Source organism: Mytilus californianus, unplaced genomic scaffold (genome assembly GCF_021869535.1).
Source record: "Mytilus californianus isolate M0D057914Y unplaced genomic scaffold, xbMytCali1.0.p SCAF_2, whole genome shotgun sequence".
In the NCBI taxonomy this organism is placed as follows: domain Eukaryota; kingdom Metazoa; phylum Mollusca; class Bivalvia; order Mytilida; family Mytilidae; genus Mytilus; species Mytilus californianus.
The window spans coordinates 44350050-44638407 of record NW_026262668.1 but is presented as its reverse complement, the minus strand read 5'-3'; the positions used below and the strand labels follow the sequence as shown (position 1 = coordinate 44638407).

At 33.0% G+C, this 288358-nt stretch overlaps 3 protein-coding genes and 3 long non-coding RNA genes across 18 annotated transcripts; 5 read left to right on the top strand and 1 right to left on the bottom strand.

Annotated features, from left to right (window-relative positions):
* The first annotated feature begins 1409 nt into the window (after positions 1 to 1409).
* On the top strand, positions 1410 to 97014 carry LOC127727972 (protein PRRC2C-like). 7 transcript variants are annotated; one of them, XM_052235102.1, is made up of 39 exons: positions 1410 to 1567; positions 4031 to 4205; positions 5551 to 5691; positions 6678 to 6805; positions 19204 to 19471; positions 20513 to 20778; positions 21173 to 21246; positions 21804 to 21974; positions 25048 to 25095; positions 25964 to 26000; positions 30937 to 31032; positions 34534 to 34632; positions 34856 to 35107; positions 38405 to 38533; positions 39392 to 39605; positions 40127 to 40264; positions 40847 to 40928; positions 41317 to 41505; positions 43079 to 43359; positions 43679 to 43881; positions 49717 to 49793; positions 52435 to 53126; positions 54460 to 54586; positions 59059 to 59634; positions 60219 to 60328; positions 69177 to 69361; positions 69851 to 70070; positions 70339 to 70619; positions 72830 to 72901; positions 73222 to 73383; positions 75062 to 75315; positions 76427 to 76913; positions 81327 to 81551; positions 87858 to 88146; positions 88550 to 88757; positions 89883 to 90000; positions 90204 to 90449; positions 91577 to 91799; positions 94178 to 97014. In XM_052235102.1, the coding sequence occupies exons 2-39, from the start codon at positions 4091 to 4093 to the stop codon at positions 94588 to 94590; spliced, it is 7896 nt and encodes a 2631-aa protein (XP_052091062.1). In that variant the 5' UTR covers positions 1410 to 1567; positions 4031 to 4090; the 3' UTR covers positions 94591 to 97014. The 7 variants fall into 7 exon arrangements, with proteins under 7 accessions (XP_052091062.1, XP_052091061.1, XP_052091063.1 ...); XM_052235101.1 differs by having other exon boundaries at positions 25964 to 26039; positions 49720 to 49793; XM_052235103.1 differs by having other exon boundaries at positions 25964 to 26039; positions 70339 to 70541.
* On the top strand, positions 8127 to 18344 carry LOC127728004 (uncharacterized). The gene is made up of 3 exons (XR_007993960.1): positions 8127 to 9546; positions 9989 to 14167; positions 17350 to 18344. It is a non-coding gene; the product is annotated as an uncharacterized LOC127728004 (long non-coding RNA).
* Positions 14187 to 34461, bottom strand: LOC127728015 (uncharacterized). 3 transcript variants are annotated; one of them, XR_007993972.1, is made up of 3 exons: positions 33846 to 34349; positions 27674 to 29566; positions 14187 to 14227 (listed from the first exon to the last, which is right to left on the bottom strand). It is a non-coding gene; the product is annotated as an uncharacterized LOC127728015 (long non-coding RNA). The 3 variants fall into 3 exon arrangements; XR_007993973.1 differs by lacking the exon at positions 14187 to 14227 and adding an exon at positions 15289 to 15311; XR_007993971.1 differs by lacking the exon at positions 14187 to 14227 and having other exon boundaries at positions 27041 to 29566; positions 33846 to 34461.
* A 20314-nt stretch (positions 97015 to 117328) lies between the features above and the next one.
* Positions 117329 to 173588, top strand: LOC127727975 (roquin-1-like). 4 transcript variants are annotated; one of them, XM_052235112.1, is made up of 20 exons: positions 117329 to 117497; positions 121237 to 121620; positions 124848 to 125114; positions 126271 to 126446; positions 126951 to 127151; positions 127989 to 128121; positions 129202 to 129430; positions 130300 to 130479; positions 138119 to 138399; positions 139571 to 139875; positions 148787 to 149012; positions 150715 to 150839; positions 151670 to 151708; positions 159859 to 160109; positions 160607 to 160748; positions 163386 to 163537; positions 163787 to 163916; positions 164195 to 164290; positions 164904 to 164982; positions 169518 to 169658. In XM_052235112.1, the coding sequence occupies exons 2-20, from the start codon at positions 121275 to 121277 to the stop codon at positions 169526 to 169528; spliced, it is 3369 nt and encodes a 1122-aa protein (XP_052091072.1). In that variant the 5' UTR covers positions 117329 to 117497; positions 121237 to 121274; the 3' UTR covers positions 169529 to 169658. The 4 variants fall into 4 exon arrangements, with proteins under 4 accessions (XP_052091072.1, XP_052091069.1, XP_052091071.1 ...); XM_052235109.1 differs by lacking the exon at positions 164904 to 164982 and having other exon boundaries at positions 169518 to 173588; XM_052235110.1 differs by lacking the exons at positions 117329 to 117497; positions 164904 to 164982 and adding an exon at positions 117829 to 118038 and having other exon boundaries at positions 169518 to 173588.
* Positions 173589 to 178123: 4535 nt separating this feature from the next.
* Positions 178124 to 284506, top strand: LOC127728007 (uncharacterized). The gene is made up of 2 exons (XR_007993963.1): positions 178124 to 178716; positions 284368 to 284506. It is a non-coding gene; the product is annotated as an uncharacterized LOC127728007 (long non-coding RNA).
* Positions 209722 to 274301, top strand: LOC127727991 (heparan sulfate 2-O-sulfotransferase 1-like). 2 transcript variants are annotated; one of them, XM_052235142.1, is made up of 9 exons: positions 209722 to 210066; positions 225463 to 225539; positions 227565 to 227588; positions 231396 to 231569; positions 237923 to 238008; positions 259479 to 259617; positions 268616 to 268713; positions 269768 to 269925; positions 272577 to 274301. In XM_052235142.1, the coding sequence occupies exons 1-9, from the start codon at positions 209922 to 209924 to the stop codon at positions 272795 to 272797; spliced, it is 1122 nt and encodes a 373-aa protein (XP_052091102.1). In that variant the 5' UTR covers positions 209722 to 209921; the 3' UTR covers positions 272798 to 274301. The 2 variants fall into 2 exon arrangements, with proteins under 2 accessions (XP_052091102.1, XP_052091103.1); XM_052235143.1 differs by lacking the exon at positions 227565 to 227588 and having other exon boundaries at positions 209723 to 210066.
* Positions 284507 to 288358: the final 3852 nt, after the last annotated feature.

Below are 288358 nucleotides of genomic sequence, written 5' to 3'. Positions count from 1 at the left end.
CGGGCCCCCCTTATTGAGCCAAATTTATGGTTAATCAGACTTTTTACCTATACCACCCCAAATTTGGTCTATATATTTATAGTTTGGGGGCCCACGCCCCCCCCCCTTTCAGAATTCTGGATCCGTATCTGGCATCTGACACGTGCGGGGGTTCTAATTCACAATTAACCTCAGTGTTGACAGGCTATGGATGTTAAATTTGAACTACTTATACCACTCTGCCACCGAGCCCCCTCCATAATTATAGACTAAACAAAACTAATCCTATTCCTCACACAAGCACAAATCGAGGCCAACTATCCCTATTTTATCATTTATAGATCATACACTTTTCAGAGCTCAAATCATTTGGAAATTACATCTTTAGTAATGCATTAGAAGACCTTAAAATATGATAGAAATAACTCATGGTACGCAAATAAGAAATTGAAGGTTACTGTTCTTTGAATTTAGAACTGTTGCACTGCCAGTAGATATAAAAATAAGGAGATGAGGTATGATTGCCAATGAGACAACTATCCACAGAAGTTCAAATAAAGTGGATGTAAGCCGGCAATTATAGCAAAATTATAGACAAACGCACGGCCTTCAAAGATGAGACTGAAAACCCCATCATTCCGTATATAGTCGGTAAAAGGCCCCGACATGAAAAATATAAAACCTAACCGGAGCGGCCTAATCTATAACAATGCAATGAACGCAAAACAAATATGACAGACTTGAACCAACGACAACCACTGAACTACAGGCTCCTGACTGGGACTGACAGGCACATAACTTGAAGAATGTGGCGGGGTTAAACATGTTTGTGAGCGCTCAACCCTCCCCTTAACCTGGGACAGTGGTGTAACAGCACAACATAAGAATAAACTATAAAAAAATCAGTTGAAAAAGGCTTAACTCATCAGATCGATTCAAAGCAGAAAACATCAATTATGTTATGTGACTTATGTTGTAGTGTAGCTGGGACTATCACTGAGTATACTCTCGCCCAAGTTATACTACGACCAGAGACATATATACATAGAGATTGGCAACTTCAACCTAAGACTACTATAACATATATGTTACAGTAGTCTCAGCTTCAACATAGTCCCAGGTTGTAGACTCTGCCTATAATGGTTTACTTTTATAAATTGTAACTTTGATGGAGAGTTGTCTATTGGCACTCATACCACATCTTCCTATATCTATCTACTGGCAGTGCGTTTAAAAGTATCAAAAGTAGTCTCTGTCAGGTAGAGTAATACAATGTACGAATTTTGCATATACATAACTCAACCATATCAGCTGAGATTATTGTAACATCTCAGATATGATATCGGTAAAAGAAAGGTTTTTGAAAAGTTAGCAGTCAGTTCAAGAGGGGAAATAACTTTAAACCATTTGAATTGTGGGTAATGACATCACGCTCATTTACATATTCATAGTGTTCGCCATTTTGGTAGATCAATTTTGACGCTACCAAGTAATCAATCCACGCATTATCAACAACCATCCGTCAATTTAGGAAAATCCTAAAGGATTGTTTATCTCTTTAAAACATCACCCACTAGAACGGACCCGTGTAAGTAGCCCGAAAAAGCATGTTTGGTACATTTTCCGTTCAGATGCACTAAATGCATCTTTGTTGCCTCCATGATAATGAATCATTATTCACTTTCTACGATATGCACTCATGCAAACTTTGTTATAGACGCATACGCACAAAGTCCAAATATTCACAATGAAAAAAGTTATTAATGCATATTCAAAGCTTCACGAAATATTCATATTGATCATCCAACTTGGTCGTAATTTGTAATTGCGACTCTTGTGAAAACATGTCCGCCGATCGTCTTTTGTGTTTTCAGACGACCATTCTGCATACCAGACAGTGACATGAAATGTTTTAAATGTATATTTCATTGCTGTATCAATGCGTTCTTGGAGATTTTTTTTTGTAACCAGGGAAGAAAAGTTGTAGACCCGTCAATCAACGTTTTCATACAGACCCATTGTCTTGAAAGTGTTCAAATTTATTTTGGTGGCCTTTGCTTCGAAACACTGCTATAGCTTGACAGATCAAAAAATTCTTCCAAAAAGTTTGTTCAGACGACTTGTCAGATAAACAGAAGTCGATGACAATAAATGTCGGACATCAGACTTACCAAATTACTGTCCAGCCTTTGGCCAGATTTATTGTACTGACCAAAAATCAGTAAAATCCTTTGTGGCGTCACTGCCGTCGGACATTTTCTATTGTGACGTCAACATTTTTCGGGAACATTTGTGATGTCCAGTAATGGTGGACATAGCAATTGGGAGTATGATTCATTTGACCCAACAAAAATTTTGGGATGGGTGATCCTAGAGAATTATAGTTATCTCGTACCATTGTAAACTCGTACCAATGTCAACTCGTACCACTATAAAAAAACTCGTACCAATGCAAACTCGTACCAATGCTAACTCGTACCACGGTAAATTCATACCATTGTAAACTCGTACCAACTTATTTAAATGTATTCAAATGGTGTTTAATGATGAATATATAGTTTAATTTCACTCAATACCTCTTAAGTCTGTAAAATGTATATAATCTGAAATTACACTGACCAATTTATGCTAATTTTCCTTGTCTAATTGGATAGAGAAAACCGTGGCAGATTGGCTTTGTTGTCTCCCTTGAACAGACCCTTTTTTTTACTTTTACTGACAACTATTTGATTTAATTTTTAATCATTCCAAATAAGTAACATTGAATAGATTTGGGTATTTTTCTATTGTTTCTAAAAGGAATTTTATTTAATGAGAGAATTTATTTCTTGTGTTTTAAAGGTTTAAAATTGGTTAAGACCAACAGTTAGAAAGTATGAAATTTATTTTTATACAATATTCAGCTCATTGTTGCACAAAATCATGATTAAGACCATGCTTTAATTCATATAATCAAAAGGTCATTATAATTTTCCCGATTTATATACATGTATAACACCTGTAGCCGAAGATACACCTCGCTCCAGCAACAGAGGAAAATAACTGATATCTGAAAAGGCACCTGAGATCACCCTCAGTTTCAAGTGGGGTTCGTGTGGCTTTTAATTTCAAGCTGTTAAATTATATAACAACAATCAAAATTTAATAATATGATTAACAAGTTGACTAGTTAATAATAACCCAATAATCATACAATCAAAGGAATTTAATATATCAATTAGCATGGTAATTAAGGAATTACATTCGTATTTTTGTCTAAGTTTTCATTAAAATCTGGTATAAAATTCAAGTAATTCAACTTTTTTATTAAGATTACAAAAAAAAATCATAAAACATTCGTATTTTTGAATATATTTTTAATGGTACGAGTTTGCAGTGGTACGAGTTCTGAATGGTACGACTTCCCAGTGGTACGAGTTTACGTTGGTACGAGTTAACTTTTTTGGTACGAGTTTACATGGTACGAGTTTACAATGGTACGAGTTAACTTGCTTCCATCCTAGAACTGGTCCTGATTTATATACTTTATCCAGTATGAAGCGTATGTTCAGAATTTGGACCTGTAAGTTGTCAATTTTTGTGTACCCAACGGCTTAATTGTCTGACTCGTCAGTGGACAGCTCATTTCCTGAAGCCTGAATTGGCACGTCCTCCGTTGAAATAAAACACAAAATTGTGACTTTTTGCCAAAAAATAAATGTTTTTAAATCTCAAATGGAAGGGAAAAGATGTGTCAGATACTGTATTCAAAATTTATAGGGACTGAAAGCAAAAAACAATAAATTTCCAAGAGTCGCCCAGTGACTTCATATCACACTGACGGTCTGGAATACTTGCAATAGTCCTCAACATATAAAATAGTTGTAAGTTAATTGTGATTTGAAAGTATAGAATATAGCCGAAAAAATGTCCTGAGCAAGTCTGTCATTTGAAGGAGCGAAAAACTTGTGTACATTTGTAAAATTTTGGAATATAGGCAAATATAATTTTTATCGAAACATAATTAGAAAATCCAATCGAATGACTGAATAATGTTTCTCTTTGTTTTCAGATTACACGGTTCGTTCATAGGGTACGGTGACTGAAGATCTTCAATGAATTGTCAGGCAAAATGTCATCGTTCTCGGGGATAGGAGGAAAGAATGACAAGAGCAAGGGCAAGTTCACTACAATCAACATAAATCAATATTTTCAAGGGAAACCTACTGCACCAGCAAAAAATACAGGTAAAAACAGTAGTATGGTTTGTTTTGCATACACCTTGTTTAGTGTGTAACTTGATCCAGCTATTAAACGATTACAATAAGTTGTCTTGTCATTACAGCTTTTCCTAAATAGGCAATGTAGACAGATTTGGAGGTATTTCAAATTTATGTAAAATTTTGTTTAAGCTTATAGAAATTGCTGAATTCCGATTTTGTCGAGCCTTCGACTTTAGTCGAAAAAGCGAGACATAGCGATCCTACATTCCGTCGTCGGCGGCGTCCACAAATGTTCACTCTGTGGTTAAAGTTTTTGAAATTTTAATAACTTTCTTAAACTATCCTGGATTTCTACCAAACTTGGACAGAAGCTTGTTTATGATCATAAGATAGTATCCAGAAGTAAATTTTGTAAAAATAAAATTCCTGTTTTTCCGTATTTTACTTGTAAATGGACTTAGTTTTTCTGCCAGGAAACATTACATTCACTCTATGGTTAAAGTTTTTAAAATTTTAATAACTTTCTTAAACTATCCTGGATTTGTACCAAACTTGGACAGAAGCTTGTTTATGATCATAAGATAGTATCCAGAAGTAAATTTGTTAAAAATTTTTTTTCATTTTTTCTGTATTTTTCTTATAAATGGACTTAGTTTTTCTGCCAGGAAACAATACATTCACTCTGTGGTTAAAGTTTTTAAAATTTTAATAACTTTCTTAAACCATCCTGGATTTGTACCAAACTTGGACAGAAGCTTGTTTATCATCATAAGATAGTATCCAGAAGTAAATTTGTTAAAAAAAAAATTTCATTTTTTCTGTATTTTACTTATAAATGGACTTAGTTTTTCTGCCAGGAAACAATATTTTCACTCTGGTTAAAGTTTTTAAAATTTTAATAACTTTCTTAAACTATCCTGGATTTGTACCAAATTTGGACGGAAGTTTGTTTATGATCAAAAGCTAGTATCTAGAAGGAAATTTTGTTAAAATTTGTACCTGTTTATCCGTATTTTACTTATAAATGGACTTAGTTTTTCTTCCAGTTAACATTAAATACAGTCTGCAGTTAAAGTTTTTAAAACATTTATTAGATTCATAAACTATCCTGGATTTATACCAAACTTTGACAGAAGCTTCTTACAATCAAAAGATAGTATCTAAAGGAATATTTTTATTGATTTTTTTTCCTCATTATTGTTGAGCCTGCGATTAACAGCAAAAGTAGGCGAGACACTGGGTTCCGCGGAACCCTTGCGAAATTTTGAAGAAAAAAATGATGCATGTTGCAATTAAACATCTAGAGAGACAATGAAAAAATTGTGAAATAGATTTAAACACATATTATTGAAATATCTTTTCCTTGCAGTACCACGACAGCATGGGTTACAAAGCTTGGGAAAAGTGGGTAATGTGCGGCGTATGCCGCCTCCGGCTAATTTACCAAGTTTGAAGAGTGAGAATCTAGGAAACGATCCAAACGTTAATTTAGTACCAACTGGAGGATCAGGTAAGTAAATCTATAATAATAAACCTTTTACAAATATCCCAAAATTTCTTTTCCTTTATTCTACATTCTGATATATTTACTTCATTACAAAACATTTTTGTATACTTTCAAAAGTCATGTAAAATCCTACTCAGAAATCTGTATTTACAATGTATCTGAATTATCTATAATCCACTCACCCATTTTTTGCCACAAGAAATCGGGTAACTTTTTCTTCACGTGAAACTTGTGTAAGTTTCTTATCCTTCGTGATAGTTAGGGGTAATTCATTGAACAAATCTGCTTTCATTTAGCAATAAGAAGTTAAATGTGTTAATAATTGATTCTAAAACTCTTCACAAGTGGTAAAAAGAGCCAAGATCACCAAAAAAAATCTAAAATTGTGTTCGTCATCGTCTTGGAAATTGTTGAGGATGTGTAAACTGTAGACAATTTTTGTTGGATCGTGCAAAATTATGTATTTACATGTTACAGATATTAGAAATGAATAAGACTTTGAAAGTAATAATGCTGTTATTAAGTTTAAATTGTTAGATTATTCAACCTTTAATATATGGAGTACTTTTAGCTAAATGAAAACATCAGAAACTCTCTGAAACGCATTATTGGAATGAATAAACCATTGCATTTCAGATTATAAATTGTTATGCAATGCTACGTGATGTAAGAATAAATTGTCATGATGCATTATTGTAATTTGATATATAATTTTTATTTTAATTTATTAAAATTGCAATTGGAGAAATGATTAAAGAATGTGAAAATGAGAACACCCTCTTCTTTGAAACATAAACAAGCAAAGTGCAATGACTTTTATATTTTTCTAGTAGTATTGTAGAATCAACCTCTGCCTGGCTATTTGAATTTGTAGTAAAAATAAACGTGGATTTTACATACCATTATTTGGTAATCTTGCTATAGTAAAAAAAGTCTTCTACATACATTTGTTCTACATAGTCATGAATAAAAATATAATTTGCTTACAGGATGGGGCAACAAGGAAGAGGAGAAGAAGACACCAACAACAACAACTACAACCACCACCACCACCAATCAGCAGCAACAGCAGCCGCAGCAGCCGGTTACAACAGCACCATCGGGGCAAACTGTCAAGGTAAAGTATTGATTGTAAGGAATAAATGGGACTTGGAATCACCATCAAGGAAGTGTTAGATTATAAGGAGACTGGATAAGGGAAACTGGAAACTTCTACCACAACTAATCCAGTGATTTTCGGATAGCACCAGGATAACACATGCTCTTGGTAAAGCGATTTGTATAATGTGTCGTGTCGCTTACCTATATTTCTAGTTACTGTTGTTTTTATGTCTTTTGTTTTGTTTTAATACTGTGGTACTGGGTTATGTAGACATTGAGTCAGAAAATTATTGGTAAAAGAGAAGTAAATCAATAAACAGTTGAATATCTTTTTAAAATAAATAAAACATGATTCATTACTAAATAATTATAGTAATGAAATCTTTTATAAAATCAATGATCAATTATAAGAGTTCAATTTAAAAAAATTTCTAGTTTCTAGATAGAAAATTGTTGTATAAAAAAGGATTCCTGTCTTAAGGAGACATAGAATTTACAAGAACTAATATTGTTTTATTTGAACCAGTTTCTATCTTAAATTCTAATAAAAAAAAAATTCATAAACTTTTTAACATTTTGCCATAAATATAAATTTCATGTAAATATTTAGCTTTTTATGCCCACGCTGTAGTGGTGTGGGCATTACGTTTTACCCTTGTCTGTCTGTACGTACGTCCCAAAATTGGTTTCCCTTCTCTAACTTGAGTTTGCCTCAACCAAATGTTATGAAACTTATACACAATGTTTATTACCACAAAACACAGATCAAGTTTGAATTTTGGTGGCGTCTCTTTAACCGTTCTAGAGTTATGCCCCTTTATAAATGGAGAAATTGCAAAAATTTTTGTTTCCGTTCTCTAACTTAAGTTTGCCTCGACCAAATGTTTTTATACAACCGCAAAATTTTTGCGGTCGTATATTGGTATGACGTTGGCGTCGTCGTCGTCCGAAGACACATTGGTTTTCGCACTCGAACTTTAGTTTAAGTGAATGGATCTCAATGAAATTTTACCATAAGGTTCAATACCACTAAAGGAAGGTTGGGATTGATTTTGGGGGTTATGGTACCAACAGTTAAGGAATTAGGGGCCAAAAATAAGCATTTTTGTAACTTCCAGACATAACTTGTGTGTTAGTGTATGGATCTCTCTGACATTGTACCACAAGGTTCCATATCACAGGGAATGCTGGGATTGATTTTGGGGGTAATTGCCTCAAAATATTAGGAATTAGGGGCCAAAAAAGGGGCAAAAAACAAGCATTTTTCTAGTTTCATGACAATAACTTGTGTGTAAGTGTATGGATCTTTCTGAAATTGTACTACAAGGTTCCATATCTTTCTATCCTATTAGGTCCAAGGACACAGTTATCGTCCTTTGGTTTTCGTTGTCTACGAATATAGTCCCTAGTGTGAACAGTGTATAACTTGCATTTTTTTTTATACACTTTCCCAATTTATTACTTGATATTTTATGCATGAAATATTAAGTAAGGGGATGAAATTACATGTTAAAAAAATTTGGGTGCTGAATCTTTATGTTAAGTAGTGATTTGGTCCAGTTAAAAAAGGTCAAAAATTAGAATGTCTGAAGCTGTCAAACTGAATTTTAGCCCCCCTTAACACAGAATTGTCAATATTTTGAGTTAGAGCTGGTACAAGTTTCTATAATTTTGATATTATTTGTATCAATAGTAGTACACTACACAGTAAAAATCTTTTCGAGATAGAGCAGGTGCGATTTTTTTAATTTGAATTTACTGTCTAAAAGAAATGCACTACGAAATAACTGTGTTCTCGGGCCAGTATTGTGCAAAAGAAGATACTTCATATAAATTGCTTATTTCTTGACCAATTTCAATGGGGTTTTATTCTTGAATTCTTGGGGTTCTTTAATATGCTGATTCTAACCGTGTATTAAGTTTTTGGATTTTGGGCCCCGTTTTTAAATTGGTCCACATTGAGGTCCAAAGGGTCCAAAATTAAACTTTGTTTGATTTCATCAAAAATTGAATTATTGGGGTTCTTTGATATGCCGAATCTAACCGTGTATTTAGATTCTTAATTTTTGGTTCCGTTTTCAAATTGGTCTACATTAAGGTCCAAAGGGTCCAAAATTAAACTTAGTTTGATTTTAACAAAAATTGAATTCTTAGGGTTCTTTGATATGCTGAATCTAAACATGTATTTAGATTTTTATACGACCGCAAAAAAATTTTGTGGTCGTATATTGGTATGACGTTGGCGTCGTCGTCGTCGTCGTCGTCGTCGTCGTCCGGCGTCGTCGTCGTCGTCGTCGTCCGGCGTCGTCGTCCGAATACATATTGGTTTTCGCACTCTAACTTTAGTTTAAGTGAATGGATCTTTTTGAAATTTGACCATAAGGTTAAATACCACAAAAGGAAGGTTGGGATTGATTTTGGGGGTTATGGTACCAACAGTTAAGGAATTAGGGGCCAAAAAGGGGCCAAAAATGAGCATTTTCTAGTTTCCAGACAATAACTGTGGAACGGTGTATGGATCTCTCTGAAATTATACTACAAGTTTCCATACCACAAAGGGATGGTTAGGATTTGCTTTGGGGGGTTATAGCTCAAACCGTTTAGGAATTAGGGGCAAAAAAGGGGGAAAAACAAGGTTGTCCTGGTTAATGGACAAATACTTTAGTACAAAACATAATTTAAAGCAGTGTAAGGGAGATAAATCAAATACATCATTGAAATTATCTCCCTTACACTGCTTTTAAATTATGTATATAGGTTGAAATAAACAATTAATTTCCCCATAGGCGACAATGATAGCCTTTTTTGAGATACAGACTTTAGAAAGTTGATTTTTTTAACGAAACCTTGCTAGAATTACAGAAAAGTTATTCGGACAGTATTTTTTGGTCCAAAAAATATAGGTTCGCGTTGCTTTTCTTAACGTATTTTGTACTTATCTCCCATGCCTATCAATTTTGCACTTAAAAATACGTGTCTCGTCCTAGCGTTAAAAAGACATCTCATTTCCGTTAGGGCTAAGGAAAATAATTTGTTTGGCCTTTGATATAATGCAGAATGCACGAAGTCTCTAATAATAAAAAATAACGGGCGCACATATCAACCAATCAGGATTAGCCATACTCTTAATTCTGAATACCATGTTATGCTCATAAAATGGCTGCGCCCATACAATCTAATGGTGTATTGTAACCTAAAGTAATGGTTAATGAACAATAAAGATAATCTAAAACAGTGTAAGGGAGGTAATCCAAATACAACGTTTTGGCTACTTCCCTTACACTGCTTTTAAATTATGTTTAAAGAAATGCATATTTATAAAGGAAGACCAGTAAAAATATCTGCAAATGTTTTCATCTTTTTTTTTTACAAAAAAATCCATATGAAAGATTTGACACTATATTTTTATTAATTCTATTATAAAATAGATTAAGTTAGCACTATGGTAAATTTAAATGGGTAATTATGGTTGCCAACTCCATTGGAAATTTGAATTGAGATTATGACCATATCTTGAGGGAAAGAATTTTTTTGGGGGAAAAAGGGGGGGGGGATAAAAAGAAATTGTGGGGGGCCAATTTTTTCTCATTTCAGATTTCAGAAATTAAAAAGAATTATTCTTCAAATATTATTTTTTTTTCAAATTTCAAATATTGAAAAATTTCAAGAAGTAATCTTTAATTGCACAGTATGGCGCATTAGATTTGTAAAATCTTTGATCACATTTATTTATTTGTTATGCCGAATCTAACAGTGTATTTAGATTTTTAATTTTGGGTCCAGTTTTCAAATTGGTCTACATTAATGTCCAAAGGGTCCAAAATTAAACTTTGTTTGATTTTAGCAAAAAATGAATATATGAGGTTCTTTGATATGCTGAATCTAAACATGTATTTAGATTTTTGATTTTTGGCCCAGTTTTCAAGTTGGTCCAAATTGGGGTCCAAAATTAAACTTTGTTTGATTTCAACAAAAATTGAATATATGGGGTTCTTTGATATGCTGAATCTAACCATGTATTTAGATTTTTTATTTGTGGACCCCGTTATCTAATTGGTTCATATTGAGGTCAAAAGGGTCCAAAATTAAACTTTGTTTGATTTCATCTAAAATTGAATTATTGGGGTTCTTTGATATTCCAAATCTAACTGTGTATTTAGGTTTTTGTCGAGCCTGCGACTTTTGTCGCAGAAAGCTCGACATAGGGATAGCGATCCGGCGGCGGCGGCGGCGGCGGCTACGGCGGCGGCGGCGGCGTTAGCTAACTTCTTAAAAGCTTTATATTTTAGAAGGTGGAAGACCTGGATGCTTCATACTTTGTATATGGATGCCTCATGTTACGAAGTTTCCGTCAGTCACATGTCCAATTTCCTTGACCTCATTTTCATGGTTCAGTGACTACTTGAAAAAAAAGTTCAGATTATTTGTAATGTTAAATTCTCTCTTATTATAAGTAATAGGATAACTATATTTAGTATGTGCGTACCTTGCAAGGTCCTCGTGCCTGTCAGACAGTTTTCACTTGACCTCGACCTCATTTCATGGATCAGTGAACAAGGTTAAGTTTTGGTGGTCAAGTCCATATCTCAGATACTATAAGCAATAGGTCTAGTATATTTGGTGTATGGAAGGACTGTAAGGTGTACATGTCCAACTGGCAGGTGTCATCTGACCTTGACCTCATTTTCATGGTTCAGTGGTTATAGTTAAGTTTTTGTGTTTTGGTCTGTTTTTCTTATACTGTATGCAATAGGTCTATTATATTTGGTGTATGGAATGATTGTAAGGTGTACATGTCCAACTGGCAGGTGTCATCTGACCTTGACCTCATTTTCATGGTTCAGTGGTTATAGTTAAGTTTTTGTGTTTTGGTCTGTTTTTCTTATACTGTATGCAATAGGTCTATTATATTTGGTGTATGGAATGATTGTAAGGTGTACATGTCCAACTGGCAGGTGTCATCTGACCTTGACCTCATTTTCATGGTTCAGTGGTTATAGTTCAGTTTTGTGTTTTGGTCCGTTTTTCTTATACTTTATCCAATAGGTCTACTATATTTGGTGTATGGAATGATTGTAAGGTGTACATGTCCAACTGGCAGGTGTCATCTGACCTTGACCTCATTTTCATGGTTCAGTGGTTATAGTTAAGTTTTTGTGTTTTGGTCCGTTTTTCTTATACTTTATCCAATAGATCTACTATATTTGGTGTATGGAATGATTGTAAGGTGTACATGTCCAACTGGCAGGTGTCATCTGACTTTGTCCTCATTTTCATGGTTCAGTGGTCAAATTTAAGTTTTTGAGTTTTGGTCTTTTTTCTTATACTATTATGCAATAAGTCAACTATATTTGGTGTATGGAAATATTCTATGATGTACATGTCAGTCTCGCAGGTTTTATTTGACCTTGACCTCATTTTCACAGTTCATTGCTCAGTGTTAAGTTTATGTGTTTCAGTCTGTTTTTCTTAAACTATAAGCAATAGGTCAGCTATATTTGTTGTATGGAAGGATTGTAAGCTGTTCATGTCTGCCTGGCATGGTTCATCTGACTTTGACCTCATTTTCACGATTCATTGGTCAATGTTTAGTTTTCTTGGTTAAGTCTGTTTCTTAGAAACTATAAGCAATAGGTCAACTATATTTAGTGTATTGAATGATTGTAAGGTGTACATGTATTTCTTGTTTGGTTTATATGACCTTGACTTCATTTTCTTGGATCATGTTAAGTTTATGTAATAGTTGTAGTAAAGCTTTCATTTAGGACTATCAACATAATATCAATGGTTAGTAAAGAAGGCGAGACATTTCAGCGTGTCCACTCTTGTTAATTTTGGGTCCCGTTTTTTAAATTGGTCTACATTAAGGTCCAAAGGGTCCAAAATTAAACTTAGTTTGATTTTAACAAAAATTGAATTCTTGGGGTTCTTTGATTTGCTGAATCTAAACATGTGTTTAGATTTTTGATTATGGGCCCAGTTTTCAAGTTGGTCCAAGATAGGGTCCAGTATTTAAACTTTGTTTGATTTCAACAAAAATTGAATATGTGGGGTTCTTTGATATGCTGAATCTAAACATGTATTTAGATTTTTGATTATGGGCCCAGTTTTCAAGTTGGTCCAAATTGGGGTCCAAAATTAAACTTTGTTTGATTTCAACAAAAATTGAATATATGAGGTTCTTTGATATGCTGTATCTAACCATGTATTTAGATTTTTTTATTTGTAGGCCCCGCTATCAAATTGGTTCATATTGAGGTCAAAAGGGTCCAAAATTAAACTTTGTTTGATTTCATCGAAAATTGAATTATTGGGGTTTTTTGATATGCCAAATCTAACCGTGTTTTTAGATTTTTAATTTGGGTCCCGTTTTTTAAATTGGTCTTCATTGAGGTCCAAAGGGTCCAAAATTAAACTTAGTTTGATTTTAACAAAAATTGAATTCTTGGGGTTCTTTGATATGCTGAATCTAAACATGTGTTTAGATTTTTGATTATGGGCCCAGTTTTCAAGTTGGTCCTAGTTGGGGTCCAAAATTAAACTTTTTTTTATTTCAACAAAAATTGAATATATGGGGTTCTTTGATATGCTGAATCTAACCATGAATTTAGAATTTTTATTTGTGGGCCCCGCTATCAAATTGGTTTATATTGAGGTCAAAAGGGTCCAAAATTAAACTTTGTTTGATTTCATCAAAAATTGAATTATTGGGGTTCTTTGATATTCCAAATCTAACCGTGTATTTAGATTTTTAATTTTAAGTCCCGTTTTTTAAATTGGTCTACATTAAGGTCCAAAAGGTCCAAAATTAAACTTAGTTTGATTTTAGCAAAAATTGAATTCTTGGGGTTCTTTGATATGCTGAATCTAAACATGTGTTTAGATTTTTGATTATGGGCCCAGTTTTCAAGTTTGTCCAAGTTGGGGTCCAAAATTAAACTTTGTTTGATTTTAACAAAAATTGAATATATGGGGTTCTTTGATATGCTGAATCTAACCATGTATTTTGATTTTGGACATTGGACCATAATAGGTAAATTAAAAAAATTCAAGTTCTTAGACCACATTCTTTCTGTGTCAGAAACCTATGCTGTGTCAAATATTTAATAACAATCCAAATTCAGAGCTGTATCAAGCTTGAATGTTGTGTCCATACTTGCCCCAACTGTTCAGGGTTTTGACCTCTGCGGTCGTATCAAGCTGCGCCCCAGCGAAGCATTTTATTGATTATGGGCCCAGTTTTCAAGTTGGTCCACATTGAGGTCAAAAGGGTCCAAAATTAAACTTTGTTTGATTTCATCAAAAGTTGAATTCTTGGGGTTCTTTGATATGCTGAATCTAACCATGTATTTAGATTTTGGATATTGGACCATAATAGGTGAATGTCTAATTTAAAAAATTTTAAGTTCTTAGACCACATTCATTCTGTGTCAGAAACCTATGCTGTGTCAAATATTTAATCACAATCAAAATTTAGAGCTGTATCAAGCTTGAATGTTGTGTCCATACTTGCCCCAACTGTTCAGGGTCGACCTATGCGGTCGTATCAAGCTGCGCCATGCGGAGCATTTTATTAAACTTATACGCAATGCTTATTACCACAAAACACAGATCAGGTTTGAATTTTGGTGGCATCATTTTAACCGTCCTAGAGTTATGCCCCTTTATAAATTGAAAAATTGCAAAATTTTTATTTTCTTCTAATTATCAAGTAATATTATACGACCGCATAAAAATTTTGTGGTCGTATATTGGTATGACGTTGGCGTCGTCGTCCGAAGACACATTGGTTTTCGCACTCTAACTTTAGTTTAAGGGAATAGATCTCTATGAAATTTTTCCATAAGGTTCAATACCACAAAAGGAAGGTTGGGATTGATTTTGGGGGTTATGGTATCAACAGTTAAGGAATTAGGGGCCAAAAATAAGCATTTTTGTAACTTCCAGACATAACTTGTGTGTTAGTGTATGGATCTCTCTGACATTATACCACAAGTTTGGGATTGATTTTGGGGGTAATTGCCTCAAAATTTTAGGAATAAGGGGCCAAAAAAGGGGCAAAAAAAAGCATTTTTCTAGTTTCATGATAATAACTTGTGTGTAAGTGTATGGATCTTTCTGAAATTGTACTACAAGGTTCCATATCACAAAGGGAAAGCTAGAATTGAGTTTGGGTGTAATTGCCCAAAACGTTTAGGAATTAGGGGCCAAAAATAAGCATTCTTCTAGTTTCCAGACAATAACTTGTGTTCAAGTGTATGGATCTCTCTGAAACTGTACTGCAAGGTACCATACCACAAAGGGAAGGTTGGGATTGAGTTGGGGGGGGGGGGGTGATGAATCATAAGGGGGGTCAAAAAAATTTGGGGGAGGGTTTTTTTTTCCTTTTTTTTCTTTAAAATTTTCCATTTTAAGTTGGTTATTTCTGATTTATATATAAAAGCAAATAATAATGATATGGTTTGAATAGGTAAATTAAATTTTTTTAAGTTCTTAGACCACATTCATTCTGTGTCAGAAACCTATGCTGTGTCAAATATTTAATCACAATCCAATTTCAGTGCTGCAACAAGCTTGAATGTTGTGTCCATACTTGCCCCAACTGTTAAGGGTTCGACCTCTGCGGTCGTATCAAGCTGCGCCCAGCGGAGCATCTATTTTTTTTTTATACGACTGCAAAAATTAAAATTTTTTTGGTCGTATATTGGTATGACGTTGGCGTCGTCGTCGTCGTCCGAAGACACATTGGTTTTCGCACTCTAACTTTAGTTTAAGTGAATGGATCTCCATGAAATTTTACCATAAGGTTCAATACCATGAAAGGAAGGTTGGGATTGATTTTGGGGGTTATGGTACCAGCCTTCACGCTTAACTTTTGAGTCCACAAGCCGGAAGCTCAATTTTTTATACATTTTAGTTGGATTCTGTTGGCTTGTAGAGTAGAATTTTACAAGCCCGAAAGCAATTTTACAAGCCAATGCCGTAGGACTTGTGGTTAAGCGTGAAGACTGTGGTACCAACAGTTAAGGAATTAGGGGCCAAAAAGGGGCCAAAAATAAGCATTTTTGTAACTTCCAGACAATAACTTGTGTGTAAGTGTATTGATCCCTCTGACATTGTACCACAAGGTTCCATATCACATAGGGAAGGCTGTAATTGATTTTGGGGGTAATTGCCTCAAAATTTTACGAATTAGGGGCCAAAAAAGGGGCAAAAAACAAGCATTTTTCTAGTTTCATGACAATTACTTGTGTGTAAGTGTTTGGATATTTCTGAAATTGTACTACAAGGTTCCATATCACAAAGGGAAAGCTGGAATTGAGTTTGGGGGTAATTGCCCGAAACGTTTAGGAATTGGGGGCCAAAAAGGGGCCAAAAATAAGCATTTTTCTAGTTTCCAGACAATAACTTGTGTTCAAGTGTATGGATCTCTCTGAAATTGTACTGCAAGGTACCATACCACAAAGGGAAGGCTGGGATTGAGTTTGGGGTTGATGAATAATAAGGGGGTTCAAAAAATTTGGGGGGGGATTTTTTTTTTTCTTTTTTTCCTTTTTTTTTTTCTTTTAAAATTTTCCATTTTAAGTTGGTTATTTCTGATTTATATTTAAAAGCAAATAATAATGATATGGTAGGAGATACACACCAAACAGGATGTGTAAATTATTATATAATAAGTATTGTGCAATAGCAAGAAATTTTCAATTGCACAGTATTGCGCAATAGCAAGAAATCTTCAATTGCACAGTATTGCGCAGTAGCAAGAAATCTTCAATTGCACAGTATTGCGCAATAGCAAGAAATATCCAATAGCACAATATTGCGCAATAGCAAGAAATTGTCAATTGTACAGTATTGCGCAATAGCAAGAAATATTCAATTGCACAGTATTGTGCAAAAGAAGATACTTCGTATAAATTGCTTATTTCTTGATCAATTTCAATGGGGTTTTATTCTTGAATTCTTGGGGTTCTTTAATATGCTGAAGCTAACCGTGTATTAAGTTTTTGGATTTTGGGCCCCGTTTTTAAATTGGTCCACATTGAGGTCCAAAGGGTCCAAAATTAAACTTTGTTTGATTTCATCAAAAATTGAATTATTGGGGTTCTTTGATATATCGAATCTAACCGTGTATTTAGATTCTTAATTTTTGGTTCCGTTTTCAAATTGGTCTACATTAAGGTCCAAAGGGTCCAAAATTAAACTTAGTTTGATTTTAACAAAAATTTAAATTTTAGGGTTCTTTGATATGCTGAATCTAAACATGTATTTAGATTTTTGATTATGGGTCCAGTTTTCAAGTTGGTCCAAATCGGGGTCCAAAATTAAACTTTGTTTGATTTCAACAAAAATTGAATATATGGGGTTCATTGATATGCTGAATCTAACCATGTACTTAGATTTTAGATTTTTGGGCCCCGTTATCAACTTTGTCCACATTGAGGTCAAAAGGGTCCAAAATTAAACTTTGTTTGATTTCATCAAAAATTGAATTCTTGGGGTTCTTTGATATGCTGAATCTAACCATGTATTTAGATTTTGGATATTGGACCATAATAGGTGAATGTCCAATTTAAAATTTTTAAGTTCTTAGACCACATTCATTCTGAGTCAGAAACCTATGCTGTGTCAAATATTTAATCACAATCCAAATTCAGAGCTGTATCAAGCTTGAATGTTGTGTCCATACTTGCCCCAACTGTTCAGGGTTCGACCTCTGCGGTCGTATCAAGCTGCGCCCTGCGGAGCATTTTATTTTAAATTGGAGTTATCTTCCTTTGTCCATGATTATACCATGAAGCTTTATACAATGCAATGTTTAATTTTGACTGATAAAACACAGATCAAGTTGAATTTGGATAGTGTCACTTTAACCATTATTGAGTTATGCCACTTTATAAATCGAAAGATTGCAAAATTTTTAGTTTCCATTCTGTAACTTAAGTTTGCCCAAACCAAACATTATGAAACCTATACACAATATTCATTACCACAAAACTAAGATCAAGTACAATTTTTTTTTCTGTTTTCTAACTTTAAATCGCCTCAACCAAATGTTATGAAACTTATACACAATGCTTATTACTACATAATACAGATTAAGTACGCAATTTGGTTGTAACACTTTTAGCATTCTTGAGTTATGTCCCTTTTTAAACATATAAATTGCTGAATTTTTCATTTCCGTTCTCTATAGTTTGTCTCAACCAAATGTTATAAAACTTATACACAACTGTTCTAGAGTTATGCGTGTTTACAAATAGAAAAATTACTGAATTTTTAGTTTCTGTTCTCTACTTAAGTTAGCCGCAACCAAATGTTATGAGACTTACACACAATGCTTATTACCACAAAACTCAGATCAAGTTCAAATTTGGGTAGCGTCACTTTTACCGTCCTTCAGTTATGTCCCTTTATAACTTTATGATATGCAAGCGGGGGCATCATCTGTGTCCACATGTGGACACTATCCACATGTCGGACATTAACTCAAAAACGCTTTAACCAATTTGCATAAAACTTTGTTGAATTGTTTATATCTATTGACGTTAGCTCCCTTTTGATTTTTATAAATTTTGGATTTTACGTTTCGAAGTTGTGGGGTTTTATTCATTAAAAAAAGGGGGATTTTCCAGTTTTCTGCACAATAACTCTAGAATGCTTTCACCAACTTGCAAGAAATTTTGGTTAATTGTTTATATCTATTGACATGAGCTCCCATTTATTTTTATAAATTTTAGATTTTACGTTTTCCAAGATGAGGGGTTTTATTCATAAAAAAAAGGGGGATTTTCCAGTTTTGGACAATAACTCAAAAATGCTTTCAGCAGTTCTCATGAAACTATGATGAATTGTTGATATATATTGATGTAAGTTGCCTTTAGAATGTTATAAATTTTACATTTTACATTTCTGAGTAATGGGGTTTTATTCATTAAAAAAGGGGGGATTTTCCAGTTTTTGGACAATAACTCAAAAATGCTTTCAGCAATTCTTATGAAACTTTGGTGAATTGATTATATCTATTGATGTAAGCTCCCTCTAGAATTTTATAAATTTTATTTGTTTATAGTCTTGACAACAGATTTACTAAGTATTGCGCAACAGCATAGTGTATTGCACACAAAATAATCTTTAATTGAATATAAATTCAATTCATGTAACCAATTTCAAGTTCTTTGACTACATTTATTCAGAAACCTATAATATGTCAAATATTAAATTACAATCCAAATTCAGACCGGTATCAAGGTTGAATTTTGTGTCCATTTTTGCCCCAACTGCTTAGGGTTGGACCTCTGCGGGAGTATCCAGCTGCACTCAGCGAAGCAGTTTATTCAACATGGTTATGATATTTTATCATTTTGGATTATATAAGATTAGATTTAATATAAAGGTGAATTTGAATTTCAGACCACTGTTGCTGGGGGCACAACAACAAGTACAAGTACACCTACACCAACACCGACGGGATCCAGTTCTGCATCAGGGGGCAAGCCATCATGGAGCAGTGTAACTGTTGGGGACACATCAAGGGGCAATGTTGTCGGTCAACAGTCGCCATTATTTCAGGACGAATTTCCAACTCTAAAATCTGCTGGAGAAGAAAAACCAAAAGATGTCAAAAAGGAAGAAGACAAGGATACACAATATGGACCAGGGCCAAGTTTGCGACCACAAAGTAAGTTAATCAAAGTTTCTGGTGCAAACCTTCACTTGTTTTAGCAATTTGTGAATTACTTTCAGATTAATTTATTGCAATATTTGGACCAATGATAAGAGCTCATCAATATTAATGTGTTAACTTTTAGGATTCTCCTAGCTAAGACCATGTTAAAATGTATTGTAAATCTTCATTGTATGGTCATTATCTTAAAAATCAAGGAATTTTAAGTACATGACCCTACAAGTCCATTTATTTTCTTTATATACAACCAGAGTGAAAATTAGAACAAATAATTCAAAAGCAGTTATTTACTGTAGATTAAGAATATTGTGTTAAAAATGATTGAGATATTCAATCTGTTAGTCAGCCCCTAAAAAATGTATGCCTGTTTCCTCTCCAAAAAATATTCAAGAAAAAAGAGGTGTGAGTCATCTTTATATTTGACTATGATTCCAATTTTTGGTGGAGCATTCACCTAAATTTGTATTAAGATCGACACAAATCAAGTTTTATAACTTGTCAAACCATTGAAAACTATTAACCTATCAACATGAATACGCAAACTACTTGTTTTGCATAAGTGAATAGCGGTATAAACTCGAGAAAAATTTAATTTTTACGGATTTTGTAAATATAAAACATATCATAAGACAAAATCCCATCTGACCCTATTTTGAAATGGTTGAAGGCAAGAAACAGACATGTATTTTTTTTTTGGACCTCATTATAACCCTAAAATATCAAAAAAAGCAAATCTGCCACTGGAATTAAACTTTCCTAAGGGGTTGAGAACACAAAAAAAATTTAACATGATAAGAGTTTTAAATGATATGGCTAACACATTGGCTTGGTCCTTCCATTTACATTTTCAAGTTGGAGCGTTGAATGGTCTTGTGTCAGTTCCATTTTCAATAAGAAAGACAAAACTGCAGTAACATGTAACACATTATTGGTATATAACATGAAGTGGACAAGGGTATCATTTCATCAACTCTTCTCACAGACATCTGTAGTTGAAACTTTATGATGTGTAATACAGAATGTTTTATCTTTTAGATGTAGGGAGCTGGAAAGAAGGAGGAGGTCGTGGCGTCATGCAACAGCAGCAGCCAAAAGCAGACACACCATCATCACAAACTTCGACCTCGCCAAGCCAGACAGAAACACAACAGAATGGCCCCCAGATTACCAGTGGTGCCTCGGAGACCCAAACCCAGCAAATGCCACCTAGACCTGGGTCTGGGCCGGGTCCTTCACAGGGACCAGGAATGCCAATGGCACCAATGGGGATGCATCCACAGTACAGAATGATGCCACCTTTTGTATGTTCTCTAATTTTAAAAGTGCTTGCTATAAATGATACTAGTCCTGTTACATTTATATAGTTCACTACATTTCTGCATGTTTAGGTATTTGTGACCTACAATTACCATAAATGAACATGAAAAAGGATCATCCATTTCAAACTAAAGCATGTTCTAGTGTTGAACATGTAGATGCAAAATATTATATAGTAAATAAAAAAATAGAATGTTTGTAATATTCACCTGAAACAAGTGTCTGATCTGCTTTGGAAAAAGAAACTAATGTGAACTATTACTATTGGTTCATTTCTTTACAGTTTTCGGGTTTTATGAAAGTATAAATAACTGCAGACAGTAGTAGGGTAAAAGTTGAAAGTTGCGTATTTAAAATTTTTAATATTTTCAATTTCAGATGTATGGGAGATTTCCACCAGGATATCCACCTAATTATCAAGGCATGCCACCAAGATTCCCTTATGATGCTAGGTATGTTTAAGAATCTGTCACCAGTTGAATTTTTATACATTTATGGTTGTTTGCAAATTCATTTTACTTTAAAAAATTTGTCATGGCCGGTTACAAACAGTGCATGAATCGGAGTTGGCAAGGTATTACCCAGGCAGGAAAACTTTTTTTGGACAGTGTGTACCTTTCTTTTTCAATTATCTGCCAAAAAATTGTGTTCATTCTATATGATTTCATAAATATTGTTGCCTATTTTTGTGACATCATAATAGGGAAATCAAGAGGAAAGCAAGAACATAATTGAATTTTGACCAATGAAGTACTGAGATCAAGTGAGCCACATGTTGAATTAAATAAAAAAAGAAGATATAATCATCTGTTCAGGGAAAGTACAAATCTGCTATAAAGAATGAGAGAAAGGTGATTTAACATGCACTTCAAAATCAGTATTAAAAAAAATTCAAATCTATCAAACTTTATATGATATAATACTGAAAGAGTCATCACACATGAAAGTAGGCATTCATGAGTCTTTCACTTGAAGATATTTGCTGATTGTAGCACTACTGTTCTTTAAGGTTTAGACCTCAACATCCAATGCAACAACAACAAAGGCCTGCAGGAGATGGTGGTGAGGATGCTCCTAAGCGGGCAGCAATAATTTCAGATAAAGATTTGAAAGAATTTGAGAAATTGCGCATTGACCCTGAGGATGGATGGGCAGGAGCTCATGAGGAAATTGACTATTCGTAAGTAAATTAAATATTTTGTGCAGATAAAGTTCAATATTAGGAAAGATTTGTGAACTTCAAATTAAGGTAATATTAAATAATAATGCAAAAGATAGGTAAAATTGAAATAGATTGAGGCCCCTGATAATGGGTTCAACAAATATAGATTTTTCTGTACTTTTTCGATCAAAAAAAGGTTTGTCAGCACACAATAAATTCCAATTTAAGTATGAGTCCTCGTTTATAAACTCTTAAGGGAAGCCTTCAAATTAAAGTTTGTTATATGTAATAGGATTTTGATTGGGGCTAACAGCCTGTTTCAGACAAGATGATTGATTAAAAGGCAGTCTTTGAGATCCATCAAAATGACTACAAAGTTGTTTTTATACGACCGCAAAAAAATTTTGAGGTCGTATATTGGTATGACGTTGGCGTCGACGTCGTCGTCGTCCGGCGTCGTCGTCCGAATACACAATGGTTTTCGCACTCTAACTTTAGTTTAAGTGAATGGATCTCTATGAAATTTTACCATAAGGTTCAATACCACAATAGGAAGGTGGGGATTGATTTTGGGGGTTATGGTACCAACAGTTAAGGAATTAGGGGCCAAAAAGGGGCCGAAAATAAGCATTTTTGTAACTTCCAGACATAACTTGTGTGTAAGCATATGGATCTCTTTGACATTGTACCACAAGATTCCATATCACAAAGGGTCAATGCTGGGATTGATTTTGGGGTTAATTGCCTCAAAATTTTAGGAATAAGGGGCCAAAAGGGGGCAAAAAACAAGCATTTTTCTAGTTTCATGACAATAACTTGTGTGTAAGTGTATGGATCTTTCTGAAATTTTACTACAAGGTTCCATTTCACAAAGGGAAAGCTGGAATTGAGTGTTGTGGTAATTGCCCAAAACGTTTAGTAATAAGGGGCCTAAAAAGGGGTTTAAAATAAGCATTTTTTAGTTTCTAGACAATTACTTGTGTTCAAGTGTATGGATCTCTCTAAAATTGTATTACAAGGTACCATACCACAAAGGCAAGGCTGTTATTGAGCTTGGTTTGGGGGGAAAGGGGGGTGGGGGTGATGAATCATAAGGGGGGCGGGGGTCAAAAAAGGGGTAATTTTTTTTTTTCCTTTTTTTTTTGTTTAAAATTTACATTTTAAGTTAGTTATTTTTTATCACGAAGAGAAAGTAGGAATTGAGTTTTGGGGTTAATTGCTCAAACATTTATGAATAAGGGGCCAAATATTGGTCGAAAATAAGGATTTTTTTAGTTTGCAACAAAAACTTGTGTTCAAGTGTATGGATCTCTGTGAAATTGTATTGCAATGTACTATACCACAAATTGAAGGTTGTGATTGAGGTGGGGGATGATGAATCAAAAGGGGGTTGAAAAAATGTGTGGGGGGTAGAATTTTTTTTTTCCTTTTTTTTTCTTTAAAATTTTCCATTTAAAGATGGTTGTTTCAGATTTATATATGAAAGAAAATAATATTGATACGGTTATATATCATGAGGAATTGAAATTTAAAATTATGTATATTGGAAATTTAGGTTACATTGGAAAGTAATAATTGGCTTTGGTGGGGGGGGGGGGGGGGGTGGGGTTGGTGGTTATGGCTCTAATGTTTAAGGAATAAGGGGAAAAAACAAGGGTTTCCATTTTAATAGACAAATAATTGAGTAAAGAACATTATTTAAAAGCAGTGTAAGGTTGGTAATTCAAACTCATTTAAATATCTCATCTACACTGCTTTTAAATTATGTAAATTGGAAATTTGCCAATAACTTTATTGTTAATAAATGCATTGGAAATTTGCCAACAATTTTAGTGTAATAAACTTCATTGGAAATTTGCCAATATAAAATTTTGCTGATGAAGGTTTTTTGTTTACCTTTAGCCTTGACTATGAAGTCATTTTCTATTTTTATAGCCTTATGATGTAGTTGAATTATTTAATACTTTTATGATGTGTTTAAATGGGGTTTTATCATGTTTATGGTTGCAAATTTATTGTTTTAGTATAATAAACTCCATTTAAAATTTGCCAATAAAAAAAAATTTTGTTTATTTTTAGCTATGATTATGATGTCATTTTCTATTTTACTTTTATGGTTGCAAAGAAATTTTTATTTTTAGATATTACTGTTAAATGATGCTGATTAAGGTTTTTGCTATGTTTAGCCATGACTATGATGTCATTTTCTATTTTAATATCTGTTATGATGTATTTAAATGGGCTTTTATGGTTACAAAGGAATTTTATTTTTAGATATTACTATAAAATGTTGCTGATGCTGATTAAGGATTTTGTTTATTTTAAGCCATGACTATGATGTCATTTTCTATTTTAATACCTTTATGATGTAATTTCCATTTTTAGATATTACTGTTAAATGATGCTGATTAAGGGTTTTTTGCTATGTTTAGCCATGACTATGATGTCATTTTCTATTTTAATATCTTTATGATGTATTTAAATGGGCTTTTATGGTTACAAAGGAATTTTATTTTTAGATATTACTTTAAATGATGCTGATTAAGGATTTTTGTTTATTTTTAGCCATGACTATGATGTCACTTTCTATTCTAATACCTTTATGATGTATTTAAATGGGCTCCCATGTATTTAGATTTTTGATTATTTATACATGTTACCAAATTGGTCCACATTGAAAAAAAAACGGTCCAAATTTCAACTTTATTACATTACATCAAACATTGAATTCTACATATTCTTTGATATATTGAAATTAACAAACAATTTAGTTTATGGATATTCCACCATAATAGGTAAATTAAATTTTTTCCAGTTCTTACACCACATTCATCCTGTGTCAGAAACCTATGCTGTGTCAAATATTTAATGACAATCCAAAGTCATAGCTGTATCAAGCTTGAATTTTGTGTCCATACTTGCCCCAACTGTTCAGGGTTCGACCTCTGCGGTCGTATCAAGCTGCGCCCCAGCGAAGCATTTTATTAATTTTATATCCATGGGTAAAATGATACATCAGAAAAGATTGTTAATGGCTGAATACATTTTTGCGAGTTTATTAAAGCTTATATCTTTTAAATTCTTTTTACAGTGAGAAGTTGGTATTCAGTGATGATGAAGAAAACGGAGGAGATAAAGAGTGAGTTAAGGCATTGTAAATGTATCATTTTAATTCATATCTGTGTTTGACAACTACATGCACATAGTCCAGGTATTTGAGGGATATAGATTACAATTCTGTAAAAATTGACATGTATGTGTATCATGGTTCTTATGGGTTTTATGCCACATGATGAAAAGTGATGGAACATAGTCTAGGAACTAGGATGACAGCTTTCATCATCACTCACCGAACTGATGGCTTTATATCTTTATGAAATAGGGTCTTCACCACAAGTTTTAAGCTGCAACTTAAGCAGTTATCTTAATTATATTGAGCTGTCAAATAATTTCAAGTTTTAAATAGAACTTCATTTTATTGATTCCCTCCACTGAAGGATAGTATAATGGAAATGTTTATGTCTATGTTTAATACAACAATAGAGTTTAAAATCGTTATGGTTTTGAGGATACTAGAGTATATTTTGAGTATCTCTATGAGTTCTATAAAAAGAAATCTCAATAGTTTAGGGCATATGGAGTAAGAAATCAAGTTACCTGTACACATTTTTGTGCAATTATCCAATAAAGAATGCTGTGGTTGTTGTCTCTTCTGGATTTGTATGCCCTGCAGTCAGCTTACGTACGTACGTCCAGAAACTGGTTTAAATTCTCTAACTTTGGTTTGCCTTGACCAAATGTTATGAAATTTATACACAATGCTAATTACCACAAAACACAGATGAAGTTTGAATTTGGGTGGCGTTACTTTTACCGTTCTCAAGTTAGGCCCCTTTATAATGTTGTTTGCAAGCGGGGGCATCATTTGTGCGTGGACACATTCTCCATTTATTTCTTAATGAATTCCTTTGGAGAATATATTGTTTAATGTATTATGTTAATTTCAGGGGTAAAGGCGAGAAAAAAATCAGGAAGTCATCAAAGGCAAGTGAAGAGGAGAAAGAAAAAAATGATGATGTTAAGGTATCTCCAGAACATGTGCTTAAAATTTCTATTGTCATCATAGTCCTTAACGTGTTTCTTAAACTTGAAAGTCATATCTTCTGAATGGCCATGCTTATATATCAGATTATGATTATTATTATCTTTATTGCAAACTCCTCCTTTACAGGATCAATTTTTGACTTTTCTGTTGCAGAATGAGAGTCATTGGGATGCTTATACGGTAACAGCTTAAACTTTTTGAACAAAGCTTTAAATTTCATTGGGTAGTCCAGCTGGATGATATCTATATGTAATATACAGATGCCTTTCGGTCTAAAGTTTCTGTCTAGCATATGTCCTTTTGTGTTTTACCTAATTCCATCATTCAGTGACCTCTTAAAAAACTAATGATTCTTACAGTAATAAAAAAATAGGATGAGTACTATTTGGTATATAGAATCATTGCAATGTTTTCATGCCTTTCAGACAGTGTTAATCAGACCTTAAACTCATTGATGGTCAATTTTTATACGACCACAAAAAATTTTTGTGGTCGTATATTGGTATGATGTTGGCGTCGTCATCGTCCGAAGACACATTAGTTTTCGCAATCTAAATTTAGTTTAAGTGAATGGATCTCTATGAAATTTTACCATAAGGTTCAATACCACAAAAGGAAGGTTGGGATTGATTTTGGGGGTTATGGTACCAACAGTTAAGGAAAAAGGGGCCAAAAATAAGCATTTTTGTAACTTCCAGACATAACTTGTGTGTTAGTGTATGGATATCTCTGACATTGTACCACAAGGTTCCATATCACAAAGGGAATGCTGGGATTGATTTTTTGGGTAATTGCCTCCAAATTTTAGGAATTAGGGGCCAAAAAAGGGGCAAAAAAAAGCATTTTTCTAGTTTCATGACAATAACTTGTGTGTAAGTGTTTGGATATTTCTGAAATTGTACTACAAGGTTCCATATCGCAAAGGGAAAGCTGGAATTGAGTTTGGGGGTAATTGCCCAAAACGTTTAGGAATAAGGGGCCAAAAATGGGCCAAAAATAAGCATTTTCTAGTTTCCAGACAATAACTTGTGTTCAAGTGTATGGATCTCTCTGAAATTGTACTGCAAGGTACCATACCACAAAGGGAAGGCTGGGATTGATTTTGGGGGTAATTGCCTCCAAATTTTAGGAATTAGGGGCCAAAAAGGGGCAAAAAAACTAGCATTTTTCAAGTTTCAGGACAATAACTTGTGTGTAAGTGTATGGATCTTTATGAAATTGTACTACAAGGTTCCATATCTCAAAGGGAAAGCTGGGTTTGAGTTTGGGGGTAATTGCCCTAAACATTTAGGAATTTGGGCCCAAAAAACAAGCATTTTTTCTAGTTTTCAGACAATTACTTGTGTTCAAGTGTATGGATCTCTCTGAAATTGTACTGCAAGGTACCATACCACAAAGGGAAGGCTGGGATTGAGTTTGGGGGTGATGAATCATAAGGGGGTTCAAAAAATGGGGGGGGGGGACTTTTTTCCCTTTTTTTTTTCTTTAAAATTTTCCATTTTAAATTGGTTATTTCTGATTTATATATAGAAGCAAATAATATTGATATGGTTTGAATAGGTAAATTAAAAAATTTTAAGTCCTTAGACCACATTCATTCTGTGTCGGAAACCTATGCTGTGTCAAATATTTAATTACAATCCAAATTCAGTTGCTGTATCAATCTTGAATGTTGTGTCCATACTTGCCCCAACTGTTCAGGGTTCGACCTCTGTGGTGGTATCAAGCTGCGCCCAGCGGAGCATTTTATTTTCTAGTAGTATGCCTTGATAATAAGACTGTATAAGAATAAATGTTTGTTTTCCATGTAAGAATCAATCTCCAAATGCACATATTCTGGATTTATCAATAAACATTTTGCATGTATTGTATTCAAATCTCTCATATATTTGTATAATTGTCCTACCTTACTATAGAACTAACATTCCTATAAACTAATGATTCTATTTTGGTTTTTTTTAAATGTTCAATTTTCTTAATGTTGACATCTATGTTTCATTTTATTTGCATGGCTTGCAGTTCATTTCTGTATTTAAGGACTACTTCATGTAAATATAACATCTTTTCAAGAATGCTTAGAATTTCTTAATAATTGATTGTGTAAGGAGGAATGCTTAATGTTCCAATGGGAAATTTTACATGCAAATTATTGACAGTGATAACATATTATTGAGAGAAGAATATGTCGTACTATTCTAGACCAACTGGCAGAGTCGAGTTTTTATACGACTGCAAAAAAAATTTGCGGTCGTATATTGGTATGACGTTGGCGTCGCTGTCCGAAGATACAATGGTTTTCGCACTCTAACTTTAGTTTAAGTGAATGGATCTCTATGAAATTTTACTGTAAGGTTCAATACCACAAAAGGAAGGTGGGGATTGATTTTGGGGGTTATGGTATCAACAGTTAAGGAATAAGGGGCCAAAAATAAGCATTTTTGTAACTTCCAGACGTAACTTGTGTGTTAGTGTATGGATCTCTCTGACATTGTACCACAAGGTTCCATATCACAAAGGGAATGCTGGGATTGATTTTTTGGGTAATTGCCTCCAAATTTTAGGAATAAGGGCCAAAAAACAAGCATTTTTCTAGTTTCATGACAATAACTTGTGAGTAAGTGTATTGATCTCTCTGACATTGTACCACAAGGTTCCATATCACAAAGGGAATGCTGGGATTGATTTTGGGGGTAATTGCCTCCAAATTTTAGGAATAAGGGGCAAAAAAGGGGCAAAAAACAAGCATTTTTTCTAGTTTCATGACAATAACTTGCGTGTAAGTGTATGGATCTTTATGAAATTGTACTACAAGGTTCGATATCACAAAGGGAAGGCTGAAATTGAGTTTGGGGGTAATTGCCCAAAACGTTTAGGAAAAGGGGGCATAAAATAAGCATTTTTCTAGTTTCCAGACAATAACTTGTTTTCAAGTGTATGGATCTCTCTGAAATTGTACTGCAAGGTACCATACCACAAAGGGAAGGCTGGGATTGATTTTGGTGGTAATTCCCTCAAAATTTGAGGAAAAAGGGGCCATAAAGGGGCAAAAAAACAAGCATTTTTCAAGTTTCAGGACAATAACTTGTGTGTAAGTGTATGGATCTTTATGTAATTGTACTGCAAGGTTCCATATCACAAAGGGAAAGCTGGGTTTGAGTTTGGGGGTAATTGACCTAAATGTTTAGAAATTTGGGGCCAAAAACAAGCATTTTTCTAGTTTCCAGACAATAACTTGTGTTCAAGTGTATGGATCTCTCTGAAATTGTACTGCAAGGTACCATACCACAAAGGGAAGGTTGGGATTGAGTTTGGGGGTGATGAATCATAAGGGGGTTCAAAAAATTGGGGGGGGGGGGATTTTTTTTATCTTTTTTTTCTTTAAAATTTTCCATTTTAAATTGGTTATTTCTGATTTATATATATAAGCAAATAATAATGATATGGTTTGAATAGGTAAATTAAATTTTTTTAAGTTCTTAGACCACATTCATTCTGTGTCAGAAACCTATGCTGTGTCAAATATTAAATTACAATCCAAATTCAGTGCTTTATCAAGCTTGAATGTTGTGTCCATACTTGCCCCAACTGTTCAGGGTTCGACCTCTGCGGTCGTATCAAGCTGCGCTGCAGCGGAGCATTTTATTTTTGTTTAAAATTTTCAATTTTAAATTGGTTCTTTCTGATTTATATATAAAAACAAATAATAATGATATGGTTTGAATAGGTAAATTAAAAAATTTTAAGATCTTAGACCACATTCATTCTGTGTCAGAAACCTATGCTGTGTCAAATATTTAATTACAATCCAAATTCAGTGCTGTATCAAGCTTGAATGTTGTGTCCATACTTGCCCCAACTGTTCAGGGTTGGACCTCTGCGGTCGTATCAAGCTGCGCCCCAGCGGAGCATTCTATTTATTGTGCTAGCTCATATTTTCCTGGAAGACATAAAACTCTCTGAGACATATTATTATTTAATGAGAGCAATTCTTTGCTTTTAATCTTGAATGCTGCATGCTTGCACAGAAGCAGCAAATACCATTTCTGGAGTGGGATGCACCCACCAATCTCTTGATACCAAATGCAACCATAAGATCACTTCTGTGGTTAATTTTTTTAGGAACTACTGTTATTAAACATCTTGATATTCTTAGGGGGGAAGGGTAATTCATTAAAAATTAAACTTGCTGGTGTGCATTGAATGACTTAACAATGTTTTTTTTGGTGACTGTTTTATGACATCATTTTAACAGCTATGGATATAAAGGAAGATACTGATACAGTAAATCACTGGCACACAATTGGAAAACTAGCACCAGTGATCTTTTTCTGAATAACCTCGTCTATTTCATAGTTGTAATACAATCAGCCAAACATAAAAGAAACAGTATTGTGTTTTAATAGCTGGGGCATGAGCAGGTTTCTTTAAATGGAGTAGTCCTACAATTATTTTCTATCAATATTTTTATTTATACAGTTGCTTTCAAACATATTTGTTGTTAAAACATTAAATCCTGAATCATATATAATGTCTATGAATGTTTGCGGCTTGCATCAAGTGGCAAATGCTAAATAACAATTAAAAACTGCTTCATTTTATCCCACAGTAATATGAATGTTACTGAAACTAGTAAAAAAGAACAGAGAAAAACATTGAAATACCATCTAATGCATTCATTGAGACCTGTATTTTAGATCTTTTACATTAGAATTTAATTCAACATAATGATTTTAGTGGGTTTAACTATTAATATTGATATTAGTCTATTTAAATGTGTTTTCACATAGAATATAAGTATGAACAAAAATTCACTGTAATTGATTTGTAAAGGCTACATTCCTTTTAACATAAAATTTGAAATGTCTATACAAACAGAATGATCATGGGCCACCACAATCAAGAGAAGCATGGGGTCAAGGACAAATACCACCACAATTCAGAGGTCAGCCACCACCACCACCTATGGATGGGGTAAGTTTGAGACTTTAAAACACTGACCTATTTTATTTTGCACTACCGTAGAAAGGCTTGTATAGTTCGCACTGGTACATAGTCCGCACCCCCTTCTCCCCACGAAATTTTAGGTAAAAAAACTTTTTGCAACTGTTAGAAAAGGTTAAATGAAACTCCGGTAATTTCAAATCCTGTGCGGTCGTTTGCGGTATTTTCTTGGAAAAACCTGTTTTCCATCATCAAACAGAAGCTGAAACTGCTTGTAAATGATTCTAGAACGCTTCATGATTGTTAAAATAAGTTTAATTCACTTAAAAAACAATTTAGAAACTTGTGTATGTTTAAACAGGAAGTTTAAAAAGCTCGTGTAAAAGAAGAAATTACCCGGTGAGAGTTGAAATCTGTACATAACAGATATCACTATAATACGACTTTGAAAGTAAAACAGTTCCATCCTTTTGTAAAACAGTCTTTAATATATCTATCACATTAATGTTTGAAGGGTCTTAAGCTAATACAAACCATATTAGTCAGTATGAAACACCAAAACGGAACGAAAAATAACCGATTACGTTTTGTAGTTTACAAATTCTAAGCTGGTTTACGGTTTTCTTTTTATACGACCGCAAAAAAATTTTTGTGGTCGTATATTGGTATGACGTTGGCGTCGTCGTCGTCGTCGTCGTCGTCGTCGTCGTCCGAAGACACATTGGTTTTCGCACTCTAACTTTAGTTTAAGTGAATGGATCTTTATGAAATTTTACCACAAGGTTCAATACCACAAAAGGAAGGTTGGGATTGATTTTGGGGGTTATGGTAATAACAGTAAAGGAATTAGGGGCCAAAAAGGGGCCAAAAATAAGCATTTTTGTAACTTCCAGACATAACTTGTGTGTTAGTGTATGGATCTCTCTGACATTGTACCACAAGGTTCCATATCACAAAAGGAATGCTGGGATTGTTTTTGGGGGTAATTGCCTCCAAATTTTAGGAATTAGGGGCCAAAAAAGGGGCAAAAAACAAGCATTTTTCTAGTTTCATGACAATAACTTGTGTGTAAGTGTATGGATCTTTCTGAAATTGTACTACAAGGTTCCATATCACAAAGGGAAAGCTTGGTTTGAGTTTGGGGGTAATTGCCCTAAACGTTTAGGAATTTGGGGCCAAAAAGGGGCCAAAAAACACATTTTTTTCTAGTTTCCAGACAATAACTTGTGTTCAAGTGTATGGATCTCTCTGAAATTGTACTGCAAGGTACCATACCACAAAGTGAAGGCTGGGATTGAGTTTGGGGGTGATGAATCATAATGGGGGTTCAAAAAATTTTGGGGGGGGATTTATTTTTTTTTCCTTTTTTTTCTTTTTTTCCTTTTTTGTTTCTTTTAAAATTTTCCATTTTAAGTTGGTTATTTCTGATTTATATTTAAAATCAAATAATAATGATATGGTAGGAGATACACACCAAACAGGATGTGTAAATTATTATATAATAAGTATTGTGCAATAGCAAGAAATTTTCAATTGCACAGTATTGCACAATAGCAAGAAATCTTCAATTGCACAGTATTGCGCAATAGCAAGAAATCTTCAATTGCACAGTATTGCGCAATAGCAAGAAATATCCAATAGCACAATATTGCGCAATAGCAAGAAATTGTCAATTGTACAGTATTGCGCAATAGCAAGAAATATTTAATAGCACAGGATTGTGCAAAAGAAGATACTTCCTATAAATTGCTTATTTCTTGACCAATTTCAATGGGGTTTTATTCTTGATTTCATGGGGTTCTTTAATATGCTGAATCTAACCGTGTATTTAGTTTTTGGATTTTGGGCCCCGTTTTTAAATTGGTCCACATTGAGGTCCAAAGGGTCCAAAATTAAATTTGTTTGATTTCATCAAAAATTGAATTATTGGGGTTCTTTGATATGCCGAATCTAACTGTGTATTTAGATTCTTAAATTTTGGTTCCGTTTTCAAATTGGTCTACATTAAGGTCCAAAGGGTCCAAAATTAAACTTAGTTTGATTTTAACAAAAATTGAATTCTTAGGGTTCTTTGATATGCTGAATCTTAACATGTATTTAGATTTTTGATTATGGGCCCAGTTTTCAAGTTGGTCCAAATCGGGGTCCAAAATTAAACTTTGTTTGATTTCAACAAAAAATGAAAATATGGGGTTCTTTGATATGCTGAATCTAACCATGTATTTAGATTTTTGATTTTTGGGCCCCGTTATCAACTTTGTCCACATTGAGGTCAAAAGGGTCCAAAATTAAACTTTGTTTGATTTCATCAAAAATTGAATTATTGGGGTTCTTTGATATGCCGAATCTAACCGTGTATTTAGATTCTTAATTTTTGGTTCTGTTTTCAAATTGGTCTACATTAAGGTCCAAAGGGTCCAAAATTAAACTTAGTTTGATTTTAACAAAAATTGAATTCTTAGGGTTCTTTGATATGCTGAATCTAAACATGTATTTAGATTTTTGATTATGGGCCCAGTTTTCAAGTTGGTTCAAATCGGGGTCCAAAATTAAACTTTGTTTGATTTCAACAAAAATTGAATATATGGGGTTCTTTGATATGCTGAATCTAACCATGTAATTAGATTTTTGATTTTTGGGCCCCGTTATCAACTTTGTCCACATTGAGGTCAAAAGGGTCCAAAATTAAACTTTGTTTGATTTCATCAAAAATTTAATTCTTGGGGTTCTTTGATATGCTGAATCTAACCATGTATTTAGATTTTGGATATTGGACCATAATAGGTGAATGTCCAATTTAAAATTTTTAAGTTCTTAGACCACATTCAATCTGTGTTAGAAACCTATGCTGTGTCAAATATTTAATCACAATCCAAATCCAAAGCTGTATCAAGCTTGAATGTTGTGTCCTTACTTCCCCCAACTGTTCAGGGTTCGACCTCTGCGGTCGTATCAAGCTGCGCCCTGCGGAGCATTTTATTCACTATGTTTGTATCGTTTCAATCAAGCAGATACCAGTTTATTTCAACCAATGCATTGAAAAGAAACGAGAAATTTGTAATGAAAGGTTTAGTTTTTATATTTATCAGTATTAATTTGATATTGAATAGAAATAACTAATTAATATGGATGAGTTAAAATTATTAGTTTGAAAAATGATAAGAGCGCACTCTACAATATAAATAACAAAGATGGCGGAACGTAAACAAACCACCTCGCCCGCGAAATTGAAATTTTTCTCTTATTTCTTGCTAATTGTACTCTATAGTCCGCACCCCGTCTGGAAGGTCCAATTTTGGAAAATAAAACCGCGGACTATACATATACAAGCCTTTCTACGGTAATATTATTAAAAGATACAATTTGAAGTTATTTATATTGATTTGCATATATGTGCCTGATCTGAACATTTTCCTTTTTATATATATATATTGGTATAGATTACCTTATTACTTAGAATTCTGGCAAAAAAATAAAAGAATCTTTTAAAACCTTGTTGTAATTGTAATGGGTGATTTGTAATTTTTTCAGCGCTGGCCAATGAATCCTTATGATTTTATGGGACCACCACCAAGAGGACATCCTCCATATCCTCCACCTTACAGAATGCCTCCAGGACCACCTAATCAGGTAGCTTACCTTTAGTAACTTCATATTAAAATTGACAAAATTACACAGTGATGTAAATAGCTCTTTAAAATTAAAGGATATGGACAAGAGTATTGTTGAATTTTTTGGGCAAATTAAAGACAAATTAAATCTGTCTGCTGTTTTCAAATATTCAGATAATACATCACAGTATAGTTTTAGAACAAGTAAGTCAAGGATCAATTTTGAATTATTATATTTTAAGCGTCCTCCATTTTCCCAGCCTCCCCCATCAATGAGTCCTGCAGTTACACCTACAAAAAAGCCAGTAGAAGATGATGATGAAGTGTGGCGACAAAAAAGACAGCAAAGAAAGGAGGAAAAATCTGATGCTATAGAGAGAGCAAGACTAAGGAGGGACGAAGAGGAGAAAAAGATTGAACAAGACAGGAAGGCTGCAGCTGCTGAGAAGCTGAGACAACTTGATGAGAGGACTGGGAAAAAGAAAGAGGATTCAGTAAGGGTTAATTTTATAAAATTTGCTAGTCTCGACTCTTCCATTGCTTGTTGATACTAAAAATGAATTAAAATAGCATAATTTTGTCCAATATTTTTATTTATTTTGTATGAAATAATACTGAAAATATTAAGTGTATATTTTGGATTAAAACATACACACTTGAAATAGTGTTTTATTATACATGTCGTATGAAGTTAAGGATTTTAACATGGTAATGGTTGTTCTAGAAGAAGGAACATAGGTCTTTTAGGGCAATTTTTTAAGAAGCCTCTTCACCAATTTAATTTTAAACATGGGACACAATTATATAATGTGTTCAAGACCTAGCCATCCTTAAAAATTGATATGCTATAGTCTTCACACCCAGAAATTATTCTTGAACAGCCCAAGAATTATTGGAGAAATGTAACTTGTAGAAAAGATGGTATACATATTTTTATACGAACGCAAAAATTAAAAATTTTTTGGTCGTATATTGGTATGACGTTGGCGGCGTCGTCCGAAGACACATTGGTTTTCGCACTCTAACTTAAGTTTAAGTGAATAGATCTCCATGAAATTTTACCATAAGGTTCAATACCACGAAAGGAAGGTTGGGATTGATTTTGGGGGTTATGGTACCAACAGTTAAGGAATTAGTGGCCAAAAAGGGGCCAAAAATAAGCATTTTTGTAACTTCCAGACAATAACTTGTGTGTAAGTGTATGGATCTCTCTGACATTGTACCACAAGGTTCCATATCACAAAGGGAAGGCTTTAATTGATTTTGGGGGTAATTGCCTCAAAATTTCAGGAATTAGGGGCCAAAAAAAAGGGGCAAAAAACAAGCATTTTTCTAGTTTCATGACAATAACTTGTGTGTAAGTGTTTGGATATTTCTGAAATTGTACTACAAGGTTCCATTTCACAAAGAGAAAGCTGGAATTGAGTTTGGGGGTAATTGCCCGAAACGTTTAGGAATTGGGGGCCAGAAAGGGGCCAAAAAACACATTTTTCTAGTTTCCAGACAATAACTTGTGTTCAAGTGTATGGATCTCTCTGAAATTGTACTGCAAGGTACCATACCACAAAGGGAAGGCTGGGATTGAGTTTGGGGGTGATGAATCATAAGGGGGTTCAAAAAATTTGGGGGGGGGGGATTTTTTTTTTTTCTTTTTTTTTCTTTTTTTCCTTTTTTTTTTCTTTTAAAATTTTCCATTTTAAGTTGGTTATTTCTGATTTATATTTAAAATCAAATAATAATGATATGGTAGGAGATACACACCAAACAGGATGTGTAAATTATTATATAATAAGTATTGTGCAATAGCAAGAAATTTTCAATTGCACAGTATTGCACAATAGCAAGAAATCTTCAATTGCACAGTATTGCGCAATAGCAAGAAATCTTCAATTGCACAGTATTGCGCAATAGCAAGAAATATCCAATAGCACAATATTGCGCAATAGCAAGAAATTGTCAATTGTACAGTATTGCGCAATAGCAAGAAATATTCAATTGCACAGTATTGTGCAAAAGAAGATACTTCGTATAAATTGCTTATTTCTTGATCAATTTCAATGGGGTTTTATTCTTGAATTCTTGGGGTTCTTTAATATGCTGATTCTAACTGTGTATTATGTTTTTGGATTTTGGGCCCCGTTTTTGAATTGGTCCACATTGAGGTCCAAAGGGTCCAAAATGTAACTTTGTTTGATTTCATCAAAAATTGAATTATTGGGGTTCTTTGATATGCCGAATCTAACCGTGTATTTAGATTCTTAATTTTTGGTCCCGTTTTCAAATTGGTCTACATTAAGGTCCAAAGGGTCCAAAATTAAACTTAGTTTGATTTTAACAAAAATTAAATTTTTAGGGTTCTTTGATATGCTGAATCTAAACATGTATTTAGATTTTTATACGCCCGTTTACGGGACGTATTATGGTATACCGTTGTCCGTCTGTCCGTCCGTCCGTCTGTCCGTCGTCAACATGTCGGACATTAACTCAAAATTGCTTAAACCAATTTGCATAAAACTTTGGTGAATTGTTTATATCTATTGACGTGAGCTCCCTTTCGTTTTTTATAAAATTTAGATTTTACGTTTCCGAGTTTTGGGGTTTTATTCATTAAAAAAAGGGGGATTTTCCAGTTTTCGGACAATAAGTCAAGAATGCTTTCACCAACTTGCAAGAAATTGTGGTGAATTGTTTATATCTATTGACATGAGCTCCCTTTTGATTTTTATAAATTTTAGATTTTACGTTTCCGAGTTACGGGGTTTTATTCATAAAAAAAGGGGGGACTTTCCAGTTATCAGACAAAAACTCACAAATGCTTTCAGCAATTCTTATGAAACTTTGGTGAATTGTTTGTATGTATTGATGTAAGCTCCCTTTAGAATTTTATAAATTTTACATTTTACATTTCTGAGTTATGGGGTTTTATTCATTAAAAAGGGGTGATTTTCCAGTTTTCTGACAATAACTCAAAAATGCTGTCACCAATTCTCATGAAACTTTGGTGAATTGTTTATATCTATTGATGTAAGCTCCCTTTTTATTTTCATAAATTTCTAATATGACATTGAGAATTAATTATACTTTATTTGTTTATAGTCTGACAACAGATTTACTAAGTATTGCACAACAGCAAGAAATCTTTAATTGAACATAAATTCAATTCATATAACCAATTTCAAGTTCTTTGAATACATTTATTCAGACACCTATAATATGTCAAATATTTAATTACAATCCAAATTCAGACCTGAATCAAGCTTGAATATTGTGTCCATTTTTGCCCCAACTGTTCAGGGTTGGACCTCTGCGGGCGTATCTAGCTGCGCTCTGCGAAGCAGTTTATTGATTATGGGCCCAGTTTTCAAGTTGGTCCAAATCGGGGTCCAAAATTAAACTTTGTTTGATTTCAACAAAAATTGAATATATTTGGTTCTTTGATATGCTGAATCTAACCATGTATTTAGATTTTTGGGCCCCGTTATCAAGCTTGAATGTTGTGTCCATACTTGCCCCAACTGTTCAGGGTTCGACCTCTGCAGTCGTATCAAGCTGCGCCCTGCGGAGCATTTTATTTGCATCTTTCGTTCTATAATTTGTATTGCAGTATTTCATATAATCTTGTTATGCATAGCAGAAAAAAGATTGTTGATCTTTATGATGATAATGATGCATCATAATCTTCAATGATGAGATATCCATCATTCGCCATTCTGAAAGATCTTATAAAGATTAAGTGTTTCAGCATTTGACCCTTATATTTGATTTAATGCTTACAAGTGTGTCTGTTTTAGGACAAAGATGGTGAATCTGACACTAAATCTGAGGGGAGATCAAGTAGAACTCCCAGTGAAAGCAGTGAGAAAGATTCCAGAGAACGCTCATACAGCAGAGAACAACATAAATTTTCCCCCGGAGAAGGTGTAAGTAAATTTATATAAGGATATTTCCAAATGTACTTGTTTCCCGCTGCATGATAATGGTTTCTGTCCATTCAAAACAAATCAATACTTAAAGACTGTTTGACAGACAGCTTGCAGTTTGTTTTCAATGTCAGTTTGTTTCGTTGTCAGTTTGTTTTCGATCTATGAGTTTGACTGTCCCTCATATATCTTTCGTCCCTCTTTTGCAAACTTGGTAGGCTTTTTTGTTATCGTATTTTGATATTCTCTTAAAAATACGGTACCATCAGTTTAATTTGACCCTTTTTACAGTTTAGGGAGTCAAGGACACTTACTTACATCTAAGAAAAAATAAAAAATGGTTTCCGGATGGTAATTGAGTTTCGGGCCAAAGGTCACTGTCATAAAATGTATTTGAAAAAAATGTATTTGTTGCGGGATGTATCCCACTATGAATTGTAACAACATTTATACAGGTGAAAAATCTGCAACAACGGTAATGTTTATTTGTCCCTCCAAGCATACTAGCAATTTGTACCCTATAAATAAAAATGTTTTCTCTCAATAAATATGCAGTTCAGCATCAGTTGGCAGTGCCAGCTTTATTTGTTTCTGTTTTTTTTTTTGTAATTCAAAACCAATGGTCAGCAAAGAACAGAACTTTTACAAATTCAGTGGATCAGAAAAGTACCAATCATTTTATTTAGAGACACAGTTGATCTTTATGATGATAATGATGAAGCATAGTCTCCACAAGGATGAGATATCCATCATTCGCCATACTGAAAGATCACCAAAGTTGAAAAAATATTCACATTTAATATTAGTTTTGAATATTATTAGTTTATATAAACTGGAAACTATAATTTTATATTCTAGACTAGCAAGTCATCTTCAAGAACTGTACCTCCACGCTTCCAGCGACAGCAGTCTGATCAACAGATGCCTCCAAGATCACAGCCCCAACAACAACCAGGGTCTCCTCAGCCACATCCAGCTCAAATGAGACCAGGCCAGCCACCACCACCTTGGGGATTTTGGCCACCAATGCCTTTCATGGGTTATGGTCCTAGACCCCCTATGGATATGTCCAGTAAGATTCTGTAAAAAGAAATAAGTGTTTGTGCTGTTCTTCAAAGTTCCCTGTACTGACAAAAGCATGAAAAACATTTGTAGTTTAATGCAAGAAAATAAAATAAAACTAGCAAAATGCTATGACCAACAGAAGTGCAAAACTTGATACATTACAGAAGTTCTGAAACTTTAAGCTAGAAATAAACTGTTCTGAAGTTCAGCTTCATACTTGCACTGTACATGCCTTTTGATCAAAAACCAGAAACGTGAATACCACTTTATTATGATAACAATCAAATTGGCATCTAAAATTTGGCGAACACAAGCAATGGGTGCTATATTGGTTTCACATTGTACGTCCGTCCGTCCAATCACCCATCAAATAATTTGGTCGGCAACTTAACAGTCCTGAGTTAAACTTTAGGATCTGTATGACGCCTACTTTGGATATTTATAATTACAATTTGTTGTATGCTTAACAGGACAACACATGAAACTTTTTGTTTCTTAATTCAGTGACAAATATTTCATTATATTCAGATATGCCGATGTATCCACCTGTGAGGCGACGCAATGATAGTCATGGTTCAGGAACAGAGAGTCAAGATAATGATGGTAAACATGACTACGAAAGAGATCCAAGAGCTTGGCAAAATTATCCTGTACCTCCTCATCCAGGTGGGTATATCTTTTTAGTTATACTTTGTAAAAATAGCTGTTCTCAAACCACACCTCTTTTGGTGAGATATTTAATATTGTTTTGTTTGCCTACTGGTTCATAGATATGATATCATTGAGGTACAACTTGGGAATTTTACCAGTATAAATACAATTTGATAGCAGTTAAAATAAATTCTCAGAACTTAAGAAAAGGAGGTTGTAGTACATATTTTGGTGTAAGCTTCAATTTCAAGGATTTGAGGCATATAATTTTTGATAATATGCTGCACAACCCTATATTTTGGCTTCCAAAAAATAGAAGTTGTGCATGAAATCTTCATTCAGTATAAGAATTTTGATGAAACTTGGTAATAAAAGTACAAACAGGTAACCTACATATTTTGTGTACAGTATTCTTGTAGGTAGAGAAAGGAAAATAGCTTTTTGGGAGATATATCTTGGACCTATAGTAATATCGACCCACATATATACATAAAATCTTGGAAAACCATAAAAGCTTTTCAGCAGATTGATTTAAAAAGTATTAGCATTGTGACTCTTAACCCAGGAACTTATTTTGAATTCTTAACTGTTTTTCAGGTCAGTTTGATGGGCGCCCACCATTCTTTGATGGCAGGATGTATCAAGATTATGATAGAGGTTTTCTAGAATATGATAGACGGTATGTGTTCAGCAAATATGTGATCCAAAATAGATTTTCATATAGAATGAAATGCACATTATTCCTTTTTCCCTTTAATTTTTACTCAAATCTACAGTATAATAATGTAGAAAGAGTGCCATGCTTTCTACATGTTAAAAACCCTTGCAACAACTCATTTAGGGGTTCGTAGGTAACCTGTTGATTCTTAATTGCTGTCCCTATCCAATATACCCTCATTATTATTGGCATTCCAAATTTCCTGCCCACTTTTGAGGTACATGTAGACCCCTATTACAGGACCTTCCTATTGTAATTATTTTATTAATTTGGTCTTGACTGAACATGCATGAAATATTTGCCACTGAATTTAAAGCAAACAACAATCAAATAATAAATGTTTTTTTAGGGAGCATGAAAAGAAAGAAAGTGGAAAAGATAATAAGAGGGATCGATCGTTTTCTGGTGATTATGAAGAAGATGAGGATCTAGACAGACCTACAAAGGAACAGGAGCCTAAGCAACCAGTCATACAAAAAGATCCTTTTGATGATACACCTGACAAAGAAAGCAAAGATGACAGAGCTACTACACCAAGGTTTGTTTTATTGGTGATTTAAATCCTTCAGATTTTAAACAGGCCAGTTATTTGCCAAACTAGGTCCAGCACAAATCATCAGGACTGACCATGAACGCACATTTTGCAAAGCAAATTGTCCAAGAAACTATTAGAATTTTAGATTTATTAACTTGTATGTTTATTATTTGAATAGAATGGTTTTTATACGCCCGTTTACGGGACGTATTATGGTATACCGTTGTCCGTCTGTCCGTCCGTCCGTCCGTCCGTCCGTCCGTCTGTCCGTCCGTCCGTCTGTCCGTCTGTCCGTCCGTCGTCAACATGTCGGACATTAACTCAAAAACGCTTTAACCAATTTGCATAAAACTTTGGTGAATTGTTTGTATCTATTGACGTGAGCTCCCTTTCGTTTTTTATAAATTTTAGATTTTACTTTTCCGAGTTATGGGGTTTTATTCATTAAAAAAAGGGGGATTTTCCAGTTTTCGGACAATAACTCAAGAATGCTTTCACCAACTTGCAAGAAATTGTGGTGAATTGTTTATATCTATTGACATGAGCTCCCTTTCAATTTTTATGTATTTTAGATTTAACGTTTCCAAGTTACAGGGTTTTATTCATAAAAAAAGGGGGATTTTCCAGTTTTCGAACAAAAAACCAAAAATGCTTTCAGCAGTTAGTATGAAACTTTGGTGAATTGTTTATATCTATTGATGTAAGCTCCGTTTAGAATTTTATAAATTTTACATTTTACATTTCTGAGTTATGGGGTTTTATTCATTAAAAAAGGGGGGATTTTTCAGTTTTCAGACAATAACTCAAAAATGCTGACAGCAATTCTCATGAAACTTTGGTGAATTGTTTATATCTATTGATGTAAGCTCCCTTTACATTTTCATAAATTTCTAATATGACATTGAGAATTAATTGAACTTTATTTGTTTATAGTCTGACAACAGATTTACTAAGTATTGCACAACAGCACAGTGTATTGCACAACAGCAAGAAATCTTTAATTGAATATAAATTCAATTCATATAACCAATTTCAAGTTCTTAGACTACATTTATTCAGAAACCTATAATATGTCAAATATTTAATACAATCCAAATTCAGACCTGTATCAAGCTTGAATATTGTGTCCATTTTTGCCCCAACTGTTCAGGGTTGGACCTCTGCGGGCGTATCCAGCTGCGCTCAGCGAAGCAGTTTATTACACATCATAGGTCATTTGTTGTGTCACCTGACAGCATCCAGCTGTCATAAAGCAACAAAGGGTTAACTTCTTTTTGTCTTGTATTCTCCACATCACACTTGATGATAATCTGCAACTCCTTGACAATGGCTGGACAGAATACTGCAGGTCCTGAAGTTCTGCACCTGCTATTTTAATATTTATTTTAAATGATCTTTTGGGTTTCCCATCACTGCTTATATTGTTTGAAGACAAACAGGTCGTCCTTGAAAAATAGTATTCATGAAGAAATAAAAAAATAAATAGATTAGTAATTCAAGCACTGACACTCTATAACTGAGTTTAATAGACAGACAATTTGTTGCTTTATAAATGATGTTTAAAGTTTATATTTAGGGAAGAAAAGAAAAAAACAGAAGAAACCTCTAAACCAAAGGTGGAAGAAAGACCAAAAGACAGTTCAGTCAAAGCAGACAAGGAAACAAGTAGAGAAAAGAGGTCTGATCATCAGAAAGACAAGGATAGAAGTAAGGAGAAATATGATAGAAGAGATCGCTATGATGATAGAAGGCGAGACCACAGATATGATGACAGACAGAGAGACAAGTACGACGATTCACACAGTAATAAACAGACTGATAATTACTGGAACCCTTCCTCGTACAATAAATATGGTAGTAAGTATTAGTAACAAACTTGAAAAATAAGATGACTATGCCACTTTTCAGTTATGAAAATTATATACATTGGATTATGCAGGCAAATTGTCAAAATGGTCGTTCATTCATACAAGAAAAAAAAATCATAATCATTGTTGGGCCTCATAATACTTTACAGCTAAACAACAGAGTATTGTTCACTCAATAAGTTCTGTGGCCAATAGCTTTGCGGGGCATAAATTTGTCTAGTTCACAATTGTTAGTTTATAAAATTGTTTTTGAAAGAGTAATTCTATTCTTTAATATGGATGGAAATTTATTTTCTTTGACATTTCAGAGAGAGAACATCCAGCTTGTCCACCTCCAATTACACCTCAACAAACACAGCAGGTGCCATCCAGAGGCAGTCATTATACTTCACTCAAAAGAAGTGCATCCAACATGTCAAGTGGAGCATCTACACCTAGTGATCGCAAGACAGAATCTCCTAAAGAATTTGTTGATAAATCAGATTCTAGTAAACCAAAGTCGCTAAGCAAGGTAGATATTGTAAAATGGTATTTAAAAAAAAAACAGCAACAAATTAAGAGGAAAATAATTATAACCAAGTTATTTTCTGAAGACCTCAAAGTAGTCTTTTGTGAAACATGAACAACTTTTTATGCCCCCGCCAAAGCGGAGGGGGCATTAAATTTTACCCTTGTCCGTCCGTATGTCCCAAAATTGGTTTCCGATCTCTAACTTAAGTTTGCCTCAACCAAATGTTATCAAACTTATACACAATGTTTATTACCACAAAACACAGATCAATTTTGAATTTTGGGGGCGTCACTTTTACTGTTCTAGAGTTATGCCCTTTACAAATGGAAAAATTTAGCAAATTTTTATACGACCACAAAAATTTTTGCGGTCGTATATTGGTATGACGTCGGCGTCGTCCGAAGACACATTGGTTTTCGCACTCTAACTTTAGTTTAAGTGAATGGATCTCTATGAAATTTTACCATAAGGTTCAATACCACAAAAGGAAGGTTGGGATTGATTTTCGGGGTTATGGTACCAACAGTTAAGGAATTAGGGGCCAAAAATAAGCATTTTTGTAACTTCCAGACATAACTTGTGTGTTAGTGTATGGATCTCTCTGACATTGTACCACAAGGTTCCATATCACAAAGGGAAAGCTGGGATTGATTTTTTGGGTAATTGCCTCAAAATATTAGGAATTGGGGGCCAAAAAAGGTGCAAAAAACAAGCATTTTTCTAGTTTCATGACAATAACTTGTGTGCAAGTGTATGGATCTTTCTGAAATTGTACTACAAGGTTCCATATCACAAAGGGAAAGCTGGAATTGAGTTTGGGGGTAATTGCCTGAAACGTTTAGGAATAAGGGGCCAAAAATAAGCATTTTTCTAGTTTCCAGACAATAACTTGTGTTCAAGTGTATGGATCTCTCTGAAATTGTACCACAAGGTTCCATATCACACAGGGAATGCTGGGATTGATTTTGGGGGTAATTGCCTCAAAATTTTAGGAATTAGGGGGCAAAAAAAGGGCAAAAAACAAGCATTTTTCTAGTTTCATGACAATAACTTGTGTGTAAGTGTTTGGATATTTCTGAAATTGTACTACAAGGTTCCATATCACAAAGGGAAAGCTGGAATTGAGTTTGGGGGTAATTGCCCGAAACGTTTAAGGAATTGGGGGCCAAAAAGGGGCCAAAAAACACATTTTTCTAGTTTCCAGACAATAACTTGTGTTCAAGTGTATGGATCTCTCTGAAATTGTACTGCAAGGTACCATACCACAAAGGGAAGGCTGGGATTGAGTTTGGGGGTGATGAATCATAAGGGGGTTCAAAAAATTGGGGGGGAGATTTTTTTTTTTGCCTTTTTTTTTCTTTTTTTCCTTTTTTTTTTCTTTTAAAATTTTCCATTTTAAGTTGGTTATTTCTGATTTATATTTAAAAGCAAATAATAATGATATGGTAGGAGATACACACCAAACAGGATGTGTAAATTATTATATAATAAGTATTGTGCAATAGCAAGAAATTTTCAATTGCACAGTATTGCACAATAGCAAGAAATCTTCAATTGCACAGTATTGCGCAATAGCAAGAAATCTTCAATTGCACAGTATTGCGCAATAGCAAGAAATATCCAATAGCACAATATTGCTCAATAGCAAGAAATTGTCAATTGTACAGTATTGCGCAATAGCAAGAAATATTTAATTGCACAGTATTGTGCAAAAGAAGATACTTTGTATAAATTGCTTATTTCTTGACCAATTTCAATGGGGTTTTATTCTTGAATTCTTGGGGTTCTTTAATATGCTGAATCTAACCGTGTATTTAGTTTTTGGAATTTGGTCCCCTTTTTTAAATTGGTCCACATTGAGGTCCAAAGGGTCCAAAATTAAACTTTGTTTGATTTCATCAAAAATTGAATTTTTGGGGTTCTTTGATATGCCGAATCTAACCCTGTATTTAGATTCTTAATTTTTGGTTCCGTTTTCAAATTGGTCTACATTAAGGTCCAAAGGGTCCAAAATTAAACTTAGTTTGATTTTAACAAAAATTGAATTCTTAGGGTTCTTTGATATGCTGAATCTCAACATGTATTTAGATTTTTGATTATGGGCCCAGTTTTCAAGTTGGTCCAAATCGGGGTCCAAAATTAAACTTTGTTTGATTTCAACAAAAATTGAATATATGGGGTTCTTTGATATGCTGAATCTTACCAAGTATTTAGATTTTGGATATTGGACCATAATAGGTGAATGTCCAATTTAAAATTTTTGTTCTTAGACCACATTCATTCTGTGTCAGAAACCTATGCTGTGTCAAATATTTAATCACAATCCAAATGCAAAGCTGTATCAAGCTTGAATGTTGTGTCCATACTTGCCCCAACTGTTCAGGGTTCGACCTCTGCAGTCGTATCAAGCTGCGCCCTGCGGAGCATTTTATTAAAATTGGAGTTATCTTTCTTTTTCCATGATTATAGTTGAATCAACTACAATCAATGCTTTATACAATGCAATGTTTAATTTTGACTTCCACTGATAAAACACAGATCAAGTTGAATTTGGGTAGTGTCACTTTAACCATTATTGAGTTATGCCCCTTTATAAATCGAAAGATTGCAAAATTTTTAGTTTCCATTCTGTAACTTTAGTTTGCCTCAACCAAATGTTATGAAACTTATACACAATGCTTATTACTACATAATACAGATTAAGTACGAAATTTGGTGGCTACACTTTTACAATTCTTGAGTTATGTCCCTTTATAAACATAAAAATTGCTGAATTTTTTGTTTCCATTCTCTAACTTTAGTTTGTCTCAACCAAATGTTTTAAAACTTATACACAACCGTTCTAGAGTTGTGCGTGTTTACAAATAAAAAAAATTGCTGAATTTTTAGTTTCTGTTCTCTACTTAAGTTAGCCTCAACCAAATGTTATGAGACTTGCACACAGTGCTTATTACCACAAAACTCAGATCAAGTTTAAATTTGGGTAGTGTCACTTTTACCGTTCTTCAGTTATGTCCCTTTATGACTATATGATATGCAAGCGGGGGGCATCTGTGTCCACATGTGGACACTATCCACATTTATTTTTTTTTTTTTTTTATATCTTGAAATTTATTTTTGAATACCCAACAGAGCAAAACAAATCGATCATGTGTATGTCTGGCACATATTACCATTTGTAGCAACTTTAATGTAAGTGTTAGAATGTCTACCCCTTAATTTCCTTTATATTAACATGATTTTTGAGTTTAAATTATTAGAAAAATTTAAAAACTGCAAAGAATTTGGCCAGTCCCCCTTATCCTAAAGGAACATATTTTTTGAAAAATATGAATGTACTATTTAATAATAAACTCAGTAAAAGAATTTGTCTGGTGATTTTTAGTTACCAAAATTTAAATGACAAAAAAAAATAACTTTACAAATTAAGCCCTTCCCCTTTACACCCTTTTCCCAATTAAATTGGTGTAGATTGAATTATATATACCAAGTTTAACTATTTTCCTGGCACTCCTATATCAGCTGTTTATTTTAAATGTCTATAAATATCCAGACAGGGTTGTCTGTTATTTAGGTGTTTCCCCAAGTATTTTTTCCGCCAAAAGTGATCATGTGACACGTTTGTCAACAAAAGAAAGCATGTGGTCAAGGAATTCATTTAATTTCTGGATTATACTGCTTTTAATAATTTAGTTTGGATTGATATGCATTCCATTTAAGGTACAGTCAAGCATTTGTATTTAAAAAAACAAGTTTGCAAACAATTTTTATACGCCCGTTTACGGGACGTATTATGGTATACCTCTGTCCGTCCGTCCGTCTGTCCGTCGTCAACATGTTGGACAGTAACTCAAAAGTGCTTTAACCAATTTGCATAAAACTTTGGTGAATTGTTTATATCTACTGACGTGAGCTCCCTTTCGTTTTTTATAAAATTTAGATTTTACGTTTCCGAGTTATGGGGTTTTATTCATTAAAAAAAGGGGGATTTTCCAGTTTTCGGACAATAAGTCAAGAATGCTTTCACCAACATGCAAGAAATTGTGGTGAATTGTTTATATCTATTGACATGAGCTCCCTTTCGATTTTTATAAATTTTATATTTTACGTTTCCGAGTTACAGGGTTTTATTCATAAAAAAAGGGGGGATTTTCCAGTTTTCGGACAAAACCTCAAAAATGCTTTCAGCAATTCTTATGAAACTTTGGTGAATTGTTTGTATGTATTGATATAAGCTCCCTTTAGAATTTTATAAATTTTACATTTTACATTTCTGAGTTATGGGGTTTTATTCATTAAAAAAGGGGTGATTTTCTAGTTTTGGGACAATAACTCAAAAATGCTGTCACCAATTCTCATGAAACTTTGGTGAATTGTTTATATCTATTGATGTAAGCTCCCTTTTTATTTTCATAAATTTCTAATATGACATTGAGTATTGCACAACAGCAAGAAATCTTTAATTGAACATAAATTCAATTCATATAACCAATTTCAAGTTCTGTGAATACATTTATTCAGAAACCTATAATATGTCAAATATTTAATTACAATCCAAATTCAGACCTGAATCAAGCTTGAATATTGTGTCCATTTTTGCCCCAACTTTTCAGGGTTGGACCTCTGCGGGCGTATCTAGCTGCACTCAGCGAAGCAGTTTATTACTTTTCAATTTGACAAAACTGGGTCATGATCATTCATTGGCTTGTTCAACCATGCAGACAAAGTAAATTATAAATCAATCAGCTGTCAAAAATATTGATCTCTGCATCACATAGATTTTTCGACATCGACTTCGGTTTAGTTTCTTGTCAAAACAATGTCGAATTATAAATCTTCTAAGCAAAACGATGTGTTTGGGACTCAGGGGATACAATCTGGACGCGTCCCAGGGACTCACGGGTTTCAAAAATGACGCGTTCAGCTCAATTTCCATGCGTCCAGGACGCAGATACGCGTCTTAACGAGAACCTTGAACATATGGGGTATCTGGACTCCTGTCTGAGTCACCCTAGTTGTCAGAAACAAACAGATAAAAGGACAGGGAACCAGTCTACCATGCCGGCAAGTACGCAAGTTCGTACCCGATCTGGTCGTACCCGGATCCGGTCATACCCCAGATATTTAAAAAAAAAATTTCAACTCAGAACTCAAAATAAAAATTTGAGTCGGCGGCTATTTTCTCAGTCGGTCGGGGCGTGGGGAAACAAACTTAATTTTAATTTTGGTCTTATACAGATTAAGTACGAAATTAGTGGCGCCACTTTTACCATTCTGGAGTTATGTCCCTTTATAAACATAAAAATTGCTGAATTTTTTGTTTCCATTCTCTAACGTTAGTTTGTCTCAACCAAATGTTATAAAACTTATACACAATGCTTATTACCACAAAACTCAGATCAAGTTCAAATTTGGGTAGCCTCACTTTTACCGATCTTCAGTTATGTCCCTTTATAACTATATGATATACAAGCGGGGGCACCATCTGTGTCCTCGTGTGGACACAATCCACATTTTTTTTTTTTTTTTTAAAGGAAGTCGTGCTATGTTCAAAATGCTGTGATGAAAAGGGAAAAAATTCAAACATTGCTAAAGGTACACTTTTAAAAGATTTAAGTCCTAAAGGTACACTTCCATAAGATTGAGTGCTAAAGGTATGTTCCATTAGATTATGTCATACCAAAACATGGACTTTGCATTTTTCTGCTTTTATTATTTGGAGACATCAGGGGACGCATGTTTTTCTTTGGAAGACGTGAACAATAATAATTTGGTTGGTCTTACCTATTTAAGATTGTCTAATTCAATATTTCACACTTTTCATTTAATTTTCAGCAGGATTCTAAAGAAAGCAAGCCAGTGCATAAAGAACAAAAACAAGAGAAAACAGAAAAGGCTGACACTGTTGAAAAGTAAGAAATAGAAATATATTGCTGTAGATTGTGGCTATAAATATTGAGTACACAAATATGTAGTGTTAACAATTACTTGAAATGATAGGAAATCTGAAACAGTACATGAAGCTTGACAAGGTCTAAATTGCTGCAAGCCTAGTCAAGTTTTTACTCTATTCAATAGACACTACCAAATAACTGACACCAACTCCAAACTCTTGAAGGGTAAGAAAAAATCAGGAACAACAGCTGGCATGATTACTCATTCTGGATATGCACATACTTGTGTCTTTTCTGTGTTTTTGTCGGGTTGTTGTCTCTTTGACATATTCCCCATTTCCATTCTCAATTTTATTTTTAGCTCACCTGGCCCGAAGGGCCAAGTGAGCTTTTCTCATCACTTGGCGTCCGTCGTCCGTCGTCGGCGTTAACTTTTTACATTTTGAACTTCTTCTAGAGAACCACTGAATGGAATGAAACCAAACATGGCATGAATCTTCCTTATGAGGTGCTGACCAAGTGTTGTTACTTTGTAGCCGATCCATCATCCAAGATGGCCGCCAGCGGGGGACTTAGTTTAACATAGGACCCTATGGGAAATGCATACAAATGACTTCTTTTAGAGAACCACTGAATGGAATGAAACCAAACATGGCATGAATGTTCCTTATGAGGTGCTCACCAAGTGTTGTTACTTTGTAGCCGATCCATCATCCAAGATGGCCGCCAGCGGGGGACTTAGTTTAACATAGGACCCTATGGGAAATGCATACAAATGACTTCTTTTAGAGAACCACTGAATGGAATAAAACCAAACATGGCATGAATGTTCCTTATGAGGTGCTGACCATGTGTTGTTACTTTGTAGCCGATCCATCATCCAAGATGGCCGCCAGCGGGGGACTTAGTTTAACATAGGACCCTATGGGAAATACATACAAATGTCTTCTTTTAGAGAACCACTGAATGGAATGAAACCAAACATGGCATGAATGTTCCTTATGAGGTGCTGACCAAGTGTTGTTACTTTGTAGCTGATCCATCATCCAAGATGGCTGCCAGCGGGGGACTTAGTTTAACATAGGACCCTATGGGAAATACATAAAAATGTCTTCTTTTAGAGAACCACTGAATGGAATGGAACCAAACATGGCATGAATGTTCCTTATGAGTTGCTGACCAAGTGTTGTTACTTTGCAGTCGGTCCATCATCCAAGATGGCCGCCAGCGGGGGACTTAGTTTAACATAGGACCCTATGGGAAATACATACAAATGTCTTCTTTTAGAGAACCACTGAATGGAATGAAACCAAACATGGCATGAATGTTCCTTATGAGGTGCTGACCAAGTGTTGTTACTTTGCAGTCGGTCCATCATCCAAGATGGCCGACAGCAGGGGACTTAGTTTAACAAAGGACCTATGGGAAATACATACAAATGTCTTCTTTTAGAGAACCACTGAATGGAATGAAACCAAACATGGCGTGAATCTTCCTTATGAGATGCTGACCAAGTGTTGTTACTTTGTAGCCGATCCATCATCCAAGATGGCCGCCAGCGGGGGACTTAGTTTTACAAAGGACCCTTTGGGAAATACATAAAAATGTCTTCTTATAGAGAACCAATAAATGGAATGGAACCAAACATGGCATGAATGTTCCTTATGTGATGTTGACCAAGTGTTGTTACTTTGTAGCCGATCCATCATCCAAGATGGCCGCCAGCGGGGGACTTAGTTTAACATAGGACCCTATGGGAAATGCATACAAATGACTTCTTTTAGAGAACCACTGAATGGAATGAAACCAAACATGGCATGAATGTTCCTTATGAGGTGCTCACCAAGTGTTGTTACTTTGTAGCCGATCCATCATCCAAGATGGCCGCCAGCGGGGGACTTAGTTTAACATAGGACCCTATGGGAAACACATACAAATGACTTCTTTTAGAGAACCACTGAATGGAATAAAACCAAACATGGCATGAATGTTCCTTATGAGGTGCTGACCATGTGTTGTTACTTTGTAGCTGATCCATCATCCAAGATGGCCACCATCAGGGAACTTAGTTTAACATAGGACCCTATGGGAAATACATACAAATGTCTTCTTTTAGAGAACCACTGAATGGAATGAAACCAAACATGGCATGAATGTTCCTTATGAGGTGCTGACCAAGGTTGTTACTTTGTAGCTGATCCATCATCCAAGATGGCTGCCAGCGGGGGACTTAGTTTAACATAGGACCCTATGGGAAATACATACAAATGTCTTCTTTTAGAGTACCACTAAATGGAATGAAACCAAACATGGCATGAATGTTCCTTATGAAGTGCTGACCAAGTGTTGCTACTTTGTTGCCGATTTACTGTTCAAGATGGCCACCAGGATATTTTATAAAATAACGGGACCAATATTAATCAAAATTTGGCCTCAATCATTATTTGGGTATCTGTTATGATTTTTATCTATCTTTACATGATTTCTAAAACAAAGTAGAGTCAGGTGAGCGACACAGGCTCTTGAGAGCCTCTAGTTGTTAAAAGCTTTTAGTCTTGATGACTTTCACTCCACATATCTCATTATACATACAGAAACATGTTAAATTACAATAAATATGAAACATTTAAAGGTTGAGTTATGTTGTCTATTTTTCCAGGAGCAAAGATGAAGTTACAGATAAGAAGGAAGATAAAGAAAAGGCTACTAGAAAAGAGGAAAAATCTCGTGAGGAGAAAAAATCTGAAATTAATTTGCTAGATGACAAAAAAGAAAGAATTCAGCCTCCTCAAAAAAAGAAAAAGGAAGATCCATCAGATCGTTATAAGAATACTTCAAAATCTAGAGAATTTGTACGAGGTAGAGGTCGTGGTGCTAGAGGACAATTTATTAGAGGCAGAGGACGAGGAGAATATCGCAGTTATGAAGGTAGACCTGCACGTGGTGGATTTAGGCCAGACAGAGGTGGTAGACCATTTAGTACAGGGAGATGGGGTGACTTTGAGCCAGAGGAACGTGATGAGTATCAACCAAGGAAACATAGAACTGAGGAAAGTGAAGAATCATTTGAGGACTTAAGTGATACTAGTGATAAAGACAATAGAGACAGGGATCATAGAAGTGATCGAGGATTTAGTAGAGGTCGTGGTAGAGGTGGAGTTCAAGACAGGAGAAATAAACAATATGAAAGTGACCGGAAGATCAATCATTTTGAAAGTAATGAGAGGAAAAATGTATGGCATGATAGAGCTAATAATGACTTTGACAATAGGAGACGGGAAGAACGAGGAGAAAATGGGAGAAGTTCAAGTGGCTTTTCTCCACGTGGAGAACCTTCAAGAAGAGGTCGAGGTAATTTTGATAATTTTTTATGACAAAATGCTATGTTTCTGACCGACTGTTTCAGAGAGAGGAATTGTATAGGGGTGTATAATGCGTGTGTTGATTAGATTCAAATTGTCTGCCAGGAAATACTTCAGTATACTGTGGATTCATTTATTTTCAAGGATGGAGGAAAATGATATTTTGGAGTTTGATTTTATGGTTCATCTATTCCCATGAAATCCATAAAATTGGTATCCCACAAATAATGATGAATCCAAAGTATGTGAACCAGAAAGTTTCCCTCTATACAAAATATTAAACTTCTTGCATACATTAATTTACATTTATTGTCTTTAAAAAAAATAATTTTAATGAATACAAGAATTTATTAAGATGTTGATTTTTAGTTGTAGAATGCAGAATTAGGGTCCATTAATATAATAGTTTACTTATTCAGGGGTAGAGGACATGTTTGCTATGATGATTTATTATATCTGTCAATCCCATGAAACAGATGATTACAAATAACTTCTGAGCAAGCAATGACTTCCACAGAATTGCATGGCTTACATGTAAACACATTTCCAATGTCATATGACCTAACCATTGTTTGGCAAAAGATTTAAAATGGCAGCAGTCTAGATTTGAGTGCAAATAAATTGACTTAAAAGCGGCATATTTATGGTTGGGTTGAATGTAGTCCAAAACTGGCTTATAGTATGATGATGATAGGGGGTGGAGGAAAAGGATACGTAGTTTGTGTAATCAACTTCTACATTAGTTGTCAACCTAGATCCTAGAAACTTCACAGAAAGATTGCACAACGATGATTGTGCACCTGTTAGGCCAGGGAAAAATGACTGTTGTTTTCATCTAACCTGACCGGTCTGACTTAAAGAAAAAACGACCATGTCTTGTTCCGATCCAGCAATGTTTTCATATACATTTCAGTTTTCTTGTCAAGAAGTACATCAGTGTCAAGTTAATTTTTTCCCACCTTGGTTTCTAGATCGCCAAAGCGCTTAACTGATCAGAAAGATAATAATAATCTAAAGTGTTTGAAAATTTTCCCATGTTGGGTGGAAACCAATAATCATTTTTCCCTGGCCTTCTGGAATTTTTTCCCATTTTTCTGTCTGTACAAGATAACCTGTTGAATTTCAGAGAATATTTTTAATAAATGTTTGCTATGATGATTTCTAATATCTGTCAATCCCATGAAACAGATGATTACAAAAAACTTCTGAGCAAGCAATGACTTCTGTAGAATTACATAGCTTTCATGTCAACATGTCATCCAATGTCCTATGACATCATTATAGTTAGGCAAACGATTTTAAAAGTGGCACATGTTTTGCAGGTGCTTCATCATCTACAAGGGGAGGAAGAGGAGGTGGAAGATACAACTCTGCCCCACCACCTCGAGGTGGATTTGGTAGACCTCCAACAGCACCAATGAATGATGGTGAAAGAGGAGAAAGACCAAGGTAAATTATTTGTTGAAATTGTTTAAATAAACTTTACTGTTTGTTAGTGTAAAAGCAATCTTACAAAAAAGTTTAAACATCTCATTCATTTTGCTATGATGACTTCTTATATCTGTCAATCCCATGAAACAGGATGATTACACAAGGAATCTGAGCAAATAGATATTATAGACATAACTCGAAACTTATAAATGTATTTTTATGCCCCACTTAGGGGCATCATGTTTTTCGGTCTGTGCGTCCGTTAGTACGTCTGTCCTGCTTCAGGTTAAGTTTTTCAAGGTACCGTAGAAACTCGCCTAATAGTCGATCCTACTATAAGTCGGGGGCCCTTTTCAGCTCCAAATTCTAAGGATTTAGTCTTGACCCTCGTATAAGTCGGACAAAATTTGGGCATTTTTTTTTTCAGCTGACAGTAACTGAACGCCGGTAAAACCAATGCAAATCCAGGAATAATATTCATTTCTGCATTAATGTTTGTTTGGTTTGAATTTAGTTGATGCTCTGACATCATGATAATTTATATTGCTGTTAATAATAAAGATGTTTTCATTTCTCTTGTTTTGTTCACTGTTCAAATGTTAGATTAGCCATGTGTTGTTTACGTAATGCATCAATGATTTTGTAGGGTATGACTAACAACCTATTGTTTGAGAAAAGCGAATATAAACCAATATGAACCTGAAAAATTTAAAGTCAATCAACACTTGATGAAAATATTTTTCACAGCATACATAACTCAGTGTTAAATGAGCATGTACACTTCATAATTCTTATTATATTGTGATGATTAAAGGATTAAAAAAATTAAGTGAAGCTAATCAATATATTAAAATAACTAACTCCAACTCATTAGTGTCATCTGTTTACCTATCACTGATAGTTTTCACACCTTTAGTAAATACAACTCTTTGTCTCTTAATTGGGGTTATCAATGGATTATATTGGCTTGTCAATCAATTTTGTAATTTTTATACGACCGCAAAAAAATTTTGTGGTCGTATATTGGTATGACGTTGGCGTCGTCGTCGTCGTCGTCCGGCGTCGTCGTCGTCGTCCAGCGTCGTCGTCCGAATACATATTGGTTTTCGCACTCTAACTTTAGTTTAAGTGAATGGATCTTTTTGAAATTTGACTATAAGGTTAAATACCATAAAAGGAAGGTTGGGATTGATTTTGGGGGTTATGGTACCAACAGTTAAGGAATTAGGGGCCAAAAAGGGGCCAAAAATGAGCATTTTCTAGTTTCCAGACAATAACTGTGGAACGGTGTATGGATCTCTCTGAAATTATACTACAAGTTTCCATACCACAAAGGGATGGTTAGGATTTGCTTTGGGGGGTTATGGCTCAAACCGTTTAGGAATTACGGGCAAAAAAGGGGGAAAAACAAGGTTGTCCTGGTTAATGGACAAATACTTTAGTACAAAACATAATTTAAAGCAGTGTAAGGGAGATAAATCAAATACATCATTGAAATTATCTCCCTTACACTGCTTTTAAATTATGTATAAAGTAATGGTTAATGAACAATAAAGATAATCTAAAACAGTGTAAGGGAGGTAATCCAAATACAACGTTTTGGTTACTTCCCTTACACTGCTTTTAAATTATGTTTAAAGAAATGCATATTTATAAAGGAAGACCAGTAAAAATATCTGCAAATGTTTTCATCTTTTTTTTTTACAAAAAAATCCATATGAAAGATTTGACACTATATTTTTATTAATTCTATTATAAAATAGATTAAGTTAGCACTATGGTAAATTTAAATGGGTAATTATGGTTGCCAACTCCATTGGAAATTTGAATTGAGATTATGACCATATCTTGAGGGAAAGAATTTTTTTGGGGGAAAAAGGGGGGGGGGATAAAAAGAAATTGTGGGGGGCCAATTTTTTCTCATTTCCGATTTCAGAAATTAAAAAGAATTATTCTTCAAATATTATTTTTTTTTCAAATTTCAAATATTGAAAAATTTCAAGAAGTAATCTTTAATTGCACAGTATGGCGCATTAGATTTGTAAAATCTTTGATCACATTTATTTATTTGTTATGCCGAATCTAACAGTGTATTTAGATTTTTAATTTTGGGTCCAGTTTTCAAATTGGTCTACATTAATGTCCAAAGGGTCCAAAATTAAACTTTGTTTGATTTTAGCAAAAATTGAATATATGAGGTTCTTTGATATGCTGAATCTAAACATGTATTTAGATTTTTGATTTTTGGCCCAGTTTTCAAGTTGGTCCAAATTGGGGTCCAAAATTAAACTTGTTTGATTTCAACAAAAATTGAATATATGGGGTTCTTTGATATGCTGAATCTAACCATGTATTTAGATTTTTTATTTGTGGACCCCGTTATCTAATTGGTTCATATTGAGGTCAAAAGGGTCCAAAATTAAACTTTGTTTGATTTCATCTAAAATTGAATTATTGGGGTTCTTTGATATTCCAAATCTAACCGTGTATTTAGGTTTTTAATTTTGGGTCCTGTTTTTTAAATTGGTCTACATTGAGGTCCAAAGGGTCCAAAATTAAACTTAGTTTGATTTTGACAAAAATTTAATTCTTGGGGTTCTTTGATTTGCTGAATCTAAACTTGTGTTTAGATTTTTGATTATGGGCCCAGTTTTCAAGTTGGTCCAAGATAGGGTCCAGTATTTAAACTTTGTTTGATTTCAACAAAAATTGAATATATGGGGTTCTTTGATATGCTGAATCTAAACATGTATTTAGATTTTTGATTATGGGCCCAGTTTTCAAGTTGGTCCAAATTGGGGTCCAAAATTAAATTTTGTTTGATTTCAACAAAAATTGAATATATGAGGTTCTTTGATATGCTGAATCAAACCATGTATTTAGATTTTTTATTTGTAGGCCCCGCTATCAAATTGGTTCATATTGAGGTCAAAAGGGTCCAAAATTAAACTTTGTTTGATTTCATCGAAAATTGAATTATTGGGGTTCTTTGATATGCCAAATCTAACCGTGTTTTTAGATTTTTAATTTGGGTTCCGTTTTTTAAATTGGTCTTCATTGAGGTCCAAAGGGTCCAAAATTAAACTTAGTTTGATTTTAACAAAAATTGAATTCTTGGGGTTCTTTGATATGCTGAATCTAAACATGTGTTTAGATTTTTGATCATGGGCCCAGTTTTCAAGTTGGTCCAAGTTGGGGTCCAAAATTAAACTTTTTTTGATTTCAACAAAAATTGAATATATGGGGTTCCTCGATATGCTGAATCTAACCATGAATTTAGATTTTTTATTTGTGGGCCCCGCTATCAAATTGGTTCATATTGAGGTCAAAAGGGTCCAAAATTAAACTTTGTTTGATTTCATCAAAAATTGAATTATTGGGGTTCTTTGATATTCCAAATCTAACCGTGTATTTAGATTTTTAATTTTAAGTCCCGTTTTTTAAATTGGTCTACATTAAGGTCCAAAATTAAACTTAGTTTGATTTTAGCAAAAATTGAATTCTTGGGGTTCTTTGATATGCTGAATCTAAACATGTGTTTAGATTTTTGATTATGGGCCCAGTTTTCAAGTTTGTCCAAGTTGGGGTCCAAAATTAAACTTTGTTTGATTTTAACAAAAATTGAATATATGGGGTTCTTTGATATGCTGAATCTAACCATGTATTTTGATTTTGGACATTGGACCATAATAGGTAAATTAAAAAAATTCAAGTTCTTAGACCACATTCTTTCTGTGTCAGAAACCTATGCTGTGTCAAATATTTAATAACAATCCAAATTCAGAGCTGTATCAAGCTTGAATGTTGTGTCCATACTTGCCCCAACTGTTCAGGGTTCGACCTCTGCGGTCGTATCAAGCTGCGCCCCAGCGAAGCATTTTATTGTTCACCTGAGACACTTTAATGAATAATATTTTGATTTTGGGAATGAATCTTAAAATTATTTTTTGATTATTATATGATTTATAAGCATTGAATTGATATCATGATGTCACAATAATGACACAATAACTCCGCTGAAAACATCCTTTCACATATTTGGTACATTGTTGTCTCCTTTTCATTTTTGGTTCTTGGCTCTTCTTTTGGGTTTATAGGAAAACCATGTGACCATGAAAATCAATACACAAACCGGAAACAGTAGAATTTTAACACGAATTTGCAGAAAATGTTTACCAAAGAACAAATAAAACACAAAGACAGTATTGTAGTCATTTATTTTCAACAAAAACTTTTTATTTATTGATTTATGTAGGTTTGGCAATCAAAAACGTAGTTTTGACCAGGAAATTCACTCCTGACCACTTTTCTCAAGCTTGGATTTTTCCTCTGGTCGCTAGATCTCGTCTATTAGTCGGTCCCCCTCTCTGGATTATGAATTTTACTCCCAATTTTCCGACTAATAAGCGAGTAGGAACGGTACTTGCAGCTTTTAAATGTTGTATGGGAGTTTGTTATTGAAAATTAAAATCTATTTTTATCATTTACAGGAAAGACAAAAAACCCGAAAGAGCACCCCCTCCACCAAGATTTGCTGCAAAAAGGGGTTTAAACGAGAGGGGGAGGGGCACTGATCGTGGCAAAGCCCGTGGCAAAGGTCGAGGAGGAAGTGCCCCTCCTAGCATTGGTTCAAAGCCGCCACAGCTAACACAACAAAACTCCTTGGAATATGCCGCAGTTGAGGGTGAAGAATGGGAAACAGCTTCAGAAAGCAGTGATTTTTTAGGGAGAAATGACTCCAGAAATGATAGAGATCAAGATAAAAGAGATTCTACCCCTGGAAGAAAGAGCTTCTCGAGCCAGCGTCCTGTAGGTGATCGCCAGAATAGAAAAGGTCAATCAGATTGGAGGAAGCAAAATGGTGTTGATAATTATAGAAATCCAAATAAAGAAAAATCTCCAAATCACCTGACAAAAAACGGGTTAGCTAGGGGTAGCAATGGTGCCCCGCGGAAATCAAATTACTCTAACAAGAAGGAGAATGTGTCTGATGTGTACCGAGTTGATCATATGGTGGCTAATGATCAAAATGCAATCAATAATGCATTCAACAATTTGAGTTACAAGTAAGTTGTTATGTTTCAATACCTGTAATGGATTTGTTTTGATTTACATTTATTTTTGTTAGACCAGATAGGTAATAACTATGTTACGTATGTAAATTTATATTGCATATCTTTATTTGAAATTTCAATTGTAAGAACCTTATCATCATGTTTACCAAATAAATAGTTTTAGTTTGGAAATAGATTAATATATATATATATACTGAGCGAGAACTTTCCCTGATAGAAACATATATGGTATTATGGACTGTGTACTTCGTAAAGTGTGTTCAACATTCTTGTTGGTTTTTGAAATCTTTCATTTTTAAGTTATTTTGTTTTTCAAAAAATCAGTTTGCTATGATGAATTCTAATATCTGTCAATCCCATGAAACAAATGATTACACAAAGAATCTGAGCAAATAGTTGTACTACCATAAAGCGGTCAAATTGTACTGCCTTAATTGGAAAAAGCAAGGCAATTTTTTTAATACCAACTGAGATTTTACTCGTGTTTATATGCATATTTTCATGTAATTGTAATACAAATTGAATGTGCTATCTCTAGAACCTGAATAAGATTAATATTTTTTTATCAATTACAGAAATCGGTCGACAAAACCCTCCGACTTGACAGATGTATCAAAACCATTGAAGCCAGAAGAAAGGAAGGAGAAAAATGTCTTGGAAAACATTGACATAAATAATTATGCTAGTATGTATATCTTATTATTAGGTCTTGTATGAATTGATATGATTACTTAAAATGCTTATGATTAGCTACCTATATTTCAGCCAAAACAGACATAAGCAAACAACAATCAATCATTCAACAAGTAAAATTGAGAATGGAAATGGGGAATGTGTCAAAGAGACATCAACCCGACCAAAGAGCAGAAAACAGCCAAAGGCCACCAATGGGTCTTCAACACAGCGAGAAAATCACGCACCGGGAGGTGGGATTCAGCTGGCCCCTAAACAAAAATGTGTACTAGTTCAATGAAAATGGACGTCACACTAAGCTCCAAAACATATAAATGAACTAGAATTAAAAAAAATACAAGACTAACAAAGGCCAGAGGCTCCAGAGTTAAGCATGTTTTGTGAGATCTCAACCCTCCCCCTATACCTCAAGCCAATGTAGAATAAACAAACACACAGCAATTCGCACAGTAAAACTCAGTTTCAAAGATGTCTGAGTCTGATGTCAGAATACATTGTAGTTAACAAAAGAAACTAAGCAAAATGACAATGATACATAAATTAACAAAGGACTACTAGCAGTTACTGACATGCCATCTCCAGACCTCAATTAAACTGATTGAAGAACTGTTCTGTTGTGGTTATTTCACTATTTAAAAACAGAAATAAAAGAATAGCTATCTTATGCAAATAAAGTTATCAAGGACTTAGAATAGCAGGTTTTCCAAAGGTTAAGGACATTTGGGATTATAGTTTTGAACAGTCTAAAATAGTCTTCAAGATCAAGCTGTAATCTCATTTAATTGTATATCTAGGTAAAAATGTTGCTGATATGACATGTCCAATAATCTTTGAAAATTTTCATGTGCTATTGAAATTGTCGAGGTCCATGATATCAACTTTCTTCAGGGTCCTCTATATCTGATATTTTAAGTGCAGAGATCCTAAAAATAAGATTTGATAGGTCGTTGTATTATTGGATAATTGCCATAAATATTATTGTGGTAGGATGGGGTTATAAGACAGTCCTCCCTCCCCATTCATACACATTTCAATTTTAAAGCAACCTCTGGGTGTTTAAAGGTGATATTTATGTTGTTTCATTACATGTTATTAACTTAAATTGACCTTAATGATGATTATGACACTCGTATGTAAAAAATGATGATACATTTCTCATTCGCCATGCTGAAAGGTCAAATCTGGAAAATTTACCTGAACTTTAGTACATCGAATTATTGCAAAGTAAGTCTCAGTTGCCTTGTTTGTTCCTTGAAGACTGTTTTCATGCCCCATCTATATAGTGGGGGTGATTATGTATTGCTGTCTGTTTGTCCATCCTATATTAGAAATGTAAAAATGAGAACAGAACATGATTTCCTATTGATATTTTCTTTTTTAAAGGGGTCTAGCCATTTTTATACGCCCGTTTACGGGACTTATTATGGTATACCTCTGTCCGGCTGTCCTTCTGTCGTCAACATGTCGGACATTAACTCAAAAACGCTTCAACCAATTTGCATAAAACTTTGGTGAATTGTTCATATCTATTGATGTGAACTCCCTTTTGTTTTTTATAAAATTTAGATTTTACATTCTGAGTTATGGGGTTTTATTCATTTAAAAAAGGGGGGATTTTCCAGTTTTCAGACAATAACTCAAAAATGCTTTCACCAATTTGCAAGTAATTTTGGTCAATTGTTTATATCTATTTTACATGAGCTCCCTTTTAAATTTTATAAATTTTAGATTTTATGTTTCCGAGTTATGGAGTTCATTAAAAAAAAGGGGGATTTTCTAGTTTTCGGACAATAACTCAAAAATGCTTTCAGCAGTTCTCATGAAACTTTTTAGAATTGTTTATGTCTATTGATGTAAGCTCCCTTTCAATTTTTATAAATTTTAGATCTTGCACTCACTGAGTTATGGGATTTTATTCATAAAAAAGGGGTGATTTTCTAGTTTTCGGACAATACCTTTAAAGTGCTTTGAGCAGTTTTCATTAAACTTTGGTGACTGGTTTATATCAATTAAGATAAACTCCCTTTAGTTTTTCACAAATTTTTGATATGACATTGATAAGTTATTGAACTTTATTCGTAAAAAATGCGACGGGCGTATCATGCGCTCATGGTGCAGCTGTTTATTAGATGAAGAAATACTTAAAGTTAATTTTGATAGGTGATTGTACTTTTTTACAACTTTTTTAAGAATCATATTATGGTAGGCTATGGTTTAAATAGTGCCTCTAACCACCACAATCCACATTCCCAAACATTGAATTCTGGAGCAGCCCAAAACAATATTTTGGAAAAAATGGGATCTGGAAGATGTAAAGTTATTTATGTTGTTAATTAGATGTCATGAACTTAAATTGACCTTGATGATGATTATGACATCTCTTATGTCAAAAATGATGATACATTTCTCATTCGCCATACTGAAAGGTCAAATATGAAAAATTTAACTGAACCATATAGTACTTTAAATTGTTGTGAGGTAAGTCTCAGTTGCTTTGTTAGTTTCTTGCAGACTGTTTTTATACAACTGCAAAAATTAAACATTTTTTGGTCGTATATTGGTATGACGTTGGCGTCGTCGTCGTCGTCTGGCGTCATCCGAAGACACATTGGTTTTCGCACTCTAACTTTAGTTTAAGTGAATGGATCTCCATGAAATTTTACCATAAGGTTCAATACCACGAAAGGAAGGTTGGGATTGATTTTGGGGGTTATGGTACCAACAGTTGAGGAAAAAGGGGCCAAAAATAAGCATTTTTGTAACTTTCAGACAATAACTTGTGTGTAAGTGTACGGATCTCTCTGACATTGTACCACAAGGTTCCATATCACAAAGGGAAGGCTGTAATTGATGTTGGGGGTAATTGCCTCAAAATTTTAGGAATTAGGGGCCAAAAAAGGGGCAAAAAACAAGCATTTTTCTAGTTTCATGACAATAACTTGTGTGCAAGTGTTTGGATATTTCTGAAATTGTACTACAAGGTTTCATATCACAAAGGGAAAGCTGGAATTGAGTTCGGGGGTAATTGCCTGAAACGTTTAGCAATTGGGGGCCAAAAAGGGGCCAAAAATAAGCATTTTTCTAGTTTCAAGACAATAACTTGTGTTCAAGTGTATGGATCTCTCTGAAATTGAACTGCAAGGTACCATACCACAAAGGGAAGGCTGGGATTGAGTTTGGGGGTGATGAATCATAAGGGGGTTCAAAAAATTTGGGGGGGGGGGGATTTTTTTTTTTTTCCTTTTTTTTTTTCTTTTAAAATTTTCCATTTTAATTTGGTTATTTCTGATTTATATTTAAAAGCAAATAATAATGATATGGTAGGAGATACACACCAAACAGGATGTGTAAATTATTATATAATAAGTATTGTGCAATAGCAAGAAATTTTCAATTGCACAGTATTGCACAATAGCAAGAAATCTTCAATTGCACAGTATTGTGCAATAGCAAGAAATCTTCAATTGCACAGTATTGCTCAATAGCAAGAAATATCCAATAGCACAATATTGCGCAATAGCAAGAAATTGTCAATTGTACAGTATTGCGCAATAGCAAGAAATATTCAATTGCACAGTATTGTGCAAAAGAAGATACTTCTTATAAATTGCTTATTTGTTGATCAATTTCAATGGGGTTTTATTCTTGAATTCTTGGGGTTCTTGAATATGCTGAATATAACCGTGTATTAAGTTTTTGGATTTTGGGCCCCGTTTTTAAATTTGTCCACATTGAGGTCCAAAGGGTCCAAAATTTAACTTTGTTTGATTTCATCAAAAATTGAATTATTTGGGTTCTTTGATATGCCGAATCTAACCGTGTATTTAGATTCTTAATTTTTGGTTCCAATTTCATATTGGTCTACATTAAGGTCCAAAGGGTCGAAAATTAAACTTAGTTTGATTTTAACAAAAATTGAATTTTTAGTGTTCTTTGATATGCTGAATCTAAACATGTATTTAGATTTTTGATTATGGGCCCAGTTTTCAAGTTGGTCCAAATCGGGGTCCAAAATTAAACTTTGTTTGATTTCAACAAAAATTGAATATATGGGGTTCTTTGATATGCTGAATCTAACCATGTATTTAGATTTTTGGGCCCCGTTATCAACTTTGTCCACATTGAGGTCAAAAGGGTCCAAAATTAAACTTTGTTTGATTTCATCAAAAATTGAATTCTTGGGGTTCTTTGATATGCTGAATCTAACCATGTATTTAGATTTTGGATATTGGACCATAATAGGTGAATGTCCAATTTAAAATTTTGAAGTTCTTAGACCACATTCATTCTGTGTCAGAAACCTATGCTGTGTGAAATATTTAATCACAATCCAAATTCAGAGCTGTATCAAGCTTGAATGTTGTGTCCATACTTGCCCCAACTGTTCAGGGTTTGACCTCTGCGGTCGTATCAAGCTGCGCCCTGCGGAGCATTTTATTATGTGTTGCCTTTGAAGTTGGGGTGCATGCAGTTGTGGTCACATCAACTTTTAAAAAAAAATGATCCTGGAGATATATTGTGGTATGCTAGGGCTATAAGATAGTGCCTCAGAACAAGCTCACCACAACAAACAAACACACATTTAATATTTAACAGCCCTATGCAATTTTAGGGGGGGGGGGGGGGGGGGGGGTGAGTGATGATTTATAAATTGATTTTATGTTAACTCATGAAAGGTGATTTACAATCACTTAAATTGACCTTGATGATGATTATGACATCTCTTATGTAAAAATGATGATACATTATCATTCGCCATGCTGAAAGGTCAAATAAAGTAAATTTACTAGAACTGTAGTAAGTCCAGTTGTTGCAACATAGTCTCATTGCCTTTCAATTTACCTGGGACCTGTTTTTATGTCCTGTCTATGTAGGAAGGGGGGGGGGGGGGCTTTATGTTATAGTTTTGGCGTCCTTCCACCATTCATCCTTTCAGTATTGTGTTAGAAGTTGACCACACTTTGAAGTTGTGGGCACATCAACTTGATAATTAGAAATATATGCAGAGATATTAAAATTAAAATTATAATTTGATAGTTGGTTGTTTTTTTTACATCTGCTTGAAGAATTATATTGTGGTATGCTAGAGCTATAAAATTGAAAGTATAATTTGATAGTTGGTTGTTTTTTATACGACCACAAAAAATTTTTTGTTGTCGTATATTAGTATGACGTTGTCGTCGTCCAAAGACACATTGGTTTTTGCACTTTTACTTTAGTTTAAGTGAATGGATCTCTATGAAATTTTACCACAAGGTTCAATACCACAAAAGGAAGGTTGGGATTGATTTTGGGGGTTATGGTACCAACAGTAAAGGAATTAGGGGCCAAAAATAAGCATTTTTGTAACTTCCAGACATAACTTGTGTGTTAGTGTATGGATCTCTCTGACATTGTACCACAAGGTTCCATATCACAAAAGGAATGCTGGGATTGATTTTGGGGGCAACTGCCTCAAAATTTTAGGAATTAGGGGCCAAAAAAGGGGCAAAAAACAAGCATTTTTCTAGTTTCCAGACAATAACTTGTGTTCAAGTGTATGGATCTCTCTGAAATTGTACTGCAAGATACCATACCACAAAGGGAAGGCTGGGATTGAGTTTGGGGGTGATGAATCATAAGGGGGTTCAAAAAATTTGGGGGAGGGGGGGGGGTTTCCTTTTTTTTCTTTTTTTCCTTTTTTTTTTCTTTTAAAATTTTCCATTTTAAGTTGGTTATTTCTGATTTATATTTAAAAGCAAATAATAATGATATGGTAGGAGATACACACCAAACAGGATGTGTAAATTATTATATAATAAGTATTGTGCAATAGCAAGAAATTTTCAATTGCACAGTATTGCACAATAGCAAGAAATCTTCAATTGCACAGTATTGCGCAATAGCAAGAAATCTTCAATTGCACAGTATTGTGCAATAGCAAGAAATATCCAATAGCACAATATTGCGCAATAGCAAGAAATTGTCAATTGTACAGTATTGCGCAATAGCAAGAAATATTCAATTGCACAGTATTGTGCAAAAGAAGATACTTCGTATAAATTGCTTATTTCTTGACCAATTTCAATGGGGTTTTATTCTTGAATTCTTGGGGTTCTTTAATATGCTGAATCTAACCGTGTATTTAGTTTTTGGATTTTGGGCCCTGTTTTTAAATTGGTCCACATTGAGGTCCAAAGGGTCTAAAATTAAACTTTGTTTGATTTCATCAAAAATTGAATTATTTGGGTTCTTTGATATGCCGAATCTAACCGTATATTTAGATTCTTAATTTTTGGTTCCGTTTTCAAATTGGTCTACATTAAGGTCCAAAGGGTCCAAAATTAAACTTAGTTTGATTTTAACAAAAATTGAATTCTTAGGGTTCTTTGATATGCTGAATCTAAACATGTATTTAGATTTTTGATTATGGGCCCAGTTTTCAAGTTGGTCCAAATCGGGGTCCAAAATTAAACTTTGTTTGATTTCAACAAAAATTGAATATATGGGGTTCTTTGATATGCTGAATCTAACCATGTATTTAGATTTTTGATTTTTGGGCCCCGTTATCAACTTTGTTCACATTGAGGTCAAAAGGGTCCAAAATTAAACTTTGTTTGATTTCATCAAAAATTGAATTCTTGGGGTTCTTTGATATGCTGAATCTGACCATGTATTTAGATTTTGGATATTGGACCATAATAGGTGAATGTCCAATTTAAAATTTTTAAGTTCTTAGACCACATTCATTCTGTGTCAGAAACCTATGCTGTGTCAAATATTTAATCACAATCCAAATGCAAAGCTGTATCAAGCTTGAATGTTGTGTCCATACTTGCCCCAACTGTTCAGGGTTCGACCTCTGCGGTCGCATCAAGCTGTGCCCTGTGGAGCGTTTTATTTACATCTGCTTGAAGAATTATATTGTGGTATGCTAGAGCCATAAGATAGTGCCTCACAACATGCTCACCACCACAAACAAACACACATTTAATACTAAACAGCCTTGTGCAATGTTGGGGTAAAAAAGGGATGATTTAAAAAATTAATTTTATATTGACTGTTAAAGGAGATTTACAATCACTTTAATTGACCTTGATGATGACTATGACATCTCTTATGTAAAAATGATGATACATTATCATTCGCCATGCTGAAAGGTCAAATAAAAAATGACTAAAACTGTAGTAATTCTAGTTGTTGCAACATAAGTCTCATTGCCTTTCATGGTATATGCAAACTGTTCTAGGCTGGGGTTATAAAATAGGGCCAAACAACACCACCTCTCCACACACACACACATATAATATGATATTTGAACAGTTCAGTGCAATATTGGGGAAAGGGAGTGATTAAAAAAAATAGATTTTATGTTAGTTCGTTATAGGTATTTTACAATCCAACCTTGATGATGATTATGACATTTCTCATGTCAAAAATGATGATACATTTATCATTCGCCATGCTGAAAGGTCATATCTTGGAAAAAAATTCCTGAAGCATAATAAGTTTTATTGTGGCACCTAAAGAGTCAGTTGCCTAGTATGCTACAAGTACTGTTTTTATGCCCTGCCTATATAGGAAGGGGCAAGGGTCTGGAAACGGTCATATATGCCAGTCATGTCCTAAGATGAAACTATTTGTCCTAAACGAGTAATTGGAAAATGCAAATTGATTTCATGCTAAATTAAACGTGTGCAACTATTGTCTGTTACATTCAAACACTTTTAAAGGTAATAAAATAAAAAAGCCAGTGATTTCCTGTCAATTTGATAAACAAAACAAATCCTGGAAATGAATCCGGAATTATTCGTACTTTATCGCAAACTTCCGGTTTTAACTTTAGTCAAATCGAAAGAAACGTAAGCAATGTCTCAGAGAGATTTACCATTTTGAGTCATTAAAATCATTTCAATTTTAAACTATTGCCTTCCCTAAACTGTTCTTCATGGTAATGGTAAGACATTTACTTAGTAAATGCGACGAAACAGCAATACAAGTTCGTTGATGCTATGAATCTGGTCAAGTTGACATCGACAATTTGGAAAGGGGCACCAACTTTTCAATCATCTCAAAAAAAAGTCAAAATGACCGAAATTGTGTGGAAAAATTTCCGGATCCTTGGGAAGGGGGCTTTATGCTTTGCCTTTTGTACTTTCTTTCATAATTCGTCCCTCCTGAATCAAGTTGAGTATTGGTTTAAGGAAGGTTATATGAAGTTGTGGTCCCATTACCTTGAAACATGGTACACATATTCTTTATGATTTGAAACTTTAAAAATATATGCCATACTAGGGTTTAACCCAGATTTTGTAGTTCACTGAATATTGAAACATCCTTGGTTATAAAATAATGCCTTACAACTTGGCTACTGTGTGATATTGGGAAAAAGATATGATCATGAAAATGTGATAATGTGAGCAGAACATGATGTCCAATGAGCATTTTCTTTTTTAAAAGGTCCATTAGATCAGATATTTTTATGTGCAGAGAAATTTAAATAAAAGTTTGATAGGTGGTTGTATATTTTTTTTTGAACTTCATTTAAGAATCATATTATGGTAGTCTGTGTTTATAAAATAGTGCCTCACAACACAGTCCCTCCACACACACACATTTTATTCATGAAAAGCCCTGTGCAATATAGGGAAAAAGATGTGATCAGAAATTAATTGTATGCTCAATTGACCTTGATGATGATTATGACAGCTCTTATGTAAAAACATGATGATATATTTATCATTCGCCATACTGAAAGGTCAGATCTGGAAAATTAACCAACACTGTACTAAGTTGAATTGTTGTTAAGTAAGTTACATTTATCTAGTATAACTTGTAAGATAAATTGTTGTGTTTTACAGGTGTTGTGGTCATTGATGACATTTATGGAGCACCAGTAGATGACCCAGAGTTCTCCGTTGAAAATGAGGGCTTTCAGGAAGTGACTTCCAAAAAGGCTATGAAGCTGAAGCAAAAAGCTCAACAGGAAGCTGAGTTAAAAAGGCAGATAATAACTGAAAAACAGAAAAAAGATGCTCACAACAAGGTGAAACAGCAATTCACATTAAAATTATTTACTAGTTTATCATGTAGGGTTATAGCGAGTCTGTTTGCCGTTTCTAGCATAGGGTTTTATAAGTCTGGTCCTGTCTTCTATACAACTGAAGGGATGTTATTATACCAGCCTATATTGCAATCAACTTGTCTGTCAAACAAATATTTTTATAGAAAAATAAATTCTCAGAAACTACTGAATAAAGTGACTTCTTACTGATCCTACTTTGAAATGTTTTAGATTAGCCTACTGTGGATCCACTTATTTTCGTGGGTATCAAAGTTCGTGGATTGCTGAAAACTTGCATATTCGTGGATATTTGATTTCGTAGTTTTGCCAATCTCTGTATACAAAGCCTATTGAAAATATGTTATTCGTTGAACATTGGAATTCTTGGTTCACCTGTACCCACGAATCCCAAGAAAATTGGTATCCAACGAATAATAATGAATCCACAGTATCTGTTTTTTTTTCAAATAGGTTTTGGCCAAACCAAAAGGAGTACATAATAACAGTGGAAAGTCTCGTAAAGGTAGTAAACTGCCTCCAAGGTTTGTGAAGCAGAAGGAGCAGAGAGACAGAGATAGTGATACTACTAGCCAAGGATTTGATATGAAGGTTGATAACTGGGACAATGATCTTGCCAATAACATACCCGCTATTTCTCCTGCTATCAACATGGAAATGGACACACGTCAAGGTAGCATATTAATACATTTTAAAAAAAATTACAAGTAGTGGTCATTTAGGGCATATTTGAAAGAAATGAAATTTAGACAAGGACAGCTAGCAAATGTCTAGATACAATAATTTATCACAATAATGCATTTAAAAAACATAGAGTAAAACGACCATAAATCAACTGATCTTGAAGATGAAATTGAATTACCGAGTCGTCACAGTAAAAGTTTTTAATTGTCTGTTAACAAACAGTCATTGAAAATAAGCTATGTATTATATTTGTGCAGCCCCAAACATGCAAGATCAGACATCACAGCTAGCTATGTCCACTCAGATGACAATGAATACTATCCCTGCACCGTTGCCACCAGTGAATGCCTGGACTGCAAAATCCACAAGTTATGCAGCTGCTGCAGTGACTGGAAGTTCTCTGCCACAGATGGTGGACAACAAGTTTGACAAGGGAGACCAACATGACAGTGGAATTGATGTTAGTGACCAGCCTAATTCGGCAGGCTCTTCAACTCGAAGTTCCCCAAGTGCAGAAAATAAATTGAGGACGGAGAAGGTGACGCCCAGCATTGTGGAAATGAATGACAAAAAAAATAATACTTGGTTCCATCTTTTTTTTTGTTAACTTTTTTTCAATTAATTGAATGTTTATGTCAAATTCAGTTTTTTAATAGAATGAAAAAAGAAATTGGAGTCCATATTAGACCTATAAAGTTGTATTCTATAAATGGTCTTATGACTTTAATGTTTTTGAAGTAAATAAGTCTTCTTTTGTCTGGATTTATTCTTGAGAAAGGGGGAAAGGCATTTTAGAATAACATTTGATAAAAGGAAAGTGTGATTTTATTTGAATTCCAATTTTCAATGTTTTCTATTATATTTGAAATATTTTACAGCTCTTTTATAAAAGCATGCAAAGCAAACCTTTGATCAACTTGCTTGCTATGTTTGTTTGGATGTTTGTAAACAATAGGTAGGTAGTCTGTTTCATTCTGTTTACTATATAATGGAATTTGATTGGACAATAAACATTAAATTCATTGCATGTCAATTTTTATTGTCCAATCAAATCCCAGTATATATAAAACAGACTGAAACTCCGCCTACCTATTGTTTGCAAACATCCAAGCAAACATAGCAAGCAAGTTGATCAAAGGTTTGCTTTGCATGCTTTTATAGAAGAACTGTAAGTTGATAGTGTAAAAATCAAAATAGAAAATTGGAAACCAAAAGAGAATTAAGAAACTAAGATTTTATTATACAGTCATAAGACCTAAGAATACAATGATACTGTACCAATTGATAAAGTATGGGATGAAAATCAATTATTTTTCTGCACTTAAAAAGTATTTGTGTTTAAAATTTTATTCTGTATTCATTGCTTGATACTGCTTCTGGCTTACAATCAGTTTTCAAGTAACTCTTATTTGAGGGGTCAAGGCTGTTCACGTTTTCAGTAAAAGACTGTTGGCATTTATTAAAAAGCATACACAACATTTTATTTAGTTTGTTAATTTGTTTGATTTTTTTTTTTTGGGTGGGGGGGGGACATAAACGTAAAATTGAGCTAGTCTGGTGTATGCTTTAAAATCTTTTCCACAGTGCAATACTGAAGTTGTGATATTGGGTAATTGGACAGATTTCTTTGCATGCTTTTTTGTCTTGCTGGTCATGTATTCTATTAAACTTAGTAGTTAATTCTCCATTTATAATCTGCATGTGTGTCTATAGTACATTATACAGAATGGTGGTAATGTTAATTCAGATGCAACACATGTTTAATTAAATAAGAAAAAGACTTTTGAGCAGAACTTGTAACATTTTGAAAATTCAATATTTGAAAAAAGTTTTCCTTTTGAAAATATGATTTAAATCATAATGTTATTAGTTTATTTGCCAAAGGTCTATTTTATTTTGTTATTTCGTGCTGTTTCTCCTTGTGAATTGTAGACTGGTTCTAAAACAGGGGGAAATGGGCTGCTGCCCTTTCAAAGCATAAGTTGTAAGTGATTCATGGCCAAAATTTTGAAGATTACCATATAACACACACACAAATTTGCTCTTTCCGCTAGCTCCATTTATTTTCCCTTTAAGGGAAAAAAAACTTGTACAAATTGATCTCCAATTACAGATTCAATTACCAAATTGGCAAATATACTATTCTATTCAATTTTGTTATAGCCCAATATTTGTTTGTGTATTTGAATTAAATCTCATATTGTAGTTTGATTGAAATGTTGTACAGGAAAATTTATGGCATGGTTGGAATGCAAATTTTATTTGGTTATAATGATTGAAATTATTTATATAAATTAGGGGAAATTTGATGCATGCACCATTCATTATATAGAGAATGAGGTCTAGTTGTTTTTGAAATGCCTTAAATAGTAGTATACATTTATAAAGTAGGTTTATTAATCCAATTTGAGATATGGATGCAGCATTTTGGTTTATCATCGTGTGTGACCAATGATTTAAATGTTAAAGTAAAAAACTGTTGGAATACTAACAATATTTTTCTTTGAATTTTGAGAGTTGGTAAAGTGTGATGTGTAGTTAATGTAAAGATATACTGGTAGGTAAAGTATGAAATTTAATCAATGAATATGAACAAAATACTAGTAACATGTTTAATATTACTTACAAGCAGTTGAAGCTGACTTTATTTGATCTTTGTACATGCAGTTATATTGTATGATGTTATATTGAAGTTGAGAAGAAAAACTATATCACACTTAACTATTTGAATAATTTTGCCCATTTCAGAAGAATGAACATATGAAAGTAGACCAACACAGAGGGGCATTTGATTCTCCAAAACCTCAAAGACAACCAAAGGTATCTTTCTACAAATTTGAAAAGATTAATGTTTTAATTTCAAATTTCTGTTCACTGTTGATTTACTTTTCTGTAATATCTACTACAATCCTGACTGCCTTTGAGGGTACAAATACAAAGCACAGCTAGGTGCAATTAGTTTTAACTTCTTGATCTATTGTGTGACACTAGCAGATTCTTATTTGATTTAATATTGTAAGAATTAGATTTGAATTTAGGGACATCTGCATGACAAACAAAACTCCCTCAGAAAGAATCTACAGTTCTAAAGGTTTTGGTTTTTCTTGCAAAATAAATGTAAGGATTGTTTTGACTTGTAGGTTGTAAGAAGTGAAAAAGTCAGTGTTAAGGATACGATGGAGAGAGACGGAAAAGCTGTAAAGAAACCTGAAGGGTTGAAAGAAAAATCCAGGAGTGCCGCAGCCATCGAAAAGCCTGAACCTATTCAGCTACCACCAAGCTTCAAAGATCATTTGTTTAAGGTATTTATACATTGAATAAGAAAAAAAATAAGAGGAATTTTTACACAAGGAGTGGTTGATGCCAGATCTTTTGGCTGTAAGGAAAAGATGCCATTCTGTATTTCCTTCTTCAAAATATGTGAAGTATTTTGGTAAGCTTGCTCACCATTGCTGATATACACCCTAACCATGGTTTTTAAAAAAAATATGAAAAATAGTGTGCCAGCAAGGGAGTAAAGATTAACCCTGGGTTTGAAAAAAAGAACTATGTTAGTATAAAGAAAGTGCAGTAGAGTACCGTCTTTTGGTATGCATAGTGCGCATTTATGTATTATGCGCACCCCCTTTATGGTCCAAGAAACTTGAGAAAAAAAGTTTCTTCTTCGTATAATACACAGACATTTTCGGAAAAGTCACAGCTCCAAAATCGGTATGTTGCTTGAGCATGATTTTTTTCGGCAAGGAATTAATAAGAAGTCATGATTAATATCATGGAAAGAATTTATTTTAGCTGAATAAAGAATTTTAATAGTTATCTTCTTTTTATAACCCACAAGTTAATGTTTGTCGTTTGTTGGCAAACAGGAAGTCTAAACTGGAATTTTTTTAAATGGTCACCGATGTCGGTGAATTCCGTACGGAATAAGTAATTAATACAAAATTGTATTATCTTGTATTATTTAATTTTATGTTATGAATTAGTGCTGAAATAATTTGTTAAAATCTCATTATTTTTATTTTTTGTTTGTTGATTCTAGCTGTTAATCCGGATTATCACACCTCAATCAATGGGTCTAATCGATGTCAAAACAATCAATGACAGGTTCACCTTGTTCCAAATTAAATTCGTTTAGGTTACAATTATGGGATAATCATGTTTTCAATCATAATTTCTTGAACAGTTTTAAACAGTAAAAGTTACAAAGTAGAAACGTATTTATAAAAAAAAAACTTCTCATAGACTAAATCATCACTTTACAATATTAAGTCACATGACTGGCGATCACCTGATACATATAAAAATAATGGCGGGTTTATCTTTTCAAAACGAGCGTGGTTTATTTAATTTGCATACACTTATCTTCTACTCTCCATGATGAACACATACAAAACAGTAAGTTATGACCACAAGAAACACAGAGCCTAAATTAACCGACAACAAAAGCTTCATGGTGTCTTTATTAAGACTATGGCAAACTTCCGGATTGCAAACAGATGGACAAATTTACACGATAAACGAACGTGACTACAGAGATATAAAATGTATTTTATTTGAATAAAACATGACATATCAAGTACAATAAGATACATATTTCAAATATAACATGTAAAACATAATAAAAGTCGAGGTAATAGTGAAAAATTCCGTACTCTTCACTTCACCTGTTTATTTCTTTGTCGGAGTTTGGACCTGAAAAAAGGCTAAGAAAAATGTTTGTAGGCATGTATAATGCGCACCCCTCTTACAAGAAACATGACCCAGGCTATAAATGTGCGCACTATACATACCAAAAGACGGTACAGAATGAAATATTGGACCTGAATTCTATGTTAAGCAGGTTATAAGTTTGTGAGCATTGTTATTTCTATTGAATATTTTGTATAAATTGCTTAGCAGAAATAAATCATTGTCAAAAGCCATTTACTGTTTGTAGATTATGCAAGTATAATGTATAAAAACTCATTGATGTTTTTTTAGGGAGATGATATGAGTGAGTTGATCTTCATTTATGACCATGATCTAGCGAATTATCCAGAAAACAAACTTGAAGAGGAGGAGAATGCAGTAACATCTGTACCCTCAATGAGTATCACCAACAGTTCAGGAACTTCACAGTCAGTTGTTACACTGCCCCCATCTCCAGCCTCTCAGGATCTTGACTTGAAAATAGCGTCTGTCAGAGGTTTTTGGGATGTTGACCAGATGCAACCAGCCATGGGATTTGATCAAGGGTAAGGTTTTGATCTAACCAAGGTGTAGAATGCTTTAGTCAGCTTTTTTTAGTGTATTAACTGTGAAATACTGTGGATTCGTTTTTATTCATGGTATACCAATTTTTGTGGGTTTCGTGGGTCACAGCGAACCACGAATTTAAGAATTCAACGAAGAATAATCCCGAGAAATGTGTATGGAGTAGAATGTTTATTTCCGGTTATGTTATGCAGTTCTAGTATAGTGTTGACTATCGATAAACATTGTAACATAACACATATTTTTATTAAAAGAAGATACAAGTATTTTGATTAAATCAATAATAAATATATCGAATATCAGTTATAATTTACTTTTTAGAATTGAATAAAACTGTTCATGGAAAATAACTGCAAGTTGTTAATTACCGTGTCATAGTATGGTTTACTGGTGATTAAAAATCAATAGGATTAAGTACCTGGATATTGCCCGTAGGTAATATTGTTTATGACAGGAACATTTATTTTCACACCTTTTACTTATATGACTGTTTATTATATCGTGATTAGGGAAATGAGCTTTCAATCATAGAGTTTTGAATGCCTTATAAAATTCCGACAAGAATTTATAAATTGCAAAACAAACAAGTAATTAGTTGTCTCTGTCCATTATTGTAATAGAAGTTTTCAATGAACGCTTTAACCTAGAATGTACAAGCGAGGATTTTGACAATTCAAAACTTTTTCAATGAATTCCATCTCTTTTGTTTGTTTTATTATTGATCAAACCAAGGAGGTTATATGATCTAAATTAAAAAGAAATCCACAAATTACGTATCTGAATTTTCTTTTTTCTTTTTGTAATCAGCGATCCACGAATTTACGTATACCACGAAACGTCTTTTTTTCTCTATCCACAAAAATTGATACCCACGAAAATAAATGAATCCACAGTAATTAATAATTATAAGAATAGACCAAGTTTAAATTTTATTATCTCTGCAGGATTTTCTCATTTCAGATAGCACATACAATGTACAACATTTCAACATTGTAAAAAAAAAAGTGTCAGTGAGGAGTAAAACTAGAAATTTGGTTGCAAAAAAAAAGTTGTGTTCAAAATTTTAAAGCAAAAATGTATTGATAATTGCAGAATGAACAGCAGCTCAGCATTGGGGACAACTGTATCATCAGAATCAGACAATGTGATGGTGACATCTTCCTATCCAACATTCAGCTCAGGAGATATGGATACTGATATAGTCGAGCACAAGACAATGGAGCTGGATCAGAGACAGGATGAAAACTCCTTAGTAGGCAATGGACCTATGTCAACGATGTCTCCTAGAAGTCAAGATGGCAGGAATTACAGTTCTAACAGCTCCTCTCAGGATAACAGAAGTTTTAATGCTTCTGTACAGGACAGTCTCAACTTCAGCAGTCATGCATCAGTACAGGATACACTGGCATTCAGCTCTAATGATACAGAATGTCTCCCCTTTGTACCACACTCCTCGGTTCAAGAAACCATGCAATTCAGTAGTCCAACTGTCTTACAAGACGCTCTTGGTAACTACACCTCTACAGAAGTCAGTTCTACCATGGATATAAAGGCATCAGAACAAAGTAATGTTTGTAAGGTAACCATTTTATGATTGATTTAGATTGTTGATGTTTAACGCCACTTTTAGAACACTTTGCTTCATCATTGCAACCAGTTTTTATACGACCGCAAAAAAATTTTTGTGGTCGTATATTGGTATGACGTTGGCGTCGTCGTCCGGCGTCGTCGTCCGAATACACATTAGTTTTCGCACTCTAACTTTAGTTTAAGTGAATGGATCTCAATGAAATTTTACCATAAGGTTCAATACGACAAAAGAAAGGTGGGGATTGATTTTGGGGGTTATGGTACTAACAGTTAAGGAATTAGGGGCCAAAAAGGGGCCAAAAATAAGCAATTTTGTAACTTCCAGACATAACTTGTGTGTAAGTATATGGATCTCTCTGACATTGTACCACAAGGTTCCATATCTCAAAGGGAATGCTGGGATTGATTTTGGGGGTAATTGCCTCCAAATTTTAGGAATTAGGGGCCAAAAAGGGGCAAAAAACAAGCATTTTTCTAGTTTCATGACAATAACTTGTGTGTAAGTGTATGGATCTCTCTGACATTGTATCACAAGGTTCCATATCACAAAGGGAATACTGGGATTGATTTTTGGGGGTAATTTCCTCCAAATTTTGGGAATTAGGGGCCAAAAAGGGGCAAAAAACAAGCATTTTTCTAGTTTCAGGACAATAACTTGTTTGTAAGTGTATGGATCTTTATGAAATTGTACTGCAAGGTTCCATATCACAAAGGGAAAGCTTGGTTGGAGTTTGGGGTTAATTGCCTTAAACGTTTAGGAATTAGGGGACAAAAAGGGACAAAAAAACAAGCATTTTTCTAGTTTCCAGACAATAACGTGTTCAAGTGAATGGATCTCTCTAAAATTGTACTGCAAGGTACCATACCACAAAGGGAAAGCTGGGATTGAGTGTGGGGGCGATGAATCATAAGGGGGTTCAAAAAATTTGGGGGGGGGGATTTTTTTTTCCTTTTTTTTCTTTAAAATTTTCCATTTTAAATTGGTTATTTCTGATTTATATATAAAAGCAAATAATAATGATATGGTTTGAATAGCATACATGTGAACCTCCCGACAGGTGTATAATAATCCTGTTTTCAGGAGTCTCCTCCTGACCTCCGGTTGAAGAGGAAAATTATAATCCCGTGTATGAAATTTTTCATGAATGAAAAATTTCTGCCCAACATATCATCTCAGGCATCTGGTGTAACTCACATTACCTGAAGTTATATTTTACCTGTAAATCAATTAACATGCATAATTATATGGCTTCACTTGTCAGCTTGGGTGTCAAACATACTGGTAATCAATGATTTTTTACCTCAGGCTAACTGCCGTTGTGTAACAAAAACTGTGTATTTATTGGGTTACTTCCCTTGATTTATCCTGTTTTAAGTTACTTTCCTTTTAATAATGAAAATTTTTAAAAGAATATAAATAAAATATAAATTGAACAAATAATCATAAAAGGATGGTAAATAAATGATTTTAAATGTCTTAGGACAAATAAAAAAATAATAATTTGAAAATTATTTGAGGATTCTATACTTCCTTTCAAGGCTTATATTGAAATTTATATAATAACTATGACCCTTGTTTTACAGTTAGAATGATTTTCTGAGTATGCAAACAAAAGCTATTTGCAGATAGTTAAACAAATGTTCTGGTTGCAATAAATGTTTTATAGAATATGAAGTAAAAAATTTAAAGAACATACTGAAAAAAAAAAATGTTAGATTGAACATGTAAAATATAAAGATGGAGAAACTTTATAAGTACAAGGGTACTATAAACATAATAAATTGGATGGAAAGTTGAAGAAAACACACTTTAAAAGACCATTTTTACAGCACACGGTTACATTTACGACAAAATTTATGTCGATTAAAAACCTCCTGATCTGAGTCCTAATCTCCTGACCAAAATTTCCCAATCTCCTGATCTGAGTTTCACAGTCCATCACATGTATGAATAGGTAAATTAAAAAATTATAAGTTCTTAGACCACTTTCATTCTGTGTCAGAAACCTATGCTGTGTCAAATATTTAATTACAATCCAAATTCAGTGCTGTATCAAGCTTGAATGTTGTGTCCATACTTGCCCCAACTGTTCAGGGTTTGACCTCTGCGGTCGTATCAAGCTGCGCCCCAGCGGAGCATTTTATTATTGTTGGAGAAAGCAGGAGAGAATCATTAACCTTCAGCAGGAAAACAGGCAATCCTTGTCCATTAAGATTGGAGTCGAATACACCTTGCCACAAGCAGGATTGAACTTCGCAACAGCAGTGACTGGCTGGCTAGTGAGCACTGAAGATGAGCTTCTAAGACTACTTGGCCTCACCATTTTATGAATTAACTTACTATGACAAATATAAATCAGTGTAAATTATAGTTCAACCTTTCAACAATGAGCACCACCAAAAAAAAAAGAAAAAATTAGCATGAGCAAAATGAACTTTACAGCTATGTGTAGACAAAAATAAACCAAAAAATGGTTTTGAAAGTTAGGAAGTACTGTAGTTATATGTAAAGTATGAATTAAAGGGGAATAGAGTTCTGTTAATCTGACAACAACACAAGTAAACTTTAAGAGGCACCATACACAAGCCTTAACATCTGTAATGGAAACAAGAATTAATATGTAAAAGAATTTGTATCATAATATAACAAGTTGTAATTTCATTAACGCCATATGATGATCCTGATGCAGTCTGCACCAAAATCTTTTCCAACATCTAGTCTGAAGACCAATATTCCAACATTTTTATACGACTGCAAAAAAATTTTTGTGGTTGTATATTGGTATGACGTTGGTGTCGTCCTCGTCGTCCGAAGACACATTAGTTTTCGCACTCTTAACTTTAGTTTAAGTGAATGGATCTCTATGAAATTTTACCATAAGGTTCAATACCACAAAAGGAAGGTGGGGATTGATTTTGTGGGTTATGGTACCAACAGTTAAGGAATTAGGGGCCAAAAATAAGCATTTTTGTAACTTCCAGACATAACTTGTTTGTAAGTGTATGGATCTCTCTGACATTGTACCACAAGGTTCCATATCACAAAGGGAATGCTGGGATTGATTTTGGGGGTAATTGCCTCCAAATTTTAGGAATTAGGGGCCAAAAAGGGGCAAAAAACAAGCATTTTTCTAGTTTCATGACAATAACTTGTGTGTAAGTGTATGGATCTCTCTGACATTGTATCACAAGGTTCCATATCATAAAGGGAATGCTGGGATTGATTTTGGGGGTAATTGCCTCCAAATTTTAGGAATTATGGGCCAAAAAGGGGCAAAAAACAAGCATTTTTCTAGTTTCATGACAATAACTTGTGTGTAAGTGTATGGATCTTTCTGAAATTGTACTACAAGGTTCCATATCACAAAGGGAAAGCTGGGTTTGAGTTTTGGGGAAATTGCCCTAAATGTTTAGGAATTTGGGGCCAAAAAGGGGCCAAAAAAACACATTTTTCTAGTTTCCAGACAATAACTTGCGTTCAAGTGTATGGATCTCTCATAAATTGTACTGCAAGGTACCATACCACAAAGGGAAGGTTGGGATTGAGTTTGGGGGTGATGAATCATAAGGGGGTTCAAAAAATTTGGGGGGGGGGGGGGGGGATTTTTTTATCTTTTTTTTTCTTTAAAATTTTCCATTTTAAATTGGTTATTTCTGATTTATATATAAAAGCAAATAATAATGATATGGTTTGAATAGGTAAATTAAAATTTTTTAAGTTCTTAGACCACTTTCATTCTGTGTCAGAAACCTATGCTGTGTCAAATATTTAATTACAATCCAAATTCAGTGCTGTATCAAGCTTGAATGTTGTGTCCATACTTGCCCCAACTGTTCAGGGTTCGACCTCTGCGGTCGTATCAAGCTGCGGCCCAGCGGAGCATTTTATTCTTATGTGGCTGAACAAAGTTTTGCAAAACTTACTAGTCTGAATAAAATTGTACTAGTCTGGGGCATCAGACATTATATATATATACTGGGATGACAATATACATCACTCATCGAACTGATGGTATATATCAGAATTTGATGATTGTTAAGGTCTGATATAATTTGTAAAGATTTGTAATGTCATAAAAACAACTGAATTAACCATTATTTGATGATGGCAGACAGAAAACCTTGTAGCATATCTCAAATGGTAAATTTATGATGGCATTGTTAAACTATTGAAGCCCTTTATTCAAAAGATCAACATGGGTAGCTAAATTGTCAAACCTCATTCTTAGTATATAGCAGGAAATTTAATCTACATTGTAAAAGTTTGATTTATCTGGCTTATATTAAGGAATTTGAACCTTATTTAAACAAGCAAGATTAATTCAAACTTCCACAAGTGGATCCACTGACCTGTAAAGAAGGAAAGAAGATGTAAGTATAGGAATTCCTTGAATTTTTTGAGCAGGTAAAACCACAACAGTTACAGCAGCAGATGCAGGCTGTACAGATGGCAGTGGAATTAGATATTGCTGATGATGTGGATATCCCTCCCAGTCCACCAAGCCCACAGTTAGAAAGTATGATGTCGCAAGTATCGCAACCTCCATTTCAACCCTTTCACATGGGGACTTCACAGTTTGTTGCTCAAGATCATAGAGGAGCACATTTTGTGGCTCCAGAACCTAGGGTAACTATTTCAGTTTTTATCTTACAAGAAGTAGATGTGTTATTGGCTATAAAATTAAGTATATCAAACATATGTAATTTTGAAATTAAAATCCTATCTATATTTTATATGAAATATAGAAATACAAGGGGAAATTTCCATAGGTAAAAGTACAGACAGTTTTGCAGTGATTTTTATACGACCGCAAAAATTAAAAAATTTTTGGTCGTATATTGGTATCACGTTGTCGTCGTCGTCAGCGTTGTCCGAAGACATGGTTTCCGGATAATAACTTTAGTATAAGTAAATAGAAATCAATAAAATTTTAACAAGAGGTTTATAACCACAAAAAGGAAGGTTGGGATTGATTTTGGGGGTTATTGTCCCAAAGGTTTAGGAATTAGGGGCCAAAAAAAGGGCCCAAATAAGCATTTTAGCAGTTTCCAGACAATAACTTGTGTTTAAGTGTATGAATCTCTATGAAATTATACCACAAGTTTCCATACAACAAAGGGATTGTTATGGGGGGTTATGGCTCAAACCATTTAGCAATTAGGGGCAAAACGGGGGGAAAACAAGGGTTTTTATGGTTAAAGGACAATTTAGACAATTTAAAAGCAGTGTAAGGGAGGTAATCCAATCCATTTAAAGAATACTGTTGTATATATGTTTGATTACATCCCTTACACTGCTTGTAAATTATGTATTAAGAAATGATGATTGTCTTGAGATGATTAGCTGTAAATTTATTTTTATACGACCACAAAAAAATTTTTGTGGTCGTATATTCGAATGACGTCGTCGTCGTCCGAAGATACATTAGTTTTCGCACTCTAACTTTAGTTTAAGTGAATGGATCTCTATGAAATTTTACCACAAGGTTCAATACCACAAAAGGAAGGTTGGGATTGATTTTGTGGGTTATGGTACCAACAGTAAAGCATTTTTGTAACTTCCAGACATAACTTGTGTGTTAGTGTATGGATCTCTCTGACATTGTACCACAAGGTTCCATATCACAAAAGGAATGCTGGGATTGATTGTGGGGGTAATTGCCTCAAAATTTTAGGAATTAGGGGCCAAAAAAGTGACAAAAAACAAGCATTTTTCTAGTTTCATGACAATAACTTGTGTGTAAGTGTATGGATCTTTCTGAAATTGTACTGCAAGGTTCCATATCACAAAGGGAAAGCTGGGTTTGAGTTTTGGGGGTAATTGCCCTAAATGTTTAGAAATTTGGGGCCAAAAACAAGCATTTTTCTAGTTTCCAGACAATAACTTGAAAGGGAAAGCTGGAATTGAGTTTGGGTGTAATTGCCGAAACAATAACTTGTGTTCAAGTGTATGGATCTCTCTGAAATTGTACTGCAAGGTACCATACCACAAAGGGAAGGCTGGGATTGAGTTTGGGGGTGATGAATCATAAGGGGGTTCAAAAAATTTGGGGGGGGGGGGATTTTTTTTTTTTTCCTTTTTTTTCTTTTAAAATTTTTCCATTTTAAGTTGGTTATTTCTGATTTATATTTAAAAGCAAATAATAATGATATGGTAGGAGATACACACCAAACAGGATGTGTAAATTATTATATAATAAGTATTGTGCAATAGCAAGAAATTTTCAATTGCACAGTATTGCACAATAGCAAGAAATCTTCAATTGCACAGTATTGCGCAATAGCAAGAAATCTTCAATTGCACAGTATTGCGCAATAGCAAGAAATATCCAATAGCACAATATTGCGCAATAGCAAGAAATTGTCAATTGTACAGTATTGCGCAATAGCAAGAAATTTTTAATTGCACAGTATTGTGCAAAAGAAGATACTTCGTATAAATTGCTTATTTCTTGACCAATTTCAATGGGGTTTTATTCTTGAATTCTTGGGGTTCTTTAATATGATGAATCTACCCGTGTATTTAGTTTTTGGATTTTGGGCCCCGTTTTTAAATTGGTCCACATTGAGGTCCAAAGGGTCCAAAATTAAACTTTGTTTGATTTCATCAAAATTGAATTATTGGGGTTCTTTGATATGCCGAATCTAACCGTGTATTTAGATTCTTAATTTTTGGTTCCGTTTTCAAATTGGTCTACATTAAGGTCCAAAGGGTCCAAAATTAAACTTAGTTTGATTTTAACAAAAATTGAATTCTTAGGGTTCTTTGATATGCTGAATCTAAACATGTATTTAGATTTTTGATTATGGGCCCAGTTTTCAAGTTGGTCCAAATCGGGGTCCAAAATTAAACTTTGTTTGATTTCAACAAAAATTGAATATATGGGGTTCTTTGATATGCTGCATTTAACCATGTATCTAGATTTTTGGGCCCCGTTATCAACTTTGTCCACATTGAGGTCAAAAGGGTCCAAAATTAAACTTTGTTTGATTTCATCAAAAATTGAATTCTTGGGGTTCTTTGATATGCTGAATCTAACCATGTATTTAGATTTTGGATATTGGACCATAATAGGTGAATGTCCAATTTAAAATTTTTAAGTTCTTAGACCACATTCATTCTGTGTCAGAAACCGTATCAAGCTTGAATGTTGTGTCCATACTTGCCCCAACTGTTCAGGGTTCGACCTCTGCAGTCGTATCAAGCTGCGCCCTGAGGAGCATTTTATTAGAAGTTATTATTAATTAAATTTAAATGTTAACCATGACTGTATGTCATTTTATATTTTAATATTTTATGATTGCACAAAAGCAAAAAATTGAATATAAATTCAAATCATATAATCAATTTTAAGTTCTTTGACTACACTTATTCTGTGTCAGAAACCTAGTATGTGTCAAATATTTAATTACAATCCAAATTCAGACCTGTATCAAGCACGAATATTGTGTCCATATTTGCCCCAACTGTTCAGGGTTGGACCTCTGCGGTCGTATCCAGCTGCGCTCAGCGAAGCATTTTATTTTATGTGTGTATATGTATAAAGGCAACAGAACCAGTAACAATATGAAATGAAGATTGTTAAATTAGTTTATTCCTATTTTTGAAAAAAGTAACACGTTCTGTTTGTCATCACGATATATTGATTTTTAAGTTCTGTATAAATTATGTTTCATTAAAAGTAAGTAGATAATCAGGGTTCTTACTTAGGCAAGTCAGTTCCAGGACTTGGGAAAACCTGTCTGGACTCAAAACCGATGAGTCCAAAGATTTATAAAATTATAAAATTTTGTATCCATTCAGTCAAGATATCATCATTATAAAGCATGAAAATTAACCTAAATTTGATGTCATTTCCTTGCTCTAATTTGTAATGCAGACTTCAATAATAATTTATATTGCAATTACATTTCTTTTTCCAACTGCTGGACTTTGAATTGCCAAAAATCCCTGAGGGCTAGGAGGGTATGAAAGGATTTTCAAAATATCCCTACAACCAAGAATCATTTTTGTCTCGCCTGCGACGAAAGTCGCAGAAAGTGAGACACAGGTATTACTATCCGGCGGCGTAAACTATTTGTATAAAGCTTTATATTTCAGAAGGTAGAAGACCTGGATGCTTCATACTTTGTATGCAGATACCTTATGTTACGAACTTTTCGTCTGTCATATGTCCAATGTCCTTGACCTTATTTTCATGGTTCAGTGACTGCTTGAAAAAAAAAGTTTAGTTTTTTTGTTATGTAAATTTCTCACTTATTATGAGTAATAGGATAACTATATTTGGTATATGGGTTCCTTGCAACATCTACATGTCCATCAGACAGGGTTCACCTGACCTCAGCCTCATTTCATGGATCAGTGATCAAGGTTAAAGTTACGTGATTAGGTCCGTTTCTCAGATACTACAAGCAGTAGGTCAGCTATATGTGGTGTATGGAATGATTATAAGGGATACATGTCAGTCTGGCAGGTTTCATCTGACCTTGACCTCATTTTCATGGTTCATGGTCAATGTTAAGTTTTTGTGTTTTGGTCTATTTTTCTAATACTATAAGCCATTGGTCAACTATATTTGGTGTATGGAATAATTGTAAGGTGTACATGTCTGTCTGGCAGGTGTCATTTGTCCTTGACCTATTTTCATGGTTCATTGGTCAATGTTAAGTTTTTGTGTTTTGGTCTGTTTTTCTAATACTATAAGCAATAGGTCAACTATATTTGGTGTATGGAATGATTGTAAGGTGTACATGTCTGACTGGCAGGTGTCATTTGTCCTTGACCTCATTTTCATGGTTCATTGGTCAATGTTAAGTTTTTGTGTTTTGGTCTGTTTTTCTAATACTATAAGCAATAGGTCAACTATATTTGGTGTATGGAATGATTGTAAGGTGTACATTTCTGTCTGGCAGGTGTCATTTGTCCTTGACCTCATTTTCATGGTTCATTGGTCAATGTTGAGTTGCTCTTGTTTGGTCCTCTTCTCAGATACTATAGGTTATAGGTCAACTATATGTGGTGTATGGAATGATTGTAAGGTGTGCACGTCTGTCTTACAGGTTTCATCTGACCTTGAGCTTATTTTCATGGTTCATTGGTCAATGTTAAGTTTCTGTTGTTTGGTCTTCTCAGATGCTATAAGTAATAGGTCAACTATATTTGGTGTATGGAATGTATTTTATTATTTAACTGCTGATTACTTACATTGAAATAGATTATTTTATAAAAATCTTTAAATAACATTAATAATGATAATAAATAATAAAAACTTTTAAGGGATCATTACTAAACCGTGATTAACAAAAACATTGGAAGGTGTGAAAATGTTAAAATAAGGTCACTCATGCATGAATGTTTAACATAGAATACAGTTCACTCCAGTCCCTTCATAAAGATTAATTGGCTGAATATGTACAGATTGAAGAACTTTTGAAATTTTGTTTGCACAACAGAATCACATTTACTGATTTTTGATACATATGAAATAAGATAAGTATTGAGATAAGTAAAAAATATTTTAGCATAGCAACATAAATAGATAAATAGATAATATGAAAATATGACTTTTTACAATATTTTGATCAAAGATTGAAGATAATTTTAGTTTTTTTTTTTTTTGGGGGGGGTGGGGGGGGGTCTTTCAGGTTCATCTCAAGGAATTGACAAATATTTATCCAGTTTCTGCAATGCCTTAAAACTTTTCCTTGTGCACAGGTTTGTCTGTACTCAAGAGGAAATAAAAAAAAATGGCCATATTTGTCAATCCCTTCTGATGAACCTTAAATCTAGATGAAAAATTATTTCATAAGAAATTTCAAAGTTTGCTTTTAGTAGTCATTTGACTTAATGTTTCAAAAAAAAAATTTGTATAATGCAATTTTATTTACTCAAATGTTGTTGCTATATTTGCCTGTGATTTATTAGCCAAAAGTGTATCCCATGTGATCGGCATCGGCAGCAGCAGCGTCATTATCTCATTACTTACAGCTTAATATTTCTAATGCCTTATGTGACAAAGTTTCTGTCAGTCATTTGTCCATTGTCCTTGACCTCATTTTCTTGGTCCAGCAACTACTTGGAAAAAAAACTGTATGGTTTTTGTAATGTGATTTTCTCAATTATTATGAGTAAAATGATAACTTTATTTGGCATGTGTGTACCTTGCATGGTTCACATATCTGTCAGACATATTTCATTTGACCTTGACATCATTTAATGGATCAGTGAACAAGATTTAGTTTTCATGATAAAGTCCATATCTCAAATTCTATCACCAATAGGTCTTCTATATTTGGTGTATAGAATGATCGTAAGGTTCACATTTCCAACTGGCAGATAAGTGATAAGTTCATAAAATTTTCTGTATGGAATGAATGTTATGTGTATATGTCTGTCTGACAGGTGTCATCTTACCTTGACCTCATTTTATGGTTCATTGGTCAAAGTTCAGTTTCCTCAATGAGGTTTGTTTCTAAGATACTTTAGGCAATATATGTTAAATAAATTTGGTGTATGGAATGATTGTACGGCCTACATGTTTGTCTGATAGGGTTTATCTCACCTTGACTTAATGTTCATTCATCATTAAAATGTTAATTTAATGTAAAGCTTATATAAACTTATTATTTTTTTTTTCAACATAAATTCAATTATGAACACTAAAACAGGCGAGACATTTCAGTGTGTCCACTCTTGTTTAGATAATTTTGCATAATGGTAATAGATGCATACTGAAAAAAGACCCATGACCCACATTCAATAATTAAACTTCCCTTCCTACCCTCCCACATACATTTTAATGGAATAGCCCTGACTGGCCTACAGAAATCCCTAGAACTCTGATAATGATATAGATTACATGTATCGTAATGTGGATAATCTTGTGTTTTGGAACAGAAATTGAATAACAATTGTAATTTCTATATTTTATAGCAACAAAGTCATTCTAACTATGGATTATCACAGACAGCATTGGGACAGTCAGCATATGGTTTATCTCAATCGGGTTTAGGACAGTCTGCATTCTCCCAAAATAGTCTGTTCCTACCGACAACACCAACACCAGATACATATCAGCAGTTGTCCTACCAAAGGAACCAGCTTCCAACACAGCCTCATGTTCCACCATTTGGTCAGCCACAGCCGAACACGATAATGGTGTCATCTGCAACTTCTTCTCTGATGTCAACTAGCATAAAACCACCAAACCAGAGTACATACGGTAAGCTGGAAATAAACACTTGACATAAATATGAGCAACCAAAAACAAAGTCCCAGATAAAAGGAATTGTATAGAATTTAAGATTTCTTACTCAAAGTAGCAATCTATCAGTAGTCAAACCTTTGCGCATTGCAGACACTGTTTCTTCTTTGAATAATGTTTATTTTTAAAGTGGATAGTTCATATTTCTTAAGAGTTCTTTATTTCATTGATTTAATGTAATAACCACAATCCATAAGGACTGTTCCAGAATTAGAGGCATAGAGGGAAAAGGATGGATGGGAGGCATTTTTAAGGACCCTGATGACCAAAAAATGGATTGAACAGATGATTGGTACACTCAACTAACAAAACTGGTTCAGTACTGAGTTGATCTGTTTTCATATAATTTTATAAATTGCAGGTACAACTATGCAGAAGAATATAACACCAAACTCATTATCATTTGGACAGAACATGAACAACAGTTCATTACAGCCCTCTCCACAGATATCCTTTATACAGTATGATCCAAATCAGCTGTTTGGTGCCAATGCATTGTTGGGAGCTACTCAAACTCAACAGAATAATGCATCTTCACAGTTATTAGGCTCACAGCTTGTTCAACCAAGGTATGCAATATACTAGAAAACACTTTTTATGCAATTATGCATTTAATTTCCAATTAAAACTGAATAGGTGGTAAAAGGCCCTTCCAACCCCCATACATTTAATTTTGTAATAGCTTTAATAAAGAAGTACAAATTCAAAAAAAGATAAATTAGTTGCAACTTTTTACGTCTAATAAACTGTTAACTGATAAATATAAATAAGAAGATGTGGTGAGACAACAATCCATCCAAGTCACAATGTGTAAAAAGTAAACAATTATAGGTCAAAGTACGGCCTTCAACACGGAGCCTTGGCTCACACTGAACAGCAAGCTATAAAGGGCCCCAAAAAGACTAGTGTAAATCAATTCAAACAGCAAAACTGACGGTCTAATCTATATAACAAATGAGAAACACTTATGAACCACACCAACAAACGACAACTACTGAACAACAGGCTCCTGGCTTAGGACAGGTGCATAGAAATGCGAGTTTTAACAGGCGCCAACCTTCACCCTAACCTGAAACAGTGGTATAACATTACAACATCAAAAGACAAACAATAAAATAACAATTGAAATTGCTTAACTCGATTAAAGAGACAATACACAAAAACAAGTAAATATACACTGAACGAATAAGTTTGATCTATGACACAATATAAATAAAACAGATGTTTCAATGTCAAAAAGACAACTTTAACCTAGGACAAAATGGCGTTAAATAAAGTAACGTACACAGGTAAATGATTTCTTTTATTTTACGTGTATTTGACAAGAACTGGTAGAATGTGACACTTCTCCGATCAATTATAATGATTTTTTGTTAATTTTAAGTCAAAATCATCCCTGATTTAATCAACAAATATTTACAGGTATAAAATCTTCATCTGTGAAACATTTTACAATTATGAGAAAATAAAGGGCAAAAGTTCAGAAATCTTTATGGTTAGAATTTGAAAAGTGAACAATTTATTATTTCATTCAGTCCACTCAAGATTTGTCTATATAACATTGCTTTTCAAATCCTTGAATACTTATAATATCTTTTTGAATTTCTTTAAAAAGGTATAACATTTTCTAATTTTCATTGTACCCTGTGGAAAAACATGAAAATCATTGTCAAATTATTGTTTAACCATTTCAGACCTGCAGTACAAAATGTGCAGCAAGTACAGGGAAATAACTCGTTTTACCAACAACCGCCTCAACAGCAGATGCAGCAAACCAGTTTTTTCTCACAGCCAAACACATCAAATTTCCAGGTATATTGAGTTAATAGGATAACTTATTTTTAGCGTATAAAAAGTATTAATGTACATTTTAAATTGTATTGGAAGTTGTCAGTTTTAGAAGGAAGATTGTGTAATTCATTTAAAATCTACATCAGAATTGTTGTATTTTCTAAATTATACAGATGATTGATAGAGAATGATTATAGTAATTTTAACAATGTTAATATTTTCAGCACATGAGTAACACCAAGAGACAACAGAATGAACAGTTGGTATTGCAAGCTTGTTTACTTCAAGCAGCTGCTGCAGGAGCTGGTTCACAACAGTTCCCACTACAGTTTGGTAATCAGCCTGGAGCTAATCTGAACTTATCCTTCCAACAACCATCACAGATGACAATGCCTCCATGTCAGAGTTCATCAACTAAATCGTCTCAGTTTAATCCATCGGGACAGCAGGGCTCTCCACAGAGTACACCTGTAAGTACAAACAAAATATTGGAATTATAAAGTTATTGCAGGGAAAATAGATATTCGCTCAAAATACATAGCTGTAATATTGCAAATACCCTTAGTCATTATTTTCGTATCAGTTTCACTGTACTAATTGGTACTGTTTCGTAAGGTGCAAGGGGAGGCAGAAGGATGGATAGACTTTAGATATTGAGATGATCCTGGATACAACTTGGCTTGTGATCCTTCATTATCTATAACAGCTGGCAAAATTCTTGTGGTCATTTCTGAAGCAGTTACCACACCGCAGAGGAAATCAGTGAAAGATTTTTATCTGCCTGTATTCTGCATTTGACATTGTTATGTATAGCCATATGATGATGCTGATGAGCACAAGTGTTCAACACAAGGATGACAATTCACATCACTCACCGGTCTGATGGCATGTTAAATTTGTGTTACTGTGGATTCATTGTACATCAAAATAACTTATTGCTAGGATATCATCCACAGAATTGTATTTGATCACTGTTGAAGGTTTGCTAGTGCTAATACATGCTTAAAGAAATTGGGATAAACTCAAAAATGAAAACTTTATCTGGCATGTACAACAACCTTATGGGATATAAATTAAAAAAAAAATAAACATTTACACTATCATTTGTTTTTGACACATTTTATGTTGGATTTCTTTCTCCTTTAATTTGTTCACGTCCCAAATATGCATTTAATATTAGCCACTGAACATTATGCAAACAAAAATCAATCTCATCTTTGGCTGAAGAAGATGTAGGCTTAGTTTTGTCAAATTTAGCAGATTGTTCAGCTGAGAATGTAGCAAAATGTGTATGGTAATTTCTGTAACAACACAACAGAGGCAATCTAAATAATTTTTGTCTGTCAGTACTCTACATGTTACATGTACATTGTTATGTATAGCCATATGATGACCCTGATGAGCACAAGTGTTTAACACAAGGATGACAATTCACATCACTCACCGGTCTGATGGCACAATTTGTTTTACTGTGGATTCATTGTACACCAAAATAACTTATTGCTAGGATTTCATCCACATAATTGTAATTGATCATTGTTGAAGGTTTGATGGTGCTAACACGTGCATAAACAAACTCTCATCTTTCTACTTGCAGTTGAAATCACCTCCACAGAGCTTGACACCTACAAATAACTTTGGAGGTATATCTTCTGTTGGACAGCAGAATCAAAATTCCAAATTGTTTGGACTTGGTCAGAATCGTGCTGGTTCGAATCAGAGATTCACAAATGTGGGCTTTTCAAACTTTGGTAATAACATGCCACAGTTTACACAGAAATTGAATACTCAATTTGTGCAGCAACCAATGCAAACTGGTGGTAAGTATTAAGATGGAATATTGTAATTGGCACAGGAGAATTTTGTTTGAGGTACTTTCAATCCTGTTAAAACTGTTGTAATTTGCAGCATTCTATTGCATATTTTCCATCAGGAAAGCACAGAGTGAAAAGATATGTTATTATAAGGGGGAACTACATGTATATTACCAAAGGGATCTAAATGAAAATTGATTGAGGTATAGATTACAACCAGCTATATCTCTCCCTTTTGGCAGAAAAAAACTATGCTTTAAAGAGGCATCTGTTTGGCTATGCTGGATATATGAATAGACTGTTACTCCGGTAGGATGGAGGTTGCTCTTGCCTTTTTGTATGAAAATTGCCACTTATTGCCTGTTTGATGACCCTTTCAACATCGCTGAAGGATCCATGGGTGGCTTGTTGCAAGGAAAAATTTCTTGTCCTATCCAACATGCCCTCATGTTATCAGTGGCAGTCTCCATTAATTTGTTCATGTCCTATATATTCATTAAATATTGTCCACCGAACATTATGCAAATAAAAATCAATCTCAACTTTGGCTGAAAGAGATGTAGGCTAAGTTTTGGTCAAATTTATCATATTTTTCTCAACTGAGAATGAAGCAAAATTCTTATGGTCATTTCTGAAGCAATTTAAATACCACACGGCAGAGGAAATCAGTAAAAGATTTTGATGTGCATGTTACATTGTTATAGCCATATGATGACCCTGATGAGCACAAGTGTTCTAACACAAGGATGACAATTCACATCACTCACCGGTCTGATGGCGCAATTTGTTTTACTACTGTGGATTCATCTGTTTACAACTTTTCTATAAAAGCATGCAAAGCAAACCTTTGATCGACTTGCTTGGATGTTTGTAAACATAAGGGTAGGCAGAGTTTCAGTCTGTTTAATATATACTGGTATTTGATTGGACAATAAAAATTGACATACAATGTGAAACTTAACATTTAAATGAAGTTAATGTTTATTGTCCAATCAAATTCCAGTATATAGTAAACAGACTGAAATAGACTACCTACCTGTTGTTTACAAACATCCAAACAAACATAGCAAGCAAGTTGATCAAAGGTTTGCTTTGCATGTTTTTATAGAAAAAGCTGTAAGTTGATAAATGGTTTTATGGTTTCGACAAATTCTGCATAAAAGTCTAAAGGAAATTCCTATTTTGTTGAACACTGATAATCTTGGTTCAAGAAATTCATGAAAATTAGCACGCCACAAATAATAATAAATCCACAGTAAGGCCATAAATTTCGGTATATTTAGATAAATATAATTAAATTTCCTGCCAACAAGGCAGAAGATATATTTCTAGTACTTGACATCACCACTACCTTTCAAGTTTCATTCAGCATCAATATAAACACAACTTGCATAATCAACAAGATGAACAAAAAACAACATTCCTCTGGTTTTCTTGGACATAGACTCCAATAAACATTTGTTAAATTATAGACTCCAATAAACATTTGTTAAATTATAAATTTCAATCAGAATATTAGGTGAAGGAAATAAAGTTATTATTCTGTTGCCCTGTAAACATCACAGTCATCAGCTGATTAAATCCTAACTAAAGGAGAATGGCGGGATTGTGGAAATTGCTAGTAAATGCTGACAACTAAGGAATGTGACATAAAAAATTGTTCAAAATTTGGCTATCATCCATTTATAACACAAATTGACATTTGCAAAAAATAGATTTCTTACTCTGTTATGGGACGGAATGGAAGCTGTGACTTGGAAAAGTAAATTCTTTGTGCTCCTCAATATTGAAGAGTTCCAAAAATTGGGGTAAATTCAAATTTGAAAATTTAATTTGGTTTATACAAATATTCTATGGGAAATATAAAAAAAAATGCTAACGTTATGGTTTTGGTTTAAACACATTTCAGTTGGGATTTTATTTAAAACCTTGGCTGAGGGCGTTGTAACCTTGGTTATTGTTAAATTTACCAAATTTTTCAGCTGAGAATTTAAAGAAATTCTTATGATCAATTCTGAAGCAGTTCCCACATGGCAGGAGAAATCAGTAAAAGATTTTAATCTGTCTGTACGCTGCATGTTACATTGTTATGTATAGCCATATGATGATACTGATGAGCACAAGTGTTTAACACAAGGATGACAATTCACATCACTCACCGGTCTGATTGCGCAATTTGTTTTACTGTGGAATCATGGTTTCATGGTTTTGACATATTTTGCATACAAGTCTATAGGAAACTTATATTTTGTTGAAGATTGATATTTTTGGTTCAAGAAATCCACAACAATTAATACCCCACAAACAATAATGAATCCGCAGTAATATCCTGTTGATAACATGTTCTTTTTTATTTTGGCTAATTATTTGTATGTGTATTGTAGGAACAGTCATAAGACCTCAGATGATGTTGAACAACTTCAGACACAACACTCCGACAACATCATTTCCTAATCCAATACAAAGGCCAGGGCTACAGATGCCACCTAATCAGAGACCCCAAAGACCATTAGGTGTACCTACAAATCAAGCTGGTGGTCAGCTAAGACCAAATGCAATTGTGCCACAACCTGCACCTGTCAGTAGTTCGACAAATGTTTCTGTATCGTTGAGAGCTCAGCAGGCAAAACAGCGACAGGAATTGCTTGCTCATGCTCAGAGTTTCCTTAATCCACAGAACAAACCCAGTATAAAACAGGCAGGCAAAGTGGAAGTGTCAGCTAGTGATAAAAAGCCAGGAGAAACTGGCGGCAATAATGTGAAGCCTGAGGATGGCAAACCTACTGATAAGAAATAATGTGTTTTATCAAATCATTTTTATTGTAGAAACATTGTAGATGTCTACATATTAACTCTTTAGTAGTTGTGTATTTTATTGTATTATAACTTGACTTTTATGGCAAAGGAAGGAAATGAGCTTTATAAGCATAATGGACAAATTCCATGATATGTTCAGAAGGAACTTTATGTGTATTCTAATGTGGGTGTATTGCATAAATTTTTCATGCTTGCATGTAACAGTTTGTAAGAATTTGCCTTTCTTTTGATGAAAAGACTGAGCATGCATTATGATGCTAATTAGGAAAGATCAAAATGAATATAACAATAAAATTTAATGACGTATTACTTTTTATCCTATTAAATCTTTGCAAAAGGTTGTAAAGATATTTTATTAAGTGTATGAATCTCATTTAATTGCAATTCATATTAAATATGGTTTAGTGACAGAATAAAGACATTTCTGATAAATCAAGGCTAAAATGTAGTTTTCATCATGTTGATGAAAATTGTTTTTATTTTTTAGTAAGATTGTCTGCTGCTGTTTATTGGTAATTATGAGAGGCAGATTATTTTTCATAGGCAATTGTGAATTTGCTTTGACCTAACTTAATGATAGTCATTATTGCTTGAGTGTTTGTAAATAGACTTCTATTCAAAATGAAAACTAAACTTATTTTTCAAGCATAAGCTGTGTAATTATGAAAATGCAGATAATAGATTTATAAGACAAATCAGAAGGACATATGCATGAGGTTATACAAATGAGGTAACCAATAATAGATATAATCATTTAAATGACTGTATTGTCACTCAAACTTCCTGAATTGAATTAAAATGTAACACAGAATAAATGATGATTTGGATTTGTGTAAGTTATGAAGAAAAAGGGAGATTTTTGTAAACTAAGAAAGATGTGATCAGCATTTGTAAATAAGGCTTAAACTGATTGATCTTTCACATTGAAAGAAAGGCATAATTCTTAGAACATAGATTTTTTGTACATTTTATATTGTTATATATTTTGTAATTTTATTATTTATTTATTTACCTTGTTGGTAGTATGGAGATTTAATGTAGATGTTATTTGTATGAAATTTTATGTCAGAAGTGGTACTTTCAGTGCTGTGAATAAGGCTGAAGGTTACAAGACCTTGTGCTAATAATGTAGCAAGGCATAAAGTTAGGTTTGAGGAATGTTACTGTGAAGGACAGAAATTTAAGATTTAAGGACTATAAAAAACCAGGTGGTTATTTAGATGAATGATGAAATGTTGGTTTCTATAAATGGGTTGTGTATCTTGACAAGTTAAATGGGATGCTGTTATGAGAATTTAGGAGGAAAAGGTAATGCAGAGATATTTATTCTACAAGTTATTCAAAGCTGAATGTGGTTTATGAAACCAATTCATATAACGTTTGTAAACTTTAAGGCTATGTGCTTTCTTTACCTAGACCAAGCTATTGATTCAGAAAATAAAAAGGTTTACAAGATAGTTACGGAAGAATTCTGAAAAAGGTAGATTAGTTATGAAAACATATATACATAGAAAATGTGAGTCTATGAAAATGATCAGTGTTGACTCTGAACTTTTTTTTAGAAGATAATTGAAGCACTAAAATGGCGAACATTATAAAAACATAAGAACTAGAAAAATGTTGGAATTGTCCCCGAAGATCTAATGAAACCACTATTGCCCCAGTGGTATTCATCAATTTTGAAAAAAGCTGGCTTGTCAACATTAAACTGTGCTGCCCCGACAGTGATGGTGTATGACATTCCTGTAGTTGGCATGGTGACACTAGACCTGTCTCTTAGCTGCCCCCTAACAAGGCAGGTCATAGGTCACACAGTGTGAGGTGATAATAATGATATATAGGTAGTTGTTGTTTATTTCACTTGTGATGTATTTACATTTTTGATCGTTGTTTGATTTTTATTTTAAAAGAAAAATAGGCACGAGAGGATTTGTTGAATGGCCGAAGGCATATCACAGATTTAACCAATGAGTTTGTGTGTTTGTCTTGAATGATGTTTTATTAGAATGATTGGCATTTCATTCATTTTAAGAGTTATGTTAACTGGAAATGGTGATTCTAAATGTTTCTTGTGACATTTTTTCATTTTATGTAATCTTTGAAGTACATTATATACAAAATGTCAATCATCATTATTTCTGTGTTTATTTCTTTTTTGTAGTAACTGCCAAATAGCACACAAATTGTTTCTTTAAACTTATAAAATAACAGTATATATTGAATTGTGTTACTTGTTCAGCTGAATAGCTGGTACAAGTTCTGCATAATTGCCGTATATATATTGGGAAATTCCTCAATTTCAAATGCTTTTATTTGGTAGTAACAGTAAACCAAGTGTATCAAATTGTAAAAGGATTTATTTATTTACACCTCGCACAATATTGAATAAAAGTATTTCAGGTCATTGTAGATGTCCTTTTTCTTTCCATTTTTAGTGTCAAAATAATTCACTATGCACTATTGTTTATGGCATTAAAAATATGAAACATATCATAAAAAGTTAGGATTTGTACTGTTGTTGCAACAGAGAGCAGAACGGATATAAGAGTATCACTTGTGTTTAGACAAACTTTAAAAAAAATTAGTTGACCATACTGTACAGGAATAGGGGAAACTCATAAGGAAGCAATAAGGCCCTTTTTTGGCCAAATATTAGTGCAAATTGAAAAATTACCATACATATTCTTAAATTTGTCTCAACTACACTAAGTTACAAGGTGGTCAGAAAATAAAATCAGATTTCACACTAGTTACCATGCAGTTTGCATTGTACCGACCAATTTCATGTAACAGAATTAGAGGTCGTCGGAAAGAGATAATTATTAATGTTGTCTAGATAATCCTCAAACACATACAACCAATGACTCTTTACTATACTTATCACTACTGTACGATTTCTCACTGGTATACATGTTCTTAATAAAGTTGTGTGTTTTGTTCATTCATTGGAAGTAATTGAATAAATTAATGAATCATTTAATCCATGTTGCATATGGTTTACAGTAGAGAGGATGTAAAACACTTTGGGAATTATTGTTCTGTTAAGCATTGTCTCCCTTTTTATTTTGATACCTCTAGATAGATTTACTATGTGTCAATATCAGTGTTCTTTTTGCTTCCATTTCATTTACTCATGGCTCTGTATTATTGAATAAAGGAGCTATCTTGTAATAATCTGTCTTTTTATTTCCACCTTAATACAGGTTATTGGAATGCCTATAAATGGAGAAAAACGTCGAAGTTTATTAAAGGAATGCCAATGTAACAAACAATAGTACTGGCCATGTCAAGAGCTTCTTTGGGTTTAGTAGAAGTTGCACATCAGCTCCGTATTTACTACAACTTAGTTGTTGGATTTATATATTGTTTCTGGCATACTTTTAAAAGGAGTTAAAATGATTGTTCAGTTGCAGAGGATTAATTGGCAAGCAATAATTTAATATCCTATTGTATTGATGTCACAAGCTCAGTCAATATGATAGATGATAGGTCCATGTGATATTGATTTATTTGTCACTCTAAAAGTGAGATCTGTAAATAAGAGGGAAGTTGAGTGCAGTCAAAAGTTAACGTATCTTCCGAAAGGAATTGAATTATGTTGATGTCACATTTTTTGTCTCGCCTAGCGAGAGACCGGGATTGCTTTTCAGGCGAAGGTGACGATGATGGCGTCAACAATTGTTAAGTTTTCTGCTTAAGTTAGTTTGTTAGGAACTACATGTGATACATCATTGATATTTAATATAAAGTTGCATTACTATCAGTACAAAATGACAACTATTTTGACGCCCTTCCCCCTAGGTCATGGTCCAGTGACTGAATTAATTAGCAATTTTCAATGTTGAGTTTTCTGCTTAATTTAGGTTGATAGGATCTACTTGTGATAGATTAATGATATTTTGTATGAAGTTGCATTACTATCAGTACATATCAGTTTGACGTTTATTTTGAGGCCCTGCCCCCTAGGACATGGTCAAGTAACTGAATTAATTATGGCAATTTTCAATGAAAAGTTTTCTGCTAAAGTTGGGATTGATAGGAACTACAATAGACAACGATATGTTTGTTCATCTCAGTTTGTCAACCATTTCGAGAACCCTGTCCACTAGATCATGATCCAGCAACTTTGAATTAATATGCAAGGTTGCTGTCCATCAGATTGTCTTTTCTGAATTTGTGCCTACAGGCGAGACATATCTCTGGTTCAACAGTTTATTTAAACATGAATGTTAGGATGTTATTCTATCTTGTACTGAATATGGCTTTGCTGCAGAACATGGTTTTTACAGAGCACCTCCAGATTGTCCAAGGATATTTTCTTACCAACCAACGAGCAGATTTATAGCAAATGGTGCCTGAATCATACCAAGGTGTGTAGTTTTATGCAAAAATTATGTGAATTAGGTATATTTACTAATGTGAGATATTTTTGTGTTTTAATCAATTTATTTTTTTTAAGCTTGACCCTTCATTTTATTCAATAATGACTAGTCAATGCATTTTTGTCCTGATTTCACCAATCCTAGTGTATATAGTACGGTGACGAGTAAGGTAAATTTAAAAATTTAATGGACCGGAATACCTCACGGCTAATTTTGGTCTTATTTTGAAGATGAATATAATACACTTTGAATAAGGCATGTCGTAGAGTCAAAGTGGTGCAGAGTTTTGAAAACTGGTCAAAGGTCAAAAGGGGGATTTTAAAAAATCGCAATTTTTGGACATTTTGGACAATTTCTCGGTAGTCCCTCATAACTGATAAAAAATTTATAAGTATGAAATTTATTTTTATACAATATTCAGCACATTTCAACAGAATATGACCATGCTTATATGATTATACAAGTTGATTAGTTAAAGATAAAAAAAACAAGTTGATTAGTTAATAATCGCACAATCAAAGGAATTTAATATATTTATTAGCATGGTAATTAAGAAATTACATTCATATTTTTGTCTAAGTTTTCATTAAAATCTGGTATAAATTTCAAAGATATTTTAATTTTTTGTATAAAGCTTAAAAAAAAAGATCATAAAACATTCGTATTTTTGTCTAAGTTTTCATTAAAATCTAGTATAAAATTCAAGTAATTCAACTTTTTTTATTTAGTTTACCAAAAAACAAATCATAAAACATTCGTATTTTTGAATATATTTTTAATGGTACGAGTTTGCAGTGGTACGAGTTCTGATTGGTACGACTTCCCAGTGGTACGAGTTTACGTTGGTACGAGTTAACTTTTTTGGTACGAGTTTACGTGGTACGAGTTTACAATGGTACGAGTTAACTTGCTTCCTGCCAGATTGACAGAGATTAGTGATGAATACCCCCGCATCCAACATGGAAGAAAATGATAAAAATTATCTATCTACAGAAATTATCGACAAAAAATATTTATATTTAATATTTAGTGGTGCAATAATATATGACAACATATAAAGACATTTTTGGGAATGTTTTGTTAACATGCCATAAAGAACAAAGGAGAAACAAGTACAGTATAGTTAACACCCGGTCCATGATTCAATGAAAAAATGATGAAATTCATTATTATTTTTTTAAACCCAAAAGAATGTTGGAACTTAAAAGATAGTCTTGATGCATAAATGTCAGCATGAACACGATAGTATATGCATTTTATTTTATGTTAATAGGTCAATCAGTACGAGAGCAATAGGATATTGAAAATGTGTGTCCCCCTTGTTATAAAATAACACAAACAATGGAATAAAGAGCATACTTTTGGCCTAAAACGATTTTAAAGCACGACATATATCAAACAAACACGATTCACAGAGATTATGATAAAAATGAAGATATTTGTGTATATTTCTGTAACACTTGACATCAATATGCACGTCCATTTGAAGTGGTAACGGAAAACTAAGACAAAAATGTAGCGATTCGATGTCATGTTATACTTTCAAATATTCGACAAAGTCTTCGGTTGGTTTACAAGCCCACCAACCACGTCAAGGTTGGAGACCACTGCCAGGTTTGTTTGTTTTTTAATTTTTTATTTAAAAATTCATTTTTTAATTTTTTTAATTTTTTGATAAGAGAGGGAGAGAAAACCTCCCTCTACACGTCAAGTAAAAAGCCATTTGCAGCAAACATGAAATATTGGGCATTTAGATTAATACTTAATCATCATCCTCATCGTTGCAATCTTCTAAAACAGTCTGATAAGAAAGCTGGTTTCTACAATCATCACTGCCCTGACAACCACAAATGATTGTACATGACAAGTTTTGTTCATAGCATGTACATGATTTGCTACAAATAAGTTTTCCTTTGCATGTGCAAAAAAGGTCCTGTAAAAAGTCAAAAGACATTGGGCCTTCGAAATATACTTGATTTATTGAGCTATTCCCTATTGTCTATCCATATTCCAGAGGTGATCTGAGTGGTGTTTTGGCGATATGAGCATTCATCCAGACTAACACTTGTAGTGAAACTCTAAAAATGTGTTGTCTGAATTGTAAACGTAGAATTCCGAGCGTTCATAATTTATAACTAAACACCATCTTTGTAGAAAATAACAGTCACGATTTATTCACAGTGACTGCATGTATTATACAGACGTTACATAAAATACAAAACACACGGCATACACTCCGACAGTTCAAACTATTTTAGCTATCTTGTTCATTCGTCAACACATCTCTCCCCTCTCACGTCACTATCATACAACGTCAAAATACGGGAAAACAACGTTAACACTGTACTGCGTAATTACGGACATGTAGACAAAGTCACAGTCACAACATGAATGATGCCTCTGACTTCACTCTCAAGACTTTGATATCTGAATGGGTGTTGTTTCAACGCCTTATATAGTGTCTTTTTGCCAATTCCGAAAAAAAGAAGACGCCGTGTATCGTCCCGTTAGAGCGTGGGAAGATAATAGTGTGCTAGACATCACTGTTCCAATACCATTGCATATGTCGTGTACAGGAATAAACCGTCTTGCGTCTTTGAAGAAACATGTCAGAAATTTTCTAGCCTCAGTGTACGACGCGCAAAACCTATGTGAATGTAAAGTTTCAATAAGATTTTTCGAACCATATTCATTATGCAGCTGAAGAGCCAATGCTCAACTAAAAGGGTTGTACTGGTTTTTATGCAGGGATATCACACACTCAGTTTAAAGAAATACATTTCCGTACAGTATCACATGGGAGTGAATTGTAATCATTCTTCATATGAAAACAATTGTCATCTTTCAGCCTGTCGAGAAAATTTATCAAAGAGGTAGGTATAAATTGTAAAGCTGTAGGGATAGAAACTTCTGAAGGAAATAGATAATTTTCATTTGAAATTTTGAACGATCGTAAACTGCTCCTCAAAATTTTTGACGCATCATGAAGGGTCTGATCTTCCTGATGTATGGAATCATTTACGAAACTTGTTTCCATCACTGAAATTCCGCTTTTAAACAACTGGCAGCGCTAATTTTGTTTCCATCACTGAAATTCCGCTTTTAAACAACTGGCAGCGCGAATAGCCTCAGAAACACTAATTGAGCTACTGAAAATCATATTGGATCTACCCTGTCCTCTCTGAATTGTCTGAACAACAATGTTATCACCGTGGTGATTTTCTGGTTTGTGTTGCAGTTAAGCAGTTGTATATTTGCTTCTCATTTCTTGTGGAAGAAAGGATACCAATGTGGTCTAAAATTAGTCTATTCGAAAAACTCAACAAGAAAATAAAACATCTCAATTCTGTACTAAGTCAAAAATCTAGACACTAACATTGATATAAATCTATATCCTTATATACGAAAATAAAAAAATACAGTTTAATTCTTTGTAGAAACACAGCAAATCATAAGTCAAGGGAGAATAGGAAAAGGGAGCGCAACACGACTTATTGAGGTGAAAATTGAATAGTAAAACTGCTATATGATAAGTATTATAAAAAGGCCCGTAAAAGCTAATTTGTATGCTTTTTCAAAGTTTTATATATTAAAACTTCTTGCATATTAGTTGTGCCCTTATTATTTGGGCAAATTGACTACTGGTGATATATATGAGAAAAGTAATATACTTTGACAGACGGTAAGATTGAAAAAAGTGTCGCATACATTTGAAAATCATCCAATTCACTCAATTCATATGTTCATGTGATATTGAAGTTTTATGTTGAATAAAAGCTTATACATAACTGTTTCATTTGATAATAACTGTTTGATGGTTTATACATTCGGGAATTTATTATAAGCGTTCCCGTGTTTGAAAAGAAAAAAGAAAAAAATCGGAAAGTCACACTTTATTGCGATTTTACAAAAAACTGCACCGTGGGAAAACCCTACGACAGGGCTAAAATGAAAGTATAATGTTTACTCTATCTTCATGTGAATTTTCAGCCATGAGGTATTTCGTATTAAACTCTTTAAATAAGCGACTTTTTCTTGATTTGTCACTCTACTAATATGTAGAGGATTAGCTGACCGTATAAATTTCAAGAAAAATATGAAAGATGTCGGATATGTCAATAAGATTAACATAAAGATATGTATGTATCGATACAACATCTCAAGCTCCTAATTGCCTGGAGTCGTAAACAAATTGTGAATAATTAAACCAAAACACATAGACAACTGCTGATGTCCTGACTTGGGAAATAATATTGGCAGATGGATGGGTGGAGGGGTTAATCATATTGGTCAACTGCAGAACAAAGAGCACATCCTATTTAATATTAATAAGTCTTGAGTATGAATGAATAAAACAGTTGAAGTAGGACATAATTCTTGGACGAAATCTGAAAAAGATTGAAATAAGTCCTAAATATTACATATTTGAATAACAAGCGTTCAATTTGCCAAAACAAAGTTCTTCGCGTATAAGGTAAGTAAATGCAGTAAGATCTGAAGAATTGACATCGCACATAAGAATCAACAATAGGAATGATTTCCATGTTGAATTTGTACACGTCTAAATAAATGACAACATAAGCACACTTATAAATATGAATTTGTATACCACAAAAATTTGCGGCTGTATAATGGTATGGCGATTTCATTGTCGTCCTAAGACATTTGGTTTCCAGACAATAACTTGGGAGTATAAGTGTAGATCTCTATGAAATTGTACCACAAGGTTCCATACCACTAAAAGAAGGTTCAATTTGATTTGGGGGTTATAGCCGTATCCGCTTAGGAATTGGGGGTAAAACAAGCAATTTTTGAAACTTTGTTTGAATTGCTTATTTCTGACCAATTTCAGTGGGTTTTAAATAATCATGAAAAATTAGGGTTCTTTGATATGCTTAATCAAAACCGTGTATTTAGGTGCAAAATCAAACTTGGATTTCAATATGCTGAATCTGAAAACAGTTTCCTCCATATTGACATTTCTGTTCAAAGGGAAATAACTCAAACTACAATTTAATGATAATCCACTCTAAAACACACAACATTAACTTCACCCTTTCAGGTATCAGTACCTTTCGCTCCCAAAACACATTCGCACCCCATACGTTTGCCCCCTGGGTCCGATCGCACCCTACTTTCATTCAAATACCAGTTGAATTATTCAATGTTTTTTAGATGTATATATCAAAATATTTATATTTTCATGAATAAAAATTTGTGAATTTTTTAAATGAAATATCTTTTTTTGTGATTAGATGATTAATTATTAATTGTGATTTATTTAAGATTTTCTGTTAATTGGTATTTACAAAGCTAATTGGTATTATTGTTATGTGTTTGGTTTAAAGTAAAATTCAAGTAGATTAATAGTTTGATAGAAGTAAAAACAATGAAGACTTTAAATGAAAAAAAATGAAAGATAATTATTTTCAACAGCTTGTGACGAGTTTGATAGCCGTTTGGAATCTTCTGCCTTTCTTTTACAAGTCTTACAGACGACTGACTTCGTCTTTGATCATCATGACACTATTCATTATTCATTTCGTCAAAATAATTACAAAAGAAAACATGTTTACGTTTTTAAAATGTCACTTTATTTTAAAACAATAAAAAAAAACTTTTCTTTATTTTATAACAATACACTAACTAAAGACTGATTAAAAACTTATTCAACCCAAAACCTTTAAAAAGGGTGCAAACGGACACAGGGTGCGAACTTGATTTTGGGCGAAAGGACCCGGATTCACCCTTTGATATCAATAAAATAAATAAAATAAATAATTATTTTATTATAGTGTCACATATTTGATCAAACAATATATGAATATATATATATACAACAATTCATAATAAAAACAGAGATCAAATATCCATCCTTAGAATAGACTTATGAGCCACTTTAAAACATACCAGACTGTACATTTATATAAAAAAAAATTAAAGTGAGGATTTATTTATATATATATCCTTATAAAATTCCAAAATAATTACTGGTTTATCACATTAAACATTTTACTAGTATCACTATCACTTTTAAGAACAATTCTAACCTCTAACTAACTGGTGGTGTTTAACGACCTTGACTGGCTGGTAAGCCCTCGCACGGTCGGCTCGGTGCCCGAAGGCGTTTAGTGAGCATTTAAATGTTTTTGTTGTCAAGTTGGAACAAGGCGGCGATTTTGGTTTTGCTGGATTTATTTGGTTTTTATACGACTGCATTTTGCCGTCGTCTCTTGGTATCACGTTGTCGTCGTCGTCCGAAGACACTTGGTTTCCGGACAATAACTTTAGTATTAGTTAATAGAAATCTATGAAATTTAAACACAAGGTTTATAACCACAAAAGGAAGGTTGGGATTGATTTTGGGGGTTATGGTCCTAACAGTTTAGGAATTAGAAAAAAATAAATAAGCATTTTTCTAGTTTTCAGACAATAACTTGTGGAACAGTGTATAGATCTCTCTGAAAATGTACAAGTTTCCATACCACAAAGGGATGGTTAGAATTGGCTTTGGGGGTAATGGCTCAAACCGTTAAGGAATTGGGGGCAAAAAAAAAGGAGAAAACTGCTTTAAAATTATGTATAAAGAAATTTTGTATTGTCTTGAGGTGATTAGCTGTCTTTTTATTTTTAGAAGTTACTAATGAAAATGCTGATTAAAGATATATTATTTTTAGACATGATCATGTATGTCATTTTTTTATTTTAACACTTTTATGATGTATTTAAATGGGTAATTATGGTTGCAAACTCCATTGGAAATTTGAATTGTATCTTGAGGGAAAGATTTTTTTTGGGGAAAAAGGGGACGGGGAGGTGAAAAAAAAGGGGTGGGGTGAAAACATTTTTTTTGTCAAAAAAAAGGGGGTGAAATTATTTTTTTGGGTGGGGGGGGGGGTCAATTCGCAACAGCATAGTGTATTGCACAAAAGCAAAAAAAAAGGGGGGGGGGGGTAAATCGCAACAGCATAGTGTATTGCACAAAATCAAATTCAAATCATACAACCAATTCTAAGTTTTTTTACTACAGTTATTCAGTGTCAGAAACCTATTATGTGTCAAATTTCAATCCAAGTTCAGACCTGTATCAAGCACGAATATTGTGTCCATTTTTGCCCCAACTGTTCAGGGTTGGACCTCTGCGGTCGTATCCAGCTGCGCTCGGCGAAGCATTTTATTTACTATAGTTGTTTGGTTTGTTTGCAGTCTACTTCCTGCAGTCTACTTCCTTCACAACGGCTGCTTTCAGGGCTAGGTTGGTCAGCTGTGTAGCCCGCTAACCACGATGATGAAGTACTGGTCGATGAGTCTCGGACATAGTAATAGCGATGACAGGAAGCTTTATCAGGACCAAAGTCGTAAGACAGTGAAATGGCGGTCCATTATCCAACATCAAGTTTATACAACATACTGTACAATCTAAGAGAGAAATTTGAAAAAAAAGGCAGGACAGTTTTGAGTAAAAAAAAAAAAAAGGCAGGATGAGCAACTTAGCAAAAAAAAAAGGCAGGATGACAATTTATGTAAAAAAAAGTCAGGATAAACTAATAAAACAAAAAGGGCAGGACCGAATAGAGTGAAAAATAAAAAGGCAGGACAGAGATTACAACTAAAAAAATGCAGAACAAAATTTTTCATCCCAGCCTCCCCATAAAAATCAAATGGTAGCTCCTTTAGAATTACAATCCCATAAATTTCCAGGTCTATTGTTTTTATGCCCCTGCTGTAGCGGAGGGGGCATTAAGTTTTACCCTTGTCCGTCTGTACGTACGTACGTACGTCCCAAAATTGGTTTCCGTTCTCTAACTTTAGTTTGCCTCAACCAAATGTTATGAAACTTATACACAATGCTTATTACTACAAAACACAGATCAAGTTTGAAATTTGGTGGCTTCACTTAAACCGTTCTAGAGTTATGTCCCTTTACAAATGGAAAAATTGTAGAATTTATCGTTTCCGTTCTCTAACTTCAGTTTGCCTCAACCAAATGTTATGAAACTTATACACAATGCTTATTACCACAAAACACAGATCAAGTTTGAATTTTGGTGGCGTCACTTTTACCGTTTTAGATTTATGCCCCTTTACAAATGGAAAAATGGCTGAATTTTTCGTTTCCGTTCTCTAATTTTTGTTTGCCTCAACCAAATGTTATGAAACTTATAAACAATGCTTATTACCACAAAACACAGATCAAGTATGAATTTTAGTGGCGTCACTTTAACCGTTCTAGAGTTATGCCCCTTTATAAATGGAAAAATTGCAAAATTTTTATTTTCTTCTAAATATCAAGTAATTTTTTAAATTGAAGTTATCTTCCTTTGTCCATGATTATAGTTGAATCAACTACAATCAATGCTTTATACAAATCAATGTTTAATTTTGACTTCGACTGACAAAACACAAATCAAGCTGAATTTGGGAAGAGTCACTTTAACCATTATTGAGTTATTCCCCTTTATCGAAATGTTGTGAGACTTGCACACAATGCTTATTACCACAAAACTCAGATCAAGTTTAAATTTGGGTATCGTCACTTTTACCGTTCTTCAGTTATGTCCCTTTATAACTATATGATATGCAAGCGGGGGCATCATCTGTGTCCACATGTGGACACTATCCACATTTATTTAATATAGTGATTTGTAAAATCTTGTTTGTCTTGTGTTTTCAATGTTTTTTTTTTTGCCATGATTTTGTCGGTCTCCCTTCAATTTATAAAGTTTAGATTCTCCTTTTAGTATCACTGCCTCGGTGGTCTCGTGGTAGGGTGTTCGCTTTGAATTTGGGAGGTCGTGGGTTCAAACCAAAGACTCTAAATTGGTATTTGCTGCTTCTCCGCTAAGCACGCGGCATTAAAGAGTAAGAGCAAAGACTGGTCGGCTCAGAGTTAACCCGAATAAATTAGTCCCTCGCCGTAATCGAACTCTCCTACTTGCGAGTAATCGTAGATCGGCGGAATATATTTACTGAATATGGTTAGCTCGGAGTCAGAATAATGTGTCCGGGTAAGGTGACATGTCTTCCTGCGTACTGTTACCTTGTGAACTAGCACGTTATAAATCCGGCTCAGCGTGTCGATCTAGTAAAAAGCAGGGTCAATAGTCATATTACAATGTAACATTAACATGTTCTCGTCCTTAATATGCATATTAATTTGCCGCGGAAGTTAAGCAGCCATCCATCATCATCACCAAAAACCAAAATTACCAATTTATGCCCGATTGCATGCTACAATTTCCCTTATTGTTATCCTATCTTGAAATTTTTTTTTTAAATCTTGTTCAAATATTTAATCACAATCCAAATTCAGAACTGTATCAAGCCTGGATATAGTGTCCATACTTGCCCAAACTGCTCAGGGTTGATGGCTGTGCGTGACGTAAAAGTACGCAGCCACGTCTGGTCAGAATGGGGACGTTAAATCCGATACCTCGTGTAGAGAGAGTGCCACGCTCTCTGCATGTTAAGAACCCTTGCACCAACTCTCGAGAGAGGTCATTAGGTGGCCTGTTGCAAGGCAGCATTTCTGTCCTTATCCAATATACCCTCATCCGGGACGGCCTCTATTACATGACCTACCTATTGTATTTATTGGTAATGTGTTCTCGTTTTGAACATGCATTACATATTTACCACTGGACGTTAAGCAACCAACAATCAATCAATCAATGTTGAGGGTTCGACCTCTGCGGTCGTATCAAGATGTGTCACGCTCGACTGTATATAAATAACACATAGCTGAGCGGGTGATAGAGCAGATTGGTACCCGAGAAAACATTGTCAACCGCGGCGAAGCCAAGGTTGACAATGCTTTTTCGAGGGGTACTAATCTGCTCTATCACCCTCTCAGCTATGTGTTATTTAATTTATTATACTGAATGTCCTATCATTATTGTCTTTTACAGATGAATTTTATTCAAAAGTATTTTCTATGACGTCACATACATAACAACGTTACGTGGATTAGAAGTGAAGCAAGATGTTTTATTTTTTTTATTTTGACAGTCAAATAATAGAATCCGAGCCAAAACGTAGAACTTAAGCATTGTCTTTAATAACTTGATGTAATTTCAATTCATTGTCCTTTGAATTATCGATTTTTGATTGGTCTAGACGAGAGGGTGACATTCAAAAAATTGTCACCCGCTCAGCCATGTGATAGAGTAAATTAACACCCCCGTATTAGCCAATCAAATTATGGCATTTTTACGTGAAGTATAATAAAGTAAATTAACACGCTCGTATTAGCCAATAAAAATATGGCATTTTTACGTGAAGAATAATAATAATTATTATTATTATTATTATTATTATTATTATTATTATTATTATTATTATTATTCAACAATTAGCGTTTAAATAGTTTCAAGTATTAATTGTTTAATGTTCTTCAAGATACTACTACAGTTTAGTAGTGCTAAAGGCGAAAAATATAGTTCAATGGTTCGATGTTAAGAAAAATATTTTTTACCTGAAGCATGGCAGACATTGAAACTTTCTATAACTTCAAAAAGGGATATTGCAGAGTGGAATTGTAAAGTCTGCAAAACCTACGTGCACGTTGCTGCATCACTCGTTTGTGACGGCTGCCTAGAGTGGTTTCACCAAAAATGCGATGGACTGAAACATGCTCCCAAAACAACATACTGGATGTGTAGAAACTGCCATTGTAAATAAAAAAATTAAAAATCTTTATGCAATATTGTAAAATTCAAATAAAAATTTTCAATTTTTATTTAATACATATTACTAGTCCCAGCAAACAATGAAGTGCACTAATGTAACAATAACACAGCGTAACCGTAGACACAAATATCATTGTTACATTCGTAATTCATCGGTTCCTTACCCAACCCTGCATTTCGGCAATTAGTCTCCAATGTAAGAATAAATTTTTATGATTGTTACATTTCAATGTAACCGTAGCCAGTGTCTAAAAAGAAAAGAATGTCAACATTGTAAGTGAAACAAGGGTAAACCATTTGGCTGACTGATTCGATCTACAAAAACTCATTCTTATACAGGTAAAAACGGTTATTAACATATTTTTTAAACCAATAGTATGAAATCAAACAGACCTAGAATAATCCAATTGCACGAGTTCGCTATCTATTTACAGCTATGTTTATGTTTTTATTGGGTTATATGACCGTCGACAGTCTTCGGAGGTCACCTCGGTGGTTAATTAGATGGCGTCTAGACTAATATAATCAAGAAATGCTGATACATATTATCGAGTCCGTGTATCGTAAATTGTTTATATTAGACTTTTTATTATTCGGATATACGTTTTAAAATTGAGAATGGAAACGGGGAATGTTTCAAAGATACAACAGCACGACCAAAGAGCAAAAAAAAAACAGCCCAAGGCCACCAATGTGTCTTCAACACAGCGAGAAAATCCCGCACCCGGAGGCGGGCTTCAGCTGTTATAAATCTAATATGAGAACTTGAGTCAAATCGGTGAACATGAATTTGAAAGCTAATGCCCCTTTAATAAACTCATCATGACGGAGAATGGATCCATGCTCGGTCAATGAGGGTCTGGATGTGATTAACAGAGTAGAGAATATATAATGGCAAAACAATAATGAATATTTAGAAAAAATTTTATAATGATTATGTTTATTGTGTAAATGTATGTATTTGTCGGTTACAAAAGCTCAAAGAGCTTATGCTATTGTTATGTGACATGCCGACTTTAAATAAAGCTTTTAATCATACAGTGGTTGTTAATAAACTCATCATGACGGAGAAGGGGTCCATGAGGGTCTGGATGGGGTTAACAGAGTAGAGAATATATAATGGCAAAAACAATGAATATATAGAAAAATTAACAAAAAATATAAAGAATGATAGGGTGCAAAAAAAAAATAATAGTATGTTCACAAGAATTTTACAAAACAAACGTTATTTTTAAAGAAAAAGAAAAAAATTGAACAATCTGAATGACAAAAAAGACAAAGGTATAATGGTAGATGTAACTAAATCTAAATTATTCCAAGCATATATAGCAGCAACATATAAGAGCAAATAGTTCGATGAGATTGATTTAGACGAACATCCTAAGTTTTGGACGTAACTGTTCCTAGCATGGGTAAGACCACAGTTGGAATACGCAGCTGATGTATGATATACATACAGTGTGAAACTAAAAGCCATGGAACAAATTCCATCTTTATACAGATTGGCTTTAACATGAAAATACCGACACTAAAATACAAAAGAGCTAAACATGATGTTCGAACTTACCTTATAACCATGTACAAGAGGCATAGCAAGAAGTTATAACAAATAAATCATGCAAACTATAAGCACAAGAAAATTCCAATTAACAGACAGATAGTGGATATTTGCAATAACTTGTGCGAGAAAGTTATAATATCTTAAGACAATAAGGCAATTTAAAATTAGATCTGACAACCACTGGGTAAATCGAACATGCCTTAGCTTAGATGACTTTTCGGATGACATACATGGTATAAGATCGAAATAAGAATAAATTACAGGATACTGACAAAAGAAGCGTCCACTCATTGAAGTTCCTATGTGGTAGACAAAAGTATCCCATGAAACTGGGATCTGTATAAAAAGATTGTACAATAGCGCCGAGTTCAAGCCCGGGTTTTTCTTGTGTTGCTTATTCTCTATAATTTGATTAGTTATGTTTTGTGTTTTGTGTTTTTCTTTGAATTTGATTGCCCTCTTGGAATCGTCTTTTTTTTTTATTTTATAAAATACCAATAATACCAACAAGAATATAGACAAATTGAAAAGTATTTACATTCCCCCTTTCGACAAGCAACGCACAGAGAGATCTGGTCAGACGGAGGAGTAGACTATCCAGGATGCAAACCACAGGGACGATAACCTCCATGTGACTAACACACAGAGCAGCTCACATAAATAGAACAATTTACAGGCGCATTAGAGATAAAGCTGACAGAACCAACAGACAGAAGAGGAAAAAGGGTTAGAATCAAGGAAAAAACCAAATGGCTTCCAAATTCAGACAAAGCAATTTGGAAAGCTTTCGATGAGGATCTCGAAAATATCTTGGAGGCAACATTAGCAGGAAGTGTATATATAAATAGATGAGAGTAATGACGTCTATTATTTACACTGAAAGAAAACCCGATTTGGATTAATAACATGGAGAACACAAGGTCAGAGTAACCGTAGACAGAGGAAGATTAAAGATTTAAGAGGAGATATTAAAGTAAGAAGGTCAATGAAGAGGTAGAGTCACTAATGGGGAGGGAAGGTTAACTCTGGAACAGTAGAAGAAAGAAACCAGGGAAAATTGAAGACACCAACAAGAGCCGAGACTCACAGAAGAGACAGAAAGAAAAGGGAAAAGTAAAGAGCACAAATCACAGCGACCCCTTCAGTATATGAAGAGATTATTTGGAGTAACAGGACCTGGTAAATTGGAAAACTCAAAAGAAGACATAGAAGAGGATTTCAGAAAGACCCATAGTGATGAAAGGCGACAGGAAGATTTGGAAGAACTGCAGATGAACTAAACGAGCAATTTGACGAGTCAGAACTGAAGTTCAGAGAAGTGCAGGACATCGAGGGGGAGATCTTCCTAGCAGGTTTAGCGAAATGGACTACAAGGTTTATGCCGAGCAATGAATATATAGACATATCTGTTTAGAAAAGAGGCTTGCCTCAAGTATCCGACCGTATTGAACATACTAGTTTTTTTTAACACAGATCTTAAGAGGAGCAAAAGGAAGAAAGCGACTTAGCAGTACTTTGGCTAGATCTTTCTTATACTAACGAATCCATACCTCACAAACTGGTAGATTTGAAATTAGAGAGGTACCATGTTCCACCAACCACCAGGGCAATGCTGCGAGAGTACCTTGATCATATTGAGATGAGAGTCACATCATGAAACTTCATCACATCATGGCAGAGACTAGAAGTAGGAATCTTAACGGGATTTACAGTGTCAGTAGTATTTTTTTCAGCAGCAGCAATGAACCTTACTGTGAAGTCAGTGGAAAAATCCAGTCGAGGACAATGAATGCATGTCATCAGGAATGAGGTAACCACCAGTAAAAAAGTTTAACAAAAATACCCAACTCCAAGGTAAATTAAAAAAAGGGTAAGTCCATAAAACTGACAAAATCAAACGTTATAAACGAACAGAACGAGTGAAAAACAACTGTAATATTCCTGACTTGATACAGGCATTTTCCGAAGAAAATGGTGGGTTAAAGAGTAAAGGAGTAAGAACATTTATGGATGACATGACTGAGTCAGCAATTAAAAATAATAATAGAGGGAAGATGAATTATAGAGGTGTTGGAAAGAATGATACGTTGGACGACCGGAATGAAAGTTAAACCAACTAAATCAAGAAGTTCAGTTGTAAGGAAATGCAAAGTGAAGAATGAAACTTTTGAGTAAGATACCAACACCAACACCAGTGAAATGCTTAGGAAAATGTTTGATGCTACACTAGCAGACAGTGGAAACATCAATGAAATATAAAAGCCGTTGGAAGATTGGCTGTAGAAAATACACAAAAGTGGCCTGCCAGGGAGATACAAGGTTTTGCTATATCAGCAAGGAGTCTTGCAGAAGATATTATTAATGTTATTGGTATATGAGTTTCCCCATGTACAAAGTTGAGGTTTTAAAGAGTCTGAACAGTGCGCGCCTCAGCAGCATTGGCTGATATACTAAGCTGCAACTACCAATCAGTGCGTTTACAGAAGAGTTTAAAGTCACAAATATGGCAGTTGTTTTTCACTTATCCGTTGATTAATAGCGTTTGATTTTGCAAGTTTTTATGGACTTCCCCCTTTTGAATTTGCCTTGTTATACTTTTTCACAAAAAGACGACAGGTTATGATGTTGAGGGACAGCAAGGATAGAAAAGTAAGATCAGTCAAAGTGAAGATCAGGACAGAAAGAAAGTGTGAAGCAGAGCAAGCAGTGAAAAAAGCAGAGACATGACTAAGATACAGTGTCATCGTTGGTGTCACATCAATGAGCAGACAATTTTTTGGTTTTGGTATGCAAACAAAACCAAGATGAGATACAGCTGATGAGGTGGATATAGAAAGGATTTGGTACAGCAAAAATAATAAGGCAGTAAGCATGGAGCAGCAAGTTAGTTGGTTAAATTGGCAAGAAGATAAAAGCAGGGCCTTGACTTGGAGAGAGATTTGTAGTTTGGAGGAATACCACTTGAGCTTGCTATTAAGATCAGGGTATTATGATGTACTACCAAGTCCATCAAAACTTCTACACGCGGGATTGATAGAAGATCCAATGTGCACCTTATATGCAATGACAAAAAAAACCAGCAACTCTTCAACATGTGTTGTCATCATGACCAGTGGCACTGAAAGATGGTAGGTACATATGGATACATGAAAGTGTACTGAAAACAATAGCGAGGTTGGATATCATCGGGAGGAAGAAGACAAAGGTCGAGAAACACATCACTTTTGTAAACTTTGTCAAGGAAGAGTGGAGAGAGGAAAGACATCACAGCAGAAAGCCTTGGGACTGGCAAAAGAATGTACACATTCAGCAACGCATGAGCTTCCCAGCAGAAATAGCAGCAACATCGCTAAGACAAGATATCGCGCTCTGGTCACAAGGAACAAGGCAGACAGTCTTGTTCGGAAAAAATTAAAACACTTTATTGATGTCATGCGTTCGAAGTGCTTTTCTGGATTTACTTTCATCGGGAACGCTCAAAGTGGAATATTTTTAAAAACCGAAACAGTTGAAGGGCTATATGTTACCAAAAAGGACCTAAAGTATTAGCAAAATCAATCTAAGAAACCTTAGTTTTTATGAATAATGTTTAAATCCATAAATGGACAACTTTAGAATTGTTTGTTATAAATCATGTCAGTACTGAAGTACCGACTACTGAGCTGATGATAGCCTCGAGGACTGATGGTACACAAGCAGTGGTATCGACCCAGTGCTTTAAAGGAAAAATGAAAACAACACTTTAAAATGTCATGCGCTTTTCATGATTTACCTTCATCAGGGAAAGTAAAATATCAAAAATACCAACCTCTAAGGACAATTCAAAACGGAAAATCCCTTATCAAATGGCAAAATCAAAAGCTCAAACAATCAAACGAATGGAAACAACTGTCATATTCCTGACTTGGTACAGGCATTTCCTTATGTAGAAAATGGTGGATTAAACCTGGTTTTATAGCTAAATTTCTCACTTGTATGACGCTCCAAGCCGAATAATTGAAAGGATGCACAAGAACCGAAATAGTTTAGATAAGCCAATGATTAATATTAAGGCTTTTAGTGTAAATAATGGACTTAGATGATATAGACTTTTAAAACAGCAGGAATATCAATTGATAAAAACACAATTCAGCGACAGTGCAGCAGTTAAACCAACGAACACATCAGGAGCAATGTAATCCATCCAGTTTCAGGTTTATAATGATAACCTGTGCCGGCGCACCTGCGGAGGTGATTGTGGAACAGCGCAAAAACAGCCAAGAAAAGAGGACTCCGCCTGATGAGGTCGGATAAGCATTCACCGGAGTTCACCTAGTCTTAAGTGCATGGGTTGATATTGCTCAATCAAGTTTTTGTGGACGTTTTTTTTTTCTGTTTAGGCCATGGCGTTGGCTGTCCGTAGCTAGTTAATGGTTGTCCTTTGCTCCCCCTTTATGTTAGATCTTTCAACATTATAACCACACATTTTGTTTCATTCTATTTTATATTTTAAAGAGAGGTTAGGGAATTGTATTTAGCTGTGATGTTAATATGCCGGGTAGAATGATATCTGCATGTTTTGATGTGTTCTGTTACTCAAGAGTATGAGCTGTTGGTGTGTAATAAAAATTAAACGGTGGTTTTGATCTAAGTTACATTAAAAAAGAAACATTTTCCTGGATGATTAACATTTATGACTGCCTTCACCAGAAGTGGAAACTAGTTTTCAACAGGGTGATAAGCACTTTTAGATCTTTGGGGGTACCAATGGCTATTATTATACTTCACGTAAAAATGCCATATTTTGATTGGCTAATACGAGGGTGTTAATTTACTTTATTATACTTCACGTAAAAATGCCATATTTTGATTGGCTAATACGAGGGTGTTAATTTACTTTATTATACTTCACGTAAAATGTCATATGTTGATTGGCTAATACGGGGGTGTAAATTTACTCTATCACATGGCTGAGCGGGTGACAATTTTTTGGAATGTCACCCTCTCGTCCAGACCAATCAAAAATCGATAATTCAAAGGACAATGAATTGAAATTACATCAAGTTATTAAAGACAATGCTTAAGTTCTACGATTTGGCTCAGATTCTGTTATTTGACTGTCAAAATAAAAAATAAAACATCTTGCTCCCCGTAACGTTGTCATGTATGTGACGTCATAGAAAATACTTTTGAATAAAATTCATCTGTAAAAGACAATAATGATAGGACATTCAGTATAATAAATTAAATAACACATAGCTGAGAGGGTGATAGAGCAGATTGGTACCCCTCGAAAAAGCATTGTCAACCTTGGCTTCGCCACGGTTGACAATGTTTTCTCTGGTACCAATCTGCTCCAATACCCGCTCAGCTATGTGTTATTTATATATTGATATCAAGTACATATCGAAGAATTCAGCAACAAAACTATAGAAGGTTAAAGTTTAATAATAACAGAACGTAACCGTAGACACGAATATTATTGTTACATTCGTAATTAATCAGCCTCCTTACCCAATCCTGCATTGCGGTAATTAGTCTGCAATGTAACAATAACTTACATTTCAATGTAACCGTAGCCATGCAGTGCCTTCATTTTAATAGCTGAACACGCCTAGTTCATGCGTAACTCATCTCTAGCTAAGGGTTCGATTGAAGTTCACATGAATACGGATTTAATGAGGTCGAATTAATTATTCACTTGCAAGTGAATAATTCACTTGCAAGTGAATAATTCACTAGCGATGTTTCTGTGCTTATTTTGAACACGCCTAGTTCATGCGTAACTCATCTCTAGCTAAGGGTTCGATTGAAGTTCACATGAATACGGATTTAATGAGGTCGAATTATTCACTTGCAAGTGAATAATTCACTAGCGATGTTAATTTCTTTGCTTATTTTGAAAAAAATGAACCAAACTGCATGACTGCTAAAAGCGAATTATTATATCACTATTTCACTTTCATTAATGATTGGACAAAACAAATCAGAAAGTTAATGCCCCTTTAACAACCACTGTATGATGACAGTGTGGCCGAAACGTCTTATGTCGTGAACCGAGACACATTCCCGAGAATTTCCGAGACAGTTTTGCGAACGCTCCCGAAGATGCGCCATCTGCCATACCGAAGACGACATGATGGGATGAACTGAAAACAACATCGAAATAGTCTTAGTTTTTGTACATATTATTTGATCATTTCATCCATGCAGTTACTTCGCTTATTTTGAAGAATGCTGTGTGATATATTTTTCACCATATAGGTGCTATTATATTGTAAGTAAACACTACAGTATCCATCGGCATCGATCTTAGTGGGGTATAATAATTTTATATTTGGTTGTTGACATTGACTGAGAGAAGGTTGTGTAATCCCCTTACATTAATTTGTCATTCTTGGCATCGGGTTTTTCTAAATGGAGATTGTTTTTTGGTCGTTTTTTTTTATGAACAAAAAAAATAGAAGTGAAGAAAACGTCAATATTTTATTCAAAGCTACTGTTATTTTACATCTGGATGAAACTAGTTAAAACTGCATGTTAATATAGGTATGACTGGTCCCCTGTTAAAGAAGAGCAAACGAAGACATTTACAAAATTTTGGTCCAAACCAGCTAAATCTGGAAATAAAACCTGTCAAAAAGTGTCAACTGGTCAAGTTGGGGAAATTAAAGCTGTTCTGGCTTATTATTTGTAAGTCATACAATGAGACGGGGAGTTCTGTATAGCCTGCTGTCAAAGAAAATAGAACACTATGTTATTTGGATTTTATATGGTAAATTATTCCATACTGGGACCTCAATATTGTTCCATAGTCGGTAAGTAGATAATTCTAATAAAACATTTCTTATAATTTTCTGACTTAATTTAATCATATAACTTATAGCCTTTTGTTTTGTAGTTCTAGTGGCAATAATATTGTCAGCCGCTCTTGTTTATCAGTTAGGGGTTAATTAACTACCGTCTTTAGGGGTGTATAGTACTCAGGTCAGTGTTTTCCATTCGGCATTTAAGCCGGGTGTGCCGACCACCACCTTTTGAAAGCCGACCACCTTTCCATTTTAGGAGGCGGTCAGCTTTTTTTCAAATTCCGGATTTGTTTCGGTTCCGCACCGTAGAAATTTAAATACTAATCATGCCTCACTGATTGATAAAAATGGCAGATCATCAAATTTCAATGTTTTCTTTTATTAATCGGGGGAACAGACAGGCAGATGAAGATGGTGATAAGGAAAATTCTAGGCCAAATAAGTCAACTAAAACGGATAGTTGTATTGAAATTGTTGAAATGGAATAAAAAGTATCAAAACAACGGAAAAGGCACAGAAGCGATCGCGAAGATAAACAGGTCGGGAAAAGTTTACAAGAACCTGTATGATTTTACATAATGGCAGACAAATTTGCATACAAGTGTAAATACGTCTATCCCCCAAATGAGTGATATCCCTTAAACGAGGGACTGTCTCTCTGGCAAGAAGTTATGTTAATTCTGTCGAAGAAAAGAAAAGAGAAAAACTTAGATTTTTTAACTCAAAAGGGGAAAAAATCGTTATATTCAGACCAACTTTTCTAAAAGAAGGTCCCATTATTTTTAATGATAAAGAAGAAGTCCAGGAATATTACAAAATGTTTGGACATGTTTTGACCATATAATACCAAATAGATGTATATTTCTTTGGGAAATTTTTCTGTAAATAAAATAAATATGTGCTCATTTGTATCTTGTTAAATGTACCCCTCATAAAAGAGATAGTCATTATATTGAGAGGTTACCCCTCATTTGATAAATATGAACAGGACTTTGAATGGCTAATCATCACAGAAGGAGGATATTACTGCTTTGTGTTCCAAAAATACAGCACTAAAGCGAGGAACAGGACAGAAACTTGGATCGATAAGCTATGTATATGCAGGAGGAGGGAGTCCTACAAAAGCCATATCCGAGATCTGCAAAACTAATTGGTCAAATGAATGGCTAGCAGTGATAGCAGAAGAACAGTTCAATTTTATTAAATGTGTATACAATACTAATCCTTCTTTTTGTGACCCCCTCCAACAGTAAAAAACCCGGTTGGAAATGTTAAAACAAAAAAAAACAACCGGTTGCAAGTGATTTTTTCACAACACCCACCTTACATTAGTGAAAAATGGAGAACACTGCAGGTTTTTACCCTGGGAATGATTTCTGAAAAGTGGGTTGCGTATTATGCATGGCTACACTGTTCTTTGACTTTTTTTCAGGCCGAATTCCAACCAAGAAACCAGGTGGTCTGCAGGAAAATATTTACGTAGCATAAAAATGATTGTTGTTATGTTGTACATGTATATTTGTACCTTCTTGTTTCTGATTTGTAATGTTATATGCAAATAAAAATCATTTACATGCTTTAGTAGTTGTTTTTTGCGTTTCTCTGTTGCTGCCTGGAAGTTGCGTTTGATCATGTCCAAATTAGAGATGAAGGACTTTTGTCAATGGCCAAATTAGTGTAGGTGTTTCCCGAGTTTATTACTTACTTTGTATACATGTTCTAACAAGGAATACAGATGGTAAATGTATGAAAATTGAATGAAACACGCTCGTTTGATGATAGCAACCGCCATTGTTTTTTTTTATTTCGTAGTATCAGGTGATCACATGTAATGTGACTTTTAACGGTTGTCCTAAAGTTGAATAAAGTGATGATTTTAAACATGTTTTTACTATGTAAAATTTTTTAAAAACCTGCATACAAATAGTAATTGCAGACATGTCAATGACATCTTGTAAACTGTATGAATTTGATTTTAAGGAATAAAATTAAACTGTCAATTGATTTGTTTTGACAATGATTAGACTTCCTAATTGATATTCACTAAGAGTGTGATAATCCTTATTAAACGATTCAATGAGTACCAACAAACAATAAATTAAATTCGCAGAGATTAGTATTTATTTTAGCAATAATATATCAACATAAATATTACAATTTATTTATTTATTGTGTATTTAAGAATATTGGTAATGAATCTGTATTCCGTACAAGATTCACCGACTACGATTTGCATTTAAACAACTTCCCGATTTAACACTTCCTGTTGTTCTCAATCAGTCACATCTATGCAAACAACAAAGAATCAAACATCGTTTGCTAAGTTATTTATTCTGCAACAATGTTTTCACTATCCTGTAATCAACCTGGACTGGAGTTTAATTTGTCTCTGAAAAAGAAACCATTTTCAATGGACGCATTTTACTGAGTTTCAATTTGGGATTTTTCTAGAAAATCCCTGCGTGTAAAGCATAAAAAGAAACCTTTTTCTCAAGTTTCAAGGGTGAAAAAGGGGGTACGTACTATGCATGGGTGCGTTTTATACACACTTAAAGACCGTATACCTGCCAACTTTCGTTTGAAATATCTTGGAAGAAATTATTTTAACAAAATAAACCAATGCCACTCTTACGCGTGTCATAATTTTTTTTTATTGTAAAAACAGAGGCTGTTTTATGGTTATCCTTTAAGGATGGAAAATTGATCTCATGGTGCACACATTCATGTAAATGGACTCCTGAAATTATTTTTTGAAGAACAGTAACTTTCATCCAGATGATATTTCACTCATTTGGAAAATGTTGACTTTTACATGATCAATATGTGCACCATGAAATATCCTACGCATGCTTATTTTTCCACACAAAAAAAACCCCTAAAGTATCTAGTGGTCAATACACTCCTCACGCTAAGCCATTGTAAAATTACTATTGAGTCTAAAAAAAATAGAGGTTAGAATCTTTTAAGAAAAAAAATGAGTGTTGTGTTGGGCTTGTTGTTGCAAAAGTTTACAAAAAATGCATAACAGAGACTGGCAGACAATATTATAGAAAACTGTCAATACAATACATCCGTCTCAAACTTGTTTAGGGTCTAGAAAAGTTGTGAATGAAGCTAACAAACTAGTTATGAATTTGATTCAAAATAAAATAAATTTTACAAAGCTCTTATAAATGTAAACTATTTTTTATTAACTTATTATTTCAGGTCTATTATTTAGTTAATTGAAAGAAAGAGGTGTAATAATGCCTATACAGATCCCGCAGTGGACAGAATTTTTGTCCTGCCAAGTTTGTTTCCATGTTTTTGATGAAGGACACCATAGACCAATAAGTTTAGCATGTGGTCATACAGTATGTAGAACATGCTTGTGCAATTTGCCTCAGAAGCGATGTCCCTTTGACCAGAACACGATAGCAAAGGATATCAGTGAGCTGCCTGTTAATTACGCCTTATTGCAGTTGGTTGGTGCAGCTGTACCAGATACTGACACACTACCATCAGAGGGGATATCAGATCACGTCAAACATTATAATGCATCTAAACGTTGTATAGAAGAGCTAGCCCTTCATTTGAAACCTGTCAGTGCAGGTAAAATAACTTTTGGAATATTTAAATATTGCCAGCCTCAATTAGCATGATTAGTTTCTGTTGTTTTACAATCTAAATAAAATACAGATCCTGTGTCCAAGCTTTGCTTACAAACATCTGACAACACACAGTTTTACTTTCTGTTCTGGAAATAATTTATACCAGCCAAGGAAATTTCAGTTTTTAAATTTTTGAAGGTGTGTATCATTCTGACAAAACCAGAGGATCTTGAAAGGTCTTTAAAACAGAAAGTAGAAAGGAGTGTTTTCAGATCCTTGTAAACAATGCTTGGACACAGGATTTGTATTTTTTTAGGATTGTGTTGTATTAAAAATTCAAAAATATTGTTACAAATTTCACTACATATGCACATCTGTTCTTGGTGATTATGATTATGGGTGATTCACCCTGAAATATGTTCTTTAAATAAGAAAACAAAATTGTAAGTCTTTTATCACCCCAATTCACCAACGGTTAGATTAATGATAAGTAAATTACACTAGGTTTGATTAAATCAATGTGCGTGTACTGTACTTTTATTCATGATTGGTCTGTGTACACCTTTATTTTTATGCCCCTGCCGTAGCAGATGGGGCATTAAGTTTTACCCTTGTCCGTTTGTACGAACACTGTACGTCCGTCTGTACGCCGCAAAATTGTTTTCCGTTCTCTAACTTGAGTTTGCCTCAACCAAATGTTATGAAACTTATACACAATGCTTATTACCACAAAACACAGATCAAGTTTGAATTTTGGTGGCGTCACTTTAACCGTTCTAGAGTTATGCCCCTTTATAAATGGAAAAATTGCTAAATTTTTAGTTTCCCTTCTCTAACTTAAGTTTGCCACAACCAAATGTTATGAAACTTATACACAATGCTTATTACCTCAAAACACAGATCAAATTTGAATTTTGGTGGCGTCACTTTAGCCGTTCTAGAGTAATGCCCCTTTATAAATGGAAAAATTGCAAAATTTTTATTTTCTTCTAAATATTTAAAATTGGAGTTATCTTCCTTTGTCAATGATTATAGTTGAATCAACTACAATCAATGCTTTATACAATGCAATGTTTAATTTTTACTTCCACTGATAAAACACAGATCAAGTTGAATTTGGGTCGTGTCACTTTAACCATTATTGAGTTATGCCCCTTTATAAATCGAAAGATTGCAAAATTTTTAGTTTCCATTCTGTAACTTAAGTTTGCCCAAACCAAACATTATGAAACCTATACACAATATTCAATACCACAAAACTAAGATCAAGTACAAATTTTTATACGACCGCAAAAATTTTTAGCGGTCTTATATTGGTATGACGTTGGCGTCGTTGTCGTCGTCTTCCGAAGACACATTGGTTTTCGCACTCTAACTTTAGTTTAAGTGAATGGATCTCTATGAAATTTTACCATAAGGTTCAATACCACAAAAGGAAGGTTGGGATTGATTTTGGGGGTTATGGTACCAACAGTTAAGGAATTAGGGGCCAAAAATAAGCATTTTTGTAACTTCCAGACATAACTTGTGTGTTAGTGTATGGATCTCTCTGACATTGTACCACAAGGTTCCATATCACAAAGGGAATGCTTGGATTGATTTTGGGGGTAATTGCCTCAAAATATTAGGAATTAGGGGGCAAAAAACAAGCATTTTTCTAGTTTCATGACAATAACTTGTGTGAAAGTGTATGGATCTTTCTGAAATTGTACTACAAGGTTCCATATCACAAAGGGAAAGCTGGAATTGAGTTTGGGGGTAATTTGCCCGAAACGTTTAGGAAAAAGGGGCCAAAAATAAGCATTTTTCTAGTTTCCAGACAATAACTTGTGTTCAAGTGTATGGATCTCTCTGAATTTGTACCACAAGGTTCCATATCATACAGGGAATGCTGGGATTGATTTTGGGGGTAATTGTCTCAAAATTTTAGGAATTAGGGGCCAAAAAAGGGGCAAAAAACAAGCATTTTTCTAGTTTCATGACAATAACTTGTGTGTAAGTGTTCGGATATTTCGGAAATTGTACTACAAGGTTCCATATCACAAAGGGAAAGCTGGAATTGAGTTTGGGGGTAATTGCCCGAAACGTTTAGGAATTGGGGGCCAAAAAACACATATATGGGGTTCTTTGATATGCTGAATCTAACCATGTATTTAGATTTTTGATTTTTGGGCCCCGTTATCAACTTTGTCCACATTGAGGTCAAAAGGGTCCAAAATTAAACTTTGTTTGATTTCATCAAAAATTGAATTCTTGGGGTTCTTTGATATGCTGAATCTAACCATGTATTTAGATTTTGGATATTGGACCATAATAGGTGAATGTCCAATTTAAAATTTTAAGTTCTTAGACCACATTCATTCTGTGTCAGAAACCTATGCTGTGTCAAATATTTAATCACAATCCAAATTCAGAGCTGTATCAAGCTTGAATGTTGTGTCCATACTTGCCCCAACTGTTCAGGGTTCGACCTCTGCGGTCGTATCAAGCTGCGCCCTGCAGAGCATTTTATTTGTTTAAGTTTTCTAATTTTAGTTTGCCTCAACCAAATGTTATGAAACTTATACACAATGCTTATTACTACATAATACAGATTAAGTACGAAATTTGGTGGCAACACTTTTACCATTCTTGAGTTATGTTCCTTTATAAACATAAAAATTGCTGAATTTTTCGTTTCCGTTCTCTAACTTTAGTTTGTCTCAATCAATTGTTATAAAACTTATACACAACTTTTCTAGAGTTATGCGTGTTTACAAATAGAAAAATTGCTGAATTTTTAGTTTCTGTTTTCTACTTAAGTTAGCCTCAACCAAATGTTATGAGACTTACACACAATGTCTATTACCACAAAACTCAGATCAAGTTTAAATTTTGGTAGCGTCACTTTTACCGTTCTTCAGTTATGTCCCTTTATAACTATATGATATGCAAGCGGGGGCATCATCTATGTCCACATGTGGACACTATCTACATTTATTTTCAGTTTATGATAATAAGCACTAAGAAAAATGTTGATTATCATGCTTATAAAGGTGAATCCACTCTTATGAAAAAAATCAAACATGCAGACAAAACACAAAAAGCATTGAAAAAAAAATTCCGAATTGTATTTTATAGATGTTAAATATTTCCAAATGACTGAATGGTGTCTTCATATTACATGTGTTATAAATGATCAAATCATTCCTTAATTGCAATGTGTGCATTTCTTGTTTTCTATTGTAGCTGACCAAAAGTTGAACACTACATGTCCTTCTAGTAATGGTGAACCAAACAATGGCATTTTAAGTCGACCAATGCAACGCAAGCTGGTAACGCTAGTAAACTGCCAACTGGTTGAAGATGAAGGGAGAGCTCGAGCAATACGAGCAGCTCGTTCTCTGGGAGAAAGAACAGTGACAGAACTGATTCTACAGCATCAGAATCCTCAACAACTGTCAGCTAATCTATGGGCAGCAGTACGAGCTAGGGGATGTCAGTTTCTTGGTCCAGGTAAAAAATTCCTTCCATTGAAAAATAACTAAAATATATATTTCAATACCGTAGAAAGGCTTGTATAGTCCGCGGTTTTATTCTCCAAAATTGGACCTTCCAGACGGGGTGCGGACTATAGAGTACAATAAGCAAGAAATCAGAAAAAAATTTCAAATTCGCGGTCGAGGTGGTTTGTTTACGTTCCGCCATCTTTGTTATTTCTATTGTAGAGGGCGCTCTTATCATTTTTCAAACTAATAATTTTAACTCATCCATATTAATAAGTTATTTCTATTCAATATCAAATTAATACTGATAAATATAAAAACTAAACCTTTAATATACAAATTTCTCGTTTCTTTTCAATGTATTGGTTGAAATAAACTGGTATCTGCTTGATTGAAACGATACAAACATAGTGAAAAAGACAACCGTAAACCAGCTTAGAATTTGTAAACTACAAAACGTAATCGGTTATTGTTCGTTCCGTTTTGGTGTTTCATACTGACTAATATGGTTTGTATTAGCTTAAGACCCTTCAAACATTAATGTGATTGATATATTAAAGACTGTTTTACAAAAGGATGGAACTGTTTTACTTTCAAAGTCGTATTATAGTGATATCTGTTATGTACGGATTTCGACTCTCACCGGTTAATTTCTTCTTTTACACGTGCTTTTTAAACTTCCTGTTTAAACATACACAAGTTTCTAAATTGTTTTTAAAGCGAATTAAACTTATTTTAACAATCATGAAGCGTTCTAGAATCATTTGCAAGCAGTTTCAGCTTCTGTTTGATGATGGAAAACAGGTTTTTCCAAGAAAATACTGCAAACGACCGCACAGGATTTGAAATTACCGGAGTTTCATTAGACCTTTTCTAACAGTTACAAAAAGTTTTTTTACCTAAAATTTCGTGGGGAGAAGGGGGTGCGGACTATGTACCACTGCGAACTATACAAGCCTTTCTACGGTAGTTTATGAAAAATATGAAACGCTTTTAAATTGAAGAAAAACAAACTATGCATGAGCATTTTTGAAATTATACCCCTAAAAATGAAGCAAGTTAATTGCTCTGATAATATTTTCGAATAACATATAGTATTTCACATACAGCTGATAGAGAAATTTCAATATTGTGAGAAAATGATATCCAGTTTAATTGTTTTTCAGCTATGCAAGAAGAAGTCTTAAAGTTGATACTTTTAGCCTTAGAAGATGGATCTGCTCTATCTAGAAAAGTCCTTGTTCTGTTTGTTGTTCAGAGGTTGGAGAAACACTATCCCCAGGCTTCCAAAACAGCTATTGGTCATGTAGTCCAACTCTTGTATAGAGCCTCATGTTTTAAGGTAAATATGCAGTCACAGTTTTTGTATCATAAATAAATCAAATTAAAAGCCATTTGAGACCAAATGTAAGACACTTACTTATATTTCCAATTATTAATGGGCTTGTAATGCAAAATTTCTACTCCAAGTTATTTGTTTTTAGTCAGATTATAGTCTGATGACGGATATGGTCCAATAGTTATCTACTGTAGATTCAATATTATCTGTTGGAAATCAGTTTTCATGGGTACAGGGGAACCACAAAATTGAACGTTTAACGAATTTCAAATTTTTCATAGAAACAAATGTTTGCAGATCAAATATCCAAGTTTTCCTCAATCCACAAAATTTGGTACTCACGAAAATAAATGAATCCACACTGTTATTTGTATGTATCTGCATCACAATAAAAAACTCGCCAGGTTTTTCGGAATTTGTGATTTCTGTTAACTTCAAAAGAGAGGCAAAGTACTTCTTGATGACACTTTAAAAAAAAAAACTAAACTTTCCATTTCCCTTTTTTAGGTGTCAAAAAGAGATGAAGAATCATCATTAATGCAGTTGAAGGAAGAATTTAGATCTTATGAAGCTTTAAGGAGAGAACATGACTCACAAATAGTACAAATAGCCATGGAAGCAGGATTGCGCATTGCTCCTGACCAGTGGTCGTCGTTGTTATATGGTGATACCAGTCATAAATCACACATGCAGTCCATTATCGACAAGGTACATGTCTTCATTATTGTTTTGAATATGTAAATGGATAATGGAATATAGAATAGTGGTTTTAGAAATAATCAGTGCAAAATAATAAGTTTTAAAATTAATGTTTAAATAATTATATCCAGAAATTGAAGAATTGTTAAAAATGACATAAAAAAGATATACATTTATAAATATAGAATAATGTAAAAAAAAAATGCATTATTAGCCAGACACAGAGGCTAGTTTTCATGGAAATTGAAAGTTATTGAAGGATGCTTAATATCTAGCAAGAGAATTTCAGGATAAAATTTGAGCTGATAAGTTTTTAAGCCTTTGAATTAACCCAGTCCAGATTTGAACACACGACATCCTGCCCTTGAAATCACTTATCCATAAGGCAAATATGGATGGAAATATGCAAATTAAGTACAGTATAAATAAAACATCTGTTAACTGTTAAGCTTACTTACATAGTACATCCTTTAACATCACCATGACATAATTAGTACATCCTTTAACATCACCATGACATAATTAGTACATCCTTTAACATCACCATGACATAATTAGTACATCCTTTAACATCACCATGACATAATTTATACATTTATAAAAGGCAAAGGATCCAACTTTTTTATGACTTATATTTGAAGTAAGTATAAACTTTATGGATCCTCTGTTTTTAAATGGAAAGGACAAGATATGTGTATTAATTCCTGACACAAAAGTCCTCCTGTCACTTACTCCAAAGGAAAGGAACAGCTCTCTTATTGCTGCTCTTCATCTTAAAATCACAGTGAGACCTTCAATTTAGAGCAAAAATTCAAAAAGTTTAAAGAAATATTACTTTCATTACAGTTACAGACGCCACAGTCATTTTCTCAGAGTGTCAACGAACTGATAATAACGTTACAAAGAACTGGTGATCCATGCGGTTTACAAAGATTACATCCACATTTAGAGTTCCTGGCCAGTGTTGATCCCAATCCTGGTAAGTTGTAATTCAACAGTTTAGGAAGCAGGTGGTAATAAGGGGTCAACACACTTCAAAAGTTAAGGAGAAGTGTCATTACCTAGCAGCCAAATAGGGAGAAGTCATGGTTTTCCTGTTTGATATTAATCATTCCTTAAATACTATAAATTCAGAAACTTTTGCATACATGTATTTTTGCAATTGTTGAACAATGGACAAGAATGTGATATTAACTATTGAGATTTCAGGTATTGCAAGAAAATTAAAACAGATGGTAGAAAATTTCAAAAAAATTGTCTCAAATTTCTTGAATTTTTTTAGGAAAGATGTACATGAACACTGTATAAAATCTGGAATTACATTATTATTTTGCTAATAGTACATGTTTTCAAAAGCATGATTACTTTGAATTGTTAGTGTTTCCTACAGGAGGTTTTGGCGTGGTATGCTGCGCTACCATTTTTTCTTGACGCCCTGCCCTTTTTAGAAAAAAAATTGGCGCCATGCCCCTTCTCCATTATATTTTGACATTTTATTTATTAATTATGTTTGAACACTTTTGAAACAACCGAGTACAAATATGGTTCATGATAAAATCTAATAAGGACAAAATTAACTGTGTACCTCTATGAATTTAAAATGTACACAATTTTAAAGAGAACCAGGCGATTATTTGAGTTCTAATTTTATAATGCATGGGATAAATATTGCGTAAAGAATCAGCTGTTTGTTTATGTTTTCATTTAAAGTATACCACTTTAACTATTCAGTCAGTTGAGACAGAGGATTGGTGTCAGTTTGCGTTCACTTTTACTGTTGTTAAATAAAATTAAATCAAAGTTCAGAGGATAGCTGATATAGTTTTCATCAACATCATTTCAATAAAAAAAAATCCCACAGAATTAGATGAAAAAAAAGACAATAGTCTAAAAATGGGTGCCTTCTTTACACAAAGAGGGTCCTTAAATGGTAGTCAACCATGCTAAGAGAAAAAAATAATCTGCCCTTTTCAAAAACTGCAGGAAACACTAATTATTAATTACACTATTTTATGATGTGGTAAATACCAGTGTTATAAATGTACACATACCTTTTTAGATGCACCCTCACCGTCATGGGAGAATCTGGAAGCTGTTATGAAAGCCATCAAGACTGTTGTTCAAGGACTTATAGATTTCATACAAAGTAATGGTTCTAAACATTTGGAGATCTTAACTTTACCCAATCTCAGATATAAGACGAGTATGTGTCGTGATTTGGTACAGAGGGGAACATGTCCAAGAGGTGGAAATTGCACTTTTGCTCATTCACAAGACGAGCTTGAAAAGTAAGTATTTGAAGAATGTTTGTAAAATTGTTTATTCTAAAGTGATACATATCATTGTTATTTTCACAGATTCTGTTAAGGCTTTCATTAAAGTCTGTTTAGGGCCTTATGAAAAAATCCTTTAGAATAATACAACTTTTTTGAAAAATTGTAGGACAGGATTATTATTTTACCATTTTTGGTAATAATTCAATTAAGGATTTTTATTATGATGGTCTTATTTCTTCCTTTTTGGCTATACCCTTTGAATATAGATGTTGAGACTGCAGTTTATGGCTGAAAGGTTATAATATGATAATACTCATTGAATATAGATGTTGAGACTGCAGTTTATGGCTGAGATGTTATAATATGATAATACCCTTTGAATATAGATGTTGAGACTGCAGTTTATGGCTGAAAGTTTATAATATGATAATATCCTTTGAATATAGATGTTGAGACTGCAGTTTATAGCTGAAAGTTTATAATATGATAATACCCTTTGAATATAGATGTTGAGACTGCAGTTTATGGCTGAAAGTTAATATTTTAATAAGATCCTTTGAATATAGATGTTGAGACTGCAGTTTCATATGGCTGAAAGGTTATATTATGATAATACCCTTTGAATATAGATGTTGAGACTGCAGCTTATGGCGGAAAGGTTTTAATATGATAATACCCTTTGAATATAGATGTTGAGACTGCAGTTTATGTCTGAAAGGTTTTAATATGATAATACATTTGTACCCTTTGAATATAGATGTTGAGACTACAGTTTATGGCTGAAAGTTTTCAATATGATTTAAACATTGAAAAATTAAATGTAGTATCTAGAAGAGTAAAGAATGTGTATAAACAGGTTGGCATGTTTTGTCTTATTTCAGATATAGAGCCAGAAATAAAAGATTAGGAAAAGGACAATTTTTACCAACAACAACATCAGCTTTAACACCTAAAGAAAAGTTAGCATTGGAAAGTGTTACAAAAACTACAGCTGAGAAGCTATTGGCAGCTGAAATATCAAAGTCTGGAAGCAGTATTGACACGATTTCAACTGATAAACAGTAAGTTGTATTTATTAGAAATTCGTTTTTGAAATACAGTTATACCAAAAGTGTTGGGCATTTGGACGTAACCAAGGAATAAAATCTATTGTAATTAATTAAACAGTGTTTTAAGATATTTGTTATATTTTAAATACAACTGAAAAGTTAAACATAAAAAGTTGAGGTTTGCATTACTTCTTCTTAATATACCACTGCTTCAAAAGTGAGGGGTTACACTGTTTTACCTGTATGTTCGTCTGTTGGTCCGTCACATAAAATTTCTGTCATATTTTTCATGTGAACCACAGATCTGAGCTTTCTGAAATGTTTTTTCGCCCTTATGTAAACATGCTTGACTGTATAATATGTGTTCAGAATGAGTTCTCATCAACTTCCTGTTTGCAGAATACTTATATATTTTAAAACATAATGGTTGTGTATGAAATTTTATGGAATTGTTCTTGGGATCTACAAATAAGAGTTTCCTGAATTTTGTTATCAGGCTTCATAAGAACATGCTACACTGTGTTCTTGAACTTCCTGTTTACTGAATTCTTAAAGTGGGGGAATCATTAGTGAGCAGTAGCTCACAGTTTTACTTGTTGTCTCAATTAATGAAGTATTCATTACACCTACATAAAAATCATATCATGACAAACATGACAAACACAAGGTAATGTTTTTCTCTTGACTGTTTATGACGTCTTTACACTAAATCCATAGGATGTTGGATGTGTACTGATTAATAATTTAGTCTAAGATGCATGATTTTTTATGCCCCCCCCCCCCCGTAGCGGAGGGGGCCTTAAGTTTTACCCTTGTCCGTCTGTACATACGTCCGTCCATCCGTACTTCTGTACGTCCCAAAGTTGGTTTCTGTTGTCTAACTTTAGTTTGCCTCAACCAAATGTTATGAAACTTATACACAATGCTTATTACCACAAAACACAGATCAAGTTCGAAATTGGGTGTCGTCACTTTTACCGTTCTTTAGTTATATGCCCCTTTATAAACATAATAAAATGCTTCGCTGGGCGCAGCTTGATACGACCGCAGAGGTCGAACCCTGAACAGTTGGGGCAAGTATGGACACAACATTCAAGCTTGATACAGCTCTGAATTTGGATTGTGATTAAATATTTGACACAGCATAGGTTTCTGACACAGAAAGAATGTGGTCTAAGAACTTCAATTTTTTTAATTTACCTATTATGGTCCAATGCCCAAAATCAAAATACATGGTTAGATTCAGCATATCAAAGAACCCCATATATTCAATTTTTGTTGAAATCAAACAAAGTTTAATTTTGGACCCCAACTTGGACAAACTTGAAAACTGGTCCCATAATCAAAAATCTAAACACATGTTTAGATTCAGCATATCAAAGTACCCCAAGAATTCAATTTTTGTTAAAATCAAACTAAGTTTAATTTTGGACCCTTTGGACCTTAATGTAGACCAATTTAAAAAACAGGACCCAAAATTAAAAATCTAAAAACACGGTTAGATTTGGCATATCAAAGAACCCCAATAATTCAATTTTTGATGAAATCAAACAAAGTTTAATTTTGGACCCTTTTGACCTCAATATGAACCAATTTGAAAGCGGGCCCACAAAATAAAAAATCTAAATACATGGTAAGATTCAGCATATCAAAGAACCCCATATATTCAATTTTTGTTGAAATCAAACAAAGTTTAATTTTGGACCCCAATTTGGACCAACTTGAAAACTGGGCCAAAAATCTAAAATCTAAATACATGTTTAGATTCAGCATATCAAAGAACCCCATATATTCAATTTTTGTTGAAATCAAACAAAGTTTAATTTTGGACCCCAACTTGGACCAACTTGAAAACTGGTCCCATAATCAAAAATCTAAACACATGTTTAGATTCAGCATATCAAAGAACCCCAAAAATTCAATTTTTGTTAAAATCAAACTAAGTTTAATTTTGGACCCTTTGGACCTTAATGTAGACCAATTTAAAAAACGGGACCCAAAATTAAAAATCTAAATACACGGTTAGATTTGGCATATCAAAGAACCCCAATAATTAAATTTTTGATGAAATCAAACAAAGTTTAATTTTGGACCCTTTTGACCTCAATATGAACCAATTTGATAGCGGGCCCACAAATAAAAAATCTAAATACATGGTAAGATTCAGCATATCAAAGAACCCCATATATTCAATTTTTGTTGAAATCAAACAAAGTTTAATTTTGGACCCCAATTTGGACCAACTTGAAAACTGGGCCAAAAATCTAAAATCTAAATACATGTTTAGATTCAGCATATCAAAGAACCCCATATATTCAATTTTTGTTGAAATCAAACAAAGTTTAATTTTGGACCCCAACTTGGACAAACTTGAAAACTGGGCTCATAATCAAAAATCTAAACACATGTTTAGATTCAGCATATCAAAGAACCCCAAGAATTAAATTTTTGTTAAAATCAAACTAAGTTTAATTTTGGACCCTTTGGACCTTAATGTAGACCAATTTAAAAACGGGACCCAAAATTAAAAATCTAAATACACGGTTAGATTTGGCATATCAAAGAACCCCAATAATTCAATTTTTGATGAAATCAAACAAAGTTTAATTTTGGACCCTTTTGACCTCAATATGAACCAATTTGATAGTGGGTCCACAAATAAAAAATCTAAATACATGGTTAGATTCAGCATATCAAAGAACCCCAAGAATTCAATTTTTGATGAAATCAAACAAAGTTTAATTTGGACCCCAATTTGGACCAACTTGAAAACTGGGCCAAAAATCTAAAATCTAAATACATGTTTAGATTCAGCATATCAAAGAACCCCATATATTCAATTTTTGTTGAAATCAAACTAAGTTTAATTTTGGACCCTTTTGACCTTAATGTAGACCAATTTGAAAACGGAACCAAAAATTAAGAATCTAAATACACGGTTAGATTCGGCATATCAAAGAACCCCAATAATTCAATTTTTGATGAAATCAAACAAAGTTAAATTTTGGACCCTTTGGACCTCAATGTGGACCAATTTAAAAACGGGGCCCAAAATCCAAAAACTTAATACTTGGTTAGATTCAGCATATTAAAGAACCCCAAGAATTCAAGAATAAAACCCCATTGAAATTGATCAAGAAATAAGCAATTTATAGGAAGTATCTTCTTTTGCACAATACTGTGCAATTGAATATTTCTTGCTATTGTGCAATACTGTACAATTGACAATTTCTTGCTATTGCGCAATATTGTGCTATTGGATATTTCTTGCTATTGCGCAATACTGTGCAATTGAAGATTTCTTGCTATTGCGCAATACTGTGCAATTGAAGATTTCTTGCAATTGTGCAATACTGTGCAATTGAAAATTTCTTGCTATTGCACAATACTTATTATATAATAATTTACACATCCTGTTTGGTGTGTATCTCCTACCATATCATTATTATTTGCTTTTAAATATTAATCAGAAATAACCAACTTAAAATGCAAAATTTTAAAAGAAAAAAAAAAGGAAAAAAAGAAAAAAAAAAGAAAAAAAAAAAATCCCCCCCCCCAAATTTTTTGAACCCCCTTATGATTCATCACCCCCAAACTCAATCCCAGCCTTCCCTTTGTGGTATGGTACCTTGCAGTACAATTTCAGAGAGATCCATACACTTGAACACAAGTTATTGTCTGGAAACTAGAAAAATGCTTATTTTTGGCCCCTTTTTGGCCCCCTATTCCTAAACGTTTCGGGCAATTACCCACAAACTCAATTCCAGCTTTCCCTTTGTGATATGGAACCTTGTAGTACAATTTCAGAAATATCCAAACACTTACACACAAGTTATTGTCATGAAACTAGAAAAATGCTTGTTTTTTGCCCCTTTTTTGGCCCCTAATTCCTAAAATTTTGAGGCAATTACCCCCAAAATCAATTACAGCCTTCCCTTTGTGATATGGAACCTTGTGGTACAATGTCAGAGAGATCCATACACTTACACACAAGTTATTGTCTGGAAGTTACAAAAAGCTTATTTTTGGCCCCTTTTTGGCCCCTAATTCCTTAACTGTTGGTACCATAACCCCCAAAATCAATCCCAACCTTCCTTTCGTGGTATTGAACCTTATGGTAAAATTTCATGGAGATCCATTCACTTAAACTAAAGTTAGAGTGCGAAAACCAATGTGTCTTCGGACGACGCCGGACGACGCCAGACGACGACGACGACGACGACAATTTTTTTAATTTACCTATTATGGTCCAATGCCCAAAATCAAAATACATGGTTAGATTCAGCATATCAAAGAACCCCATATATTCAATTTTTGTTGAAATCAAACAAAGTTTAATTTTGGACCCCAACTTGGACAAACTTGAAAACTGGTCCCATAATCAAAAATCTAAACACATGTTTAGATTCAGCATATCAAAGTACCCCAAGAATTCAATTTTTGTTAAAATCAAACTAAGTTTAATTTTGGACCCTTTGGACCTTAATGTAGACCAATTTAAAAAACAGGACCCAAAATTAAAAATCTAAAAACACGGTTAGATTTGGCATATCAAAGAACCCCAATAATTCAATTTTTGATGAAATCAAACAAAGTTTAATTTTGGACCCTTTTGACCTCAATATGAACCAATTTGAAAGCGGGCCCACAAAATAAAAAATCTAAATACATGGTAAGATTCAGCATATCAAAGAACCCCATATATTCAATTTTTGTTGAAATCAAACAAAGTTTAATTTTGGACCCCAATTTGGACCAACTTGAAAACTGGGCCAAAAATCTAAAATCTAAATACATGTTTAGATTCAGCATATCAAAGAACCCCATATATTCAATTTTTGTTGAAATCAAACAAAGTTTAATTTTGGACCCCAACTTGGACCAACTTGAAAACTGGTCCCATAATCAAAAATCTAAACACATGTTTAGATTCAGCATATCAAAGAACCCCAAAAATTCAATTTTTGTTAAAATCAAACTAAGTTTAATTTTGGACCCTTTGGACCTTAATGTAGACCAATTTAAAAAACGGGACCCAAAATTAAAAATCTAAAAACACGGTTAGATTTGGCATATCAAAGAACCCCAATAATTCAATTTTTGATGAAATCAAACAAAGTTTAATTTTGGACCCTTTTGACCTCAATATGAACCAATTTGAAAGCGGGCCCACAAAATAAAAAATCTAAATACATTTTCCGTTCTTTAACTTTAGTTTGCCTCAACCAAATGTTATGAAACTTATACACAATGCTTATTACTACAAAACTTAGATCAAGTACAAATTTGGGTAGCGTCACTTTTACCGTTCTTCAGTTATGTCCCTTTATAACTTTATATGATATGCAAGCTGGGGGAAAATCATCTTTGTCCCATGAACTAGCTGTCAGTAACTGTGAGTACTCTCAGATCTGTGCTAAGTGTCTTTTTGTTGTTGGGATGTACAAGTACCCGTCCACGTCCCGTTTGTGCTTTTGTTGGATGTATTTCTATTTGTATCCATCTGATGAGTTAAGCCTTTTTCAACTGATTTTTATATGACAGCAAACAAATTTTTTTTTGCGGTCTTATATTGGTATGACGTTGGCGTCGTCCTCGTCCGAAGACACATTGGTTTTCGCACTCTAACTTTAGTTTAAGTGAATGGATCTCTATGAAATTTTACCATAAGGTTCAATACCACAGAAGGAAGGTGGGGATTGATTTTGGGGGTTATGGTACCAACAGTTAAGGAATTAGGGGCCAAAAATAAGCATTTTTGTAACTTCCAGACATAACTTGTGTGTTAGTGTATGGATCTCTCTGACATTGTACCACAAGGTTCCATATCACAAAGGGAATGCTGGGATTGATTTTGGGGGTGATTGCCTCAAAATTTTAGGAATTAGGGGCAAAAAAGGGGCAAAAAACAAGCATTTTTCTAGTTTCATGACAATAACTTGTGTGTAAGTGTATGGATCTCTCTGACATTGTACCACAAGGTTCCATATCACAAAGGGAATGCTGGGATTGATTGTGGGGGTAATTGCCTCCAAATTTTAGGAATTAGGGGCCAAAAAGGGGCAAAAATCAAGCATTTTTCTAGTTTCATGACAATAACTTGTGTGTAAGTGTATGGATATTTATGAAATTGTACTACAAGGTTCCATATCACAAAGGAAAAGCTGGAATTGAGTTTGGGGGTAATTGCCCAAAATGTTTAGGAATAAGGGGCCAAAAATAAGCATTTTTCTAGTTTCCAGACAATAACTTGTGTTCAAGTGTATGGATCTCTCTGAAATTGTACTGCAAGGTACCATACCACAAAAGGGAAGGCTGGGATTGATTTTGGGGGTAATTCCCTCAAAATTTTAGGAATTAGGGGCCATTAAGGGGCAAAAACACAAGCATTTTTCTAGTTTCAGGACAATAACTTGTGTGTAAGTGTATATGGATCTTTATGAAATTGTACTGCAAGGTTCCATATCACAAAGGGAAAGCTGGGTTTGAGTTTGGGGGTAATTGCCCTAAATGTTTAGGAATTTTGGGCCAAAAAACAAGCATTTTTCTAGTTTCCAGACAATAACTTGTGTTCAAGTGTATGGATCTCTCTGAAATTGTACTGCAAGGTACCATACCACAAAGGGAAGGCTGGGATTGAGTTTGGGGGTGATGAATCATAAAAGGGTTCAAAAAATTTTGGGGGGTTCCTTTTTTTTCTTTAAAATTTTCCATTTTAAATTGGTTATTTCTGATTTATATATAAAAGCAAATAATAATTATATGGTTTGAATAGGTAAATTAAAATTTTTTAAGTTCTTAGACCACATTCATTCTGTGTCAGAAACCTATGCTGTGTCAAACATTTAATTACAATCCAAATTTAGTGCTGTATCAAGCTTGAATGTTGTGTCCATACTTGCCCCAACTGTTCAGGGTTCGACCTCTGCGGTTGTATCAAGCTGCGCCCCAGCGGAGCATTTTATTATAGTTTGTTCTTATGTTGAACTGTTACACCACTGTCCCAGGTTAGGGGAGGATTGGCGCCTTCAAATTAGTTTAACCCCACCACATTCTGTGTGTGCCTTTCCCAAGTCAGGAACCTGTAATTCAGTGGTTGTCGTTTGTTGCTGTGTTTCATATTTGTTTTTTCGTTCATTATTTTGTACATAAATTAGGCCACTAGTTTTCTTGTTTGAATTGTTATACATTTGTCATTTCCGGGCCTTTTATAGCTGACTATGTGATATGGGCTTTGCTCATTGTTGAAGGCCATACGGTGACATATAGTTGTTATTTTCTGTGTCATTTGGTCTATTGTGGAGAGTTGTCTCATTGGCAATCATACCACATCTTTTTTTCATATGATTGTACTTTAAAGTGTTTATAATTCCTGGACATTATATATTATTGCAGTGACTTCAAATTTCAACTGTTAACTAAATATTAAAAGTACGGAACAAATCAATAATTTACTTGAAAGGTCTCATGATGAACAAAAATGTACTTTTTTTACAAATAAATGAATCCGACCTGTTTTAAATTTTTCCCTTCAAAAATACATAAAAAAGCACTAAGTTTTGTCATATAAAACAATGCTTATTTAGAATTGATAGCCATTGCATCTCAAAAAATAAAACCCTTGCATAGTTTTTTTCTTTAATTCTTTCAGAGGTACAATTACATCCCCTTCTGGACTTCCACAGAAACTAGCAGTAACACATGAACCATCATGTTTGCCAGGAGCCATGACCAATATGACTATTTCTACAAGTCAAGCGTCAATGGTGCCTACATCCATGACACCACATATACAGACTATGACTGGATCAATGGGACCTCATGTTTCATCATTTACACAGAACCGTAGTCAAGGCTGTTATCCTCCTGAGTATTACCAAACTTGTCAGAGCACAGTTCCTATGATGGCAATGCCAAGAATGATGTCTTATGGTAAATGTTTTACACATTTTCGCTGAAATGTTAAAGCTGTGAAATATTTGTTCTGTTTCTTAGGTGCCACCAGTATTGTAGACATGTATAAGGGTTTATAAACAATGCTACAATCAAACCTGCTTTCAAAGACACCTCTTTGAAGCAAAAAACCTGTCTACCACATAGGGTCACCTTTTCTTGACCCTTTTTAGTAATAATTGTGCATTTTGAAATTGAATTAAAAGATCACCTCTCTTGTAAGACCAGTTTTCTCTGGTCCTATTGGTGACCTTTATACACAGGTTTTACTGTATTGGAATTTTTTTGGAGGGGTAAATAGTGTTCCCTAAAATATTTTAGTTAAGGCTGAATTGAAATCATCTGTTCATGTAAAAGGCATTCTTAAATGATGTTAAAAGAAATGTATACTGTGGATTATTGATTTTCCGGAGTTCAAATTTTGTTGTGGTGAGGGAAAATTATTTTCATCAACTTGATTTTATGGTTTTGAGAATTTCTGCAGACAAAGTCTGTACAAAACTTCCATTTTCCATTTTGTTGAACATTGAAATTTGTGGCTTGTCTATACCCAAAAACACAAGGCATGGTTTGTATGAAAGTTGAGGTCAACCCCAATTGTTAAAAACCACAACAAAAAATTATATTCAGTCAACATAAAGCAGTTTCATATTTTATAACCATTAAACAATTTTGTATGAGATGAATTTGCTAAAACATCAAAACTGGTATCTGCTACAGTAAACCACTATGTTTACTTTTGAAATGATGTAATTGTCTACCTTCCTTTGGTAGAAGTATTTTTTATGCCCACCTAGGGGCATTATGTTTTTTTCGGTCTGTGCGTCCGTTTGTTCGTCCGTCTGTCCCACTTCAGGTTAAAGTTTTTGGTCAAGGTAGTTTTTGATGAAGTTGACGTCCAATCAACTTGAAACTTAGTACACATGTTCCCTATCATATGATCTTTCTAATTCTAATGCCAAATTAAGAGTTTTGACCCCAATTTCACAGTCCACTGAACATAGAAAATGATTGTGCGAGTGGGCATCTGTGTACTATGGACACATTCTTGTTTCTTTCTAAAATAGCCTTCATATTTTATATTAAGAATCAATTTATGTAATATGAAATGCATGTGCTTGTATTTTTTAACTGGAGAGTTTTTTTTTAGGTCCAACATGTTATCAGCATCAAACAATGCCTCCAGGCTATCGCCCACCAGTTTATGGAATGATGCCACCTCAACAGTGTCCATACCAAACAGGTATGGAGTACAACATGGCTAGCCGATGTCCACCACAACAACAACCACCACCTCCATATCCTGGATCTTGTATATCCTATGACATGTGTCAGCAAGCTCACAGTAACCTGAACCCCTATGCTGAACCTTTTATGATTGGTCCACATCCATCTGGTCAGCAGTTCTGTTGTCACTCCGATGATCACAGATGTTTAGTTCCTCCTCACGGGCAGGTAGGTCACTGTCCAGTCAACATTTCTAAATTGAAGGGTAAGGGTAAACTGATTCATAAAATTGAAATGGAAACCTCCATATTTCTTTTTAAAACTACTTTTATTTGCATATTTTTGCAATAAACTTTTTTCATCGTTCCCATAAAATTTGGATTTTTTTTTATGGATGGGGGATTATTGCCCCTTTCTTGTCAAGCACAAAATTCTTGAATCTTTCCTTTGATATATTTTCTTATCATGCTGTAGTGATTCCTTTGAAATAAAAAAATATTTATTTTATTTGAAATTTATTTGAAAAAATGATAGGTTGATCCTACTGTTACCCTTCTTTTTAGAGCTTTGAAATATCTTCTGGCATTGCAGCGAAATGGTAAGTATGGGATATGTTGATGCCAGTGCATCGGCGGTTAAAAACTTTCCTTTGCAGCCTAAACACATCAACAAAAGAAAAATTCAAGTCAAGAAACAGAATATAGAGGATAGGAATAGGTAACAAAAAAAGTGTGCCTGTAGTTGTTAAAATATTGTTGGAATTTACTGACTGTTTTGTAAATAAAACTATCTAAATCTGAAACAGATTAAAACCTGTCTTTATTGGCATTTTTGTAGTAGAAAAACATAATGTACATAAGAAAACCGATGAAAAATGAGTCAATTTATTTTAACCCAAATATGCTTATTTCCTGATAATCGACCAAGGGTTGATAACAGATGCATTTTAAAATGTTAAAAGGATTAAGTGAGGATGATGATCTCTACAGGGTTTTTCCTGGAAATTTTTTGGTCATCACCTCACTTTTCCTTATTTGTGATAGTGCTCTGTTGTACATATGGTTGCTTAAATCAGAAAATAAGTATTTAAAAAAATAATGAGAAAATGAGTGAAGGAAATGGTAAAGACAGGATTTACAGACCTATATTTAAAATTCATTGAAATTATTGTAAAAATAATAGACCTAGCATATATTTTAGTATTTCAAATAAAAAGAATTTTCAATATTGAAACTAGTTTAAGATAAGAAAAAAAACTTGATTTTTACATAAACACAACGCTATGTCACTATGATATCATTCTTTATCGATGCTGGTGAGATATAGGCTATTGCGAAGTAACAATTCTTGCAATTACATTCAGTATGCCAAAATGTTTGTGAATTATTAAGTTAAAAAGAGTAGAATACAGCCTACTGCTCTTTGGTCGGGTTGTTGTCTCTTTGACATATTCCCCATTTCCATTCTTAATTTTACAAAATTACAAAATGAACTAAAATAATGTCTTACTTCATATTTTATGCCTATCAGATGGGGTTGAGAGAATAGCTTCTTTGATCATTTTAATTTCATGCATATCAGATCTGGGAAAACAGGCAGGGGGTAAGAGTAGGTTCTTGGGGGGGGGGGGGGGGGGGGCGGATTATCATATTTATCTCTAATTTCATATCAGTTTTTCAATATGACAATTTTTAGATTATTTTTTTTTATTTCGCAACAGAAATTTTTTATGATTACCTTGCAATTAATTTTACCTGACTATAGGGAGAAAAAAACGAAATCAAATCATAGTTAATGATTAAATTTGAAGAAATCCTGGGGATTAAAAATAATCCCCAAATAATTTTTTTATTTAAGCAAGGTTAAATATGAAGTAAGTTAAATTGCTTCGTTTACAAATTTCTTCTTTTTTTTAAGAGACTTGATAGGGTTTTAGTGGCATAAATTTTGTGTGTTTATGGAATTTTTTTTAAGTAATAACATTTGGTAACTTAATGTTTTTTGATACAAGACATTTCATATAATGTTTAACCATTTAAATTTCAAGAAAACTACTGAACAACAGTAAATTTCCACAATATTTCGTTCCAAAATATTTGTAACTATCACTTATTCTTGTTTGACACAATTGTACAAATAATGTGGCTTGTTTTAACTCACATAAAACTTGTGATCAGTAAACTCCCCACATTGTTTAAGTAAAACTTACTAATGTAAAAATTCGGGACTGATTTAAGTGCGTTTTCATATCTATACTGTTCATTGACTTTCATTGGCATGTAACTACAGGTATTTAATATCTAAAGAAGCTTGAAAAAAAAAGAAAGATTAAAATTAAGTACTGGACCTTAATTTTGCATTTACAAAAATGGTATAGGTTTCTGTAATAGAAACCATTCTTTAAACAATTTCTTAATTTCTGAATTGCTTAAGCTGTCTTTTAAGCAGTTGATTTATGTAAGTTCTGACTATGAAAGTTGATTCATCTTTGTTATAAATATATTTGTGTAAATTAGCTGAATAAATCGTTTTTCTTTGATATTCATATTTGTACAGAATAAGCCATAAATCAAAAATATCTTTAATTGTTGACTGCTCTTTTATTGAATTGTACATGTACCTACCGTAATCTGCTGCTTATAATCTGCACACCCTTTTTCTCAATGAGAATTCTTGTGTGAATCCTTTATGGTGTTTTCATAAATTAATGTTTGAAGGACCTTTAGTTAAAACAAACACATGCAGCAGTATGAATCACCAAATTGATTTATGCAATGCTATGAAAAGAAAGAAGGAGTTTGTAATGAAGCATTATATTATTATGTAAATAATATGGGATTTTAAAATTCAAATTGCATATAAATATGGATTAGGTAAATTATTAGAGTATTCAAAAAGAATATTGGCACCCCTACAATTTCAAGAACAAACATGACGAAACATAAACTAATTTTTCAAGTTCAAGTTTTCTCTTATTTCTTGCTTATAGTACTTTAAGAATGCGGATTATGCATGCCCAACTACGGTAGGTCAGATAGAGGTTACAGATTTTTCAAATCTCTCTAGGAATTATTAAAGTCAATAATCATGGTGGGGGAAATCAAAAGAGTTTTAAAACCTCTTCATTTATTATGGAACAGCACCATTTTATATTTTCATTTAAATATTTTATGGCTTACTCTAATGATAAAAGATGTTAAAATAACTTTTACTGATACAGGGATCATCAAAGTAAACAAAGAAGGCAAGCAGATTCTTTCTTTGCTTGGAAATGGTTGTATTTTGAGATTTTTTATCTCTCTATATTGTCCTGATAATAAAAAATCTTGATTTACTTCAGAAGTATGTTTTTGATATGCAGATATCGAAGAGTCAGGTATGGTTATTTGTTGTAATAAAAAGGTATGCCTAATATCATTGTATTTGTCAATCTTTATGGAATTCGTCCAAAAAAAAAGACAAAATCTTATTTCTGCCAGTAAGAGATTCATGGTAAACCTTGTCTAATTTTCTTGCAGGATGTTGTCTCTCCAGTACTGCACAGTCAACAAATTATTCCACAATTTCAGGTCGAAAGTATTCGGTACCATACAAATGAGGATACAGATGATTAGACTTAACTCCCTTTCACTTTCTAAACTTTAGAAATTATGTAAATTTCTGTTTTCAAATGAAAGCATCGGTCATGTGATGCTTGTGCATATTATATTCTTGTAGCAAAGACTGTTTTACCATTACACAGCAGCAGTAATCCTCTCTTATATGATCATCCCCTTCAATATCCAGGAAATGTAACTACAAAGTAGGGATTACTTCTTGTGTAGGGTTAAATCAAAATTAAAATAGTGCTCTTTTTATTATGAAAGAGGTCTTTCAAGAATTGATCTTTTTATTATGAAGAAGGTCTTGAGGTCTTTCAAGAGGATGTCCTTGTATGAAGAGACAGCTATAGAATAATGAGATTTCCTAAAAGAATACTCTTGCCAGTGGTCATTTCTATCAAGATTTCATAGAACTTTGTGTTGGTCTGGAAAGAACGGTACTAACGAGCTTGAATCCAAAAATTTTAAGAGATGGTAGGGCTTAAGGGCAGTGTTCTCCCTACAAATTTCATATAACGTCATGGTAAACAGCAAATTATGAAATACCATCTAGTTTCTAGAAATTTAAGCATCACATCCCTTACACTATAAGGACATCATTTCAGATAGCATCACATTTAAGCAATATAGCAGCACATTGCCATGATGCTAAAAGGCTGTGGGGAGAACATTGAAGGGGATTCCATCTGGAAAAAATATTCAATCTTATTTTTTTTTTAACAATGGGATTTTAAAAAAAATGAAGAAAGGGGTTCTAACCCAGGAAACCTCTTTTACTCTTGAAGCACTGATAGGTAATACTATGGTGGTTTGAATACAGCTGTGAAACACAAGAGCAATTTTTATTTCAGACTCTTTAATTCTTATTAGGATATAAATTGCACTAACCACTTTCAAAAAATTGTATGAGGTAAAGCAGTCTTTCCTGTTTTGTCAAATAACTATTAAGCCATTAAAAATTGATATGTATACTAGTGTGCTTAAAAAAATTATGAACCCATTCATTTCTGCAACCAAAAGGGGACTGGTGAACAGATTTAATCTTGGCTTCTTTCTGAAAATCTTTAAAGGCATTGTAAAAATTAGAAATTTATGCTTAGTTATTTGTAAATATTAGATTATTGTTCCATATATGTATTCTTTAATATATTGAGCACTTTTTAATGTTTTGTGTGAAGCATGCACCAATCAGAAAATGGAAACCTATGATAAATTGTATTCTGCTCGACCTTTCTAAAATTTTTTATGCGATAATTAAAAACAATTACTTGGTATGTTCTGTATGGGGCAAGCACTGAAATATTTGGGATAAAAAAGGTTCACAACAGAAATTCGGCTATCTCATGTCGATAAATATCATTAAAATTTAACTATTAAAAAGTGATAAATATCCTATTTTCAAACAGATTTTATAAAAGATTTTGAATTGAGTAGGTGTCTATCAAATTAAGTTCAGTTATGAAAGATCAGTTTGAGGGGGTTTGCAAACAGGAAATAATTTCCTGCTTGTCGTGTACATTTTCTGATTGTTGTGCATGAGAACTGTTTACATTTGTAAATGACATAATATTTTTATCAATTATGATATGTATATTTATATGTTTATCTGTAAGGTAACTAGTGCAAGGTCTATCAAATTTGATAGTTTATACTTGTGATTTTGAAGTGAAAAAAATTTAAAGCTGATAAAACAAAAGTGTTGTATATTAAGCAAAGTTTTACTCTTGATTCTAATATCTTGCTTTCTTGAGAATACTGTAAAAAGCTTGTTTTTGTACTTGTGTTCACACTTTTTAGAAGACTAATAATTCAAACTGATAACATCCTGAGAACGGAATCTCTAGTTTTTGAAAATGACATTAAAATGAAATTGAAATTTGTAGCAACACTTGAAATCCTTATAAATTTCAAGGCAAACCTTAAGTAAAAATTTTAGCTGTAAGAATTTTAGCCATCTCTATTATTAGTTGTTGATGTAAATTTAAGATAAATGGATACAAGTACATTTCCAAGTTGCTTATTTGAAAGGGTATGCTAGAAGCAGCAAGTTTGAGGTCTGGAATTTGGCTTAATAGAGTTCATCATTTCCCGCTTAAATGTAGCAATCTTTGGTTATAGAACTTTTTTTTAGTAAAACCTAACAGAAGTTTGAAAACTTCATATTAAGATTGGTAGCAAGTTAAAGACCCCAGACTTCTATTTTCAGCTCCATAAAGAAGGCCTTTTGTTTTTGAAAGCTTGGAATTAAATCAGTATTTTTTATTGTGAAATTCCTTTAACTTGTTACAACAGGAAAGAATTATACTTTTATCACAGAGTTTGTTAACCACATTGGAAAACATATTTCTAGATCTTTGCAGCAAAGATTATTAGAAATGAAAAGTATTGACATTTTTTTGCCTGTAATTGTTTTATATATACATTGTATATATCTAAATTTGTGTGTGTATTTATAATGATTATATAAATAATATAGACTAGACCTGAGGCTGTTGCACTAGTAAAACAATATCTCTCCAAATACTGAAACATAGTCATAAGCCTTTTTGTGAAACCAGTGTAAATTTAAGCTTTTAGAACTGAAGATTTTGCTTGGATTTCTACAGAATAAATCATTTGAATCTTAAAACTTGTGAATATATTTTGAACTGAAATGGGTACTTATTCTGAACAGATGTTATAAGACCGAATGAACATTGATTTATTAAGTCATGTTAAAAACAAATCAGTCTATTTTAAGACAATTAAAATCCAATAGATAAAGAAATATTATTACTTAAACTAAGAATTATACTGATCTTATAGATAGTGAAAGTAGCTGCTGAATTGAAATTGATTATATTAAGGTGACAAGTATATACATGTTGATATTGTGATATTTTATATTCACACAGAGTAAGAAATTTACATTACTTGATTATATTACACATAGAAAGGAAGTCTCTACCAATGTGAAAAATTTCTGTTGTAAATTAGATATATATATATCATGTATGTTTAAGCAGTTTCTATATAAATATTAGATGTACAGTTGTTTTACCGTAAATTTATAATAGTACCATGCAAAAAAGATTGTTGGTTTCCCCTAACACTGCAGGGTCTGTTTTTATCCCCCAGGGTCCTTTTTTTAACTGATGAAAAGAAAAGAGCAAGACTCTACAATCCTGTTCCCATTTTCCCCGAATGTGATCTACCGAATTAGATTTATCATCAGGTTTGCACTTGCACGAGCAACACGATGGATGCCACATGTGGAGCAGGATATGCTTACCCTTCCAGATAACCTGAGATCACCCCCAGTTTTTGGTGGGTTTGTGTTGCTCAGTCTTTAGTTTTCTATGTTGTGTTTTGTGTACTGTTGTTTGTCTGTTGGTCTTTTTCTTTTTTAGCCATGGCGTTGTCAGTTTATTTTTCAACTATGAGTTTGAATGTCCCTTTTTAGACATATTATCAATGATGCTTTAATTGTCTGATAAATTCTTGGAAAAAAATTCATTTGTAGCTTATATCACAATAGAGATCAAAATATAATGTCAAACAAGTTTTTTTTTTAATTTCCTGTCAGTGGTTTAAGAAAAGATTCTCTGTAGAGCAAAACTTCATGTGCCTCGTTAAATTTAAAAAAAACCCCCATAAAATAAAAAGTTTTTTCTGCTGCCGACCATATAAAATTTTCTTGTGTTGGGGGTAACCATCATTCAAATTTCAATGTCCTAGGTTCGTCGAATATATTCTTACACATATTCTTCGAAAACAGAAATACATAAGGAAAAAAACATGTTTTGTCTAAATTGGTACTTCTGAAAGTCTACAGCAGTTTACAGTTCTGTAAAGCAACCGAAAAAAAAAGTTCTGAAATGATCATTTATAGGTCTGAGTTCTTTTAAGATCTAAGATACATCCATTCTTCTTTAAGGCATTATTTTGACATATTAATCACTTGCACAATATTTATTATTCATTTACTTTACCATACAAAACAATCAATATATAGATTAGAATGCAAAATCTGTTGAACAATTACACTTAAAACATTCATAAAATTTTAAAACCATTGCTTTCTTCTTCATATTCTTGAATATAATTAAGTAGCATTAAAATTGATGAAAAACTGAATAAAATTGTACTGTCACAAAGTGGACATGAATGATAGGCTATGGTGAGCTCTATAGATATAAAGTGATCACAGATCTGGATAAGCAACATGAAGTATGTCCTCTGGTTTGAAATTTAAAATATTAATGTGGCCAAAAGCAACTTATTACTGCAAGGATTACTTGTGAATACACAGCTACTAATTTCTACAGTTTATAAAGACAAAAAACAAAAAAACTTTAGACACAAAATTTAAAACATCTATCACACACAAAAAATAACAGATCTCTGTACATCATGTGAAAATGTACATGTAATTATCTCATTACTACTGAGAAGTCAAAGAAAACAGGGAATTAATAAATACAGGAATAATATTGAAAAATAGAAAACCAGTTTAATATTTGGTCTCTGAGCTAACTCAACTTAGTAAGGCTAGCTGTACATACATTAATTATAAGGGTGCATGCATGGCTAACCCTCTTTTGGTCAGGGTTGTTTCAAAAATGAATTAGATAAAGTTTGATATTTCAAATTACAATTTTTTTTTATAGTTTTAAAGAAATCCTGGTTAAAACATGAAGACACATTTCATTGAGAATATTGTTTACACATTGTTTAAAATATACAACAGAAGTTAAATGTCTTGAACATGTAAAAGACAATGTATGATTTTTATGAGTTAACCAAGGGTTGATTGGAACCTCATCAGAACAGGAAAGGGCTATTCCAGAAATAATAAGAGCAAGAATTCCAATTCACATTATAATTTGTCACATTTTTTTGTCATTGTCAAAGAAGTGCAAAGATAAATGCAGGAATTAAATTCTTATTTTACAGTATGTTCAAATAATTAACAGTTCATTCATACATTTATTTGTGGAAAAGCCTGTTACTGAAATTTGCATTTGATAGTTGTAAAAAAAACCTACAGATCAAGTCATTAAAGGCAAAAGATTTGAAAGGTTTAGATAGAGGTTAGTAGAATATACTTATTTCTGTTGAATTGAAATGAAAATGTACTGTCTGGTTAGAAACAAAAAGCAGTGTTCTCCCCAGGTCCTTTTAGCATCATGGTAATGTGTTGCCATAATATTCTAGAAACAAGATGGCATTTCAAAGTTCCCCGTTTATAAGGATGCTTTGTGAAAACTATGGGGAGAACACTGCACAATGGATTGAGAAGGTTTGAAATTTAGATGTATGATATAATTTATTATGTGGGGAATTCTGCAACCAAATTAATGCAGAAATTTAATTATATGTTTATATAAGTAAATATTTAGTAAAAAGGTTAATTGTGTGCCAATATATGGTCTCATTTACTAATATTTAGGTAATCAATGAATCATTGTACAGGTATCCAATTTACAGGACTATGAATTGGCTATATGATATGTTATGAGTCAAATTTGAATAGGTGTTTCTGTTTTAAATTTCAGGCTCAGATTCTGACAAACTTGCATCAAAGAAGAACTGAAATCTTGACAAGGCTTCACAAATGTAATTCTACTACTAGCAAGAAAAGTTGGTCAGGGGCAGAGACAACTTTTGCAGAATGGGGCTCAGAGAAATCAATCGGTAGAATGACAGGATCGTCTCAGTCCATTCCTGATGCAGCTTCAGCTACAAAGATACCATCAGTGGCATCAAGAGAAACCCATTCAGGTATGAATGTTTAATGTCCACACTTAATTGATAGGCTTTTGTTGACTTTGATATTTGTCAAAATGTTTTGTTTATTACACTTTAGACACTTGTATCGTTTAAGCTTTAAAAAAAACAGTATGCAAACTGCAGGTTATGTAATTTTAAATCTATTTTGCAGATGAAGAAAAACAGACAAAAATTTGTGATACTAATTTCTGTTTGCCTGAAATGTTTTCTGGGATAAACTTCTTAAAGCTTGCTTGATACCAAAAGTTTGGAAAACCAAAAAAATTATACATTCAAGATCATAAAAATCTGAGAGACCTAAAGAGACCAGCCAAAACTGTCTTAAGTAGATATAAGAAGATGTGGTATGAGTGCCAATGAGACAACTCTCCTTCCAAGTAACAATTTGTAAAAGTAAACCACTATAGGTCAAAGTACGACCTTCAACACAGAGCCTTGGCTCACCGAACAGCAAGCTATAAAGGCCCCAAAAATGACTAGTGTAAAACCATTCAAACAGGAAAAACCAATCTTCTGTTTCCAAGAATTTGTGTTTGCATTTGATATGTGTGCATATTGTTTGAATTATATGTCAATTGATTATGTATATATAAAATAAGAAGATGTGGTATGATTGTCAATGAGACAACTCTCCACAAGAGACCAAATGACTCAGAAATTAACAACTATAGGTCACCGTACAGCCTACCTAAACTTAGGGTATATGCAAATGAAAGAATTTCCAAAAGCTACAAAATGAACAACAGTATTCTCCCCCAGGCACTGCGTTTTTCAATGCAATGTTGGAACTCCACTTTTGTATGAATTTGCTGAATTTTCAGTTTCCGTTCTCTAACTTAAGTTAGCCTCAACCAAATGTTATGTGACACCGAAGCGGAGGGGGCATTACGTTTTACCCTTGTCCGTCGGTACGTCCGTCTGTACTTCCCCAAATTGGTTTCTGTTCTCTTACTTTAGTTTGCCTCAACCAAATGTTATGAAACTTATACACAATGCTTATTACCACAAAATATAGATCAAGTTTCAATTTTGGTGGCATCACTTTAAACGTTCTAGAGTTATGCCCCTTTACAAATGGAAAAATTGCTGAATTTGTTTCCGTTCTCTTACTTTAAGTTAGTCTCAACCAAATGTTATGAAACTTATACACAATGCTTATTACCACAAAACACAGATCAAGTTTGAATATTGGGGGTGTCACTTTAACCATTCTAGAGTTATGCCCCTTTACAAATGGAAAAAATGCTGAATTTTCCATTTCCGTTCTCTAACTTAAGTTAGCCTCAACCAAATTTTATGAAACTTATACACAATGCTTATTACCACAAAATACAGATCAAGCTTGAACTTGGGGGATGTCACTTTTATTGTTCTAGAGTTATGCCCCATTACAAATAGAAAAATTTACTATCCTTCAGTTATGTCCCTTTATAACTTTATATGATATGCAAGAGGGGGCATCATCTGTCCCATGGACACATTCCCCATTTATTATCTTATGCTCTTGATAAAATAGATTTGGCCATATTCAGGAAATTAATAAATACATGAATTAGGTCTGGTTTTATGACATTAGATTTTGAAAGGTACAGCTGTGTCTGTCAGGTTTATACAATTATGTCCACATTTGTATTTTGAAATAGTATCAAAATTGGTTTATAGAATAATATTATTTTTAATAAATAATTTCTAGGTTGGGATAGTGATTACCAGAATTGGTCTATGGGTGATAATACATCCTCATCGTGGACTAAAAGTAAAGATACTCGTGTTGGATCCTCTGACATTGTGGCTGACTGTCCAGATGTTTGGAATGAGGTACGTTCATTCTTCAATTTTAATTCATTGTTTTTCTTCTAAATTTGTTTTGGAAAGTTGGATGTTTTTAGTTCTTATGTTTCTTTTGACTAAAACATCCAACAAATGGAGTATTTTTGATTGGTCGATTGTTGTTTGCCTCATGTTCAGTGGAAAAAATTTCATGTGCAGTGTATATTCAAGACAATAATATTTTGATATTTCATAGTTAAAAGAAACATTCTTAGTAAAAAATAAATTCAGCATAAATTAATTTCAAGAAATTTTACGCAACATAAAATTTTAATTGAAAAAACAACTTTCGACAGCTATGTTAAGGATATGAAAATATAGAGAAATGGATATATATGTCAACGAGACAGAAACCCAATGAGCAATAAAACCAAACGAAATCTAGAGGGCAACATACAATCTTCAACAATAGACAGGTGTCCGTACAAAATGTCTCTAAATCCTCAAGTCTTAAACGATGTCAATTTCACAGTGATGTTATTGGAGTGTGCCTAAATGCATTGAACTTAATTTTGAAATAGTTAATTTCTCTATTGGTGCATAATGACTTTAATAATGACTTAACTGATAAAATTAATATGAATCAATAAAATTAAGTTTTAGGTATAAATTGAAATAAGTATATAAAACTCAAATATGTGAATCTTTGTTTGTTTCTGATTTTCTGTTTTTGTTATGTTTTTTCATTCCTGTTGTTTTTTGCGTTTCTTGTTCAAATTGTAATTATCTGAAATTTATTATTCAGTGAATTTATAAACATTATTATCATTGAAATACTTGAATTTAACCAAGTCCTTTATATTTTATTTTTTCTATAGAAAATTGTGCTAGCTGTAAACCAAGGAAATGAACAAGATGTAAGACTAACCAACAAGGTTGTTTTTTTGATGGAACAAAAATTGGGGACCCTGTTCAGAAAAGGAGTTTCATATTGCCAAATCATACCTGCCAACTTTATAAAATCTCCATGGAGGATTTTAAGCACAAGAGGACCTAATGCATCTCTTGTCATAACAAGATTTTATTTTTATACACAATAGTTATAAATGAGTATAAATGTGCTTATATGCCATTTTGACTTCTTTGAATGTCTGTTTTGATGTTTTCAGTGTATTTACTGAAGGATTTCAAGAGTCAGATCAGCATATCTCATGGGGAAAAGTCCTTGATAAATGGAGAAAGTTGGCAGGTCTGCAAAATTAGTTCCAAGATTTATAGAATTCAATATCGTTCACTGTCAAATTTTCTACATAATAATTTAGTTGTACCCCTCTTTTAGAACAACCCACGGTTGATCCAAAATTTGAGTTCGAAAATTATCATAGGTAGTGACTTGTTTGTTCATTTTAGTAAAATCAGAGACATAACATTTAACCTCTCTTCTATGATACATTTTGATAAAGAAGTAATACAGAAACTTGGTTAATTAAGAAAATGTTTATAATATTTTTATTTATTCGTGTCTCACCTCATTTTTAGCTCACCTGGCCTGAAGGGCCAAGTGAGCTTTTCTCATCACTTGGCGTCCGTCGTCATCGTCATCCGTCGTCGTTAGCTTTATACAAAAATCTTCTCCTCTGAAACCACTGGGCCAAATTTAACTAAACTTGGCCACAACCATCATTAGGGTATCTTGTTTAAAAAATGTGTCCAATGACCCCGCCAACCAACCAAGATGGCCGCCATGGGTAAAAATAGAACATAGGGGTAAAATGTAGATTTTAGCTTATATCTCTGAAACCAAAGCATTTAGAGTTAATCTGACGTAGGGTAAAACTGATTATCAGGTCAAGATCTATCTGCCTGAAAATTTTCAGACAAATCTGACAACCTGTTGTTGGGTTGCTGCCCCTGAATTGTTTTTTTATACGGCCGCAAAAAAAATTTTGTGGTCGTATATTGGTATGACGTTGGTGTCGTCGTCGTCGTCCGAAGACGCATTAGTTTTCGCACTCTAACTTTAGTTTAAGTGAATGGATCTCTATGAAATTTTACCATAAGGTTCAATACCACAAAAGGAAGGTAGGGATTGATTTTGGGGGTTATGGTACCAACAGTTAAGGAATTAGGGGCCAAAAATAAGCATTTTCTAGTTTCCAGACAATAACTGTGAAACGGTGTATGGATCTCTCTGAAATTATACTACAAGTTTCCTTACCACAAAGGGATGGTTAGGATTTGCTTTGGGGGGTTATGGCTCAAACCGTTTAAGAATTAGGGGCAAAAAAAGGGGAAAAACAAGGTTGTCCTGGTTTATGGACAAATACTTTAGTACAAAACATAATTTAAAGCAGTGTAAGGGAGATAAATCAAATACATCATTGAAATTATCTCCCTTACACTGCTTTTAAATTATGTATAAATAATGGTTAATGAACAATTAAGAAAATTTAAAACAGTGTAAGGGAGGTAATCCAAATACAACGTTTTGGTTACTTCCCTTACACTGCTTTTAAATTATGTTTAAAGAAATGCATATTTATAAATGAAGACCAGTAAAAATATCTGCAAATGTTGCATCTTTTTTTTTTACAAAAAAATCCATATGAAAGATTTGACACTATATTTTAAATTCTATTATAAAATAGATTAAGTTAGCACTATGGTAAATTTAAATGGGTAATTATGGTTGCAAACTCCATTGGAAATTTGAATTGAGATTATGACAATATCTTGAGGGAAAGAATTTTTTGGGGGAAAAAAGGGGGGGGGGGGGGTAAAAAGAAATTGTGGGGGGTCATTTTTTTCTCATTTCAGATTTCAGAAATTAAAAAGAATAATCCTTCAAATATTATTTTTTTTTTCAAATTTCAAATATTGAAAGATTTCAAGAAGTAATCTTTTATTGCACAGTATGGCGCATTAGATTTGTAAAATCTTTGACCACATTTATTTATTTGTTATGCCGAATCTAACCGTGTATTTAGATTTTTAATTTTGGGTCCAGTTTTCAAATTGGTCTACATTTAGGTCCAAAGGGTCCAAAATTAAACTTTGTTTGATTTTAACAAAAATTGAATATATGGGGTTCTTTGATATGCTGAATCTAAACATGTATTTAGATTTTTGATTTTTGTCCCAGTTTTCAAGTTGGTCCAAATTGGGGTCCAAAATTAAACTTTGTTTGATTTCAACAAAAAATGAATATATGGGGTTCTTTGATATGCTGAATCTAACCATGTATTTAGATTTAGAAGACACATTGGTTTTCGCACTCTAACTTTAGTTTAAGTGAATGGATCTCCATAAAATTTTACCATAAGGTTCAATACCATGAAAGGAAGGTTGGGATTGATTTTGGGGGTTATGGTACCAACAGTTAAGGAATTAGGGGCCAAAAATAAGCATTTTTGTAACTTCCAGACAATAACTTGTGTGTAAGTGTATGGATCTCTCTGACATTGTACCACAAGGTTCCATATCACAAATGGAAGGCTGTAATTGATTTTGGGGTAATTGCCTCAAAATTTTAGGAATAAGGGGCCAAAAAAGGGGCAAAAAACAAGCATTTTTCTAGTTTCATGACAATAACTTGTGTATAAGTGTTTGGATATTTCTGAAATTGTACTACAAGGTTCCATATCACAAAGGGAAAGCTGGAATTGAGTTTGGGGGTAATTGCCCGAAACGTTTAGGAATTGGGGGCCAAAAAGGGGCCAAAAATAAGCATTTTTCTAGTTTCCAGACAATAACTTGTGTTCAAGTGTATGGATCTCTCTGAAATTGTACTGCAAGGTACCATACCACAAAGGGAAGGCTGGGATTGAGTTTGGGGGTGATGAATCATAAGGGGGTTCAAAAAATTTGGGGGGGGAATTTTTTTTTTTTCTTTTTTTTTCTTTTTTTCATTTTTTTGTCGAGCCTGCAACTTTTGTCGCAGAAAGCTCGACATAGGGATAGCGATCCGGCGGCGGCGGCGGCGGCGGCTACGGCGGCGGCGGCGGCGGCGTTAGCTAACTTCTTAAAAGCTTTATATTTTAGAAGATGGAAGACCTGGATGCTTCATACTTTGTATATGGATGCCTCATGTTACGAAGTTTCCGTCAGTCACATGTCCAATGTCCTTGACCTCATTTTCATGGTTCAGTGACTACTTGAAAAAAAAGTTCAGATTTTTTGTAATGTTAAATTCTCTCTTATTATAAGTAATAGGATAACTATATTTGGTATGTGCGTACCTTGCAAGGTCCTCATGCCCGTCAGACAGTTTTCACTTGACCTCGACCTCATTTCATGGATCAGTGAACAAGGTTAAGTTTTGGTGGTCAAGTCAATATCTCAGATACTATAAGCAATAGGTCTAGTATATTCGGTGTATGGAAGGACTGTAAGGTGTACATGTCCAACTGGCAGGTGTCATCTGACCTTGACCTCATTTTCATGGTTCAGTGGTTATAGTTAAGTTTTTGTGTTTTGGTCTGTTTTTCTTATACTGTATGCAATAGGTCTACTATATTTGGTGTATGGAATGATTGTAAGGTGTACATGTCTAGCTGGCAGGTGTCATCTGACCTTGACCTCATTTTCATGGTTCAGTGGTCAAAGTTAAGTTTTTGAGTTTTGGTCTTTCTTTCTAATACTGCATGCAATAGGTCAGCTATATTTGGTGTATGGAATGATTGTAAGGTGTACATGTCTAGCTGGCAGGTGTCATCTTACCTTGACCTCATTTTCATGGTTCAGTGGTCAAAGTTAAGTTTTTGAGTTTTGGTCTTTTTTTCTAATACTATATGCAATAGTTCAACTATATTTGGTGTATGGAAATATTTTATGATCTATATGTCAGTCACGCAGGTTTTATTTGACCTTGACCTCATTTTCAAGGTTCATTGCTCAGTGTTAAGTTTTTGTGTTTTTGTCTGTTTTTCTTAAACTATAAGCAATAGGTCAACTATATTTGTTGTATGGAAGAATTGTTAGCTGTACATGCCTGCCTAGCATGGTTCATCTGACCTTGACCTTATTTTCATGGTTCATTGGTCAATGTTTAGTTTACTTGGTTAATGTTAAGTTTATGTGACAGTTGTAATAAAGCTTTATATTTAGGACTATCAACATAATATCAATGATTAGTAAAGAAGGCGAGACATTTCAGCGTGTGCACTCTTGTTTTTTCTTTTTAAATTTTCCATTTTAAGTTGGTTATTTCTGATTTATATTTAAAAGCAAATAATAATGATATGGTAGGACATACACACCAAACAGGATGTGTAAATTATTATATAATAAGTATTGTGCAATAGCAAGAAATTTTCAATTGCATTGCACAATAGCAAGAAATCTTCAATTGCACAGTATTGCGCAATAGCAAGAAATCTTCAATTGCACAGTATTGCGAAATAGCAAGAAATATCCAATAGCACAATATTGCGCAATAGCAAGAAATTGTCAATTGTACAGTATTGCGCAATAGCAAGAAATATTCAATTGCACAGTATTGTGCAAAAGAAGATACTTCGTATAAATTGCTTATTTCTTGATCAATTTCAATGGGGTTTTATTCTTGAATTCTTGGGGTTCTTTAATATACTGAATCTAACCGTGTATTAAGTTTTTGGATTTTTGGCCCCGTTTTTAAATTGGTCCACATTGAGGTCCAAAGGGTCCAAAATTTAACTTTGTTTGATTTCATCAAAAATTGAATTATTGGGGTTCTTTGATATGCCGAATCTAACCGTGTATTTAGATTCTTAATTTTTGGTTCCGTTTTCAAATTGGTCTACATTAAGGTCCAAAGGGTCCAAAATTAAACTTAGTTTGATTTTAACAAAAATTGAATTTTTAGGGTTCTTTGATATGCTGAATCTAAACATGTATTTAGATTTTTGATTATGGGCCCAGTTTTCAAGTTGGTCCAAATCGGGGTCCAAAATTAAACTTTGTTTGATTTCAATAAAAATTGAATATATGGGGTTCTTTGATATGCTGAATCTAACCATGTATTTAGATTTTTGATTTTTTGGCCCCGTTATCAACTTTGTCCACATTGAGGTCAAAAGGGTCCAAAATTAAACTTTGTTTGATTTCATCAAAAATTGAATTCTTGGGGTTCTTTGATATGCTGAATCTAACCATGTATTTAGATTTTGGATATTGGACCATAATAGGTGAATGTCCAATTTAAAATTTTTAAGTTCTTAGACCACATTCATTTTGTGTCAGAAACCTATGCTGTGTCAAATATTTAATCACAATCCAAATTCAGAGCTGTATCAAGCTTGAATGTTGTGTCCATACTTGCCCCAACTGTTCAGGGTTCGACCTCTGCGGTCGTATCAAGCTGCGCCCTGCGGAGCATTTTATTGATTATGGGACCAGGTTTCAAGTTTGTCCAAGTTGGGGTCCAAAATTAAACTTTGTTTGATTTCAACAAAAATTGAATATATGGGGTTCTTTGATATGCTGAATCTAACCATGTATTTTGATTTTGGACATTGGACCATAATAGGTAAATTAAAAAAATTCAAGTTCTTAGACCACATTCTTTCTGTGTCAGAAACCTATGCTGTGTCAAATATTTAATCACAATCCAAATTCAGAGCTGTATCAAGCTTGAATGTTGTGTCCATACTTGCCCCAACTGTTCAGGGTTCGACCTCTGCTGTCGTATCAAGCTGCGCCCAGCGAAGCATTTTATTTTAGGAAATTTTGCAGTTTTTGGTTATTATCTTGAATAATATTATAGATAGAGATAAACTGTAAACAGCAATAATGTTCAGCAAAGTAAGACCTACAAATAAGTTGTCATGACCAAAATTGTCAGTCGACCCCTTTAGGAGTTATTGCCCTTAATAGTCAATTTTTAACAATTTTTCGTAAATTTTTGTAATCTTTTACAAAAATCTTCTTCTCTGAAACTACTGAGACAAATTTAACCATACTTGGCCATAATCATTATTAGGGTATCTAGTTTAAAAAATTTGTCCGAAGAACCTACCTTCCAACCATCATGGCCAACTTGGTTAAAAATAGAACATAGGGGTAAAATGCAGTTTTTGGTTTATATCTCTGAAACTAAAGCATTTAGAGCAAATCTGACAGGTGGCAAAAATGTTCATCAGATTTAGATTTATCTGCCCTGAAATTTTCAGACGAATCTGACAACCCGTTGTTGGGTTGCTGCCCCTGAGTTAGTATTTTTACAAAAATTTTGCAGTTTTTATTTGTTATTATCTTAGATATCATTATAATATCTAATACTATTAATTATGATTTTAACCTTATTTTACGTGATTTCCAAAGCATCAGTAAATACAGGTGAGCGACACAGGCTCTTGAGAGCCTCTAGTTTCAACTTTCATAATTTACAATTTGTTCCAAATACAGATCTTATGTCCTTGTTCCATTTGCAAGGATTAAGTGGTGCTCCATTTCTAATTTCTTTCCTGATAACTATGTTGTCAACCAATGAAATTTCTCCATTTCTAATTTCTTTCCTGATAACTATGTTGTCAACCAATGAAATTTCTCCATTTCTAATTTCTTTCCCGATAACTATGTTGTCAACCAATGAAATTTCTCCATTTCTAATTTCTTTCCTGATAACTAAGTTGTCAACCAATGAAATTTCTATCTCCAAGATTTTAAGGTATGTATAATTACAACAAATCAAAATTATCCCTTAAAGGTCTTTAGAAATGAAAGTAAAACAATGTCAGATCAATGTTAGGGAATATAAAAAAAGATGTTATGCCTTTTTACCAATGGAAAAATTTCTGAATTTTTTTGTTTTTGTTCTCTCACTTAAGTTTGCCTCAACCAAATGTTATGAATCTTATACACATTGCTTATTACCACAAAACACAGATCAGGTTTGAATTTTGGTGGCATCACTTTTACCATTCTAGAGTTGTGGTCCTTTATAATGTTATATGCAAGCAGGGGCATCATCTGTGTCCCATGGACACATTCCCCATTTATTTTTATAATAAACTTTATTTTCTTTTACTCAGATTGTATGCATATCTAATTCTTAAAAGAAATGACGGTAGATTTATAAGAAATGAATATTAAACAATTTTTTTATAGTTTTGACATTGTTGGGGAATTGAACCAATAGAATAATCAATAGATATTTTCAAATATTTCTTTACATTTCAAGTACAGGCTAATGAGGTCACTGTGAATAGACATCAATGTTATAGCCGTCAAAGTCTGTTTTATATGATAAGAGTTTTATGATTAGCAGTTAATTGCATTGGGCTGCACATTGACACCTATTGTTTACCAGTTAATTGCATTGGGCTGCACATTGACACCTATTGTTTACCATTTTATTTTTTTATTTCCTCCCCGATTGGTGAAAGTTGATTTTCTGACAGCGTCGTCTGAAGACATTTGGTTTCCGGTAAAAAAGAAATTGTGAGGGGGTGACAATTTTTTCTCATTTCGGATTTCAGAAATTCACAAAAGCAAAAAATTGAATATAAATTCAAATCATATAACCAATTCTAAGTTCTTTGACTACAATTATTCTGTGTCAGAAACCTATTATGTGTCAAATATTTAATTACAATCCAAATTCAGACCCTGTATCAAGCGCGAATATTTTGTCCATTTTTGCCCCAACTGTTCAGGGTTGGACCTCTGCTGTCGTATCCAGTTGCTCTCCTCGAAGCAATTTATTATTAAGTATTGTACAATAATTTTAATTTCCATTTACTAATACTCTAATACTTGATTTTAAGATTGAAGCAATCAGCTTTTTACATTTTTATTAGAATGTTTATGATGCAATATATGTTTCAGTTTTATTAATTCAATATTTAGTTTTCAGATTAATGTAGGTTTGTATTTATTAAGACTTTTTAAACTAGCATCCAGAAGGATGCTTGGTTTTTTTAAACAAATCAAGAGAACAAATACTTTGATTTTCTGTAATCATGACAACTATTTTCAACTGGACCAAGTCTATTTGTGCAATAAAACATATTTAAAACTTTGGACCTTAGACCTAGATATTTGCCATCCTTTGCAATTCATACTTTTAAATATTTCCTTTTTTTAGACTGGTTCCGATACCACAGATTTCATGTTGAACTGGTTAAAGGATATACCAGATGACCCAATGCCAGTGGAGCAAGTTCCTATTCCCATGCAGAAAATCAGTAAAACAAAGAGAACTGTATTCCAGTCTTCTGAGAGAAAATCTGTATACGCTCCAGCTACAAGTTACCACCAGGATTACCAAACGATGGCAGAAAAAAATGTCAAGGGAGATATTAATGAGGATGAGGATGATATAGAGATAGATTACAGGTAAGGAGGTTGTTTTACTTCATTATTAAACACATTTTGATATACCACTGCTGCAAAGGAGGGGTATACTAGTTTACCTCTTCTCCTTAACACTGTTAGCTATGGTTATGGCAGTGTTCTCCAGAGGGCCTTTTAGTATCATGGTAATGTGATCCTATCTGATATGATTTCCTTATAGATTGTGTTATGGCTGTTATGCTATTATTTTTAGAAACAAGATGGTATTTCAAAATTTCCTGTTTATCAGAATGCTTAATGAAATTTGTGGAAGGTACATATATTTTGCAGAGAATAAGACTTACATTTTCTGACTAGGGGCCCAACCTGCCATATGAAAATTAATGTAAGCACTATGGACATTTTCATAAAAGTTTTAGGGGCCCAACCCAATTTTCAGTAGCATTGGCTACTGGGCCCCTGCTAATCTTTTTCCCTGGCTTATTGCTCTTTCTTCTAAATTTTTATGAAACGTCATTGAAAAACTCTTTTCTTTTTAGGAGGTTATCAATTGCATCGGATGGAGATGACATCATTATACCATTTGACTCAAAACCTATCGTTTCAAAGTTTGGGCCAATCAGTAGGGTCAAACCCAAGCTACAGAAGTCGACTGATCCTGTTCAAGCTACTGCTGACGAGGTTTGTATCATGAGGCTATTTGTGACTTTTCAGAAATTTTCTTTAATTTATGCCCCCGCCGTACCGGAGGGGGCATTAAGTTTTACCCTTGTCCGTCCGTATGTACGTACGTCCGTAGGTACGTCCCAAAGTTGGTTTCCAATCTCTAACTTTAGTTTGCCATAACCAAATGTTATGAAACTTATACACAATGCTTATTACCACAAAACACAGATCAAGTTTGAATTTTGGTGATGTCAATTTAACCTTTCTAGAGTTGTGCCCCCTTACAAATGAAAAAATTGCTGAATTTTTGGTTTCCGTTCTCTAACTTTAGTTTGCCTCAACCAAATGTTATGAAACTTATACACAATGCTTATTACCACAAATGCAAATCAAGGTTGAATTTTGGTGGTGTCACTTTTACTGTTTTAGAGTTATGCTCCTTTACAAACGGAAAAATTACTGAATTTTTCGTTTTCGTTCTCTAACTTAGTTTGCATCAACCAAATATTATGAAACTTATACACAATACTTATTACCACAAAACTTAGATCAAGTATAATTTTGGGTAGTGTCACTTTTACTGTTCTTCGGTTATGTCCCTTTATAACTTTATATGATATGCAAGCGGTGGCATCATCTGTGTCCCATGGACACATTCCCCATTTATTTTATAAAATGATATCCAGTGTAAAGTAAAGAGTTTAAAATGTGAAGTTCTTGAAACAAAACTAAAAAACCAACTCAGTTAACTTATAGTCACTAGCTTTGCTCGTTGGGTGATGGAGGATAATATATAATTCAAAGTATTAATCTAATTTAACGCTCAAATACAGAAATATGGATAGCAATGTTTTATTGAAGTATGCAGATTCAACTTTTAAATCTGTATATGGATGAAATTTGAAAGAAAGAAAAAACCAGCTGAGCCAGTGTAATAAGATTAATTTACTTCAAATTTAACAGTGTTGTTGTGCAATTTTGATATGTCCAAGGTTATACTCCTGCAAGTTTTTCTGCAGTGCCAGATTACTGACCTGATGGAATGCCCTCTTCAATATTTCATTTTATTCTTTCAACAATTTCAGTATGCATATAACAAGTGTATCTTGCGCTTCTGGCGCAGCTGTTGGATTAAAAAAATATGTATAACCCTAAACAAAAGAATTTTACAGTAATAGCTCAGTATTTTAACATATTTTGTTTATAACTAGAATTCAATTGCCTTTTTTTAATTTCTAGTTTTTTAGTCTTTAATGTATTGAATAGTAAACTGTCATTTCGTTGTTTTCCTTGATGGTGTCTCTATTCAACTTATAGTTTTTGTCGAGCCTGCGACTTTTGTCGCAGAAAGCTCGACATAGGGATAGTGATCTGGCAGCGGTGGCGTTAGCTAACTTCTTAAAAGCTTTATATTTTAGAAGCTAGAAGACCTGGATGCTTCATACTTTGTATATAGATGCCTTATGTTAGCAAGTTTCCGTCTGTCATATGTCCATTGTCCTTGACCTCATTTTCATGGTTCAGTGACTACTTGAAAAAAAAGTCAACATTTTTTGTAATGTTAATTTCTTTCTTGTTATGAGTAATAGGATAACTATATTTAGTATATGCGTACCTTGCAAGGTCCTCATGCCCGTCAGACAATTTTCATTTGACCTCGACCTCATTTCATGGATCCTTGAACAAGGTTAAGTTTTTGTGGTCAAGTCCATATATCAGATACTATAAGCAGTAGGTCTACTATATTTGGTATATGGAATGATTGTAAGGTGTACATGTCCAACTGGTAGGTGTCATCTGACCTTGACCTCATTTTCATGGTTCAGTGGTCAAAGTTAAGTTTTTGAGTTTTGGTTTTTTTTTCTAATACTATAGGCAATAGGTCAACTATATTTGGTGTATGGAAATATTTTATGATGTACATGTCAGTCTCGCAGGTTTTATTTGACCTTGACCTCATTTTCACGGTTCATTTCTCAGTGTTAAGTTTTTGTGTTTTGGTCTGGTTTTCTTCAACTATAAGCAATAGATCAACTATATTTGTTGTATGGAAGGATTGTAAGGTGTATATGTCTGTCTGGCAGGTATCATCTGACCTTGACCTCATTTTCATTGTTCATTGGTCAATGCTAAGTTTTCATGGTTATGTTTGTTTCTTAGATACTATAAGCAATAGGTCAACTATATTTAATGCATACATTGATTGTAAGGTGTACATGTCTGACTGGCATGGTTCATCTGACCTTGACCTCATTTTCATGGTTCATTGGTCAATGTTAAGTTTTCTTGTTTAAGATTGTTTCTTAGAAACAATAAGCAATAGGTCAACTATGTTTGGTTTATTGAATGAGTGTAAGGTGTACATGTATTTCTCGTTTGGTTTATCTGACCTTGACCTCATTTTCTTGGATCATGTTAAGTGTATGTGTTACTTGTAGTAAAGCTTTATATTTAGGACTATCAACATAAAATCAATGGTTAGTAAGGAAGGCGAGACATTTCAGCGTGTGCACTCTTGTTATTCTCCCTATGGTATCTTTTGCCCCTTTTGTACAATCATAGTGGATTAACTTAACCTGTAACACCTTTAAAGTTGCTTTACAATCAAATATAGTTGACCGTAGTATTATTTTACATTTAAATATATGACAGAACATGGTGACATCAGTGACATCATCATTAAACAGGAAGCCTCAGGTCTACCCTACAAATCGTGTAGCCAGCAGAACAGTAAACCAACCAATCAGTGCTGTATTAGATGAAGATAATGCTTCAGCTTGTACAGGATACTCCAGAATAGTCAAGTAAGTATGGTTAAATATTGTGAATAATTGATTTCCTTGTTTTGAAAAAATAAAAAAGAATCCCAATTGACCCTCTTGTTTTATGAATAGAGAATTGAAGTTAACAGTCATATATTTTTTGGTATTACTTGGTTCTTGGTCTCAATGAATAATGTTACATTTATCCCATTCAAGTATTTTAATATTCTGATGATATTGATATGAATACTCACTAATTTATTGATGTTTTGAATTTGATTGTTTTTGCAGCTATCCTCCAAATGTAAAGTCTTGTGTGAAAAAAGAGATTGCCCGTTTAGAGGAGAAAGCCCTTAATGCCAATACAGAAGATGAATGGTTGGCTTGTGAACTACAAGCTGTTGAGCTTCAAATATCATTGGTGAGTAGGGACTCTGCTTGTGTTTATCTATTTTTTCTCTATTTTAAAGCTGGTAATCCTTCCTTCAACAGATTAAAACTTGGAATAGATATATAAAACGAGAACAAAAAAGATACTGGTATTTATTTTTTGGTTTATAGTAGAATTGTTAAATTTAACAAGTGTATTCTCATGTTGGTGTTTCATTGTTAAAGTATAGTATTTTATTCATGTATTTGTTTAAATAAGCAAAATGATGAAGCAGTGCTTTGGTTTACTCTGCTGTTTATTTTTTTCAGACAAATAAATCAACTGCTAACTTAACAAGTGAAGATTTAACTGGGACTAAACACTGGGCCAAGTATGGATATGACAGTCCACAAGCTGGATATACGGTAACCAAATTGTTTCTTTAAGAATCCAAATTGGTTTATACTTAAGAATTAAATATTCAAAGCAAAAAAAAAAAAAACAGATCCATTCTGGATCACAAGCCCAAACCACACCCTTTTCGGTTATTTTTTGACCACATGGTCGTACATAACCCATTTTTTGTTCAGGTTTTTGCTGGTACAACCTCTGAATCTTTATTACATTGAAAATAATACAGATGGGATAGGTGGTTTGTTGCAGTCTCATTGATGTATACCAACACACAAGTCTTAATAGTAGAAGTGTTATACATATAAATGGAATGGGATACAGCAACGCAATAACAAAACCACATTAGACTGTCCAAGGTGTCATATGATCTTCAGCTATAAACAAGCACCAAAGCTGATGGCAAGCTCTTAATTGCCCGAGTCTCAAAAGGTTTTGAATAAATTTTGTCCTCAAGTTACTGGTTTTATTTTTCACCTGTGTAAATTATATACCTTTGTCAAAAGGTATTTGTACTTGCATTTAGTGTGTGGAACAATTTTCAAAAGACTAATTTTCTTCTGAAAGATAAATTATGTAAATAGCAATAGCGTTAAAAGAATTTATAATTTTTTTTTGTGATTTTAGGGGGCAAAAAATGGCACTTATGAACCTCGTCCTTATTATTGCTGTTTTCAACATTTTCTACATGCCACTGGAGAAGCAAGTAAATAAAAATTTGTACTTTCAAGAAAATATTTCTATTCTTGAATTCAAACTTTCATGGTATGTAAAAACAATGTTATGTCCTTTGGTTTTTGGGTAAAGATTGCTTGAAATGCAATCAAAACCCTATGGTACTGACTTGATATCTATGTCTACCAAGGTTGATCACTACCTTTGATATTTCAAACAAAATAGTGCAGTGAAGTGATCATTATTTGGTTTCTATCTAGCCAATGTCATTCAATTTATTGATGTTATGTTATACTTTATATTTAAGTTACAATGTGATGTGTATTTGAATAATGTACTTGTCAAGAAAACATTTTTTTTTATTAATAATTACATAAGTAATGCATGGTTATACATGGTTACACTAGTAATTTTTGGGGCTTTTATAGCTTGCTGTTCGGTGTGAGCCAAGGCTCCGTGTTGAAGACTGTACTTTGACCTATAATGGTTTACTTTTATAAATTTTGACTTGGATGGAGAGTTGTATCATTGGCACTCATACCACATCTTCTTATATTTATGGTGTATGAATCTGTTATAAAAATAGGTTCAACTACAAATGTACAAAGGAACAAGAACAAAAGAAGATAACTCTAACTCAATTTTTTTTAATTTGCCTAGCAAAATACAATTTTAATGTTTTATTTAAAAATTCACAAAATTGAAAAATGAAAGCAATCTTTATCTTTCAGTGCTCACAAGCACTTTAATTAAATTGATGGATTCAGACTTAACTAATAACAAATCAATGGACAATATAAATTTCTTTGTGACCTTGATGAACCTTGATTATTAGAATCGTGCCAACACCCCCACTTTTGACTTGATTTGTTGCTGATGGTTGAAACTTTCTGTTTAATGTATTCACAACTTTTAGAGACTCCTGACAATTAAGTGCTTAACAAATTGTAAAGACACCTGTCTTTTGTTGCCCTCTAGATGTCTTTTGGTTATTTTTGTCATTGGGTTGCTGTCTCTTTAACATGTACCCAACATCCCCTTTATAGCTCACCTGTCCCAAATTGCCAAGTGAGCTTTTCTCATCACTTGGCGTCCGTCGTCATCGTCCATTAACTTTAACAAAAATCTTCTCCTCTGAAACTACTACACCAAATTTAATCAAACTTGGCCATAATCACCATTGGGGTATATAGTTTAAAAAATTTGTCTGATGATCTCGCCTGTCTACCAAGATGGCCGACATGGCTAATAATAGAACAGAGGGGTAAAATGCAAGTTTTGTCTATTAAATATCTAACGGTAGATAAAATCTGACAGGGGCAAATATGTTCAGAATATTGAGCTCTACGATTTGTCCATTTATGTCAAAACTGTCAGGTGACTTCTTATAGGAGGTATTGCCCTTAAATGACAAATTTTAACATTTTTTCATTTTTATACGACCGCAAAAAAATTTTCCTGGCGTCGTCCGGCGTCGTCCGAAGACACATTGGTTTTCGCACTCTAACTTTAGTTTAAGTGAATGGATCTCTATGAAATTTTACCACAAGGTTCAATACCACAAAAGGAAGGTTGGGATTGTTTTTGGGGGTTATGGTACCAACAGTAAAAGAATTAGGGGCCAAAAAGGGGCCAAAAATAAGCATTTTTGTAACTTCCAGACATAACTTGTGTGTTAGTGTATGGATCTCTCTGACATTGTACCACAAGGTTCCATATCACAAAAGGAATTCTGGGATTGATTTTGGGGGTAATTGCCTCAAAATTTTAGGAATTAGGGGCCAAAAAAGGGGCAAAAAACAAGCATTTTTCTAGTTTCATAACAATAACTTGTGTGTAAGTGTATGGATCTTTCTGAAATTGTACTACAAGGTTCCATATCACAAAGGGAAAGCTGGAATTGAGTTTGGGGGTAATTGCCGAAACGTTTAGGAATTGGGGGCCAAAAAGGGGCCAAAAATAAGCATTTTTCTAGTTTCCAGACAATAACTTGTGTTCAAGTGTATGGATCTCTCTGAAATTGTACTGCGAGGTACCATACCACAAAGGGAAGGCTGGGATTGATGATGGGGGTAATTGCCTCAATATTTTAGGAATTAGGGGCCAAAAAGGGGCAAAAAACAAGCATTTTTCTAGTTTCAGGACAATAACTTGTGTGTAAGTGTATGGATCTTTCTGAAATTGTACTACAAGGTTCCATATCACAAAGGGAAAGCTGGGTTTGAGTTTGGGGGTAATTGCCCTAAACGTTTAGGAATTTGGGGCCAAAAAGGGGCCAAAAAACACATTTTTCTAGTTTCCAGACAATAACTTGTGTTCAAGTGTATGGATCTCTCTGAAATTGTACTGCAAGGTACCATTCCACAAAGGGAAGGCTGGGATTGAGTTTGGGGGTGATGAATCATAAGGGGGTTCAAAATATTTGTGGGGGGGGGGATTTTTTTTTTTTTCTTTTTTTTTTCTTTTAAAATTTTCCATTTTAAGTTGGTTATTTCTGATTTATATTTAAAAGCAAATAATAATGATATGGTAGGAGATACACACCAAACAGGATGTGTAAATTATTATATAATAAGTATTGTGCAATAGCAAGAAATTTTCAATTGCGCAGTATTGCACAATAGCAAGAAATCTTCAATTGCACAGTATTGCGCAATAGCAAGAAATCTTCAATTGCACAGTATTGCGCAATAGCAAGAAATATCCAATAGCACAATATTGCGCAATAGCAAGAAATTGTCAATTGTACAGTATTGCGCAATAGCAAGAAATATTTAATTGCACAGTATTGTGCAAAAGAAGATACTTCGTATAAATTGCTTATTTCTTGACCAATTTCAATGGGGTTTTATTCTTGAATTCTTGGGTTTCTTTAATATGCTGAATCTAACCGTGTATTTAGTTTTTGGATTTTGGGCCCCGTTTTTTTAATTGGTCCAAATTGAGGTCCAAAGGGTCCAAAATTAAACTTTGTTTGATTTCATCAAAAATTGAATTATTGGGGTTCTTTGATATGCCGAATCTAACCATGTATTTAGATTCTTAATTTTTGGTTCCGTTTTCAAATTGGTCTACATTAAGGTCCAAAGGGTCCAAAATTAAACTTAGTTTGATTTTAACAAAAATTGAATTCTTAGGGTTCTTTGATATGCTGAATCTAAACATGTATTTAGATTTTTGATTATGGGCCCAGTTTTCAAGTTGGTCCAAATCGGGGTCCAAAATTCAACTTTGTTTGATTTCAACAAAAATTGAATATATGGGGTTCTTTGATATGCTGAATCTAACCATGTATTTAGATTTTTGATTTTTGGGCCGCGTTTTCAACTTTGTCCACATTGAGGTCAAAAGGGTCCAAAATTAAACTTTGTTTGATTTCATCAAAAATTGAATTCTTGGGGTTCTTTGATATGCTGAATCTAACCATGTATTTAGATTTTGGATATTGGACCATAATAGGTGAATGTCCAATTTAAAATTTTTAAGTTCTTAGACCACATTCATTCTGTGTCAGAAACCTATGCTGTGTCAAATATTTAATCACAATCCAAATGCAAAGCTGTATCAAGCTTGAATGTTGTGTCCATACTTGCCCCAACTGTTCAGGGTTCGACCTCTGCGGTCGTATCAAGCTGCGCCCTGCGGAGCATTTTATTGCCTATTATCTTGAAAAGTATATTAGATAGAGAGAAACTTTTAAGTTGCAAAAATGATCAGCAAGACAACATCTACAAATAAATTTAACATGATTGAACTCATCAGTCTACTCCTTATTAGAGTTATTGCCCTTTGATGAAGATTTTTACCAACTTTTTGCATTTTTGCCTTTTGTCTTGAAAATTAGAACAGATATATAGAAACTTAAATAAGCAAAAATGATCAGCAAGACAAGATCTACAAACAAGTCAAATTCATAGGAGTGATTGTCCTTAAATGAGGATTTTTTTACCCTCTTTTGTGTTTTGAGCAGATAAAGTAGATAGAAAGAAACTAAACAGGAAAAATGATAAGTAATACAAGATTATCAAAAAAGAGATTTTTGTAATGAATTCTATTCTTGTCTACAATGTTGGAGAGTGTCCTTTGTTAAATACCCACATAGACCTAGGTGAGTAATACAGGCTCTCTCTAGTTTATCTCATCAAAGCGAGGTGTGAGCCATACCCATCACTTGGCATCCTTCATCCTTGTCCATCCTGTAAAACAATGATAGGTGTCATAAATTCACTTGAAAATGCTTAAACCGTTCCTTGTTTGAGGAGAGAGAAAAATATAATTACAACCAAAATAAAAAGGTGTTACTTAATGTTTTTATAAGTGGTCAAATTTATTCTGGTTTTTTAAAAAGCTGTTTAAGGAAATAAAGCCACCTGAAGCAAGCTGTTTCATCTAAGCAAAATTGATTTCAATATCGAAGAACTGTTACAATAGAATTGTGTAGAGCTCATATCATAGTGACTAGTTACAAGAAAGTATATGAACACATGTATATGAATTCGATGAAATAAAAATTCAGTGTATTGCATTGGTTAAAATGAATGATGTAATAATGGTTTCTCATTCTAGGAATGGACTGATTTGGACAAAGCATTGCAGGCACAGAAAATAGAGACAGAATGTTTAAAGAATCGGAAAAATCAAGAAAAAGAGGATAGACTTCTGGCCCAAAAACTTGTGCTTGAAGAACTGAATGCCTCAGGGCCATCATCATAATCATTTTTGTTACATTGAGTACATTATATGACAATGAAAAAATCATCATAGTGGAAGGATTTGATTTGTTTTATAAATTAGATTCTGAATTTTCAAAGTTGACTATTTGCATTCTGAAAAGGAATTTTATTGTTTTCATTATCTGTTTTTAGCTCACCTGACCTGAAAGGTCAAGTGAGCTTTTCTCATCACTTTGCGTCCGTCGTCCGTCGTCCGTCGTCCGTAAACTTTTACAAAAATCTTCTCCTCTGAAACTACTGGGCCAAATTTGACCAAACTTGGCCACAATCATTATTGGGGTATCTAGTTTAAAAAATGTGTCCGGTGACCCGGCCAACCAACCAAGATAGCCGCCATGGCTAAAAATAGAACATAGGGGTAAAATGTAGAATTTGGCTTATATCTCTGAAACCAAAGCATTTAGAGTTAATCTGACACAGGGTAAAACTGATTATCAGGTCAAGATCTATCTGCCCTGAAATTTTCAGATGAATCGGACAACCCGTTGTTGGGTTGCTGCCCCTGAATTGGTAATTTTATGGAAATTTTGCCGTTTTTGGTTATTATCTTGAATATTATTATAGATAGAGATAAACTGTAAACAGCAATAATGTTCAGCAAAGTAAGATCTACAAATAAGTCAACTTGACCAAAATGGTCAGTTGACCCCTTAAGGAGTTATTGCCCTTTATAGTCAGTTTTTAACCATTTTTCGTAAATTTTTGTAATCCTTTACAAAAATCTTCTCCTCTGAAACTACTAAGACAAATTTAACCAAACTTGTCCCCAATCGTCATTAGGGTATCTAGTTTAAAAAATGTGTCCGATGACCCCGCCAGCGAACCAAGATGGCCGACATGGCTAAAAAATAATACATAGGGTAAAATGCAGTTTTTGGCTCATATCTCTGAAACCAAAGCATTTAGAGCAAATCTGATGAGGATAAAATTGTTCATTAGGTCAAGATCTATTTGCCTTGAAATTTTCAGACCAATCAGGCAACACGTTGTTGGGTTGCTGCCCCTGAATTGGTAATTTTAAGAAAATTTTGCCGTTTTTGGTTATTATCTTGAATATTATTATAGATAGAGATAAACTGTAAACAGCAATAATGTACAGCAAAGTTAGATCTACAAATAAGTCAACATGACCAAAATTGTCAATTGACCCCTTAAGGAGTTATTGCCCTTTATAGTCAATTTTTTACAATTTTCATAAATTTTGTAAATTTTTGTAAATGTTTACAATATATTTTCCACTGTAACTACCGGGCCAAGTTCATTATAGATAGAGATAATAGTAAGGAGAAAGAATGTTCAGTAAAGTAAGATCTACAAACACATCACCATCACCAAAACACAATTTTGTCATGAATCCATCTGTGTCCTTTGTTTAATATGCACTTAGACCAAGGTGAGCGACACAGGCTCTTTAGAGCCTCTAGTTTATATCTATCATTGCTTGAAAGGCATACTTAGCATATCTTGCCCCAAAAGCCTGTGTGTGTTATTGAAACGACTTCAAATTTGATGTTGGGCTTATAAAAGAAAGGTGCAAAATTGAGAAAAAAATGGTGAAGAATACGAAATGGCAAAATTGACACTGTTCTTGATCATTTGACATTGAAACAAAAATGCACATTGCATTGAATTTATCTGTTGGTTTTTTTTTTTATATATTTTTGTGACTTTTTTTTAATTATGATTATAAGAAATTCTTGTTATATAATATATATGGTGATAGAAAAGTTTTGAATATGTATTATTTGTATTAGTATGTACCTTCATTGATGTAAATTAAGACATTCATGTACAAGTGTTAGTATTAGATTTTGTTTCAAATGTTTTTTTCATTTTGACATCTCTCTATGAGTAGGTATATATTTTATTGTTCAAAATTAGTTTTTTTTAGAAAGACCTCTATTTGTTTGAGTGCTCTTCCTATTTTAAAGAAAACATCTGCCTGTTCAAGGCTTAAAGATGTTTTCCATAAATTTCTCTGGAAATTTTTTTAAAAAAATGGGCTATGACTTTAAGTATCCATTTAAATGATCATTTATAATATTTAATGAAATGATTGATTATTATCGTATTTTTTTCAAAATGAATAAAGAATATCACCATAGCTGTTTTATACTATGGTATTGAACAGTTAAATAATAGCATTTTGTTGTTATATCATTTGATGGTGTTACAAATCACATATGTTTTGTTAAATTTAATAATCAGTCTCAAATTTGAACTGTAAAGAAATATTCAAAAAGTGAAGCTTTTATGATACCTGCAAGTCATATTCATTTTTGTTGTTTCATTGAAAAGTGTTATATGCAGTAAAATTATATTCTGTATAAAGTACTGTCTTTGTATTTTTAATTTTTTCACTTTTTTTTCATGTTTTTTGCATTTAAATCCAATCAATTTGCAGTATATTAAAACATATTTAAGGTGCAACATATTAAATGAAATTTATCAATATAATAGAAAGTTATCAATAGCCATTAGAATAATTATTTTATTTTTGCTTTAGTATTTACTTCCATTAACATTTATTTTTTACAAAATTTGTGAAAAGAAACATTCTGCCAAAATAGGTAAGGATACAGTTTTTTGGGTAAAGATTGCATGAAATTCATTAAAACTCTACTGTCACTGGCTTAGCTGTATTTTCCAGGCCTCATCTCTACCTTTACAAACAATATAGTGCAGTGAGGTGAACATTCTTTAGATCCTGTACATGTCCATGTCAAGCAATTTATTAATGATATATACTTAGATATTCAGGTTACAAAATGATGTGTATGGGTTTAACCATACTTGTCAAGAGAACTAATTTATTGAAAATTACAAAAGTTGTGCATGGTGTATGAATCTATTTTAAAAATAGATTCAACTACAATTATGGACAAAGGCAGATAACTCCAATTCAAAACATTGCCTTCCATTATTTTAATGTTTAGTTCTCAGTTCACATTACAAAATGAAAGCAATCTTTACTCTTTAGTGGTCACGAGCATTTTGATTACTATTCTTAAGTTTCAGAGAAAGTGATGAGTTAGTTCTACCTGTTCTTTTAGTATGAAAAGATAATTAGCGTGTTTGCTATGCAAATGTATCAGACATTTTACCATTATATTGTGAAATGATTTTCTAAGTGTTGGTATGGAATTGTTAATACATAAAGAAAATGAAAGCACTATTAGGGATCTATACTAATGTATGTAAAATAGAATTGAACTGAAACTTTTATGTTATAGTTCCAGCTTCTTTGATATCAGCCAGATAGATAATCTGCATTTTGCTGTCAATTTGACAGAATGACTTTCTTTTATTTTGATACTCTTCCTTCTTTCTCATATTATATTTTATAAGTGCTCAGTTTGAGCAGTATGAAATCAACTTAGGCACTGACTATTCATCTATTGTAGAGGGTTTGTATTTTATATGCCCTGCCTATGATAGCAAGGGTGTTATTTTTTTCTGATCTGTGCATCCATGCATCTGTACTACTGTATCAGGTCAAAGTTTAGATTGAGGTAGTTTACCTTGAAGTTGTGGTCATATCAACATGAAACTGAGTACACATTGTACATATGTTCATAATTTGTTGCATAAAGGAAGTGATAAAAATTAGTTTGTTTCTTTTGAAAATTAGTAAAGTAAAAAAAAAAATACTTCCTGTATGTTTTTGAAAAAACTTTTTTATTAAAGTTTTTAAAAAAATCATCTTGCTCTATCAAACCCAGGACCTCCTAAAAAAGATGAATGGACAGCAGTGTTTGATTTCAGCATTCAGTTACAATAAGTAACTAAGGAAATTTTTTTTTGCATTTTAAAAGTTTGACTGTATTATCCAATTTATTATGTTGGATTTCATAATTGGACTCATGTGTTGTTTTTTGTTTTAAATAAACTTCAACATACACTTTGTAGATTTTCTTTTTAGTCCCCTACGGATGAAGTCGAAGGTGACGTTAGGTTTGCACTCTGTCTGTCTGTCTGTCTGTCTGTCCATCTGTCAGTCCAGCAAATCAGTTTTCCAGACTTTTTTTCTTTGTGCTTGAAGATATTGATTTGATATTTGGTTTATTGATTTATCATGACAAGTTACAGGTCAAGTTCAATTTTCATGATTTTAGTTTTTCTCTTTGTTCAGTTAAAGCCCTTTCCCTAGAATTGAATTTTTTATGAAATACTTATTAATTAGTAGATTTCTGTTCAAAGGGAAATAACTCATTCTTTAAAAGACTTAAAAGACAAAATGACATTTTGGATTTTTTTCCTTTTCTTTGGTAAATTGTTTAGAATTTAGTGGTAGGTTTGTTTGTCATTCTTGATGATATTGATTTGATAATTAGTACATAGTTTTATCATGACAAGTTACAGATCAAGTTGGAATTTTGTTCCAGTCTCATAATTTTGTGCAGAGTTATGGTCTTTGGACATAGAAAATTCACTTAAATAATCAGTTTTCAACACTTTTTTTCGTCATGCTTGAAGATTTTGACTTGATATTTTTATGTAGTTTACACCATGACAAGTTATAGATCAAGTTAGAATTTCGTTCCATTACAATGAATTTGTAACCGGTAGGGGACTATGTATTGCCATGCAATACTCACAGAATGCTTGTATAATCCTGGGTTAAGTGATGTGAAAATTTGACACAAACAACTGGTATTATGTTTTGAATTCTTTGACCAAAAGATGGTTACAAATTGATAACCAATATGGCCACCTAGAATTTTGTTTTTCATTGAAGCCTACAGAAAATATGCAGAAGAATCTATTTGGTCTGTGCCAGTGGATACAAAATATTGTTAGCGGGTTCTACGTGATATCATTGATAAGGCATGACTGGTAATAGCCTCCTCTTGCGATAATTCTGCAGAAGGATGAAATAACAGTATTGTTGATCCCGAATTGCCAAAAAAGTGTATAAGCCAAAAAAGTATTAAGTAGCCCACTCTTTAGCATGCCAAATTGTATTTTAATTTTAATACAATATTAGGATTTAGGGAAGAACGATTGTTTTCTATTTTGAAAATTGTTGGCTCTGTACCAGAGTTACTCGACTTGAATTAAGGCTTTAGTAATAAAAAAAAATGATGACAAAATATGGGATATAGAAATATGGTAATCCTTGGACTTCTTCCATCTGTCAGTAAACCCATGCTTAAGAGGGGTGTCCCTTTTGGTTGGGCAGGATGTATAAATACTGAGCCATGAAAAGGCACATTAGGGAACCCTTGCAAAAACTCCAAGGCTTCTGTTTCTGTTCTAAATAATAAGGATGTTCTTGTCCCAGGCAGAAAACCCTGGCCGTGTTAGGTGCAACTTTTTGGAAGTTTTGGTCCTCGGTGCTCTTCGGCTTTGTACTTGTTTTGGCTTTCAAGTTTTTTAGCTCAAAGGGCCCAAAGGGCCCCATGTGAGCTTATGCCATCACTTGCCGTCCGTCGTCGTCGTCTGTCGTAAACTATTTCAAAAATCTTCTCCTCTGAAACTACTGGGCAAAATACCTTCAAACTTTAACTAAATGTTCCTTAGGGTATCTAGTTTATAAATTGTACCCAAAGTTTTGATCCATCGACAAACATGGCCGCCATGGCTAAAAATAGAACATAGGGGTCAAATGCAGTTTGTGGCTTATATCTCAAAAACTAAAGCTTGTAGAGCAAATCTGACATGGGGTAAAATTGTTCAATTGGTCAAGATCTATCAATTCTGAAATTTTCAGAGGAATCGAACAACCCATTGTTGGGTTGCTGCCACCGAATTGGTAGTTTTAACAAAATTTTGCAGTTTTTATACGACCGCAAAAAAATTTTTGTGGTTGTATATTGGTATGACGTTGGCGTCGTCGTCGTCCGAAGACACATTGGTTTTCGCACTCTAACTTTAGTTTAAGTGAATGGATCTCTATGAAATTTTACCACAAGGTTCAATACCACAAAAGGAAGGTTGGGATTGATTTTGGGGGTTATGGTACCAACAGTAAAGGAATTAGGGGCCAAAAATAAGCATTTTTGTAACTTCCAGACATAACTTGTGTGTTAGTGTATGGATCTCTCCGACATTGTACCACAAGGTTCCATATCACAAAAGGAATGCTGGGATTGATTGTGGGAGTAATTGCCTCAAAATTTTAGGAATTAGGGGCCAAAAAAGGGGCAAAAAACAAGCATTTTTCTAGTTTCATGACAATAACTTGTGTGTAAGTGTATGGATCTTTCTGAAATTGTACTACAAGGTTCCATATCACAAAGGGAAAGCTGGGTTTGAGTTTGGGGGTAATTGCCCTAAACGTTTAGGAATTTGGGGCCAAAAAGGGGCCAAAAAACACATTTTTATACAACCGCAAAAATTAAAAATTTTTTCGTCGTATATTGGTATGACGTTGGCGTCGTCGTCGTCGTCTGGCGTCGTCCGGCGTCGTCCGAAGACACATTGGTTTTCGCACTCTAACCTTAGTTTAAGTGAAAGGATCTCCATGAAATTTTACCATAAGGTTCAATACCACGAAAGAAAGGTTGGGATTGATTTTGGGGGTTATGGTACCAACAGTTAAGGAATTAGGGGCCAAAAAGGGGCCAAAATAAGCATTTTTGTAACTTCCAGACAATAACTTGTGTGTAAGTGTATGAATCTCTCTGACATTGTACCACAAGGTTCCATATCACAAAAGGAAGGCTGTAATTGATTTTGGGGGTAATTGCCTCAAAATTTTAGGAATTAGGGGCCAAAAAAGGGGCAAAAAACAAGCATTTTTCTAGTTTCATGACAATAACTTGTGTGTAAGTGTTTGGATATTTCTGAAATTGTACTACAAGGTTCCATATCACAAAGGGAAAGCTGGAATTGAGTTTGGGGGTAATTGCCTGAAACGTTTAGGAATTGGGGGCCAAAAAGGGGCCAAAAATAAGCATTTTTTCTAGTTTCCAGACAATAACTTGTGTTCAAGTGTATGGATCTCTCTGAAATTGTACTGCAAGGTACCATACCACAAAGGGAAGGCTGGGATTGAGTTTGGGGGTGATGAATCATAAGGGGTTCAAAAAATTTTGGGGGGGTGGGGGATTTTTTTTTTTTCTTTTTTTTTTCTTTTAAAATTTTCCATTTTAAGTTGGTTATTTCTGATTTATATTTAAAAGCAAATAATAATGATATGATAGGAGATACACACCAAACAGGATGTGTAAATTATTATATAATAAGTATTGTGCAATAGCAAGAAATTTTCAATTGCACAGTATTGCACAATAGCAAGAAATCTTCAATTGCACAGTATTGCGCAATAGCAAGAAATCTTCAATTGCACAGTATTGCGCAATAGCAAGAAATATCAAATAGCACAATATTGCGCAATAGCAAGAAATTGTCAATTGTACAGTATTGCGCAATAGCAAGAAATATTTAATTGCACAGTATTGTGCAAAAGAAGATACTTAGTATAAATTGCTTATTTCTTGACCAATTTCAATGGGGTTTTATTCTTGAATTCTTGGGGTTCTTTGATATGCTGAATCTAACCGTGTATTTAGTTTTTGGATTTTGGGCCCCGTTTCTAAATTGGTCCACATTGAGGTCCAAAGGGTCCAAAATTAAACTTTGTTTGATTTCATCAAAAATTGAATTATTGGGGTTCTTTGATATGCCGAATCTAACCGTGTATTTAGATTCTTAATTTTTGGTTCCGTTTTCAAATTGGTCTACATTAAGTTCCAAAGGGTCCAAAATTAAACTTTGTTTGATTTCATCAAAAATTGAATTCTTGGGGTTCTTTGATATGCTGAATCTAACCATGTATTTAGATTTTGGATATTGGACCATAATAGGTGAATGTCCAATTTAAAATTTTTAAGTTCTTAGACCACATTCATTCTGTGTCAGAAACCTATGCTGTGTCAAATATTTAATCACAATCCAAATGCAAAGCTGTATCAAGCTTGAATGTTGTGTCCATACTTGCCCCAACTGTTCAGGGTTCGACCTCTGCGGTCGTATCAAGCTGCGCCCTGCGGAGCATTTTATTTGTTATTATTTTGAATATTATTATAGATATATATATAAACTGTAAGCAGCAATAATGTTCAGCAAAGTAAGATCTACAAAAAAGTTAATATGACCATAATTGTCAATCGACCCCTTAAGGAGTTATTTTATCCGAAGTTATGATCCATTGACAAACATGGCTGCCATGGCTAAAAATAGAACATAGGGGTCAAATGCAGTTTTTGGCTTATATCTCAAAAACTAAATCTTTTAGAGCAAATGTGATATGGGGTAAAATTGTTTAATTGGTCAAGATCTATCGGCCCTGAAATTATCAGACGAATCGAACAACTTATTGTTTGGTTGCTGCCACCGAATTGGTAGTTTTTACAAAATTTTGCAGTTTTTATACGACCGCAAAAAAATTTTTGTGGTCATATATTGGTATGACGTTGGCGTCGTCGTCGATGACGTTGGCGTCGTCGTCGTCGTCGTCGTCGTCTGGCGTCGTCCGAAGACACATTGGTTTTCGCACTCTAACTTTAGTTTAAATGAATGGATCTCTATGAAATTTTACCACAAGGTTCAATACCACAAAAGGAAGGTTGGGATTGATTTTGGGGGTTATGGTACCAACAGTAAAGGAATTAGGGGCCAAACATAAGCATTTTTATACGACCGCAAAAAAATTTTGTGGTCGTATATTGGTATGACGTTGGCGTCGTCGTCGTCGTCGTCGTCCGAAGACACATTGGTTTTCGCACTCTAACTTTAGTTTAAGTGAATGGATCTTTTAGAAATTTGACCATAAGGTTAAATACCACAAAAGGAAGGTTGGGATTGATTTTGGGGGTTATGGTACCAACAGTTAAGGAATAAGGGGCCAAAAAGGGGCCAAAAATAAGCATTTTCTAGTTTCCAGACAATAACTGTGGAACGGTGTATGGATCTCTCTGAAATTATACTACAAGTTTCCATACCACAAAGGGATGGTTAGGATTTGCTTTGGGGGGTTATGGCTCAAACCGTTTAGGAATTAGGGGCAAAAAAGGGGGAAAAACAAGGTTGTCCTGGTTAATGGACAAATACTTTAGTACAAAACATAATTTAAAGCAGTTTAAGGGAGATAAATCAAATACATCATTGAAATTATCTCCCTTACACTGCTTTTAAATTATGTATAAAGTAATGGTTAATGAACAATAAAGATAATTTAAAACAGTGTAAGGGAGGTAATCCAAATACAACGTTTTTGTTACTTCCCTTACACTGCTTTTAAATTATGTTTAAAGAAATGCATATTTATAAAGGAAGACCAGTAAAAATATCTGCAAATGTTGCATCTTTTTTTTTTACAAAAAAATCCATATGAAAGATTTGACACTATATTTTTAATTCTATTATAAAATAGATTAAGTTAGCACTATGGTAAATTTAAATGGGTAATTATGGTTGCCAACTCCATTGGAAATTTGAATTGAGATTATGACCATATCTTGAGGGAAAGAATTTTTTGGGGGAAAAAAGAGGGGGGGGGGGATAAAAAGAAATTGTGGGGGGTCAATTTTTTCTCATTTCAGATTTCAGAAATTAAAAAGAATTATTCTTCAAATATTTTTTTTTTTTCAAATTTCAAATATTGAAAAATTTCAAGAAGTAATCTTTAATTGCACAGTATGGCGCATTAGATTTGTAAAATCTTTGATCACATTTATTTATTTGTTATGCCGAATCTAACAGTGTATTTAGATTTTTAATTTTGGGTCCAGTTTTCAAATTGGTCTACATTAAGGTCCAAAGGGTCCAAAATTTAACTTTGTTTGATTTTAGCAAAAATTGAATATATGAGGTTCTTTGAACATGTATTTAGATTTTTGATTTTTTGCCCAGTTTTCAAGTTGGTCCAAATTGGGGTCCAAAATTAAACTTTGTTTGATTTCAACAAAAATTGAATATATGGGGTTCTTTGATATGCTGAATCTAACCATGTATTTGATTTTTTATTTGTGGACCCCGTTATCAAATTGGTTCATATTGAGGTCAAAAGGGTCCAAAATTAAACTTTGTTTGATTTCATCTAAAATTGAATTATTGGGGTTCTTTGATATTCCAAATCTAACGGTGTATTTAGATTTTTAATTTTGGGTCCTGTTTTTTAAATTGGTCTACATTAAGGTCCAAAGGGTCCAAAATTAAACTTAGTTTGATTTTAACAAAAATTGAATTCTTGGGGTTCTTTGATATGCTGAATCTAAACATGTGTTTAGATTTTTGATTATGGGCCCAGTTTTCAAGTTGGTCCAAGATAGGGTCCAGTATTTAAACTTTGTTTGATTTCAACAAAAATTGAATATATGGGGTTCTTTGATATGCTGAATCTAAACATGTATTTAGATTTTTGATTATGGGCCCAGTTTTCAAGTTGGTCCAAATTGGGGTCCAAAATTAAACTTTGTTTGATTTCAACAAAAATTGAATATATGAGGTTCTTTGATATGCTGAATCTAAACATGTATTTAGATTTTTTATTTGTGGGCCCCGCTATCAAATTGGTTCATATTGAGGTCAAAAGGGTCCAAAATTAAACTTTGTTTGATTTCATCTAAAATTGAATTATTGGGGTTCTTTGATATGCCAAATCTAACCGTGTTTTTAGATTTTTAATTTGGGTCCCGTTTTTTAAATTGGTCTTCATTGAGGTCCAAAGGGTCCAAAATAAAACTTAGTTTGATTTTAACAAAAATTGAATTCTTTGGGTTCTTTGATATGCTGAATCTAAACATGTGTTTAGATTTTTGATTATGGGCCCAGTTTTCAAGTTGGTCCAAGTTGGGGCCCAAAATAAAACTTTTTTTGATTTCAACAAAAATTGAATATATGGGGTTCTTTGATATGCTGAATCTAACCATGAATTTAGATTTTTTATTTGTGGGCCCCGCTATCAAATTGGTTCATATTGAGGTCAATAGGGTCCAAAATTAAACTTTGTTTGATTTCATCAAAAATTGAATTATTGGGGTTCTTTGATATTCCAAATCTAACGGTGTATTTAGATTTTTAATTTTAAGTCCTGTTTTTTAAATTGGTCTACATTAAGGTCCAAAGGGTCCAAAATTAAACTTAGTTAGATTTTAGCAAAAATTGAATTATTGGGGTTCTTTGATATGCTGAATCTAAACATGTGTTTAGATTTTTGATTATGGGCCCAGTTTTCAAGTTTGTCCAAGTTGGGGTCCAAAATTAAACTTTGTTTGATTTTTAAAAAAAATTGAATATATGGGGTTCTTTGATATGCTGAATCTAACCATGTATTTTGATTTTGGACATTGGACCATAATAGGTAAATTAAAAAAATTCAAGTTCTTAGACCACATTCTTTCTGTGTCAGAAACCTATGCTGTGTCAAATATTTAATAACAATCCAAATTCAGAGCTGTATCAAGCTTGAATGTTGTGTCCATACTTGCCCCAACTGTTCAGGGTTCGACCTCTGCGGTCGTATCAAGCTGCGCCCCAGCGAAGCATTTTATTGTAACTTCCAGACATAACTTGTGTGTTAGTGTATGGATCTCTCTGACATTGTACCACAAGGTTCCATATCACAAAAGGAATGCTGGGATTGATTTTGGGGGTAATTGCCTCAAAATTTTAGGAATTAGGGGCCAAAAAAGGGACAAAAAACAAGCATTTTTCTAGTTTCAGGACCATAACTTGTGTGTAAATGTATGGATCTTTCTGAAATTGTACTACAAGGTTCCATATCACAAATGGAAAGCTGGGTTTGAGTTTGGGGGTAATTGCCTGAAACGTTTAGGAATTTGGGGCCAAAAAGGGGCCAAAAACACATTTTTCTAGTTTCCAGACAATAACTTGTGTTCAAGTGTATGGATCTCTCTGAAATTGTACTGCAAGGTACCATACCACAAAGGGAAGGCTGGGATTGAGTTTGGGGGTGATGAATCATAAGGGGATTCAAAAAATTTTGGGGGGGGGGATTTTTTTTTTCTTTCATTTTTTTTCTTTTCTTTTAAAATTTTCCATTTTAAGTTGGTTATTTCTGATTTATATTTAAAAGCAAATAATAATGATATGGTAGGAGATACACACCAAACAGGATGTGTAAATTATTATATAATAAGTATTGTGCAATAGCAAGAAATTTTCAATTGCACAGTATTGCACAATAGCAAGAAATCTTCAATTGCACAGTATTGCGCAATAGCAAGAAATCTTCAATTGCACAGTATTGCGCAATAGCAAGAAATATCCAATAGCACAATATTGCGCAATAGCAAGAAATTGTCAATTGTACAGTATTGCGCAATAGCAAGAAATATTTAATTGCACAGTATTGTGCAAAAGAAGATACTTCGTATAAATTGCTTATTTCTTGACCAATTTCAATGGGGTTTTATTCTTGAATTCTTGGGGTTTTTTAATATGACAAATCATACCGTGTATTAAGTTTTTGGATTTTGGGCCCCGTTTTTAAATTGGTCCACATTGAGGTCCAAAGGGTCCAAAATTAAACTTTGTTTGATTTCATCAAAATTGAATTATTGGGGTTCTTTGATATGCTGAATCTAACCGTGTATTTAGATTCTTAATTTTTGGTTCCGTTTTCAAATTGGTCTACAATAAGGTCCAAAGGGTCCAAAATTAAACTTAGTTTGATTTTAACAAAAATTGAATTCTTAGGGTTCTTTGATATGCTGAATCTAAACATGTATTTAGATTGTTTATTATGGGCCCAGTTTTCAAGTTGGTCCAAATCGGGGTCCAAAATAAAACTTTGTTTGATTTCAACAAAAATTGAAAATATTGGGTTCTTTGATATGCTGAATCTAACCATGTATTTAGATTTTTGATTTTTGGGCCCCATTATCAACTTTGTCCACATTGATGTCAAAAGGGTCCAAAATTAAACTTTGTTTGATTTCATCAAAAAATGAATTCTTGGGGTTCTTTGATATGCTGAATATAACCATGTATTTAGATTTTGGATATTGGACCATAATAGGTGAATGTCCAATTTAAAATTTTTAAGTTCTTAGACCACATTCATTCTGTGTCAGAAACCTATGCTGTGTCAATATTTAATCACAATCCAAATGCAAAGCTGTATCAAGCTTGAATGTTGTGTCCATACTTGCCCCAACTGTTCAGGGTTCGACCTCTGCGGTCGTATCAAGCTGCGCCCTGCGGAGCATTTTATTTGTTATTATTTTGAATATTATTATAGATATATATAAACTGTAAGGAGCAATAATGTTCAGCAAAGTAAGATCTACAAAAAAATTAATATGACCAAAATTGTCAATTGACCCTTTAAGGAGTTATTGTCCTTTAAATTTTACACAATTTGTTCATCAAGTTTGCTAACATTTAAAAATTTCTCCTCTGAAATACAGGTGAGCGATTCAGTCTCTTGAGAGCCTCTTGTTTCATCTGAGCGTCACTGGATGGTCTTGTGTGGACGAGACGCACGTCTGGCGTATTGAATTTTATGGAAAGCCTCAGCTGTCATATATTAGATATTTAAAAAACGTTATGCTGAAGCTTTAAATGTAAAGTTAAGACAGCGTGATATTGAATTGGGTCATCAAAATGCTAACTCTAAATTACAATATGCTAAGTTGAATTTCCGCAATGTTGACTTGCAATGACAAGTGCTTTAGTCGTGATAGTATAATGATAAGTCACGATGTTGTGATGATATGCCAAACACACGTAACGTTGGGTTTAAAGTACATGATGTGAAGTTGACGTTGCATGATGTTAGCTTGCAGATGGATACTGCTCAGTCATACACTTCGATAGCTATTTAAACAAATAAAATGAATAGCTAAAATGTATGGTGCTGACATGTTATTAATAAATGTTGAGCTGAGAATGTACGATGTTATATCATTGTGATATTACGATAGGTCTATCATGCAATCTGTTGATTTAAAACACCATGATGCACAGTTGAAAGTACATGATGTTAAGTTAAGATAACACGATGCTACACCACTATATTGAAACAAAAGGCTTACCATACAATTTGTTGACTTAAAACAACACGATGCAACGTGTTAAGCTAAGATGCTCACTTGAAACTACACGACGTACAGTTGAAATTTTGTAATGTTAAGCTACGATAGTACGATGTTATATCATTATAATGTCACAATAGACTTATTATACAACTTGCTCATTTAGAACTACACAACGTACAGTTGAAAGTACGTGATGTTAAGCTAAGATGGCACGTTGTTATATCATTAGAATGTCACGATAGGCTTACCACACGATATGCTCGTTTAAAACTACACGACGTACAGTTGAAAGTGCGTGTTGTTGAGCTATGATAGCAATATCTTATGTCATTATAATATCACGGTAGGCTTGCCATACAATATGCTAATTTAAAACTACACGACGTACAGTTGAAAGTACGTGTTGTTCAGCTAAGACAGCACGATGTTATATCATTATAATGTCACGATAGGCTTATTATACAATTTGCTCATTTAAAATTACACCACGTACAGCTGAAAGTGCGTGATGTTAAGCTAAGATAGCACGTTGTTATATCATTAGAATGTCACGATAGGCTTACCACACGATATGCTCATTTAAAACTACATGATTTTCAGTTGAAACTAGATGATGTTAAGCTAAGATAGCATGTTGTTATATCATTTGAATGTCACGATAGGCTTACCATACAATATGCTCATTTAAAACTACACAACGTACAGTTGAAAGTATGTGATTTTGAGCTATGATAGCACGATGTTATATCATAATAATATCCCGATAGGCTTGCCATACACTATGCTCATTCAAAACTACACGACGTACAGTTGAAAGTACGTGTTGTTGAGCTAAGATACCACGATGTTATATCATTATGACGTCACGAGAGGCTTATCATACAATGTGTTGACTTGAAACTACACGATGTAAATTTGAAGTAGTTTGGTCTTGACTTGAAACAGTAAAATGTTAAGTAATAAAAACAGAAGGTAAAGTCAAAATAAAACAATGATAGGATGACATATACTTGTGCAGAGTTGAAGATTGTTGGTGTTGACTTCGAATATAGTACAAATATTAGATCGTTTTATGTTAAATTAATAACGATGCGTAAAACATTACAGAATTATGTGAATTGAAACTGCAATTCTATGGAAAAGAATGAGGGAAAAATCTCCAGGATTTTTTCTTCTTCATTTGCAAGTTGATGAATATTAATGAAATTTAACTCCGGAGGCAAAATTATATACAAAGAAAGTTTTCCATAAATTCATAAAGCAAAAGAATTACCCATCGCTATATATTACACTTGAATACAGTTTTGCCGTATATTTTACATGTTTTGTTTGGATGTTTTTTTTTATGATTAAAAACCAGACTTTTTTTATGAACAATATTTAAGAAAATATTTATCTATGTTGTGTGTTAATATATACCACATAATATTGTGCTTATAAGACTTATGACTGTGAGAGTCAAATTTTACCTATATAAAATCACATCTATGTAAGAATTATCGGAGAATTTGTATTTACCACTCCCGTTTTCCCCGAAATAGAACATAAGAATCTGGAGTCTTAATCTTTAAAAACAAAGATCAACTGATATGACAAATAATACGCTTAGCGTAGGACTGAGAGGGTCAGAGCTATTTCAGAATGTGACTCCCCGAAATAAAACCAAAAAATCTGGACTTAATCAAAACCGATACTATTTGGATTTCCATAGATTGTCAGAGTCTTTTTGTCAACTAGTTTGTTAAAAATTCGGCTAAGCAAGCAAAATATGTCTTGTACAGAGCCAAGATTTATTCATATTCATATCACACTTACATATTCTCGTCCTTATATGCATGTAATAATTGCCACTGTACACTAAATACTAAAACATTTTCATCAATTCTTTTTTATGAAAAGGAGCCTACTTTAAGCACGTTCATAGATTTGACACCCTGTAATTCATGTTTTTTGGGAGCTCCTCGAAAATTATAACACATTCCTTCTTTATTTGCAAAATCGCCAAGTGACGGGTGCCACATATGAAACATGATCTGCTTACCCTTCTGGAGCACCTGAGATGACCCCTTTTTTTAGGGTTTCGTGTTGCTCAGTTTTTGGTTTTCTATATGTTGCGCTTAATATACTGTTGTTTGGCTTTTTATTTTTTTTCACTCGTTTATTTCGGCTGATGAGTTTTTGTCATGACATTGTCAGTTTGATTAATAGTTTTATTATCCCTTCTGTATCTTTCGCCTTCTTTTTGTCCATTTTTGTGTATTTTTTTTTTTGGTTCTCCCCTCCCCCTGAACAGTATAATAGATAGATAAATGAAAACAGAAACCCTTTTCAACAAAAGGAGATCTACAAGTAACTCGACGTGACCGAAATTGTAAATTTCTTCCTCATTAGATATATTGCCCTTAGGGTAGATCGGGTGTCTTCCGCAATCTTAGGGAGCTACCATTTGATTTTTATTGGGGGGCTAGGATGAAATTTTAAAAAAAAGGCAGGACAGGAGTTTTGAATTTAAAAAAAAAGCAGGATAAGCAACTTGGCAAAAAAAAGGCAGGATGACAATTTATGTAAAAAAAATCAGAATAAACTAATAATAAAAAATGCAGGACCGAATAGAGTGAAAAATAAAAAGGCAGGACAGAGATAACAACTAAAAAAAAAAGGCAGGACAAAATTTGTCATCCTAGCCCTCCCCTCCCCCCTAAAAATCATATGGTAGCTCCCTTAGATTCTCATATAGCAGAACACACTCGGCCTAGATCTAAAAAATATACACATTTTGAGAGAGGAATGTTATTCATATGTAGTACTTTTCATTTTGATGAAGAAAATTATGTGATTTATCTGATTAAAACGATTATTTGTTTTTGAATACAGAACGTTTTTTGCATATGTTTTTCAACTTTTCCATATAGGGGAGATAACTCGGATAACATTATCTTTTGTCGTTTTTTTTTTTTTTTTTAATTTTTTGCCATGGCATTGTCAGTCTGTTTTCGACTTATGAGTTTGAAATCCCTTTGGCATATTTCGTCTTTAATGATGGAATGTGTAGGGACTTTATCTATTTTGTTTTGTAGACAGAAAACGAGTCTCGTGATCCCAATTTTTATTGTTTTTTTCTAACATTGAGTTTTCCATGTATAGTTATAAAAAATCTGACAATACTGCATAACCTGTATAGCTTGCAAAATGCTCTGTGGTCCAAACTTTTTATTATGTTTTTCAAAAAAGAATAAACTACATTTTGGCAAATAATTAAAAAAAATGTACCGATTTTAATTTAGACCACACTCATGAAAACTATAAGAGAGAGAGAGAAACTGTTGACATGAAAAAAACATATCTACAAATTAATCAAAGCAAGACCAAAATAATTCATGGACTTTAACAATTTTAACAGATTTTTGATTTTTTTCTTTTTCTTTGAAAACACATATAGATAGAGAGAAGCTGCAAAGAACCAAGAAAATCACTATGGACAAGAAAATAAGTGACGGAAATCATTAATACACCAGTTTCACATTTAACTGCGCATGTTTAACCTAACTTGATTAGCCAAACTGTGAAATCACGCGATAATTCCCGAGAATTCATCGACTGGGAGCTTACGGTTGATGTAAGCAGTGACCATGCAGACCTGGAAAAACAATCACCTGATTAAGTATTTGCGTTTATATGTACACGAGCAACAATTGAATCAAAATATATATTGACGAGACAACTTTATTAACAATGACAAATTAAAAGATTTTTAAACGGACTACTGTTGTGTTGTAGAGTAACAGACGATCTAATATGACGCCTGACGTTGTACCTTTAATTGTCACGAAGAAATGCTTGGATTCCCGCTGAGGTCGTTCACTTAGCGGGAAGAATAACATAGAAAAAATAAGCGGGGGTCACTTCATATCCATATATTAGGTCACTGATCAATTAAGAAGTCAATTAACACCTTAGCCATGTGGAATCCTAGTTTTACCTTGTACAATCTCACCAGGTGACAATTGATAAAAACGTACCCTTTTCTACATACAGTTGCTGAAAAGGGGACGACCATTTGATATTCTGACGGAAGCCAGAAGAATTTTTTCGGATTGAATATTCATCGTCATCTGTTGCTACCTGGGAATATTATACTGTCAATCACGATTTAATGTCCCAGTTGCTACGCATTCTTTTTCTTTTTTTGATGCGCGAAAAATTTATTTAACTTTTGTACACAATTATTTCCTGCATTTTGTTATACAGATGTTAAAAATGTAAACCCTGTTTCTGTATAAGATACATGTACATAATTTACACTGAGATATTGCGGTTAATGCAACTAGATATATTTTAATAATTCAGGAGGGGGTCATTTAGCAATTTGATCTTATTTTATGGTAAAGCAGGATATTCAATTACTGATAATGATATCTTATTGCAAATTCATTCATTATTAATCAGAATAAGAAAATAGATAATTTTTACATAACAAGGATTTTACTAGTACTACGTCCGAAGGATATGTCCACATTTTCTAATTATAAAACCAAATACATGTTCTAAAGAATATATAATTGCATTACCTGTTCTTCGAGATACTCAAAATGTTAGAGTGTTGAAATACAATATGTTATGAGTAAGTAAATGTATACATGAACGCATGCTGATTAATCAATATAAGTAATGACAGCTGTATAATCAAAATTAAAAAAAAGTTAAACTACATCATTTGTTACAAAAATCTAATGTGCATGTCTTTCTTCACGTTTAAAATCCCTGTATATGTACAATACATAATAGCTACGTTCGTCGTGACAAACATACTGTGTACTGGTATCATCTGTTTACCTGCCTCCAGCACACACCAAGAGAGAGATGTGTATTATCGGTATTTATTATTGTGCTGCCAAATATAAGGGTAAATTGGATAGCCCCTAACCCGAATGATTCAGTCCCTCCCCTTAATCGATCTCTTCTACTTGCGTTAATGAAGCAATCGTAGATCAGCGGAATATACCGACTGAATTATTCGGGTTAGATAGCCCCTGTCACGTATGATATCGTTAATTATCGCGGGATTTAAACTAAAACGCGCATTTGATTTCGAGAGCAGGGTTGTAAGTCGCTTATGTGAAACTGGTCTATTGGCTTCTTATTATAAGTTATAGGAGTCATTGTCCATTAATGACTTTACCAATTTAAAAAAATGAAATATTCTCCGAGTGGATATATATACATAAACCTGGGCACTATCTTACTTGGTGCTGGAAAAATGGTTGGCACTGCTGTAAATGATGTTTTTTTTGTTTTGTTTTTTAAAGTTGACGATTTAGACTGGAGGCTCTAGGTCAAATTTCATTAGGTTTCATATAGACTTCACGTATAAGCGGAAAGTATACAACAGAATCTACCATACTTTATATTTGGGTTGGCCCCATGCAGTAGGATTCTTCCACCTATCAATTCTTTTTGTGTTTTATTTCGTGGAAAAGAAAATTCAAATTTTCAGATACCTCTAACAAGGCCGGGGGGGGGGGGGGGGGGGGGGGGGGGGGGGGGAGGAGGAGAGAGTCACATTCTCATATAGCTCTGACCCTCTCAGTCCTACGCTTTAGCGTATTATTTGTCATATTAGTTGATTTTTGTTTTTTCAGATTAAGACTCCAGATTCTTATGTTTTATTTCGGGGAAAACGGGAGTGGTAAATACAAATTCTCCGATAACTCTTACATAGCTGTGATTTTATATAGGTAAAATTTGACCCTCACAATCATGAGTCTTATAAGCACAATATTATGTTGTATATATTAACACACAACATAGATAAATATTTTCTTAAATATTGTTCATAAAAAAAGTCTGGTTTGTAATCATAAAAAAAAAATCTAAACAAAACATGTAAAATATACGGCAAAACTGTATTCAAGTGTAATATATAGCGATGGATAATTCATAGAATTTGTTTTATGAATTTATGGAAAACGTTCTTTGTATATCATTTTGCCTCCGAACTTGAAAATGAAGAAGAAAAATCCTGGGGATTTGTCCCTTATTCTTTTCCATAGAATTGCAGTTTCAATTCACATAAATCTGTAATGTTTTACGCATCATTATTGTCTTTCAATCTAACATAAACCGAGCTAATATTTGTACTATATTCGAAGTCAACACCAAAAATCTTCAACTCTGCACAAGTATATGTCATCCTATCATTGTTTTATTTTGACTTTACCTTCTGTTTTTATTACTTAACATTTTACTGTTTCAAGTCAAGACCAAACTACTTCAAATTTACATCGTGTAGTTTCAAGTCAACACATTGTATGATAAGCCTCTCGTGACGTCATAATGATATAACATCGTGGTATCTTAGCTCAACAACACGTACTTTCAACTGTACGTCGTGTAGTTTTGAATGAGCATAGTGTATGGCAAGCCTATCGGGATATTATTATGATATAACATCGTGCTATCATAGCTCAACATCACATACTTTTAACTGTACGTTGTGTAGTTTTAAATGAGCATATTGTATGGTAAGCCTATCGTGACATTCAAATGATATAACAACATGCTATCTTAGCTTAACATCATCTAGTTTCAACTGAAAATCATGTAGTTTTAAATGAGTATATCGTGTGGTAAGCCTATCGTGACATTCTAATGATATAAAAACGTGCTATCTTAGCTTAACATCACACACTTTCAGCTGTACGTGGTGTAATTTTAAATGAGCAAATTATATAATAAGCCTATCGTGACATTATAATGATATAACATCGTGCTGTCTTAGCTGAACAACACGTACTTTCAACTGTACGTCGTGTAGTTTTAAATAAGCATATTGTAATATATACATACATACATCAATAAGTCTTTTTATTACTTTTTACGTAACCTACTACTCTTATTGTTATTATATATTGATATACGGTTACAAAACGTCTCAGGTACGAAACGACCTAGTTAAGTTACGAATCGACTAGTTACGAAACGACCTGCGCCCTATCCAACATACCCAAATTTTCCAGTTGCAGTAAAAATTCATCTTCATCGCGTTCGACACACACTTTGCACCTACATATGAAACTAACAGTTTCAATTTTGATTGCACGAGATGGGCATTCGTCAATAAATGTCTCCAGATCTGCTCAGGGCAGAAATATTGAAAATCCAAAACCTAATATTGGAAAAAAAAATTCTGGTTTAGAAAAAAAACTTAGATTATATTAGATTGCAATTAGATATTAGGCAAACATCTATCAATCTTACCATGTAAAGATGGGCAGTAGAGTTTTTGAATAATGAGTTTACATATGTGGCTAAATTTTTGGACCAAAAATATGATACTGAAAAACAGGATTTTTATCCCCGAATTTGATGATTCTGAATTTCACTTACACGACCAGGATACTACTTCTCACGCAAGAATGTGTTTCAATTATTTTATCAAAAAACGGTTCGCCTCAAGGTAAATTGACACAATTTTAAGCACCTTTTTAATGTCATTCCTCTGGTAAAAAGGATTAATGAGCCATACTCCACTCTATACCTGCTCCCCCCAAGGGTGACTGGGGAAGCGAAGTATGGTCACTTGGTCTTCTTCCGACCGGCAGTAAAACGCTTGCCAAAGTGGGGTGCCCGTTTGGTTGTGCGGGATGTATAAAGACTTTTTAAGTTTGCAGCCACGTCCGGTCAGAATGGGGACGTTAAATCCGATGCCTCGTATAAAGAGAGTGCCACGCTCTTTGCACGTTAAGAACCCTTGCAACAACTCTTTGAGGGGTCCGTAGGTGGCCTGTTGCAAGGTTAAATTTCTGTCCCTATCCAATATACCCTCATTTTCTAGTGGCATCCCGGATGGCCTCTATTATTACAAGACCTACATATTGTATTTATTGTTAACTTGTTCTCGTCCTGAACATGCATGAAATACTTGCCGCTGGACGTTAACCAATCAATCAATCAATCAATCAATCAATCAATCTCTATACCTGCTTACTTTAAGCTATCATTTGATACTTAAACAGTTGTCGTTTTTGCAAACACATCTGTACCGTTTGAAAACTGTGTAAGGATATGGTTTTCACTGCCTCAAAACGCCATCAAATATCCACATTTCCTGCACTACAGACATGAAATTATCAAAATAAAACAAAACCAATACTTCATAATGCTCGCATACAACGTCAAATACTCTATGTAATATGAAAATGGTAAAAATCATAGAATGATACAGTTTACACTCAATCAATCACAGGATACGGTTTGCACCACTTATTTATATAACTAAAGATAGGTATTAAAAATATTTCAGTGCTTTGTGATACAGCATCGTTTAGCAGAAACTCAATATTCATTATGTCATGTACATGTATCTAATGGCGTTTTTACGTTTAGAAAATATATTTAAGAAGGAAAGCTCTTGTTTTAAACAAAGAAGTAATTATATTATCTTCAATTGAAATTTTCCGCATTTTTTTAACAAGATGTATCCTAGGTCTTGTTCAATGCTGTCCTCGTCATTCTCTGTTTTATCAAGGAGTGGTGATGTCTGAAAATTCTATCTCCTCGATCCTCAGTACAGTAATCAGTTTTCCTTAGGAATGACATTAAGGTGCTTGAAATCTTTCGATAAAATAACGAAAACTATTCTTGCGTTCATGTCTGGATAAGCCAGGACAGGTGACATTAATAAAGCCTGTTCTAATTTGTCAAAAGCTACCTGACATTCCTTATATCATTTGAAATTCCGTTCCCTTTACTTCTTTAGCAAACTATTCAAAGGAGTGGCAATTTTGGAATATGAATCAACAAAGCTTCGATAAAATTGCAAATTCCTAAAAATGAGCGAAGCTGTTTTTGCCTTATAGGGACAGGAAAAGTACTGTTAGCTTTTGTTTTTTCAGGATCAACTCCTTTAGAAATGATGTGACATATAAATACTTCACCTCGTCTGCTGCATTCACACATTTGGTTAGTTTCAGTGTGAGATTTGGACCACGAAGATGAGTAAGATTTTTTTTCTAAATGCGAAAGATGCTCTTCAAAACGGTATCCAGTCATTTCGTATCATTACCATTTTGTACCATTGCCATTTCATACCCAAATTTACCATTTCGTGCCATGAATTGGCCATTTCGTACCATGAATATAAACAGTTTCGTACCATAAGAAACCATTTCGTACCATATGGAAAAAATGCTTTACAATTTCGTACCATATGGGAAAAAAGGCTATATCATTTCGTACCATGTGAAAATTGAACTTTACGATATCATACTTGGTATATGAAAAATATTCAGCTTTAAATATTAGAAATTACTTGGGGATATTAGTATGGAATTTATTTTATGACAATTTTGTTTTAATAGGCAATTTCCCTTATACTGACTCAGATCGTTTTAATAAATATGTCTATTTCTTAAGCTTATGTTGTTTTATTGTCAGTTTTATTTATGTATGTTAATGTTTATGTTATACATGTGGTGAGACTCTGATAAAATATTGAATCTGAATCGATATCATTTATCTATCAAACAAATCCCGCTATTTAAGATGATTGCATAAAAAATAAACATCAGTAATTGTTTGTTCATGTTATAATGAATTAAGATTGGTATAATTAAGAATCAGATGGAGACTTCAATAGGTGCAAGCTTTGTGTTTGGACAGTGTTTATCGTAAGTTAATCCCTTGACTCTCCAAAAAATGAGGTTAAATAAACAACAAAAGAATAATAATTTGCATATGCTTTTATAGTCATAAAAAGTTATTTTTGCCAGAACTTCAGCAGCTTACCAACTATATCAGCAACACCTGGATGGAGAGAACTGTCTGGCCTATCGAGTCTTGGTCTGTCAACACGTACCAACAATGATGTCGAGGAGTGGCATAATCAGTTGAACAACGACAAGAAAGCTGATGCTGGCAACAAAGGACTCTACACCTTAGCTCCATTGCTACATGATGAAGCAGATCTACTTAACATAGGAAAACTTACCTTCAGTACTGAATTATGAATACATATAAAAATAGCATACAATGTTGCGAAATGGTAAACATTATAATCTTCCATATGGTACGAAATAGTATACATTATAATCTCCCATATGGTACGAAATGGTAAACATTATAATCTTCCATATGGTACGAAATGGTATACATTATAATCTTCCATATGGTACGAAATGGTATACATTATAATCTTCCATATGGTACGAAATGGTCATGGTACGAAATAGTTTTTATTTTGGTACGAAATGGGTGGTACAAAATGGTTATGGTACGAAATGACTATGATTCTTCAAAACTACTAATACCAAAATAACACCACATAAACTAAAACAAACTACCAATTAAGTCCACGTAAAATATTCGACAAGGCATTCTGAGAAACTCGTTAACACCATTGAGAGTTAAGAAAGCAGATGCATGCCTTGTTTCCTCATCCATTTCCACTTGCCAAAAGCCACTGTGAAGGTCAAGGTAAGGGATCGGAAATGAAGAGGTTTTTGTCTGTAACTTTAATTTCCTAAAGTCTATTCAATAACTGAACTTGTGAGGCTGACCAGGTGCAGTGTTCTTCTTACTAGTAACTAATATTACAGGTGTAGGGTAGAACTCACTGGTTGATATTTTGAGAATGTTGTGTTTCTTCATTTCTACCAAATGTTTTTCTGTTTCTTTTTGCATTTGTTGAGATTATAGAATCCCATTTTCACTGGTCTAGCATCACTGACAGTTTCAATAATGTGCGTGTACCAGTATGCTTCACCTAATTCAGACTTAGTTACTAGTCCTGTTCTTAACTGGATGACTTATTATTTTCACATTTGTCCATTTCGCCCTAACAGTGTTTATATTACTACGTTATTGTACGAGTCAATTGTTCAATCTAAAAATATGTGGCATGATTGCTTATGAGACATCTCTCCACCAGAGACCAAATGACGATGAAGTTAGCAACTACAGTTTATTTTCGACTTTGAGTTTGTGTGACCCTTTGGTATCTTTGGTATCGCCTCTGTAAATACTAATAGGCTACCGTTCAGACTTCAAAAATGAGCATAACAAGCTTTAAAAAGCCCTAAAAAGACATATATGAAACAATTCATACGAGAAAACTAACGGCCTGATTTAGGTTTCACTTTAGGGTTTGCATCGTCGTTATTTTTTTTTTGGGGGGGGGGGGGGGGGGGGGGGTTTAATCGGGCGAATATCCATTTTAAAGTAAAACAATAGAAATAGAAGACTTTATCATAGAAGGAAAAACCACTAGCCGGTTAGCATTTTTTGGATTCTTTACACCTGCTTCTATAGCCTTTATAAGTTTAATGCAACTGCACAATAAAAAGATTATTTGTATTCATGTATTTATTTATACAGAAAGCATAGTATTGAGCTAAAAGATATAGGGCTAGTCAATTTACCGAAATTGACCTAAACGTACCGAAATGGACCGAACGATACCAAAAATGAACCGAATTGTAGTAATACTAAACCGAAATGGAGCAATATAATGCACATACATAATGGACAATACTATTCCACTAAACTTAACCAAGATGGAATAAGTTTATTATTTTTCAAAGGTCCCGATGCTTGCGCTTTGTCCTGTATCAACTTGATACGTATTTATATATATGTATGCATAAATTAAGCTTTCTGTCTTTTGTTAAAGAAGGACAAATATTTACTGGCGAGTTGCATAAAACAAGATGCTTCTCACTTTGTTTTAAATATTAACTTTATACAAACGTAAAGATTGGGGGTATAGAACATCGATCCTTTTATCCCCTTTTTAATTTTTGTTTAAAAGTTGCTATTATCTTTGACGAAGATCGGGAAGTGACCTTTAAATGCATTGATCGGTTAATTTTTATTTCTAGATTGCTGTCTAATAAAAAAAACATATTCAACATTGTCTATCATCTGTGTGTTCAGTACAAGAAGATCTCGTTGAACAAGTGTCAAAATGCTTCACACAGCTACACTGGTTTTATAACTGATTGATAAAACTCCAATTAAATAAACACTTTGAACATTTACGGGACATTAGCTGTCAAATTCGTTTTCATCGATTTGACTCAAATTCTCATATTTGATTTATAACCTACTAAAACGTATATCCAACTTACAAAAAGTCTAAAATGAACAATTAACAATGCATGGACTCGATAATATGTATCCGCATTTCATGTGTATTTTAGTCTAGACGCCATCTAATTAACCATCGAGGTGACCTCCGAAGACTGCCGACGGTCATATAACCCAATATAAACATAAATAAAGATTATAAATAGATAGCGAACACGTGTAATTGGATTTTTCTAGGTGTGTTTGATTTCATATTATAGGTTGAACAGATGTGTTAATCATTAATTTACGTGTATAAGAATGAGTTTTTGTGAATCGAATCAGTCAACCAAATGGTTTAACCTTGTTTCACTTTCAATCTTGACATTCTTTTTCCTTTTAATAGCTGTGAACACGCCTAGTTCATGCGTAACCCATCTCTAGCTAAGGGGTTAAATAGAAGGTCACATGAATACGGAATACATGAGGTTGAAGTATTCACTTGCAAGTGAATAATTCATCAGCAAAGTTTCTTAGCTTATTTTGACAAATTGAACCAAACTGGCTTATTTTGACAAATTGAACCATACGGGTTGTTAAAAGCGAATTATTATTATTTCACTATTTCACTTTCATTAATGATTGAACAAAAAAAAAATCATATTTTATTTTTATTTTTTATTTCTCGTAGCTAATGCCCCTTTAATTAACGACACTGATTGAAGTGTTGTCACCTGGCCAGCGTTTCACAAAGAATCGTACGATTTACGTTTACGATTAAACTTACGTTAAGCGTAAGATTTTACCTACGAGTGTTTCACAAAGGTGATTGTAAACGTAACGTACACTTACGATTACAATGAAAAATGGGTGCTTTCTTTGACAGCCGCGTTCATGTCTAAAAAAAGAATCGTTCTTTCAAAACAAGGAAGAAAATTCATATCATCGTAGTTTGAAATGGTTTATTAGTATGGTAAATAGGTTTTGTGAGGTAAACATGGTAAGTATCCCGTCTAGTTTAAAGATGTTTTTTTGCTTTGGTTTTATTAGAAAAAAATGACTGGTGGTGATTTTTTTCAAGCCGAGCGTCTGTTTTTGCTGTTGTTGAAGAATGATGAACTCATGAAGTCATAAAAAAAACCCCAGACAAATTCATTAGGACTTCGACATTTCTTCAATCCAAATCAATATGAATTTCTAAATGGTTAACACGAAATTATACGTATCTTCGTAAAAAATTCGTTAAGCATTGTGATTCTGATGCATGTCTAGGCTTTTTTAAAAGAGGAACCTACTGACAAGACAACATTAAGACTTGTAGAAAGTATCTGCATATTTTCATTTCATCTATTATAATGCTATGCATTTGCTACTGGGTCATCCAAAAATATGGTCATCAGAAAAAAATAAAATGCTTCGCTGGGCACAGCTTGATACGACCGCAGAGGTCGAACCCTGAACAGTTGGGGCAAGTATGGAAACAACATTCAAGCTTGATACAGCTCTGAATTTGGATTGTGATTAAATATTTGACACAGCATAGGATTCTGACACAGAAAGAATGTGGTCTAAGAACTTGAATTTTTTTAATTTACCTATTATGGTCCAATGTCCAAAATCAAAATAAATGGTTAGATTCAGCATATCAAAGAACCCCATATATTTATTTTTTGTTGAAATCAAACAAAGTTTAATTTTGGACCCCAACTTGGACAAACTTGAAAACTGGGCCCATAATAAAAAATCTAAACACATGTTTAGATTCAGCTTATCAAAGAACCCCAAGAATTCAATTTTTGTTAAAATCAAACTAAGTTTAATTTTGGACCCTTTGGACCTTAATGTAGACCAATTTAAAAAACGGGACCCAAAATTAAAAATCTAAATACACGGTTAGATTTGGAATATCAAAGAACCCCAATAATTAAATTTTTGATGAAATCAAACAAAGTTTAATTTTGGACCCTTTTGACCTCAATATGAACCAATTTGATAGCGGGGCCCACAAATAAAAAATCTAAATACATGGTTAGATTCTGCATATCAAAGAACCCCATATATTCAATTTGTGTTGAAATAAAAAAAAGTTTAATTTGGACCCCAATTTGGACCAACTTGAAAACTGGGCCCATAATAAAAAATCTAAAAACATGTTTAGATTCAGCATATCAAAGAACCCCAAGAATCCAATTTTTGTTAAAATCAAACTAAGTTTAATTTTGGACCCTTTGGACCTTAATGTAGACCAATTTAAAAAATGGGACCCAAAATTAAAATCTAAAAACACGGTTAGATTTGGCATATCAAAGAACCCCAATAATTCAATTTTTTATGAAATCAAACAAAGTTTAATTTTGGACCCTTTTGACCTCAATATGAACCAATTTGATAGCGGGCCCACAAATAAAAAATCTAAATACATGGTTAGATTCAGCATATCAAAGAACCCCATATATTCAATTTTTGTTGAAATCAAACAAAGTTTAATTTTGGACCCCAACTTGGACCAACTTGAAAACTGGGCCCATAATCAAAAATCTAAACACATGTTTAGATTCAGCATATCAAAGAACCCCAAGAATTCAATTTTTGTTAAAATCAAACTAAGTTTAATTTTGGACCCTTTGGACCTTAATGTAGACCAATTTAAAAAAACAGGACCCAAAAGTAAAAATCTAAATACACGGTTAGATTTGGCATATCAAAGAACCCCAATAATTCAATTTTTGATGAAATCAAACTAAGTTTAATTTTGGACCCTTTTGACCTCAATATGAACCAATTTGATAGCGGGGTCCACAAATAAAAAATCTAAAAACATGGTTAGATTCAGCATATCAAAGAACCCCATATATTCAATTTTTGTTGAAATCAAACAAAGTTTAATTTTGGACCCCAATTTGGACCAACTTGAAAACTGGGCCAAAAATCAAAAATCTAAATACATGTTTAGATTCAGCATATCAAAGAACCCCATATTTTAATTTTTGTTAAAATCAAACAAAGTTTAATTTTGGACCCTGTGGACCTTAATGTAGACCAATTTGAAAACTGGACCCAAAATTAAAAAATCTAAATACACGGTTAGATTCGGCATAACAAATAAATAAATGTGGTCAAAGATTTAACAAATCTAATGCGCCATACTGTGCAATTAAAGATTACTTCTTGAAAATTTTTCAATATTTGAAATTTGAAAAAAAAATAATATTTGAAGAATAATTCTTTTTAATTTCTGAAATCTGAAATGAGAAAAAATTGACCCCCACAATTTCTTTTTACCCCCCCCCCCCCTTTTTCCCCCAAAAAATTCTTTCCCTCAAGATATGGTCATAATCTCAATTCAAATTTCCAATGGAGTTTGCAACCATAATTACCCATTTAAATTTACCATAGTGCTAACTTAATCTATTTTATAATAGAATTTAAAATATAGTGTCAAATCTTTCATATGGATATTTTTGTAAAAAAAAAAAGATGCAACATTTGCAGATATTTTTACTGGTCTTCCTTTTATAAATATGCATTTCTTTAAACATAATTTAAAAGCAGTGTAAGGGAAGTAACCAAAAACGTTGTATTTGGATTACCTCCCTTACACTGTTTTAAATTATCTTAATTGTTCATTAACCATTACTTTATACATAATTTAAAAGCAGTGTAAGGGAGATAATTTCAATGATGTATTTGATTTATCTCCCTTACACTGCTTTAAATTATGTTTTGTACTAAAGTATTTGTCCATTAACCAGGACAACCTTGTTTTTCCCCCTTTTTTGCCCCTAATTCCTAAACGGTTTGAGCCATAACCCCCCCAAAGCAAATCCTAACCATCCCTTTGTGGTATGGAAACTTGTAGTATAATTTCAGAGAGATCCATACACCGTTCCACAGTTATTGTCTGGAAACTAGAAAATGCTTATTTTTGGCCCCTAATTCCTTAACTGTTGGTACCATAACCCCCAAAATCAATCCCCACCTTCCTTTTGTGGTATTGAACCTTATGGTAAAATTTCAAAGAGATCCATTCACTTAAACTAAAGTAAGAGTGCGAAAACCAATGTGTCTTCGGACGACGACGCCGGACGACGACGACGACGACGACGCCAACGTCATACCAATATACGACCACAAAAATTTTTTGCGGTCGTATAAAAATTAAAGCGTTTGGTAAAGCATTTTTTATTTATTTTCATTATTTCCTATATTGTTCTATAAAAGAAACATTGTTTCTAAGTAATTCTGTAAAAAAATATACATTGAAAAGTAAACGTTTTTTGAAACAGTAACAACACATTATTTACTAAAAGGATCTATTATATGTTCCTCTCTTGAACTCTGAGTAAACACAAGATATAGGTTAGGCCTTATTGAAACCTCCAATGACATGATGGAGTCGATAAACTTTTATAACGGATAGTTAATTCAGCTTGAACATTTCAATTACTCATTTATTGTCACATATTTTACATATACATAATGTGTGATAGTAACCCCAAAATTTTGATATATTAACCTAAAAAGTAAAAATTTGGAGGACATAAGAGGTATAAATGGACCAAAAGGTATCTTATATGAAAACAAAGAAGAACATTAGTGGTTTTTATCATCTTAGAAACCTCTCTGCTTTGGATTATTTTAAAACGGAAGCATTTGAGATGGTGAAAAAGTTTTACAATAAACAATTCAATCTTCCATGCAAAAATTTAATGCGCTTGAAAAATCAGATGAAAATCAAAATCAAGCAGAATTAGACACTTATGAAGCTCTTGAAATGCAAGGTATAGGAGATGAGTAAATTAAATCTTCAGATGAGTCTGATCTGTTTGACTCTATAACTGTTAAGAGAGGGCTTACATAGGCTATGCCTGTTGCCCAATCCAATTCAATGTATTTGAATAAAATACTGTTTAAAATAAATAACTGTTAAGCTTCTAGGTCCTGAGGGTTATGTTAATGTGAGTTCGAACCCCGCACGAGGCAGGTGCACTCGACTCTAATCTTAAATGACTAGGATTGTCAGTTTTCCTACCGAAGGTCGGTGGTTCTCTCCTGGCACTCTGGCGTCCTCCACCAATAAAAACTGTGATCAGTCAGGGGCGGATCCAGCCGTTTATAAAAAGTGTGTGGGGGTCCTAACCCAGGCTAAAGGGGGTTCCAACTATATGTCCTCATTCAAATGCATTGATCGTCAGAAAAAGGGGGTTCCAACCCCAGAACCCTCTCCTGGATCCAGCACTGTCAGTGAACTCGATTTTTTGAGTTACATATACAGAATATAAATTTGTTAAATAGTGGTAAAACCATATTTTCATTTGTAATGCCCTTCTTTACTTAAAATATATTTTGAACCCCCTTGAAATATGTAAACTACTTATTTATGTGCCAAAAAAAATGATCCACCCACTTTAAATTTATAAAAAAAAATTGAACCCCCTCTTTCCACTTACAGAAAAAACTTGACCCCCCCCCCCCTTACATTTTGACCAGCCCCCCTCCCAGGTAAAAAATGATAAGTCCCTAAATGTCTACGTATTTTTTATTAATTTTTTTTTGTATCTGGGGATTGTAGTTTTCCAAGAATTTTTATTCATTCGAGTTATGTTAATTGATATTTTTAATTTGTGTATCTATAAAGGGCGAATCTTAACTCCCGCTTATGCACACGGCCGTTTGCCTTAATTACTTTACGATTGTGCTATGGCCGTAATTCAATGTAACTATAAAAAGAGATATCAAGAATATAAAAGGGTCGTCGCGGGGTTTCCTTCTCATTTGTTTTATTTTTTTTATTTTTTCTATATTCTTTTTAAATTTTGCACATTATTCTTAATTCTGTACATTAATTCTCTGTCCTTATTATTTTGGCCTATTTTTCTCGATTCTTTATTTTCTTAATCCATTTTCTGTAATGTTAGCCCCTTATATTCTCTATTCTATTAACTTCATTCAGACCCTCTATAACTTTTTTTTTTAATTACAGAACCAGTCAGCAGTTTGTTGCTAATTATTAATGTGAAATAAATAAATCGATGCATTAACAAGAAATGGTGCATGAATATATGTCCATAGAACACCAATCCCCCATTCGCACTATACATATCCATGTTAAATTTGCATATTTTGTTAAACAGTTCTCTGCATCATGAGTTTCATTTTGATGTGATCTCAAAGTAACTTAAACTCAAAATTTAAACTCACACACGCTTTAACTGATATTTTATTGTAAAAAACTACTGTCAATTGAAATCTTGGTTAATCCATAAGGACAAGTGGCGATAAGGGTCTTTTTTATACTCGTCGCAATTTTCATTTAATTTTTCATTTTATAACCGTCGGGAAATCGTGACACTCTTGTATTTATTTTATATAAAATTGAGAATGGAAACGGTATTCTGTTTGTAGCAAGATGTATTATAGGGGTGGGGTGATAAAGACGAATAGGACATGTACTTTTTAAGTATTACACAAACTTAAGTGCATACTTTTTGGAAATTGTTTTTATATTCTAATTATTTTTTCGAAGGAAAATGTCAAAGATACACAAAATCTTGTAGTATTCAAGTGAATTTTGTAACGTAATAGGGGTCTAGATGGACGAGTTGTTTAAGTTGTTCAACTACAATGTTCACTCTGAGCCTTTCAAGACTGCTCGTGGCTGTATTTTGACCTCAATTGATCTGGATTCGCACAGAGTAATAAAAGTTGCGTTAAACATCAAATAAATCAATCTCAATATAACGTAACGAACATCAAGAATCTCTTATGGAATACGATATATATATCCTTTGGTTTATGGAGAAATAGTTCATCATTATATTTGTTTCATAATCTCATACATCTACGCCATATCTAAATTCTTTAAATGATATTTACACATTTTGTCTCGTGCTATAGGTGGAGTCCATAAAATGATTTTTTCCTGCATGAGGAGTATACTTTAACATTTCTGTCGTAACAATTGTCGTATATGAACTAATATACGTTTTGTCTTTCAACCCCCAATGAATCGACTGCCGGTGTAGATAAAGATTGTACTGCCTGATTCTCTCTCGTCAGGAAGTAAATCCCTCGCTGAAGTGGTCGTAAGTTCGGATGTGCTTGATGTATACATACGCAGTCATGTCCGCTTAATATGGAAAACGATGCCCCGTCACACAGTGCATACGAATTTCACACTCTCTAAACAGTTAAGATTCTCTGTTATTACATAATTATGGGTCTGTCGGTGGCAGAATGCAAGGCACAATTTTTTGCCTTATCCAATATGTCATCTTTTAAAGAAATTCATTTATACTTGCCAACATACCTTGCAAAATTGACATTTTCCTGTATGCATGAAATTTTGCCATTGTACAATTTCCTGCCAAGTTATGTAACAAAATATGTTGATGCAATTAACGGTATTATTTGTTAATTACGGAAGCCTTTTAGGACCATGCTAATTTAATTTTTCCAATTTGAAATAATAAATTAATAATTTGATATAACAAATTATTAATTTGATATAACAAATTATTAATTTGATATAGCAAATTATTAATTTGATATAACAAATTATTAATATGATAAAACAGATTATCAATTTGATATAACAAATTATTATTTTGATTTAACGGATTACAATGTATCAATTTGATATATTTTTTGTATTGATTGACAGTTTATCTGACGTCCTGTGACAAATATCTAATTCATATTCAAAACTCAAAAAATTTGGGGCAGTTTTGGGGACTGGTTTCTCTATTTAGTACATGGGACCTGGTGTCTTAGAAAAAAACGAATATAAGAGAGAAAAAAATGGGGCATCTTTGATAACAAACGAATATAAGAGAGAAAAAAAGGGGTCATCTTTGATAAATTTATATTGCATATTTTCAAGTCAGAACGAATTGAATAGTTCTATTGAGATATTGGTGTTTCTTGGAACATAGGAACATGCAAGGATAAAAAATTCTTCCCTTCTTAAAATAGCCTGCCATGTTCCTTTATCAATTTCAATAGGACCATGCAAGAATTAATCAAACATCCTTAAATTCATCCTTGCATTTTTCTTTATAAATTTGTTTCAATATCTATTTTTGATTTGGAAACATTTTATTCAAAATAAAGACCCACGCGCGAGATCTAGAAGGATTGTGTCGTCGCGTGATGCTCGGATATATACGTCTGGAGTCAGTTTAATTTCTGTTAAACAGATCACACGTGTATAATCTGAGCAGCTTAATAACTGTGTATTTATAGGTTAAGGATCGCGGATCATGAGCAATGCAAAAAACATTTACATGTAGGTCTCTATCTCTTAACAGCTTTAGCGTTTCACTTATATATCCTTTATGTCAAATAGAGAAGGGGGATAACCAAAATCCATACATAAGTAATTTGATATATCAAAACATTTCGTTATATCAAATTAATAAATTGATATTTCATTTAATCTGTTAAATCATATTAATAATTTGTTAAATCAAATTAATAATTTGTTATATCAAATTGATTCTCTGTTATATCAAATTGATCCTCTGTTATATCAAATTGATCCTCTGTTATATCAAATTGATTATCTGTTATATCAAATCAATACTTTGTTATATCAAATTATTAATTTGTTATATCAAATTAGAAAAAGTAAATTAGCAAGGCCCTAAAAGGCTTCCGTAGTTAATATCTTTGTTTGTAATTTGTTGACGTTCCCATCAATATGTTTTTTTATACATAGAAGTACAATGATCGACGATGTTAGGGACTGTCTTAAAATTGTAATGAAATTGTCGAAAATATTTTTGACAAAGACAACCATATTTTTATGTATAGGAACAGTGAAAAGGATAAATCGAGAGGAACATCATGTTGAATAACGGAAAACAAACAGCAATAGCGAAATGAATATTAGTTCGAGCTGTTATATAACTACTATATAATTACAAAGAGAGGAAAATTAGGGGCTGCCTTGGAAAATTATCAAGTTGCTTCATTTTGATTGGGGGCTGGTCATTTGTAACTGAAGAGAGCTATAATAATAATAATAATAATTAGTATTGAGAACTTGATGAGGAGGGGTGAATTTTTATGTCTTTGAAAGTGGGGACTTGAGTTTATTTTCTTTCAGGGGCGTAGCTACCTTTTTAATGAAGTGGAATCACGAAATGTAGGGCGAGACAAAGCCCTGGTAGGGGGGCCAGGGGGGCGGAGCCCCCGCAACCTCCGCATATATAGCGTTTCAAAACAATCACAACCGAAATAAAACTTGGACATTTTTGTTATGGTTTTTTGGTCAACTATTTGTTAAACTTCGAGTCGAATGAAGACTTAACATTGCCGCTTGCGTTTTTTGTACGTGAAAGCTTTTAAAATCACGGAGATTTGTTAGTATGCTAGTATTTGTATTGAGCAAAGTAGATTTAAAAAAAAACAAACAATAAACATAAACACAATACTATATGTGGAGTTTCTGTTAGCAAAACATTATGGATACCAAATACTTGGTGGACACATTCTCAAATATTTTGCTTAACATATGTATTTAGATGTTTAAAAATTTTGTGGGTAAACTCTACAAGAGAGAGATGGGAATTTCGAATTTTACGTAGTTAGGAATATTCGAAGTTGAAATTAATGAACTTTTTCAGAGTAAATGGTACTTTGATCACGATCTTTTTCATGATCTGCGTTTTTAATTAGCCAGCTAATTAACAAATGCATATGCATTCGACCAGTTGTATGGCAATATCTAGATGATAACAGTGAAGATACGTGTAATAAAAGTTTGGTGTATCTTTCGAACAAGAATCAGCAGTTTAGTGTCCTACTCGGACAGACAGTTCTTTTTTAAATTGAATGACCAAATAGTCCAGTAAAACGAGTTGGAATTACCAATTTATTTAAATGGTTTTACAATCAACCATTCGTATAGCCGGTCCATATAGAAACGAATTCGAATTATCGAATCTATATAAAAGATTTTTTTTGTAAAATAAATAAAAACGTAAAACATGTACTGGATAATGTGTACTTTTTTTTTTATAATAACAGCAGTTCCAACTTCTCATCTACTAGTATACGGAAACTATTGATTGATTGAATGGTTATTAATGTCCGGTAGCAAATATTACATCATGGCACACAGGACGAGATACGTTGACGTGATGTGAAAATGAACTATTCGTGTTGTCAAGACCTACATACTTAGTCAATATTGAACTAGTTCACAAGGTAACAGTCATTATTCCCGGATCGATACGAGTTGAAGAGTCTTCATTCTAGTAAGATGAGTGCTTTGGGGCGAAGCGGAAAATAATAATTTCAAGTTTTTTTTTTGTTAACCCTAAAGGGATTATGTTTTTTTTGCACTCAAAGCAAGTATACGGTATGGTTGTGGTACCAACAACTATGTAGCTGGTATTTTCTAAACAATGCCCGTAATATAAACAGTTCCTCTAAGTTTACACCAGTTGTATGTATTTATCGTACACATACATGTTTTACAGGATTAAAAATTCCGCTGCATGTGTATTCCTCTTGCTTTTATTCTTTGTGTAGTTTTTAAAATGCATACATAGAAAGACCAATTCCTATATGTTAACTTTGTTCCTCACTCTCTCTTTTTTTTATTATTTTTTTTTTGTGAAAACGACGTGGATGCACGTGTTGCCGTGCCTCCGGGTAGCTACGCCCCTGTCTTTCATCAAGGTGGGAACTTGAAAAAATAGAGAAATTCCAATGTTTCCTTCCATCCACTTGAATGCTTGAAAATAAAAATCTTGTCACCTTAACAAAAAAAAAAAAATAGTTAGGATTTAAAAAAAATAGGATTTTCATGCCTACAACATTCTTAATTTGAAAATTATATTTTATAGGTATAAACAAAAACAATCACATTATGGCAAAGTGAATGATCATACTTTTCAATTAAAACTAGAATTATAGAAATGTGTTAAATCAGAAAGAACCTAACAGGTATTGAGTACGGGGTTGCAGCATACATTTTATACCTTTTAAAAAACGCGAACCTGATAGAGCGCATGGCAACTGGTGTATTTACATTGAAACTATGGATTCATACCATTACATTCATGTTTTCAATTATTGTTTTCTCAATTTCTAAACTGTTATTTGTTTTAAATAATCGTAATGTATTTACAAAAATTTCTATTCAATAAAGGGCACCGTCAACCGCGGAAATAGAGTATAACCACAGGACTACAATAGATAGGAAATGATTGCAATTTTAGCTCAGCATAAATATTTATTGTTAACTTCATAAACCTCCGTGTAAAACGTGAGTGATAGTATGACATAGATTTGAGAACTAGTAAATAAGCGTTTCTAATTTTCTTGTGTGAGAATATTTTGTACAAATTGTAGTACAGAGTTATGTACATGCACGACGTATCCCTTCATGAGTTATCAAAACTGAAAGCACATACATGTATCCCTGGCTGTATAGTGCTGTGCTAGCTCAATCACTTATAAGTTTTATGGTCAATTATTTGGACTTTTGGAAGCAAGGACAAGGTGCTCGATCGTTTAATTTAAATGAAAATAAACTCAAATTTAGAAATGGTTTTACGATTATTTCAGGAATTAAACAAATGAAGTTACTTATGATTGGGACAAAATAACATGAATACATGTATTCTGATTAACTAATGGAACTTAATTTTCTGTAAGAAAATTTGATGTTGTTGATTTTATCCAAATGCCAACAGGTTGAATCACTACGATTTGACTTACGACTGCCTGTTAACACTCGTAAGTTTACGATCAAACTTACGATAAAATTCTACTTACGATTGTTTATGAAACGGTCAAAAACTTACGATTTGACATACGACCGACGTAAGATCTAAGATTGTCGTACGATTTTTTGTGAAACGATGGCCTGGAGATATAATTCAAATAATATAAAAACACTTTTTTTATATTCATTATGAAAATAGCAAAATGTGATATGATTGCTATTGAGACAACTCTCCACCAGAGACAAATTACATAAAAGTGAACGACTATGGGTATTACAACGTTTAATTGATTTGGACGAAATTCCATCTATGTTGAGAAATATACGACCGTATTTTTCATATCTTTCAAATTTGATTTCATGCAACTTAGTAAACATTTTAGCCATACAAGTTTGTTTGTTTGTTTGTTTGTGTTTTTTATATATATATATTTTTTTTCAGCTACCCGTTATTATAATTACATGGTTGTCAACATTACTAGATTTTAATCACCATTTTCTACATTGTTTTACATTTTAGGAAATGCTTGTACCAAGTCAGGAATATGACAGTTGTTTTCCATTCGTTTGATGTGTTTGAGCTTTTTATTTTGCCATTTGATAAGGGACTTTCCGTTTTGAATTTTCCTTGGAGTTCGGTAGTTTTGCTATTTTACTTTATATTAGTAAGACAGTTTTGTTTAAATACATTTCGGTCAACTTCACATCAGTGGGAAATAAATTTTGCTACTTTCAATCCATCATTGTCATTGCTGCTCCCTTTTCGGTAAATTATTGCCCATTTCGGTATATATATATATAATGACTCCCTTTAGGTACATTATTTCTCAATTTCGATACATTATTTTTCCATTTCGGTCCATTTCATTAAATTTTGGTCCATTTCGATAAAAAGACCTCCCGAAGATAAAGTGCATCTTTTTATCTAAAGAAAAATAGTCACAAAACAACTATTTTTTTGCTCACCTGGCTAAAATGAAGGGTCAAGTGAGCTATTCTCAACACTTGGCATCCGTCGTTCGTTAACTTTTACAAACATCTTCTCCGCTGAAACTGCCTCGCCAATTTAAACCAAACTTAACTACAATCGTCATTGGAGTATCTTGTTTAAAAAATTTGTCCGATGATCAAGTCTGCCAACCAAGATGGCCGACATGGCTAAAAATATAACATAGGGTAAAATGCAAATTTGGTTATTATCTAGAAAACCGCTATAGTTAGAGAAAATCTGAGAATGCAAATATTTTTATAATGTTGAGATCTACCAACTTACCATTTACATCAAAACTTTCAGGCAATTTCTTAAAGGAGTTATTGTCTTGAAATGGCGAATTGTCCCATTTTTTCCCATTTTGCCTGTTATCTTGAAAACATTAATAGATACAGCCAAACTTTAAATTGCATAAATGATCAACAAGACAAAATATACACACAATTCCAATGACTTTAATCGTCCGTCGACTCTTTATTTCAGTTATTTCCCTAAAATGGCGATTTTTACCATTTTTTTGCGTATTTACCTATCATGTGGAAATAGAAACTTTGTAAAACGAAAATCATCAGAAAGACAAGACCTACAAATTGGTCAACTTTGCCGAAATCTTCATTTGACTTCTTATAAAAGTTATTGTCCTTGCATGACGTTTTTTACATTTTTTGGGGTTATTGTCCATCTCATTTTGAAAACTTTAATAGCCAGAGAGAAACTGTAGATATCAAAAAGGATCCACAAGACAAGACCCACAAACAGGTCAATATTGGTTTTCCCGTTTGACTGGTTTTACACTAGTAATTTTTGGGGCCCTTTATAGCTTGCTGTTCGATGTGAGCCAAGGCTCCGTGTTGAAGACCGTACTTTGACCTATAATGGTTTACTTTTATAAATTTTGACTTGGATGCAGAGTTGTCTCATTGGCACTCACACCACATGCATCTTCTTATATCAATATTGCCGAAATCTTTGACGGTCGACTCTTTATCGATACCTGTTGATAGGTTCATGTCCATGGCTTCTGTTTTCTGATTGAAAAAAATCAATACCCATAATGGGGAGACAATTTTGGCGAAAATCGATATCTGACTATGACAGTTTAGGCGCATAAGAAAATCTTAACTTTTAGAACCTGTGTGCTTTGATTTCTCGAGATTTATTTTGGTATCATAAAAATAGATTGAATAAAAACTAAATGTTGTTCATAGTTCGCTGTCAAAGAAAATTTCTACATGACAGCTAACTGTTCAATTTTTGCTTTCTTTGACCTACATTCGTACGAAACTAAATGTTAAATTCCTTACTTTACATAAAAAATTGTTTCCGACACGATTTGAGAACTTCAGCTGTGTTGGAGACGAAAAGTTATGCATTGAACATCTTGACAGTAATATTTGGATTACACATTTTCATGCCCTGATTTTAAAATGTAAGATGAAATGGTGTAAACGGATAATGACATTTCCAAACAGGAGAAAAAGTGCTATTGTTATTGGTCTGATTTTTGTGTCGATGGGACTTATTTGTTTACATCTTTTAGGAGAAGTTCACAAACTTGAAAATGCAAGAGAGCGATTAGGTAAATATTAAATAGCAATCGAAACCAAATTATATGGTATTCAAGGCTGGAATTTCATTTAGCCAATCTTAATATATATTTTTATTTTAATAACATGTTTAACATCTGCCAAAGACTGGCAAAGTACATGTATGATGCTATTTATGAATCTGCAACACAAGACCCAAGAATTTGACAAACTTGAACTATAACAATAGCTTTTTCTTTGTGGCTAGATTTTTACGGGAATTGCTGTGATGTCCAGTAATGGCAAATTCAAGTTACTTCAGCTCTTGTTAAAAAGGCATTTGGTCAAATCGTCAACAGACGTTGTCGTTGAACAGTTGTAGTCCATTCGATTCTTAGACTTAGTTAAATAAACATATAATTTTACACTTTTGGTATTTAGCTGAATTTTTTCTCCGATTGACCTTAGATCTGCTCCGAATAACCTTCTGACGTCAAGTATTAATCACTTTTTCATTATGACTTCAAATCTTTTAAATTGTGATGTCAACTTTTACGGGAACTTGTGTGATATTAAGTCATGGCTAACAAATTTGCATACAAGTGTAAATATGTCTATTGATAATGTTGGATAATCAGTTGAAATTACCAACTGATTATCAATTACTATCGGTTGACAGCAACCAACCGGCTATCGGTTATAATCGCATTATTATGCCTTGCCCTTTTTTTAAATGAAATCATGCATTTAGTGACATTGTACATGTCTAATGCGTATATTCCATATCATTGCAGAGTTTTATATGTTCATATTTGATCTTTTGTTTCCTTTTCATATTTTATTTAGAAATTAAAACAGTGAATCAATTAGAATCCAGATTCAGATTGAACATATTTTGTCTTATAATTACAACATTTATTACCTTGAACAATGACACTAAAATTTCTAAATTTCAATGGTATTACTCACATTTTAATTTCAGATACATAGCTGTATAAAAATTTGAATGCTCCTCATTGAAAAAAGATATATAAAGTATTTAACTTTAAGCAATTTAAAATTAATCAAAAAAAAAACAAACAATGCATTAGCATTGAAATATATATATACATTTAACTAAGGGGATCCAACCAATATGTTATTATTCGTGTAGAATGCTTATTTTCCATGTTTGTGATCATTATTCTTCTGTCAGCTGTGTCATTCCTGCGTCTGTACTTATAATTGCAAGAATTCTGAATTCTTACATAGTTGATCTCAGATCTGTCATTCGTATATATTTCAATGGAGGACAAACCGGGAAAATTTACAATAAACGATGTTTGACAAGCAATTTGGAAAGGAATATGACATTTTTTACGCAACAAATTGATGAAATATTGATAAAAGGCAATTTGCACCACGTTCTAATGTAGCAAAAAAATTATTTTGTCTCTAAAATCAGAATGATTTCATGTACGCTCTCGAGTAACAACTACTAATTATAACAAGTACCTTAATTGAAAGAAAGTATTTCATAAAAAGTTATTTATTTTAAATAGCATACGATCAATTTGTATAGTCAATGCTTTTACCATGTTTATAAAGAAAGAAATTGGTTATGTCTTTGATTACAGGATGTTTGACATTGTTAATATTGTCATCGACTGATATTTTTCGTTACAATTTGTTTGACTGTGCATGTAAAATGCACCACGGAAACGGACCGGAAGTTGATATGTTAAAAGTCCGGAAACTGTAACGAAAATCGATTGAACAAAATCCCAATCGATTATCAACATCGCCAGGCCCAACCAACTGATTTCCGACTTATTCCGATCATCAGAACAACACTATCTATTGGCAACTCTTCTTCTTCTTCAGGTATACAACATAACCAGGATAATGAAGATTTCTTGTCATTTTGCATGCATGATATTTACCAAAAGTTATTTCTTTTGTAAATACAAAACAAATAGTATTTAAATTTCACAATGTGCAGCATGTAGTGATTAAAATTAACAATATTTACAAAATTTGGTATCTTGTTTATATCTGTTGACAGACAACATCTTTTGTAAGGTGTGCTCTGAAGCTGTCAACTGTGTTTGACTGTACTGTGGCTATTAATAGCATGTTCCTTTGAAAGATGGTTCATGTATGTAGGAAAAAGACTATTTATACATGTACATGTATCTTTCCTTTGTGGTTAGTATATGTCTGTAAGTATTTGGGCGATTTTGTCTTGTTCTGCTGTCATTTGGTAATTTTATTTCAGATGGTATAGCAATAAGGCCATAAATGACTAATCAGTCTGTATTGTCGAAATTGTCAGTCAACTCCTTATTAGAATTTTGCGTTTTTGCCTTATATCTTAAAAAATATAATAGATAGATAGAAACTTAATTAAGCGAAAATGATCAGCAAGACAAGATCTACAGTTAAGACTATATTGAGGAAATCATCCAAGGACTCTATATTGGAGTTATTGCTCTTTAATGATGATTTTTACCATTTTTTTATTTTTGCGTTTTGCATCATATGATAAAAATTATAATAGATAAATAGAAACTTTAAATCACAAAATTGATCACCAAGGCAAGATCTACTAACAAGTCAAATTTTGTCAATATAGTTAGTAGACTGTCACTCTTTATAGGAGTGATTGCCCCTAAATGAGGATTTTTTTTCCCTCTTTTGTGTTTTGAGGAAAAACTAAAGAAGATAGAGAGAAACTAAACCGACTAAATGATCAGCAATACAAGATCAACAAAACAGAGATTTTTGTCATGAAATCTATTCTCGTCTACAATGTTGGAGAGTGTCCTTTGTTGAATATGCACATAGACTAAGGTGAGCGACACAGGGTCTTTATAGCCTATAGTTTAAATGCAGGAGCAGTGTTTGCATGCTTCAAATCTTTCACCTGACTCTATTTTCTTAATGAATATTAATGTACAATGTAAGTATTGGTGACACTTGCTCTTTTAATTCTTTTAGTACTCTACCATTTATATTGTCAGGTCCACATAGTTAAGTTTAGATAGTAACTTTCTAACTCCTGTTTTTCTAATAGATGTTTGTGTGGCATTTCAAGATGTGGGCTAGTATCTTTGTCTGGGATATTTGTAATTGATTCATTTGTGAAAATGGATTGAAACTGTTGGTTTGAAATGTTTGCTTTTTACTCTGTTTCAGTTATTAAAATGTCATCCTTTTTTAAAGGTGCAATACCTGTACTATCTGTTCTTGTACTTTTAAGACATGTATAGCTGAATAAGTTTTTTGGTTTGATGTCAAGTGTTGATCAGCATCGTAATTTACAGGTAAATCACAAATTAATTTTTCTTTATAGTTCCAGTACGTATACCCTGTTCATAGTTCTATTTTTACTTGCTTTTTATGTTTTTGAATTTTTCTGTATTTTTCTCTCTATTACTATATGCTTTATTAAAAGTATTAATAAGTTTTTGTAATTTGTTTGTAAATCCCAGGTACATGTATATGTAGGGTAATTTTGATTTCCATTGTCTTCATGATCTTACATGTATAATAATGGTTTTATAAGGTGATACCTTAGGAAAGTTTAATCCGCATTAACATGATAAAACCAATTTTTAACCAACAAACATGCAACATGCACTTTTGGTTACATGAGTATAATAAATATCTAAGACCTTCAATAAACATAAAGTGCCACCAGCAAATTTATAACAGTTTATTTGACAAGACTTTTTCATTTCTATCTCTTTCCCTCTTCAAGGCAATTTATCACATCTACAGAAATAACAACCGCTCTCCCCTGTTCCTTATTTTTTGTCTATAATACTGTATTCTCTATAGCTACAGGTTTAGGGTTATAATATGTACATGTACACAACTGTATATTTTAGAACCCCAATATTCTCTTTTTTTTTTTTTGCCACTTTTTCCATATTTCTTTATTTTAATATTTTGTTTGTTCAATTATTCTTTTTTTGAGGCGGGTCTGTGTTGATGTTAAAAAAATATGTTTTTGTCCTCATCATGTTTCAATCACTTAAATGCTTCATGTTTTGGCACTGAAAAGAGGAAATTTCTCCTTAGAATATAATGTAGCATGTAAGTAGTAAGTGGGCCTCGAGTTGAAAAAGGGAAAAAAAACATGGAAAAAGGAGATATATATATATTACTTGCAACACATCATGTTAACAATGGGCGCTAAAATAACTACATCCTGTGACCAATTAATCAGACTCAAAAGAGGATGGGATGTACCGAGAAAAGTCCTCAAATTTAATAAATTTGATTGGGAAAAAATAAAAAGACTGATTTAGATTAAGAAGAACACTTATGACACTAGAAAAAGATTATGATTCAAGTAATGTTGATCCATTGTGAATCACCTTTAAAGTATAAAGTGTAAACACAGATTACATGTATGCCACCTGACAACTGCAAGTATTCATCTTCAGTGTCACATAACTTTGTTTAAATATCAATCAGCAATACGAAAATTCATTTTAAAGTAGAAAGGAAAAACGCAACAATTTATATGTAATTTTTTGGAGACAAAGAGTGCATTTCTTTCTAACACAAAAGATGCAAACAGCTAAGCGTGCACATGTTTTGATCATTTGTTTCTAACATACGTTTGCAAAGAAATTTACATAAACTTTGACAAACTATGCACTCGCTAAAAATGCGTCTACAGTTTGTCGTTCATCGTTTGTTTGTGCAAATGCTACATTTGTTTCTAACTTAAGATTTATTAGGTATGTTGGTTGAAGGAACCACATTTAATTATGACCAAAATAAGTCTGTTTAGTATTTACCAACAACATTTGCATGCATGCATTATTGAAAGTTCAAACAGGGTCAGTAAACACTTATGAAACGATGTATTTGTTTCTACTTTTTTAGCGTTCAGCAAACGATGACATATGCCACACAACGTTTACAAAATTTAGGTTAGAAAGAAATGCACCCAAAGTCACTATCTATTGGTCCCAGGTTAACTAAGGAACTACCATAATAAAACTTTTTTAAAGGAATCTTTATTTTGGTAATTTCTTCTGTTGTAAACTTGAAACTTGAAAATGAAAAAAAATGAACTCTGTATTAATTTTGAGCATCTAAAGCTCTTTTCTTGATCATCTTCATCAGGAATGCTCAAAAGCAAACATTTGAAAGCCAAGGATGTTTAAGGCTAAACGCATGAAGAGCAATATGACCAAAATGGACCTAAAAATAGCTAAATTTGTTGATGGTCAACTTTGCCTATGTATTGGAACCTTACATTTACATGATGTAGTTTCTTCATAATTTCTTAATTTATCAATGACGAAATTTACAAAAAGTTTGTTATAAATCAAGTCAGTACTAAAGCACTGACTACTAAGCTGATGTTACCTTGAATTGGGGTTCTACAATTTACCAGCAGTGGTATTGACCCAGTACTAATAAATAAAAAAAAAAAACCCACTTTATTAATTTCATTTAAACACTTTTCCGGATTTGCCTTCATCAGGAACACTCAAAATCCAAACATTTGAAAGCCAAGAAACATGATTTGATAAAAAATATTAATTTTTAATTTAACAGAAATTGTTATATTAATTTAGTGACACACTGAGGTTGACACAAATTCATCTCATTTAATTGTATATCAAGTTTGTTTTTTGCCATTTATACCAAATCGCAATGGAAAAGTAAAATAATAATTTAATTTATGCACACAATTCTTCTCCAATCTATCTACCAGTGATTTCTTTCACTTTGTACTGGTAAGTCATACATGTACATTGTACAAGACACATTTTCAAACACCTGCATAGATTTTTCCTATTAAAAACTTTTATATTGGAGCTTAAACTGACATAATTAACATGATTAACCTGTGATTAATAGCTGGAAACCTTTTAACGGCAAATATTTTAAGAGTTTAAAGTCATAAATTATATGGCCATTGGCTGTACTTAAGAGCATGATGTAGCATTCTAAAATAATATTTATGTTACCCATAAAGAATATTTGAAAAAAATAGCAATTTAAAAAAGTTTGTTTGATAGAAAAATCTTGAAGGTCTGTTTATCAGAAATATAAAATACATTTATGTATCATCCTAAATTGTCATCTGACATCAATCGTCACTGAAATATCATATGGTCCTACATTTATGTACTTTTTCACTTATTGGAATAACCGAACAAACTATCATAGATCTCTTTTACTATTCTTTAATGTACATGTATCATTTGTACTTTCAGAGGCTAATTTAGGGGGGTATGTGGTTCATGTAAGGTACACTATAAATGTAAGGTACAAAATAAATTTAATATGTACACTAGGAGCGTATATGTAAGTTAATCTATAAATGTATAAAAATGTAAGGTACTTTATAGCTTGCTGTTCGGTGTGAGCCAAGGCTCCGTTTTGAAGGCCATACTTTGACCTGTAATTGTTCAACTTTTTATACGACCGCAAAAAATTTTTGCGGTCGTATATTGGTATGACGTTGGCGTCGTCGTCGTCCAGCTTCGTCCGAAGACACATTGGTTTTCGCACTCTAACTTTAGTTTAAGTGAATGGATCTCTATGAAATTTTACCATAAGGTTCAGTACCACAAAAGGAAGGTTGGGAATGATTTTGGGGGTTATGGTACCAACAGTTAAGGAATTAGGGGCCAAAAAGGGGCCAAAAATAAGCATTTTTGTAACTTCCAGACATAACCTGTGTGTTAGTGTATAGATCTCTCTGACATTGTTCCACAAGGTTCCATATCACACAGGGAATGCTGGGATTGATTTTGGGGGTAATTGCCTCAAAATATTAGGAATTAGGGGCCAAAAAAAAGGGGCAAAAAACAAGCATTTTTCTAGTTTCATGACAATAACTTGTGTGTAAGTGTATGGATCTTTCTGAAATTGTACTACAAGGTTCCATATCACAAAGGGAAAGCTGGAATTGAGTTTGGGGGTAATTGCCCAAAACGTTTAGGAATAAGGGGCCAAAAAGGGGCCAAAAATAAGCATTTTTCTAGTTTCCAGACAATAACTTGTGTTCAAGTGTATGGATCTCTCTGAAATTGTACCACAAGGTTCCATATCACAAAGGGAATGCTGGGATTGATTTTGGGGGTAATTGCTTCAAAATATTAGGAATTAGGGGCCAAAAAAGGGGCAAAAAACAAGCATTTTTCTAGTTTCATGACAATAACTTGTGTGTTAGTGTATGGATCTTTCTGAAATTGTACTACAAGGTTCCATATCACAAAGGGAAAGCTGGAATTGAGTTTGGGGGTAATTGCCCAAAACGTTTAGGAATAAGGGGCCAAAAAGGGGCCAAAAATAAGCATTTTTCTAGTTTCCAGACAATAACTTGTGTTCAAGTGTATGGATCTCTCTGATATTGTACCACAAGGTTCCATATCACACAGGGAATGCTGGGATTGATTTTGGGGGTAATTGCCTCAAAATATTAGGAATTAGGGGCCAAAAAAGGGACAAAAAACATGCATTTTTCTAGTTTCATGATAATAACTTGTGTGTTAGTGTATGGATCTTTCTGAAATTGTACTACAAGGTTCCATATCACAAAGGGAAAGCTGGAATTGAGTTTGGGGGTAATTGCCCAAAATGTTTAGGAATAAGGGGCTAAAAAGGGGCCAAAAATAAGCATTTTTCTAGTTTCCAGACAATAACTTGTGTTCAAGTGTATGGATCTCTCTGAAATTGTACTGCAAGGTACCATACCACAAAGGGAAGGCTGGGATTGAGTTTGGGGGTGATGAATCATAAGGGGGTTCAAAAAATTTGGGGGGGGATATTTTTTTTTTCCTTTTTTTTTTCTTTTAAAATTTTCCATTTTAAGTTGGTTATTTCTGTTTTATATTTAAAAGCAAATAATAATGATATGGTAGGAGATACACACCAAACAGGATGTGTAAATTATTATATAATAAGTATTGTGCAATAGCAAGAAATTTTCAATTGCACAGTATTGCACAATAGCAAGAAATCTTCAATTGCACAGTATTGCGCAATAGCAAGAAATCTTCAATTGCACAGTATTGTGCAATAGCAAGAAATATCCAATAGCACAATATTGCACAATAGCAAGAAATTGTCAATTGTACAGTATTGCGCAATTGCAAGAAATATTCAATTGCACAGTATTGTGCAAAAGAAGATACTTCGTATAAGTTGCTTATTTCTTGACCAATTTCAATGGGGTTTTATTCTTGAATTCTTGGGGTTCTTTAATATGCTGATTCTAACTGTGTATTAAGTTTTTGGATTTTGGGCCCCGTTTTTAAATTGGTCCACATTGAGGTCCAAAGGGTCCAAAATTAAACTTTGTTTGATTTCATCAAAAATTGAATTATTGGGGTTCTTTGATATGCCGAATCTAACTGTGTATTTAGATTCTTAATTTTTGGTTCTGTTTTCAAATTGGTCTACATTAAGGTCCAAAGGGTCCAAAATTAAACTTAGTTTGATTTTAACAAAAATTGAATTCTTAGGGTTCTTTGATATGCTGAATCTTAACATGTATTTAGATTTTTGATTATGGGCCCAGTTTTCAAGTTGGTTCAAATCGGGGTCCAAAATTAAACTTTGTTTGATTTCAACAAAAATTGAATATATGGGGTTCTTTGATATGCTGAATCTAACCATGTATTTAGATTTTTGGTTTTTGGGCCCCATTATCAACTTTGTCCACATTGAGGTCAAAAGGGTCCAAAATTAAACTTTGTTTGATTTCATCAAAAATTGAATTCTTGGGGTTCTTTGATATGCTGAATCTAACCATGTATTTAGATTTTGGATATTGGACCATAATAGGTGAATGTCCAATTTAAAATTTTTAAGTTCTTAGACCGCATTCATTCTGTGTCAGAAACCTATGCTGTGTCAAATATTTTATCACAATCCAAATTCAGAGCTGTATCAAGCTTGAATGTTGTGTCCATACTTGCCCCAACTGTTCAGGGTTTGACCTCTGCGGTCATATCAAGCTGCGCCCTGCGGAGTATTTTATTATACATTGTCACTTGGATGGAAAGTTGTCTCATTGGCACTCATACCACATCTTCTTATTTATATATATACCATTAGGGTGCACTATAAATCTAAGGTACCCTATACATTGTAAATGTAATGTACATGTTAATTTCTGTGTCATTTGGTCTCTTGTGGAGAGTTGTCTCATTGGCAATCATACCACATCTTCTTTTTTATATGTATATACAAATGTAGGGTTGGAAACACAGTTTCGGCTTAATGTGTATTTCTGTAATCCTTGTAAAAATTTGTATAAGATTCTATGGTATTTTGTTTATCAAGAACAGTGACATTGTTTAATAGATATATATATCTGTTAAAAGATTATATTTTACCTGCTATCTTACATGTCTTACGCTACCTTGAGGGAAGGGAGATTCTAAATAACAAATGTTATATACCAGTATGAGAAATATAACGTCTGGTTAATTCACTCAACTGACATATTTTACTAATTGTTTGTGTAGTTTTATATCCTTATTGAGGACCATTGTGGTTACATATTAATATTTCATTCACTGTCAAAAGGTAACCCCCCCCTTTTTTCAAAGATCTCTTTGCCAGAAGTGAGAAGTTCTTGTAGCCAACTATTAAAATGTAGCAGTTTTCTTGGCTATTGCTATGATTTGATACCCTTAAGGTCTTGTCATATTTTAGAGTAAACATTATCACAATCAGTAAATAGGGGTTTCCATTGGTATTAAATGGGCCTTTCTGTTTCTGTGTATAAATGAGACTACTTACTCTGTTGTATTCATAGATCTTCGGTGATAAATTGTTGTGTTCAAATTCTACAAATATGAATTTGATAATCAATAGAGTTTACTGCAACATGAAGTTCAATTTGAAGGCACATTTTACGGAGAATTCTCTTTACAAGACACCAGAAGCACGATAGTGCACTCCATGTAGTACACAGTTTACGCTGTGATTTTGAAGTAGGAAGATCAGATAACTTTCAAGTTAAAAGATGCAGTTGAAATAAAAACTGCTCATTTTAAAAACTGAATGTTGATTTTTATAAGTTTTTGTTACGCAATAGTTTTAAACGATAAGAAATGAAATAACGTAACATGTTTAAAGTTAAATGCCCTTCTGCGTTTAATCACAATGTACTACCCCACTTGCTTTCATACATTTACATGTACATGATACATTTACATGTACATGTAAAATATATTCATACTTTTTGAAAAATAAAAATTTGCATTTGATATTACAAATTTTTATACCTATTATTTTACAATATAAAGCATGATAGGCATAAATTAATAATTAAAAAGCATTTAGTAAATATACAAATTATAAGATAAGGTCATGATGTCAGATAGTGGCACATGCTTCAAAATGGTAACTGTATTTAATATGATATCAAAGTTTGTAAAACAATTAGGACAATTGGCATATATGTTTAAACCTGTAGAATGAGGAATAGATTACCTGCGCTGTATTTGGCAAAACCTTTTGGAATTTTGGGTCATCTATGCTCTTAAGTTCGTACTTTATTTGGCATTATTATGATTCCAGCGTCACTGATGAGTCTGTTGTAGATGAATAAGTCATTTGGCATTCAACATTTTAATCCTGGTATTCATATGATGAGTTTATTCAATGAAATGACCACAAATTTAAATGTTCAACAAAGTGTTAGTTTTCTAAAGGCTTGTATGGAGACTTTGGCAAAACCACAAATAGTTGTGCCCTATGAACTTAGAATTTTGGCCTTAATATACTACTGCAAAAGTTTGTCATTGCAACTCCTCTGAAACCTAACTACAGAATTTCATGAAACTTTATAGATAATAAAGTCATAATATGAAGATGTGCATATCAACAGGAAATAACAATTCAATTTTTTTTCTAGGAGTTGTGCCCCTTTGAATTTAGAATTTTGGCCTTAATATACTAGTTACTCTACAACAGTTTGTCATCGCGACTCCTCTGAAACCACACAAGACAATTTCATGAATCTTTACAGATAATAAGGACATAATATGTAGATGTGCATATCCACAAGAAATTTTTATCGTATGACTTTTGTAGGAGTTATAAGTCTTTGAACTTCAGTGACAATATGGGGCCTTGGGGTATGTGAGTGGTCTTTAATTGTTGCAAGCTGCAGGCATGTAGGAAGGTTTCATGTAAATGTTCATACATGTAGATGTACATGTAGATATAGTTATTGAGATTTGATACATGTACAGGTTTTACCTCGAAAATACAGCAAATACCTGAGAGTTAGCCACTACATTTTTGTAACTTTTCCAACTATTAGTAACTAAATGCAGCATCTTGATTTAAAGCGTGGTGACAATTATTTATGGAGAATGTATTGCTTATCTGCAGTTTTCAGTGAAAAAAATTAATATAAAATAAAACAAATAAAATTCTTGAATTTGATAACTGAAGTACAAGGAAACATTTACAAAATGTGTACCGGTAACAATTGTTAAAAATTCAATAGATTTACCATGTTTCTAATATTTTATAAATTATAAAGCCATATGTATAAAAACATTAGTATTTGTATGTTTATAAAACAAATTGTATTTTAAAAAATTATAATTGGATTTCCAGACTGTCTGTATTTTGATAAAGGGTATTGTTGCATGAATAAAAGGAAATCAGTCTGCTAGCAGATTTTTTTTTGCAGGAAATAAGGTTTCTTGAGCACTGCCTAAAGATAACATTTAATCTTGGGACAATTCTTAAATAAAAGATTACAGATGAACATATACATTTGTGTTTCATATTTAAGGTCTCCTGGTACCTTCCTACTACACACTGTAACCAGACAGCAAATTCTTAATACTGTAACCAGACAGCAAATTCTTAATACTGTAAACCAGTTTAAGTTTGGTTATCTGGGCCTTCATCATGTTTATGTTGAATGTCTGAAATACATGTATACCTATTTTCTGCAAAACATTTGTAGCTTATAAGAAGCAGAAACACCAGAAATGATTGGAAACTTTAAAGAATTGTCAGATAAAAACAGTATCTGTACATATTTGTTTAGGGGCCTGCTGAAGGACGCATCCGGGTGCGGGAGTTTCTAGCTGCATTGAAGACCCATTGGTGGCCTTCGGCTGTTGTCTGCTCTATGGTCGGGTTGTTGTCTCTGACACATTCCCCATTTCCATTCTCAATTTTATAATCAGAAAATATGAAATTTTTGCTTGCTTTAGAACACTATCTAGAGAATAGTTCAACATTTGTTGCTTTTATTCGTGTTTCTTATGCTTCTGAATTTTGCAAGGGTCTATTGTAATTTGTCATGTACATTGTAGTTGGGTCTCTGCCTTATAAAAACATCTCCTTTTATTTATATGTACATGTATGTATCATTTGTTAGAACTAAAGTTTCAAATTATAAAATATATATGATGGGCTTTTAAAAGTTTAAGCTTGGGACCAACAAACAGCTGGTGAGTGGGGTAAAAATCTTTCGTAGACCAGCCAGTGTTGATGCCTTTGAACTGTGGGTCATAGTTTATTTCCTCATTTAAAGTCAGTACATTTTGTATGTCAAATGATTTAAAATGTGTTATATAGATTTTATACAGGAAATAATCTGGGAATAATCACATATATCCTGATTACTGTAGCATGACTGATGAAAGTTATATTCCAGAAATGTGTGTTATAGTCTGGTCAAAATCAAATGTTAATTTGATAATTGGTCCCCAAAAAAATATTAATGTAGTTGGGATGAGCCCTAAGATTAGACATAGATCATATATATTTTTCTACACTTCAACTTCAAGTTGCTGGTTACATTTCAATTTGGTTTAAAATTTCAATTAAGAATTGAAATGAATATCAAAAGTTTATAATTGTTCCAAAAAAATACATTAAAATGTGGTTGGGATAGGCATTTAAGATTAGGAATAATTTTTTTGTATAGTTCAAGTTACTGGTCTCATTTGAATTTTGGTTTAAAATTTCAATTAAGAATTGAAATGAATATCAAATGTTTATGGAATGTATAAAATAGTCAGTAGATACATGTGTGAAAAAATTCAGAAGAAAAGAAATTAGCATGATACATATAATAGAGGATCACTATAACATGTTAGACAGGCACGAATGTTGTAATACTCAGACTGATGTAGTGCATATGGTCCATGTCATTGTGTATCTTTCAAAAAGCATAAAAACAGTTTTGTAAATATTTTTAATATCAGGGTTCTTGATGATGTTCACATGTTAAGAGCGGAATGGATTGGTGAACTTACATATTTATATATCACACTCATAGCCATGGGGTTTCTGTGTTCAGGGTTTCAGATAAACTTGACCTGAAAACAAAAAAATATTATTGAATACTATTAAAGACCCATAGACCATATTCAAGTTGAAGTTTAACTAGCCAGAGGGTCATGTCCCTGCGTAGAGTATATTCAGTTCTTCATACAGAAAAAATTTAACTGTTGTAGATGGAGAACATCACTTTGGTAGTTGCAGGGATATGATATAGTGAAAAGTCTTCTTTAAGTACAAAACTTTCGTTCCTAAATTTTCTCTCAGTCATTTCCACCACCTGTTCCAATATTATATTTATAATTCAAGTTACATGTAATTTATGCATGGTTATGCAGTAGATAAACAGATCCTAGCCATAAAACACTTTTATATCGTACTAGATTATGATATATTAGTACACTAGACAATAGGCTGGATCTTGTGTATTGTGGTTAGTATCAATACATCTTTACATATTGATGTAATAATAAAGTTCATATGCTATTTTAAAAGTCTTCAATCTTTATATGTCACTTGTTTGTTAAAAAAATTCCAAGTGCATTTATTGTTGATGCATTGTAAGTGAAGAAAGAATAAGAGACTATGGTTTACAATAAATCAAATGTACTTTAAACATTTAGTTGTTTTAAACTTCTATGCCATTTGGTCTCTGGTGGCGAGTTGTCTCATTGGCAATTATGTCATACCACATCTTCTTATTTTTATATATAACTGAATTTTATGAAAAAGTTTTGGCCCATTTCCCCTAAATTTATTTCCTTCTAGTACTCAGGCCATTTTTTGAACATTTTCAATCTTGACCAAAATTAACTGTAAACATTGAACATTGATGAAGCTTCATACGTCGTATACAAATTGCTCTGATGGCCATCAATATAAAAATAAGGAGATGTGGTATGTTTTTGGGACTAAAATAGATAGATTCATAGGTAAACTTTGAAGTTGTAACAACATTGTGTTGAATTTCTGAAAATATAACCAAATCATATATATCGATTTTATAATTTGGTTATATGTTCAGAATTTGTACTAAATAAACTTAAAGGAATTTTTTTAGATACAAATTAATTTATTTTGGATATAGATGTCCTTTGATGCAAACATTTTCAGGATGAGGTCTTTTCCTCAGTAACTATACATGATAGCCCATAGGTCAACAACAATTGGCATATGGCTTGATTGTGAGGAGTATATGTTTGTCTGATACTGTGACCTCAATTTCATGCTTCAGTAGTCTGGTTAAGTTTTCAGGATGAGGTCTTTTCCTCAGTAACTATACATGATAGCCCATAGGTCAACAATAATTGGCATATGGCTTGATTGTGAGGAGTTTATGTTTGTTTGATACTGTGACCTCATTTTCATGCTTCAGTAGTCTGGTTAAGTTTTCAGGATGAGGTCTTTTCCTCAGTAACTATACATGATAGCCCATAGGTCAACAATAATTGGCATATGGCTTGATTGTGAGGAGTTTATGTTTGTTTGATACTGTGACCTCAATTTCATGCTTCAGTAGTCTGGTTAAGTTTTCAGGATGAGGTCTTTTCCTCAGTAACTATACATGATAGCCCATAGGTCAACAATAATTTGCATATGGCTTGATTGTGAGGAGTTTATGTTTGTTTGATACTGTGACCTCAATTTCATGCTTCAGTAGTCTGGTTAAGTTTTCAGGATGATGTCTTTTCCTCAGTAACTATACATGATAGCCCATAGGTCAACAATAATTGGCATATGGCTTGATTGTGAGGAGTTTATGTTTGTTTGATACTGTGACCTCAATTTCATGCTTCAGTAGGCATATGGCTTGATTGTGAGGAGTTTATGTTTGTTTGATACTGTGACCTCAATTTCATGCTTCAGTAGTCTGGTTAAGTTTTCAGGATGAGGTCTTTCTCAGTAACTATATATGATAGCCCATAGGTCAACAATAATCAGTATATATGACTTGATTGTGAGGAGTATATTTGTGTCTGATGACTTGACCTCAATTTTATGCTCCAGTAGTTTGGTTAAGTTTTCAGGATGAGGTCTGTTCCTCAGTAACTCTACAAATAAGACAATTATAAGTGAACAATTTAAGTTCCAACAGTTTTATTCCATCAAAATTTCGCAACTTGAATTCTATGATGTTTAAACTGTTATTTTTTTCCTTTCAGAGAGAGCTGTAGCAGACATACAAGGGACTGATGTAGCAGTTGGTCATCCTCGACATTTATCACAAGCTAGTGATCAGGTATGCTTGTCTTAAAAAGTGGTTAAAACACTCTAAATGCAGCTCAGCTTAAGTGAATAGTTTCTTTAATAGTTTGTGACAGTTACAGAAATATAATTGATTACGGTGGATTCATTTATTTCAATGGTTACCAATTTTCTTAGATTGATAAAAACTTGCATTTTCAGGGATATTTGATTTTGTGGTTTTGCCAAGTCTGCATAAAAGCCTATAGAAAATTTGACTTTGATGGACATTTTAATTTGTAGTTATTATAACTGATGCCCACGAAATCCACTAAAATTGGTATCCCATGAATGAATCCAGATTAAATTAAATGACCAATTCACAGTTTAGATATGACCTGATGTTGATCAATTAACTGCATTAAATGACAATCTTTGGCAAAAATGTATAAATGTACTGTTATTTATGTTTAAGGTATACCAATGTTAGTGGAATGAGATGAACGTAGAAATTGAATTCCTGGCATTAAATTTATAGAAATGATTAGAAACATTTAAATTAACATTCTATTGAAAATCCAGGAATAATATGGTTTTAATGATAGTTTACATTTTTGGCATATTACACCTCCCTCAATTCTTTACTGGATATGCCATTACTTTAAGGAATTGTTTGTTAAAGTTATTTACATGTACATTGGAAGTTGAATTAGTAAAATTGACAAAATTAAGGTTTTAAAAACTTATGGTTTTTATACAACTGTCTAAGACGGGGGTCCCTTATTATGGTTATCTTCTGTTAACTCCAATTGGAATGACTATGTAATCTAGATTGGAAAATGTAGTGCAAAATTAAATTTCATTGAGTTCTTTTTTAGATTAAAATTTATGAATTAAATTTGTTGAACATACAAATTTTAGACATTTCTTGTATACAAATGAAAATTTGAAATGATAAAGAATTGCTTTAAAAATGTGTAACAGAGCTACAACTCTGAATTTGCTGGAATTAAGAAGGTGGAAATAGTAAATACAGATATGTTGTTATCATTTTGTCATCAACCTAAAAAAAACAGTGCTCTCTTATAATCTAGTAAATAGTAAACAAGTAAATAATATATTTGATTTCTCAGATTATGACACGAAAGAATTTTCTAATAGGTGAAAAAAAAAAGAGCTTTCCAAAACATCAGTTTTTTCCTGCTGTGTTATTTTTGATTGAAATAACTGTTGGTATATGATGCCCTGATTAGAGGAAATGCAGATCTGCATATTTAATTATTGTTGATAGGGTCGTGTTACTACATCTGCCAAAAGGCAATGTGGCCAATTTGAATTTCAAAATAGATGGATGAATGTAGGTAGATTTTGCTAGAGATGTTTATCAGTAAAATAAATATAGTATACAACAAAAGTGATTGATAGAAGTAACTCATCGATGCCTGTCTTCTATCAAAAATATGCCAAACAATGCACTTCTTTTCTAACAAATAAAGGTTAATTGCCTTTTTGATCCTTTGCTATTTTCTGTTATATTTTTGTGGCAGGAACTGTTAAAAATTTAACACTATTGTAATGGGTCCAGACTAGTGATAATCTTCAGGGGCAGATCCAGCCATTTATATAAGGGGGGGGGGGGGGGTTCCTAACCCAGGATAAAGGGGGGTTCCAACTATATGTCCCCATTCAAATGCATTGATCATAAAAAAAAAGGGGGGTTCCAACCCCCGGAACCCCCCTGGATCCGCCACTGATCTTCTGTCGCATGTACCTGTATCTTGCATAGATATTCATTTTTTTTGGGAGGGGGAGGGGAGGTCATTAATTTCCAAATTCTTGCCATGAAAGTAGACGAGATAGTTTTTGGGGAAATTTAGTGAAAAAATAGAACGAGTTTTGTTTGTTTAATGATTTGAATGGGTAGTGGTCTTATCATATCATATATTGTAAGGTAACATGTAAAAGTTTCCTGATTATTATTCAAGTCAAAACTTTGGATTTGAAAAGAATGTATTTATGACTCAACAATTATATAATTATTGGGTAAGCAGATGAATAATTGGTGATATTTTCATAACAGATTCTTGGCCAATTTGAATATAAAGTAAGTACATGTATGAATGATATATGTGTCTGCTGTGGTGATGTGTGATGTGATCAACACACAGTCTCTTGCATGTTTGAATTAAAAAATTTCTGCATTTAAGAAATGACGTAAGAACTCACATTAGTATGATATATATGCTTGCTAGGAATGAATGGTAAGGGAAGAATGTTAATGGGGTCAAGGTAGGGAAGGAACTAGAAATTTTTATTTTTTTTCTGTTTTATAGTAGATGGCAAAATTCCACTGGACCAAATGTTTTGAAATTTGTTTACAGACATTTACAGTTATAAATATAAATAAATATTTATTATTCCAATCATGGTCCCACAGGGGGCATTTACAATTAACAATTATGATAGTATAAGCAACGAACATGAGACATTGTACAGTATATAACGTGACAGATATCATAATAGACAATGAAAATAGTATTAATAACAAAAATACATTAAAAGTACTCAATTTACAAACAATTAGTATTATATGAAATAATATATACATAGATTTGGTTTATTTTTTGTTGATTTTACATTTCCTATATAGAGTTATGGCCCTTGCTTCTCTGAAAAAAAGAGATTATGTAGGACTATGAGCAGTATCTTTTAGTGTAATCCCAATGCAAGGGCACCTCACTTTAGTCTTATTTTGAAAGATTTTAATTATAAGTTAGAAGTTTAGGGTAATTTATAATAAATTTCTTATTCAAGTTTAAAAAGCATGAATGCCTAGTTGATTTGAAATACTGTATATTCAGAAATTATTGCGTGGATTTATTATTGCGATTTTGTCATTTTGGACTAAAATGCGATTTTAATTTTTGCGATATTTAGAAAAATCCTGTTTAATTCATATAAAACATTTCAAAATGCGAGTTTAAATTATTGCGATTATAACCCTGTCGCATTTTTCGCAATAATAAAAACATCGCAGTAATTTCTGAATTTACAGTACCTGAGTGCAAAATGAAAGGATTTTTTTAAAAAGCATGCTTTTTTTATGCATTTGCATTTATGCATGTTGAATTTCTTACCTAATAATTTTCAATGCATCTTTCTAAAAGCAGCTATGGCATCATAGGTGTAAAGATTTAGAATTATTTGCGTTTTCTACTAGCCTGAAAAAAGATTGTGTATGAACTATGTATTAATATTTAAAAAAAAGTTCATGTCAACTCAGACTTTACATGAGAAATTCTATAAGTGACATCAATCTGTCATGAAAAGCAAAATACAAAACAAATTTGTAATTCAGTCAAAAGTCAATCTTGTTGGCAAGATTATTATTATTGGGGGGTTGACAAAGGGGAGGGGGATAATGGATAACACTTTAATTACCTTTATCCTTCCATATAAAATTATTAAACGTAAACAGAATTATTATATGTGAATCACTAACAATCACTGTGAAAAATCACTAGCATAAGAGTGATTTTATTTTAACAGAATTACTTGCCTGTATTTCAGAGCATTTAGTCTTTAATGAATGGCACAAGAATCTTAGATAGGCGCTAGCTTAGTTTGTTATGTTTGGCATTGCATTAGAAAAAACAGAATTTTTTGGAAACTCTTCTGAAAGCCTGAATCTGATTTTAATATTCCAATTTAATACAATTTATTTCAATTTTTGGGAAGTTATACTGTTAGAAATACTGATTTTCTGCAGTGTAGAGCAATGGTGAGAAGTTAATAGAAAACCATGTATAACTTTATATACAAAAAAGGATTTGACTACAAATTCAATGGAGATCTGAATGTTGGAAGCAAAAAAGACCATGAATAATAAATAAACCAAATATTATCTTTTAAGTTAACAGGGATAATAAAAAAAACACTTATCATTGACTTAGCATTGGTCTTCATTGTTGTGTAACAATTCTACTGCCAAACAGGGGAAATAACCTGCTTCAAATTAAGATTTTAGATTAAATTTCATGATTCTGGAAAGGAGTAATGTAGGCTATACAGATTGATTAAGATTTGGGTGAATCAAATTCTATCATTCGAATTATACATCATTTCTGCCATTTCATTGATTGTACATGAATCATATTTGATATATATTTTAATGTTATGAGTACCAGTATCGCCTACTATATCAAAATGTTTATAAAAGATACTATTGACTTGTTTACTTTTATAAGTGGGGTGGAGATCTCGACTGTAGTATCTGTGATATACTATTATTTGTTTTCAGTGCATACTTTGGTTAAGTTCAATTGATTGTAAATCATTTTGAATTGATAGGTTTTTAACTTGATTTCTCAGCCAAGAATGTAATTTTTCAAGCTGATATTATATCCCATTTCATCCCAATTTGATCCAGGAAACTCAATCCATTCTATTTTGAATTGTAACAATTGTTACCGAGTATTTTGTTACTTTTGATTAAATGTTGTGACACATTAGTGTGCATCGCTCGGCAGTTTACCTTTTGTACACCTCACATTATAAAATGTCGAACCCTGTAGGACCTGTCATTAAAAGATTTGATTCTTTTGTCGGGTTTGGCAGTTTGAATTTATGGAGAAAATAAAAATTGAACCTTGGAAGTTCATCCACTTTTCATTTTGTGTACCTGTTGTTTGTATAGTGACTCTATTCCCTGCAGCCAATACCTATTGTTAATATTCACTTAAATGTTTCTTTAATTTACTAATTGAAATTAACATTGTTTCAGAAAAAAATATGTATCTATTCAAAATGATTGATTGTTGGTTGCTTAACATCCAGTGGCAATTATTTCCTGCATGTTTAGACAATGTAACTATTCAAAGGTGAAATAATTGTTCATATGAAAAATGTATGCTTAGAATTTTCCAGACTTTTTTTTATCACTTTGTCAAACGGTATGTGATCTACATGCATTTTGACACTTGGCATCGGCCCATTCATTTGTAATAAAGGTGTGGAATAAATTTCTTCTTTTGTTTTGCTTAATTTAAAGAAAAAAGTTGGATATTCAGCAGTTCATCACTCTCTTTCCTTTTGTACTGTAATATTTCAAATGGACAAACTTGATCTTCATATTACTGATGTTTCCTTAAGTCACTTTGTTTAATGTATAAAACAGAAACAAGATTTTTAAAAGTGTACACCAATACACTTTGAATGGTTAAAAAAGTTGACAGCAACTGAAATCAAACTTACCATACCTCATTTTGATGTATAACAACAAAGACACCCAGTTCTCAACATTTTAAAATGATTGATTGTTGGTTGCTTAATGTCCAGTGGCAAATATGTCATGCTTGTTTAGGATGACATTTTAAAATGATAATTGATAATTAAATAAAGAAAGTATAGACCCAAGCAAACAGAGATGTATGTATAGTTTCAGGATAAACGAGAAAGTGTATTTAAGGGTTGATAAAGGCATGTACAATGTGTCATTTATAACATATAGGTATTTAATAACATATTGTTCAAGTATGGAAATATGATAAATTTCTTATATATGGTTAATATTTCAAAAGAAAGTGCCAATAACTGGTCAATATCAAATTACTAAATATGATTCATCTCGTTTAATTCCCAGATATCAGCTTTCTCATAGACAGCATTAATCGGAATGTCTATAAAATGACAGGTTTTTGTCTGTACACACAACCAAATAAGAGACATTTACATAAAAAGAGAACATCAGTTGATTAATTGTCTGTTCTATAGTACATCTTGTGAATTATAAAACTGGAATTGTTTCTTCCGAAAATAAATTACATAATTGTAAGATTCTTGTTTATTTTTTCAGGTCTTTTCTTATAACTTGACTAAAGTCGTAATCATTCCATCAATCATTATTTTTCAGGTTGAACTGAGTGGTAAAACAGATGAAGATTTGGTGATAATCTACAATAGAGTACCAAAAACAGGCAGCACATCCTTTGCCGGCATTGCCTACGATTTGTGTTTTAGAAATAAATTCCATGTTCTTCATGTTAATACTACAAAGAATATTCATGTTTTGCCTTTATCTGACCAGGTAGGTAAAGTGTACAATCAGAAAATTGTTATTACCTTTGACTTCAGTTATGAAAAAAGTTAAGGAATATTGCTTTGCCTAAATTCCCTAATTTTGTTCCCATTAGCAAAGCTAAACTGGGTTGTAGGTGTTTTGAGTCTATCTTTGTGGCCTTCCTTTTGATTGATTGATTGGTGTTTAAAGCCACTTACAGCACTATCATGCTATTTCAGTTTTTATTGGTGGAAGAAGTTGGAGTGTCCAGAGAGAGAGAACCACCGACCTTGGGTAGGAAAAGCCTTCCTTTTGACCTTTTTAAGAGTGACGAATTCGAATGTTGAATGTTCAATTGAATTTTTAAAAGTTTGTGTTTGTGACACAGGTATAGTGTTAGATTACCCTGCTTGTTAGCCTGCCCTTACTAGGATTATATGTCTGAATCTGTAATGCTTTTGTACATAGTCACAAATCATTGAGTTGCACCTCAAATCGATCTTAGGTAATACCAAAATACATAGAACATTTGAATATAAGAACTGATTCCAACTGCAAGACAACCCTATCCTTTTTCCTGGCATTTCTTTATAGGTAAAATGAAAAAAAATCCATAAGTTGTGACCTGAGAAAACAAATGGTATTAAGCAATTTCACATTCAGGAGAACCCCTTCCTGAGCACCTGAGATCACCCCCCAGTTTTGGTGTGGTTCATGTTGCTCAGTCTTTAGTTTTCTATGTTGTGTTTTGTGTACTGTTGTTTGTCTGTTGGTCTTTTTCTTTTTTAGCCATGGTGTTGTCAGTTTATTTTTGACTTATGAGTTTGAATGTATGTCCCTTTGGTATCTTTCGCCTCGCTTTTGAACAATGTCATGAAACTTTTCAAATAACATTACCCAAGTTTCACCAATGATCTAAGTTGATTCCTTATTGATCAATGATTGGTTGTTGCTTGTTTAACGCCCAGCCTTATTGATTAACAGAGCATTCATTTGGTTTTTTTTTTATAGAAAACTGTTTGATCCAGCATCATCAAACTTCACTTGTTTACTTGCATGGCAACTGCTGCAATTAATCATATTTTGTGTTTGGAATGCTCTTATTAAGGGCTAGAAATTCATGTCCAGTTCTGTAAATTCAGAAATAATTGCATCCATTTATTATTGCTAATTTTAAAGAATTTACAAAAATGAGAGTTTGATTATTGCAATTTTAGGAAAAGCTACATACAGATATATGTATTTTATATCAGAATGCGAGTTCTTATTATTGCGATACTCAAGTAGTCGCATTATTTGCATTAATAAAATAATTTCTGAATTTACAGTACTCTAATTCACAGTGATATTTCATGCATTTGAGGGTCTGGATATGTGTTTACAGAATAGAGAATAATGGGCCAATACTACAGAATTTTGGGCCAAAATAGGAAAGAATAGAGAATAATGGGCCAATACTATAGAAAACTGGGCCAAAATAGTAAAGAAAAGAGAATAATGGGCCAATACTAAAGAAAATTGGGCCAAAATAGTAAAGAATAGAGAATAATGGGCCAATACTATAGAAAATTGGGCCAAAATAGTAAAGAATAGAGAATAATACCTAAATGGGGTGCTAAAGTATAAAGAATAGAGAAAAATGACCAAACAAATTTAAGTATACAGAAATGAAGGGCCTCATCCATGGCCTCATATTTTAGAAAAGAACAAAATAAACCCAGGAATCAGCTTGACAAAGATGGAAGTTAAAAAACTTGTTTAAGGGACAGAATAGTTTTGCCTTCTTTGCAACAGGTCACCTAAAGACCCCTCAGAATTTTGGTCCCTTCTGTACTTTCGCCATGGATTTAACATCCACATTCACAATATGTTGTAGATTATAAAGATATATTATATCTATTCGTCTCCTTTTTTTACCTTTTTGTGCTGATGTGGCGTAAAGCAAACATCAATCAATCAATCTATAAATAATTCACAAAAGATTATTTAACAATGTTTAATCTTTGGTTTTATTTGTGCACTTTGTGTAGTTTCAAAGACTTTTTGTACAATTGAATGCTTTTGTAATTTTGGAACACCCTCCAACTTTAAAATACCTTAAAAAAACTTAAAATTGTTAAATCATTTAAAGGAGAATATTTCATCATTGACATTTAAGAAAGAATTGATTAAACTTGAGCAATTCACATTATCTGTTGTTAAATCCCTTGGTGGCAACAATTTACCATCTCGTAATCAATTTCAGAAGATTTTGAATGAGATAACTGCAGGAATTTTTACTTGATTTGAAATTTATTTTATCTAAAAAATTACAAAACGGAATAAGAAAGGAAATTTTGTAGAATATTGAATTAAAGCTGTTTATTCAAACTCTTAATGCACCAAATCAGATGAAGATGAATCTATTTCAAATGTTTTTCATACTGTTGAATCATTTACTTTTGTGGGTATCAATTTTTCATGGATTGAGAAAAAATTGTATTTTCCTAGATATTTAATCTTGTGATTTTGTCTGTATACTAGCCTTTAATTTGTTGAATATTTGAATTCATGGTTTACATATGCCCTTGAAATCCACGAAAATGGGTATCCCACAAACAAAAATGAATCCCAGTAATAATATTAATTTGATCTCACCAAAAATTTGTCATGCTCAATACTGTAGTTATAATAATTAGAAATGTAGAATTTATTTTTCTTGACTAAATATGTATCAGAAAGGTATTTGTGAATGTGTAACACTTGACCCTTTGATGTCATACACCAATCACGTTGGCACTGTGGCGTCGGACATTCTGTATTTTTTTCAGAATTTTGTAGGAAGGTCTGTAAATTATGGTTGACAAATATCTTCTTGACCTATACAAACAAAAAGCTCTGTTACTTGTAATTTTCCAAGATTTTTTAGTGGATTTCTTTGGAACTTTGCATAAGGGTAGAATAACCGTTATCATCGATGTTCAAGTCTTCTGTTCCTAAAAAAATAACTGGCAAAGTGCACCTGATTAACCACTATAAGTATTAAGACAATTTAAGACTTAAAGTTAATCCTAATGTCAGTGGCATGATTTTCTCAAAAATTCGTGAACAATTACTGTGGATTCATTATTATTCTTATATATAATATTATTATATTTAAAAATGACCTTGACTTGAAGTCCATTAAACAAACAACTTTTGGTCTGTCTGAAACATTCTTTTCTCAAGAATGAAATTTGGACATATCCCTCATAAATCTTATTTTAATTGCAAATTATCAGCAAAATGGAAGATATCAAGTCTATTTTCTGCTACCGAATGATGGATGGTTACCATGATATGTCTTAAAACCAGCATGTTGATTCCTACACAATGTAAAACATCATCATTCACTATTGAACTGTTTATATTTAAGTAACCTCTAACTTCAGTTATATTGTATTTTAGAAAGTTTATTATAGATTTATTGATTTAATATGTGAGCATAATTTATCAAAAATGAAGTTTTTATGAATGATTGCTATTGTTGTTATTTATGAGTTTTATACATGCGCTAGAAATTACATAAAAAAGCTATTAACTTGATGTAAAAGATTAGACATGCATCTGTTAGGCCACCATGTTCTTTGATTTGACATTAAAAGTAAAATGTAAAATTTATAATTCTTCTATAATTAAAATTTTATACATGATTAATTCCTACTAATAAAATTCTATGGTATGAAAATGAGACATGATATGTTCTTAAAAAAACAGTTGTAAAAAATCTTTTGTAAAAAGATCTTTTGTATAAATGCATGTACAAAATGTATAAGTAAAAAATTCTTTTGCAATGCACATAATACATATATTCCCTTGAGGGCATTATCTTGATGGGATATATATAATATGGTTAATGCCAAATGATAGCTGTCAAAAATTTATTTTTAGAAGGGGGTTTATGCAGGAAGTCTGCCATATTTAGGACAAAGCATGATAAATGCAGGTTATCAGATTACTTTTAAAAACATCATGGTGTAAATATATGATATACAGTAGCAGATAAGATTTTCAGAAAGGAAGACCTTAACCTAAGTTAAGATATGTAAATTTCCTGATGATAAATTTGGGATTTGCATCCACTCCTCTCTCTCTTTCTCTTTCTTCTCAGAATAGGGACCTAGCTATACCTCTACTATTACAAGGTTATTGTTAATAATTTAGCTATTTTCTTTCAAAAAATTTCAAGATAACATAATTGACTCTAACAGAATTCACCAATTGCCACCTGCTTCATTTTCCTTTGATTTAATAGTTCATGGTTGAAAAAGTATATTTGGAAAACTTCATAGCTTTGATTGTTGTCTATTGGTAATTGCTTGTTTACATATGTTCAGATTTCTGTGTGTACAATACTTTTGATATATATGTTGATACAGTAGTATTTGCCATGCTGTATATTTGAACAAGGTCAAAATTGAATATTTATAAACAGTTGGTTACAGCAAGAAATTGAAATAAATAAATACAAAAAAATAAATAAAAAAGTAAATTTAAGGTATTAGATTATTATAGTGGGTTCAAAATATCATCTGTCTGTCCTACAAAAACCTTTGAAGTATAGTAATGAACTTGGCATAATTGCTACCCATTATCTTGGAAAGTGTCACATAAACCACAAGTTCAAGTACACCAATGTTGGCCAGATATCTGTATCATTGTGTATGTAGCTTTATGAACTACTTGAAGTATGACAATGCTGCTTTACATAATAGACACTTTTTTATTTATAAACCAGTACATTAATTCAACAGTTACAGGGTTAGGGTGTGTTTGGGAAAACACTTGTGATGTCACAATTAAATGGTAACTGAAATTGCATGCGTCCGAAACGCTTTTCTGGATTTACCTTCACCAGGAACGCCCAAAGCTGAATATTTGATAACCAAGGCTGTATAAGACTGAAACAGTTGAAGAGCTATATGACCAAAAAGAACCTAAACATAATAGCCAAATCCATCTAAGGTCAACTTTGCCTGAGACATATATGATAGTAATCCCCCCTCGTAACATGTGCATTTGAATCTGACTTTAATTGAATAGAATTGGCAGATTTAAAAAAATGTAGTGAAATACAGCCCTGACTAAGATACTTGTTATTTCTGATTTTTTTCTGTAATTTGTCCAAAAATTTACAATTGAGTTCTACTTTTACATTTTATATGAAAAAATGTAGAGGCATCAATTCCTTTTTCTGCCAAAAAAATTAATTTGTGCTCTTATCTCTATTAAAGCAATCACTTGAATTTTTCCATTATTTTTATGCCCCCATTGTAGCAGAGGGGGCATTAAGTTTTACCCTTGTCCGTCTGTACATACGTACATACGTACGTCCCAAAGTTGGTTTCTGTTCTCTTACTTTAGTTAGCCTCAACCAAATGTTATGAAACTTATACACAATGCTTATTTCCACAAAATACAGATCAAGTTTGAATTTTAGGGGTGTCACTTATACTGTTTTACAGTTATGCCCTTTACAAATGGAAAAATTGCTGAATTTTTCATTTCCATTCTCTAACTTAAGTTTGCCTCAACCAAATTTTATGAAACTTATACACAATACTAATTACCACAAAACTCAAATCAAGTACAAATTTGGGTAGCGTCACTTTTACTGTTCTCCAGTTATGTCCCTTTATAACTTTATATAATATGTAAGCGGGGGCATCATCTGTGTCCCATGGACACATTTCCCATTTATTTAATAATGTATTCTACATAGCCTGTTGATAATTACTTCATTGACAAAAATGTTGTCATTCAAACATCTCTCAAGGTATCTGTAGGCACAATCATATAAAAAAGTCAACTATTGAACTTCTTAAGATATATCATTGATAGGAGCTGCGATTTGAGTTTTTCTGTTGTCAAGATCAAAACAAGATCCAACATGTTTATGGACTTGTTTTCATTTAGACACGAAGGAATTCATTTTCGTTCTCTAGCTTAAGTTAGCCTCAACCAAATGTTATGAAACTTATACACTGCTTATTACCACAAAATATAGATCAAGATGGAATTTTGGTGGTATCACTTTTACTGTTATAGAGTTATGCCCCTTTACAAATGGAAAAATTGCTGGATTTTTCATTTCTGTTCTCTAACGTAAGTTTGCCTCAACCAAATGTTATGAAACTTATACACAATACTTATTACCACAAAACTCAGATCAAGTACACATTTGGGTAGGCTCATTTTTACTGTTCTTCAATTATGTCCCTTTATAACTTTATATGATATGCAAGCGGGGGCATCATCTGTGTCCCATGGACATATTCGCAATTTATTTAAGAAGATTTGATTCTTGATTCTATTTGTTTTTATATCACATGATTATAGTGAGGTTGAAATGTATGTTGTAGGTACGATTCGTACAGAATGTGACGCGATGGAATAGTATGAAACCAGCAATGTATCATGGTCATTTGGCTTTCCTAGATTTTTCAAAGTAAGTAGTTTATTGAAAAATATAAAATCAGCTATGTGCCATGGTCACCTGATTTTTCCTTAATTTAGCAAAGAATATAATATATTATAATAGTATGGACCAACAATATACTATGGTCACATGACAATTCTGTATTTCTCCTAGTATGGTTAAGGCACCTTTGAAATAGATAGAGATTCTTTAATGAATCCAGTCTGGTTTTACTTGTAGCTGAGCTAATGCTGAATTATCAGTGGACTTTGAGTTTGCTGCATTGAAATTCACTGCAAACAACATATTGATTTTAAATGGAGAATGAATCTTTGAACATGAAAGATAATAGTATCTATGACACATACTGTTCTTTGAAGTTTGAAATAGTCACTTTTTCATTGTCCATATTTTGCTTCAATTTCCTGGCCTTTTATGGCGTAATTCCCGTAGGAAGTTACAATCTATTACACTTAAAATGGATTTGGACTAAATTGCTTGAGACGATTCACTTTTATTACTTGTTTTTATGTTGTTTGGCAGGACAGTTTTCTGATAGTATCTATTTTACTGTTACAAAATCCATATGCAGATGAAAGATAAGTGTTTTTATATCTGGCTGGGGGTCAGAAAATGTCATATACATCTTTTATTTCTTTTTTAATGGAAGTTTTTTCTCCACTTCATTATAAATCTGTTGATTTGAAATTGCAATTGAACTGAACATACGAAATGTAAAATAAAGTTCTCAAATTAGAATGGAAGTTTTTTCTGTAGACAATTCAAAGATTATGTGAAAAAGTTGTGTGAATTTCACTATTTTGAAATGATGAATTCAAACTGCAATTTTGAAATGTGTCAAATTATATTTTGAATTAACAAATGAGTGCAGTAAAAATTTATAAATATTTAAATTGTTGACAGGAACCTAAGTCCTTAATCAATGTGGCAACATGGTTATAGTTTGTATATTTCTTTGTTCTGATAGCATAAATATACTGTTGATTCCTTTATTTTCGTGGGTACAAATTTTTGTTGATTGGAGAAAGATTGCATTTTCGTTGATATTTGATTTCATGACTGCATTCAAGCCTACAGAAAATTTGTACTTTGTTGAACATTGAAATTTGTGCTTTAGCTATATCCACAAAATCAATGATAATTGGCACCCCACAAATAATAATGAATACACAGTATATATTAAAATAGATTAAGGGAAAAATGAATGAGTCAGAAATCCAGCAACACAATAAAACCAACATCTAGAGGTCAATATTTAGTCTTTAAAAAAATAGAAAACTGCCTGGATTTTTACTCTGTACTACATAAAAAATTTTCTCATGATAATTAGTGAAAACCAGTTATAAAAGGGTGTTTCATCCTAATCATGCTGTGTACTGGCACGATGTTGTCACCAGATCAGCATGAGGCCATCCTTGTTTTCAGATAAACAATATTTTGATGATGTATTTTTTATAAGGTTGGTAACATAAAACAAGATAAACAAGTATGTCAACTTAGCTTGATGCTAATACACATGCCATCGTTAAATTTTAAAGAATGTGCATGTTTTTCTTAGACAGCTGAACATGCAGATGCAATTGTAATCTTTAAACTGGTTAATTGGGCTACTTGTAAAGTTGCTTTAAAAAAAATTTCTGCTTTGAAACTTGAACATGAACACGCAGTTTCGTAATGTTTATCCATAATTCAAGAATCTCTTGGCATGTTGTTTTGAAAATAAAGTTTATCTTATGACTTATTTCACAATGTGTATTATAATTGAATTAATTGGAAAGAGTAGTAAAAAAAAAAATCCTTTTTCAGTGAAAAACAACATAATGAAACAAATTAAAATTTTGTCTTCTCACAAGATTTAAATCCTTTTATAAGATTTGAGTTTACCAACATGCAATTTGGAGCACTATTGAAGTATCTTTATCATTTTCAGATATGCTTAATTTTCATCAATTTTTGCTTGCCAATATTTGAATGTTAAGTGAGACTTTCTTTACCATACATAGGAAAAATTAAAGATCTAAGAATAAAATTTGTTTGGCCTAAGCTGCCCAAATTGAGTCACCTTGTAGTCTAATTATACTTTACACGATATGATGCAACTCTAATTTTGTGGTTCAATAAATTCTACAATTATGTAAAATGTTTGTTTATTTCATTGCAGTTTTCCAATTACTTTTAATTTTACAGTTTCTATTTTTCCTTTATGTTTGGGCAATTTTAGTGTTGTCAATTGACATTTCAAAAGGACCGATACTAAATTATGCACTATGATTTCATGAAATCAATTTCAAAGCACTTTCACATGAAACAGCAAACAATAGACTATTATATGGAAATTGAAGACAAACAGAAAACCCATTCAGTCTAGGTGCATGACAATCGGTGAGAATTTATCTTTGTCGTTCAATAAGCATTTAAAATGAAGATGAATAAGTGTTTAATTGTAAACATTATAATGCAGATATAGTGGAAAATTGATTTAGATAAATTGGCAGCAATTGTCCTAAGCACATCCCGCAGCTTATTTATATATAAATAATACTTTAAATTCAGAATTCAATGCTGGCATGTATAAATGCAAAACTTGCACAATGAATAATAATGATTGATGAATTATTGCAATTCTGATCGAAACATGTGCAATTGTAGATAAATATTGCTGTTGAAAAATTTATAAATTTTGTGTACTTTTATACTGTTGAATTTCTATCAGTATACAACACATTGTATTTTTATGCCCCTGTCATAGCAGAGGGGGCAAAAGATTTACCCTTGTCTGTACGTACGTCCGTCCATACGTCTGTACGTCCCAAAGTTAGTTTCCATTCTCTAACTTTAGTTTACCTCAACCAAATGTTATGAAACTTATACACAATGCTTATTACCACAAAACACAGATCAACATTGAAATTCGGTGCCATCACGATAACGGTTCTTGAGTTATGCCCCTTTATTAACATAAAAATTGCTGAGTTTTTCGTTTCCGTTCTCTAACTTTAGTTTGCCTCAACCAAATGTTATGAAACTTATACACAATGCTTATTATCACATTATACAGACCAAGTTTGAAATTGGGTGGCGTCACTTTTACCTTTCTTGAGTTATGCCCCTTTATAAACATAAAAATTGCTGAATTTTTCGTTTCCGTTCTCTAACTTTAGTTTGCCTCAACCAAAGGTTATGAAACTTATACACAATGCTTATTAACACAAAACTCAGATCAAGTACAAATGTGGGTAGCGTCACTTTTACCTTTCTTCAGTTATGTCCCTTTATATCTTTATATGATATGCAAGCGGGGGCATCATCTGTGTCCCATGGACACATTCCACATTTATTTTTTATATGAATTTACAATCATACAATCTAAAACGTATGTAATTCAAATGTTAACAAAAATGGACCCAAAGGAGAGTTGTGACAATGACCTGGTATTATTGTTTCATAAGCAATATTACTAAGATCAGCAATTACTGATATCAGGGGCGGATCCAGGATTTTTGAAAGGGGGTGTAATTGAATAAAACTGAATAAATATTGCCAAGTGGAGCAAGGTGAAATATTCTTGACAATTTTATGCTAAAAATTACAAATTTTCCAATTGAAGAGATGAGCTCTTATACGTCCAAGCCCCCACTCTGAATCGCCACTGGATATAACTAAGAAACACTATGAAGTCTGAAATCAAATTCCAATATGGAGATAATTCTGTTTCTCATTTAATTTTATACTCCTGTTTGTAATTTCCAAATGCTTAGGCACTAAAGAAGTGGGATATGGATGTGTTTTATAGGAACATTTAGAAACAATATCTAAACATTTCCCAGAAGTCACATTAACCTTCATAGTAATGCAAATACAATAATTGAAGTAATTGCAGAAAATGATTTATTCCTATTTCTTTTGATGGGAACTAAGTTAAATTGAGAGAGAACTTTATACATATATATATATGTTATATTTTAAATTAATGAATTTCACAAGTTCATAAATTATAATTTTCCTGAATTTGAATATTAAACTTTGTATATATGTTTTATGAACTGGTTACCTTAAGGTGTTTGTATAGGGCCATTTGTCATATGATATTTTATGTGAATATTCACACCAATTTGTGACAATTTCAGAATTTTTTAAGTCCTAGATTTTAATGTCATGAATTATTATATAAATTATGAAGCTTTACTATTCTTTATATTATTTTTGTAAAAATTTATCATTTGCAGTATATATATATGAGGATATGTTCATGAAATACTGCCAGAGATGTTAGAAAAAGGATAGACACATATTTTAAGTAATCAATAACTGTGTATGTGTGTGAGTCTGGATTGGGTTTACAGAATAGAGAATAACAGGCCAATACTATAGAAAAATGGGTTAAAAAATAAAGAATAGATTGATTGATTGATTGGTGTTTAACGCCACTTTCAACACTATTGTGCTATTTTGTGGTGGTCAGTTTTTATTGGTGGAGGAAGCCTGAGTGCCTGGAGAGTACCACAACCTTTCGGTAGGAAAACTGACAATCCTAGCCAATTGGAGTCGAGTGCACCTGCCCCCCTTTCAGGATTCTAATTCACAACCTCAGTGTTGACTGGCTTGTGATACAGTAGTTGGACTACTTAGACCACTTGGCCGCCAAGGCCCTTAAAGAATAGAGAATATTAGGGTGCTAAAATATGAAGAATGTAGAATAATGGGCAAAATACATATAGAATAGAGAAAACTGGCCCTCAAAATTAAACAATACAGAAATGCAGTACCCCCATTCCAGACCCTCATGCATCATACACAATGTCATCATACACAATGTCATCATACACAATGTCATCAAAGTCATAATGCAGTGATAAGGGATATTACAGTAATAGGCCCATAAGATGAAACCGACTTTAATGAAAATATCATATGACAATTAAAGAAATGGATGTTGTCTTGAATAAAGATACATGTACTTTTAACACTCAAAATTGAACTGCCATATACCAATTTTTGACATTTTTATGTATTATGTCTGTTTGTTTTGCTGACACGTTGTTGTCAATATAATGGAATTCTATGCGACTGTCATACAAGTGAGAGGTTTGGCTAGCTATAAAACCAGGTTTAATCCACTTTTTAGCTCACCTGACCTGAAAGGTCAAGTGAGCTTTTCTCATCACTTTGCGTCCGTCGTCCTGCGTCCGTCGTCCATCGTCCGTCGTCCGTCGTCCGTAAACTTTTACAAAAATCTTCTCCTCTGAAACTACTGGGCCAAATTTAACCGAACTTGGCCACAATCATCATTGGGGTATCTAGTTTTAAAAATGTGTGGCGTGACCCGGTCAACCAACCAAGATGGCCGCCACGGCTAAAAATAGAACATAGGGGTAAAATGCAGTTTTTAGCTTATAACTCAAAAACCAAAGCATTAAGAGCAAATCTGACATAGGGTAAAATTGTTCATCAGGTCAAGATCTATCTGCCCTGAAATTTTCAGATGAATCGGACAACCCGTTATTGGGTTGCTGCCCCTGAATTGGTAATTTTAAGGAAATTTTGCTGTTTTTATACGACCGCAAAAAAATTTTTGTGGTCGTATATTGGTATGACGTTGGCGTCGTCGTCGTCGTCGTCGTCGTCGTCGTCGTCTGGCGTCGTCCGAAGACACATTGGTTTTCGCACTCTAACTTTAGTTTAAGTGAATGGATCTCTATGAAATTTTACCACAAGGTTCAATACCACAAAAGGAAGGTTGGGATTGATTTTGGGGGTTATGGTACCAACAGTAAAGGAATTAGGGGCCAAAAAGGGGCCAAAAATAAGCATTTTGTAACTTCCAGACATAACTAGTGTGTTAGTGTATGGATCTCTCTGACATTGTACCACAAGGTTCCATATCACAAAAGGAATGCTGGGATTGATTTTGGGGGTAATTGTTTCAATATTTTAGGAATTAGGGGCCAAAAAGGGGCAAAAAACTAGCATTTTTCTAGTTTCATGACAATAACTTGTGTGTAAGTGTATGGATCATTCTGAAATTTTACTACAAAGTTCCATATCACAAAGGGAAAGCTGGAATTGAGTTTGGGGGTAATTGCCGAAACGTTTAGGAATTGGGGGCCAAAAAGGGGCCAAAAATAAGCATTTTTCTAGTTTCCAGACAATAACTTGTGTTCAAGTGTATGGATCTCTCTGAAATTGTACTGCAAGGTACCATACCACAAAGGGAAGGCTGGGATTGAGTTTGGGGGTGATGAATCATAAGGGGGTTCAAAAAATTTGGGGGGGGGGGGGGGGGGGGGGTTTCCTTTTTTTTCTTTTTTTCCTTTTTTTTTTCTTTTAAAATTTTCCATTTTAAGTTGGTTATTTCTGATTTATATTTAAAAGCAAATACTAATGATATGGTAGGAGATACACACCAAACAGGATGTGTAAATTATTATATAATAAGTATTGTGCAATAGCAAGAAATTTTCAATAGCACAGTATTGCACAATAGCAAGAAATCTTCAATTGCACAGTATTGCGCAATAGCAAGAAATCTTCAATTGCACAGTATTGCGCAATAGCAAGAAATATCCAATAGCACAAAATTGCACAATAGCAAGAAATTGTCAATTGTACAGTATTGCGCAAAAGCAAGAAATATTTAATTCCACAGTATTGTGCAAAAGAAGATACTTCGTATAAATTGCTTATTTCTTGACCAATTTCAATGGGGTTTTATTCTTGAATTCTTGGGGTTCTTTAATATGCTGAATCTAACCAGGTATTTAGTTTTTGGATTTTGGGCCCCGTTTAAATTGATCCACATTGAGGTACGAAGGGTCCAAAATTGAACTTTGTTTGATTTCATCAAAAATTGAATTATTGGGGTTCTTTGATATGCTGAATCTAACCGTGTATTTAGTTTTTGGATTTTGGGCCCCGTTTAAATTGATCCACATTGAGGTCCGAAGGGTCCAAAATTGAACTTTGTTTGATTTCATCAAAAATTGAATTATTGGGGTTCTTTGATATGCCGAATCTAACCGTGTATTTAGATTCTTAATTTTTGGTTCCGTTTTCAAATTGGTCTACATTAAGTTCCAAAAGGTCCAAAATTGAACTTTGTTTGATTTCATCAAAAATTGAATTATTGGGGTTCTTTGATTTGCCGAATCTAACCGTGTATTTAGATTCTTAATTTTTGGTTCCGTTTTCAAATTGGTCTACATTAAGGTCCAAAGGGTCCAAAATTAAACTTAGTTTGATTTTAACAAAAATTGAATTCTTAGGGATCTTTGATATGCTGATTCTAAACATGTATTTAGATTTTTGATTATGGGCCCAGTTTTCAAGTTGGTCCAAATCGGGGTCCAAAATTAAACTTTGTTCGATTTCAACAAAAATTGAATATATGGGGTTCTGTGATATGCTGAATCTAACCATGTATTTAGATTTTTGATTTTTGGGCCCCGTTATCAACTTTGTCCACATTGAGGTCAAAAGGGTCCAAAATTAAACTTTGTTTGATTTCATCAAAAATTGAATTCTTGGGGTTCTTTGATATGCTGAATCTAACCATGTATTTAGATTTTGGATATTGGACCATAAAAGGTGAATGTCCAATTTAAAATTTTTAAGTTCTTAGACCACATTCATTCTGTGTCAGAAACCTATGCTGTGTCAAATATTTAATCACAATCCAAATGCAAAGCTGTATCAAGCTTAAATGTTGTGTCCATACTTGCCCAAACTGTTCAGGGTTCGACCTCTGCGGTCGTATTAAGCTGCGCCCTGCGGAGCATTTTATTGGTTATTATCTTGAATATTATTATAGATAGAGATAAACTGTAAACAGCAATAATGTTCAGCAAAGTAAGATTTACAAATAAGTCAATATAACCGAAATGGTCAGTTGACCCCTTTAGGAGTAATTGCCCTTTATAGTCAATTTTTAACCATTTTTCGTAAATCTTAGTAATCTTTTACAAAAATCTTCTCCTCTGAAACAACTGGGCAAAATTAAACCAAACTTGGCCACAATCATCATTGGGGTATCTAGTTTAAAAAATGTGTGGTGTGACCCGGCCAACCAACCAAGATGGCCGCCACAGCTAAAAATAAAACATAGGGGTAAAATGCAGTTTTTGGCTTATAACTCAAAAACCAAAGCATTTAGAGCAAATCTGACATGAAGAAAAATTGTTTATCAGGTCAAGATCTATCTGCCCTGAAATTTTCAGATGAATCGAACAACCTGTTGTTGGGTTGCTGCCCCTGAATTGGTAATTTTAAGGAAATTTTGCTGTTTTTGGTTATTATCTTGAATATTATTATAGATAGAGATAAACTGTAAACAGCAATAATGTTCAGCAAAGTAAGATTAACAAATGAGTCAACATGACTGAAATGGTCAGTTGACCCCTTTTGGAGTTATTGCCCTTTATAGTCAATTTTTAACAATTTTTCGTAAATCTTAGTAATCTTTTACAAAAATCTTCTCCTCTGAAACTCCGTGGCCAAATTAAACCAAACTTGGCCACAATCATCATTTGGTTATCTAGTTTTAAAAATGTGTGGCGTGACCTGGTCAACCAACCAAGATGGCTGCCACGGCTAAAAATAGAACATAGGGGTAAAATTCAGTTTTTGGCTTTTATCTCAAAAACCAAAGCATTTAAAGCAAATCTGACATGAAGTAAAATTGTTTATCAGGTCAAGATCTATCTGCCCTGAAATTTTCAGATGAATCGGACAACCCGTTATTGGGTTGCTGCCCCTGAATTGGTAATTTTAAGGAAATTTTGCTGTTTTTGGTTATTATCTTGAATATTATTATAGATAGAGATAAACTGTAAACAGCAATAATGTTCAGCAAAGTAAGATTTACAAATAAGTCAATATAACCGAAATGGTCAGTTGACCCCTTTAGGAGTAATTGCCCTTTATAGTCAATTTTTAACCATTTTTCGTAAATCTTAGTAATCTTTTACAAAAATCTTCTCCTCTGAAACAACTGGGCCAAATTAAACCAAACTTGGCCACAATCATCATTTGGTTATCTAGTTTTGAAAATGTGTGGCGTGACCTGGTCAACCAACCAAGATGGCCGCCACGGCTAAAAATAGAACATAGGGGTAAAATTCAGTTTTTGGCTTTTAACTCAAAAACCAAAGCATTTAAAGCAAATATGGCAGGAAGTAAAATTGTTTATCAGGTCAAGATCTATCTGCCCTGAAATTTTCAGATGAATCGGACAACCCGTTGTTGGGTTGCTGCCCCTGAATTGGTAATTTTAAGGTGATTTTGCTGTTTTTGGTTATTATCTTGAATATTATTATAGATAGAGATAAACTGTAAAAAACAATAAATGTCGGCAAAGTAAGATCTACAAATAAGTCAACATGACCGAAATTGTCAGTTGACCCCTTTAGGAGTTATTGCCCTTTATAGTCAATTTTTAACCATTTTTTCGTAAATCTTAGTAATCTTTTACAAAAATCTTCTCCTCTGAAACTACTGGGCCAAGTTAATTATAGATAGAGATAATTGTAAGCAGGAAAAATGTTCAGTAAATTAAGATGTACAAACACATCACCATCACCAAAACACAATTTTGTCATGAATCCATCTGCGTCCTTTGTTTAATATTCACATAGATCAAGGTGAGCGACACAGGCTCTTTAGAGCCTCTAGTTTCTACAAAAGGATATGCCTGTACCAAGTCAGGAATATGACAGTTGTTTTCCATTGGTTTGATGTGTTTATTAAGCTTTTGATTTTGAAATGGTGGTTTTTTTATACGACCGCAAAAAAATTTTGAGGTCGTATATTGGTATGACGTTGGCGTCGTCGTCGTCGTCGTCGTCGTCGTCGTCCGGCGTCGTCGTCCGAATACACAATGGTTTTCGCACTCTAACTTTAGTTCAAGTGAATGGATCTCTATGAAATTTTACCATAAGGTTCAATACCACAATAGGAAGGTGGGGATTGATTTTGGGGGTTATGGTACCAACAGTTAAGGAATTAGGGGCCAAAAAGGGGCCGAAAATAAGCATTTTTGTAACTTCCAGACATAACTTGTGTGTTAGCATATGGATCTCTTTGACATTGTACCACAAGATTCCATATCACAAAGGGTCAATGCTGGGATTGATTTTGGGGTTAATTGCCTCAAAATTTTAGGAATAAGGGGCCAAAAGGGGGCAAAAAACAAGCATTTTTCTAGTTTCATGACAATAACTTGTGTGTAAGTGTATGGATCTTTCTGAAATTTTACTACAAGGTTCCATTTCACAAAGGGAAAGCTGGAATTGAGTGTTGTGGTAATTGCCCAAAACGTTTAGTAATAAGGGGCCTAAAAAGGGGTTTAAAATAAGCATTTTTTAGTTTCTAGACAATAACTTGTGTTCAAGTGTATGGATCTCTCTAAAATTGTATTACAAGGTACCATACCACAAAGGCAAGGCTGTTATTGAGCTTGGTTTGGGGGGAAAGGGGGGTGGGGGTGATGAATCATAAGGGGGGCGGGGGTTAAAAAGGGGTAATTTTTTTTTTTCCTTTTTTTTTTGTTTAAAATTTACATTTTAAGTTAGTTATTTTTTATCACGAAGAGAAAGTAGGAATTGAGTTTTGGGGTTAATTGCTCAAACATTTATGAATAAGGGGCCAAATATTGGTCGAAAATAAGGATTTTTTTAGTGTGCTCTAATGTTTAAGGAATAAGGGGAAAAAAGGTTAAAAAACAAGGGTTTCCATTTTAATAGACAAATAATTGAGTAAAGAACATTATTTAAAAGCAGTGTAAGGTTGGTAATTCAAACTCATTTAAATATCTCATCTACACTGCTTTTAAATTATGTAAATTGGAAATTTGCCAATAACTTTATTGTTAATAAATGCATTGGAAATTTGCCAACAATTTTAGTGTAATAAACTTCATTGGAAATTTGCCAATATAAAATTTTGCTGATGAAGGTTTTTTGTTTACCTTTAGCCTTGACTATGAAGTCATTTTCTATTTTTATAGCCTTAGGATGTAGTTGAATTATTTAATACTTTTATGATGTGTTTAAATGGGGTTTTATCATGTTTATGGTTGCAAATTTATTGTTTTAGTATAATAAACTCCATTTAAAATTTGCCAATAAAAAAAATTTTTGTTTATTTTTAGCTATGATTATGATGTCATTTTTATACGACCGCAAAAATTAAAAATTTTTTGGTCGTATATTGGTATGACGTTGGCGTCGTCGTCGTCCGGCGTCGTCGTCGTCGTCGTCGTCGTCCGGCGTCGTCCGAAGACACATTGGTTTTCGCACTCTAACTTTAGTTTAAGTGAATGGATCTCCATGAAATTTTACCATAAGGTTCAATACCACGAAAGGAAGGTTGGGATTGATTTTGGGGGTTATGGTACCAACAGTTAAGGAATTAGGGGCCAAAAAGGGGCCAAAAATAAGCATTTTTGTAACTTCCAGACAATAACTTGTGTGTAAGTGTATGGATCTCTCTGACATTGTACCACAAGGTTCCATATCACAAAGGAAAGGCTGTAATTGATTTTGGGGGTATTTGCCTCAAAATTTTAGGAATTAGGGGCCAAAAAAGGGGCAAAAAACAAGCATTTTTCTAGTTTCATGACAATAACTTGTGTGTAAGTGTTTGGATATTTCTGAAATTGTACTACAAGGTTCCATATCACAAAGGGAAAGCTGGAATTGAGTTTGGGGGTAATTGCCTGAAACGTTTAGGAATTGGGGGCCAAAAAGGGGCCAAAAATAAGCATTTTTCTAGTTTCCAGACAATAACTTGTGTTCAAGTGTATGGATTTCTCTGAAATTGTACTGCAAGGTACCATACCACAAAGGGAAGGCTGGGATTGAGTTTGGGGGTGATGAATCATAAGTGGGTTCAAAAAATTTGGGGGGGATTTTTTTTTTTTCTTTTTTTTTCTTTTTTTCCTTTTTTTTTTCTTTTAAAATTTTCCATTTTAAGTTGGTTATTTCTGATTAATATTTAAAAGCAAATAATAATGATATGGTAGGAGATACACACCAAACAGGATGTGTAAATTATTATCTAATAAGTATTGTGCAATAGCAAGAAATTTTCAATTGCACAGTATTGCACAATAGCAAGAAATCTTCAATTGCACAGTATTGCGCAATAGCAAGAAATCTTCAATTGCACAGTATTGCGCAATAGCAAGAAATATCCAATAGCACAATATTGCGCAATAGCAAGAAATTGTCAATTGTACAGTATTGCGCAATAGCAAGAAATATTCAATTGCACAGTATTGTGCAAAAGAAGATACTTCGTATAAATTGCTTATTTCTTGATCAATTTCAATGGGGTTTTATTCTTGAATTCTTGGGGTTCTTTAATATGCTGAATCTAACCGTGTATTAAGTTTTTGGATTTTGGGCCCCGTTTTTAAATTGGTCCACATTGAGGTCCAAAGGGTCCAAAATTTAACTTTGTTTGATTTCATCAAAAATTGAATTATTGGGGTTCTTTGATATGCTGAATCTAACCGTGTATTTAGATTCTTAATTTTTGGTTCCGTTTTCAAATTGGTCTACATTAAGGTCCAAAGGGTCCAAAATTAAACTTAGTTTGATTTTAACAAAAATTGAATTTTTAGGGTTCTTTGATATGCTGAATCTAAACATGTATTTAGATTTTTGATTATGGGCCCAGTTTTCAAGTTGGTCCAAATCGGGGTCCAAAATTAAACTTTGTTTGATTTCAACAAAAATTGAATATATGGGGTTCTTTGATATGCTGAATCTAACCATGTATTTAGATTTTTGATTTTTGGGCCCCGTTATCAACTTTGTCCACATTGAGGTCAAAAGGGTCCAAAATTTAACTTTGTTTGATTTCATCAAAAATTAAATTATTGGGGTTCTTTGATATGCCGAATCTAACCGTGTATTTAGATTCTTAATTTTTGGTTCCGTTTTCAAATTGGTCTACATTAAGGTCCAAAGGGTCCAAAATTAAACTTAGTTTGATTTTAACAAAAATTGAATTTTTAGGGTTCTTTGATATGCTGAATCTAAACATGTATTTAGATTTTTGATTATGGGCCCAGTTTTCAAGTTGGTCCAAATCGGGGTCCAAAATTAAACTTTGTTTGATTTCATCAAAAATTGAATTCTTGGGGTTCTTTGATATGCTGAATCTAACCATGTATTTAGATTTTGGATATTGGACCATAATAGGTGAATGTCCAATTTAAAATTTTTAAGTTCTTAGACCACATTCATTCTGTGTCAGAAACCTATGCTGTGTCGAATATTTAATCACAATCCAAATTCAGAGCTGTATCAAGCTTGAATGTTGTGTCCATACTTGCCCCAACTGTTCAGGGTTCGACCTCTGCGGTCGTATCAAGCTGCGCCCTGCGGAGCATTTTATCTATTTTACTTTTATGGTTGCAAAGAAATTTTTATTTTTAGATATTACTGTTAAATGATGCTGATTAAGGTTTTTGCTATGTTTAAGCCATGACTATGATGTCATTTTCTATTTTAATATCTGTTATGATGTATTTAAATGGGCTTTTATGGTTACAAAGGAATTTTATTTTTAGATATTACTATAAAATGTTGCTGATGCTGATTAAGGATTTTGTTTATTTTTAGCCATGACTATGATGTCATTTTCTATTTTAATACCTTTATGATGTAATTTCCATTTTTAGATATTACTGTTAAATGATGCTGATTAAGGGTTTTTTGCTATGTTTAGCCATGACTATGATGTCATTTTCTATTTTAATATCTTTATGATGTATTTAAATGGGCTTTTATGGTTACAAAGGAATTTTATTTTTAGATATTACTTTAAATGTTGCTGATTAAGGATTTTTGTTTATTTTTAGCCATGACTATGATGTCACTTTCTATTTTAATACCTTTATGATGTATTTAAATGGGCTCCCATGTATTTAGATTTTTGATTATTTATACATGTTACCAAATTGGTCCACATTGAACAAAAACGGTCCAAATTTCAACTTTATTACATTACATCAAACATTGAATTCTACATATTCTTTGATATATTGAAATTAACAAACAATTTAGTTTATGGAGATTCCACCATAATAGGTAAATTAAATTTTTTCCAGTTCTTACACCACATTCATCCTGTGTCAGAAACCTATGCTGTGTCAAATATTTAATGACAATCCAAAGTCATAGCTGTATCAAGCTTGAATTTTGTGTCCATACTTGCCCCAACTGTTCAGGGTTCGACCTCTGCGGTCGTATCAAGCTGCGCCCCAGTGAAGCATTTTATTGTTATTTTTTTTTTATGGGGGGGGGGGGGGGGGGGGGGGAGAGGGTAATTGTGAACTCCATGTCATCCCCTACCCCTTAGATAACATTTATTCACAACTCTAATTTGAAATGACTGCCTCTTCTCTTTTCCACACTTACCTTCCTGTATGAAGAACAAAAAAATAAAATAATATTTTCCTTTTCTTTTTGGTATATATAGTTTTTAATAAATCTTTAAATGATTTTACTGCGCTCTATACATACAGCAGACCAAATGCCTAAAATTTAGCACACAGTTTTACTTTTGATTTGAGTTAGAATTCTGTTTAAAATGGGACATTTCTTGTATCATCATCAAATTTTTTTACAATTTTCCCTATTCAAATTGATAACAGGAAAAACTTTTAAATTTTGATTTTTATCTTTTAAAAAAAATGAAATTTGAATTAATGTATCTCTAGTATTTAGATGTAAATCACCTCAAATTATCAGAGCAGGGTGATGGATTTTTTCACTTTTTTTAAAATCAAGATATCTGTTTTTCAACATTTAGAAAGTGCAATAATGTTTTCATATCTCAAATACTGAAAGTTTAATGCACAAAATCTTGACACAGTTATCTTTACAGTGTAAGTGATATTTTAATGTAAAAATGTCATTTGTGAGATGCCAACTATTGTGAAATTTAAGAGTCTACGAGATATCATACAGAATTACAGCTGAAGAAACTAGTATGATTAAGCATTTATTTTTTCATGCCATTTGATTTCAAAATAAAGATAAAATTATACGATTTTAGCTGCACTAAATATCTGATATTTCTTTGAAATGAAAATCAGTTAATGAAATGACTCAGCTGCAATGATAGAAATGCATTATCTTTCGTATGATAGATGACTAGGACTTATAAAGTGAACATAAAAGGAATACATGATTATTTTATTTTAATTTGGAGCCAAAAAACAAGGAAAGAGAAAAGAAAAGAAAGATAATTATTAATAAAATGAACTTATTGAACTCCTACAAATGTAATCACCAGGAGTGGATTCAAAGGAGCACATCTGTTGTGCAACAGCCCCACCCCTCTCCAAAAAAAATATTTTTTTTTAGCATAGATTATGAAAATATGTGCCCTGGGGTGAACCTGGGTGCCTTAAGGGCCAGACCATAATCAATAATAGGTCAACTATGTTATGGAATGATAGTAAGTTGTACACATCCGTCTGGCAGGGTTCATGTAACCTCGTTTTCATGGTTCATTGGTCAATGTTAAGTTTTCCTGGTAAAGTCTGTTTCTTAGATACAATAAGCAATATGTCAACTATATTTGGTATATGGAATGATTGTAAGGTGTACACATCAGTCTGGCATGTATCATATGACCTTGACCTCTTTTTTGTCAATGTTGAGTTTTCATGGTCTTATTTTGTGGATAAGGTAAGCAATAGGTCAACTATATCTATACCCCACGGAACAAAATTCCATAGGGTATAATGTTTTTGACCTGTCCGTCTGTCTGTCCATCTGTCTGTCTGTCAGTCCGTCCTGTTCTTGTCATCTCAACTCCTCTGAAACCACACAACAGATATTTATGAAACTTTGTAGATAATAACTTTTTATACGACCGCAAAAATTAAAAATTTTTTGGTCGTATATTGGTATGACGTTGGCGTCGTCGTCTGGCGTCGTCCGGCGTCGTCCGAAGACACATTGGTTTTCGCACTCTAACTTTAGTTTGAGTGAATGGATCTCCATGAAATTTTACCATAAGGTTCAATACCACGAAAGGAAGGCTGGGATTGATTTTGGGGGTTATGGTACCAACAGTTAAGGAATTAGGGGCCAAAAAGGGGCAAAAAATAAGCATTTTTGTAACTTCCAGACAATAACTTGTGTGTAAGTGTATGGATCTCTCTGACATTGTACCACAAGGTTCCATATCACAAAGGGAAGGCTGTTATTGATTTTGGGGGTAATTGCCTCAAAATTTTAGGAATAAGGGGCCAAAAAAGGGGCAAAAAAACAAGCATTTTTCTAGTTTCATGACAATAACTTGTGTGTAAGTGTTTGGATATTTCTGAAATTGTACTACAAGGTTCCATATCACAAAGGGAAAGCTGGAATTGAGTTTGGGGGTAATTGCCCGAAACGTTTAGGAATTGGGGGCCAAAAAGGGGCCAAAAATAAGCATTTTTCTAGTTTCCAGACAATAACTTGTGTTCAAGTGTATGGATTTCTCTGAAATTGTACTGCAAGGTACCATACCACAAAGGGAAGGCTGGGATTGAGTTTGGGGGTGATGAATCATAAGGGGGTTCAAAAAATTTGGGGGGGGGGATTTTTTTTCTTTTCTTTTTTTCCTTTTTTTATTCTTTTAAAATTTTCCATTTTAAGTTGGTTATTTCTGATTTATATTTAAAAGCAAATAATAATGATATGGTAGGAGATACACACCAAACAGGATATGTAAATTATTATATAATAAGTATTGTGCAATAGCAAGAAATTTTCAATAGCACAGTATTGCACAATAGCAAGAAATCTTCAATTGCACAGTATTGCGCAATAGCAAGAAATCTTCAATTGCACAGTATTGCGCAATAGCAAGAAATATCCAATAGCACAATATTGCGCAATAGCAAGAAATTGTCAGTTGTACAGTATTGCGCAATAGCAAGAAATATTCAATTGCACAGTATTGTGCAAAAGAAGATACTTCGTATAAATTGCTTATTTCTTGATCAATTTCAATGGGGTTTTATTCTTGAATTCTTGGGGTTCTTTAATATGCTGAATCCAACTGTGTATTAAGTTTTTGGATTTTGGGACCCGTTTTTTAATTGGTCCACATTGAGGTCCAAAGGGTCAAAAAATTTAACTTTGTTTGATTTCATCAAAAATTGAATTATTGGGGTTGTTTGATATGCCGAATCTAACCGTGTATTTAGATTCTTAATTTTTGGTTCCGTTTTCAAATTGGTCTACATTAAGGTCCAAAGGGTCCAAAATTAAACTTAGTTTGATTTTAACAAAAATTGAATTTTTAGGGTTCTTTGATATGCTGAATCTAAACATGTATTTAGATTTTTGATTATGGGCCCAGTTTTCAAGTTGGTCCAAATCGGGGTCCAAAATTAAACTTTTTTTGATTTCAACAAAAATTGAATATATGGGGTTCTTTGATATGTTGAATCTAACCATGTATTTAGATTTTTGATTTTTGGGCCCCGTTATCAACTTTGTCCACATTGAGGTCAAAAGGGTCCAAAATTAAACTTTGTTTGATTTCATCAAAAATTGAATTCTTGGGGTTCTTTGATATGCTGAATCTAACCATGTATTTAGATTTTGGATATTGGACCATAATAGGTGAATGTCCAATTTTAAATTTTTAAGTTCTTAGACCAGACCACATTCATTCTGTGTCAGAAACCTATGCTGTGTCAAATATTTAATCACAATCCAAATTCAGAGCTGTATCAAGCTTGAATGTTGTGTCCATACTTGCCCCCACTGTTCAGGGTTCGACCTCTGCGGTCGTATCAAGCTGCGCCCTGCGGAGCATTTTATTTCTAGGAGTTATGCTCTTTGAACTTAAAATTTTGGCCTAAATATACTACTGCAACAGTTTGTCAAAGCAACTCCTCTGAATTCACACAAAACTTTGTAGACAATAAGGACATACTATGTAGATGTGCATATCAATAGAAAATGATTATTCTTTTTTTTTTCTTGGAGTTAAGCCACTTTGAACTTAGAATTTTGACCTTAATATTCTATTGCAGCAGTTTGTCATCACAACTCCTCTGAAACCACACAACAGAATTTTATGAAACTTTGAAGATAATAGGGACATAATATGTAGATCTGCATATCCACAAGAAATTTTTATCAGTTGACTTTAGTAGAAATTTTGGGTCTTTTAACTAAGGAATCTAGTTATATTTTGTTTGCCCAGTGACAATGTCGGGCCATGGGGTATGTGAGTGTGCTCACAAAGGTTCTTTGATTAGTCCCCGAAGTCGAAGGGGACTTTAGGTTTGCACTCTGTCCCTCTGTCTGTCCGTCCGTATGTCTGTCCATCCGTCAGTCCGGCAAATCAATTTTCCAGACTTTTTTTCTTCATGCTTGAAGATATTGATTTGATATTTGGTGTATTGTTTGATCATGACAAGTTACAGGTCAAGTTCGATTTTCACGATTTTAGCTTTTCTCCTTGTTCAGTTAAAGCCCTTTCCCTAGAATTAAATTGTTGATGAAATACTTATTAATTACTAGATTTCTGTTCAAAGGGAATTAACTCATTTTTTAACTTTCCCTAGAATTAAATTTTTGATGAAATACTTATTAATTACTAGATTTCTGTTCAAAGGGAAATAACTCATTTCTTTAAAAGATTTGTAAAAGATTTTGGATTTTTTTCCTTTTCTTTAGTAAATTGTTTGAAGAATTTAGTGGTAGGTTTGCTCCATTACAATGAATTTTTTTATGCTTGTAGTAAAAATTGACCTGTAAGACTTTCAGCATAAAATCAATTATGGTCAGTAAAGCAAGTGACACATTTCAGTGTGTGTTCTCTGTCTTTTGTTGCATTCAGATTTAAAAAGATGCCTTAGTCCTATGTCTAAAAGTAAAAGACTTACATTGCTTATACATTAAAAATGAAATTTCTCTTATAACAAAGGTTACATAACAGGCTTTTGTAAAAATGAATTACTTACTGTGAATTTAAGTTTAGAAATACAGTATTAAGGAGACAATGGATTTATCTACGTTCTCGTGGGAATGAAACTTAGATTTTATTATAAAATTCTCATTGATTGGTTATAATTATTGATTAAGATCTAGATTACAGACTGAAGAAGCAAAGAATTAGAAATTAGTACTGTGAATATTTGCATGGCCTCTATGCCATGGCATTTAATCATAAAAGAAATCATTAATATAAATTGGATAATGAATTTAGAATGTCATAGAATTTTTATTTATTTGAACTTTTGAGGGAAGTAGACAGAATATAACCCTTTTTTAAATATCATCACATGAATGTCTCTGATTGGGCAGAATCAACAGTTGTCTTCTGCTTCCGCCTTTTAAAATTTAAAATGCCATAGAATTTTCATATATTTGAACTTTTGAGAGGAGTAAACAGAATATAACCTTTTTAATATCATCACATGCATGTCTCTGATGATTGGTCAGAATCAACTGTTGTCTTCTGCTTCCGCGTTTTTGTAATCAGCATTAAACTCATACATGGTCCTGACGTTGATGACATAGTATCGTGTTCAATTAAGATCTCAATATTTTTTAACTGGAGAATCCAGAAATGCTTTTAGCAAATTCATGGATCTAAAAAGTAAATTGGATTTTCAAGTTATAATTTGATCTTTTCTGCAAACACAATAACCATTTAATGATGCATTATTGTTTTTTGTTTTACTGTTTGCCTCTTGGCTAGTACATGTCAGACAACCGATAGTTCATTGACATATATAATCAGTTTTATTGAGGTACATACACATGAAAAAATGTCGGTCATTCGTAAATTTGCAGGATCTTGCTGATACCACAACAATAGTGTAATAATTGATTGATTGATGAATGATTGCTTAACATCATGTCAGCACAAATCTAGGAAACTCGAGTACCTGGAGAGAACTTCTGACTTTTGGCAGGAAAATATGATAATTGACAAATTTTATAGACAATACAAAAGATCATAGCTTTTGTCAGTAAATCAAGATTTGATTAATGAAGATGATTAATGCTGGTCAATACTCTGGTCATAAGTCAGGTTAGAAAATTAAATGGTCATTCTTGCACTTAATAAAACCAATCCTGATATTTTCTGTCTATAACACAAGTGTTGATTATCGTACTACCAACTATTAATGGAGGATCGCTGATCCAATTATGAGCGAGGAGATGACAATACGAATATTGACCCGGCAATTTAATCTTGTTTGCTGTTTGATTAACTGTTTAGGATTTTTTCCAGCTAGGCAATTATTTTCTATATTCATAAAATGTTCTACATCAAATATGACTGTATATGTCAGTAAAGACATATTGGCTTCCGTATTTTGTAGATGACTGTGTTAAAGTCTTCCTCCCGAGGGAATTTAGTCATTCTCTGTAATGTTTTATCAATCCACTTCTGAGTTCTGTTTTTATATTGAAAACTTACACTTGGTGACCTTTTGTAATTATGGAAATATTCATTTGGGGATAACTTTTACTTATTTGCATCCACTGAAGAGATCTCTACCAATACAAAATTTCAGAGGTGCTCAGGTTCCGCAGTTCTTAATTTATTTTGCATGTGGAAAATATGTATAAAATTCCTGCTTTAATTATGACACCAAATTCAACAACATTAATACCATATGCAAAATAAATATTGATAGAAAAATTTTAAATCATGAATAAAATGAAGTTTATATATACAGTTTGTAATAGAAACCTTAAGTCAAAAAGGATGCAGCTCAACTCAGTTGAAATTTGGCTGTCCATTTCAATTCAAACTTCCATATGTGCTTGTATGACCAATGCAAGTTTAATTATGGAAACATTTAACATGTGAATGATTTTTCTAGGAGTGAACTTTGAGTAGAAATTATATCCCTTTGGGGATTTTGTATCCAGAGCTATTTTCTGATTTGATTGGCATGTTTGATATTTACAAAACAGGTCTGTTTTAGGTAGAATATTTTCAAAATTTTAATGAATTTTTGAATAAATCTGTCCCTTTTTAATGCTGACCTGCTTCAGGTTTATGTAATGTTGCTGTCTGTATAAAATGCACTGGTTGGAGGTATGGTACATGTAATAAATTTTCCTGACTGTCTTTTTTTTGGCTATGATAAGGGAATCAGAAAATCGTTCCAGACACAGAACTCTATAATGGACTAAGTAGAAATCCTGTATATTTGATTGTAAATACATGATTTGTTCTTTGTATTCTCTTTGTGTCTTGTCTCAAATGACTTAGTAACTCTAAATAAACTTAGCACTCTATACCATTAGAATAGCATTAAGTATTTTAGACAGTGAGGTGGTGTAATAAGAGAAATGGATTGATATCAGAGTCTGAGACTTTAATTGTACATGTTACAATTTTTTATGGTAAATTTCAAAAGGCTGTATTGGCATCAGTGATTTATAGTAGAAATCCCAGAGATTTGATCTAAAGTGTACTTATTTTCATTTTAGGTTTGGTGTTGCAAAGAAGCCTTTATATATCAACATTATAAGGAAACCACTGGATAGATTGGTGTCGTATTATTACTTTGTTAGATATGGGGATGATTTCAGACCAAGCCTACGGAGGAGAAAAGCAGGAAATACAGAGGTACTGTAAAAGCAGAAATTTTCGTGGAGGATTTAATTTCGTTTATTTCGTGGAAAGAATATATCCATGAAATTAAAACCCCCTCGAAAATTTAACCTAAATATAAGATCACTTCCAAATACTGGAAACCACGAAATTAAATCCCCATGAAATCTTATATAGAGACAAAACCACGAAATTTTAACCCCACGAAAATTAATGTTTCTACAGTATATTCTAAATATATACTGAGTAAAAAGTTCGACAACAAAAAATATTTTTATTTTTGTATTTTAAAAATTTAAACGTTTGAAATTGTTTATTTTTAGTTTTAATCAAGATGTTTGTTGCCAAACTTGTTTTACTCAGTAATAACAATCGACAATTTTTTGTTTGTAATACTTTTTATTTTAATGGCATTTAGAGTAAGCTACTGACCGTGCAAGACCCTCATGGGTAGTCAAGGTTGTTAAAAAAAAAACCTTGTTGTAGAGTAAGATTTTCAGTTTCGAGATTTTCTTGAGTAGTACAAATGATCAGAGCTCAGTGTACTTGATAAAAAAAAATTACATCAGTAGCAAATGAAAGAATTGTGAAATCTTTCAAATTTGATAAAAGAACAAAAGGGATTGATCCAAGGGCCAATAACCATAAAAGACTAAAACTGAGCCATACTTAGTTGCTTAATTATATAATTTATATCATTTAGACTTTGGTGAATAGTTGTCTCATTGGCACTTATACCACCTCTCCTTATTTAAAAAAAGAAAGGGAAAAAAAAACACCAGTACGATTGGTATAAAAAGTTATCAAAGTGGACAGTCTCTTTATCATTCATGAATTTTAGAATGACAATGATAACCAAAGAGATTTTTTCTTTTCCAGCCAATCCAAGAAGTAACAGTTAAGGGACAAAACCATAGTGACCTTTTCTCTTGTCCTCTTTCAAGACACAAATTAACCCATGGAATTGAGAGACTAAACTATAGTGACCTTGTCGCTTGCCCTCTTTCAAGACACCAATTAACCAACCATATTAAGTTTAAGTTCTTGATCCAAGCAGGCCTTCTCTTAATACTAGTGTGACCAAATCTTATTGCTTCTTTGGACTAATAGTTAAAGACCAAATTAGCATTAACAAGTGTGGTTTTTATACAGGTTGAATGAAATAAGAGTTTTCATTAGTTGTCCTGATGCATGCGTTCAGATTGCTGATTGAGGTTTCTAGTTTCAGCAGGGTTTGGTTTGCCCAGGTTTTACAGTAAATCTATCATTATATAGGAGGAAATATTTTAAAATGTGCGATGAAAATCACATACATACTAACCTCTAACCAAAATGTGAGATTACATGAGAAATGAGGGATAACACCGTGGATATGACTCAAAACCACATTAGTGACCACAAATGACTATTTATGCAATAAAACACATTTACATGCCATAAATGTCTTTCCACGTGTATATTATATATCAATGTCAGTAAATATTTCTGGTAAAGTGATCATTTTATGAAATATTTCAGACTTCTGATAAAGGCATCTCATCAAAATTACAAGTAGGAAAAAAACTGTAAAACTTAAAGCAAATATCAAAATTTAAGGTTTTGGAATGTCTTATTTAGTTATACAGGTACATGTAAGCTAAATTCTTTTCCTGGAAATTTTTCCTCATAAATGCTTTTCTTGATTTTCATTCCTAATTGCAAACTACAAATCTGGGGGCGAACGAAAGTTGACTAAATCGTCTGGATTTCAACCACATTTAGGTCTAGGACATCATGATAAGAATACAGATTTGTAAATTTTCAACAAAGAAACTATTTGCTATCTAGTCTTTTTTTTTTTTAGCTCTGATTCATTATGATAATGATCAGTAAATCCTTAGTTGAATTTTAGGTAGAAATAGAGGCCATATCATTCCCATCAAAATAACTGAAAAACAGCTTTGATACCGTCTTTCAATTTTTTTTTTCATTTCATTTTAATTTTTCAAGAATGGGGTGTTACGAAATAAACATAAGTCATAAGGATTGAATGGATCTGTACCAAAGACATTATGCATTATGTATTTTACTTGATGTAAAACATGAATTTTTCAAGGGTGTTAAATACTGGTTCATTGTATGATATAATCAAATGTTTTGTGACACACACCACCATGTCAGGTACAAAGGTACAACACCTTATTTAAACACCTGTAATACCTGTCTTCTGCCTGAATAGGACACTTCTGATCCCTTGTCACTGATAACACCAGCTTGTCATAATACTGCTGGGTGATCTAAACTACGATCTTTTTGTCTGTTTTACTTTAAAGAAAAAAACCACAAAGCTATTTCTGCTAATGTGCATTTTACATGGTTTGGTTGTTAAAGTTAATTAAAAGAACAAGGTATATGTTTTAAGTTCGAACCAGCTTTTCAAAAATAAGAAGTATTTAGAAATTAACATTTTTTTGAAAAAAGAATTATTTTTTATCTTTTTAATTTTCTTGCTTTTATGGTCATTCATAAAGTCTGACATATAAGAATAAAAAGCTTGTACATGGAGTTTTGAGGCTTTCTTCAGGGGCTGGTAAAATGACACTTTTCCAAACAGAATGATTTAAAGACAATTCAGAATTCCCAAAAAATATCAGCTTACCCCAGCAAATTTGATTCTGAAATGATCTGATTTTGGCATAACTCTTACTTGAATGGCTAAGTGGCATTTAAAGGACCATCCTTAGATAAATCCCAGTTTTAACCCCTGTAAATTTTCCATTTTTTTAATGGATAAAAGAAGTGTGTGTGTTTCTATGTTTAGATTAAGTAGCAAATTTTATTAATCATACAGGAATTTACGTCTAAAGGTTGTTCAGTTGAACTGTATTTAATAAAATAGATAAAAATGATAAGAAAATACAATTTTTATTGACAGTTCATATTCATTGTGTATTCTTTATTAGTACTAAGGCAATGTACTTAGATTTCCAATTCAGCTGTTACCTATTCAAAATATTGAATTATGCAAGAAAATGTAAGATTGTATGAAAGTTTTTAATGATGATGGAAAAGCATCAGAGTAGATACACAAGTCATTCGTATGGATGACAATCTGTTTTATAGCATGTCAGCCTCTTTAATCTTGAAACTGAATCCTAAAGCTTTCCTGCTGTCTATATGCATTGCATCATTGAAAAAAATCAATATGTTGGAACCACAGTATGAAGGCTCAGATGATAGCCAGAAGGAGCAAATCCAATAAAAATATTTTTTGTGTTCAGGCCTTTGTGTCCTCAAAATTTCTAGTAAAATTTGTTTAAGTCAGGTTTGACCAAAGATATAAATACAATAAACAACAATATTAACGAAGTCTTTTATTAAATAAAATATAGTGCTGATATCCTGTCAGATGGAATATGAAACTAGATTTAAATAAATTTGTCTAAGGCATCTTATTCTACGTGAATAAAGGGAAGATTATATCTGTTCTCAAATACACATGTTTACATTTTAAATACAAATTACTTTAGATTACCCCAATTTTTTTTGAAAATATGATAATAGTATTGCAGGTTAAAGTTTGTTTTAGACATCAATAACTTTGTCAAACCTTCATGGAATTTTATGAAACTTTAACAGAAGGATTTTTTATCAAAAAACAGTATCCTGAGAAAAAGTTTGAAAATATTTTTTTTTATTTTCCCGTATTTTACTGATCAAAAGACTTAATTTTTGTTCGCCGTTTACATTAACATACAGTCAGGGATTATATTTTTTGAACATCATTAACTTTTGTTAAACCTTTATGAAATGTTTTGAAACTGGAAATAAGCTTCTTCAAGATCAAGAAATAGCACATGAAGAAAAAATTTGATTTTAATAAAATATTTTTTCTATATTTTACTGATAAATGGATTTAGTTTTTGGGAGTCAACATTACAGTTTTACACTGACAGCACCAATTGCAGGCAAGACATCAGGTTCCACTGAACCCTTTACAATTTTTTTTTAGAATGACATTTGTTTTAGGTTGTCTAATTGGACCTGTCTATTTGAATAAAAGAAAGATATATTTAAATAAAGAAAGAAAATTTTGCAGTGACTATGTGCAAATGGCACAACAAATTTTGATCCTGCTATGCTGATATACCATGAGAAATTTAGTTTCATAATCTGTTTAGTTATTTTTTATCCAAATAACTGGAAAATAAATTAGATTGTAGATAGTAGGATACAATGTAGTTAACTTTTTCAAGATGTTAGAGGTGATAGTAAGATAACCTCAAAGTGACCTTGAAATAAGATAATTTTATTTGAAATACCAAGTACTTAAGAAGAATTTAATGTCATCATTTCAGGGGTATCATGTGGTAATAAATAATTGAAATGATTACTAAACAAGAGGCTCACTGGAGCATTTAAATACCTCAATCATTTGATAAATGATTTGTTAAAAGACCTTAATAGTTTGATTTCAGTTCTCGAAAAGATTCTTCTAAAATTTATGAGGATATTATCATGACTGTAATAATATCTTTCACTGATATTTGGAATTGATGATGAGCAAGGAGAAAAAAATGAAGGATAGAAAGTTATAAACCGTAAATTTGCCTTAATTTCAGATAATTAGGTACTTATTTGTTGAATGATAGAATAATTAGAACATTCAATGATGGCAAGGTTATTCTGCCCTTGAGCAAAGCAAATATGATCTTTGGAAAGTCAAGGAGACATTTGAGAGGTCAAAATACATTTTGTATAATGTAATTTTCAAGCTTTTAGCAATCTGTTTCAAGCTTTGAGCCAGTATTGTAGGGAGATCTTTGAAGCATAACGTACTCACTGATGTGGTCTGATTATCTTAGCAATCTATTTAGTAATTAATGGAATGATTTTTATATAGGAAAGATATTAACACACACTTAAGATACATATTCCACCCAGATGGTATCTTTCTAATGTAAACTTAAACTAATTAGTAAGTTATTAATATAATGCATGTTTATTTCACTGATATCTTTTGATTAGAGAGTTTTCTGTTGTGTTTATCAGTGAAGTTTCTTTTATATTCATAATTTGGTAATTAGTTATATTCTGATATGAGGTGCTATATTAATAGCTACATAAATTGTTATTACTTAGGATTCAACGTAGCTGAAGTAGAGAAGGGTTTGATATGAATTAGAATAACAAATACATAAAGCCCGGTTGTCACTATCAAGTTAACTTGGTCAAAGTTTTCTTTGACCAGGTTAACTTGGTCTAAGTCATCTGTTATCACTATCAAAGTTTTTCATCAAAAACTTGGTCAAAGAAAAAACTGTACTGTGGATAATTCCCATCCAGGTCCATCAAAGTATTAAAAAAAAAAAGGTTGAGGTTCTATTCCATCCAAGTCCGTCAAAGTTTTTGATCAAAGTTTACTTTGATGTTTGTCACTATAAAAAATCCATTAAAAACTTGTACAAAAAAACTTTGATAGTGACAACGGGCAATAAGGCTCAAAATGAGAATTACCCCCCTTTAGTTAATGCTGTCTACAAATATAGTTCTTCTTGTTTTCCCTAATTCTTATGAATTTTTATACCCCCTTTGCGTATATAGGAATCCTCATGTCTATCCCTCCTTCTGTCTCTCTTTCTTTTGGTTTGCAGATGATAAAGAGAGCAATTTTTTAAAGAGGGAAAAGTCTCAAAATTGTCTAGTCAAATTATGTTTAAATGATTCTATTTTACTTTAGTGTGTAACCCTCTTTAAATAAAGAATTATTATTATTATTATTATTATTATTATTATTAGTGTACCACCTTTTCTAATAAGTGTGTTAGTTTTTGCTTTAGGTTGGTTACTCAGTTTTTTGGGACATCAAGCCCGTTTCGTCATCAAGTATGTGAATATATTTATGCCAGGGTTGGCAAAGTATTACCCGCGCGGGAAAACCCTGGTGGGAAATTTTATGCAAACCCAACAAATAACCACAATCATGGTTTGGAATGATTTATTTAAATTATTACCAAATAACATATACAGATTGCACTAAGATGTAACTTAAAATAATCTGCAAATTGGAACATTTTTGTTTTTAGCCAAAATTCTAAATGTGCAATTAGAAATATCTCATTAAAATGTAATGTATCAATATGCCATCTTAGAAAAGTCTATGGGGGTAAATATATGACTGGTAGTGCACCTAAGAACCAGACTTGTTCGGGATGTCATGTTGATTAAGAGATTTCTCTGTAACATTTTGTATATGCAAAAACACTTACTTACTGTAATTATAGTAATTAGTAGTTTACTTTTCCATAGCTTTGAAGTTAGTTATCAATTAGATGTATTTGTATGATAAATGTCAAAAAAACAATTGTCTGGTGCCACAATGAATGGATATACTGCAAAACATACAGAAAATTTTCATTGTTTGGTTTATATATTGTGTTGTACTTGTTGACAGCCTTTTGTCTTTGCTATCATTGCTAGGAATTAAGATTGCATCAAAATAGTAGTTCTTTTAAATTAGTTTTGCAACAATCTGTTGTTTATCTGTGCTGATACAATCACCTCTTTTAAACAAAAAAACTTTCTTGTCAGGTCACCTCAGCTTGTCCTGCTGTAGTAATACCTTTACATTTTGAACCTCACTTCAAAGGTCACAGGGGGCCTCGGTGGCAGAGTGGTCTAACTAGTTACTACTGTAATCACTAGCCAGTCAACACTGAGGTTGTGAGTTCGAACCCCGCTCGTGCGGGTACACATGACTCCAATCTTAATTGACTAGGATTGTCAGTTTTCCTTTGAAGGTTGGTGGTTTTCTCCGGGCACTCCATCTTCCTCCACCAATATAAACTGATCGCCACGAAATAGCCCAAAAGCGGTGCATAAAAGTGGCGTAAAAACACCAAAAATCAAATCAAATCAAATCAAAGGTCACATCTCTTAAAAAGGACACTTTTATTTGGTCCTCAAGTGACCTTTATATACAGGTTTGAACTTTGACTGTACAAAATGGGATTCTAATCCACATATACAATAAATGTTTGGTTCTGTTGTTTTTAAAAAAATGTGTTTTCTTACAACAAAAGTTTGATATCCAAATTAAAACTTTGTAAAATTTCGTTACTTTATTATATTTAACCCATCATTTATCACTGTAAGCAAATAGGATCACAGTTCTCCAAAGATTTACATGATTAACTGCTTTTAGATATATGATATATGTGTAAGAGTTTTTTATGCCCCCACGGTAGCGGTGGGGGCATTAAGTTTTACCCTTGTCCGTCTGTACGTACATACGAACGTACATCCCAAAATTGGTTTCTGTTCTCTAACTTGAGTTTGCCTCAACCAAATGTTATGAAACTTATACACAATGCTTATTACCACAAAGCATAGATCAAGTTTGAATTTTGGTGGCGTCACTTTAACTGTTCTAGAGTTATGCCCCTTTATAAATGGAAAAATTGCAAAATTTTTAGTTTCCGTTCTCTAACTTAAGTTTGCCTCGACCAAATGTTATGAAACTTATACACAATGCTTATTACCACAAAACACAGATCAGGTTTGAATTTTGGTGGCGTCATTTTAACCGTTCTAGAGTTATTAATACAGAAAACAGTCCTCTGCCTTGAAGGTATAGATTATTGAGTTTTCTACACATTGATATAAAATATCAGCAGCGCCACAATGTGAACCATTTTGGCGAGTGAGCACAGCGAACAAGCAAAGAAGACTTGAGCTGCCAAGACATTGTGTAGAGCGGCTGATATTTTAGGAAATCTATCTGTTTGAAAGTTTAATGCTTGACGAAAGAAAGCTTGATAATGTCTTCTCACACATTGTGACATCCCTGATAACTTCTCAGACATTGTGACGTTGATGATAAGTTCTGCTCATGTCTAAGAGCTGTAAAACGAGAATTATGGAATGATATAGGTAAAGGGAAGGACGATAAGCAACGATATAAGTATACTGTGAGATACAGATTTTTAATTTGCAACATCTAATTAAAACCATACTAGAAATAAAGATATCAGACCTGCTGATGCACATTTAAACAAAGAATATTTTAGTTCCAATGAGGACAAAGATAAAATCTGTAATTTTGTTTTAGATAATGTAAGAGTCTAAAAGGTTTCCAGAAAATGAGAAATAAATGAATTATTTCAAACATCAGGTGCATTATCTTTAGAAAAAATTACATTTGAAATTGTGTCAAAGTTATAATAGATTTTGAAGGCTCTCATTCTCTATATCTGATTTAAAAAGTATAGTAGAATTTGATTTTGCTGCTATTTGAATATTTTGACAAAGACTGGGAAAGAAGGGAAGGGTAGTAATGTATTGTGTGTCAAAGCTTGATTATTTTTGTTTGATGTGGTTAACCACCATTTTTGTCCCTCCTGGACTAACTCATGCAGGGGTGTTGTTTCTGGTGTTGGAATCAGCAGGGTCAACAATTTTAAAGTTTGTTATAAGGTCAGTTTAATATGTATCACTAATGGTAAACCAATGATATTTAGTATGCAGTTTCATAAGCATTGACACATCTCATTTCCACCAAGATTATTTGGCCCTGTCCACTAAAAATAGTTTATTAACTTTAAAGCATTTGCATATTTTACCTGTTAAAGTTTGTATTAAGGTCAGTTTAATGAACCACTAATGGTAAGTCAATGATATTTGGTATGCAGTTGTATTACCTTAAGCTTTTGGCACATATCCATGGTTGAATGCATGCTCAACATCCAATGGGCATTATTTTAGTAATTTTTAGGACAAGACCATTTTGATGTGTTATGAACCCTTCTTTATACTGACAGACTTCCTGAACAAATTTTTTTTTATATTTGTTAGATTACAGTTGTTAGAAAGACTGAACCTACAACCCTGTAATGAGACCACTTAGGTGGTTGATAAACCAACTAGACCATTCAGCCACCAATGATCTGTTAAGAGTATGGTTACATATTCTAACTAATTATTTATTCTGTTATATTTATTCTATTATATATTTGTTTGTTTTTTAATTTTTCAGACCTTTGATGAATGTGTAGCAAAGGGAGGTAATGACTGTGATCCTGTACATTTATGGTTACAAATACCATTTTTCTGTGGTCAGGATGCCGAATGTTGGTATGTAACAGATCTAATTACATTTAATTCAGAAATTTTTGCCATGTTTTTATTAATGCAAAAATTCTTCAATATTAGGTTAACAATAACAAAAACTCGCATTCATAATTTCAGAAGTGATTTTCCTTCACAAAATTTCCCATGAGGGAAGTTGACTTGGCTCTAGAAATTCTTAATTATATAACTGAATACACCAAAACAGACATTAAAAGAGCAATTTTACAAATACACTTAATCATTCAAAACTATAGTGCATTAGATTCAAAATGCATCACATGTGGAAGGGATGTAGTAGGTTCTTTTGTGCTTATCATCCTCCATAGAGATTTTGAGAGGTTAGCAGGTATGCAACCCACATAGAATAAAGGGCAATTAACAGAACCCTTCTTAATTAAATTAGTTTAAAAATGAACCAAACAAATTTTTTCAGGTACATTATATACTTATACGTATACATAGGTGAAAGTTTTTTTTTCTTTGGCAAAAGCATATTTATAGATAATGATTTTTTTTCTCTATTTTCAACAATTGTGTTGATTATTTGGTCCCTTCTTTACTTTTTTACTTGCATTTATGAAAAGATGAGTGTTGCTGATCATTAATGGTTAACACATATAATTAAAAAGAGAGGAGAGGTGGGTTGTCTAATTCTGAATTCCTGAGAAAATAATTGCCAAATCCTGATTTCCCGTGAAAATAATGTGTCTGTTCCCACATCAGGATATAATTAAATCCTGAATTCCTGAATTCCCACGAATTAAACGGCTCAATTCTGAGTCCTTCTGCTCCATGTATACATTAATGTATCATTCTTATCTCACATACAAGGCTGTTCTGATGGAGGTTAGAATTTTTTTCAACTTTAGTGTTGTCTTCATTTTACTATGAGTATGCTATGTGAAACTAAGTCTCACCTTTCTCTTACTTATTTCTTCTTTCCAGATTTCATGCCTACATTTCTTGTAAGATATTTATCAAACAGATCCAAACAACTGATCTTTTATTTTGTTGGTCCTAGCACATTCAAATAAACATGTATGACTTTTTTTTTCAGGAATCCTGGTAGTAGTTGGGCTCTAGAGAGAGCAAAATACAATATACTCCAAAATTATCTAGTCGTAGGTGTTACAGAACAGTTAGGTGATTTTATTGCTGTCATTGAAGCCACATTACCTCGATTCTTTAGGGGAGCTGTAGCATTATTTAACGAAGGTAAGGATGCAGAACTCACAAAATCGAAGACATTTTGGTAAATGTATGAATAAATCTTACAGCTAAGCTATTTAAAAAAAAAATAAAATCACAATTCTAGGCATAGACTTAATACAATAGTTTGCCAGGAAGTACGGTGTAACATTTAGTTGCCAAAGCTGGTAGCTGCTAACCCATCATAATCATAAAAAGTTCGAGTTAAAGCAGAGCTGCAGATGGAGAAAAACACCTACCTACTTTGTAAAATCCTGCTTACCATATATTTACTTACTATCATAAAACAAATGCCCAGATATGTTAACATCCTTGTTCTTTGATATTTTGTCAGATATTTTTTTAGATATTTGTCCAATGGCAATCACACCACATCTCCTTGTTTTTATATCATATTTCAGTTGAGCTTGTCACATATATTTTGTTATTATATACCTGTAATATTTTTATACGACCGCAAAAAATTTTGCGGTCGTATATTGGTATCACGTCGTCTGCATCATCCGAAGATATTTGGTTTCCGAACAATAACTTTAGTATTGTAATAGAATTCTATGAAATTTAAACACAAGGTTAATAACCACAAAAGGAATGTTGGGATTGATTTTGGGGATTATGTCCTAACAGTTTAGGAATTAGGGGCCAAAAAGGGGCCCAAATAAGCATTTTTCTAGTTTCCAGACAATAACTTGTGGAAAGGTGTATGGATCTCTGAGAAATTAGACCACAAGTTTCCATACCACAAAGGGATGGTTAGGATTAGCTTTGGGGGGTTATGGCCCAAACTGTTTAGGAATAAGGGGCAAAAAAGGTGGAAAAACAAGGGTTTCCTGGTTAATGGACAATTACTTAAAAGTACAATGTTATGTTTGGATTACCTCCCTTACACTGCTTTTAAATTATATATAAAGAAATGTTGCATTGTCTTGAGGTGATTAGCTGTCAATTTATTTTTAGAAGTTACTATTAAAAATGCTGATTAAGGAATATTAATTTTAGCCACGATTATGTATGACATTTTCTATATTAAGACTATGATGATGTATTTAAATGGGTAATTATAGTTGCAAACTCCATTGGAATCTTGAGGGAAAGATTTTTTTTTTAAAAAGGGGGGGGGGGGGGGGGGTAAAAAAGAAATTGTGGGGGGGGGGGGAGACAATTTTTTCTCATTTCAGATTTCAGACCTTAAAATGAAAATTTCTTCAAATATTATTATATTTTTTTTTGCTAAAAAAGGGGGGGGAGGGGTTCAATTCGCAACAGCATAGTGTATTGCACAAAAGCAAAAATTGAATATAAATTCAATTCATATAACCAATTCTAAGTTCTTTGACTACAGTTATTCTGTGTCAGAAACCTATTATGTGTCAAATATTTAATTACAATCCTAATTCAGACCTGTATCAAGTGCGAAAATTGTGTCCATTTTTGTCCATTTTTGCCCTAACTCGTTCAGGTATGGACCTCTGCGGTCGTATCCAGCTGCGCTCGGCGAAGCAATTTATTTCACAGGGTTGTGGACTATAAAACTGAGGTTTACAGTTAAGTTTGTTTTTAGTGGATTTAACATTTATCCTTCAAAAGTAATGGTCCTTGCTTTGTTAAAATATTGTAAATGCACAAGAGGCTGAAATATCTGTCATATAATCCCTAGATTACCTCACTCTGCTTTACTGAGATACAGGTATTGATTAAAAAAAATTAAGCATTTGTATTATATTTTCATCACACTCATATCCTGAATATGGTAACCTTCTACATCATTTGGTCTCTCGTGGAGAGTTGTCTCATGGAAATTATACCTCATCTTTTTATTTTTATGCCCCATCTACGATAGTATTAGGGGCATTATGTTTTCTGATCTGTATGTCTGTTCGTCCGTCCGTCCGTCCATCCGTCCATCTGTCCTGCTTCAGGTTAAAGATTTTTGTCAAGGTAGTTTTTGATGAAGTTGAAGTCCAATCAACTTGAAACTTAGTACACATGTTCCCTATGATATGATCCTTCTAATTTTGATGCCAAATTAGAGTTTTGACCCCAATTTCACGGTCCACTAAACATAGAAAATGATAGTGCGAGTGGGGCATCCGTGTACTATGGACACATTCTTGTTATATAACTAATTATCAAAGATACCAGGCTTATAATTCTGTGCATTTCATCTACATAAGACTTATCAGTAACGTTCAAATCAAAACAATAGGAAGGCCAAATCAAAAATAAAGTCAGAAAAGGATTGGAAACCAAAAATTCCAAAACAATTGTGTCAAATATGGCTAAAGCCATTTATGCCTGTAAGGGCTATTCCATTAAAATGTATGTGGGAGGGTAGGAAGGGACTTTCAAAATATCCCTACAACCAAGAACCATTTTTTAGATAATTTTGCATAATGGTAATAGACACATACTGAAAAAAGACCCATGACCCACATTCAATAATTAAACTTCCCTTCCTACCCTCCCACATACATTTTAATGGAAAAGCCCTAAAGTGATTCCTCAGGACTTGAATCAACAAAGAATCAACAAATTAAATTGTACAAACATATTTTAAACCATGGTTAAGATTGCACTCTTAAACTGAAACAATAAGCCATTTATTTTTATGACATTGATTAGTGGTTTATATAGCTATGATGTGCTTTCTTTTGCAGGACGAAAGTCTCATTTAAGAAAAACTTCTCATAAAATTCCACCGAAGCCAGAGACTGTGAAAAGGATTCAAAGTTCACATGTTTGGAAAATGGAACAAGCTTTTTATGAGTTTGTACAGGAGCACTTTGAATTTACAAAGAACCAAATATTTGAAATAGTGGACGGTGCTTATGTTGAGAAAGGAAATCTTTTTCATTATGAGAAAATACGGCCAAGATGAGAATGTATATAATTTGAATATACGTTTGTTTACAAGAATATATCTTTCAATTGAAAACATACAAACTTTTTTGAATTATAGTTTATCAAGAGTATTTATTTATTATATGGTTTTAAGGTTAATACAAGGCTACATATATATATAGAATACAGCACTACCCAGTTTCTTAAAAATGACTTCTGTTTTAAATTATGAAGGTTAAAAGAGTTATACAAATTGCTTGAAAGGAGTATTAGGTAAAATGTGCAGAATAATGATGATAATAGCACTTTATATATAATTTTGAACTTAATATCACCTTGTTTCCATGTATCATTTTTTTGCAAAGTTAAAGTTACACTCTGTATATTTCAAATATTATGCAGAAAATATCACAAGTGGAGATAACTCTTGAATTAAAAATTTGAAACAAATAAGCGAAATAGAGTGACTTTTAATAGAATTAAACAACAATAAAAGAGATTTATTTTGAAACATAAGATTGTTGTGCTATATGTATAATAATGAAAAACATGTTTGTTAAATTTTATCAATGCAATTTATTTAATGGCACATGCCTGATTTTATTGACATGAAGTTATTAATGCTAAGCTCCCATGCTGGCCATGAGAGCTAAATCTTCATAATAATTAAATTATCTTACAGTGTTTCAGGTTTGATTTACATACTTCCTGCAATGAAAGGGGGATTATCTAAATTAGTTTATCAATTTTGATTACAAGACATATTCTTGTTGATAAATAAACTCAGGTTATTAAGTTCAGTTCCACATATCTCAGTGTTAGGTCAACAAAAAAAAATATCTGTTTAGGGTTTGTTAAGTCTCAAAAAATAAGAGAATATGGGAAGGCAATATTTTTTATTTTTCTGAATTATTTTATATAGTTAGTGGGAAACACTAATGACTTCAACACCACTTGCCTGAAAATATTCAGTAATCAGTGTTTTAGCTATGATTTCAAGGCAGAGAGGAACATTTTTCAGGAAAGGGCTTATTGGGTGCTGTTTCTGGTCTGAAAAGGACAAGCTTATTATGTTTACTGTTAAAGTATTTAAATAATTAGATAAATAAATGTCTTTTTCTTTCATTTATAGTATCTTGTGATTGTAAAAAGCTTTTTCAAGAAGATATACAATAAATTTTTTTTTGCAGTGAAAAGTATTTCTTTTCCTCTAGAAAATAAAAAGACAAATATAAGACCAAAGGGGTACACAGAAAAGGCAGAGGGGAGATATGTCCTATTTTTGACAAACCACTGAACCCTAAACAGATATACAGTTTACCTTGGCCTAACTTTCACCACACTGTACAATGTACCTATATCATCGAAGTCAACAGCCTTCAGACATGATCAAATCTCATGATTTACCAAAGTGTGACAGACACACTGCATAATTATTTAATATTTGTCTACCATGATTGAAATGTTTTTTGTAATAATTATTTTAAAGAAAATTTGAAAACTTCTATTGTTAGATATTGGTTATGATTCAAACTATAGATAGTAATTGGATTTCATCCTGTCATCTGGGTATCGACAAATGATAATGGTAGATTGTTTGGTATTAACAATGAAGAGAGGCTCATGTGAAATTTTTGTAGATTTTTTTTAATATATTGATGGCATTGAAACTTTTTGTATAACTTGTAGTTGAATAGTTTATGTTGACTGTATATTGTATTTACAAACTGTTTAAAAATACCATACCAAGGTCATTATTTTTAAATAAGACTGATTAGCTGCACTATCTCTACTCTTTCCTGACAGTTGTTTATAATTGATTGAACTTTTGGAGGCAATTTTAGTCTCAGAGTATTTTGCTCTGATTTTCATTGTATCTTATTTTCAAAATCATTCAACTTAGTGAAAACTTGCTTGGTTTTGCATTGAGAATACTTTAAGTGTTTAAAAATCTCAGTTAGATTATCTGCCTTGCTAGGAAAGGAATCGTATAAAAGATTCTTATTTTTTTTTTCATTTCTTTTTAAACAGCATTATACATCTTTTATCTGAAGAAAACTCAATCAAATGTATATTATGAAATTTCTCTTTATTTTGCATTATTTTGTAGAGGCATTGTACCACCTTATTATTACGTGTAGGTTGTTATTTTTAAGTGTAGATTTTTATTTATTTTCATGTGTAGGAATTTTTGTTGATTAAGGAAAATTGGATACTTGATAATACTGTATTTTACGAATTCAGCATACTAGCCTATTGAAAAAACTAAGAATTGCGTTGAACACTTAAGTTTGTAGTTCACCTTTACTGAGGAAAGCCACTGAAATAAGTACACCACAAATAATAATGAGTCTACAGTATCTTTTGATGAGATTGATTTATGACTTAAATACTTAGTAGAAAAAGACTACCGTATTTGGACATGTATTATACACAATTCTTTACCAAAGACACATAGTTGGTAGAGGGGATGGGTATTATACATAACTGTACACTTAGGAGAAAAGACAACCTAAATTTAAGTTACAAATTATCTATTGTCAATTGATATTGCCTTAACTAGTGTTTTTATGTCAACCATTTCTAATGAGTAATTTTGAATTTTTAACTCCTTTTAAATCTGTTGAACTTTACCTTGGAGAAATTATATATAGAAATTCAGTAAATTTTATGTTTTGATACTGCTGTTTCTAATGTTGAACAAAACTTCGAGTCTATTTACAATCAATTTTTCAATATCTGTTTTGATAGCATGGAAGAATGGTAACATACCATCTTTTATGTTGTCATAACAGTATAATCCTTCACCAGCATTAAGTATAGGTACAATTGACCTTGAACAATTAAAAGACATGAAGAAGTAAAAAAAAACATGCTCATCATTTATTTAACAGTAATGATAATCTACGGGTAAGGATATTTTTAAATTAACAAAAAATACCTATAACATGTTTCTAGCAGCATTTATTTTAATTATCATTTAAGTGGTGTATAATAGAATATGTTTTTTACATGGTTAACAGTGGAATATGTTGATAGCCTTGATGAAGTATTTCTCAAAGTAATATATCATTACCATGACTTTACAGGATTTAATTTATTCCAGGACTTGTTGTCAATATATTAATAGTCCGAACACAAAAGCAAAGGAAAAATTGAAAGCCATTCAGTTGGATACAGCTTAGTTTCAGTTACATTTTCACCATAATCACACTGTTAATACATAATAACTACAAACAGAATCCTAGTGTTAAGGATGTACTTAGGTGAGGTTTTTGAATTTGTGTCAGATGTTTGGACTCCTTGGTTTTTTACCATACGATACAAGGTAAAATATTTTGCCCCATAACACCCATTTATCTTTTCATATAAGACTTAATAGCTCATAAAAGGTCATTTGCCAAAATTTAAGCAGATTCTTGATTTTTTTTCTTTTGATTTGAGACCCAAATAATACCAATGCAAATATAAGGTAAAAGTCAGAGTCAGCATTTTCCCGCCATATTTTAAAAATCAAATATCTCGAAAAGGAGCTCCATTACCTATCAATATTTTTAGCTTATTTTGTTCCTTTACTAATGCTCTTCCAACTTATAGTATCAATTTTGAATTCTTGATTTTTTTAATTTCACCTAAGTACATCCTTAAAATAATACATAATAACTACACACAGAATCCTAGTGTTGAAATAATACATAATAACTACACACAGAATCCTAGTGTTGAAATAATACATAATTACTACACACAGAATCCTAGTGTTGAAATAATACATAATAACTACACACAGAATCCTAGTGTTGAAATAATACATAATAACTACACACAGAATCCTAGTGTTGAAATAATACATAATTACTACACACAGGATCCTAGTGTTGAAATAATACATAATAACTACACACACAATCCTAATGTTGAAATTATGCAACCATGGACTGTAGACACATGTCTGAATTGTCTGTGTTGGTTGGCTATGACTCCAATATTTTCCAAATTCATATTGTTCTTGTAGTATGTCTATTATTACTTAAAAATATATATTTTAACTTGTAGGGCATGTATTTTATATTTGTGTAAAACAGATTGAAGGTTTTAAGGATGTCCTGTTTAAGAAATATAGAATTGAGGCTTTGTATTTTGAAACAATTTATTGTTATTCTCTTGATACTGCAGTCACTAATTTTATGGGTAGAAATCAACAATTCTTAATTTGAGTAACCAAGATCGTAAATGAATTTTAACGGCCCAAATAGCACAGTTGCAATATAAAAAGTATTTGGTGTTCTATGATGATTTGATTTTCTTCTGGTAAAAGAAAGATAACTCTAATTTAAAATTTTTAGCACGAATTCAATGGTAAATAAATTATATGTTATGAACCTTTATTAGAAACTTTTCAACACATGTATGTAGTCAAACCCTTTTTATTCCAAAATTAATAGACCAATTGAAGGTTCCTATTTAGGAATTAGTTACACTGGTTGACCTGAGGTCAATTTGTGTAAATGAAATCATTGAACAGTCCATTCTTACTGTAAGGTAATAACATAAGCATTGTGGTGACATCGGAAATATATGGGAAAATGCATGAATGTGAAATTGGTCTGTGGATTTTACTTTATAATCACTTAGCTGTAAAGACAACATAAAGTAGTACATGTAGTATTACTAAATATTTTTCTCCGAGTTTCCATCTTCAGTAGTATATGTTTTTTAGCCAAAATAAGACTTGCCTTTTTTACGTGCCATATGTAAAAATTTAAAATTGTAAAGATATTTTGTTGTACAGTATGTCGTCATTGGTATTAGGTATTACTTTTATTTGTCAAATTTTAGAATGTCTACTTATGATCATTTTCATAAGAATATAGGCCGCTGTGACAAATATGAAAATTATTATTTGAAGATTTTTACATACTGTGGATTTTATTTATTTTTCGTGAGTACAACAAACCATGTATCAATTTTCTTGAATTGTGGAATTATTATATTTCTGAGGATATTTGATTTTGTGGTTTTGCCAAAGTCTTAGTACAAGCCTAAAGAAAATGTTTACCTCGTTGAACACTGGAATTTGTGGTACCGCTTTACCTACTAAGTCCACCAAATTTGGTATCCCATGAACAATAATGAATCCACAGTAATACGCTTTGAATGAAATACATTAATTTTATGAAAGCACATATATATTTTTTTAATCTTACACAAAACAACCTTTAGTTAAAGTCTATGAACGTTCCAAAGTCTGTTATTATTGACTTCAGTAATATGGAGTATTCTTTTAATGTGTATGTACGTTAACTGCCTAGAGATTTAGATAAGTGCAACAAATTATGCATGTTTTTATTGACATATGCAAATTTTTAGAAGTTAAAATGCAAAAAATGAGGTGTATATGAACACTTTTTTTGCACATTCTTGCTTGTACTGATGTTATACATCACATCTCTATTTCCTGTAAATTAGAAAAAATGTGCTTGCATTTATTATTGTGGATGTTGAACATTGAACAAAAAGTTGAGATTATATAATGCTTTTTTTAGAGAAATGCCGAAATACAAATAATGCATTAAAAATTAAAAATTTTAATTTTTGTAAAACATATCCATGTTGTAATTTTAAGTTGTTTAACTGTCTGACAGAATAATTTAGTATAAAAAAGGAGTCCAGATACTCTTGACAATGTTTTCAATGCTTGATATATGTGTTTAATTTAAATCATAACTGTATATAACTCTTGTTTTAAATGATGAATGGAAGTATGAATAAAGAATATAAAAATAAGGAAATATATAATGGGTAATTGATGTCAGTTGATCCTGTGGTCAAGAATATATGTGATTGGCTGTTGTATGCACTAGTATGAGCACATAGGTTGTGAGTTAATTTATGTCATTTTGGGGGAACAAAATTCAAGATGTAAAAAATTTGTTTTATTGTTATGAATGAAGTGTGAAATAAACTTGAATACAAACTGTTGTTTTTTTGTTTTTTGTGCCCCTGCCGTAGCAGAGGGAGCATTAAGTTTTACCCTTTTCCGTCTGTACATCCGTCCATACATTCTCTAACTTAAGTTTGCCTCCTCAACCAAATGTTATGAATCTTATACACAATGCTAATAACCACAAAACACAGATCAAGTTTGAGTTTGGGTGGCATCACTTTTGACCGTTCTAAAGTTATTATACCCCAAGCAACAAGTTGCGGAGGGTATAATGTTTTTGACCCGTCTGTCTGTCCGTCTGTCTGTCCGTCTGTCTGTCTGTCAGTCCGTCAGTCCTGTTTCTTGTCATCGCAACTCCTCTCAAACCACACAACAGAATTTCACGAAACCTTTTTATACGACCGCAAAAAAAATTTTGAGGTCGTATATTGGTATGACGTTGGCGTCGTCGTCCGGCGTCGTCGTCCGAATACACAATGGTTTTCGCACTCTAACTTTAGTTTAAGTGAATGGATCTCTATGAAATTTTACCATAAGGTTCAATACCACAATAGGAAGGTGGGGATTGATTTTAGGGGTTATGGTACCAACAGTTAAGGAATTAGGGGCCAAAAAGGGGCCGAAAATAAGCATTTTTGTAACTTCCAGACATAACTTGTGTGTTAGCATATGGATCTCTTTGACATTGTACCACAAGATTCCATATCACAAAGGGTCAATGCTGGGATTGATTTTGGGGTTAATTGCCTCAAAATTTTAGGAATAAGGGGCCAAAAGGGGGCAAAAAACAAGCATTTTTCTAGTTTCATGACAATAACTTGTGTGTAAGTGTATGGATCTTTCTGAAATTTTACTACAAGGTTCCATTTCACAAAGGGAAAGCTGGAATTGAGTGTTGTGGTAATTTCCCAAAACGTTTAGTAATAAGGGGCCTAAAAAGGGGTTTAAAATAAGCATTTTTTAGTTTCTAGACAATAACTTGTGTTCAAGTGTATGGATCTCTCTAAAATTGTATTACAAGGTACCATACCACAAAGGCAAGGCTGTTATTGAGCTTGGTTTCGGGGGAAAGGGGGGTGGGGGTGATGAATCATAAGGGGGGCGGGGGTCAAAAAAGGGGTAATTTTTTTTTTTCCTTTTTTTTTTGTTTAAAATTTACATTTTAAGTTAGTTATTTTTTATCACGAAGAGAAAGTAGGAATTGAGTTTTGGGGTTAATTGCTCAAACATTTATGAATAAGGGGCCAAATATTGGTCGAAAATAAGGATTTTTTTAGTTTGCAACAAAAACTTGTGTTCAAGTGTATGGATCTCTGTGAAATTGTATTGCAATGTACCATACCACAAATTGAAGGTTGTGATTGAGGTGAGGGATGATGAATCAAAAGGGGGTTGAAAAAATGTGTGGGGGGTAGGATTTTTTTTTTTCTTTAAAATTTTCCATTTAAAGATGGTTGTTTCAGATTTATATATGAAAGAAAATAATAATGATACGGTTATATATCATGAGGAACTGAAATTTAAAATTATGTATATTGGAAATTTAGGTTACATTGGAAAGTAATAATTGGCTTTGAGGGGGGGGGTGGTTATGGCTCTAATGTTTAAGGAATAAGGGGAAAAAAGGTTAAAAAACAAGGGTTTCCATTTTAATAGACAAATAATTGAGTAAAGAACATTATTTAAAAGCAGTGTAAGGTTGGTAATTCAAACTCATTTAAATATCTCATCTACACTGCTTTTAAATTATGTAAATTGGAAATTTGCCAATAACTTTATTGTTAATAAATGCATTGGAAATTTGCCAACAATTTTAGTGTAATAAACTCCATTGGAAATTTGCCAATATAAAATTTTGCTGATGAAGGTTTTTTGTTTACCTTTAGCCTTGACTATGAAGTCATTTTCTATTTTTATAGCCTTATGATGTAGTTGAATTATTTAATACTTTTATGATGTGTTTAAATGGGGTTTTATCATGTTTATGGTTGCAAATTTATTGTTTTAGTATAATAAACTCCATTTAAAATTTGCCAATAAAAAAAATTTTTGTTTATTTTTAGCTATGATTATGATGTCATTTTCTATTTTACTTTTATGGTTGCAAAGAAATTTTTATTTTTAGATATTACTGTTAAATGATGCTGATTAAGGTTTTTGCTATGTTTAGCCATGACTATGATGTCATTTTCTATTTTAATATCTGTTATGATGTATTTAAATGGGCTTTTATGGTTACAAAGGAATTTTATTTTTAGATATTACTATAAAATGTTGCTGATGCTGATTAAGGATTTTGTTTATTTTTAGCCATGACTATGATGTCATTTTCTATTTTAATACCTTTATGATGTAATTTCCATTTTTAGATATTACTGTTAAATGATGCTGATTAAGGGTTTTTTGCTATGTTTAGCCATGACTATGATGTCATTTTCTATTTTAATATCTTTATGATGTATTTAAATGGGCTTTTATGGTTACAAAGGAATTTTATTTTTAGATATTACTTTAAATGTTGCTGATTAAGGATTTTTGTTTATTTTTAGCCATGACTATGATGTCACTTTCTATTTTAATACCTTTATGATGTATTTAAATGGGCTCCCATGTATTTAGATTTTTGATTATTTATACATGTTACCAAATTGGTCCACATTGAACAAAAACGGTCCAAATTTCAACTTTATTACATTACATCAAACATTGAATTCTACATATTCTTTGATATATTGAAATTAACAAACAATTTAGTTTATGGATATTCCACCATAATAGGTAAATTAAATTTTTTCCAGTTCTTACACCACATTCAACCTATGCTGTGTCAAATATTTAATGACAATCCAAAGTCATAGCTGTATCAAGCTTGAATTTTGTGTCCATACTTGCCCCAACTGTTCAGGGTTCGACCTCTGCGGTCGTATCAAGCTGCGCCCCAGCGAAGCATTTTATTAGATAATAAGGACATACTATGTAGTTGTGCATATCAACAGGAAATTACGATTCAATTCTTTTTCTAGGAGTTACGCCCTTTTGAACTTATTTACTTTAATGTACTACTGCAACAGTTTGTCATTGCAACTCCTCTCAAACCACACAACAGAATTTCATGAAACCTTTTCAGATAATAAGGACATACTAGGTAGATGTGCATATCGAAAGGAAATTACGATTCAATTTTTTTTCCAGGAGTTACGCTCCTTTGAACTTATTTGCCCAATATACTACTGCAACCTTTTGTCATCGCAACTCCTCTCAAACCACAGAACAGAATTTCATGAAACTGTGTAGATAATAAGGACATACTATGTAGATGTGCATATTGACAGGAAATTATGATTCAATTTTTTTTTCTGATACAATTTTTTTTTCTTACACTTATTTTATTTCTCCAATGACAATGTGGGGACATGGGGTATGTGAGCGCGCTCACTAAGGTTCTTTCATTAGATATAAGAAGATGTGGTATGAGTGCCAATGAGACAACTCTCCATCCTAGTCATAATTTGTAAAAGTAAACCATTATAGGTCAAAGTACAGGCTTCAACACGGAGCCTTGGCTCACACCGAAAAGCAAGCTATAAAGGGCTCCAAAAATGACTAGTGTAAAACCATGCCCCTTTACAAATTGAAAAATTGCTGAATTTTTAGTTTCTGCTCTCTAACTTAAAGTTTGCCTCAACCAAATGCTATGAAACTTATGCACAATTGTTATTACCACAAAACTCTGTATTTGAGTTATGTCCCTTTATAACATTATATGCAAGTGGGGCATCTGTGTCCATGGGACACACTCCCCATTTTTTTTTATGCCCCCGCGGTAGCAGAGGGGGCATTAAGTTTAACCCTTGTCCATCTGTACGTCTGTACGTACGTCCGTACGTCCCAAAATTGGTTTCCATTCTTTAACTTAAGTTTGTCTCACCCAAATATTATGAAACTTATACACAATGCTTATTACCACAAAACACAGATCAAGTTTGAATTTTAGTGGGCTCACTTTAACCGTTCTAGAGTTATGCCCCTTTATAAATGGAAAAATTGCACAAAATTTTTAGTTTCCATTCTCTAACTTAAGTTTTACCCTTGTCCATCTGTACATCTGAACGTCCCAAAATTGGTTTCCGTTCTCTAACTTGAGTTTGCCTCAACCAAATGTTATGAAACTTATAAACAATGCTTATTACCACAAAACACAGGCCATGTTTGAATTTTGGTGGCGTCACTTTAACCGTTCTAGAGTTATGCCCCTTTATAAATGGAAAAATTGCTAAATTTTTAGTTTCTGTTCTGTAACTTAAGTTTGCCCCAACCAAACATTATGAAATCTTTACACAATATTTATTTCCACAAAACTCAGATCAAGTACACATTTGGGTAGTGTCACTTTTATTAACCGGATTTTCGAAGGAAATATCGGTTATTAAAATGGTGATGTACGGCGGGTGGCTGGTTGTTCTTGAGTTATGTCCCTTTATAATGTTGTATGCAAGAGGGGGCATCATCTGTGTCCATGGGGACACATTCTCCATTAATTTTTTTATCAAAATTACATAAAAAAGTCAGTAGTGGGTCAAATAAAATCAAAAGCATCTAACAGGTCTAAATTTAGTACGCTCAATGCTGGAGATGTCAGAAAAAAGATACAGTACAGAAATGATCTCTTTCTCTAAAATTATTTTTTAACAGATCATCTAGAGGAATGGCCAACTTCCCTGGAATATGTTTCACTCACAGAGTGATAATCAAAAATTTGTTTAATATCTACTGGAATGTATATATATTTGAGAAACCAACCAATATACTTCAAAACTTTTTCAATGATTTTACATACATTCAAAACTTCCAAAGCTAAACTCTTTTGTTAGAGACAATTTGTTCCAATATTGAAAATTATACTTGTTTTTTGTATGCATTGAAGGTCACTATCAACCAAAATCAATTAATTTGTATCTGAATGACATTATGTAGCTTTTGTTCAGATATAATTATGCCCCCCCCGTAGCGGTGGGGGCATTAAGTTTTACCCTTGTCAGTCTGTACGTACGTACGTATGTACGTCCGTACGTCCCAAAATTGGTTTCCGTTCTCTAACTTGAGTTTGCCTCAACCAAATGTTATGAAACTTATACACAATGCTTATTACCACAAAACACAGATCAAGTTTGAATTTTGGTGGTGTCATTGTAACCGTTCTAGAGTTATGCCCCTTTATAAATGGAAAAATTGCAAAATTTTTATTTTCTTCTAAATATCAAGTAATTTTTATATGACCGCAAAAAATTTTTGCGGTCGTATATTGGTATGACGTTGGCGTCATTGTCGTCGTCGTCGTTGTCGTCATCCGAAGACACATTGGTTTTCGCACTCTAACTTTAGTTTAAGTGAATGGATCTCTTTGAAATTTTACCATAAGGTTCAATACCACAAAAGGAAGGTGGGGATTGATTTTGGGGGTTATGGTACCAACAGTTAAGGAATTAGGGGCCAAAAATAAGCATTTTCTAGTTTCCAGACAATAACTGTGGAATGGTGTATGGATCTCTCTGAAATTATACTTCAAGTTTCCATACCACAAAGGGATGGTAAGGATTTGTTTTGGGGGGTTATGGCTCAAACTGTTTAGGAATTAGGGGCAAAAAAGGGGGGAAAACAAGGTTGTCCTGGGTAATGGACAAATACTTTAGTACAAAACATAATTCAAAGCAGTGTAAGGGAGATAAATCAAATACATCATTGAAATTATCTCCCTTACACTGCTTTTAAATTATGTATAAAGTAATGGTTAATGAACAATTAAGATAATTTAAAACAGTGTAAGGGAGGTAATCCAAATACAACGTTTTGGTTACTTCCCTTACACTGCTTTTAAATTATGTTTAAAGAAATGCATATTTATAAAGGAAGACCAGTAAAAATATCTGCAAATGTTGCATCTTTTTTTTTTACAAAAAAATCCATCTGAAAGATTTGACACTATATTATAAATTCTATTATAAAATAGATTAAGTTAGCACTATGGTAAATTTAAATGGGTAATTATGGTTGCAAACTCCATTGGAAATTTGAATTGAGATTATGACCATATCTTGAGGGAAAGAATTTTTTGGGGGGAAAAAAGGGGGGGGGGGGGGTAAAAAGAAATTGTGGGGGTCAATTTTTTCTCATTTCAGATTTCAGAAATTAAAAAGAATTATTCTTCAAATATTATTTTTTTTTCAAATTTCAAATATTGAAAAATTTCAAGAAGTAATCTTTAATTGCACAGTATGGCGCATTAGATTTGTAAAATCTTTGACCACATTTATTTATTTGTTATGCCAAATCTAACCGTGTATTTAGATTTTTAATTTTGGGTCCAGTTTTCAAATTGGTCTACATTAAGGTCCAAAGGGTCCAAAATTAAACTTTGTTTGATTTTTACAAAAATTGAATATATGGGGTTCTTTGATATGCTGAATCTAAACATGTATTTAGATTTTTGTTTTTTGGCCCAGTTTTCAAGTTGGTCCAAATTAGGGTCCAAAATTAAACTTTGTTTGATTTCAACAAAAACTGAATATATGGGGTTCTTTGATATGCTGAATATAACCATGTATTTAGATTTTTTATTTGTGGACCCCGCTATCAAATTGGTTCATATTGAGGTCAAAAGGGTCCAAAATTTAACTTCGTTTGATTTCATCAAATTGAATAATTGGGGTTCTTTGATATGCCAAATCTAACAGTGTATTTAGATTTTTAATTTTGGGTCCTGTTTTTTAAATTGGTCTACATTAAGGTCTAAAGGGTCCAAAATTAAACTTAGTTTGATTTTAACAAAAATTGTATTCTTGGGGTTCTTTGATATGCTGAATCTAAACATGTGTTTAGATTTTTGATTATGGGCCCAGTTTTCAAGTTGGTCCAAGTTTGGGTCCAAAATTAAACTTTGTTTGATTTCAACAAAAATTGAATATATGGGGTTCTTTGATATGATGAATCTAACCATGTATTTAGATTTTTTATTTGTGGGTCAGCTATCAAATTGGTTCATATTGAGGTCAAAAGGGTCCAAAATTAAACTTTGTTTGATTTCATCAAAAATTGAATTATTGGGGTTCTTTGATATGCCAAATCTAACCGTGTTTTTAGATTTTTAATTTTGGGTCCCGTTTTTTAAATTGGTCTACATTAAGGTCCAAAGGGTCCAAAATTAAACTTAGTTTGATTTTAACAAAAATTGAATTCTTGGGGTTCTTTGATATGCTGAATCTAAACATGTGTTTAGATTTTGGATTATGGGCCCAGTTTTCAAGTTTGTCCAAGTTGGGGTCCAAAATTAAACTTTTGTCTGATTTCAACAAAAATTGAATATATGGGGTTCTTTGATATGCTGAATCTAACCATGTATTTTGATTTTGGACATTGGACCATAATAGGTAAATTAAAAAAAATCAAGTTCTTAGACCACATTCTTTCTGTGTCAGAAACCTATGCTGTGTCAAATATTTAATCACAATCCAAATTCAGAGCTGCATCAAGATTGACTGTTGTGTCCATACTTGCCCCAACTGTTCAGGGTTCGACCTCTGTGGTCGTATCAAGCTGCGCCCAGCGAAGCATTTTATTAAAATTGGAGTTTGTCCATGATTATAGTTGAATTAACTACAATCAATGCTTTATACAATGCAATGTTTAATTTTGACTTCCACTGATAAAACACAGATCAACGGTTAAATTTGGGTAGTGTCACTTTAACCATTATTGAGTTATGCCCCTTTATAAGTTGAAAGATTGCAAAATTTTTAGTTTCCATTCTTTAACTTAAGTTTGCCCCAACCAAACATTATGAAACCTATACACAATATTCATTACCACAAATTTTTTTGTTTCCGTTTTCTAACTTTAGTTTGCCTCAACCAAATGTTATGAAACTTATACACAATGCTTATTACTACATAATACAGATTAAGTACGAAATTTGGTAGCGACATTTTTACCATTCTTGAGTTATGTCCCTTTATAAACATAAAAATTGCTGAATTTTTTAGTTTGTTTCTACCAAATGTTATAAAACTTACACACAACCGTTCTAGAGTTATGCATGTTTACAAATAGAAAAATTGCTGAATTTTTAGTTTCTGTTCTCTACTTCAGTTAGCCTCAACCAAATGTTATGAGACTTACACACAATGCTTATTACCACAAAACTCAGATCAAGTTCAAATTTGGGTAGCGTCACTTTTATTGTTCTTCAGTTATGTCCCTTTATAACTATATGATATGCAAGCGGTGGCATCATCTGTGTCCACATGTGGACACTATCCACATTTATTTTTTCTATGAATTCTTCATATTTCTTTTGTGGAAAATACAAAAAAATTGTCAAAATCCATTAAAATTACAGTTTTGATTTGAATAAAAGTCTCAAAGGAAATATAAGTTATATTTGTCAATGAGACAGCAACCCAATGACAAAAGAAAAGTCTTCAACTATAGTTATAAATGACAAAAAAAAAATCACAGACAAGTTTCCAAACTTGAGAAAAGGTGACAGAACAAATGGCAGGATTAAACTAGTATTTTGAGATCTCATCCCTCACCATTTTAATCTCGATCTGTACTGATAAACTAACAAATCATTATAAAGAACATTCGGTAAAAAGCATTACAAGAAAAGCACAACTTATGTAAACAGTTTACAAAACAAAATTACACGTACAAAAAAAAGGAAGCAAATACCATATTAAACTGCTTTCAATTACTGAAAACAAACTCAAAAGTACTAAAGCTGTTGATATTAAATCATGTTGTCTAACACTCAAATATGGGTTGCTGTACGTCATAGTAGATTTCATTAGCAACATATAAAAAGTACAAGAAGACAGGATCTTATAAAGCCATCTGTAGACTTCATAATTTGGTCACATTTTCCGAAATAGGCCAAATATGTTAGGAACTCAAATACATGTAATACATAAAATGGAATTCAGGAATTGCCAAAAATATTGGACAGTACGACAAATGACACTAACCTCCAGCACTTGACTGGATTTCTAAAAATAGTGCAAACAATAATGAACAACACATGGTCCAGATAATACCATATTTCCTCAATCAATGTATATTGGTGTCCACAGTATACATACATGTATAGTGTATCATATTCGTCTTTCTCTTTTAGTTCAAAACATTTAGACTTGATATAAATGGAAGACACTTCACAATCAATCAATCAGAACCAAAAATGCAGTTAATTTTTTTCCCCATTTGATCGTAACAAAGTGAGAAATAACTTTAAAGGACTATCCAAACAGTATCATGCAAAATTCAGGGTATCCTCTGTATGGAACAAAGGCATAAGACATATGATACAGTTCCAAAATGATATACAATGTAGATATGTTCACTACAGCTGGAGGATGTGAAATACTGCTGTATAATAAATCTTGTGGCAGCATATTTACAGACCGATTTGGTTTTATGCATTCAAACCTTTTTATGTATTTGGCTTTCCATAGGTTTTGTCTCAAGTGATGGTTATTCTAGAAACATGTGTTGTGTGTGTAAACATACAATACTAAAATACTCCGGTACTTTTTTTACGGATAAAATGTTGATCGCAACATTAAAAATTCAGTGATGCTAGCTGAGGTATCTATATTC

What these genes read in the sequence shown, in the direction of transcription:
- LOC127727975 (XM_052235109.1), top strand. Translation starts at nt 121,275, where the DNA reads ATGCCTATACAGATCCCGCAGTGGACAGAATTTTTGTCCTGCCAAGTT. An exon ending in TCACAAGACGAGCTTGAAAA is followed by an intron (nt 129,431 to 130,299) that starts GTAAGTATTTGA and finishes GTCTTATTTCAG; the next exon opens with ATATAGAGCCAGAAATAAAA. An exon ending in ACGATTTCAACTGATAAACA is followed by an intron (nt 130,480 to 138,118) that starts GTAAGTTGTATT and finishes TAATTCTTTCAG; the next exon opens with AGGTACAATTACATCCCCTT.
- LOC127727972 (XM_052235099.1), top strand. Translation starts at nt 4,091, where the DNA reads ATGTCATCGTTCTCGGGGATAGGAGGAAAGAATGACAAGAGCAAGGGC. An exon ending in CATCGGGGCAAACTGTCAAG is followed by an intron (nt 6,806 to 19,203) that starts GTAAAGTATTGA and finishes TTTGAATTTCAG; the next exon opens with ACCACTGTTGCTGGGGGCAC. An exon ending in ATAAATTGAGGACGGAGAAG is followed by an intron (nt 70,620 to 72,829) that starts GTGACGCCCAGC and finishes TGCCCATTTCAG; the next exon opens with AAGAATGAACATATGAAAGT.
- LOC127727991 (XM_052235142.1), top strand. Translation starts at nt 209,922, where the DNA reads ATGAAATGGTGTAAACGGATAATGACATTTCCAAACAGGAGAAAAAGT. An exon ending in AAATGCAAGAGAGCGATTAG is followed by an intron (nt 210,067 to 225,462) that starts GTAAATATTAAA and finishes TTTTCCTTTCAG; the next exon opens with AGAGAGCTGTAGCAGACATA. An exon ending in GCTTTCCTAGATTTTTCAAA is followed by an intron (nt 238,009 to 259,478) that starts GTAAGTAGTTTA and finishes TTTTCATTTTAG; the next exon opens with GTTTGGTGTTGCAAAGAAGC.